Source organism: Sebastes fasciatus, chromosome 11 (assembly GCF_043250625.1).
Source record: "Sebastes fasciatus isolate fSebFas1 chromosome 11, fSebFas1.pri, whole genome shotgun sequence".
NCBI lineage: Eukaryota > Metazoa > Chordata > Actinopteri > Perciformes > Sebastidae > Sebastes > Sebastes fasciatus.
Genome location: NC_133805.1, coordinates 14568918 through 14857275, shown reverse-complemented (window position 1 = coordinate 14857275; position 288358 = coordinate 14568918). Strand labels below are relative to the sequence as shown.

Genomic DNA, 288358 nt, shown 5'->3' with positions numbered 1-288358 from the left:
TGGGGACGTCATCAGTTTAGCAGGAATTTGGTTATAAACAAAAGACCTGATGACGGCTTTAGAGGAAAGGTCAGAGGTCCAATAAATTGAGACAACTTACTCAGAACCACAAATGTCAACCTCATGGTGGCACTAGAATAAAAGTCAGGGGATCACCAATGTTATATTAGGATTCATCCTCTGGGGACCATGAATGTCTGTAGAAACTTTCATGTCAATACATCCAATAGTTGTTGAGATATTTTAACTGGACCAACACCTGATTTGACTGTTATCAGGCCATTAAATAGGCCTTATCAGTCGCAATAAGCACCATACATGTGGGTCATTAGGGGCCTACTACACCTAATACATTGTAAAAAATTTTAAAGCAACATGTTCTATCATGTTGAAAAACTGAATGAAGCATTACTTCTTGAACACAAACAAAAAGGCTTCTTCAGCTTTGGGCAACAAAACTACAACTTCTTTAGGTTTAGGCAACAAAACAACAACGTCTTTAAATTTAGGCAACAAAAATAGAACTTCTTAAGGTCTAGGCAGCAAAACAACTCAGTTAAATTTAGGGAAAAACATGTTTTGGCCTAAAATAACTACGTTTGTGAACACTTAGACAACTACACATTGTAAATTTCACAACTTTCTTTAGGTTTAGGCAACAGAACTACAACTTCTTTAGGTTTAGTCAACAAACCTACAATTTTAGGTTTAGGCAACAAAATCACTTAGTTAGGTTTTGGCCACAAAAATACAACTACTTAAGGTTTAGACAACAGTACCAAAATTTCTTTAGGTTTAGGCATCAAAACCACCGACTTTGGCTTCTGCTCCTGTCACAATTACTACAATCACTAGAGGTCGCTGTTGTGTTCTTTTATACCTTCTTTCGGTGATCTACCATGTGAATAGAAGATAAAACCTAATATTGGGTGTAGTAGGCCCCTATTGACCCACATCTATGGTGCTTATAGCAACCAATAACGCCTATTTAATAGCCTGGCTAGGTACCAAAGCCGTGTACCGACCGACATTGTCATCCATAGCGCCACGCTGCTTTGAGGTCTGAAAGTGAGTTTATCTACCGTGTGCCGGCAGTTATTTGCTACAGGAACAGATGCCATTCTATCACTTTTTCGAGTGGAGCTCAGCGTGTGATGCATCATCACAAAAGGCTACCTGCTAAATTTGTTGTCGGTGTCTCATTATTTGACAGAAGCTGCCTGTTTCATTGCCCCGAGCTAAGCCCTACTCTTTCCCTGTCTCTTACTCAGAGGCATCTGCCTCATTAACCACCATCAGCATTTTGTTTGCTGTGTGTGATTTGGATGTGCTGGGAGTGAGGCGGGGGGTGGTAATGTGTGTGTGTTTCAATGTGTTCACTTGTTGTGTGTGTGCAGGAAACTCTCATTAGGCTGGAAAAAACACTGACATTTTTCACAGAATCCAGATCATATCTTCTCTTCCTTTATCTATCAAAGGATTCCTCCAATCAACTCCCCGGTGTGTGTGTATGTGTGTATATAGATATGTGTGTGTGGTAGTATAGTGGGAGACAGATGTTGATGATTCGGCAAGTTTGCTCTGCAAACTCAGCCCAATTTAGCCTATAAAAAAACATGATGCCACACAGACGCTCGTTGTGACAGCCCACTCTTAATTTTTTCTCCTTTTAATTCTCTCTCCTCTCAGTTTCCCTCTTCCCTTCTTCTTCTTCTCTCTCTCTGTCCTCTCTTTCACACACACAAACCCAACACAGTGTGTGATGACACCCTAAGCATTTCAGCTGGGTGTTCTTCTGGAGTTTTCCTTGTTACAGGCACCTCTGACTAAGTCTCAACTTCCACAGAGGACACTCTCTTCTGCCAAACTCAGAAATGATAAACATAAAGGCCTCATTTGATACTCTGTCTAGACCACAATGTATGCTGTACGTTAAATACATTACAATGCAAACGCTACGTTTAAACAAGATTAAAACCTACTTAAGTGGATGGGTTTTGGGATTTATTGCAATGCAATATGGCAATCATTACAATATTTCCTCAGTGTTTCTATTTTACAATGTACAAACTATAAAAAAGACCATAAATAAACAAAATGTAGCTAATTTTTAGCATCAAAAAGAGACATGTACAATTGACACGGATGGATGGCAATCTACTCTAAATGTCTAATTCAACAGAAATTCATACAATTAAAAATTATAAAACGGAACAATTAAAAAACACAAGCAAATCATACAGTTTGTTAGTATGATCCTCCAGTATGAAACTAGTAAGAGCTCGTAATGATACATTCGGTCCGGCTCTTCTCTCTCACTCTCTCTTTCTCGGGTAACTTTGCATATCAGAATATTCAAAGATAGCTGACGTCTTGACACGGGAGATTCCACGTTCATGCTACGCACACACCACACACACACACGCAGTCATACGAGCAAACACAAAACACATGTTATTCAAGTCAAGCCCAAAGCAGCGAAAGAAAAGTTGGAAGCCATTCTGCTTATGCACAGCCTTAAACATGTCAGCCTTCACAAAAACAGATAATAAAATAATGAAAAATAGAACTGGATAAGAGGATGAGGCTTCAGTCTAAGCTCTCAGTAGCTTAATGCTATCTGCGGCCACGTCCAGATCATGTTCTTTTAAGAAAACTCCACGGGATGGAAGTTCACAAAAGTGCTGCTTTTCTCTCTCTCTTCTACTTTACTCCACTCCTTGTATTCCCACTGGTGAAAAGTCCCTCTAAAGTGCATGGATGAGGTAAATGAAATTCTTCTCAAAACAGGTTTGTATCCGTTCTCCGACTCAGACTGGAACCATTGTGTGTTGCATGTGCTGCATTTGAGACAACATTTCTTGCTGCACACTAGCAATTAGTATGTCCTGGTGTGACGGTGTGATTATTCCAAGTCTGTCCATCTCCCTGTAGGTGCAGAGACAAAGATATATGTTAAAATACACAAAGCCACAATACTCAAAGGATAAGGCCAGTTTCATGATGATTGGCAGACACTTACATTTTTCCCCCATATACATACATTAAGAGCTTTTTGGGCTTCAGAGTCTGCTTAAGAACACATGAACAACCACCAACCTGACAATTAATAGCCAACCCTGTCTACCAATTAAGCTATAACCATATTATCAAGTTGTCTGTGTAGCCAGAGCCTGATATAGTTTGTGCCTTTGTACCATAGAACCCCATTGTCATTCAGAACTATTAAAACATGAAAGAGTAAAGCCCCAAAGCAAAGTGATGTTAACAAGAAACCACATCAGTGAGCATGCTCAGTGGCGTGGAAATGAAGTTGCAAAGCTGTTTTACATTTTAAATTTCAAGGGCCACATTCATTGCAATAAATTAATACGTCATCCGCGCATTGGTATGGTGCTTTTATGTGTTTTGTAGTGGTGACCACAAATAGTGGGCTATTCGACGATTTGAACTAAGGAGCCTGATTCGACTAACCTGACCAGCCAGATGGTTTGTTTCACAGAACCATCTGAGAAGCCGTCATTGGAAACTGTTTGGAAAAGGTCAGGCACTTTCAAAAAAATACTTGGAAGGTGATTGGATGAACCATCTGTCAATCAAACTATTGCCGAAGCCAGTTGGGAGAAGAGCGAAAACATCACCTTCAGGGCTGTTCTCTGCTCTACTGTTAATGAAGATATAACTGATGCTGTTGCAGCATCTACGCTAACCTCTTTAGGAGCCGCTATTTTTGTTTTGAACGAACAGTCGCCTCTCCGTGACGTCGCGTCACATACTATGTTCTCACCCGGAGAAACCGGAGCTGTCAGTAGCTCCTCACAGGACACGGATTGGTCCATGATCTCGCTTGCCGGACACAAACGCATTACTTGAACCCCGTCTAGATGGATTTTCGTGTGATATGTGATCCCGCCATTCTCGCGTGATCTTGTGACATCGTGAGAATCTAGCTGCTGTGCAAAGTTTATGATTCAACTGAGGTGAATCGTCGCAGTGGCGGAAAAATGTTGTTATGAAACAAAGTATCATTCCATTCAGGCTATATAGGGGTGCTGAATGTCTTGAATAATTTTTGGTATAAATATCAGTCTATTAATAATACTGTTAATAAAAATTTGAAAATAACTCATCTGCTGTTAATCAATCTCTTTAGTGTGCTTGAATAAATCACCGTCAGATCAGCAGCTTGGCGATAACCTCAGAAAGGCTAAATGACACCAACATAAGGCTGCTGTTTCAAAATCAAAGAGTACAATTATTAATCAGGGCGCTCATATGAGATCATAGCACTACCAGAGCGCTGAATATATTTTGAATTTATGAACGACTCTCTGAAATCAGCAGAGAGAGGCGCATAGAAACAGCTGTTTGTGGCGCGTAGAATCGTTCTCCGCTGCGTTTCAGCACTATGGACACTTTGTCGTTTTTGCTATAAATACATAAAGCTTAAACAGAGGGGGCTCAATGAGCAAAAAAAGGCGGGGACACCCCTAGCATATAAATAAAATGTATTATTATTATTAATGTTTTTAATAGATTTTGGGTGACAACGGAGTTCTGTGACTGAGCTAAATCACAATTTACCATTTAACATACCATTTAGTTAGATAAATTCCCTGTTGTTTTGGGGGTTTTCATGGGAATTGTACATATAAGTTAAAGTTACCCTTTCGTTAAAGGAGTATTTCACTGTATGACGAAATAGAAACCTGCTCACATTACTCATTAAATGGGGCAATTAGAGTTCACCAGCATTTTTGTGTAATTATACAGCACAAGTGCTGTGAGGCATCAACTGACATCTTTACAGATTGTAGAGGTGTCATTATGCTTTTTGGATCATCGAACAGAATCTGAAACCTCCTCCCTCCACACCTCTCTGACGGGGGGAAATAAGGAAGCTGTGTCTGATATTTTTTGTAATTTTTAGAAAACCAACAATTTAACAAGCACGGCTACTTATTTCATTCATTTTTTTCAAAAAGAAATTTCCATGCCTGATCAAAACACACCAGAACACAGTATATCTTTTACTCTTTTATGTGTGCAAATAAATATGTTTGTGCTGCTGGTGCCTCTCATTCTGACTGTGATACATGAAAGAATTTCTGTCTCTTGTTTTGACTCAAGCAAGACCGTTGAGTAAAATGTGATTCTGTTTGTGCGGCAGAAATGTGACGAGTAAATGCCAAAGTCCATTTTCACATGAAGGTGCACTTACTGGTGTGTGAGGGCCAGGAGGCTGTCGAGGCTGGTGTATCCAGCTGCTGCCAGAGTGTCTGCGTACCTCTCCAACCCGATGGACCGCAGCCACTCACACACCGACCACACTGGCACACAGACCTCCGGTAGGACCGACACACACACCTCTGAACCCACACCTGACTCCAACATAGTGGCTGTGGGTCTGTAAAAAAAGAGAGCGAGATGAAGGAGGTTGGTGGTGGCAAAGTGCTAAAATAGGAGTGTGAAATCATAATTGAGGGAGCACTAATCATCTGGGTGAAAGAATGTAGGTGTTAGTACAGAAAGGAAGCTGAATAAATGTTAATAAAATAATATAATATGTATTTACATGTACAGTATGTACCTGTCCCCTCCTGTCCGGCGCAGAGTCCCGGGGTTACGAATGAGTTTATCCAGCATGTTGAGGATCTGGCTGAAGGTGGGTCTCTCTGCTCGTTCTCTCTCCCAGCAGTCCAACATTAGCTGGTGCAGCACCACAGGACAGTCCATGGGAGCAGGCAGACGGTAGCCCTCTTCTATCGCTTTAATCACCTAGAAGAAGGACAGAGGTTTTTTTTAGCAGGCTAGAGAAGTTTCCAGAACCTGGATGGAGGTAAAACTGTTTCACTAAAACAAGAAAAATTAGAACTTTGCTCAAGAACAGACTGAGATGATGAGTGTTTGTTCAAATCCATCGCTGTATACTAACAGTATATACTGCACACTGTACTCATTGTTGTTACAGTATATTCTGTTTGCACTTAGTATACAATAAATCATTATGGTTTTGTGCAGGAAATGATTAAATACACGCCAACAGACTTCAATCAAACTGCCACTTTGAAACTCCACCGCCAATTAAATTTCGCAAAAAGATGCCAGAGATTTATCGCTTTTCTGTTGTTTTCCAAGATCTCTCCAGAGCTGTCTCACCACCAAATTTATTTTAATTTTTTGCAGCTGTGAGCAGCTCCTCTATTTCCTTTGTACATGATACTGTGGGACAATATTGTTCATCGGAGGTTTTCAAAGTCTGACACTGTGGGCCTTCCCGCTCAGGCAGAACGGAGACGACAAAGTCTTAGTGCTGTCAAAAACAATATTATAGTGCAATGTGAAAAAAGGTAATAGTAATGAATTTTTAACTCCTATTATTATTCTTTGTCTTACTCCTATTTTGGGCATAATTATGCTTAAAGTTTTGGACCTATAGTTTGGGGATGTAAACAGGAAGTATAATGTTGCCATGGAGACAGTGAGTTAGCTGTTTTTTAGCCTATATTTTGTTTTCATTTTGGCAAATTTGCACCATTTCCATATGCATAATTGCCTCCATGAGCTGTGTGTCCCAGTCTCTTCTGCAGCTCCAATTGCTGGCTGTGTTGATAAGCAGGCCAAATCAGTCAACTTTTCTAATATGGAAAAATGTAATATTCAAAGCTGCCTCAGTATATGTGATGGAAATGGGCCACAGCTATGGTGTTACACTAAAAAAAAAACAGTTTAAAGATGCTTCAGTTGTATTTGGTTATGAGATATGTCTATGCTCCAGTGTTTCATTAAAACAAATAAGCTTAAAAAGACAGAAGGGCATCTCAGCGTGCACTAATTTGCACTGAAAAAAAGAGAAAGTAAATAAGATGGATAGAGTGTCTGGAGAACGGCTCATCAGGAAAGTTTTCTTAGACTACAACTGTGCTGCAGATGAAATCAATCATGTCTGGAGATTTCCATATGCCAGACTGCCTCTTTGACCTACTCAAACTTAACAAGCTTTGATAGCAAAGTGATTGCAAATTTGCTCTGAAATGGGATTTTTGTCTCAGATCTCGAAAACTGCTCAGAACAACTGAATCACCCTTAAATTTATATATCGCATGTGCTCGGCTGAGCGATAATGCTAAGCAGCATTTTCTAGTCATTTTTTATTAAGTCTAAATATTTATCTTCAATAAAATGTCCTGTGACTGAAGAACAAAATCTTGGCTTGCTGCCCTTTCTGTGGATGAAGGCACAATTTTTCAATTTTTAAAATGGTGCAGAGGCCAAAGACACCGGGTCAGAACTCAGTACGTCACACAGAGGACGGTTTATTTTCCTTCACAAGTCCTCTCTTAAGATGTCCTACAGAAGTGGCGCCTTTTCCATTTATATATCTGTTTAAATTGAGTTGATTTAAGTCCAATTTGTGGACTGTACAGAAGATTTCCCACAGCACACAAACTATGTTTAAGGGAAATTGTAATTAATGTTGATGTAAGTGGTTAGCGTTTTTTTAGACAGGGAATGTCACAAGAAACTTGAGTGTTGTTTTAAGACTTTTGGCCATCTTCTCTTTCAGTTATGATAACATTTTATTCACCGACTCCATTGCTAAAATCTGATAGACAACTTCCTGAGTGCATTGGGCGTGACCACACGAGCAATCACAGAGACAGCTTTTAAGTAAATCCCCACTTTGACCATATTATATAAACCACGTATTTGGAAATGAAAACGGAGGTGAATCTTTTGAGTCATTACTCAAACCGTAAACATTCATTAGATCTTAAAGGGCTTCTTCCTGGTTAAACTTTGACCTACCATACAAACCATACTTATGCAATGGGAAATCATTTTTGTTTTCATTTCCGAATAACTGTTTAAGATTCAACAGAAGTGAGCAATAAAGCTGGCGAGGAGAGTGTTATCATTACCAACAGGATTTATAGCCAGAACTATGAAAACAAGGTTGTAAAAGAAAAATACATTTTCCTTTAATATCTGAGGGTGATCCACAATCTGTAGCTAAATCATTCATTCCTTGAATTCATTATATAATAATAATGGAGGTGATCCGGTATCTTGATTTGACATTTACCTTTAAATATGCAAAGTGTTTCAGGAATGAGCTCTCTCTTTTGTCTTTGAAGCAACTCATCAGTTAGATGATATATAAAATTACTCACATCCTGGTTGTTCATGTCCCAGTAGGGTCTCTCTCCGTATGAAACCACCTCCCACATGACGATGCCGTAACTCCACACATCGCTGGCCGTGGTGAACTTCCTGTAGGCTATGGCCTCTGGAGCCGTCCATCTGATGGGGATCTTCCCTCCGGGAGAAAGATACGTCCCAATGGCCTCCTAAAACAGTAGTCAAATTCATTTTGGTTCAGTGAATAAAGGAATTTTATTTCATTCCTTGATTTATTTATTTTTTTGCATAATTGATTGCCTCATTGATTGATTTATCTAAATGGAGACAATGTTTGCATTTCTGAAAAGTTTACCTTTAAAGGAGACATATCATGCACATTTTTCAGGTTCACACTTGTATTTTTGGGTTTCTTCTAGAAAATGTTAACATGCTTTAATGTTCAAAAACCACATTATTTTCCTCGTACTGTCTGCCTGAATATGTTTGTATTCACCCTCTGTCTGAAACGCTCCGTTTTAGGGAATTTCATGGGAATTGCGTTGCTAGGCAACAGCTTGGGTCCATGTTTACTTCCTGTCAGCTGATGTCATTCACATACACTGCAACAGGAAATAAACTGGGACCCATTTAGAATGTTTATGTTTAAAACTGTGAAATTGTCTAAATATTGTAGATTTGTGACATCACAAATGGACAGAAATCCTGACAGCTTGTTTCAAACGCACAGTTTCTGAATACGGGCTGTGTGTATTTCTCCATGGATTGAGTGTTTTGATACTTTTACAGTATTTATATATCACTTAAACCTGCTTTATAATATAAAAGACATGAAAATCTCACTTTTCACAATATGGGACATTTAAGATTTAGGCATATTTCTATAATAAAGAACGTTGTCAACGGCAGCATTTAACAATAAAAGTGCATACATAGGCTGTGAATGACAAACAGCAGATCGTATGTATACTGTATGTTCACATCCAGTTTGTGTGTATGTCACTTCTGTGTGTGTGTGTGTGTGTGTGTGTGTGCGTGTGTGTCTTACCCTTGTGGTGTAGGCAGCCTCTGGGTCGTCCTCCAGAACCCGACTCAGGCCAAAGTCTGACACCTTACACACCAGGTTGCTGTTGACCAGGATGTTTCGAGCCGCCAGGTCTCGGTGAACGTAGCTCATGTCTGACAGGTACTTCATACCTGAGGCGATGCCGCGCAGCATGCCGACCAGCTGGATCACCGTGAACTGGCCGTCATGTTTCTGAAAAAAAAATATATATAGAGAGACAGGAGAGCAGGTCATCATGGGCACCGACATCTAGCTGAACAGTCATGAGTGAGTGCATTTTATCTGTGATTTGGTACATTTTCACTGAAATTGCTACTAAAAGCTAGATTAATAAAAATAAGACGGTATAAATTAAATGCCTGTACCCGAAGAAAAGCATCCAGGGATCCATTTTCCATGTATTCTGTGATGATCATCAGTGGCTTACCTAAACAGGTAAAGAGTTAGACAGATTTCCAACATGCACATAACCAAATACTACTACTACTACTACTAAGAGTTCGCAGGTTCTGTCAACAACTCACATCTTGTCACGACGCCCTCCAGCCTGATGATGTTCGGATGGTCAAACTGTCCCATGATGGAGGCCTCCGACAGGAAGTCCCTCCTCTGTTTGTCAGAGTATCCCGCCTTCAGACTCTTGATGGCCACGTAGATCTCCCTTTTTCCCTGAACACGCAGCCGACCACTGCACACCTCCCCAAACTCTCCTACACACATAAGAGCAAACAGCAGTGTCAGCGCCAAGTAAGCATGTGTGTGTGGGTTTGTCAGTGTGTGTGTGCGAGCGATCGCTAATGCCAGGCTCACCCATGCCAATAACCCTCTCAATGTGAATACTGCTAACATCAATCTCCTTGGCAAACTCGTGGATGGCCTGATCGGGGTCTTCGTAGGTGAACGGGTCCACGTAGATTTTAACTCCTGCCATGAAGGAGAGGCGGGAGAGGAGAGGAAACGAGGGAGGAAGAGGAGGAGGGATGCAGAGGAGGGTGAGAAATATGAGTTGTATAACTGCTGCTGCATATGTTATGTAAATGTCTTTGGCAGTATATGTGTAAGAAGTGTGCAGGTGGATCTAAGAGAAAAAGAGCATCGATCTGTCTCTTTTTTTTTACAGTATGCGTGAAGTACCTGGGTTAAGATGCTTCTCCTCCTCCGAGTCCTGCTTTGTTTTACTGTACTTGCTCCTCCTGATGAGACACAAGAAGTGATGGACATTTAACAGAGACATAGAAAAGACACTGAAGTCTGTCAGAGAATTCCTGCAACCATCTTTTATCACTTGTTTCACACGTTTTTGTTGTAATTTTAACAATTAAGAGAACTGACAAAAAAGGGCATATGTGTCACATTGTTTTAATTCTGTCTATTTTATTTCCAGTAGCGCTGTGCATTCATTGTTTTTTTTGTTTTTTCCAGGATTTGCCGCAAGAGAAAGCGATGACAATGAGAACAGAGAGCAACGGGCTGCAGGAAAGACACAGAGCGAGTAGATGAAAGCGTTTAAAGGAGAGAGGGAGGAGGGGCGATGCCTCAGGTAGCGCAAGATAAAAGGTGTTTTCCATTAAACAAAGAAACTGTCAAAAACACCTTTGTGGGTAAGCAGGTGTGTGTGTGTGTGTGTGTGTGTGTGTGTGTGTGTGTGTGTGTGTGGGCACATGTCCATGCTTGTGTTTGTGTGTGTGAGTGTGCACGTCAGCGGAAGCTGACACACAAGCTGTGCTGCTGAAGAGACAGTAATGACAAGTCAGGGACAAAGGGATTATCACTGTCTCCACTCTAATCCCCTTTAAAAGCTCCAGGTAACACACACACATTATTTAGCCACACAATAGCAGGGGAGGTGTGTGTGTGTTGTTTGTGTACATTGTGGCAGTTTGCTCAAAAGCAGTAGTTAAGGTAGAGGCATCACTCATATTGACGTCAGTGATGCACTGGTGGGAAACTTCTAACTAAGCTATAGGTGTGCCTGCCTGCTGCCTGTATGGATGCCTATATGCGTGTGCGTGTGTGTGTGTGTGTGTGTGTGTGTGTGTGTATGTGTGTGTGTGTGTGTGTGTGTGTGTGTGTGTGTGTGTGTGTGTGCGCGTGTGTGTGTGTGTGTGTGTGTGTGTGTGTGTGTGTGTGTGTGTGTGTGTGTGTGTGTGTGTGTGTGTGTGTGTGTGTGTGTGTGTGTGTGTGCGTGTGTATACCTGCGGCTAATGATGAAGACAGCTGCAGATATCAGCAGTAAAATTCCGACCCCGCTGACAGACAGCAGCAGGAACGCTGAGTTAACTCCTTCTCCAATCAGAGGGAAGGGATCTAACAGGGAAGGACACAAAGGTCACCAACCAGAAAGTTGTAAACTTCGTCACAATAAACTTTAACGCATCCATTAAAACTCCTGAACGTTACTGTCAGAATACCTGAATTGGTGGCGAATTCAAACGGGGTGCTGAACTCTCCGTATCCAGCTGCCGTGCGAGCACGCACATGAAACACGTACACGGTGAGGGGGTTGAGACCCGTGACATCGACGCTCCGGGAGAAAGTCCTCATTATGCGGTAGGACCTCTCTTTCTGATCCTGATTAGACGGGACAAAAAGAGGGGGCTCTTTTTCAACGCCTGACCGCAAATCCATCGTCAGCATCAGCCAAACACAAACAGCGTGCCAACATATTGGCATTCCAGACAGCTGCCTGAGCTGCATTAACCTGCCGGCGCCTCACCTTTTCATAGAACTTGACCTCGTATTCCAGGATGACCCCGTTGGGTCGATCCGGCTGTTGCCACGACAACGACAAACTGTGCCTTGTGACGTCGGTGGCTAATATGGACGACACCGGAGAGGGAGCTGGGAGGGAGAGAAAGATGGGGATAGGTAATCAGGCACAATAGTATAACTTTGTAGAATAACATACTGTATATTCCATGATGCTGCTACGAAGATAACATCTATAACAGATTCACAGCCCTGAATACAGCGCAAAAGTTACGTATGGTGCCTGTTTGTCAACAATCCCATTGACCCAGTGCACCTGAGAACTGACCTACATCTCATTCCTTCCTATTCCACAGAGACAAGCCTCATTCTCCTCTTACATCCCCCCATTTTTCCTCCCTTTACGCCACTGTTTATCCTCCTTTGTGGCTGTTCATATGATATTGGACCATATGGCGGTGCAGGTTGGACGTGACAAATCCCAGACAGCTCTCATGCTGAGCACACACAGCGAAGTTATTTCCCCGGGGCACCTGGAACTAAGCAGGTGTGCCGTTTTCTAAATGCCACCGTAAAGACTTAAAGCAATGACAGTTGAGATGTAACAGCATGCAAAAAAAAAATAAAAAGCACGCACTGAAAACTAATGGAGAGCATGTGTGAGGAGCGCCGCACACCAGCTGACACCTTCACAACTAAAATGAAACACGCCATAAAATCTGGTCAAGAGCTGACCAGGAAAAGCCCACCCCGACACTAATGCTGTCATGTGTCAGCTATTTCGCTATGTGGTGTTGTCATTTACTTTCTCCTCGTATCTACTTTCCCCTCGACACGCTCTGTCTATTTGTATTTAAGTCAGTGATTTACATTTCCCAGAATGCTTCCTGACATCCTCTTGAGTACACCCCTATAATTAATTCAGCTGTTGTTAGGTGTAGGAGGACAGAGTAATAACTATGGCAACTATGACAGTGATAGTAAGAGCAAGAGTTACCAGTTGAGAGAATGAAAGAAAAGTGTTGATGCTGTTGTTAGTGGAGAAACTGATTATCTATGATGGATGTGTTCAGCTTTCTTCCATTAAACTCTATTGTTGCACTATGTAAACAATGCATTTGAAGTACTTTTACAATATATGGTATTTCTACACAGTATTACAATGTGGTCATGTCTTTAATGCTAGGATAGCAAATCTATTTAAATGTTTTTAAACTAATTAAGTCAGTTTTTCGTCATCAGTTTGATTTGATTCGTATTTGATTTAGGGCAGTCAAAGTTAACGCAATAATAATGCGTTAATGCAAATTAGTTTTTAACGCCACTAATTTCTTTAACGCATTAACTTAACTTGCGATTTTTAGGTTGTAGCGGGCTCAGTTTTAAAGCTAGAATGAAGATACTGGTATCATATTAAACCTAAGGAATCCATTGGTACCAACCATGTCATACTGGCTTGTCAGGAAGGAGGCTAAATAACGCTTCAAACTTATGCTACATTTTGGCGAGGAAAAACTGGCATTGCCATATTCGAAGGGGTCCTGTAACCTCTGACCTCAAGATATGTGAAGGAAAATGGGTTCTATGGGTACCCACAAATCAAAGACAAGTCAGTACACTGACCGCTGTTGTTGCCTGTTGGGCTTGAGTTTGCCATGTTATGATTTGAGCATATTTTGTGTGCTAAATGCAGTACCTGTGAGGGTTTCTGGACAATATTTGTCATTGTTTTGTGTTGTTAATTGATTTCCAATAATAAATACATACATACATTTGCATAAAGCAACATATAAGTTCACTCCCTTATTAAATACTTGACAAATCTCCATTTAAGGTACATTTTAATAAAATAAAAAATGTGCGATTAATTTTGTGATTAATCGTGATTAACTATTTTAATCGATTGACAGCCCTAAAAAATACATCACCAATAGCTGTGTATGTTTAGGGTGGATACTAGTTTTAGCATGCAAGTATGTAGCCCCACACAGAGGTTGTTCATAACATGCTTCCACAGTTTTGAACATTACCCATGGGGCCTTGCTTCCCTGTGGGCCCACATGCAGTGAACAGCAGTTTGTATTGTGCTGACCCACTTTACAGACAACATCTATAAGCACATTTTGTGTTTCTGCAACAAACACATTTATCGCGCTCAAACACTTCTTCTCACCGGCTTGGTTGGTGGTGACTGTGACGGACACGCTCTGGGCTGCCCCTGCACCGCTGGCCTGGGAGACCCCGTTGCGTGCGTGGACGATGAAGGTGTAGTGCGTGTGGGCACGGAGCTCGCTCACCACCACCCTGGTGGTCTTCAGGCCGGCTTGGTCGGGAGAGAAAAGCACGTCGGAGCCGCAGGGAAGGCAGAGCTGAGAGCTGGAGACGGAGCCTGAGCCCAGTCTCGGGTAATCTCCAGGTGCCGGTCTGCTCTGGTAGACGCCTCTACCCGACTGGACTTCAGATCCCACAATCCCCTGGTCCGACTGCATCCCCAGGCCGCTGTGCTGAGCCTCGGGCTGGGAGACGCTGCGATTCCTGGGGAGGGCTTTGCTGCTAGTCTGACTGTGGCTCCCTGTTTGACAGATGAGACACTCGAGACTGTAGCTGGTGTCACTCCGTCCTCCCAGCCGGCGAGGGGGGGCCCACTCCAAGACCACCGAGGTCTCGTTCACCACAGAGATGAGCTGCTGTGGGCCTGACGGTGGCTCTAAAGGGGAGACGTGGAAAAAGTTGGGCATGAATAAAAGCAACCAGTTTACATTCTATACTGCACATGAAGGGGGGAGGAAGTATACGGGGTGTATGGGAGGGGGGTGGGGGGCTTGCTGCGAGCTGTTGGCACGAGTCGTAGACATCTGGCATCAGACTGAAAACCATACTGTTCAGAGATGTTTTTGATGGGTTGGTGTTTTCTTCTGTGGTATTTCTTTTTTGTGTGTTGTGTGTCTGAGAGACAGAGTATGTGAGTGTGTGTGTTTTCATTTTTCCCAGGCCAAGGAAACCATGTGCTGTATATAGGCATAATTAAGTTTATGACACACAGACCGAGGTCTCCAAGTCTGTTACACAGGACCTACTCAGAGACTTAGAGAGAGAGAGACAAAGCGAGCAAGAGAGAGAGTGAGAGGACATTTATTTACTTCTCAATGTCTTTACTTATCACTACCAGACAGGATGTAGATGGTGGCTTAGTCATAAGTAATGGGATCATGAAACAGGGGTGGCATTCAGACAAGTTTGTGTCTCACTCTGTTTGGTAGAGATAGAGAGGTTGGGAGACAATGAGGGTGCTTTCTTTGCTTGTATTTGCAAGCAATGCACACAAGTATTGTTTGTGTTTTCACGTATGTATAGTCTTATTAGTATGTGTGCATGTGTGTGTGTGTGTGTGTGTCTTCTTACGGGTGCAGGCCATGGAGGGAGGGTCGCTGTCAGCGTGGAAGAATCCAGAGTGGCAGTCACAGACGGTCGCCCCGTCTCTGAGCGAGTGGCTATGTGGAGGACACTTAGAGCATCCTGTATCTGAAGACTTGGCCTTGTAAAAACCAACGGAACAGGCTGCAGAGGGACAGAAAAAGACAGATTTAAGACTCTACTTTAATAACAATGTTTAGCATCGTACACCAGCATCAGAAAATGTCAATAACAACAGGTCACATTGACTCAAACTTTATGAAAGACACTAAAAAGTACTTGTAAAATTAAGTTACATTGAACAGAACACAGTACTTGTTTAAAGGTGCCCTGTGGGGTTTTTGACCACTAGTGGCGCTATCGAGCAATGTTCTGATGAGCAGATCCCAGTTTTACTTGTATTTCATGCTCAGCAATGCACATAACATATATGTTTGCCAGAGCTGAAGGGATTAGACGATTTATTGGCAGCAAATTAATGTGCAGCAATTTAGATAAATGATTAATTAAGTAGTTGCAGCTCATAATATGTAAATATTTTCTGGTTTTCTTTGTCTTCTGTGATGGTAAACTGAATGTCTTTGGGTTTTGGACTGTGTGTTGGACTAAATAAGCAATTTAAATAAGTCAACATGGGCTCTAGGATATTGTGATAAGATTGTTTTGCTGTTGCTGCTTTTTTATAGAGTAAACAGTTAATCAATTAATCAAGAAAACAATCAACAGATTAATACAAAATGAAAATAAATCATCAGCCTATAAGTGTCGCGATATACCAGTATTGACAACAACCGTGATATTCAAACATTAAATATTGATATCATGTTAATAATACACATATGATAATATTGTGTAAATGATCCAGCACCTCTTAAATCATTTTATATATACAGTTTAGTTTGCCAAAAAAGAGACAAACAAACAAAGTGAAAGATGAATTTGACTGATAACTTTATGATTACTTTTTTATCATAATAATATCATTATGGTGAAGTCTTTTGGCCACGATAATCGTGTAGTGAAAATCTGATGTCGTGACAGCCCTATTGTGCACAATCCCACATTTGTTCCACTGATAATATATCAAGAAATTATAAAATATTCAAAAAATTGGCTTTGCAAATATGTTTCGGCGAGAAACACTCCATACCTTTAAAACATCCATATTATTAGTTGGTTTATAGCATTAAAGCCCACCCTGTTGTGAGCTGCAAGCAGAGCTGTCAACACTGCCTTCAGGTCAGCTGACCCCAGACCCCTGATACAGTCTTCCATACTGACAGCTTAGACAACAAGTTAATCAACGCATGGACTGCATTTCGATCCAAAGATAAAACAACTGTAAAGAAAAATGTAGAGAGAGAAATCGATACGGCACGAGAGGGAGGGGCACTGTGATTTCTTTTATCTTTGATTTTGATGAGCGAAGAAAGAAGCACCTCAAAGAACATTTACTGATCAGCTCCCACTCACAGAAACCAGTACTGAATACATCAAAACTCCAACGCCAACACAAATATAACTGACATTTAAATATATGAAAGAGGAGAAACAGAGGAAGAGAGATGGTGAGAGAGAGAGAGAGACAGAGGGGGAGCGGAGGGAGGGAAATCTTCTCTCTGTATACCAAGGAATTCATGCATTGACAGAGCAACAATACAATAAATGAGTGCATAATTATACCGCTTGACATCCACTGGTGAAGCAAAAGAGATGGCAGAGCGGGGCTGGTTAGAGCCATTTTTTTCTCTCTTTAATTTCAGGAGGAAATCCTTCATTTGTTTCCACTGCAATCATTTTTTCATCACCTTCTTTTTCATCATCACACGCTATTCACTCTCCTTCCTCAATCCCACCATCTTTCCCGGTTCTCTCCTTTTTTTTTTAAAAAACCCTTTCACATTTCCAAGGGAGATGAAGACATCCCCAGAGGGAGTGGATAGGAATGTGGGAATGATGTGTGTGTGTGCGTATATGTGTGTGTGTGTGTGTGTGTTCGAGTGTGTCAGGGTGGTTTATGACACTCTCATCAGTAGATGAGAGGGAGGAAGTCTCCTCTGTAATCTACTCACACCGACCATCCTGCCCCATCTGCGTGAGCCACCATAGATTTGCTCTTTCACACACTCATCTGCCCTCCCTTTCACATTTCTCACAACCTCCCTCATTCGCTCTCCGCGCACTTCCTCCTCGACCTCTACTTATCTGTCTTTGTGTCTCTGATAACTCTCTCACTCCTGCTGTATCTCTGTATATCCCTCTTCTCTCCGAGTGTCAAACCTCGAGGAAGCTTTGAAGCCGACTATAGCAGCGTTTTATGGCTCGATATCGATACAATCAATTCAAGACCGCACACGAAACACACGCGGCCGAAAGTTGAAACCTGTAAATTCATAAAACACATTTACGGCTGATAAGGCTGGCTTTCATCTGGAGAATGACTCATCATAATGTGTCAACGGATATCATCAAATGTGAGATAAATTACAGTATTATGGCTGTACACTGCTGTAGTGCACATTCCTTTTGTTTTTAATCATCAATGTGGGTAAGTAATCCATGGATGGGAAAGGGAGGCAATTAAAGGGAGAAAGACAGAGGGAAGTATTTGACCTGCTAAGGACTTAAGGCTTGATTATAGGGCTAAACAAGACTCTGCCAGGGGGCTAGGACACTGCCTTTGTCTCTGTCCCACCCAATCCTCTATCCTTGTCTCCAGCACAGAGGACAGACTGAAGGAGGAAGAGAAAGAAAGGAGCAAGTATCTGAAGCCATAAACTTCCTTCAGCGCCCTCTCATGTCTCTATTCTCTCTGTTGTCTGTAGCCTTTTGTGTCTTTTTTAGCGCCGGTTTCGACAGGGGTGGGGTGGGAGGGGTATGAGCGCTGCTGACCTGGAATAAGAGCTCATGAGGGTGTCATTAACCCGACATTAACCCTACGCTACCGAGGACCGTGCGGAGCCTGAGCTCGAGCAATAACCTGGGAGGGATTTGGCCACAAACATACGTGCATACTGATGAGATAAGGTGATAGGGATAGATGAGCGTGGCCACGTTTTGCCTGTTAGCAGCCGAGCAAATAAGACTGCAATCAGCTTTTTTTGTCTGCGAGAAAGTGACAGAGTGTAAAGGATGGAGGGAAGGTTGACTGGGAGAAAAAGACTGACGAGGAGCGAGAGATAAAGAGGTGACGAGAGAAAAAGAGAGCGAGAGAAGAGGAGCGTAGGGGAAGGTGCCCTTTGATTACTATCAGCATTGTCGGCATTTGCATATGCATTCATCTGCTACCTAAAATGCAAATGCGGCTCACTGGAAATCCAACTAAGAGCCTTGTCGGCACACTGTATGTGTGGGTGTGTGTGTGTATTCTCCTTGACCCCGTGTTATCTGTCATCATCCCTTGTTCCTTCCCTGCAGAGGGGTGTAGATGGTAGGAAGTACCCCCGACCGCTCCAGTGTGACACCTGTCTCTGTGATGGATAGAGGGAGGGACAGATTGACGGATGGATGGACGGATTGATAGACTGTCACGCGAGGAGGCGGGACACTATTAATCAGAGGGGTCATGCCCTCTTAATTAAAACCCACAGAAAATGCTGGAGATAAGACGGTGATTCTTATCTCCGCCCCTACTGTATGTCTTCATTGAAAGGACAGCCCAATCCCCAGAAATTCCTCCAGAGCTCGGTATCAAATTCATCCCCTCTTATATCTTACACCGGCACTACCCTCTGACGTCACTATGCATTTAAAACCTAAGGAATGCGCTCGGTGGAAGCCGCAGCTTTAAGTTTGTCTAAATTTAAATACTCACAAAAACTGGTGGTTTTGAGGCGTAATGTGTGTGGATTTGTGTGTGTGTGTGTGCCCAAAGCCAACAGTGTGAACATTAGCATGTGAAAAGGGGCTCTACAACAATATCCCCCTCCTCCCTCCCCATCACACACAGATCACCCCCCGCCACCAGCTAGAAACACCCCCTACCCCTGACCGTGGATCAGGGAGAAGAGTTGGAGAAGAGAAAGGAGGGATAATGAGAGCAAGACAGAGAGGCGGAGAGGGAGAGCGAGGCTTGTTTCGATGCCAGGGAGCTACAGACGGACTGGTGGAGCTGGCAAACCTCCTCTCCATTAAGAACAACCTGGGAGAAGGAGACAATAGCGCACACACACACACGCTCTGATTGTGATGGTGGAATGCAAACCATTCCCCCCCACCTGGGTTTGGCTTGCTTCAAACAATCACTTGTGCTATTCCTTTGCCTGCTTTGTCACCTGCCATACGTGCACATATACACACACACACACACACACACGTCCTCCTCCCTCTGTGTTTGCCCCACCACACTCTAGGCATTCCTGGGCAGTCCTCCAAACTGTGACTATATGGGAGGGAGGGCTTTGTTGGGCAGAAAATCGGAGATACAGTACGCACCCATGTACGCTCACACACACACACACACACACACACACACACACACACACACACACACACACACACACACACACTAAATCAGCAATCCAACATGTCCAGGGTCCAGAGATGCGATGCAATAATTAGAGGGACTGAATACAGCGATTACGCACTCTTTCTATCATCCGCTCACTCTTTCTTTCTGTCATCTCTCTTTGAGTGTGGCGGTCTTTCTCTCTGCCTCCCTCTTTCTTTTCATCGCTCTCGTTCCAAAAACGCTTTCTGCTGTTGACGAGACACTGCAGGTGCGTTGGAAAGAAGCACAACCATGAAATCTCTCTGGACTGAGAGAACACACACACACAGAGAGAGAGAGAGTGAGAGAGAAACAGTCCAACCCTCCCAGGCAGTGAGCAGAATCAGACGACAGAAAAAGGAGGCCAGTGCAGAGACAGTGAAACACAAAGCAAAAGGCTCCTCTTTCATTCCGCCTCTCCGGCCGTTCACATTTCAGATTCTCTCTGTTGTTTCTCCCCTCTTGTCTCTCCTCCCTCGTTTCCGATCCTCCCAGACGGATCGCAGCTGTCAAACTTTTGACGTCTTCATCTACCTCGGTCATGACCCCGCACTCTGTAGCTAAACTCTCTCTGTATGAGTGTGTGTGCGCGCGGCTGTCAGTCAGAGCTTTTGACATCTTCATCAGGCTCAGCCGTGACCTCGGTCTTAACCAAGGGTTTAGAAAAGAGGGGGAGTTCCCTCTCTCTTGTGTTTCCCTACTCGTCCCCTTTGCACCCGATGACGGACCCCCAGCGGGGGAGGGGCGGGCCTGTATTGATGCCTTCTGCTGTCAGTGGCCTTCTTTCAATCCCCCTCTCGCCCCATTCAACTTCTAATCCCTTCTTCCTCTCCAGAGCTTCTCTACTCTCATCCTCTCCATCCTCATTACTCTGTGTCAACAGTGAAAACGAACTTTTTCACATTTAACCGCTTTAGCTAAGCCTACTCTTGTTTCAATTTAATTCAACAGGAGTTTTTGGGGAATGCTAAAATGTGTTAGAAAAACCAAAGCACGAGGCAGACAGTAAAACTATCTACAGAGAAGCAAACTGTGGTTGTTGCACCAGGACTCTTAGGATAATGAAAAATCGCTATATAAATAATATATATAACAGGCAAACGTTCATAACAGACAAAAATGTGAAAATATTTTACAAAAAACACACAAGGCTGAATTAACAATTTCTATGATTTAGCTTCTGTTACACAATTTCATGTTTTTTCACCAAGAAGGTTTGGACTTGTTTTTTGAGTTTTTGCTATAATTTGAGGTATTTTATGGATGAAATTAAAGGAAAGGTTTGACGTTTTGGGAAATTCGCTCTCTCACAGAGAGTTAGATGAGATGATTGATACCACTGTCTTTAATGGGAAGTCAGGAGAAGGTTAGCTTAGCTTCGCATAAAGACTTGAAACAGCTAGCCTGGCTCTGCTCAAAGGTCAAATAGAAGCTCAAAAACTCACCAATAAACATGTTACATCTTGTTTGTTTTAAGGACAAGTGTGTTGCATTTAGGGGGATCTATTGGCAGAAATGGAATATAATATCAACAAGTATGTTTTCTGTAGTGTATAATCACCTAAAACTAATAATCGTTCTGTTTTCGTTAGCTTAGAATGAGCATATCTACATAGGGAGCGGGTCCTCTTCACAGAGTTCGCCATGTTGCACAGCCATGTTTCTACAGTAGCCAAGAACGGACAAACCAAACACTGTTAACTTTTCCTGCTTTGGCCGGAGTTGATAACATTACTCGCTCCCGTCGCCGCCGCTCTCTCTCTCTTGCTTCACCATTCACCATGTACATACACACTCTACGTACTGGCTCTGCTCCAAATGACCTGCACTACTCTTACAACAACTTGCTCCAGAGAGGGTAATTCGCGTTTTTGCGTCGGCCACTGTAGTTCTGCTACACGCTTAGCACACGGGAGAGGCTTAAGTTGGTTGCAATCTGCAACCTCACCGCTAGATCCCACCAGATCCTACACACTGCTCCTTTAATACGTACAAAAACCAAAGTGAAGAAACAACAAGTTGCTGTTATACGGGGAATTAAATACGGGACTGTTTCTCATCCCAGAAGCTGTGATGTCTTCGACCTTTTCATAAAAGCAAATGAGCTAATTTCTCAAAATGTTGAACTTTTCCTTTAAGCTATTTGGTGCATAAAGTGAGGATACATTTTCTCTGCATTGTTCAGTAAGAACCTAATCACAAGTGTCTGTCTGACTATAGCTGGCTATATTATGCTGACAGAGTGAAGGCACGTGAGTCTAGAAGATCCAGAAACCTTTTGACACCAGTGACGGGAGAAGAGACAGATCAGCCAAATCTCCTCTCAAAACTATCTGTCTTTTCTTATCTCCATCTCTATCTCTGCCCTCCCCCCTCCTCCTCCTCCTCTCGGTCTCTCTGCGAATTTGAAACTTAAAATGGAAGAAGTGTTAAGGCGTCTATCCAATACTGCAGGGTCAGAGTTTTCACTGAGCAGCATTCGGTATTCATCCAGACTTTGATGGATTTCCACTGAGGCAGCTGAGCCTGGCCAACAACCTGACAGGCGGCGAGAGCGGGGAGACGGAGAAGAGAGCAGCAGATAGATAGATGGCACTTCACATCTGCTGGAGGTTCGACAGAGTCAAGGGTCTCTCCTAAATCTAGTTTAGGAGAAACATCTTTCAGCCTTCAGGGACCACCCCGCTAACCTCCTCCTCTTTTCAGAGAGAACAAACGGGGCAAACGGGGTGAAGGTTTTAGAGAACGTTTGTCACTTAGAGAATTTTGGCGACTGCTTTTCTTTTTGCAAAGAAAAAAAAGTCACGTTTTTTTCCCCCTCCTCTTTAACGCCAACTGGCCCAAACTGCATCGCTCTCTTTATGTCCATCTTTTCGCCTTTCTCTCCCTCAGCGTCTCCTCTTTTCTCTTTGAATTATGGGTCTGTTTGTTATACAATTAGCCTGCTGGGATAGGCTTCATAAATAAAACTGAGGCAGCAGATCAGTGAGTCGCTCTCCCTTGTCTCTATTGGTCTCTGTGCATCTGCGTATGTGTGTGTGTGTGTGTGTGTGTGTGTGAGCGGCCACGATGTGTGTGTGTTGCGTATGAGACTGAATAGGGAGAGTGAAGCCAGGTTGTAAAAGTGTCTCCACTAAGTCTGTTGTCCCCCCTCCGTTCACCCCGCTTTCTCACACAAACACGCACATCTAGTTGTCTTCACTATCACAAGAAGTCACTTCCAAACATTACACGTCATCCACGCCACATGTATGTTGGTGAGAGGTGTGTGAACAGCTTGCATATTTGTTACCGTAAAGTTCAGACTAGATTTGTAAGTGATAGAAAGACATTTTAGTCCAGATGGCTGTTGTTATGTCAGCACACCTCACACTGAGACCTGAGAACTTCTACTGTTACTCATTGCAGGACTTAAAAAACTCTTTACATCTCGGATTTATTAAAAGATATCGGATAAACTCATTAGACTGAAGATATTGAAGTTTTATGACATGATGGTTTATTCAAACAGTCGAGGGTTACGTTTCAAAAGAAGCTGAAAGTACAGACAAAACGTCCTCCAGTTTTTACTGGTATCTTGTACAATCAGTATGAATATTTTAACGGAATAGTTTGACAGGTTGGGAAATGGGTTTGCTTTCTTGCGAGAAAGAGAGTTAGATGAAACAGTTGATACTATTCTCATGACTGTCCACTTAGCCTATTACAAAGATTGGAAACAGCTAGCATACCCACAACCTAAAGCTCACTAATTAACACATTTGTAGTTTAATCCATATTATTACAATGTGTAAAATTGATTTGTGGTTTTATGGGGTGTGTCAGACTGTTTTTTGACCGGGTGCAGTAACTTTCTAGAGTCTTGTTGTCACTGTGAAGTTGCCAGGCAACCAGCGCAGTGTAATATAATATGTTAATTAGTGAGTTTTAGAAGAGCTGGTAGATTTTGTTACCTTTGGACAGAACCAGGCTTGCTGTTTCCCCATTTCCAGTTTTTGTGCTAAGCCAAGTTAACCATCTCCTGGCTCCAAGTTCATATTGAACGGACAGATATCCATCATCTCATCTAAAGACCTTCACACACCCGGGGGCGTGACGAATACATGACACGGAAATGTGAAATACTAGAATAATCTAGAGCTTTTATTGTGAAAAGGTAAGAATGAGAGGAGTGGATCTGGTATGCGCTGCCTTTGTCAAGGTTGAAAAGAGTAAAATAATTTCCCATCTTGGTTCGGACTGCAGCGCCTCTATGTTGTTGTTTCATAAATATAGGCGCAACTCAACCCGTTCCACACGACACGATTAGTTGATGCCTTGATTTGCGGTTCGAAAGCTCAGAAAATCAACCTTGTTCCAAAAAATTTGTTGCTTTTTCGCCGGGCAATACTCGCACTCTGTGTGAAAGTATTCATGACAAAAACAACAGTTCGAAAAAATATATTGACGTGTGATTAATTTGCACGTCAATATTTTTTCAAACTGCTGTTCGCCCCTTGAGTGTAAAGGCCTTAAGTTTTGGCAAGAAAGTGAATAAGTGGAATTCCAAAACAATTATTCCTTTAAGGCGTCTGAGTTTGTGCTGCCATCAAAAATCCAAATGCTGAATCCCTTCAAATACGTTTCACTATTCAATAAATATGTCGCTATTTTAGCCATTACAAACATGTAATTCTTAGTGCAACTTAAATGGATTGCAATTTGTAACATAGTCTTGTATTGCAAACCTAGCAGAAGACATTTCTGATTCAACTCACTATCAGTAAAAGGTGAAAAAAAACATCCACACTGATTAATTTGTTGTGGTGTTGTGAAACATCCTTCCACACGTGAGTTTCACCTTTAACACAACAACAATTCTAAATATAATCCTTGAAACTAATTAAAACAATCCACAGGATAATCAAGCACGTGTGAATTACTACACAAACCAAATCTCTGTCACTGTTTTCCATCGTTAGTGGATAGCTTATTAAACTGGAGCACTAATGATTGTTACTCATAGGCACACGGGCTTTAGAGGTGGCAACACGAGGTGAGCGGAGAGCGCAAAAGAGTCCAAAATGTATCAGTTGGACCATCACAAAAACAAACAACAACACATTTTGGTGCAGCAGCTCTGTCGGTTTCACTCACCTTTACATGCACCACCCTTCTCTTGATATCCTGGGTTGCAGAGACATCCACCAATAGGAACCAACCACTCTCCATCAGCACCGCAGTACATTTTAGGCTCGTCTCTCTCTTCTGATTGGTTGACACAAGACCCCCTGACCTCCACTAAGGAAGACGTATCGGCCCCGGTGACAGTGTCAGGGAACGTTGCCAGGTTACGGATGGTGAGCGGGCAGGTTTTGTAGAAAACTCTGACGGAAACCAAAGCGATGCAGGCGCCAACATCCTGAAAGGCCAGGTAGAAACCCTTCCGGGTCGTGACCTTCACGTCTCGCACCTCGGTGTTCAGTTTCATGATGCGATCCCCGACGTCCACCTGGGTGGGAAGAGAATGGAGCGTTAATGAAATGTGCACTAAACTGTGGCAGCCCTTATTAATTCAATTCGCTTGTTCAACCTAAAGTGGGAGCTGCTATTGAACCGTGGCTGATCTTCCCATTTTCAGCATTTGGCTTTCATCCAGATTGACTCCTATTGACTGCAAAGGTAAAATAAGCTATAATGCCTACAATGCTAAAAATCAGAAGTAATTTTTGTGAGGACTCGGCAAAAGCCCCCAGCCAGCATTCCCGGGACGGCAGAATGGACATCCCAGATAAAAGTGATTGTAAAACAAATAAAAAATTACAGCTAAGTGCCGCAGGGGTTTTTATTTTCAGGATAAGAGCAAATTAAAGTGAGCAGAGGAGGGAAGATAAAGAACTCAAAGCCTGACTCAGTTGTTCAGTGTTACCTGGGTGAAGCTCTCGTCTGCTGCCACGGTGTCCACCTTAATGAAGCTGCTCTCTTTGATGTAGCTCTCTCTGTCTTCGTTAGACTCGTGGTAGTACAGATTGAATGTCTCCTATAAGACAAAAGGGACAGAACAAAAAAGACTGAGGCGTCTATTTATCATCATCAGCACTCATCTTTTCTCTTAATATGATAATGAGTCAAAGGGGGGTTTGTGCTTGGATAACCAGCAGCTGTAATATATAATAAAGCGCCATTAACAGCGGCATGTCCATTAAGTAATTAGCATAAAAGTTAACATGTTAAAGAAGTCAAGTCTTTAACGGAAATCTGTGTTTAAACTTTCTACTACGCCCAAACCACACAATGATCATCATACTCTGACATTAGAAGTGTGTTTTCTGGTACCTTGCAGGTGCCGGTGACTCCTGGCAGGCTATTACAGTCCCTCAGGGTGAACTTGACTTCAACGTAGACCCGCTGAGCGCCGGACCGAGGGATCCAGTCTGTCCTCAACCAGTTGTTTTGATTAGGTTCTAAGACGTTGCACACCTGGTACGTTCTGATAGGGATGTTCTTCTCATCCATTATACTCACCTCTTCCCACTGCAAACAAACACACATGCAAATGTATTAGTACTAGGGCTGTCAAAGTTAACGCAATAATAATGCGATAACGCAAATTCATTTTAACGCCACTAATTTCTTTAACGTATTAACTTTCGCTTTCCGAGGTTGAACTGGGCTCGGTGTTAAAGCTAGAGAGAAGATACTGGTATCGTATGAAACTACAAAACCTAATGAATCCATTGGTACCAACCATGTCATACTAGCTCGTTGCGAAGAAGGTTGAATAATGCTCCAAACTTACACTACATTTTGGTGAGGAAAAACTTGCATGGCCATTTTCAAAAGGGTCCCTTGACCTCTGACCTCAAGATATGTGAATGAAAATGGGTTCTATGGGTACCCATGAGTCTCCCCTTTACAGACATGCCCACTTTATGATAATCACATGCAGTTTGGGGCAAGTCATAGTCAAGTCAGCACACTGACACACTGACAGCTGTTGTTGTCTGTTGGGCTGCAGTTTGCCATGTTATGATTCGAGCATATTGTTTTATGCTGAATGCAGTACCTGTGAGGGTTTCTGGACAATATCTGTCATTGTTTTATGTTATTAATTGATTTCAAATAATAAATATATACATACATTTGCATAAAGCAAGCATATTTACGCTTCATATTTAAGCTCCTTAACGGCAAACTGTGTATACTTAAAGTCCCAGTGAAATGGAAGTTAGTGCGTCTTTAGCTTCAGTATTGAGGATTCCCCAGTGAAATTGAATATTTGAGCGGTGTACAGTTACAAGAGGGATTTAAATCAAATTCTTTGCATTTGTTTGGACTGCAAAAACATGGGCGGGCTTACAATGTTGTCGCTAAACATTGCAGATGAATTGATGGATGGATGTCATGGTGTTATTGTTTGAAATTGGTTGGTACTAGCTTACATAAGCACACATCATATTTGGCTTTACAGGAAGAAAAGATGATTGGATTTTGATAAAAAAAAATATGAAGAAATTGATTTTTTTGCATATATTGTTAAATAGTTGCACAATATGAGCAGGGATGTGATATAAAAGGGTTAAAAGGGCATTTTTCATTTCATCTCAACGTTAACATTACAGGCCCCCACTTTAAAACATGTTCCATAAATATCATCAAAACAGATGCTCCATCAAAGTGATAATTAATTGGTGAACATTAATTGGCAAAGTTGTGAACGTGTTGCGTGGTGAGGCAGGTAAGAGCAGGTCAAAACTTTTTCTTATTCAATGAACAAATATAATAATTAGTTACCAAGTAGCAATGCTTCTAAGTGAAGTGAAAATTAAACTTGTAAGACAAACTATACTGGAAAAACAAAGTTCGGAAACTTATGTTTGGTGGATTATTTCTCTGTTGTTACAATGCTAATTGGCATTGTATTTTACATCGTTGGAAAGCCTGTTTATTTACCTTCGCAATGATGTCCAACTTGTAAGGATCATGCATTTGTGGGATGAGCAGCACAGCTGATTATGTGGGTAGCGCCCAAGAAAAAATTGCCAAAATGCTCATTGCGAAGGTAAATGAACAGGCTTTCCAACGATATAAAATACAATGCCAATTAGCATTGTAACAACAGAGAAATAATCCACCAAACACAAGTTTTTGAACTTTGTTTTTCCAGTCTATATACACAGATGTTGTAAAAGGGATGTGAATGCGGAAGCATCTTGTATTTAAAAGGTTGCTGTCTTTCAAGTTTCAGTTGTCAGAGTTTCTGGCAAGTACTTAAGTGCACCAATAAGTAAGGGTTTTCAAAACTAAGAAGGCTAAAAAATAAATAAAAACAGCCCGTGGTGGCAGCTGAATGTGTTGGCTAAATGTTTACTGTGATTATTACAGCAAGTACATTTTCATACTGCACTGGCATGAACTAAAACCGATGGCATAATCTAAAGTTTAAACTCAGCTAAATTCTAATATTTAGCCCTAGTAGACACAAGCTTTAACACAGAAATACTCTTACAGAAGTAGTGACCACAAAAAAACACTCCCTGTGGAGATACTTATCTCATTTTTTTACCACTTGAGGAAATGTTTGTCCTCACAAATACAGAAAAACAAGATCAATACATTTCCGATGCTGGGGCGCATCCTCTAACATGTGAAAACATCTATTTTTGCATCAATATTCAGCAGTGGACAGTAGTTCAGATTTGTTGCGACTCCAAGGTTTTTACAGGCACATTTCCATACGAGAGAAACAGGCTCAACCTTCACTGCACCATCCATCTCAATAGAGCCGACTATTTGCCTTGTACTGTGACCCTTCAAATGACCGCTTAGCCTCCCAACTCCAAATTGGCTTTTTATTGCCACTGAATAATAATCTGCTCTAGTGAGAGCTGTATACACACCAAATGTGGCGTGTCGAGAGAGAGGGAAAAAGGGAGAGTCTGTGTGTTGTTGGGGGGGGAGGGGGTCTGTGTTTGAGTGTGTGTCTAATTGAGCCTGATCGATATGTAATCAGGACTGATCTTATTGGCCAATTGGCTTATTATAGATATATTGATGAATTAATACTGGTGTATATGTTTGTAGAAACTGCAGTGCAGTAATGTTTCATAGGCATTTGACCAAAAAATGTCTTAATTTGAGTTCATGATTTTTATGTTTTTTATTGTGTTTTTGTGTGTTTATTTATTTATTTAAATTTGTAATGTCCAGTGAGGTTTATGGTTTAGCATTTACTGTCTTACTGTCATTTTGGACAGTTAAGTTTAATGTTTAAACTAGGGCTGTCAAAGTTAACGCGATAATAACGTGTTAACGCAAATTTCTTTTAATGCCACTAATTTCTTTAACGCATCATCTTTCGGAGGTTGTAGCAGGCTTAGTTTTAAAGCTAGAGTGGTATCATATGTTACTCGAAAACCTAAGAAATCCATTGGTACCAATCATGTCATACCATGTCGGAAATTACGTTAAATAACGCTCCAAATTTACGCTAAATTTTGGCGAGGAAAAACTGGCATGCCATTTTCAAAGGGGTTCCTTAACCTCTGATCTCAAGATATGTGAATGAAAATGGGTTCTATAGGTACCCACAAGTCTCCCCTTTATAAACATGCCCACTTTATGATAATCACATGCAGTTTGGAGCAAGTCATAGTCAAGTCAGCACACTGACACACTGACAGCTGTTGTTGCCTGTTGGGCTTGAGTTTGCCATGTTATGATTTTAGTGTATTTTTTTATGCTAAATGCAGTACCTGTGAGGGTTTCTGGACAATATTTGTCATTGTCTTGTGTTGCTAATTGATTTCTAATAATAAATATACAGTATATATACGTTTTGCATAAAACAAGCATATTTGTCCACTCTCATGTCGATAAGAGTATTAAATACTTGACAAATCTCCCTTTAAGGTTCATTTTGAACAGATAAAAAACGTGTGATTAATTCCTAATCTATCGCGATCAACTATGGACAATCATATGATTAATTGCGATTAAATATTTTAATCGATCGACAGCCCTAGTTTAAACATTAGCTAATAACATCATTATCAGATTTATTATCAACATCGGTCCGACTCTTTAGTCTGCAACTGTGCACTCCAACAGTAGTAGTGAATACAAGAGTGTGTACGCATGAGCGACACCACATGGTCACGTCTTTGTGTTTTGTTGTATGTTTATGTGTGTGTGTGTGTGTGTGTGTGTGGGTGTTGCAGGGTATGTGTGTACTGAAGAAGAGTGCTATGAAAAAAAAAGCTGTCACGGTGTATGATGCCTCCTTGTCTAGTTTCTTTTGTCAGCAGACAGAAATCACAGCTGTCAGAGGAAAAAAGAAAAAGCTTTGCCCCAACCATACAGAGATGGTGTTTTGTGTGTGCATGTGTGTGTGTAGCTGAGGGATATGGAAGGTGGGGGGTGCCTGTAATCAAAAGCTCAGTGCGTGCAGACCAGGACCCCGTCAATCAAGCAGCATGTGAGAGAATGAGAGCATGGTGACTGAAGAAATAAGAGTCAAGTTCACCAATAACTCTTAAACCAACAAAGAAGAGAGAGACATTGAGCAAAAGAGAAAGAGAGAGAGAGAGAGAGGAAGGACATTGACGGCAGATCACAATGTCCCAATAACAAAAAGTACAAAAAGATGAGAGGATGCAATACAACATAGATATTTACAGGATTCATCCTGGCAACTGCATGGTAGTAAAAATCCCTAAAAAATGACACCCACCACCAAGCTGGTTTATGCCTTTTCGCGTGCCAAGCACGACGCCAGCAATCTCATATTAGCACTTAGGCTTGGTGAACAACAGCACATTTCAAAATCTGTGGGATGATTATTTACAGTTCCCAGACCAAGTGTGTACAAGTGTTGTGTGAGTGTGCGTGTGAGTGAGTGAGAGTGAGAGATAAGAGTGAGTGTGTTTTCCAAAGAGAGAACAGGTTGTAAACAGTGTATCTGTAAAAAAGCTCCCACTCACCCCTCCCTCGGAAGGACTGGCTGCCCATTTCAGCTCTCCTGGCACTGTCCTGGTATCCAGCAGGGTCACTAAAATGCACACACACACACATACATGCAGGTGGTTTAAGGGCAAACAGCCTACACTGGCTTCAATAAAATATAATAATTCAGCAGAAAGAAATAAGTTAAATTTCTTTGCACTTGGAAGAAGGCCAATAAATAAATGACTATAGCTTGGGACAAATATGCAATTCGCAGGATTTGTTATGTATACAATTACTTTTAATAATAACATGCAGGTGGTTAAAGGGCAAACAGCCTACACTGCTTCAATCAAATAAAATAATTCAGCAGAGAGAAACGTTTTTGCATTTGGAAGACTTAACCACACCACAAGATGGCCAATAAATAAATGACTAAAGCTTTGGACAAATATGCAATTAGCAGGATTTGTTATGTACACAACTACTTTTAATAATAATGATCATTTCTATTACATAATATCAGTCTATATAATTTAAAGTTTTGATTTGATGGCGTCAAATCCAATTTATGCATAAAGAAACACCATGAGTTTCACTGTTTAACTGTTAATGAATAAAAGATGAATCTTTCACACTAAACTGTGCACAGTGGCCATATCATGCGGGAATATCCAAGAAATAATAGATTTTTTTGTGACAAGCAAGACAGAACATGCAGCTGAACTCCGAGAGAAACCAGGAGAAATAAAAAACTGAAATCTCCCCCCAAAAACCCAACTTTTCCTCTGTTCAAGTTTCATGCATATTGGCATATCCTGCTCTTTACCATCCTAGGACGCGTAAAGGAGCGCATGCACGCAGCTTGTGTCACCCAGCAGTGCCATAACCACACAGACGATTCCTCTCCTCACTCACCTTCGTTTGGTGGATAAATCCTCGTCCTCGAACTTGAAACTAGTGTAAATATCCAGATGGACGTAGAAAATGTTCGCCATAGCTTGTGAGCCATGTGTGCGGCGGTGTGAGAGCGCGCTGTGTGTTCCTCTGGCTGAAGCGGCTCCATCATCCCGGTGGGAAAAGTGTGTGTGAATGAACCCAAGTGTGAAAAGCGAGTTGGATGCAGCAGCAGCAGCAGCAGCAGCAGCGGATACTGGGGCGGTCTCTCCTACACTCAGATCAGATGCTTCCCTAAATGCTGATTCAAATGACAAGAACCAAAGAGCTACTGCTATTAATTGTCCAATCTCATGTGGTTAAGAGTATTAAATACTATAGTGGCGGTAGTAATAGTAGTTCTAGTATTAAATCTCCCTTTAAGGTACATTTTGAACAGATAAAAAACGTGCTTATTAAGCTATCTGCTTCAACGTTATCATTTCTACAGTTTATATATTTTTTTATCTAAAAAAAGAGAAAGAAATGGATTTTTTGAAATTGTGGATATGATTTGTTAGACTTATTTGTAAGGCTCTATGGATTAAAATAGGAGATCCTGAAAAGTAATAGCACACTTAACTGCTTATTATTATGCTTATTATTATTATAAAAACTTTAAATGATATAATGATTCAAAATGACATTTCTCCTTATTTTTCCAAAGACACCTGATCTCCTGTGTCTCCAACCGCACCCCACTTTCAAACCACTAATTTAAGGAAAACTGATGTGAGTCTTAAAATGCAGAGAGTCAGCTCCTCCTGTTTGCTATAGATCTCAACTCCTCTCCTTAAGATGAAGCATTTGCAGACCAACTACACAGCTACTCTTGGGCCCCTTACCTTTACCCCTGAACCTTTGCAAATAATGAATATTTCCACTTTGTGACCATATAATAATAGAGGATATAGTTCACAACTCCATTAACTCCATTAGATACACTGTGTCCCACGTCAGAGGTGACATTTAGCAGTGTTAACCCTGAAAGTTGCCAGCAGGCACAGGCGTCATAAAGGTCACATCATCACGCCTTTTATTTTTAGCCTGAAACATGAATGTGTCACAATTTCCTGATAAAAGGGCTGAACTGCTTGCATTTTGGTTGCCTTCATGGCAACTGAGGTTGTTGGAGGCTCTTTGTCCTGAGGAAGCATGAAGAGTGTGACTGCAGCGCCACCTGTTGATGGCTGCTGGGGTGAAGGAGGAGGAGGAGAAACCCAATGAATGATCAGGCATCTTTCATAGTAGGCTGTTTGGACATTTTAGAGCTGATAAGATGAGGATAAGAAGCCTTAATCATTCCCCCACCATCTGTCCACTACAGTTTATTATGTTTTATCTATAAACCCCAACAAAGTTTAGATACAATAAAGAAATAAGAGCAGAAACAGAAAGGCAGAGGACCATGGCCTCGTGTAGAAGCGTGGTGGCGCAGACAAAGAGCAGGCTCATGACCCGTCCTCCTACACTCTCCCTCTCTCAAAGACTCTGCTGAACAATTACTCTCGATGGAGGCACAGCTTGAAGAAGTAAATACTTTCATTCCATCTGTTGTAGGAAAACTCTACCACACAAGGTGAAACAGAGATGTGCTTCACTTTGTTTAGTCCTTGTTCAACACGTGCAAAAGTAAGCTCTGATAACCTTTGTTGGAATCGGCCAACACAGAGCACGGAATAGCACGGCTGATTTCAAGTAGAGCGTTTTTTAAACCGGGAACTATATGTGTTAAGTGTGTGTGCGCCTGCATTTGCATGTATGTGCTTGTGTGAGTCTCCGTCTCGGGCCGGTCTCCATCTCGCTTTGTGTCTTCACAGTTGCTACGCCGAAACCATCTCGATCCCCTGTAAGGCATCATAATGGACCCAGGAAGAGCATCTGGCGCTTTGAGACGCCAAAAACGATCTCCCCGCTTCGACCTGCCACTCTTCCCCCATCCACCATAATACCGTTTTTCACGTTTCATTCTCCCCCAGCGCCACGACAGACTGCGCAATCACAAAGACCCAATTAGCCAAGAGGGGATCACGATTTCGCTCTGGGACCGACGGACCAATCGCATCGGGCGGCGTACGGCGAGGGCCTATGGGGCAGCGGCGCAGGTGGGTGGGACATGGCTGTGGGGCGGAGGTGACACGGTGACATGGATGGAGAACGCTCTGTTGTTTCTGGTCATTTGTGTCAGCCAAGTTTTGATTGATGACCGTCGGGATGTTTTTCCCACTCTCCCCTGAGATTCCCAGCTCTCTGGAGGGGGTTTCCACAACGGGCCCCCAGCCTCGAACCACCACTTTAAGTTTGGCCCTTAGCCCTAACCCACAAAAACACACATCTACACACACGCTTTTTGTTCCACTTGGGGGCCCCAGATGGCAGCTGCCCACACATCTGTATTATAAAGCACTAAATATAGGCCCTGTGTCTGTTTTTGTTTTTAATATTAACCTGCGTTCGTACACATACAGCATCTCCAAGTGTCCAGTAGCGATGAAGGAAGGGGCAGAAAATAAATAAAGCGAAGTACATGCAAAAGAAGCCAAATGTAAATGCGTGCGAGAGTGTAAAGAGAAAAGCCAGAGGGACTGTAGGTGTGTGGGTGGCGGAGAGAGATGAACAAAAGAAGCAGAGAAGAGAGCTGAGGAGCAGCGCATCACCAGTGAGGATTTGATTGGGTGGGTGGGTGGTGGTGTAGAGAGAGGAGGGGGGGTGTTGGGTGTTGAAAAAGGATCTTCCCTCAAAGCCTCACTAAGATATTCCTGGAGCGAGTTAGGTTTTCATTTGGCTTGCAGTCCTATACAGAGTGCTTACATCGTACTGGGAGCTAAAAGCATTTAATATTCATACCACTAGACTGATATTCTCTGGGTTAGATGACAGATAATAGTCAGATTTTCTAAATCTGTACGGTGCGAGTGAACTCCTCGGGTCATTAGCATGTCAGAGGCGTTCCGTTAGTACCCAGCTCTCTCCGTAACAGCTGCTAGTCTGGCGAATTACTCAATTCATGTGTGCGTGCGTGCGTGAGTGGTCTGTGTTTATGCACGCGTGTGTTCGGTATAAACAAAGGAAGAAGCGAACAGACGGTTACATCAAAAAACACCAAAACACCAAAAGTGTGTGTGTGTGTGTGTGTGTGTGTGTCGTGCATCATACGCTCACTTTGATGATTGACAAAATCTCCATCAGCATCTTGCTTCTGTGCGTCTATGTGTGTGTGTGTGTGTGTGTTCACACGGAGAGTGTTTGCGCGGCGTGTTTGTGTGCGATTGCATAAACATGGTGTCACAGTGATGAGATGTTCTCTCCATCCATCTGTTCTGCTGGCATTTACATCGTCAGAGGGCTACTATACAGGAGAGACAGAGAGAGAGCGATAGATAGAGAGAGAGAGAGAGAACACAAGAAAGATAAACAGTTAGAGTGATTCTACGATAATGTTGGTTTTTGCCTGTCAGTCACCAGAGCAACAACACACTCTCAGGTCGCCCGTGGAGCTCCGAGAGGCTCCATTCAGACGTGATCTTTTAACATGTCTGAGGGTTTCTAAGCATCCGTGAGAGGATGTGCGCGAGAGTGAAGCTGCAGCGTGTCTTTTCCTGTGGATGTGGTTACCAGGTTCTGAGCGTGCATGTGCGCCTTTGTGGACGTGTTTTTGAGAAACGGAGAGAGATCTCATTGTTCTGTTCCTCCTTATCTGGCGTCTCGGCGGACAGCCCGTGCGGTTTCCCCCCTCAGCGATGTGACCCGGCTGTGATACCGCACGCCCTCGTCTCCGCCGATAACAGACCACCCTAAAAATACTCCTCTTTCTACCACTCTACACTCTTCCCCTCTGTTCTCCTCACCTCTTTCTGGCTCACTGTATCCTCCGGGGTCTCCCTGGCCAAGAGTTAGCTCTGCCAGACTAAAATACCTCTGGGCGCTTCCTAAAGTCACAGAGGTCCTTTAAGTCTATATTCTCCCCTCCTCTCGTCTTCTACTACTCATTGTGTCGGAGGCCGTGGATGTTACAGTGTTGGCTTGAACAGCAGAAGTGCAACTCACACTGTTACATCACAAGTTTTCTTATAATTTTCCACAATAATTCCTCATTCGCCTTCCCCCCCGCAGCTACTTCAGTCACCCACACTCTGGACACACAGGGCAGATGGGATGTAGGAGGAGACGGTGAGGACAGAATCTGCCGGGCTAACATAATTATACATCAAGTAATTTACCATAACTCCTCAATAAAATATTGAAGAGCGCATTGTTTTCCATGCCTCATGGGTTTGAAACTCTGGAACAATGCTAATTATGATAAACTAGGCTTTTTTTTTTTTTTTTTTGAAGACCGTGCTACAGCCAAGTGCTTTGAGAGCTTTTTCATCCCTCTGCTGCCTAAACTCTCCTCTGTTGTGAAGTGCTTTTATTAAGGATGCCGACAATGCCCCTTTCTGCTGGTTTGAGGAAGTTTCTTGCTAATTTAAAACACTTTTATTCTGAATTCTTTTGCCACATTTGACACTCGGGGTTAGGAAGCTGTCGTTTTTGTGTGTGTGTGTGTGTGTGTGTGTGTGTGTGTGTGTGTGTGCATCCTCGCCTTTCTTTTGGCCCAAGCCCACGCAGGTGACCAGAGGGGGCCTTGTGTGGGTGGACAACTCAATGGTGACCCCCTCTCTTTACCCTCCCCTCTTTTCTCGCCCTCCGTCCACCAGCATGAGTCCAAAAAAGAGGGAGAGGGGCCCAGGAGGAGAAAAAGTCTGTTTCACACCCACCCTCAAGCAAACGCACTGGCCAAAATGTTGCAATCGCCAAAAACAACAACGAAATAAAGAGATATTAGAATGCATGTTGGCCTTTGATCAGGAAGTAGCAGCTTCTGTAAAGATGAGACAAAGCATGAGAAGTGGTTGCAAGGGGTTTCCTGTGAAGTAAACAAGTAAATAGAACATTAACCATTTATTATTTTGATAAGATAAGAATATTTTTTTATATTAACAATAAGTCAAATCACGTGATATGAAAAGGAGTTGCTCATAGTGACGAACCGACAGAGGATTATCAACCCGGCTCTGCAGTTCCCCTTCAGCTCTAAGGAGCGTTTTGACTGAATGCTAATGAGTCTGCTGGATGTGTAATAGGCAACAGTTTGCTAAGACATTAGCCAATCAATGTGATAAGGTGATAATTTGTCAATGTTGTGTTTACAGCTTGTTACGCTGCCCAGAGTGTCATTTATGAAGTAAAAAAAAAAACATTCTCTGGATATGGCTTCTCAGATGTAACAGTTTACTGCTTTTCTCTTTTTCAGATCACTGTAAACTGAATATCTGCAGAAAATAAACCAATTTGGTTGTGATTTTCAGGTATGAATTATTTGTATAATTTTTTTGGACAGAATTAGGGCTGCAACTAATGATTATTTTTATTGTCGAGTAATCTGTTGATTATTTTCCCGATTAATCGATCAGTTGTTTGATCTATAAAATGTTGATAAATGTTGATAAATGGTGATCAGTGTTTTCTCAAAGCCCAAGATGACGTCCTCAAATGTCTTGTTCTGTCCACAACTCAAAGATATTCAGTTTACTGTTATAGAGGAGTAAAGAAACCAGAAAATATTCACATGTAAGAAGATGAAATCAGAGAAGTTTGACTTTTTTGTCTTAAAAAAATACTCTACTAATCGGTTAGCAAAATAGTTGGCGATTAATTTAATAGTTCACAACTAATCGATTAATTGTTGCAGCTCTAGACTGAATGATTCAAGGCTGCAACTGACGAATACTTTCATCATTCTGCCAGTTATTTTCCAAGAAAACATTTTCAGATAGCTTGTCCAATAAATATTAAATTTTCAGTGATATAAAACAGGAAAGCAGTGAATCTTCACATTAAAGAAGCTGAAACTGAATGTCTGACATTATCCTCAATACTAATACTTAAAAGGATTAATAGATTAATAAATGATTTCTGATTTATTTTATGTGATCGACTCATCTAAAATGATTAATCGCATGATCAAAAACCAAACTTAAAAACGTAAATGAATCAATAATGAGAATAGCCATTTGAAGTAGTAGTGTGTGTATGTGTGTGTTTCATTGAGGAAAGACATGATGACGATAAAAGGCTGTGTTTTTACGGAGGATTAGCAGGGATTAGGCTGTCAAACCAGACGATTGTCCAGTTTATCATGTTACCTTTCCCGTTATCAGTAACCGCAACAAGTCACACAAACACACAGAAAGAGGATGGATCAGAAGCCGGGATATAAACTGCCCCTGAACTTGTGAAAACATGCATCACGCACTGTGAAGAGTGTTGGCTGTGGGGGAGAATGTTTACTATCGCTTCTCTGCTGCTGAATGACATTAGTGTATAGCAGCGCTGAAACCATCTTATTCTACACTTTTGAGGAATAAAATGTCACATTATAACTGGCAATCCCTACTGTTGTTATGGCAGACATTCAGGTTGTGTGGGACATTCACTTCACATCCACTTCTTATGTCTTGCTTGACGTCCATCAGTGGCCCATACCAACACTGCCCCCCTATGGGTGAAGGAGGCACAAACTGCTGCCGGATACCTTCGAGCGTGTGTGTGATGGGCTAAATTGAGATGTGTGGGCCTGACTGGCAAGTGGGTGGACAGAGGAGGTTTCAAGGAGGGCACAAGTTGGGCAAGACATAACGAGAACATAATGAGTCATGATCTCTGAAACTGTCACGAAATGACAAAGCTCAGAGCAGTTAAACAGACTCACTAGATCAGACAAGGCTGTTACAGACAAAAAGCGTGACTATATAAGATTAATAAATATTAAAACAAATCTATTGGCATGGAAAAAAATAACACAGGTACAAGGATATGTTTCCTTATGCCAGTTATTTCCATTGAAGGACATGCATTATAAGCATTATAAATAGAGTTGCAACAATTAATCGATTAGTTGTCAACTACTAAATGAATCGCCAACTATTTTGATAATAGATTAATCGTAATGAGTAAAAGTCAAAATTCTCAGATTCCAGCTTCTTAAGTGTGAATATTTTCTGGTTTCTTTACTCCTCTGTGACAGTAAACTGAATATCTTTGAGTTGTGGACAAAACAAGACATTTGAGGACGTCATCGTGAGCTTTGAGAAAACACTGATCGTCATTTTTCACCATTTTCTGACATTTTATAGACCAAACAACTAATCAATTAATCGAGAAAGTAATCGTCAGATTTGTTTTTTCTCATTTGCTTTACCTCAATTCTTGAATGAGAACGAGAGTTCAAATCTCTGAACTAATTGGTTTGTTGTTTACAACAGGTTAGAATTTCTCATTCATTCAAGTGAATTGCATGTTTTTTGGCACATGTGCAAAAGAGTAAGTACAGTAACCACTTGTACATGTCTTTCTGATCGATACTGATGAGTTGATTCTCAGTGAAACTGTCGTCCTCTTCACAACTTCTAAACAATCTTTCGTTTGAACCGTCACGTGCGAAATGATCCATTGAATCATCAAAATCTGTCAGACATACATGTACAGTATTCAATAAAACTCTATGACGAGGAGGTACAACTTGTTGTTTTTGAACCACAGCAGGTTTTTTTTATTGTTGCAGGGTTGTTGTTGTTTTTTGGCATAGTTGTCATTTTGTGGCAAAAATTCTGTTCACTGTATATGACTTTACATGAAAGATCACAGGTGAAATTTCTGTTTTATAGCACATAAATATACTGTAAACAGATAAATGTGCATTTCCTTTTTCTGTGTAGCTACAGTATTGACTTTTCCCAGTAAACTTTTTACCTACTGTTGAATTGGGAATCTAAAAAGCTCAGTGTGATACACAACAACATTCAACTGGACAAAACTGACCTTCTGGTGTAGTACAGTAAGCAGTCAGCGTCAACAAAACAGAGACTTGTATATAAGAAACATTTCCAGGGTTGACTGGTGAAAAAACACCTAATCATTTTGACCAGTACGGCTCACACGATGACAAAACAACTTTTCATTTTGGTGGCCAGTTTACTGATACAATAGCTTGGTTTTGAAGCATGAGTGAAGTGTTTTGGGTGAGTTACTACCTTTTGCAGACATGCAATAGAGTTGATGTGATGCCCAATCAAACAGTTTTGACAGTTGCAGTTTAGAGAAAGTCTGTAAGACTTTTGTGAAAAATGAGGCTAAGCGATTGAGGAAAAACTGTCATCAACAATGAAAATAATCATTAGTTGCAGGCCTAATTATAAACAAAACAGCAGGAGTAAATTGTCAATTCAGCTCACTTCTTTCCTGTCCAATTAATTCTAGTGGATTCCTGTACACTCAAAGATGCATTAAATCTAATGTAGAAAACGTACTATGATGTCGAGTCATTTCAAACACACACACACACACACACACACACACACACACACACACACACACACACACACACACTTATTAATCATAGCTACATGTGGTGAGACTCATTCAACATCCCCATCAGCTGTAGTGGCCCTAATCTGTTGTTGACCTTCACACTCGAGTTCCTTGTGAAAAGGTCAACAACAAACAAGGGATCCGTTGAGTGTCTCTCTGAATAAACGCGCAAAGAAAATCGTTTGCCACGGTAGTGTTTATGTATTGCCTGGCAAAAATATCTAGATGCAATCACATACTGTATGTAGCGTAAATGGGGTAACAGAAAATCCACAGTGACTGTACAGCATTCATGAATTCATTCAGCGGAGCACGTGGCATTGATTTTTACAACTAGTCATTTGCAGCTCGTACGCGTAATTTTTGTGATGTACAGTAGTACGCTATAGAGCGTTTACAACTCGAAGATGTTGCGCCTATCTAGGTCAGCTGAGCTAGATTTGGAGTTGTCAGCTTTCTGCAAACTAAATAGGTCATGCTAACGAGGAGGGGGGAATTTTGACAAGCCTCTCATACTCCATCAGTTCTCACAAAACAATCTCAAGATTGCTGATTATGTAAAACACCCTGACTCCAGCTTTAAGCTACAATGTCAAATTATGACAATGGATATTACAGTCAGTTCTTGTCAACACTAGACAATATATGAGGGCAATATTTCATGTAACAAATTCCATTTAAGCGTAATTATGCAGGCGTGTGCACTGAGAGCTAAATATGCAGCAATATACTGTTTGGAGAAAACTAAATGAAACGAAGAAAGTGTGACGATTAGAATCTGCTGTGCTGTATATGAAGAACTTCACAGCACAATTATGAACCCAAAAAAGCATAAATATAGATGAGTGCCCAAGGAAATTCTAGGAACCCAATGCATCAGTGCACCAGTTCCTCTGTGAGACTCTCACATGCCCACATAAACAAATCTAGGCGTTGCATTATGGCACAGCAGAGGCTTAATTTTGTTGTGATCAAAGTGCAATGTGTGCAGATCTGGTTGCCATGATGCAATAGTGGGCTTCCTGTCCTCAATTTAGGAGCCACAGGTTAAAAAAACATGAAGGGTACTATAAGTATAAATATATGTGCAGGGGTTGTGTATTCAGTAAAGTCCTCTGCTGGTTCTTCACGTGGTTGACATGGCTCCCAAAGGTTTGATCGCCGTGACAACTGTTCTCCTCTGCCTCATACTGGGCCTGCTCGGTCCAGCTACAGCTGCCCGTAAGTTTGTTTCACCACATTTCAACTGCTCGTCAATCAGACTAAAATACAGTAGATATTACATAAGGACTCCAAGATGTTAATAATGATGTGTTTTTGTGCAGAGGGTTCCTATTGTTGTACGAGATACAATAGGAAGCCGGTACCCTTCCAGCGTATAAAAGGCTTCAGAGAACAAACCACCAAGGAAAACTGCCACATCGAGGCGATCATGTAAGACTCTCTCCTCCTGCAACAAAATTGCACACTTTGCTGATGTATAAAGTATGTTATCCTGTGTTTATATTTTATATGCTAGTTGCAGTAGTTGTCTAATATATTCTTTATATTGTATATTATATGGATATTATATAGATATATATCTCTAGTGTTGATATGTATATTTTCTGTTCCGGTGCAATGCCTGGATAACCTGCTGTTGTAACACAAGAATTTTCCCAATTTGGGATCAATAAAGTACATCTATCCATCCATGCATCCTGATGATGATATTTGAGTATATCATCGTCAAACCTTTACAAGAGGGTTGGTAAAAACTAACCGATTGCATTTATTCCAAAATATTGAAAAGACACTGGTAATTGTTTTGTGGAAAGCTGCACTAATGTTGTTTCTGCAGTATTTATTGCCATGAAAATAAGCCATTTGATCTAGTCTACCACATAAATTTACTGTCAAAACTAATTACCGTGGATTTTATGACTCTAAAAAAGGCAGCTGTTTGATCTGATCCATATCTCCATAAATTATGTTTATGAATGATTTGTACGCAAGCTGTCTAGGCTTCAACGTTGACAAAATCCAATTATAAAATAGAGCTATGTTTCAAAACTCAATACTTTTTGAATACCAATTTAAAAGCTGGGACTGAATATTTGGTCGAATACTTAAACTAGCTCACTTAATTGATCAGATATTTCATATTATGAATCATACAATTTTAGATTTAAAGTTCCTGTAAAGCTACATGGTGCATTTAATAAACTAAATAATGCTTTTATGAAACACAAGTTAATATTCCTCAAAATATGTTATCAAAAATGTAGTTTTAGTATCAGTACTGGAACTCAGATATCAAATACATATACCTTTATACTATACACTCATACACTGAATTACAATATAGTGCTTTCTATGTGTGTCTAATAATGTGTCTCACTATTGTAGCCTCTACACGGTTAAGAAGAATGAGATATGTGCGACACGGAGAGACGAGTGGGTGAGGAAAGTTCTGGAATTACTCAGGTATGAGTCTCCTACGCACTTTTAAATACCAACGAGTTTCAGTTTGATATGGACTTTAAAATCAGGACAAGCTTTGTGTGTGGTTTTCTTTTGTTTTGGGGGCATTGTGAATAAAAAACTCTGATTTCTTTATAGTTCAAAACTGAAGAAGATGTCCAAGACCGGCTCTGCTGCAGGTGAAACTCGGATCAGCACCACAGAACCCTGCCTGAACTGCACCCAAAGTATCTATTAGCAAAAATCTGGTTTTGGAATTAATCAATCTGTGGTGTAGAAATGCCAATTTGAGGGAGAGTTTGAGAGAAATTGAACCTTCTATAATCCAGTCATGTTGGGGATATTATTTCTGAAAAAGTAAAAATACTTTTGCTTGCTTAAACATATATGCAGTGTCAGCATGTAATCAAGACTTAAGGGGAACCCGAGAAGAGCAGCAAAAGAGAGACTTTTGATGCAGATTATGTGCTTAGCCACTTCTGTTTTTTAAATCACGCTATTGCGACTATTCATTGCCTGCTATGAATCTGCTGCTTCATCAAGTTAATGTGGTAAAACATGCCAATAGCAATCCTCACGAAGAAATAAATTTACTTCATAATACTCCAACATTGTTGTCATCATTCATTTTATCACACACATGTAACTTTCATTGTAACCACGGCTAACGTACTGTTCAAATTACATTTTTTAAATTGTAAATTTTTTTTTTAGCAATAGTGCTTTAAACCAGTGTTTCTCAAAGTGGGTCCGGGGACCCACAGGGATCCGTGGCACTCTGTCAGGGGGTCCGCAAAATAATTTGCAATAAATTATAAAATTGTGCTGTATCATTAAAAAGTGCATATCTACAGATCTGCATCAATAAAACAAGCATATGTCCATTACTCCCACCCATGTTAGTTAGTTTCACATCCCTTACTGAAAGTCAGCTTTAGACTGGTTTAAGTTTAAACGTCTGGGTTTATTAGGACTATGCCATGTCTTGCTACTGTTCAATTTCTGAAAGCTTTTCATATCAATTACTTGAAAAGTATAAATGTTGTCAAGTTGAGTCCAAATGCAATCTGAATAAAATCACCCTCTGTTTAAAAGGTTAAGTGGTATTAACTTTCAATAACATTGCAAATGTCCCTGCTGTGGGACTAATAAAGGATTATCTCATCTTATCTGAATAATATTCAGATTGAAATGTTTCTGTTTATCAATATGAAACAGGTCTAAAGTATTTAGGTTGAAACGTTTTAAAATATAAATAGTTCCAATGGTATCTACAAGTACAAATTGTAGTAATCATATGCTTAATCAGTGTTACGATTAAGAGGGGGTCCTTGGAAAATTCTCTCCACGACAAGGGGCCCCAAAAGGTTTGAGAGTTTGAGAACGCCTGCTTTAAACCAATCGTATAAGATATTTTCAAGTAGCATTTAATAACCCAACATCTGGATGGAAAAGCCCCTAAACATCCCCATGAATCATTAAAAGGTCTATCCACATGGTGCATGTTCTAGTGGCGTGACACATGTGTCTGGTGCACTTAGAAAAAGATGCTGCTGCTGCCAGCACATCTGCTGGAAGGTGTCTGAAAACTTTCCGATGAGCTGTCCTGCCCCCCCCCGAGCTCATGCAAATGCATGACTTGACTGACAGGGAGGCAGTCTCTTGTGCTATTTCAGATCAGCACCCCAAGGGGTTTGGTGCTCTAGCCAGACAAGGTGACTCCCTCAATGACACGCTCTTCTTATCCAAAACACTGTGCTGAAGTAATCTCACGTCCCCACTAGATGGCAGAGTCGATCTGTAGAGAGCTGATCCTCTATCGGCTACATCATGAGGTGTTGATGGGCATTTGATGAGCACAGCTACCTTTGATTTCCAATATCAACCAATAACAGCGACACGTGTGGATCGAGGACAAGAACATTTATTTAATTTATAGCAAACAACAGACATGTCTCAGATGCATTGCTCTGTACTGCATATCAGGGACGCTTTTTTGTATCTTTAAGCCATAACACAGACAGGAACAAGACAAATAAATAGCGCTACTTATAAATAATAAATATTACAGAATAACATTAAAAAGCATTTTAAATATTTTAAATTAATTCAAGACAATTTGCTGTAGATATCTGATGATGGTGGAGCGTTTTCTAAGAGCTGGAGGTTGAAGGGACAGCAGTCGAGCTCTTCGCTGCTCTGCGGATCTGCCTGTAAGACACAATAAAACAAGAGATAACGGTTAAAATAACAGTTTGTGCATCCCCATGAGCATATCTGAAGCAATCAACTAGCAGGAATGGTCAATACTGGAGACTGACTGGGATAACAAAGGCCTACTCACTCTAGCTCCTTGACCTTCTGAAACACCCAGTCCTGTTTCCAGTGGCTGCAGACTTCTCCCTCTGTGGTCTCAAATCTGGGAAGGAAACAACAACAGCTCAACCACAATCCCCAATTTTCACCAAGAACTTTTTTACCATTTTTCATTTATCATCACTCTCACTCTCAAGGAAGTGATACTTACATGACGGCGCGGACGCATGGGAGGGCCTTCCTCTGGACCCTGTAGCCCAAGATGGTAGCGGTGATGTTCACGGCACTGACCTCAGTGCAGCAGTTGATTATCTTATCTGTTTTACAGAAAACAAACAAAGGATTGGTTATTATGAGCCTACATCTCTTTCATTTGCAGCATAAAATATGAATAAATACAGACGGCGTTGGCCTAGATTTTCATCAGAAGTTTCAAATGTGCATGGCAGGGTACAAGTTGTTAAGTGTACTGGAGCAGGCTGGTGGTGTAATATGGTGCAGGATCTCTGACAGGCTACTTACTGGGAGTTGCTGCTGTCATTGCCAGAGCGGTGGCGAGGAGAGCCAGGCAGGCCAGTCTTCTGATGCACATCTGCATGGTTACTGCTTGGGATGTTCCAGAGGTTCTTTGCAGAAGCTTGATTGTTTGATCTGGATGAAGGAGGCGAATGATTTCCTCAGACCAGACCTCTAGGTTTTATACCGTGAAAAGAGGAACCGGGGAAAACTAACCGGATGAAATGTTCTTTCCGCAGAGTGTCTGCGTATCAGGGTGGGGGACGCACTTGGGTGATGCTGTAGTCGGCCGTTTCCTTTTTTGTGATTGCATCATGACATTGACTGAGCTGACTAAGAAATTTACTCAGAATAAGGCCACAGTGCAGCCATTCTTAGAGACTTGCTTTTATCACTTTTTCTATTACTTTTATCACTATCAATAGTTAAATTAAAAACATTAACGTGCAAATAAACTGATAAACCTGCTTTAATCTACTAATGTAGTAGATTTTCAGCATTATTCTGTGTGGCGTTTGCATATTCGTACCATGTGAGTGTTTGTTTCCGCTGGGTGTTTCTTCCTGCAGTCCAGAGATTTGGGGGAAATTGGGAAATCAAATTGCCTGTATGTGTCAATGTGCCTATAATATTAGCCATGTGATACATCAGCATCCTGTCGCGGGTTGTTTCCCATCCTCTTACACAATGCATGCTGGGTTACACTGCACCCCCCCCAAGCCCCTGAACAAGGTAAGCTAGACTAGAGAACGGATAGATTTATTGAACGGATGGATGGGCATTGATAGTATTCTGTATTAGCAGTAATGTTCTTTGTTAACTATGCTCTCTATCTAATGGTGTTTTAAATGATTGCATTTATAAATTCTGCTGATTTCAGCAATAATGTAAAGGCAGCATCATGTGTTGGTCACTCTACCCAAAGTGTCATCATTCTTTCTTTCCGTCGCCCGTTTTTCTCTGGTGCTGACTGTCATGGACAGTACAGCGGCAAGAAAAAGGGGAAGGAAGGAGATCCTTGGGCTTCCCACCGCAATCTCCGGAGCATCCTCCACCCAAATTTGGTCATCTGTCCTTGCATGCTCCGTCCTTTTAGTTACAAGTCTCAACTTGTTCGAGATGGGCCTTTATTGTTTAGACGAGTCAGACAGTATAAAAGACCAAAATTACATTGCAAATGGAAATGTATGTAAACATCTGATTTACCACACACTAAGTGGGGAGTTTTTTTTCACTTCAGTTTACTTGCAGCTTTATAAAAAGTTGTCAAACGTCAAATAACTGCCAAAAATACAAATAAGCAGGTTCCTTGCTGCCAGAAAAAAACTGGGTTTCCAGTTTGTCCCACAAAACCAGAAAGGTTCAGAAAGCAAATGAATTAGTTCTGTCTGGCTTTTATTTGCTTTAAATGATCATGATGGTTTTACATTAATGCTATATACTGTATATTATATACACAATATATAGATAGATAGATAGATAGATAGATAGATAGATAAGGAAGGAAAGAGGTTAAATAAACGCTCCAAAGTTGCGCTAAATTGTAGCGAGGAAAAACTGTCATGGCCATTTTCAAAGAGATCCCTTGACCTCTGACCTCAAGATATGTGAATGCAAATGGGTTCTATGGGTACCCACAAGTCTCCCCTTTACAGACATGCCCACTTTATGATAATCACATGCAGTTTTGGGGCAAGTCATAGTCAAGTCAGCACACTGACACACTGACACACTGACAGCTGTTGTTGCCTGTTGGGCTGCAGTTTGCCATGTTATGATTTGAGCATATTTTTTATGCTAAATGCAGTACCTGGGAGGGTTTCTGGACAATATTTGTCATTATTGTGTGTTGTTAATTGATTTCCAATAATAAATATATACATACGTTTGCATAAAGCAGCATATCTGCCCACTCCCATGTTGATAAGAGTATTAAATACTTGACAAATCTCCCTTTAAGGTACATTTTGAATAGATAAAAATGTGCAATTACAGCCCTAATAGATATATATAAAGTTAATTTACAGTTATAAATGGCACCAAAATGCTAGGAACCCTGAGTTTCTTTGTGTTGCTGTTTCAATATCAAGTATTTTAGTAATAAACAAAAAAATAAGCCTTCATGACGCCCAAAGCTTAATTTCTGAAGAAAGCCATGCATTGCCTTCTTAGGAAGACAGTAGTTTTGATTCATTTTGCAGGAGCTCGCAGGGGTGAATATGCAAATGATCTGTTGATAACTAAGATTAAAAAAAAGAAAGAAAATCCCTACATAGTTTATGTGTGGGATATAGGTTTCTCAGACATGTACACCGGTGTTTTAGTTTACTTAGTAACACAGCAGACCTTCATATGAGGCTTAAAGGACGACTCCTGTGGATGTTGTGCATGTTACAAACAGAGACAAGCAAGCTAGTATTCAATATTCACTGTAACAAAAAAGCCTAGTTAAGACTGTATATAATATATAGTTTTAACATCCATAAATCTCCACACCTGGTGAGGAAATATACAGTAATATGATCTTTAAAGAAGGAGGCTTAAGAAGGTTGGCACTGACCCCTACTCTGCACGTCGTCACCTGTGTAGTCTATATTTCACCATTGAATTTGTCATTGTCATTTCAAATGTGGCATTTAAGGACTCTTTTTTATTAGTTTATGTGTTTGCAATTAATGTGCTGGATAATAACATAACAGCAAATCATGTCTGAGATACAATCCACAGTAAAATGAAGGGTGACATAATGCTTCCGGGTTATACCACCAGACTCTGTCTGCAGAGTCAGCAGATATTGAAATACAGAGGCATGTAGTTACGGGATTTGGTGAATGAAAAAAATGATAAAATTCCTTTTCAATAAAAAGCAGAAATGATTACTCAGAATGAGGAAGGAAGCATGACCGGTGTGATTGGCTTCACTAAAATGGAGGTCAAATTTTGAAACATATGCACTTTCTGAATTAAAAAAAGAAAGTTCTCCTTTTTTATGAACCTCATTCACAAGTTTTTTTTTTTTATTTTACATCAAGGCTATTAATCTAAAAGATGAAATCAAGAGTGTGACTGTGATTGCGTGAGGACATTCTTCTCTCATATCATTATCTTTATGGACTCCTACTTACTGCCAAATGAGAGAACAATATAGTACAAGAGTTAGTAGAACAATCTTAAAGTGAATCAGTGCCCTGCAGGCCTCAGCACTCTGCACTACAACTAAAGGATGTATCAGCAATTATTCCTAAATCATAATAACATAATAACTGTCATTGAGGAGGGACAGGATAGAGTCAATTAAACATAATGGACCCATCTAAAAAAAATCCACTTACATTGTCATTTTGAAAGTGACGGGGCGACAGCTCCATCAGTGCTTATTGACTATAAGATAACTTGTCTGATGTCGGTTTTAAATCTTTATCAGTATAATCTAAATTTGCTGCAGCATTAGTACTCGTAAGTGATAACCCACTTTGTGTTCTGCATCATGATACTGATATTAAATAGTCTTATTAGTCATCTCCATAGCTTTGTCTCAGTTGACTAATGGTACGTGTCCACAGGGGCGTTTTTTATCGCGAGAGGACGCGACGCGTCCCAACATTGGACGCTTGGTGGGCTGTCCCTAGAAACAAGGCACTCGGCTCCTGATTGGACGAACGCTTTCCCGCCGTGGGCTGCTGCTCCCAGCTTTCAAACCGGAACCAGTATGGAGGCTCGTTTGGAAACCTTCTTCTCTTATTTCACGAAAATAGTTCACTGAAATGTGTTTCTGAAAACATTTGAGGCGAGAAATAAGCCACGCAGTTGCTGAATCTGTCTTTATTTTGGATTGACAACGTTTATTTTAAAAGATTATCGGGAGTTTCGAGAGGCGGCGAGTCGCATCGGACGCCCGTGATTTGCATAAAGTAGCGGAGCCCTCAACTTCATGCAAATAAGGAGCGGGCGTCGTGACGCCTAGTCTCTCCAATCGCGACGCCGCGCTACCAGAATACATTGCGCGGCTGCTTGCATAGACAATGAATTGGGAGCGTGGAAAGCACGGAGCCTGTGGACACGTACCGTAAGAGATAAAGACTCACTCATAAAAGTGAATGATAAAGGCCACAAAAGTCAATAACTCCTTCAAATTATATGAGAAAACACATTGTCATAGCCTAAAACAAATCACATACTACATGAGCCTTTTCTGTTCTGATGCTCCTATCGGCAGGACACAAGTGTACGTGCCTTCAACATATGATTACAAAAATAATTCATATAACTGTTTTCTGATCTGCCACTGCTATGGTTAAGGTTTGGTTCTATTTAGGTGCATTAACTGCTTGGATAAAGCTGCAATATCTGTTTTTTTGTTTGATTTTTTAGCCACTTAGAGGTAGCGGAAACAATTTGTGAACACAACTTGGACATATCACCTTTCACCAAGTTAATATGGCAAACTAGAAATCAGTTGCCTCTATTTACACATTCAGCAGTCGTGTTTCTGCACACCTGATGAATGTAAGTCCAATATTCACTCCAACTCCTCCTGAGGGAAATTGCTGACTCTTTACCTGTTAAATGCTCCACTATGTTCACCAGCTAGTCATGATTTTCATGACTTAGCTGTGTTAGTGTGTTTAGTGATTACTGTATTTCCCACATGAGCCTGCATTAAGATAACTCTTATCTAACTGTTACCGTATCTCTCAAATAGAACAAATGTGCAGCCAGCCGCGAATATGCGACTGTGGACACTCCAACTCAAAGCTTTCAACAGAAGTGTCTCTGCTGCCATGCTTTTCCTAATGTGGGTTTCAGTGGAAATCAGCAACATGGTTTGGTGTATCGCGTGCATGTATGTGCATCTGTGTTTGTGTGTATAACCTGCAAATGTAGACCAGCATAGAGGACTATGTTATCTCCTCCTGCATGCACTGTGGTTGCAGAAATGAGCACACAGCATCAGGACCGAAAAACACACACACATTAGAAAGTTTCAGGTACATCTTTACATATGGTATGGGAATGTCCAGAAGTTTTTAGATGTTGAAACTGTGTCTCTTCATGTGAGACACATGGACCATGCTTTCTCCATTGGTTTTATTGTTGAGTGACGATTCTTTATTGAAAGTTACACTTCAACAATGACGTGTATGGTTGGCTGGCCTAACAGCAGCCACAGAAATGATTGCCCTAGATTGGCCGGCCTCAAGATCTTTGCAGAGACAACAGTGGTTACTTCCTTTACTGGATATTCTTTAGATGAAACAGTCTGTTGCAAGGACACATGGTGCAAAACAAAGTGATGTAAATGTTCTAGTTAATGCTGTTGAAAGTATAAAGGTGCTACTGTAAGTAATACATAAACTCTCGCAGGGAGGTGTCATGGGTCACTGCCTTGGTGGAGTTAGGGTGTCTTCATGGTACCACTTTTGCACTGATTGTCTGTGATGAGGTGAAGGAGGGGCGAGGGCCACACCGGTGAGCCGCTGCGGCAGGAAACATGTACTCTACTTTCCAGCCGTGTGCATATTGTGTCGGTGGGCTTAAAAAGGGCTTGCAGAGCAGAAACACGCATCACATCTGTTTTAGCCAGAGACACACAATGACAAGTCTCGCCTTTGTCTCGCTCCTCCTTGTAGCCATCGTGGTGTCCACAGCCTCGGCTCAAGGTAAGAACGATGTGGAGTTTTTTTTTGTTTGTGCATTTATGTAATATGATATGATGTATTATTTCATGATTATGGAAAATGTGATGATGCTAATAATGGACTCTTGTGTCTTTATTCAAAGGTGGGACAGCCAGTTGTTGTCGAAAACTCTCAGAAACTCGAATCCACCGAGACCTGCTGAAGGAATACTACAAACAAGATAAACCGTCGTGCCCTATATACGCAGTGGTGTAAGTCATCCAATCTGTTCAACGTTGGATTTATGTGCAAAGTTTCTCATAATATGTCGTTGGATATTTTGAACAGTTTAGTACATGTATACTGTGATGCATTGAGTTTCAGACTTAACCATTATAATTTTTGATTTTTGAAAATTTTGATCATCTCCTCTTCAAAACGGTTGTGACATGTTACTGAATGTACAGTTTCTGTGTTGTGATTTTCAATAGATTTACCACGGTGAGAGGCATCAGGATTTGTGCTGACCCCGACAGAGTATGGACAAAGACCAGCATGGCCTACATAGACGGAAACAACGGGCAACGCCAAAACTCTACCTTCCAAACACGCCGTGGCTAACACAATGAGACAGAACTATTGAAACTAAAATTAAAAGACCATAACTCCCAATTTGTCTTCGGCTGATCCACAGACTTTTGAATGTTTTCATATTTTAAGTCCTTAGTTAAGTGAAATGATATCTATTATATTTGCCTTTTTTTTGTATAATTTTGTAATGATATGTTTGTTTGATGACTGTAATTGTGTAAATAATCACAGTACAATGATTCTGAGAGACATTATCTAATAAAAATGGTCACAATGTAACGGCTACGTTTTGGTTATTGTAAATTGCAGAATAGATTACTGTCTAAGTGCGTGTAAGGAGAAAAGCTACAGCTGAATACGATGTTATTATAAAAATAGTGATTATAGACACTTTAAGATGAGGAAATGATCACTCATGGTCAAAAGAAAACGATAGTTACGAATGTAACTACGGTTCTATGAATCCTGGATGACCGCCAGAGGCAGTGCTTCAACACTGGATATCTTCGTCTCGCGCATGCGCAGGTCGAGTATTAATATCAACAAAGTCACGTGTGACCTCGGATGACCCTTAGGTATAAGTTCCGGTGTCATCCACGAGATCAGTCCTACAGAATCTTCTCGCGGGATCACGAGATTCTGAGTGACTAGAACTCTGGCGGTCATCCAGGATTCATAGAACCGTAGTTACATTCGTAACTATCGTTCTATTTCATCCTTACTGACCGCCAGAGGCAGTGCTTCAACACTGGATGACTTATAACAACAGAGTCACGAGGAATCCTCGAGTACATACCCCATAAAGATGAAGCAGAGGAACTCGGCTGAAGGACCACGCCCAGTGGATGGGGGGTGGCCACATTGACTCTATAATCTCTGAAGAATGTGCTCGGTGACGTCCCTGAGGCCGCGGCACATATGTCCTCCAAGGGGACCCCTCTCAGGGTTGCCCATGATGTGGAAACACTCCTGGTAGAGTGGCACCTTACTGTGGATGGAGGAGAACGGTCATTCACCTTGTATGCGTGGGAAATCACTTCCACGATCCAGTTGGGACAGGCGCTGCTTTGAGAGCGCACAGCCCTTCTTGGGACCGCCGTAACAGATAAAGAGTTGCTCTGACCGCCGTATGCATGCGGTGGCTTCTACATAGGCTCTAAGGGCCCGCACTGGGCATAACAGCCCTGCCCTCACCTCCCCATCTCCTTTAGGGGTTTGAAACTGGGCAAGCCGAATAGGCTGATTGTGATGTGATCGTGACAGCACCTTAGGGAGGAACGCTGTATTTGGCCACAAAGTGACACCTGAGCCATCTGAGTTCCACCTCAGAGGTGAATTGTTCACTGACAAGGCATGTAGCTCGCCTACACGCTTTGCAGAAGTGATGGCAAGGAGAAATGAAGTTTTGGCCGACAGCCACCTCAGCTCTGCCTGTACTAAGGGTTCAAAGGGAGGCAAGCATAGAGCGTCCAGCACCAGGGGCAGGTCCCATGCGGGAGCCCTCGGAGTGCTCGGGGGACGCAGCCGCAGAGCCCCTTTTAAGAAGAGAGACAAGCCTGTTGCTCCCCACAGTGTTATTATCGACCCTATCGTGCTGCGATGAAATAGCAGCCACATACACCTTCAGTGTAGATGGAGACCGGCCACCTTCCATGAGGGACTGCAGAACTTCAGCATTGTAGGCACCGAGCAATGTACTGGGTCCTCTTTCTGAACTGTACACCCTTCAGAGAACAACTTCCACCTGTTCTCGTACTGCAGGCGGGTAGATGGTGCTCTGGCATTCAGAATAGTCTTTCTGACGGGCTCTATGCAATCAGTCAGCATTGGGTCGGGCCCTCCAGCGGCCAAACCCACAGCTGAAGGCGGCTGGGGTCGGGATGCCAGATCTGACCCCCCAGCTGAGATAAGAGGTCTGTTCTGCTGGGGAGGCGCCAGGGCGTCCCGCAGCAGAGTCTGTGCAGCAGTGAGAACCCTATCCTTGCTGGCCAGAAGGGGGCCACCAGGAGAAGTCTGTGGCCCTGCTGAAACACTCTGAGAAGCGTTGGTAGGATCAGAGGGAACGGTGGGAAGGCATAGAGGAGACTCTCTGGCCACGTGTGAGCCAGAGTATCTTGACCTAGAGGGCTGGTCTTCTCCCTCAAGGAGAACCAGAGGAGGCAGTGGGTTGACATCTCTGAGGCAAAGAGATCCACCTCTGCTCTGCCGAAGAGACTCCATATTTTGTGCACCACCTGTGGGTGAAGGCTCCCCTCCCCCGGCGGGGGTTTGTGACGGGAGAGGAAATCTGCGACAAGGTTCCGTTCCCCTGGCAAATACATTGCCCGTAGGCTGGTCAGGCGAGAGGCTGCCCATGTCAGAAGAGCCTGGGATGTCTGCAGCAACCCTGCAGATTTGGTGCCCCCTTGGTGGTTTATATAAAAGACGGTCGATGTGTTGTCCGACCGGACGAGCACATGCTTCCCTCTCAGGTATGGCAGGAAGTGCTTGAGCGCTAGGTGCACCGCACGTCGCTCCAGCACATTGACATGCTCTGTGCGGTCCAGAGCAGACCACTGTCTCCGAGCAGTCTTGTTCTGCCACACTGCACCCCACCCAGAGAGGCAGGCATGTTGTGACGGTCTCTCTGCGGGATGGACGGAGCCCATGGGCACGCCCTTTTCCAAGTACGCTCTCTCCCTCCCTGGGGATAGAGCGAGAAGCACTGTTGAGACACCTTTATCTTCTTGTGCCTGTGCCGCTTGGCGTCCAGGTGGAGGCCGTTCAGCCATCTCTGCAGAGGGCGCAGTGAAAGCAAGCCCAAGGGAACGACAGCTGAGGCAGCTGCCAGTTTGCCCGGCAGGCGAAGAAACAGAATGTGGGGCAACGACCTGCCCCCTTGGAAGATGTGAAGGTGGTGGAGGATGTCGTCCACACGCTGAAGTGACGGACACGCCCTCATAGTGACTGTATCCAGAGCCATACCAATAAAGGTTCTGCTCTGGGAGGGGTTCAGAGAGGTCTTCTCCAAGTTCACCCTGAGACCCAGCTGGGCCATGTGGGAGAGAAGGAGGGCCGTGTCCCGGGCCGCCTGAAGCGGGGATGGCGCACAGATCAGCCAATCGTCTAGATACGGCAGGATCTTCATGCCGCGTGACTGCAGGGGCGAGAGGGCCGCCGCAACGCACCTAGTGAATACTCGTGGGGACAGGGAGAGTCCAAATGGAAGCACCCTTAACTGAAATTGACGGTTTTGGAAAACAAAACGAAGAAACCTCCTCTGGTGAGGTACCATGGGAACATGGAAATAAGCCTCCTTCAAGTCGACAGATGTGAACCATTCCCATCTGGTGACAGCACGAAGAGTGTCCGCTGTGCTCAGCGTCAGCCAACCTGGCGACGAGTCTGAACCAGCATGGACATCAGCCGTCCAAGTTCCCTCGACATCAGTGCAAACGCCTGCAATGACGCGTCACTGAGGCTGGTGGAGGAAACGTCGGGAGCTGCCTCCTGCAGAGAGGCTGAGAGGGCAAGCATGAGGTGTGAGAGGGCGTTGCCCCTGCGGCCCATGCGAGCCGTTGTATCATAAGCTTTAGAGAGGAGGTCGTCTGTGACCCGACATTGGGGTCGAGGGCACCTTGCCTCTGGTCTCAGAGCCTCGTCAGGGGAGACTATGAGAGAAGCAATGGCAGGCTCAATAGCTGGCATGTGGTCAAGGCCAATTTTTGCCGCATCCTGCATGGCTGCCAGGGTTCGGCCATCAGACGGGAGACGGGAGAAAGCCCTAGTATCCCTCCAGCATGCCTGTAACTCCCTAAGATACTCTTTGGAGGGAGGGACAGTAAAGGCGGTGGAGGCCGGCGCGCGCCTAAAGAAAGCGCTCGCAGGCGCCGATTCTGGCTGCCGTATACCCATCGGAAGAACTATGGGCCGAGGAACGGGAGCCGCGCCCAGAGGAATGGGAGGGCTCCTCCACGTTGTATTCATTAAAGAGGGTGGCTGAAGCCGCCATCGAGACAGCATCTTCCTCCGAATCTGACTCAGCCATGGGCAGAGTTGGTGTACCTGCGTCCTCCGTACCCGCACTAGAGTGGAGGGCCAGGAGGAGCGACTTCATCTGGGCTAGCTCAGCCGTAAGCAGATCCACTTTAGAAGACAGCTTGCCAGACTTAGCCTGCTTCTTGGATGGCGCACCCGCAGCCTCTGTGGCCTGCCGTTTGGAACGGTTAGTTTGGGCTGGGGCCAGCTGCCCTGAGGGGACAGCGTAACCCATCAGGAGGTTTGAAGAGGAGCCATACAGGTGTAGCAGCCTGGAGAGTTGAGCATCGTGACAGCCACGGAGAAACTCTGTCCCGTCAGTTGCTGCTGAAGTCAGTCTGAGCGAGAGCACTCTGCTGACTGAAGAGAACGTGCAGGAAACAGTCTGTGTAGTGAGAGGAGAGCGAGCCCACTGTCTTCACTAGCACAGTAACTGTCGATGTCTGATTCTACCCGATTAGCCTGAGCGAGAGCACCCTGCTAAAGCGAGGACAGTAGTGTTATGGACTCCGATGCCACAGTTTAGCCTGAGCGAGAACGCGCTGCTAACTGGAGAGAACGTGCAGAAAAACCAGCCTGTGTAGTGAGAGGAGAGCGAGCACACTGTCTTCACTAGCACAGTAACTGTCAATGTCTGAGTCTACCCGATTAGCCTGAGCGAGAGCACTCTGCTAATGCGAGGACAGTAAAGTTGTGGTAATCAATGCCAAGGTTAGCCTGAGCGAGAGCACTCTGCTAACTGAGGAGAACGTGCAAGAAACAGTCTGTGTAGTGAGAGGAGAGCGAGCACACTGTCTTCACTAGCACAGTAACTGTTATCAATATACTTAACTGTTGCTGGTGTCACTCCGAGTTAGCCTGAGCGAGAGCACTCTGCTGACTGGAGAGAACGTGCAGAAAAACAGCCTGTGTAGTGAGAGGAGAGCGAGCACACTGTCTTCACTAGCACAGTAACTGTCAATGTCCGAGTCTACCCGATTAGCCTGAGCGAGAGCACTCTGCTAATGCGAGGACAGTAACGTTGTGGTAATCAATGCCAAGTTAGCCTGAGCGAGAGCACTCTAACTGGGGAGAACGTGCAGGAAACCGTCTGTGTAGTGAGAGGAGAGCGAGCACACTGTCTTCACTAGCACAGTAACTGTCAACGTTGTGAAAACAATGCCGAAATTAGCCTGAGCGAGAGCACTCTGCTAATTAATAAGGCAGTAAGGTTTATAGTAAACGACGCGTATAGTAATGTTACCAATATACTTAGCTGTTGCTGGTGTCGCGCCGAGTTAGCTTGAGCGAGGGCGCGCTGCTACCCGTAAACACAGAAGCTATAGTAAGCTGTTCGTTATAGTGCTGGACGCCTCCTCCCTGACAGCACGTTGTCAAACGATAAACACTGAGCGGACACGCTCTTGTTAGTATCTCACTAGTTTAGCCTGAGCGAGAACGCGCTGCTAACTGGAGAGAACGTGCAGAAACAACAGCCTGTGTAGTGAGAGGAGAGCGAGCACACTGTCTTCACTAGCACAGTAACTGTCAATGTCTGAGTCTACCCGATTAGCCTGAGCGAGAGCACTCTGCTAATGTGAGGACAGTAACGTTGTGGTAATCAATGCCAAGGTTAGCCTGAGCGAGAGCACTCAGCTAGTTAAGAAGGCAGTAAGTTTATAGTAAACAATGCATACAGTAATGTTACCACTATACTCAGCTGTAAGCAATGTTCGTTATAGTGCTACACAGAGCAGAGAGGAGAGCTGGACGCCTCCTCCCTGACAGCCCGTTGTCAAACGGTAAACACTGAGCGGACACGCTCTTGTTAGTATCTCACTAGTTTAGCATGAGCTAACGCTCTGCTAACTGTGCACAGACGTTATTGTTATAGAACACAATGTAAATCGATCTCACCGGGTGATGTACACATTGGAGGATGTCCTTATCACGCTGGTGATGACCAGGATAGGTGCATCCGCCGTCTCCTCCGTCGGAGGACCGAACGGCGGACAACACAGTTTGATGGGCGGCTCGTCGCAGCCTTTGGAGGGCGAAACTCCGCAACTCCGACCGGTGGTCACAAGGCTACCGGCGACGAGCTCAAATAGGTAATTTAGCTTTTAGCTAATGCTACCACAGTAGTTAAACTGCGCAAGCGAGAAGATGAAATAGGACTGATCTCGTGGATGACACCGGAACTTATACCTAAGGGTCATCCGAGGTCACACGTGACTTTGTTGATATTAATACTCGACCTGCGCATGCGCGAGACGAAGATATCCAGTGTTGAAGCACTGCCTCTGGCGGTCAGTAAGGATGAAATAGAACAACGTTCACTGAGGTTTTGTAGTGACATCACGCTACTAGACAACAGTCAGGTAACCATAAATCATATGTTACTTTAGGCGTATAAATAAATGACAAATGCTGCCAATTTTCTTTTGATAGACTCAAGAAAGTACCTTAATCGAAATCACCCTTCATGGTCTCATTTAGATTTTCTTCGATAAAATAAAAAATTCAGGCCTTAAAATAAAAATAAATAAATGAATTAAGATTTAGATCATTTTAAGGGCCACATAATGTTACAGTTTTTAAAGCTTACCTGGAATCCAAGTGAAGAATCCATCATGTGTCAAGGTCCACGTGGTGGGATGGTCCCTGTTTCCTCCATCATGTAGTGTTGGTCAGCATCTCTCAGGCTCTCACACCGAGTTGGACCATGAAAAAAAAAAACCTACATAAGACGCAATAAACAGGAAGTGCATCCATTGTAACCCTGTAACATTGTCATTGCTAGCAAAAAGCACATTTCATTCACTTAAAAATGCAGGCTTTTTGTCACATATAACACGACATTTCTACGATTGTGATTTATTTTCCCAATTGTAGTTTTGGAAATAGACCAAACACTAAGTTAACATGAGCAGAGATAAGATACTCACCAGATCATGTTTCATTAACCACAGTATCCCAAAACACGATAAACCTGTTCCTGGTTAACTTTGGTGTCAAATTCACATAGAATATCAACTTTTACTCTTTTAGCTAACTTGCTTCCATCTTGAACTCTTGCTTGTTGGTTTTCTTAACATCTGAATGTGGTAGTGCATTCTGTTGGACATTTAGGAAAACTGCAACCATTTCATACAGTAATGCTATAAACTATTCCTTGTCAAATTGATGGAGGTTCCATACTTGTTTTTCATTATGACTATCTTCACACTTTGGTGTAAGAAGTAGTTGCAGTAGTAGGTCTACTTGCAGACATTTTAAGGATGATGAATATTGGGTTAACTAAGTATTATGTATTTTTTTCATGATGTTTTTGAGGAATGATGATCCTTGTCACTTATATGTTGTTTCAGGGATTTTCATGACTTAGCTGTGTTAGTGTGTTTAGTGATTACTGTATTTCCCACATTAGCCTGCATTAAGATAACTCTGTGTTTGTGTGTATAACCTGCAAATGTAGACCAGTATAGAGGACTATGTTCTCTCCCTCTGCATGCACTGTGGTTGCAGAAATGAGCACACAGCATCAGGACCGAAAAACACACACACATTAGAAAGTTTCCGGTACATCTTTACATATGGTATATGGGAATGTCCAGAAGTTTTTAGATTTTGGAACTGTGTCTCTTCATGTGAGAGATTATGGACCATGCTCTCTCCATTGGTTTTATTGTTGAGTGAGAGAGAGAGAGAGAGAGAGAGAGAGAGAGAGAGAGAGAGACGAGTGGAGAGATAGCAGCTAGAATAAAGTTTATAAACCACTTTAAAGTTTATAAACCAGAAACTTCACCCAGCGCACGTTACCGGAGGAATCTGATCAGAAATCGGCGACAAATGATGAACATCTGCGGTCCAGATTCCAGGTTCTCCTGACGGTTTCTCTCAGGTAAATAATGCTGTTTATATCTCTGTTAGTTAACTCAGTGTTTACCTCATGCATCAACTCTGTAAACCGTAAACATACACTCTGTTTTACGTCTGTCTTTACAGATCCATCTGTGAGAAATGACCGACAGAATCATCCCAGAGGAGAGCAGACAGCTGAGAGCAGATGGCTCTGTTTACATGGAGATACAGAGCTAACCCGGTAGCATGTAGCTAACCCGTTAGCATGTAGCTACATGCTAACGGGTTAGCTACATGCTACCGCTATGAGACGGTGTGTAAACACAGCGACCATCAGGGTGGAAAATAGAAGATGTGAAACAGTAGTCAGTTCATTATTTCTGCTAAAAGATAAATGTATGGAAGATCAGAGTAATGGTATATTATTTACAGTAGTAGCTGTCTCTGTGTTACCATGACTACAGACCACCGGAGCTTAGCTTACCATAGTTTACCAGAGCTGAAGACTTTCTCCTGTACCATGTTAACATAACTAACTAACAGGTGAGATGATTACAAATGCTGTGAATAATTAATATTGTCATCTGTCTACTCAAATAAAGTTTGACTGTGAAACAGAAATGTGTTGTGTTGCTTACAAGTCACTATTTACTACCTGTACTCTGCTACATGCATGACATCAAATATATATAATATATAAATATCATCTGTTTAAACAGTGTAATTACATAAAGCCTTTGTGAAAGAACATGTTATATTTAGATGATGGGAGTACATGAAGCCTGTTCTGCTGGTTCTTGCAGACTAACTGTAGGAGCTACTTTGCTCAAGTTCGGTTGAGGAGGAGAGACAGTGACGCGCTGTGGGGCGGGGTCAGCTACTGAAGGTTCTCTCTGGTTCGACCAGGAAACCCTCACGTGGCTTGCATTCCCTAATGACGTCAGAATACAAGGAAAAAAGCGATTTTTTTTTCTGCACCCATTTCCGGACAAACGGAGGAGGAGAAAAAGAGAGAGGATGGTCTTTTATGATACTATGGTGGCCTGTAGACACACTGGGGACAGATATTGATGTTTAAAAGACATGGAAAAGTGCATTTTGCATAATAGGTGACCTTTAAAATAAAAATAAATAGATGAATTAAGATTTAGATAATTTTAAGGTCCACATAACGTTACAGTTTTTAAAGCTTATCTGGAATCCAAGTGAAGAATCCATCATGAGTCGAGGTCCACATGGTGGGATGGTCCCTGTTTCCTCCATCATGTAGTGTTGGTCAGCATCTCTCAGGCTCTCACACCGAGTTGGACCATGAAAAAACAACAACCTACATAAGACACAATAAACAGGAAATGCAGCCATTGTTCATGTTTACTGTGTGAATATTAAATAACAAGCTGTTACACTAATCCTATAACCCTGTAACATTGTCATTGCTAGCAAAAAGCACATTTCATTCACTTAAAAATGCAGGCTTTTTGTCACATATAACACAACAATCCTAGGATTGTTATTGTAGTGTATAACCTGCAAATGTAGACCAGCATAGAGGACTATGTTTTCTCCCCCTGCATGCACTGTGGTTGCAGAAATGAGCACACAGCATCAGGACCGAAAAACCAACACACATGAGAAAGTTTCCGGTACACTTTTACATATGGTATGGGAATGTCCAGAAGTTTTTAGATTTTGGAACTGTGTCTCTTCATGTGAGAGATTATGGACCATGCTCTCTCCATTGGTTTTATTGTTGAGTGACGATTCTTTATTGAAAGTGACACTTCAACAATGACGTGTATGGCTGGCTGGCCTAACAGCAGCCACAGAAATGATTGCCCTAGATTGGCCGGCCTCAAGATCTTTGCAGAGACAACAGTGGTTACTTCCTTTACTGGATATTCTTTAGATGAAACAGTCTGTTGCAAGGACACATGGTGCAAAACAAAATAATGTAAATGTTTTAGTTAATGCTGTTGAAAGTATAAAGGTGCTACTGTAAGTAATACATAAACTCTCGCAGGGAGGTGTCATGGGTCACTGCCTTGGTGGAGTTAGCGTTTAATGGTACCACTTTTGCAGCTGATTGGCTGTGATGAGGTGAAGGAGGGGCGAGGGCCACACCGGTGAGCCGCTGCGGGAGGAAACAAGTACTCTATTTCCAGCCGTGTGCATATTGTGTCGGTGGGCTTAAAAAGGGCTTGCAGAGCAGAAACACGCATCACATCTGTTTTAGCCAGAGACACACAATGACAAGTCTCGCCTTTGTCTCGCTCCTCCTTGTAGCCATCGTGGTGTCCACAGCCTCGGCTAAAGGTAAGAACGATGTGGAGGTTTTTTTTGTTTGTGCATTTATGCAATATGATATGATGTATTATTTCATGATTATGGAAAATGTGATGATGCTAATAATGGACTCTTGTGTCTTTATTCAAAGGTGGGATAGCCAGTTGTTGTCGAAAACTCTCAAAAACTAAAATCCACCGAGACCTGCTGAAGGAATACTACAAACAAGATAAATCGTCGTGCCCTATATACGCAGTGGTGTAAGTCATCCAATCTGTTCAACGTTGGATTTATGTGCAAAGTTTCTCATAATATGTTGTTGTATCTTTTGAACAGTTTAGTACATGTATACTGTGATGCATTGAGTTTCAGACCTAACCATAATAATTTGGGATTTTTTAAAATGTTGATCATCTCCTCTTCAAAACGGTTGCGACATGTTACTGAATGTGTATTTTCTGTGTTGTGATTTTCAATAGATTTACCACGCTGAAAAACAAAAGGATCTGTGCTAACCCCAACAGAGTGTGGACAAAGACCAGCATGGCCTACCTAGACGGAAACAACGGGCAATGCCAAAACTCTACCTTCCAAACACGCCGTGGCTAACACAATGAGACAGAACTATTGGAACTAAAATTAAAAGGTCATAGCTCCCAACTTGTCTTCGAATGCTCCACAGTCTTTTGAATGTTTTCATATTTTAAGTCCTTAGTTAAGTGAAATGATATCTATTATATTTGCCTTTTTTCTGTATAATTTTCAATGATATGTTTGTTTGATGACTGTAATTGTGTAAATAATCACAGTACAATGATTCTGAGAGACATTATCTAATAAAAATGGTCACAATGTAACGGCTACATTTTGGTGATTGTGAGTTGCAGAATAGATTACTGTCTAAGTGCGTGTATGGAGAAAAGCTACAATCTCCGCATCTAAAGGCCTCTTCTTCTCATCTCTTTATCTCATCTCTCATTGCGATTTGTTTCCAAAAAAAAGACCACAAAACACAGAGATTCGCCATGGTAACATAGATTAGATGGGCAGTGTTTGTAGACTGAAAGACGGTAGAGATTCTTGAGTCAGAGAATCCAAAGAGGAGTATTCACTAAAAGATATTCAGAGCCGTTAATAAAGTAAAAGTTGGATTACCAGACAGTAAGAGTACTTCTAACATTCCTGCTTATAATCATTATATTACTTTAGTAAAAGTATTTAGGTATTATCAGCAATACATATAAAGTATCGAAAGTAAAAGTTCCCATTGCAGAATAATGTCCCCTGTGCGTGTTACACACTTCAGTCATTTATAGTACGTTGATGATGATGCATTAAAATGAGCATGTTACTGTTATCGAGGTGGAGCTAATCGCAACTATTTTATATACTGTTGGGAAATTTAATCTATAACATTGCATCATATAAATCCATGTTTTGTTTGTAAAATCTTAATTTATAAAGTAACTAAAGCTGTCAAATATTGAAATATTTTTCCTCTGAAATAAATAGAGTATAAAGAGCTACTGAGGCTCCTGACGGTGTATTAAATGAATAAAGTGTAAAATAGCCAATATGTCTTGTTTGTTCCTTGTTACTGATAGAGAGTTCAATCATCCAATCCACCGAACAACTCAAAACAAGAGTCAATACCAACAGGAATACTCTGTTTACCATTGGGCACTACCAAATAATCAGCTGTGCTGCTCATCCTACAAATGCATGATCCTTACAAGTTGGACATCATTGTGAAGGTAAATAAACAGGCTTTCCAACGATGTAAAATACAATGCAAATTAGCTTTGTAACAACAGAGAAATAATCCACCAAACACAAATTTTCAAACTTTTTTTTCCAAGTTTATGTTGTTTCAGGGATTTTCATGAATTAGCTGTGTTAGTGTGTTTAGTAATTACTGTATATCCCACACGAGCCTGCATTAAGATAACTCTTATCTAACTGTTACTGTATCTCTCAAATAGAACAAACAGCCACGAATAAGCGACTGTGGACCCTCCAACTCAAAGCTTTCAACAGAAGTGTCTCTGCTGCGATGCTTTTCCTAATGTGGGTTTCAGTGGAAATGAACAACATGGTTTGGTGTATCGTGTGCATGTATGTGCATCTGTGTTTGTGTGTATAACCTGCAAATGTAGACCAGCATAGAGGAATATGTTCTCTCCCCCTGCATGCACTGTGGTTGCAGAAATGAGCACACAGCATCATGACCGAAAAACCCACTCACAGTAGAAAGTTTCCGGTACACTTTTACACATGGTATATGGGAATGTCCAGAAGTTTTTAGATGTTGGAACTGTGTCTCTTCATGTGAGAGATTATGGACCATGCTCTCTCCATTGGTTTTATTGTTGAGTGATGATTATTTATTAATCTGCCTAACAGCAGCCACAGAAATGATCACCCTAGATTGGCAGGCCAATCTGAAAGTTACACTTCAACAATAACGTATATGGCTGGCTGACCTAACAGCAGCCACAGAAATGATCGCCCTAGATTGGCAGGCCTGACGTTCTTTGCAGAGACAACAGTGGTTACTTCCTTTTCTGGATATTCTTGACAGTCTGTTGCAAGGACACATGGTGCAAAACAAAATAATGTAAATGTGTAGTTAATGCTGTTGAAAGTATAAAGGTGCTACTGTAAGTAATACGTAAACCCCCACAGGGAGGTGTCATGGGTCACTGCCTCGGTGGAGTTAGCCTTTCATGGTACCACTTTTGCAGCTGATTGGCTGTGATGAGGTTGTCCAATTTGGATCAGTACCACATTTTATGGTATGGTGTTTGCGCAATTTTTATTTATGTTTTTGCTCACTACCATTACTGTATAGTAGTTTGGTATACATGTAGCCTACGTACCATGATACCTCTTTATAGGAGAAGGGTCGGGGTACTCCTGTGAGTGGGGGGGATATGTTGGTCTGTTATATATGTCCCTTGAAGTTTGTTTCTTTCTGCATTTCTTTTTTTATATATAAACTAGGTCTGTCAATCATTTCAAATATTTAATTGTGATTAATTGCAAATGAATCACACATTTTTTATCTGTTCAAAATTTGAACAGGGAGATTTGTCAAGTATTTAATACTCTTATCAACATAGGATTGGGCAAATATGCTTGCTTTATGCATACATTTATTATTGGAATTCAATTACCAACACAGAACAATGACAAATATTGTCCAGAAACCCTCACAGGTACTGCATTTAGCATTAAAAATATGCTCAAATCATAACATAGCAAACTGCAGCCCAACAGGTAACAACAGCTGTCAGTGCATCAGTGTGCTGACTTGACTATGACTTGCCCCAAACTGCATGTGATTATCATAAAGTGGGCATGTCTGTAAAGGGGAGACTCGTGGGTACCCATAGAACTCATTTACATTCACATATCTTGAGGTCAGAGGTCAAGGGACCCTTTGAAAATGGCTATGACAGGTTTTCTTCGCCAAAATTTAGCGCAAGTTTGGAGCATTATTTATCCTCCTTCCCAACAAGCTAGTATGACATGGTTGGTACCAATGGATTCCTTAGGTTTTTCTAGTTTCATATGATACCAGGATCGTCTAGTTTTAAAACAGAGCCTGCTACAACCTCAGAAAGATGAATTGCTTTAATGCGTTAAAGAAATTAGGGGCGTTAAAACAAATTTGCGTTAATGCATTATCATCACATTAACTCTGACAGCCCTGATATAAGCAATAACCTTTGCTCACAAAACAATGTTCTCTCCCTCTGCATGCACTGCGGTTGCAGAAATGAGCATGCCAGCGTCAGCAGCACAAATAAACTCTCACCTCAAAAACCTAACAGTAGAAACTAAGCTTCTGTGTTACAGCAGAAAGTGAGACTGTAGGAATGAACTCTGCCCTTGGCAGTAACATTAAAGACTTTCTCTTTGTGTGTGTCTTGTTTTCCAGGTTCTACTGAGTCCAACAGGTTAGCAGCAGATCTTATTTGTACTAAACCTAAGAAAGATTCTGAACAGTTTATACTCATCAACTATAACAAGTCAAAAGCTATCTGGAAAACTGGTCTGTGTAGAAAAGAGCCTATAAATGTACTTTGATCCCTTTAAAATGTAATGAAGTAGATAAGGTTTCGCAACGTCCTCATTTTCACTGACCATGATGATCAAGATCAAGTGTTTGATATCCTGGAATCACAGGTGAAGGTATTACAGGTACTTTCCACATAATAATTTGAATTGTAAATACTATAATAGTACATGCAGAGACCACAACCTCCTGCAGTGGAACATGTATTGACACCCTCAGACCACCAGTAATGGGTGGAGAGGCGAGGGCCCCGCCGGTGAGCCGCTGCGGGAGGAAACATTTACTCTACTTTCCTGCCGTGTGCATATCTGTGGGTACAGCACTTTCAAGATGCGTAAATGAAGGTGTCGACTGTGTCGGTGGGCTTAAAAAGGGTTGCAGAGCAGATGCACACATCACATCTGTTTCAGCCAGAGACACACAATGACAAGTCTCGCCTTTGTCTCGCTCCTCCTTGTAGCCATCGTGGTGTCCACAGCCTCGGCTAAAGGTAAGAACTATATGGAGGTTTTTTATGTATGTGCATTTATGTAATATGATATGATGTATTATTTCATGATTATGGAAAATGTGATGATGCTAATAATGGACTCTTGTGTTTTTATTCAAAGGTGGGATAGCCAGTTGTTGTCGAAAACTCTCAAAAACTCAAATCCACCGAGACCTGCTGAAGTCATACTACAAACAAGATACACAGTCGTGCCCTATATACGCAGTGGTGTAAGTCATCCAATCTGTTCAACGTTGGATTTATGTGCAAAGTTTCTCATAATATGTAATTTGATCTTTTGAACAGTTTAGTACATGTATACTGTGATGCATTGAGTTTCAGACTTACAGATTTTTTAAAATTTTGATCATCTCCTCTTCAAAACGGTTGCAACATGTTATTGAATGTGTATTTTCTGTGTTGTGATTTTCAATAGATTTACCACGGTGAAAGGCATCAGGATTTGTGGTGACCCCGACAGAGTATGGACAAAGACCAGCATGGCCTACCTAGACGGAAAGGACTGGCAACGCCAACACTCTACCTTCCCAACACGCCGTCGCTGACACAATAAGACAGAACTATTGAAACTAAAATTAAAAGGCCATAGCTCCCAATTTCTCTACTACTGATCCACAGACTTTTGAATGTTTTCATATTTTCTGCAGTCCTTACCTCATTTTAGTTAAGTGAAATTATATCTTTTATATTTGCCCTTTTTATGTATAATTTACAATGATATGTTTGTTCGATGACTGTAATTATGTAAATAATCATTGTACAATGATTCTGAGAAACATTACCTAATAAATTTTGTCAATGTAACAGCTTTGTTTTGGTGATTGTGAGTTGCAGAATAGATTACTGTCTAAGTGCATGTATAGAGAAAACCTACAATCTCCACATCTAAAGGCCTCTTCTTCTCATCTCTTTATCTCATCTCTTCATGCGATTCATTTCCAAAAAGAAAAAGACCACAAAACACAGAGATTCGCCATGGTAACACAGTTGAGTCTATGGGCAGTGTTTGTAGACTGAAAGATGGTAGAGATTCTTGAGTCAGAGAATCCAAAGAGGAGTATTCACTAAAAGATATTCAGAGCCGTTAATAAAGTAAAAGTTGGATTACCAGACAGTAAGAGTACTTCTAACATTCCTGCTTATAATCATTACATTATTTCTTATATTCATTACTAATTATATGTACTTAAAGTATCAAAAGTAAAAGTACCCAATGCAAAATAATGTCCCCTGTGCGTGTTACACACTTCAATCATCTACAGTACATTAGTACATTAATGATTATGCATAAAAATTAGCATGTTACTGTAATCGAGGTGGAGCTAATCTCAACTATTTTATATAACATTGCATCATATTCTATAAATCCATGTTTCGTTTGTAAAATCTTAATTTTAAAGTAACTAGTGTAACCCAGGTCACAAAGAGTTAACACACTACAGAGTTAACATACTACAGCTGTCAAATATTTAAATATTTTTCCACTGAAATATAGCAAAGTATAAAGAGGCATAAAATGGAAAATACTCAAGTATGCAAGTACTTGATATGTGCACTTAAGTACAGTATTTGAATACATTTAGGTCACTATGCTATGTAAATATTACATTCCACTACCGCCCGGAGCAATAATGTTTTAGGGGTCAGGATTATTAGTTATTAAGAGAAGAATAAAGTGCTGTTTATTTGTTTTGTTGTAGTCTATTATATGACTGATCATTAAAAACAGAAACCTGTGTGAAATACTGTATAACATAGTTCTTAGATATGACCTATTGATTATATACAATATATGAAGCATTTCCTTTATAAAGCTTATAATGTGCAATTTGAGTTTTTTTAATTGAACTCAATGGTCCTGTAGGGATGGGTTATGTAAATAACCAGACACGAAAATAACTTATTCATTCATTCATTCTATGGTAATGCTTATGTGTGTTTATGTTGCATTACAAGATGTGATATTTTGTCAACCCCAGTACATATAGGTAAATATATGGTAAATTATGTTGGATGTATACAGTATTTATATATTTTATAAAAAATGTTTGGAGATTCTAAAACATATTTGAAAAGTTAGACATTATACATAACAGTCTTTCACCAGCTGTTAGGTCAAATCCTCACCACTCGATGGTCTCAGAGCTGTTCTCTAACCACACACAACCTTTTAATGGCATTCTCACGAAACAAAGCCCAACCCCAACTTTTTTTAATCAAAAGTCTACTTCAAGCGCGTTCTGGAGACCATGGGTGAGTCATTCACAGCGTACTCAGATTAATCACTATCAGCCCGTCGCTGTGTTCCACCTCCTCTCACTGTAATGGTGTGACATGGTGGGCTTCGGGTTGACCTGGTGGAAGCTTTAGGGGCTTTCAGTTAACTTGTTTCCATCGTGTGGTGGCGCTAACACGATGAAAAAAAAGTATCAAACCAACTGTTGCTTATGCCGTGTGGGCAGAAAGAGAAAGTACAGCTCAGTCTCAATGTGCTGCTGCTAGAGGTTAGAGAGTGGAGATTGTTTGAGGTCAATGCAACGCTTGCTTGAACCACAGTGCAATGGGTTTTCCCCACCCCTCGCCTAAATTAGTGGCCCACCATTGTTGCCACGTGTATGACTGAGCTGTTGAGTGCATAAGCGCCACGATCACTTTCCTGTGATAAAATTAAAGTGTGAATACAAGTGTGAATACTGTACGTTTGACATACACCTATGAGTGTAACACAACGGGTGTCAAGGTGTTCAAGATAGTGCCATTACTGTGTCATTCAATTATACAGCACTGTATACAGTTGTATGTTCATCAGGCAAAGCTCTGTCTTGTATCTTGTGATGATGTAAACGGAAGCATGTGACTAGCAGTGTTTGCAAAGGATTGTGGGTCTTCCTCAGCTCTGCTTTGAGCTGTTTCTGCCGTCTTCAAGTACTTCACATGGCTGCAGTCACAGCTATTTTTATTCATACCTACATGACAGTTGTGGGATGAAAATAGTCATATATACTGTGTGTGTGTGTGTGTGTGTGTGTGTGTGTGTGTGTGTGTGTGTGTGTAGAAGTGGTAGGAAGATGACAATGAATATCTTCCTAAGCCCCCTGTGAGTAATGTTCAGTCTGATGATATGTGGAGCCAAACAAAGCGGTGTGAAATTGCGCTCCTCCTGATGGGTTAACCACAAAACACCTCTCCACTGCACACGTGTACAATACACACCCACACACACACACACACACACACACGCGCGCGCTCAAAAGTCATGCCACGAAACAAAAGTCGCACATTGTATGAACAATGCAGTCCCTTCTAGTGACTTTAAGACACAAATGAATTGCTGCATATGTCTGTGTTCTGAGTAAACTGACTCCATAAATGGCTCTTCCTAGTATGTTGTGTAAGTAGGGGGGCTTGGCCTGGTGGCCAGAATGCGCTCATAATGCATCACAGTGTTTTCTCAGATCAACTTCAATGCTCTGCCATCTTCCTTTGAATTAAATTAGATAATTTAAAAACTCTTTTGACTGCCATTTTCCCCCATTATCTACTGATTTTATTAGTTGTATGAAATGATAATGCAGAGATGTTTGCTCATTCGAAGTTTCAATTTTGCAGGCCACTAATCTCCATAAATCTTTAAACCTGCATTAATTGATTTTTTTTTTTTTGCAACATGGCGGAAGCACAATGAGCTGTAAATACTACATTGACATGTTAGGTTGACAACAGTTTAGCAAAGAGTTTATTATTTAAACATCCAGCAGACATGTAGCAACCTTAGCATTCATTTGGAGTCGTGTTTTTGGCCACCTGATGAATGTAAGTCCAATATTCACTCTTGTTTTGGCTCTGTTTAGTCATGTTTCCACTGCATGGTACAGCTCTGCTCGACTCAACTCGACTCATTTTTAGTACCAGGTCCTTTTTTTTTTTTTTTTAAGTTATTTTTTTGGGGGCATTTTCCATTTTTATTACAGGACAGTGGATAGAGTTGTGAAAGGGGGGAGGGAGAGAGTGGATGCGGAAAGGGCCACAGGCCGGATTCGAACCCGGGCCGCCGCGGTCAGGACCAAGCCTTAATACATGGACGCCCGCTCTACCAACTGAGCTAACCCAGGCACCCAGTACCAGGTCCTTTTCTCTATGCCGTGTTCCCACTTCAGATAGTGTTGGCGGGAATCTCAGCTGATCACCACAGCAAGGGAGCGTGAAAGTGCTGTGACATAATTTTCAACGGGACACTCGCTGAATCATTTCAACAGCAACCAAACAGTTCGTCAAATGTGCGGTGTTGTGTACGCTGAGTTTTGCGAGCTGTCATCTTTTAAAAATCTAAGTTGAGTGAATTAAAAATTGCTGTCGCTATTGACGTTAGTTTGGCTCTTTAAAAACGGCTGGTTTGTGCAGGATGTCCTGTGTCGCACTAGTGATGATTCTCTCTGACCAATCAGTGGTCTGCAGTGTTTTAACTCCACCTCTTCAAGTATTGGCTCAGCTCGCTTGGAAACTCAACCAAGGTGGTACCAACAATGGAGTGGTACCAAGAACTTTTGCTAATGGAAACGTAAAAATAACCGTTCTAATATGTAACAAACTGAACTGAACTGGACTGCTTGGTGGAAACTCCGTTTTTGGGTCTCTCTACTAACTCCTGAGGGAAATATCTGTCTCTTTAGTTGTTAAATGCTCCTCTCTGTTCACCACCTGGTGGCCAACTTTAAACAAACAGTGTTGTGTTTTTATCAGCTCAGCTTTTGCTGAAAACAGGGTAGATGAGAGCGGTGAGCTTGAACCAAAACATTAAAGTTGTGTACTGTAAAAACAAAAACATTGAGCTAAAAGATGCTAAAATGAGGTGAACTGCCGAGTCGGGTGATGATCTGTGGATTCATCACTACAAGCGACAACCTTCACATTACACATAGTAACTTCCTTGTTAATATAAACATTTTGCAGAGAGCAGCTTTAAGCTTTTCTTATAAGTCAGCATATCCTTGTATGTTTTCACCCACTGCTGTATGTATATGGTTGACAGTTCCGTCATACATGTTCAGTGTTACAGTGTCACATTGTGTTTAATTTTCTTAGAAGAGAGGAAGCAGCCTTGCTAATACTCTTCTGCTGAATTAGGCGACCACAAAACACTCATACAGCTACATGCTCGACTGAGCGCTCAGGATGTGGCGGTTGTGGTGGCATTGCAGCCCCACAGTTTCAAATAAAACCAAATACACCCCTTAGAAAAGACAATAATATACACACATACTACTACTACATCAATATTAGACACCAGGCAGAAATATACAAGCCTTTACTACTTTGCATCTTTAGAAGTGCTAAATTCAATATCCAGAGCATTAATATAGCATGAAACAACTATGTGTACGAATAACTAGTAAGTACTAGTTATCAGTAGTACTAATAACTATCTGCTATGTAAAGATATAGAGGAGTAATGTCTACCTGAGCAGAGAATGAAGTCGCCCTCCCACCTTGTGTGTTGTAATCTGAGCTTCTCCTTGCTTTGTCGACATCGCCGTCCCGACCTCACGGCGTCATCAGGGAAGCGTAGCACCCACCCTCCGGTTCGCCCTCAGGTCACCACTGTGAACTCTGGCAGCATATTCACCTTTGATTGGGCCGCCGCCATGTTGAGAGCTGTTGAGAGGCAATAGAAATGCTCACAGTCCCGTATTTAACACCTTCACATATATTTTTTTTCTTTTGGCTGAAAAAAGAGAGAGAAAAAAAGCAAAACAATGTGAATGTGGTATCTTCACTGCATGTAAACAGCTTGTGTTTAGCAAACGGCTGATGAAAAAATGATGTTGATGGTTATTAAAATATGATGTATTAATACTGTGCATCTTAAATTATTAGCAGAGCTTCAGTCTTGACTGTGACATTCAGATATGTGGGGTTTCTGTGGGGTTTTGTGTGCGTCACAGTAGGTTGAAAAGTTTTTGTTGATATGTGGGTATATAACAGAGATTCTCAATTTGATAATGCTCAATGAACGTAGATAATTATAAGAGTATGTGTCATTTTCCAGTATACCTGAATGTCAAATGACCAACATTATTACAGCAATCTGCCGCCTACTCATTCGTCAGAGTCTGGTTTGGATGGAGTCCGGGCACCAAACAAGACAAAGACAGTCAGGACCTTAACGATCAGAGGACTTGTACACATCCCAAGTCAGGAAACAGCCACGCAAATCATTGCAGCCCCCTGAGTCCAGAACAGTTTTTCAGCCTATGCCATCGCAGTCACAGACAGTGACACCAGCCATATGATATCCCAATGTGCTTTCTCTAAAATAACCCTACAATGACCAATGTCAAAACAACTTACATATAACATAGTGTAACAAATACAGCATGTACTGTATTGTGCAATAGATAAACACATCATTATGTGCATGATACCCTTTTTTGTCTAGCAATAACTATACAGAAAGCTACCCATGTCTATGTAATTTATTCCACCTCTACTGCCATGCACTACTTGCACAGTATAGCTTCTACAATATATACAACATGCATTGTATTTGAACATAGATTCTGTATGTTTGCTGGTCCAGCTGTTCTTGTCATGTTTATACCTACCTACTGCTGTATCTATGCAGTTCATCTGTGTCTATATTTGTTACCTCTGTTTAGCTGCATGTTCATGTTGGTTTCCTTCCTGTACCTTTGTTCTTTGCACGGTGTGACAACACAAGGAGAGCTACTGAGAACAGGTACTGTATGTGTCATCATACTACAACATACCAGTTCTGGTACACATTATTTTCTGTTTAATCATGACAAAAACACCAAATCTGCTCAAGAAGACTTTATTGGCAAATGGCTGGAAAAGATTAAAAATGATGTTCTTTTGATAGACATAAATACATTTATGACAAAAAGGCACGATCAACATATATTTAAGTATACATTGCATATTCAGTTATAGATACAGGAAATAATACAAGACAATGACAGTAATGTTTACTATTCATGCAATAAAGCGGGACGAGTAACGTTTGCTGACTGTGGTAACTTTGATTTATCTTGTGATTCCTCACCCACGGCGTCTCCTTCCCTTTCTGCCTTTCCTCTGTGGTGCGCTTGTTGATGTAGTGGACACTGTTGGTGTGATGTCACTTGTTGATCCTTCTTCATTCTGTCCCTGCTCTTGCAATGCTTTCTCTTTCTTCTTCTCCTCATCCAGCTTCAGAATGGTTCTCTTTGCCCAGTCACTGTTAGGGTCGGAGCAAATCCTCTTTCCAAGCTTTGTCAGAAACCTGCAAATGCAATTGATCGTTGTTCCGTTAATGGCATCGTAATGCATTGAAAATTGGTATTTAAAAAAAGTCAACAGCAGCATCTCTTTGCAGAAAGGGTCCCTGTTACTCTGAATGATCCACAGTTGTTTCAACAAAAACGGTTGACCGACTTTTGGGTTATCCAGAAAAACAAGGACACTTTCTGAAAAGTGATGTTGCTGTCACAGACTGATACTGTGTCTGCATGGCTACATACCAATAGAGGTAAGTGAGGGATTTTGGTCATTTCATTTGTCATTTGGGTGAAGCCACCCTTTAAAAATATAATTTAATTGGGAGTTGCAAGTTAAATCCCTCTGATCAGACACAATGCAATCATGTTAACTTCCCTTGTGTTGGATCATGCTGCAACCAGAGGGGGATGACCAAGCCAAGGTATAAAGAGAGAGAACAGCTTCCCATCGGGGAGCACATTTCAACCTAACCCTTGTCCTCCTGAGTACCAATGCTCTGAGCATTAAAAGTGTGACAATACTGTAAGAGATTTTGGTCTCATTCCTTGTTGTCAGAGTACATGTGGATATTTGTTATAAGTTGAGATATGGCTTATACAGTATGTTGTGTGAATTTGCAGGACTACTTACACTACGGCTGTGATTTGACAGACGCCATCAGTCTGAATGGTGTAATTCAGAATTCGCTTAAATTGGACCATGGTGTCGGACCTCCCGAGACAACAGCTGGACACCGGTCCATTGGCTAAACAAGACAGACATAGAGAAAGAAAGATTAAGTACCCTTAATGTTACACTGCCAAAGACTAAGACCATACACTCAATCAAAAATCGTTAACTGGTTTTGCGGTACTCACTTGCATGAACCACGCTCATCCATGTGGTGAAGCAGAGAAGAGCAGCTAACACCAGGCTGAGTCTCATCTTCTGGCTTTGTCTTTCAACTGTTGAATGGAGTCTCTCTCAACACAAACTTAAGCAAACGTCTCTCTGTCTTTCTCCTCAGTCAAGTTTTGATCTTTGCTCTTATAAAACACAAGCCCCTTCCGCCTCTCCCCCTGTCATCACACCTCTAACCCGTCACGATGGAGGAAATAGTGAGTTCAGACCCTTCACCACAGTCCTGCCCACAATGCAACAAGTAGCATCACTCAAAAGCACAAACATTAATGGTTGTGTGTACACATACACACACAAATACTTGTTACTTTCCTTTACACTTACTCAGGAAGCCTCAAGCTGCCTCTACTTTAAGAGTCACCGCTGGTATTTGGTAGCTGAAAGGAATATTGAATTATTTTAACATTATTATTAAATGTCAGATAAGGTCTGGGGAAATTTCTTGCAGATAATCAGTTAAGATACGTAAATTATATATTCTCATCAGAAATGCTTTTACCAGGTTTAACTCAAAATAACTACATAGTCAACCACACACACACACACACACACACACACACATCAATAACAGTGGCCTTCCCAACCAAGCTTTGTTTAAAGGTTCTCTGTATGATATTCAGAGCATTAATATAGCAGCCATCAACTATTTGCTATGTAAAGATTTAGAGGAGTAATGTCTACCTGAGCAGAGACTGAAGTCTCTCTCCCTCTTTGTGTGTTGTAATCTGAGCTTCTCTGTGCTTTGTTGACATATCCGGGGCCTGCCCATGCCTTTTAATGCATGTTAGCGCATGTGAGCGTGCCCCACTGGCTAGCTAACGGCTGCTGCTCTGCACTGCTCTCGATAAGGTGGTTACAGTTGATAACACCGTCCCGACCGGCAGCACCATTGCGTAAGCGTAAGATCCACACTCCGGTTCCCCCTCAGGTAAACACTGTTAGATGTGTCAGCAATATTGCCATCGTTTGTACTGTTAGCCGCTGGCTCAGCCGTCACCATGTTGAGAGCCGTGTAGAGGCAATAGAAATGCTCTGAAAGTCAAATTTAACACCTTTAATGTTATACCCATGGTACGCCCACACATACCATGGGTGAACTGTGATATGTGGGTATAACAGAGATTCTCAATTTGATAATACTCAATATAAATATATATAATTGAGTACATACAGTGTGTTTCTGTATATTACATATATATGTACATATGTTGTCATGTTTATACCTATTTGTAGTACATCAACAGCTTTATCTATGCTTTTCATCTGTGTCTATATTTGTTATGTCTGTTTAGCTGCATGTTCATGTTGGTTTCCTTCCTGTACCTTTTTTCTTTGCACTGTGTGTAATCACAATGAGAGCTACTGAGAACAGGCACTGTATGTGTCATCATACTACAACATACCAGTTCTGATTCACATTATTTAATATTTATTAATGACAAAAACACCAAATCTGCTCAAGAAGACTTTATTGGCAAATGGCTTGAAAAGGTACAAATTATGTTCTTTTGATAGACATAAACACATTTATGACAACAAGGTACGATCAACGCATTTTAAGTATATATTGCATATTTAATTATAGATTCAATAATATATAGAAGCCTGTTTTTGTTTCAGGTTTGTTTACTATTCGTGCAAAATAGCAGGATAAGTCCAAATGGAAAGAGTAAAGTTTGCTGACTGTGATGAATTGTCTTGTGATTCCTCACGGACGTTTTCTCTGCGCCTTCTTCCATCTCCTGGACTTGTTCTTCTGGCGTCTCCTTCCATGTCTGCCTTTCCTCTGTGGTGTTGTTTTTGATGTAGTGGACTCTGTTGGTGTGATGTCGCTTGTTAATTCTTGTTCATTCTGTCCCTTCTCTTGCAATGCTTCTTTTTTCTCCTCGTCCACTTTCAGAATGTCTTTTTCTGCCCGGTCACTGTTAGGGTCGGAGGAAATCCCCACTCCACGTTTTGTTTGAAACCTGTAATAGAACGTGATCTGTTAATGGCATTGTAATGCAGTTTTATTGTTCTGACAAATCATTTTCTTAAACATGTAGTTCATCTAAGTTATTTGCAGGACAACTTACATTACGGCTGTAGTGGACACTGTTGGTGTGATGTCGCTTGTTAATCCTTCTTCAGTCTGTCCCTGCTCTTGCAATGCTTTCTCTTTCTTCTTCTCCTCATCCAGCTTCAGAATGGTTCTTTTTGCCCAGTCACTGTTAGGGTCGGAGCAAATCCTCTTTCCAAGCTTTGTCAGAAACCTGCAAATGCAATTGATGGTGATCCGTTAATGGCATCCTAATGCTGTTTTAATATTGTTTTTAATTAAGTTCTGACAAATCATTTTCTTCACATCTTCTTCAAGGTTAGAACAAAAACGTGTTTTCTGACTTACCTCTTGTGGAATCTATAGCCATGCAGATAGTTTGTTCAGGTTTTGAAATATTCAAGCTGAATGCATTGAAAATTGGTATTTAAAAAAAGTCAACAGCAGCATCTCTTTGCAGAAAGGGTCCCTGTTACTCTGAATGATCCACAGTTGTTTCAACAAAAACTGTTGACAGACTTTTGGGTTATCCAGAAAAACAAGGACACTTTATGAAAAGTGATGTTGCTGTCACAGACTGATACTGTGTCTGCATGGCTACATACCAATAGAGGTAAGTGAGGGATTTTGGTCATTTCATTTGTCATTTGGGTGAATCCACCCTTTAAAAATATAATTTAATTGGGAGTTGCAAGTTAAATCCCTCTGATCAGACACAATGCAATCATGTTAACTTCTCTTGTGTTGGATCATGCTGCAACCAGAGGGGGATGACCAAGCCAAGGTATAAAGAGAGAGAACAGCTTCCCATCGGGGAGCACATTTCAACCTAACCCTTGTCCTCCTGAGTACCAATGCTCTGAGCATTAAAAGTGTGACAATACTGTAATAGATTTTGGTCTCATTCCTTGTTGTCAGAGTACATGTGGATATTTGTTATAAGTTGAGATATGGCTTATACAGTATGTTGTGTGAATTTGCAGGACTACTTCCACTACGGCTGTGATTTGACAGACGCCATCAGTCTGAATGGTGTAACTCAGAATTCGTTTAAATGGGACCTTGGTGTCGGACCTCCCGAGACAACAGCTGGACACCGGTCCATTGGCTAAACAAGACAGACATAGAGAAAGAAAGATTAAGTACCCTTAATGTTACACTGCCAAAGACTCAGACCATACACTCAATCAAAAATCGTTAACTGATTTTGCGGTACTCACTTGCATGGCCCACGCTCATCCATGTGGTGAAGCAGAGAAGAGCGGCTAACACCAGGCTGAGTCTCATCTTCTGGCTTTGTCTTTCAACTGTTGAATGGAGTCTCTCTCAACACAAACTTAAGCAAACGTCTCTCTGTCTTTCTCCTCAGTCAAGTTTTGATCTTTGCTCTTATAAAACACAAGCCCCTTCCGCCTCTCCCCCCATCATCACACCTCTAACCCGTCACGATGGAGGAAATAGTGAGTTCAGACCCTTCACCACAGTCCTGCCCACAATGCAACAAGTAGCATCACTCAAAAGCACAAACATTAATGGTTGTGTGTACACATACACACACAGATACTTGTTACTTTCCTTTACACTTACTCAGGAAGCCTCAAGCTGCCTCTACTTTAAGAGTCACCGCTGGTATTTGGTAGCTGAAAGGAATATTGAATTATTTTAACATTATTATTAAATGTCAGATAAGGTCTGGGGAAATTTCTTGCAGATAATCAGTTAAGATACGTAAATGATATATACTCATCAGAAATGCTTTTACCAGGTTTAACTCAAAATAACTACATAGTCAACCACACACACACACACACACACACACACACACACACACGCACACACACACACACACACACACACACACACACACACACACACACACACACACACACACACACACACACACACACACACACATCAATAACAGTGGCCTTCCCAACCAATCTTTGTTTAAAGGTTCTCTGTATGATATTCAGAGCATTAATATAGCAGCAAACAACTATTTGCTATGTAAAGATTTAGAGGAGTAATGTCTACCTGAGCAGAGACTGAAGTCTCTCTCCCTCTGTGTGTGTTGTAATCTGGGCTTCTCTGTGTTTTGTTGACATATCCGGGCCCGCCCATGCCTTTTAATGCATGTTAGCACATGTGAGCGTGCTCCACTGGCTAGCTAACGGCTGCCGCTTTGCACTGCTCTCGGTATGGTGGTTACAGTTGATAACGCCGTCCCGTCCGGCAGCACCATTGCGTAAGCGTAGGATCCACAGTCCCGCTCCCCCTCAGGTAAACACTGTTAGATGTGTCAGCAATATTGCCATCGTTTGTACTGTTAGCACCTGTTAGCCGTTGGCTCAGCCGTCACCATGTTGAGAGCCGTGTAGAGGCAATAGATATGCTCTGAAAGTCAAATTTAGCACCTTTAATGTTACACCCATGGTACGCTCACACACCATTGGTGAACTGTGATATGTGGGTATAACAGAGATTCTCAATTTGATAATACTCAATATAAATATATATAATTGAGTACATACAGTGTGTGTTTCTGTATATTACATATATATGTACATATGTTGTCATGTTTATACCTATTTGTAGTACATCAACAGCTTTATCTATGCTTTTCATCTGTGTCTATATTTGTTATCTCTGTTTAGCTGCATGTTCATGTTGGTTTCCTTCCTGTACCTTTTTTCTTTGCACTGTGTGTAATCACAATGAGAGCTACTGAGAACAGGTACTGTATGCGCGTGATACTACAACATACCAGCTCTGGTTCACATTATTTAATATTTATTAATGACAAAAACACCAAATCTGCTCAAGAAGACTTTATTGGCAAATGGCTTGAAAAGGTACAAATGATGTTCTTTTGATAGAAATAAACACATTTATGACAACAAGGTGTGATTAACGCATTTTAAGTATATATTGCATTTTAATTATAGATTCAATAATATATAGAAGCCTGTTTTTGTTCTCAGGTTTGTTTACTATTCGTGCAATATAGCAGGATAAGTCCAATTGGAAAGAATAAAGTTTGCTGACTGTGATTATTTGTCTTGTGATTCCTCACGGATGTTTTCTCTGCGCCTTCTTCCATCTCCTGGACTTGTTCTTCTGGCGTCTCCTTCGATGTCTGCCTTTCTTCTGTGGTGTTTTTTTTGATGTAGTGGACTCTGTTGGTGTGATGTCGCTTGTTAATTCTTGTTCATTCTGTCCCTGCTCTTGCAATGCTTCTTTTTTCTCCTCGTCCACTTTCAGAATGTCTTTTTCTGCCCGGTCACTGTTAGGGTCGGAGGAAATCCCCACTCCACGTTTTGTTTGAAACCTGTAATAGATCGTGATCTGTTAATGGCATTGTAATGCAGTTTTATTGTTCTGACAAATCATTTTCTTAAACATGTAGTTCATCTAAGTTATTTGCAGGACAACTTACATTATGGCTGTAGTGGACACTGTTGGTGTGATGTCGCTTGTTAATCCTTCTTCAGTCTGTCCCTGCTCTTGCAATGCTTTCTCTTTCTTCTTCTCCTCATCCAGCTTCAGAATGGTTCTTTTTGCCCAGTCACTGTTAGGGTCGGAGCAAATCCTCTTTCCAAGCTTTGTCAGAAACCTGCAAATGCAATTGATGGTGATCCGTTAATGGCATCCTAATGCTGTTTTAATATTGTTTTTAATTAAGTTCTGACAAATCATTTTCTTCACATCTTCTTCAAGGTTAGAACAAAAACGTGTTTTCTGACTTACCTCTTGTGGAATCTATAGCCATGCAGATAGTTTGTTCAGGTTTTGAAATATTCAAGCTGAATGCATTGAAAATTGGTATTTAAAAAAAGTCAACAGCAGCATCTCTTTGCAGAAAGGGTCCCTGTTACTCTGAATGATCCACAGTTGTTTCAACAAAAACTGTTGACAGACTTTTGGGTTATCCAGAAAAACAAGGACACTTTATGAAAAGTGATGTTGCTGTCACAGACTGATACTGTGTCTGCATGGCTACATACCAATAGAGGTAAGTGAGGGATTTTGGTCATTTCATTTGTCATTTGGGTGAATCCACCCTTTAAAAATATAATTTAATTGGGAGTTGCAAGTTAAATCCCTCTGATCAGACACAATGCAATCATGTTAACTTCTCTTGTGTTGGATCATGCTGCAACCAGAGGGGGATGACCAAGCCAAGGTATAAAGAGAGAGAACAGCTTCCCATCGGGGAGCACATTTCAACCTAACCCTTGTCCTCCTGAGTACCAATGCTCTGAGCATTAAAAGTGTGACAATACTGTAATAGATTTTGGTCTCATTCCTTGTTGTCAGAGTACATGTGGATATTTGTTATAAGTTGAGATATGGCTTATACAGTATGTTGTGTGAATTTGCAGGACTACTTACACTACGGCTGTGATTTGACAGACGCCATCAGTCTGAATGGTGTAACTCAGAATTCGTTTAAATGGGACCTTGGTGTCGGACCTCCCGAGACAACAGCTGGACACCGGTCCATTGGCTAAACAAGACAGACATAGAGAAAGAAAGATTAAGTACCCTTAATGTTACACTGCCAAAGACTCAGACCATACACTCAATCAAAAATCGTTAACTGATTTTGCGGTACTCACTTGCATGGCCCACGCTCATCCATGTGGTGAAGCAGAGAAGAGCGGCTAACACCAGGCTGAGTCTCATCTTCTGGCTTTGTCTTTCAACTGTTGAATGGAGTCTCTCTCAACACAAACTTAAGCAAACGTCTCTCTGTCTTTCTCCTCAGTCAAGTTTTGATCTTTGCTCTTATAAAACACAAGCCCCTTCCGCCTCTCCCCCTGTCATCACACCTCTAACCCGTCACGATGGAGGAAATAGTGAGTTCAGACCCTTCACCACAGTCCTGCCCACAATGCAACAAGTAGCATCACTCAAAAGTACAAACATTAATGGTTGTGTGTACACATACACACACAGATACTTGTTACTTTCCTTTACACTTACTCAGGAAGCCTCAAGCTGCCTCTACTTTAAGAGTCACCGCTGGTATTTGGTAGCTGAAAGGAATATTGAATTATTTTAACATTATTATTAAATGTCAGATAAGGTCTGGGGAAATTTCTTGCAGATAATCAGTTAAGATACGTAAATGATATATACTCATCAGAAATGCTTTTACCAGGTTTAACTCAAAATAACTACATAGTCAACCACACACACACACACACACACACACACACACACACGCACACGCACACACACACACACACACACACACACACACACACACACACACACACACACACACACACACACACACACACACACATCAATAACAGTGGCCTTCCCAACCAAGCTTTGTTTAAAGGTTCTCTGTATGATATTCAGAGCATTAATATAGCAGCAAACAACTATTTGCTATGTAAAGATTTAGAGGAGTAATGTCTACCTGAGCAGAGACTGAAGTCTCTCTCCCTCTGTGTGTGTTGTAATCTGGGCTTCTCTGTGTTTTGTTGACATATCCGGGCCCGCCCATGCCTTTTAATGCATGTTAGCACATGTGAGCGTGCTCCACTGGCTAGCTAACGGCTGCCGCTTTGCACTGCTCTCGGTATGGTGGTTACAGTTGATAACGCCGTCCCGTCCGGCAGCACCATTGCGTAAGCGTAGGATCCACAGTCCCGCTCCCCCTCAGGTAAACACTGTTAGATGTGTCAGCAATATTGCAATCGTTTGTACTGTTAGCACCTGTTAGCCGTTGGCTCAGCCGTCACCATGTTGAGAGCCGTGTAGAGGCAATAGATATGCTCTGAAAGTCAAATTTAGCACCTTTAATGTTACACCCATGGTACGCCCACATACCATGGGTGAACTGTGATATGTGGGTATAACAGAGATTCTCAATTTGATAATACTCAATATAAATATATATAATTGAGTACATACAGTGTGTGTTTCTGTATATTACATATATATGTACATATGTTGTCATGTTTATACCTATTTGTAGTACATCAACAGCTTTATCTATGCTTTTCATCTGTGTCTATATTTGTTATCTCTGTTTAGCTGCATGTTCATGTTGGTTTCCTTCCTGTACCTTTTTTCTTTGCACTGTGTGTAATCACAATGAGAGCTACTGAGAACAGGTACTGTATGCGCGTGATACTACAACATACCAGCTCTGGTTCACATTATTTAATATTTATTAATGACAAAAACACCAAATCTGCTCAAGAAGACTTTATTGGCAAATGGCTTGAAAAGGTACAAATGATGTTCTTTTGATAGAAATAAACACATTTATGACAACAAGGTGTGATTAACATATTTTAAGTATATATTGCATTTTAATTATAGATTCAATAATATATAGAAGCCTGTTTTTGTTCTCAGGTTTGTTTACTATTCGTGCAATATAGCAGGATAAGTCCAATTGGAAAGAATAAAGTTTGCTGACTGTGATTATTTGTCTTGTGATTCCTCACGGATGTTTTCTCTGCGCCTTCTTCCATCTCCTGGACTTGTTCTTCTGGCGTCTCCTTCGATGTCTGCCTTTCTTCTGTGGTGTTTTTTTTGATGTAGTGGACTCTGTTGGTGTGATGTCGCTTGTTAATTCTTGTTCATTCTGTCCCTGCTCTTGCAATGCTTCTTTTTTCTCCTCGTCCACTTTCAGAATGTCTTTTTCTGCCCGGTCACTGTTAGGGTCGGAGGAAATCCCCACTCCACGTTTTGTTTGAAACCTGTAATAGAACGTGATCTGTTAATGGCATTGTAATGCAGTTTTATTGTTCTGACAAATCATTTTCTTAAACATGTAGTTCATCTAAGTTATTTGCAGGACAACTTACATTATGGCTGTAGTGGACACTGTTGGTGTGATGTCGCTTGTTAATCCTTCTTCAGTCTGTCCCTGCTCTTGCAATGCTTTCTCTTTCTTCTTCTCCTCATCCAGCTTCAGAATGGTTCTTTTTGCCCAGTCACTGTTAGGGTCGGAGCAAATCCTCTTTCCAAGCTTTGTCAGAAACCTGCAAATGCAATTGATGGTGATCCGTTAATGGCATCCTAATGCTGTTTTAATATTGTTTTTAATTAAGTTCTGACAAATCATTTTCTTCACATCTTCTTCAAGGTTAGAACAAAAACGTGTTTTCTGACTTACCTCTTGTGGAATCTATAGCCATGCAGATAGTTTGTTCAGGTTTTGAAATATTCAAGCTGAATGCATTGAAAATTGGTATTTAAAAAAAGTCAACAGCAGCATCTCTTTGCAGAAAGGGTCCCTGTTACTCTGAATGATCCACAGTTGTTTCAACAAAAACTGTTGACAGACTTTTGGGTTATCCAGAAAAACAAGGACACTTTATGAAAAGTGATGTTGCTGTCACAGACTGATACTGTGTCTGCATGGCTACATACCAATAGAGGTAAGTGAGGGATTTTGGTCATTTCATTTGTCATTTGGGTGAAGCCACCCTTTAAAAATATAATTTAATTGGGAGTTGCAAGTTAAATCCCTCTGATCAGACACAATGCAATCATGTTAACTTCTCTTGTGTTGGATCATGCTGCAACCAGAGGGGGATGACCAAGCCAAGGTATAAAGAGAGAGAACAGCTTCCCATCGGGGAGCACATTTCAACCTAACCCTTGTCCTCCTGAGTACCAATGCTCTGAGCATTAAAAGTGTGACAATACTGTAATAGATTTTGGTCTCATTCCTTGTTGTCAGAGTACATGTGGATATTTGTTATAAGTTGAGATATGGCTTATACAGTATGTTGTGTGAATTTGCAGGACTACTTACACTACGGCTGTGATTTGACAGACGCCATCAGTCTGAATGGTGTAACTCAGAATTCGTTTAAATGGGACCTTGGTGTCGGACCTCCCGAGACAACAGCTGGACACCGGTCCATTGGCTAAACAAGACAGACATAGAGAAAGAAAGATTAAGTACCCTTAATGTTACACTGCCAAAGACTCAGACCATACACTCAATCAAAAATCGTTAACTGATTTTGCGGTACTCACTTGCATGGCCCACGCTCATCCATGTGGTGAAGCAGAGAAGAGCGGCTAACACCAGGCTGAGTCTCATCTTCTGGCTTTGTCTTTCAACTGTTGAATGGAGTCTCTCTCAACACAAACTTAAGCAAACGTCTCTCTGTCTTTCTCCTCAGTCAAGTTTTGATCTTGGCTCTTATAAAACACAAGCCCCTTCCGCCTCTCCCCCCGTCATCACACCTCTAACCCGTCACGATGGAGGAAATAGTGAGTTCAGGCCCTTCACCACAGTCCTGCCCACAATACAACAAGTAACATCACTCAAAAGCACAAACATTAATGGTTGTGTGTACACATACACACACACATACTCATTACTTTCCTTTACACTCACTTGGAAAGCCTCAAGCTGCCTCTACTTTAAGAGTCACCGCTGGTATTTGGTAGCTGAAAGGAACATTGAATTATTTTAACATTATTATTAAATGTCAGATAAGGTCTGGGGAAATTTCTTGCGGATAATCAGTTAAGATACGTAAATGATATATACTCATCAGAAATGCTTTTACCAGGTTTAACTCAAAATAACTACATAGTCAACCACACACACACACACACACACACACATCAATAACAGTGGCCTTCCCAACCAAGCTTTGTTTAAAGGTTCTCTGTATGATATTCAGAGCATTAATATAGCAGCAAACAACTATTTGCTATGTAAAGATTTAGAGGAGTAATGTCTACCTGAGCAGAGACTGAAGTCTCTCTCCCTCTCTGTGTGTGTTGTAATCTGAGCTTCTCTGTGTTTTGTTGACATATCCGGGCCCGCCCATGCCTTTTAATGCATGTTAGCGCATGTGAGCATGCCCCACTGGCTAGCTAACGGCTGCCGCTTTGCACTGCTCTCGGTATGGTGGTTACAGTTGATAACGCCGTCCCGTCCGGCAGCACCATTGCGTAAGCGTAGGATCCACAGTCCCGCTCCCCCTCAGGTAAACACTGTTAGATGTGTCAGCAATATTGCCATCGTTTGTACTGTTAGCACCTGTTAGCCGTTGGCTCAGCCGTCACCATGTTGAGAGCCGTGTAGAGGCAATAGATATGAAATTCAAATTTAGCACCTTTAATGTTACACCCATGGTACACTCACACACACCATGGGTGAACTGTGGTATAACAGAGATTCTCAATTTGATAATACTCAATATAAATATATATAATTGAGTACATACAGTGTGTTTCTGTATATTACATATATATGTACATATGTTGTCATGTTTATGCCTATTTGTAGTACATCAACAGCTTTATCTATGCTTTTCATCTGTGTCTATATTTGTTATCTCTGTTTAGCTGCATGTTCATGTTGGTTTCCTTCCTGTACCTTTTTTCTTTGCACTGTGTGTAATCACAATGAGAGCTACTGAGAACAGGTACTGTATGTGTCATCATACTACAACATACCAGTTCTGGTTCACATTATTTAATATTTAATCATGACAAAAACACCAAATCTGCTCAAGAAGACTTTATTGGCAAATGGCTGGAAAAGGTACAAATTATGTTCTTTTGATAGACATAAACACATTTATGACAACAAGGTACGATCAACGCATTTTAAGTATATATTGCATATTTAATTATAGATTCAATAATATATAGAAGCCTGTTTTTGGTTCAGGTTTGTTTACTATTCGTGCAATATAGCAGGACAAGTCCAAATGGAAAGAGTAGAGTTTGCTGACTGTGAGGATTTGTCTTGTGATTCCTCACGGACGTTTTCTCTGTGCCTTCTTCCATCTCCTGGACTTGTTCTTTTGGCGTCTCCTTCGACGTCTGCCTTTCTTCTGTGGTGTTTTTTTTGATGTGGTGGACTCTGTTGGTGTGATGTCGCTTGTTAATCCTTCTTCATTCTGTCCCTTCTCTTCCAATGCTTCTTTTTTCTCCTCGTCCACTTTCAGAATGGCTTTTTTTTCACTGTTAGGGTCGGAGGAAATCCTCACTCCACGTTTTGTTTGAAACCTGTAATAGATCGTGATCTATTAATGGCATTGTAATGCAGTTTTGTTGTTCTGACAAATCATTTTCTTAAACATGTAGTTAATCAAAGTTATTTGCAGGACAACTTACATTACGGCTGTAGTGGACACTGTTGGTGTGATGTCGCTTGTTAATCCTTCTTCATTCCATCCCTTCTCTTGCAATACTTCTTTTTTCTCCTCGTCCACTTTCAGAATGGCTTTTTCTGCCCGGTCACTGTTAGGGTCGGAGTACATCCCCACTCCACGTGTTGTTTGAAACCTGTAATAGATCGTGATCTGTTAATATTATTGTAATGCAGTTTTGTTGTTCTGAGAAATCATTTTCTTAAACATGTAGTTCATCAAAGTTATTTGCAGGACAACTTACATTACGGCTGTAGTGGATACTGTTGGTGTGATGTCGCTTGTTAATCCTTCTTCATTCTGTCCCTTCTCTTGCAATCCTTCTTTTTTCTCCTCGTCCACTTTCAGAATGGCTTTTTCTGCCCGGTCACTGTTAGGGTCGGAGTACATCCCCACTCCACGTGTTGTTTGAAACCTGTAATAGATCGTGATCTGTTAATATTATTGTAATGCAGTTTTGTTGTTCTGAGAAATCATTTTCTTAAACATGTAGTTCATCAAAGTTATTTGCAGGACAACTTACATTACGGCTGTAGTGGATACTGTTGGTGTGATGTCGCTTGTTAATCCTTCTTCATTCTGTCCTTTCTCTTGCAATGCTTTCTCTTTCTCCTCGTCCACTTTCAGAATGGCTTTTTCTTCACTGTTAGGGTCGGAGTAAATCCTCACTTCAGGTTTTGTTTGAAACCTGTAATAGATTGTGATCTGTTAATATTATTGTAATGCAGTTTTGTTGTTCTGAGAAATCATTTTCTTAAACATGTAGTTCATCAAAGTTATTTGCAGTACAACTTACACTACGGCTGTAGTGGACACTGTTGGTGTGATGTCGCTTGTTAATCCTTCTTCATTCTGTCCCTTCTCTTGCAATGCTTCTTTTTTCTCCTCGTCCACTTTCAGAATGGCTTTTTTTGCCCGGTCACTGTTAGGGTCGGAGCAAATCCTCTTTCCAAGCTTTGTCCGAAACCTGCAAATGCAATTGATCGTTGTTCCGTTAATGGCATTGTAATGCTGTTTTATTGTTCTGACAAATCATTTTCTTAAACATATAGTTCATCTAAGTTATTTGCAGGACCACTTACACTACGGCTGTGATCGGACAGACGCCGTCAGACTGAATGGTGTAATCCAGAATTCGTTCAAGTGGGACTTTTTTTAGAGTGTTCGACCACCGGAGACAACAGCTGGCCACCGGTCCATTGGCTAAACAAGATAGACATGGAGAAAGAAAGATTAAGTACCCTTAATGTTACACTGCCAAACACTCAGACCATATAACTGTTTTTTGCGGTACTCACTTGCATGAACCACGCTCATCCATGTGGCGAAGCAGAGAAGAGTGGCTAACACCAGGCCGAGTCTCATCTTCTGGCTTTGTCCTTCAACTGTTGAGTGGAGTCTCTCTCAACACAAACTTATACGATCTGAATCATATAAAACACAAGCCCCTTCCGCCTCTCCACCCTTCATCACACCTCTAACCCGTCAGCATGGAGGAAAGAGTGAGCTCAGACCCTTCACCACAATCCTGCCCTCAATGCAACGAGTACATTACTGTAGAATCACTCAAAAGTAGAAAAAAATTAATAGCTGTGTACACATACACACACAGATACTTGTTACTTTCCTTTACACTTACTCGGAAAACCCCGAGCTGCCTCTACTTTAAGAGTCACCGCTGGTATGAAGACTTGAGTGGCTGAAAGGAACATTGAATTATTTTAACATTATTATTAAATGTTAGATAAGGTCTGGGGAAATTTCTTGCGCATAATCTGTTAAGAAACGTAAATGATATATTCTTATCAGAAATACTTGTACCAGGTTTAACTCAAAATAACTACATAGTCAACCACACACACGCACACACACACACACACACACACACACACACACACACACACACACATCAATAACAGTGGCCTTCCCAACCAAGCTTTGTTTAAAGGTTCTCTGTATGATATTCAGAGCATTAATATAGCAGCAAACAACTATTTGCTATGTAAAGATTTAGAGGAGTAATGTCTACCTGAGCAGAGACTGAAGTCTCTCTCCCTCTGTGTGTGTTGTAATCTGGGCTTCTCTGTGTTTTGTTGACATATCCGGGCCCGCCCATGCCTTTTAATGCATGTTAGCACATGTGAGCGTGCCCCACTGGCTAGCTAACGGCTGCTGCTCTGCACTGCTCTCGATAAGGTGGTTACAGTTGATAACGCCGTCCCGTCCGGCAGCACCATTGCGTAAGCGTAAGATCCACACTCCGGTTCCCCCTCAGGTAAACACTATTAGATGTGTCAGCAATATTGCCATCGTTTGTACTGTTAGCCGCTGGCTCAGCCGTCACCATGTTGAGAGCCGTGTAGAGGCAATAAATATGCTCTGAAAGTCAAATTTAACACCTTTAATGTTATACCCATGGTACGCCCACACATACCATGGGTGAACTGTGATATGGTATAACAGAGATTCTCAATTTGATAATACTCAATATACATATATAATCGAGTACATACAGTGTGTTTCTGTATATTACATATATATGTACATATGTTGTCATGCTTATGCCTATTTGTAGTACATCAACAGCTTTATCTATGCTTTTCATCTGTGTCTATATTTGTTATCTCTGTTTAGCTGCATGTTCATGTTGGTTTCCTTCCTGTACCTTTTTTCTTTGCACTGTGTGTAATCACAATGAGAGCTACTGAGAACAGGTACTGTATGTGTCATCATACTACAACATACCAGTTCTGATTCACATTATTTTCTATTTATTAATGACAAAAACACCAAATCTGCTCAAGAAGACTTTATTGGCAAATGGCTTGAAAAGGTACAAATGATGTTCTTTTGATAGACATAAACACATTTATGACAACAAGGTACGATCAACGCATTTTAAGTATATATTGCATATTTAATTATAGATTCAATAATATATAGAAGCCTGTTTTTGTTTCAGGTTTGTTTACTATTCGTGCAAAATAGCAGGATAAGTCCAAATGGAAAGAGTAAAGTTTGCTGACTGTGATGAATTGTCTTGTGATTCCTCACGGACGTTTTCTCTGTGCCTTCTTCCATCTCCTGGACTTGTTCTTTTGGCGTCTCCTTCGACGTCTGCCTTTCTTCTGTGGTGTTTTTTTTGATGTAGTGGACTCTGTTGGTGTGATGTCGCTTGTTAATCCTTCTTCATTCTGTCCCTTCTCTTGCAATGCTTCTTTTTTCTCCTCGTCCACTTTCAGAATGGCTTTTTCTGCCCGGTCACTGTTAGGGTCGGAGTAAATCCTCACTCCAGGTTTTGTTTGAAACCTGTAATAGATCGTGATCTGTTAATGGCATCGTAATGCAGTTTTGTTGTTCTGACAAATCATTTTCTTAAACATGTAGTTCATCAAAGTTATTTGCAGGACAACTTACATTACGGCTGTAGTGGACACTGTTGGTGTGATGTCGCTTGTTAATCCTTCTTCATTCTGTCCCTTCTCTTGCAATCCTTCTTTTTTCTCCTCGTCCACTTTCAGAATGGCTTTTTCTGCCCGGTCACTGTTAGGGTCGGAGTAAATCCTCACTCCAGGTTTTGTTTGAAACCTGTAATAGATCGTGATCTGTTAATGGCATCGTAATGCAGTTTTGTTGTTCTGACAAATCATTTTCTTAAACATGTAGTTCATCAAAGTTATTTGCAGGACAATTTACATTATGGCTGTAGTGGACACTGTTGGTGTGATGTCGCTTGTTAATCCTTCTTCAGTCTGTCCCTGCTCTTGCAATGCTTTCTCTTTCTTCTTCTCCTCATCCAGCTTCAGAATGGTTCTTTTTGTCCAGTCACTGTTAGGGTTGGAGCAAATCCTCTCTCCAAGCTTTGTCAGAAACCTGCAAATGCAATTGATGGTGATCCGTTAATGGCATCCTAATGCTGTTTTAATATTGTTTTTAATTAAGTTCTGACAAATCATTTTCTTCACATCTTCTTCAAGGTTAGAACAAAAACATGTTTTCTCACTTACCTCTAGTGGAATCTATAGCCATGCAGATAGTTTGTTCAGGTTTTGAAATATTCAAGCTGAATGCATTGAAAATTGGTATTTAAAAAAAGTCAACAGCAGCATCTCTTTGCAGAAAGGGTCCCTGTTACTCTGAATGATCCACAGTTGTTTCAACAAAAACTGTTGACAGACTTTTGGGTTATCCAGAATGACAAGGACACTTTCTGAAATATGATGTTGCGGTCGAGTTTTCTGAATATTCCATTCACTACTATTGTATTGAGGATGTACAGTAGAAATCTCACAGACTGATACTGTGTCTGCATGGCTACATACCAATAGAGGTAAGTGAGGGATTTTGGTCATTTCATTTGTCATTTGGGTGAAGCCACCCTTTAAAAATATAATTTAATTGGGAGTTGCAAGTTAAATCCCTCTGATCAGACACAATGCAATCATGTTAACTTCTCTTGTGTTGGATCATGCTGCAACCAGAGGGGGATGACCAAGCCAAGGTATAAAGAGAGAGAACAGCTTCCCATCGGGGAGCACATTTCAACCTAACCCTTGTCCTCCTGAGTACCAATGCTCTGAGCATTAAAAGTGTGACAATACTGTAATAGATTTTGGTCTCATTCCTTGTTGTCAGAGTACATGTGGATATTTGTTATAAGTTGAGATATGGCTTATACAGTATGTTGTGTGAATTTGCAGGACTACTTACACTACGGCTGTGATTTGACAGACGCCATCAGTCTGAATGGTGTAACTCAGAATTCGTTTAAATGGGACCTTGGTGTCGGACCTCCCGAGACAACAGCTGGACACCGGTCCATTGGCTAAACAAGACAGACATAGAGAAAGAAAGATTAAGTACCCTTAATGTTACACTGCCAAAGACTCAGACCATACACTCAATCAAAAATCGTTAACTGATTTTGCGGTACTCACTTGCATGGCCCACGCTCATCCATGTGGTGAAGCAGAGAAGAGCGGCTAACACCAGGCTGAGTCTCATCTTCTGGCTTTGTCTTTCAACTGTTGAATGGAGTCTCTCTCAACACAAACTTAAGCAAACGTCTCTCTGTCTTTCTCCTCAGTCAAGTTTTGATCTTGGCTCTTATAAAACACAAGCCCCTTCCGCCTCTCCCCCCATCATCACACCTCTAACCCGTCACGATGGAGGAAATAGTGAGTTCAGGCCCTTCACCACAGTCCTGCCCACAATGCAACAAGTAGCATCACTCAAAAGCACAAACATTAATGGTTGTGTGTACACATACACACACACATACTCATTACTTTCCTTTACACTCACTTGGAAAGCCTCAAGCTGCCTCTACTTTAAGAGTCACCGCTGGTATTTGGTAGCTGAAAGGAACATTGAATTATTTTAACACTATTATTAAATGTCAGATAAGGTCTGGGGAAATTTCTTGCAGATAATCAGTTAAGATACGTAAATGATATATACTCATCAGAAATGCTTTTACCAGGTTTAACTCAAAATAACTACATAGTCAACCACACACACACACACACACACACACACACACACACACACACACACACACACACACACACACACACACACACACATCAATAAGAGTGGCCTTCCCAACCAAGCTTTGTTTAAAGGTTCTCTACGATATTCAGAGCATTAATATAGCAGCAAACAACTATTTGCTATGTAAAGATTTAGAGGAGTAATGTCTACCTGAGCAGAGACTGAAGTCTCTCTCCCTCTCTGTGTGTGTTGTAATCTGAGCTTCTCTGTGTTTTGTTGACATATCCGGGCCCGCCCATGCCTTTTAGTGCATGTTAGCGCATGTGAACGTGCCCCACTGGCTAGCTAACGGCTGCCGCTTTGCACTGCTCTCGGTATGGTGGTTACAGTTGATAACGCCGTCCCGTCCGGCAGCACCATTGCGTAAGCGTAGGATCCACAGTCCCGCTCCCCCTCAGGTAAACACTGTTAGATGTGTCAGCACTATTGCCATCGTTTGTACTGTTAGCACCTGTTAGCCGTTGGCTCAGCCGTCACCATGTTGAGAGCCGTGTAGAGGCAATAGATATGAAATTCAAATTTAGCACCTTTAATGTTACACCCATGGTACGCCCACACATACCATGGGTGAACTGTGGTATAACAGAGATTCTCAATTTGATAATACTCAATATAAATATATATAATTGAGTACATACAGTGTGTTTCTGTATATTACATATATATGTACATATGTTGTCATGTTTATACCTATTTGTAGTACATCAACAGCTTTATCTATGCTTTTCATCTGTGTCTATATTTGTTATCTCTGTTTAGCTGCATGTTCATGTTGGTTTCCTTCCTGTACCTTTGTTCTTTGCACTGTGTGTAATCACAATGAGAGCTACTGAGAACAGGCACTGTATGTGTCATCATTCTACAACATACCAGCTTTGATTCACATTATGTTCAATTTAATCATGACAAAAACACCAAATCTGCTCAAGAAGACTTTATTGGCAAATGGCTGGAAAAGGTACAAATTATGTTCTTTTGATAGACATAAACACATTTATGACAACAAGGTACGATCAACGCATTTTAAGTATATATTGCATATTTAATTATAGATTCAATAATATATAGAAGCCTATTTTTGGTTCAGGTTTGTTTACTATTCGTGCAATATAGCAGGACAAGTCCAAATGGAAAGAGTAAAGTTTGCTGACTGTGAGGATTTGTCTTGTGATTCCTCACGGACGTTTTCTCTGTGCCTTCTTCCATCTCCTGGACTTGTTCTTTTGGCGTCTCCTTCGACGTCTGCCTTTCTTCTGTGGTGTTTTTTTTGATGTAGTGGACTCTGTTGGTGTGATGTCGCTTGTTAATCCTTCTTCATTCTGTCCCTTCTCTTCCAATGCTTCTTTTTTCTCCTCGTCCACTTTCAGAATGGCTTTTTTTTCACTGTTAGGGTCGGAGTAAATCCTCACTCCACGTTTTGTTTGAAACCTGTAATAGATCGTGATCTGTTAATGGCATTGTAATGCAGTTTTGTTGTTCTGACAAATCATTTTCTTAAACATGTAGTTAATCAAAGTTATTTGCAGGACAACTTACATTACGGCTGTAGTGGACACTGTTGGTGTGATGTCGCTTGTTAATCCTTCTTCATTCCATCCCTTCTCTTGCAATACTTCTTTTTTCTCCTCGTCCACTTTCAGAATGGCTTTTTCTGCCCGGTCACTGTTAGGGTCAGAGTAAATCCCCACTCCAGGTTTTGTTTGAAACCTGTAATAGATTGTGATCTGTTAATATTATTGTAATGCAGTTTTGTTGTTCTGACAAATCATTTTCTTAAACATGTAGTTCATCAAAGTTATTTGCAGGACAACTTACATTACGGCTGTAGTGGATACTGTTGGTGTGATGTCGCTTGTTAATCCTTCTTCATTCTGTCCTTTCTCTTGCAATGCTTTCTCTTTCTCCTCGTCCACTTTCAGAATGGCTTTTTCTTCACTGTTAGGGTCGGAGTAAATCCTCACTTCAGGTTTTGTTTGAAACCTGTAATAGATTGTGATCTGTTAATATTATTGTAATGCAGTTTTGTTGTTCTGAGAAATCATTTTCTTAAACATGTAGTTCATCAAAGTTATTTGCAGTACAACTTACACTACGGCTGTAGTGGACACTGTTGGTGTGATGTCGCTTGTTAATCCTTCTTCATTCTGTCCCTTCTCTTGCAATGCTTCTTTTTTCTCCTCGTCCACTTTCAGAATGGCTTTTTTTGCCCGGTCACTGTTAGGGTCGGAGCAAATCCTCTTTCCAAGCTTTGTCCGAAACCTGCAAATGCAATTGATCGTTGTTCCGTTAATGGCATTGTAATGCTGTTTTATTGTTCTGACAAATCATTTTCTTAAACATATAGTTCATCTAAGTTATTTGCAGGACCACTTACACTACGGCTGTGATCGGACAGACGCCGTCAGACTGAATGGTGTAATCCAGAATTCGTTCAAGTGGGACTTTTTTTAGAGTGTTCGACCACCGGAGACAACAGCTGGCCACCGGTCCATTGGCTAAACAAGATAGACATGGAGAAAGAAAGATTAAGTACCCTTAATGTTACACTGCCAAACACTCAGACCATATAACTGTTTTTTGCGGTACTCACTTGCATGAACCACGCTCATCCATGTGGCGAAGCAGAGAAGAGTGGCTAACACCAGGCCGAGTCTCATCTTCTGGCTTTGTCCTTCAACTGTTGAGTGGAGTCTCTCTCAACACAAACTTATACGATCTGAATCATATAAAACACAAGCCCCTTCCGCCTCTCCACCCTTCATCACACCTCTAACCCGTCAGCATGGAGGAAAGAGTGAGCTCAGACCCTTCACCACAATCCTGCCCTCAATGCAACGAGTACATTACTGTAGAATCACTCAAAAGTAGAAAAAAATTAATAGCTGTGTACACATACACACACAGATACTTGTTACTTTCCTTTACACTTACTCGGAAAACCCCGAGCTGCCTCTACTTTAAGAGTCACCGCTGGTATGAAGACTTGAGTGGCTGAAAGGAACATTGAATTATTTTAACATTATTATTAAATGTTAGATAAGGTCTGGGGAAATTTCTTGCGCATAATCTGTTAAGAAACGTAAATGATATATTCTTATCAGAAATACTTGTACCAGGTTTAACTCAAAATAACTACATAGTCAACCACACACACGCACACACACACACACACACACACACGCACACACACACACACACACACACATCAATAACAGTGGCCTTCCCAACCAAGCTTTGTTTAAAGGTTCTCTGTATGATATTCAGAGCATTAATATAGCAGCAAACGACTATTTGCTATGTAAAGATTTAGAGGAGTAATGTCTACCTGAGCAGAGACTGAAGTCTCTCTCCCTCTGTGTGTGTTGTAATCTGAGCTTCTCTGTGTTTTGTTGACATATCCGGGCCCGCCCATGCCTTTTAATGCATGTTAGCACATGTGAGCGTGCTCCACTGGCTAGCTAACGGCTGCCGCTTTGCACTGCTCTCGGTATGGTGGTTACAGTTGATAACGCCGTCCCGTCCGGCAGCACCATTGCGTAAGCGTAGGATCCACAGTCCCGCTCCCCCTCAGGTAAACACTGTTAGATGTGTCAGCAATATTGCAATCGTTTGTACTGTTAGCACCTGTTAGCCGTTGGCTCAGCCGTCACCATGTTGAGAGCCGTGTAGAGGCAATAGATATGCTCTGAAAGTCAAATTTAGCACCTTTAATGTTACACCCATGGTACGCCCACATACCATGGGTGAACTGTAATATGTGGGTATAACAGAGATTCTCAATTTGATAATACTCAATATAAATATATATAATTGAGTACATACAGTGTGTGTTTCTGTATATTACATATATATGTACATATGTTGTCATGTTTATACCTATTTGTAGTACATCAACAGCTTTATCTATGCTTTTCATCTGTGTCTATATTTGTTATCTCTGTTTAGCTGCATGTTCATGTTGGTCTCCTTCCTGTACCTTTGTTCTTTGCACTGTGTGTAATCACAATGAGAGCTACTGAGAACAGGCACTGTATGTGTCATCATACTACAACATACCAGCTCTGGTTCACATTATTTAATATTTATTAATGACAAAAACACCAAATCTGCTCAAGAAGACTTTATTGGCAAATGGCAGGAAAAGGTACAAATTATGTTCTTTTGATAGACATAAACACATTTATGACAACAAGGTGTGATTAACATATTTTAAGTATATATTGCATTTTAATTATAGATTCAATAATATATAGAAGCCTGTTTTTGTTCTCAGGTTTGTTTACTATTCGTGCAATATAGCAGGATAAGTCCAATTGGAAAGAATAAAGTTTGCTGACTGTGATGATTTGTCTTGTGATTCCTCATGGATGTTTTCTCTGCGCCTTCTTCCATCTCCTGGACTTGTTCTTCTGGCGTCTCCTTCGATGTCTGCCTTTCTTCTGTGGTGTTGTTTTTGATGTAGTGGACTCTGTTGGTGTGATGTCGCTTGTTAATTCTTGTTCATTCTGTCCCTTCTCTTGCAATGCTTCTTTTTTCTCCTCGTCCACTTTCAGAATGTCTTTTTCTGCCCGGTCACTGTTAGGGTCGGAGGAAATCCCCACTCCACGTTTTGTTTGAAACCTGTAATAGATCGTGATCTGTTAATGGCATCGTAATGCAGTTTTGTTGTTCTGACAAATCATTTTCTTAAACATGTAGTTCATCTAAGTTATTTGCAGGACAATTTACATTATGGCTGTAGTGGACACTGTTGGTGTGATGTCGCTTGTTAATCCTTCTTCAGTCTGTCCCTGCTCTTGCAATGCTTTCTCTTTCTTCTTCTCCTCATCCAGCTTCAGAATGGTTCTCTTTGTCCAGTCACTGTTAGGGTCGGAGCAAATCCTCTTTCCAAGCTTTGTCAGAAACCTGCAAATGCAATTGATGGTGATCCGTTAATGGCATCCTAATGCTGTTTTAATATTGTTTTTAATTAAGTTCCTACAAATCATTTTCTTCACATCTTCTTCAAGGTTAGAACAAAAACGTGTTTTCTGACTTACCTCTTGTGGAATCTATAGCCATGCAGATAGTTTGTTCAGGTTTTGAAATATTCAAGCTGAATGCATTGAAAATTGGTATTTAAAAAAAGTCAACAGCAGCATCTCTTTGCAGAAAGGGTCCCTGTTACTCTGAATGATCCACAGTTGTTTCAACAAAAACTGTTGACAGACTTTTGGGTTATCCAGAAAAACAAGGACACTTTATGAAAAGTGATGTTGCTGTCACAGACTGATACTGTGTCTGCATGGCTACATACCAATAGAGGTAAGTGAGGGATTTTGGTCATTTCATTTGTCATTTGGGTGAATCCACCTTTTAAAAATATAATTTAATTGGGAGTTGCAAGTTAAATCCCTCTGATCAGACACAATGCAATCATGTTAACTTCTCTTGTGTTGGATCATGCTGCAACCAGAGGGGGATGACCAAGCCAAGGTATAAAGAGAGAGAACAGCTTCCCATCGGGGAGCACATTTCAACCTAACCCTTGTCCTCCTGAGTACCAATGCTCTGAGCATTAAAAGTGTGACAATACTGTAATAGATTTTGGTCTCATTCCTTGTTGTCAGAGTACATGTGGATATTTGTTATAAGTTGAGATATGGCTTATACAGTATGTCATGTGAATTTGCAGGACTACTTACACTACGGCTGTGATTTGACAGACGCCGTCAGTCTGAATGTTGTAATTCAGAATTCGCTTAAAATGGACCACGGTGTCGGACCTCCTGAGACAACAGCTGGACACCGGTCCATTGGCTAAACAAGACAGACATGGAGAAAGAAAGATTAAGTACCCTTAATGTTACACTGCCAAAGACTCAGACCATACACTCAATCAAAAATCGTTAACTGATTTTGCGGTACTCACTTGCATGAACCACGCTCATCCATGTGGTGAAGCAGAGAAGAGCGGCTAACACCAGGCTGAGTCTCATCTTCTGGCTTTGTCTTTCAACTGTTGAATGGAGTCTCTCTCAACACAAACTTAAGCAAACGTCTCTCTGTCTTTCTGATCAGTCAAGTTTTGATCTTGGCTCTTATAAAACACAAGCCCCTTCCGCCTCTCCCCCCGTCATCACACCTCTAACCCGTCACGATGGAGGAAATAGTGAGTTCAGACCCTTCACCACAATCCTGCCCACAATGCAACGAGTAGCATCACTCAAAAGTACAAACATTAATGGCTATGTGTACACATACACACACACATACTCATTACTTTCCTTTACACTTACTCGGAAAGCCTCAAGCTGCCTCTACTTTAACAGTCACCGCTGGTATTTGGTGGGTGAAAGGAATATTTAATTATTTTAACATTATTATTAAATGTCAGATAAGGTCTGGGGAAATTTCTTGCAGAAAATCAGTTAAGATACGTAAATGATATATTCTCATCAGAAATGCTTTTACCAGGTTTAACTCAAAATAACTACATAGTCAACCACACACACACACACACACACACACACACACATCAATAACAGTGGCATTCCCAACCAAGCTTTGTTTAAAGGTTCTCTGTATGATATTCAGAGCATTAATATAGCAGCCATCAACTATTTGCTATGTAAAGATTTAGAGGAGTAATGTCTACCTGAGCAGAGACTGAAGTCTCTCTCCCTCTCTGTGTGTGTTGTAATCTGAGTTTCTCTGTGCTTTGTTGACATATCCGGGCCCGCCCATGCCTTTTAATGCATGTTAGCGCATGTGAGCGTGCCCCACTGGCTAGCTAACGGCTGCCGCTTTGCACTGCTCTCGATAAGGTGGTTACAGTTGATAACGCCGTCCCGTCCGGCAGCACCATTGCGTAAGCGTAGGATCCACAGTCCTGTTCCCCCTCAGGTAAACACTGTTAGATGTGTCAGCACTATTGCCATCGTTTGTATTGTTAGCACCTGTTAGCCGCTGGCTCAGCCGTCACCATATTGAGAGCCGTGTAGAGGCAATAGATATGCTCTGAAAGTCAAATTTAGCACCTTTAATGTTACACCCATGGTACGCTCACACACCATTGGTGAACTGTGATATGTGGGTATAACAGAGATTCTGAATTTGATAATACTCAATATAAATATATATAATTGAGTACATACAGTGTGTGTTTCTGTATATTACATACACATGTACATATGTTGTCATGTTTATGCCTATTTGTAGTACATCAACAGCTTTATCTATGCTTTTCATCTGTGTCTATATTTGTTATCTCTGTTTAGCTGCATGTTCATGTTGGTTTCCTTCCTGTACCTTTGTTCTTTGCACTGTGTGTAATCACAATGAGAGCTACTGAGAACAGGTACTGTATGCGTCATCATACTACAACATACCAGCTCTGGTTCACATTATTTAATATTTATTAATGACAAAAACACCAAATCTGCTCAAGAAGACTTTATTGGCAAATGGCAGGAAAAGATACAAATTATGTTCTTTTGATAGACATAAACACATTTATGACAACAAGGTGTGATTAACACATTTTAAGTATATATTGCATATTTAATTATAGATTCAATAATATATAGAAGCCTGTTTTTGTTTCAGGTTTGTTTACTATTCGTGTAATATAGCAGGATAAGTCCAAATGGAAAGAGTAAAGTTTGCTGACTGTGGTAGCTTTGATTTGTCTTGTGATTCCTCACGGACGTTTTCTTTACCCCTTCCTCCCTCTCCTGGACTTCTTCCCCTGGCGTCTCCTTCCATGTCTGCCTTTCTTCTGTGGTGTTTTCTTTGACGTAGTGGACACTGTTGGTGTGATGTCGCTTGTTAATCCTTCTTCATTCTGTCCCTTCTCTTGCAATGCTTCTTTTTTCTCCTCGTCCACTTTCAGAATGGCCACTTTTGTGCGGTCACTGTTAGGGTCGGAGCAAATACTTCGTCCACGTTTTGTTTGAAACCTGTAATAGATTGTGATCTGTTAATGGCATTGTAACGCAGTTTTGTTGTTCTGACAAATCATTTTCTTAAACATGTAGTTCATCTAAGTTATTTGCAGGACCACTTACACTATGGCTGTGATTGGACAGTCGCCGTCAGACTGAATGGTGTAATCCAGAATTCGTTCAAGTCGGACTCTTTTTAGAGTGTTAGACCAGCGGAGACAACAGCTGGACACCGGTCCATTGGCTAAACAAGACAGACAAGGAGAAAGAAAGATTAAGTACCCTTAATGTTACACTGCCAAACACTCAGACCATGTAACTGTTTTTTGCGGTACTCACTTGCATGGCCCACGCTCATCCATGTGGCGAAGCAGAGAAGAGCGGCTAACACCAGGCTGAGTCTCATCTTCTGGCTTTGTCTTTCAACTGTTGAGTGGAGTCTCTCTCAACACAAACTTATACAATCTGAATCATATAAAACACAAGCCCCTTCCGCCTCTCCCCCGTCATCACACCCCTGACTCGTCACCATAGAGGAAAGAGTGAGTTCAGACCCTTCACCACAATCCTGCCCACAATGCAACGAGTAGCATCACTCAAAAGTACAAACATTAATGGCTGTGTGTACACATACACACACAGATACTCATTACTTTCCTTTACACTCATTCTGAAAGCCACAAGCTGCCTCTACTTTAACAGTCACCGCTGATATGAAAGGTTTGGTAGCTGAAAGGAACATTGAATTATTTTAACATTATTATTAAATGTCAGATAAGGTCTGGGGAAATTTCTTGCAGATAATCAGTTGAGATACGTAAATGATATATACTCATCAGAAACGCTTATACCAGGTTTAACTCAAAATAACTACATAGTCAACCACACACACACACACACACACACATACACACACACACACACACACACACACACACACATCAATAACAGCGGCCTTCCCAACCAAGCTTTGTTTAAAGGTTCTCTGTATGATATTCAGAGCATTAATATAGCAGCCATCAACTATTTGCTATGTAAAGATATAGAGGAGTAATGTCTACCTGAGCAGAGACTGAAGTCTCTCTCCCTCTGTGTGTGTTGTAATCTGAGTTTCTCTGTGCTTTGTTGACATATACGGGCCCGTGCATGCCTTTTAGTGCATGTTAGCGCATGTGAGCGTGCACCCCTGGCTAGCTAACGGCTGCTGCTCTGCATTGCTCTCAGTATGGTGGTTACAGTTGATAATGCCGTCCCGACCGGCAGCGCCATCGCGGAAGCATAGCGCCTACCCTTTGGTTCCCTCTCAGGTTAACACTTGAAGCTCGGTTAGCACTGTTGCCATTGTTTGTACTGTTAGCGCTGCTAGCTGAATTTAGCATCTTTAACAGTAACAGTTTATTTGTAACAGCTGTATGTTGCATGTTGGTCTCCTTCCTGTACCTTTGTTCTTTGCACTGTGTGTAAACACAATGAGAGCTACTGAGAACAGGTACTGTATGCGTCATTATACTACAACATACCAGTTCTGGTTCACATTATTTAATATTTATTAATGACAAAAACACCAAATCTGCTCAAGAAGACTTTATTGGCAAATGGCTGGAAAAGGTACAAATTATGTTCTTTTGATAGACATAAACACATTTATGACAACAAGGTACGATCAACACATTTTAATTATATATTGCAAATTTAATTATAGATTCAATAATATATAGAAGCCTGTTTTTGTTTCAGGTTTGTTCACTATTCGTGTAATATAGCAGGATAAGTCCAAATGGAAAGAGTAAAGTTTGCTGACTGTGGTAGCTTTGATTTGTCTTGTGATTCCTCATGGACGTTTTCTTTACCCCTTCCTCCCTCTCCTGGACTTCTTCCTCTGGCGTCTCCTTCCATGTCTGCCTTTCTTCTGTGGTGTTTTTTTTTGGTTTAGTGCACACTGCCGGCGTGATGTCGCTTGTTGATCCGTCTTCAATCTGTCCCTTCTCTTGCAATGCTTTCTTCTTCTCCTCGTCCACTTTCAGAATGGCTTCTTTTGCCCGGTCACTGTTAGGGTCGGAGGAAATCCCCACTCCACGTGTTGTTTGAAACCTGTAATAGATCGTGATCTGTTAATGGCATTGTAATGAAGTTGTGTTGTTCTGACAAATCATTTTCTTAAACATGTAGTTCATATAAGTTATTTGCAGGACCACTTACGCTACGGCTGTAGTGGATACTGTTGGTGTGATGTCGCTTGTTAATCCTTCTTCATTCTGTCCCTTCTCTTGCAATGCTTCTTTTTTCTTCTTCTCCTCGTCCACTTTCAGAATGGCTTTTTTTGCCCGGTCACTGTTAGGGTCGGAGCAAATCCTCCTTCCACGTGTTGTTTTAAACCTATAATAGAACGTGATCTGTTAATGGCATTGTAATGCAGTTTTAATATTGCATTTTAATTATCAAGTTTGTTTAGCAGTGGCACTTTGCTGCTGTTGAATGTATATAAGGGAAACACTGTGTTGGTAGAATCAGGCAACGTTCTGTACAACTGATCCAGGAACAACTTCTCAACCAGTTCTCAATAACCGAGCCCGAGACTAAGACAATGCCGATTCCAACAAGGCACGTGTCCAAGACAAGTGCAAGACTTCAAAAAAGTGGTCTCGAGACCAGACTCGAGTGCTACAGCCATGCCGTCGGGTAACGTAAAAACGTGAAAGGCTCTCACTAGAGCCAGTGTTTGGTTTGTCCGTTCTGGGCCACTGTAGAACTACTACGGACTCCATGAAGAGGACCCGCTCCCTATGTAGATATGAAGGGCTCATTCTAAGCTAACAAAAACACAATGATTCTTAGTTTCAGGTGATTATACACTAATGAAAACATAGTTATGAATATTATATTCTATTTCTGCTCATAGATCCCCGAAATGTTACACATTGTTATTTTAAAAGGTACTATTTCCTAGCAGAAAGTTGTTCCATTAAAACTGTTGACAGTTGGGTTTTTGGATTAACCAGAATGACAGGGATACTTTCTGAAAAGAGACATTGCCATTGAATTTTTTAGAATATCATTTTCCAATACTCTGAACGGTCAAAATGAAATTCCATTCACCCCTATTGTATTGTTGAGGTGGCACAAATCTCATAGATACTGCATCTGAAAACCTGGGCAAGTAAAACCAAATCTGTCTGCATGGCTACATACCACTGGAGGTAAGTGGGGAAATGTTTTTGGTTGTTGTTGTTCTTTTGTAATTTGGGGGAACCCACCCTTTAAAAATATAATTTATTTGTGAGTACATGTGTGTAAATTCTATATGGTGTGAATTTGCAGGTCCATTTACACTACGGCTTTGATCGGACAGACGCCATCAGACTGAATGGTGTAATCCAGAATTAGTTCAAGTGGGAGTCCCTGTAGAGTGTTAGACCATCCGAGACAACAGCTGGCCACCGGTCCATTGGCTAAACAAGACAGACATGGAGAAAGAAAGATTAAGTACCCTTAATTTGCCCCGGCCAAAGACTCAGACCATACACTCAATCAAAAATCATTAACTGATTTTGCGGTACTCACGTGCATGGCCCACACTCATCCATGTGGTGAAGCAGAGAAGAGCGGCTAACACCAGGCTGAATCTCATCTTCTAGCTTTGTCCTTCAACTGTCGAGTGGAGTCTCTCTCAACACAAACTTAAGCAAACTTCTCTCCGTCTTTCCGATCAGTCAAATTTTGATCTTGGCTTTTATAAAACATAAGCCCCTTCCGCCTCTCCCCCCAACATCACACCTCTAACCCGTCAGCACATAGGAAATGGGGAGTTCAGACCCTTCACCACAGTCCTGACCCCAATGCAACAAATATCACTCAAAAGTACCAACATTAATAGACACACACTTTACACTTACTCTGAAAACCACAAGCTGCCTCTACTTTAACAGTAATCGCTGGTATGAAATGTTTGGTGGCTGAAAGGAATATTGAATTATTTTATTATCATTATTAAATGTTAGATTAGATTAGGTAAAGTACTTGTTAATAAGTAAAGAAATGTTAATCATATGTAAATGATATATTCTCATCAGAAATGCTTTAACTATCAAAGTAGGTCGTCAACCACACACACAGCTGTGACGGCCCTGTACACCCATGGTACGCCCAAACAGGTGGTTGGGCCCTAACTAGTACAGTACATGGACTTCTGTGACCTAACAACATAATTACCAGCATGACTCTGTCTAATTTTAACATGAGCAGCCTTTGACGAAAGAGATGGTAGTTTTGAATGGAGACAAGCCAGCTTTACTTTGACGGCCCACTTGAACTACCAGGAGGAACGGGTTTAAAGCAACACGTTCTCACCCCAACTCGTCACATACCGCTGCTTTGTCACGTCCCTTAACGTCCCGTTACTTTTGGCATCAAAACCACTATAGTTACCCCTGTCGCCACTTTAGTATAAGGCAACAAAATCACTACAGTTAGGTTTAGGAGAGAAATACAGGGTTGGGTTTAAAAGTAATACGTTTGTACAGTGAAAATTACGCTGAACGTTGTGAACACGGGACACAAACAGCTGTCTCCTGGATGAAAGCCTTGTGTTTGTTGGACCCATCCACTTCCTATCCCACCCGCCGTGTGTCTTTTCGCTCTGTAAACTATGTCACCACATTCGTTCCAACGTTTGCTGTTGCCTCAGATGGGTTTACATTATAGTTCATGGAACGCCCGGTGCGTCTCATACCGGCGCTAAAAGGTGCCTTGTACGGCGGTATGAAACGCAGATGGCTGTGACAAAGCCTAGGCATTTGACGCCCTAGGAATGAAAACTGGCTGGTTAAAAGATAGCCTATATGGGGGAGGAGGGAGGAAATAGTATTGAAAAGCACATTTATTTGGTAGCACACATAGAGGGAAGCGGGGGGTCTGAATAGTCTATATAGAAGGACACGGCATTTAACCAACAGTAAAGCCAAGCAAACTGACAATATAATGTACTCAATTTAAAGCTTCAAATGAGAAAAAAAGTGAGGATGGATTGAGTGAGTGAAAGAGAAAGAGATATACGTATATAGAAGGTGATGATGTAGAAAGAGGATCTTTTGAAGATCCGCAACGCACCATCTCTGGACACCTTCAAAAGACTCCTCAAAACCCACCTCTTCACCAAGGCCTATGGCCCCTAGCTTCTGTTACATTTGTTGTGTTTATTTATGTCTTTGTTAAGCGTCCTTGGGTTTCATGAAAGGCACTATATAAATCCAAGCTATTATTATTATTATTAAAGATATAGAGGAGTAATGTCTACCTGAGCAGAGACTGAAGTCGCTCTCCCTCTGTGTATGTTGTAATCTGGGCTTCTCTGTGCTTTGTTGACATATCCGGGCCCGTGCATGCCTTTTAGTGCATGTTAGCGCATGTGAGCGTGCACCCCTGGCTATCTAACGGCTGCTGCTCTGCATTGCTCTCTGTATGGTGGTTACAGTTGATAATGCCGTCCCGACCGGCAGCGCCATCGCGGAAGCATAGCACCTACCCTTTGGTTCCCTCTCAGGTTAACACTTGAAGCTCGGTTAGCACTGTTGCCATTGTTTGTACTGTTAGCGCTGCTAGCTGAATTTAGCATCTTTAACAGTAACAGTTTATTCATAACAGCTGCATGTTGCATGTTGGTTTCCTTCCTGTACCTTTGTTCTTTGCACTGTGTGTAAACACAATGAGAGCTACTGAGAACAGGTACTGTATGCGTCATTATACTACAACATACCAGCTCTGATTCACATTATTTTCTATTTATTAATGACAAAAACACCAAATCTGCTCAAGAAGACTTTATTGGCAAATGGCAGGAAAAGGTACAAATGATGTTCTTTTGATAGACATAAACACATTTATGACAACAAGGTACGATCAACACATTTTAATTATATATTGCAAATTTAATTATAGATTCAATAATATATAGAAGCCTGTTTTTGTTTCAGGTTTGTTCACTATTCGTGTAATATAGCAGGATAAGTCCAAATGGAAAGAGTAAAGTTTGCTGACTGTGGTAGCTTTGATTTGTCTTGTGATTCCTCACGGACGTTTTCTTTACCCCTTCCTCCCTTTCCTGGACTTCTTCCTCTGGCGTCTCCTTCCATGTCTGTGTTGCACACTTGGACACAAAGTGACTTCCAGGCGTGCATGAGTTTAAAATAAATCTTTACTTCTTCTCTGGAAACACAGAAACACAGCACATTAGCATTGTGCGGCTACATACTGCCGATACGTCTGCTGAATGGCGCATACTATAAACATTCACATTCGCTATGAACACACAATAAACATAACATGTCTGTTTCCTGTATAATCTTCAAAACACATTCACACTGACCATGTTCTGCACACTCACAACTCACATCCTAGCAGGCCCCTGTTGGTTACACTATAAATGTCCTCATTAGCAAATGGCTAACACTATTACACACAACATACTTCTCACAGCTTGCAACACTCCAGTATAAACCTCATGTTTGCATTACCGCTGGTCCCTTATTCATACACATTCTTTATACATCTGTGTCGCTATTTTTATACATCTTTTAAAGGGACTATTTGTAACTTTCAGAAATGCTTCTTAACAGCGACACCTGTGGCCGTGAAATCAATGAAAGTCAGCGTCGGGCTCGCGCTTGCTCGCTCTCAATATACCTGAACGAGCATCACTCAAAACAGTGAGGCGACACAAGTCAGCTAAAACCACAATATCACTTCAGCTGCTTGGCAGTAATGTTAGCTGACCAGACGAAGGTCTCTCCATGAACATGATTTAGATCTGATCCTAGTGTTGGCTTTTCCTGTCTCAGTGCAGGCTGAGGCAGCGGGGCTCTGCAGCGTGTCTCCCTGCTCTCTCCGCCTGCAGCCGGAGAGAGCAGAGGAGACACCGGCACCCGGTCGGTAACGAGAAGACAACGTAACTCTCTGTAGAGCTCCGTCACTTCCCAAGACACGGAAAACCTCTGTTGGTCTGGAGGAGCTGCAGCATTTATTTCTGCACAAACGTCCCCTGTACATTCACTAGATATTCTCAGAGCTAAACTAACTCTTCTGCAGTGTGGAGTGAGCGCGCGTTCACGTCTAGAGGTGGAGCGAGCTGAGCTGTCTGAGAGAAGGCGAGCAGGCAGAGGAGGGTACAGCGGCTACACGCGAACGCGCATATGCGAGCGCGCATGTGTGACGACCCGCTACATTTATGCGCGTACAAAGTTACAAATAGTCCCTTTAACTACTTTAGCTCACCTGGAAACACAGAAACACAGCACATTAGCATTGCGCGGCTACATACTGCCGATACGTCTGCTGAATGACGCATACGCGCTCCTGCATCTCACCCAAGGACCCCTTAGCTGCCCGAAGTGCCTGTGTGACTTTTACTCTTTATAACCACAGATAATCCTACCAGAATATTAGTTGCTAGTGCACATACACATATCAGATTACAAATAAAACAATACATAACATATACCTGAGAATGAGAATAAAACAATATATATATACATGAGAATGAGAATGGGGGGTGTCCAGTGTCCATCACTATCTCTAACATTACTGTGGGTCCCAAATCTGCCTTTCTTCTGTGGTGTTTTTTTTGGTTTAGTGCACACTGCCGGCGTGATGTCGCTTGTTGATTCTTCTTCATTCTGTCCCTTCTCTTGCAATGCTTTTTTTTCCTCCTCGTCCACTTTCAGAATGGCATTTTTTTCACTGTTTGGGTCGGAGGAAATCCTCACTCCACGTGTTGTTTGAAACCTGTAATAGATCGTGATCTGTTAATATTATTGTAATGCAGTTTTGTTGTTCTGACAAATCATTTTCTTAAACATGTAGTTCATCTAAGTTATTTGCAGGACCACTTACGCTACGGCTGTAGTGGATACTGTTGGTGTGATGTCGCTTGTTAATCCTTCTTCATTCTGTCCCTTCTCTTGCAATGCTTTCTCTTTCTCCTCGTCCACTTTCAGAATGGCTTTTTCTGCCCGGTCACTGTTAGGGTCGGAGGAAATCCCCAATCCACGTGTTGTTTGAAACCTGTAATAGATCGTGATCTGTTAATGGCATAGTAATGCAGTTTTGTTGTTCTGACAAATCATTTTCTTAAACATGTAGTTCATCTAAGTTATTTGCAGGACCACTTACGCTACGGCTGTGGTGGACACTGTTGGTGTGATGTCGCTTGTTAATCCTTCTTCATTCCATCCCTTCTCTTGGAATACTTCTTTTTTCTCCTCGTCCACTTTCAGAATGGCTTTTTCTTCACTGTTAGGGTCGGAGCGAATCCTCACTCCAGGTTTTGTTTGAAACCTGTAATAGATTGTGATCTATTAATGGCATAGTAATGCAGTTGTGTTGTTCTGACAAATCATTTTCTTAAACATGTAGTTCATCTAAGTTATTTGCAGGACCACTTACGCTACGGCTGTAGTGGATACTGTTGGTGTGATGTCGCTTGTTAATCCTTCTTCATTCTGTCCCTTCTCTTGCAATGCTTTCTCTTTCTCCTCGTCCACTTTCAGAATGGCTTTTTCTGCCCGGTCACTGTTAGGGTCGGAGGAAATCCCCAATCCACGTGTTGTTTGAAACCTGTAATAGATCGTGATCTGTTAATGGCATTGTAATGCAGTTTTAATATTGCATTTTAATTATCAAGTGTGTTTAGCAGTGGCACTTTGCTGCTGTTGAATGTATATAAGGGAAACACTGTGTTGGTAGAATCAGGCAACGTTCTGTACAACTGATCCAGGAACAACTTGACCAGTTCTCAATAACCGAGCCCGAGACTAAGACAATGCTGATTCCAACAAGGCACATGTCCAAGACAAGTGCAAGACTTCAAAAAAGTGGTCTCGAGACCAGACTCGAGTGCTACAGCCCTGCCTTCGGGTAACGTAAAACGTGAAAGGCTCTCACTAGAGCCAGTGTTTGGTTTGTCCGTTCTGGGCTACTGTAGAACTACTACGGACTCCATGAAGAGGACCCGCTCCCTATGTAGATATGAAGGGCTCATTCTAAGCTAACAAAAACACAATGATTCTTAGTTTCAGGTGATTATACACTAATGAAAACATAGTTATGAATATTATATTATATTTCTGCTCATAGATCCCCGAAATGTTACACATTGTTATTTTAAAAGGTACTATTTCCTAGCAGAAAGTTGTTCCATTAAAACTGTTGACAGTTGGGTTTTTGGATTAACCAGAATGACAGGAATACTTTCTGAAAAGAGACATTGCCATTGAATTTTTTCGAATATCATTTTCCAATACTCTGAACGGTCAAAATGAAATTCCATTCACCCCTATCGTATTGTTGAGGTGGCACAAATCTCATAGATACTGCATCTGAAAACCTGGGCAAGTAAAACCAAATCTGTCTGCATGGCTACATAGCACTGGAGGTAAGTGGGGAAATGTTTTTTGTTGTTGTTGTTCTTTTGTAATTTGGGGGAACCCACCCTTTAAAAATATAATTTATTTGTGAGTACATGTGTGTACATTCTATATGGTGTGAATTTGCAGGTCCACTTACACTACGGCTTTGATCGGACAGACGCCATCAGACTGAATGGTGTAATCCAGAATTCGGTTAAGTGGGACTCCTTTTAGGTTAGACCATCCGAGACAACAGCTGGCCACCGGGACAATGGCTAAACAAGACAGACATGGAGAAAGAAAGATTAAGTACCCTTAATTTGCCCCTGCCAAATACTCAGACCATACACTCAATCAAAAATCATTAACTGATTTTGCGGTACTCACGTGCATGGCCCACGCTCATCCATGTGGTGAAGCAGAGAAGAGCGGCTAACACCAGGCTGAATCTCATCTTCTGGCTTTGTCCTTCAACTGTCGAGTGGAGTCTCTCTCAACACAAACTTAAGCAAACTTCTCTCCGTCTTTCTGATCAGTCAAATTTTGATCTTGGCTTTTATAAAACATAAGCCCCTTCGGCCTCTCCCCCCAACATCACACCTCTAACCCGTCAGCACAGAGGAAATGGGGAGTTCAGACCCTTCACCACAGTCCTGCCCCCAATGCAACAAATATCACTCAAAAGTACCAACATTAATAGACACACACTTTACACTTACTCTGAAAACCACAAGCTGCCTCTACTTTAAGAGTAATCGCTGGTATGAAATGTTTGGTGGCTGAAAGGAATATTGAATTATTTTATTATCATTATTAAATGTTAGATTAGATTAGGTAAAGTACTTGTTAATAAGTAAAGAAATGTTAATCATATGTAAATGATATATTCTCATCAGAAATGCTTTAACTATCAAAGTAGGTCGTCAACCACACACACAGCTGTGACGGCCCTGTACACCCATGGTACGCCCAAACAGGTGGTTGGGCCCTAACTAGTACAGTACATGGACTTCTGTGACCTAATAACATAATTACAAGCATGACTCTGTCTAATTTTAACATGAGCAGCCTTTGACGAAAGAGATGGTAGTTTTGAATGGAGACAAGCCAGCTTTACTTTGACGGCCCACTTGAACTACCAGGAGGAACGGGTTTAAAGCAACACGTTCTCACCCCAAGTCGTCATATACCGCTGCTTTGTCACGCCCCTTAACGTCCCGTTACTTTTGGCATCAAAACCACTATAGTTACCCCTGTCGCCACTTTAGTATAAGGCAACAAAATCACTACAGTTAGGTTTAGGAGAGAAATACAGGGTTGGGTTTAAAAGTAATATGTTTGTACAGTGAAAATGACGCTGAACGTTGTGAACACGGGACACAAACAGCTGTCTCCTGGATGAAAGCCTTGTGTTTGTTGGACCCATCCACTTCCTATCCCACCCGCCGTGTGTCTTTTCGCTCTGTAAACTATGTCACCACATTCGTTCCAACGTTTGCTGTTGCCTCAGATGGGTTTACATTATAGTTCATGGAACGCCCGGTGCGTCTCATACCGGCGCTAAAAGGTGCCTTGTACGGCGGTATGAAACGCAGATGGCTGTGACAAAGCCTAGGCATTTGACGCCCTAGGAATGAAAACTGGCTGGTTAAAAGATAGCCTATATGGGGGAGGAGGGAGGAAATAGTATTGAAAAGCACATTTATTTGGTAGCACACATAGAGGGAAGCGGGGGGTCTGAATAGTCTATATAGAAGGACACGGCATTTAACCAACAGTAAAGCCAGGCAAACTGACAATATAATGTACTCAATTTAAAGCTTCAAATGAGAAAAAAAGTGAGGATGGATTGAGTGAGTGAAAGAGAAAGAGATATACGTATATAGAAGGTGAGGACGATGATGTAGAAAGAGGATCTTTTGAAGATCCGCAACGCACCATCTCTGGACAGCTTCAAAAGACTCCTCAAAACCCACCTCTTCACCAAGGCCTATGGCCCCTAGCTTCTGTTACATTTGTTGTGTTTATTTATGTCTTTGTTAAGCGTCCTTGGGTTTCATGAAAAGCGCTATATAAATCCAAGCTATTATTATTATTATTAAAGATATAGAGGAGTAATGTCTACCTGAGCAGAGACTGAAGTCGCTCTCCCTCTGTGTGTGTTGTAATCTGGGCTTCTCTGTGCTTTGTTGACATATCCGGGCCCGTGCATGCCTTTTAGTGCATGTTAGCGCATGTGAGCATGCACCCCTGGCTAGCTAACGGCTGCTGCTCTGCATTGCTCTCTGTATGGTGGTTACAGTTGATAACGCCGTCCCGACCGGCAGCGCCATCGCGGAAGCATAGCACCTACCCTTTGGTTCCCTCTCAGGTTAACACTTGAAGCTCGGTTAGCACTGTTGCCATTGTTTGTACTGTTAGCACTGCTAGCTGAATTTAGCATCTTTAACAGTAACAGTTTATTCATAACAGCTGCATGTTGCATGTTGGTCTCCTTCCTGTACCTTTGTTCTTTGCACTGTGTGTAAACACAATGAGAGCTACTGAGAACAGGTACTGTATGCGTCATTATACTACAACATACCAGCTCTGGTTCACATTATTTTCTATTTATTAATGACAAAAACACCAAATCTGCTCAAGAAGACTTTATTGGCAAATGGCAGGAAAAGGTACAAATTATGTTCTTTTGATAGACATAAACACATTTATGACAACAAGGTACGATCAACACATTTTAATTATATATTGCAAATTTAATTATAGATTCAATAATATATAGAAGCCTGTTTTTGTTTCAGGTTTGTTTACTATTCGTGTAATATAGCAGGATAAGTCCAAATGGAAAGAGTAAAGTTTGCTGACTGTGGTAGCTTTGATTTGTCTTGTGATTCCTCACGGACGTTTTCTCTGTGCCTTCTTCCATCTCCTGGACTTGTTCTTTTGGCGTCTCCTTCGACGTCTGCCTTTCTTCTGTGGTGTTTTTTTTGATGTAGTGGATACTGTTGGTGTGATGTCGCTTGTTAATCCTTCTTCATTCTGTCCCTTCTCTTGCAATACTTCTTTTTTCTCCTCATCCACTTTCAGAATGGCTTTTTCTTCACTGTTAGGGTCGGAGGAAATCCTCACTCCACGTGTTGTTTGAAACCTGTAATAGATCGTGATCTATTAATGGCATCGTAATGCAGTTGTGTTGTTCTGACAAATCATTTTCTTAAACATGTAGTTCATCTAAGTTATTTGCAGGACAACTTACACTACGGCTGTAGTGGACACTGTTGGTGTGATGTCGCTTGTTAATCCTTCTTCATTCTGTCCCTTCTCTTGCAATGCTTCTTTTTTCTTCTTCTCCTCGTCCACTTTCAGAATGGCTTTTTTTACCCGGTCACTGTTAGGGTTGGAGCAAATCCTGTTTCCACGCTTTGTCAGAAACCTGTAATAGAACGTGATCTGTTAATGGCATCGTAATGCAGTTTTAATATTGCATTTTAATTATCAAGTGTGTTTAGCAGTGGCACTTTGCTGCTGTTGAATGTATATAAGGGAAACACTGTGTTGGTAGAATCAGGCAACGTTCTGTACAACTGATCCAGGAACAACTTGACCAGTTCTCAATAACCGAGCCCGAGACTAAGACAATGCTGATTCCAACAAGGCACGTGTCCAAGACAAGTGCAGGACTTCAAAAAAGTGGTCTCGAGACCGGACTTGAGTGCTACAGCCCTGCCGTCGGGTAACGTAAAAACATGAAAGGCTCTCACTAGAGCCAGTGTTTGGTTTGTCCGTTCTGGGCCACTGTAGAACTACTACGGACTCCGTGAAGAGGACCCGCTCCCTATGTAGATATGAAGGGCTCATTCTAAGCTAACAAAAACACAGTGATTCTTAGTTTCAGGTGATTATACACTAATGAAAACATAGTTATGAATATTATATTCCATTTCTGCTCATAGATCCCCGAAATGTTACACATTGTTATTTTAAAAGGTACTATTTCCTCGCAGAAAGTTGTTCCATTAAAACTGTTGACAGTTGGGTTTTTGGATTAACCAGAATGACAGGGATACTTTCTGAAAAGAGACATTGCCATTGAATTTTTTCGAATATCATTTTCCAATACTCTGAACGGTCAAAATGAAATTCCATTCACCCCTATTGTATTGTTGAGGTGGCACAAATCTCATAGATACTGCATCTGAAAACCTGGGCAAGTAAAACCAAATCTGTCTGCATGGCTACATAGCACTGGAGGTAAGTGGGGAAATGTTTTTGGTTGTTGTTGTTCTTTTGTAATTTGGGGGAACCCACCCTTTAAAAATATAATTTATTTGTGAGTACATGTGTGTACATTCTATATGGTGTGAATTTGCAGGTCCACTTACACTACGGCTTTGATCGGACAGACGCCATCAGACTGAATGGTGTAATCCAGAATTCGATCAAGTGGGAGTCCTTTTAGCTCAGACAGTTGAATACAACAGCTGGCCACCGGGACAACGGCTAAACAAGACAGACATGGAGAAAGAAAGATTAAGTACCCTTAATTTGCCCCGGCCAAATACTCAGACCATACACTCAATCAAAAATCATTAACTGATTTTGCGGTACTCACGTGCATGGCCCACGCTCATCCTTGTGGTGAAGCAGAGAAGAGCGGCTAACACCAGGCTGAATCTCATCTTCTAGCTTTGTCCTTCAACTGTCGAGTGGAGTCTCTCTCAACACAAACTTAAGCAAACTTCTCTCCGTCTTTCTGATCAGTCAAGTTTTGATCTTGGCTTTTATGAAACATAAGCCCCTTCCGCCTCTCCCCCCAACATCACACCTCTAACCCGTCAGCACAGAGGAAATGGGGAGTTCAGACCCTTCACCACAGTCCTGACCCCAATGCAACAAATATCACTCAAAAGTACCAACATTAATAGACACACACTTTACACTTACTCTGAAAACCACAAGCTGCCTCTACTTTAAGAGTAATCGCTGGTATGAAATGTTTGGTGGCTAAAAGGAATATTGAATTATTTTATTATCATTATTAAATGTTAGATTAGATTAGGTAAAGTACTTGTTAATAAGTAAAGAAATGTTAATCACATATAAATTATATATTTTCAACAGAAATGCTTTAACTACCAAAGTAGGTCGTCAACCACACAAACACAGCTGTGACGGCCCTGTACACCCATGGTACGCCCAAACAGGTGGTTGAGGTTATTTTAAACACTGCATGGGTGTGTAGAGGCTGTTTAAATGACACCGCCCCGACTCTTCAGCATTTACAACTGTGAAATTTTCAACCGAAATTAAATTTCGTTGCCTTTGGTGAGATTTGACATGCAAATTCGGACCGTTTGACAACTGTAAACCCTCTTGACAGTGCTGACCTTTGAGTCTAAAATGGATGACGCTGTATTTGATATTTTACAGTTAATTAGCTGTATCTTGGTCACATTATCTTTCATTTCCAAACTTCTATCTTCTTCAAACATGTCTGTTTTTGTTTTGTGTTCATCTGATTTTTTTTAAACTCTCAAATATCAATATTGGTATGGGCCCCAGCTAGTATAGTACATGGACTTCTGTGACCTAACAACATAATTACCAGCATGACTCTGTCTAATTTTAACATGAGCAGCCTTTGACGAAAGAGATGGTAGTTTTGAATGGAGACAAGCCAGCTTTACTTTGACGGCCCCCTTGAACTACCAGGAGGAACGGGTTTAAAGCAACACGTTCTCACCCCAACTCGTCACATACCGCTGCTTTGTCACGCCCCTTAGCGTCCCGTTACTTTTGGCATCAAAACCACTATAGTTACCCCTGTCGCCACTTTAGTATAAGGCAACAAAATCACTACAGTTAGGTTTAGGAGAGAAATACAGGGTTGGGTTTAAAAGTAATATGTTTGTACAGTGAAAATGACGCTGAACGTTGTGAACACGAGACACAAACAGCTGTCTCCTGGATGAAAGCCTTGTGTTTGTTGGACCCATCCACTTCCTATCCCACCCGCCGTGTGTCTTTTCGCTCTGTAAACTATGTCACCACATTCGTTCCAACGTTTGCTGTTGCCTCAGATGGGTTTACATTATAGTTCATGGAACGCCCGGTGCGTCTCATACCGGCGCTAAAAGGTGCCTTGTACGGCGGTATGAAACGCTGATGGCTGTGACAAAGCCTAGGCATTTGACGCCCTAGGAATGAAAACTGGCTGGTTAAAAGATAGCCTATATGGGGGAGGAGGGAGGAAATAGTATTGAAAAGCACATTTATTTGGTAGCACACATAGAGGGAAGCGGGGGGTCTGAATAGTCTATATAGAAGGACACGGCATTTAACCAACAGTAAAGCCAAGCAAACTGACAATATAATGTACTCAATTTAAAGCTTCAAATGAGAAAGAAAGTGAGGATGGATTGAGTGAGTGAAAGAGAAAGAGATATACGTATATAGAAGGTGAGGACGATGATGTAGAAAGAGGATCTTTTGAAGTCCATTGAAGAAAGAGTTGAAGTGAAACTGAGACAAATAGAAACAGGAGAACCGTGTACATTCTTCAGTATGTATCTGGGCCCTGTGGTACATCTCAGCCAGCACATCATTATACCAGCTCAACAATGACACCTGATTGGCCGTTCACCTGCTGTCAGGATTGAAAGCTAATGTTAGCTTCATGCCCTTGACCTCAACAACAGCAAATCCCAAGGCACACCGACGCCTGTCGTCCCAAATGTCCAGTCATTAAAATCAATGAAAACCTGGCTGGTGTGATGCCTTCACCAAGCGCAGAATACATACAAATACACACGCCTGAGAACATGCTACATACACACACCCACACACACACTGATGTACTTGGCACATACACATTTCTCCACACCGCAATGTCCCAGCCTCATCATTATCATCCCTGTGGCAACCTGTTTGTCAGAGGAGAAATGCCTCGCTGGATTATTCGTTCCTCTCTTATTCATTAGTTGTTGTCCTGGGCAGCAGCCAGGGCTGTTGGTTGGCCGACAGCATAGCTGATAGGTATTAGTCTCCTGATGAAGCAAGAGAGTGGAACGTAGCGTCGCAGGAAATTACAATCAATACTGACTCTCATATCCTCATCCGATATCGACCACAAATGGGAATGAGAAGCACATTGTCGACCCCCTATGCATGGACACAAGGGCACTCTTAAAAACATATTAACATATGCTTGCGTGTTAACACACACAGAGACTCAAAGGCTGCATTCAGTGTGGTTAGTGTTTTACAGAACCCACATTTTTAAACACGGACGGAGCATAAGTGAGAAAAGGCGTAAGGAAACCAGACTTTTCTGCCTCAAACCACAACTTTCTGATCTCTGATCACACGGTGTGCATTCACACACCCACTCGTGCATGTTTCACACACCTTAAATGGTGGTTGTGCCCTCTGTGTGCTCTTCCGTGTCAGTCTATTGCTGTAGATATGGGGCTTTTAGGACAAGGCTGAGGCAAAGAAGGGCGTTTCCACGATATGAATCACACAAACACCGGTTGGTGCAAAGCAAACACACACACACGCACTCCTACAGGCAAAGACACAAAGTGAGTGGCATGTCGCAAATGAGAGCCGTAATTAAAGGAGTGTCTCATCAGATGGATATATTTGGCTGCGTCTGCTCTCTCTGTTTAATAAAGAATCGGCTCCAGACAGATCAAGGTTTAATTTGATCCTTTATCCAACACTGAGGGAATCTTATTGATTCATTTTGGAAGATAAAAATATGTGATTCTGTCTTCTTTTTCTTCTTTTCTGCAAAATTATAATAATCAGACGATGTGATTAACTCCCTCCCTCTCCTTCCTGTCTGTGTGTACACACACTGATAAGTTCATCTGTAGTAAAAAAACAGCCAGAAAACTTCTATAAAGGCCAGGTATGCTGTAACAAAGAACTATGTGTCTGGGTTTGAGTCTGAAAGACGCTGGTGCCTCGGCGTGACAGGCCGAACGGCTGTCTGGGGATGGACTGCTGTAAAGAGCAGCGCACTTCAGGTCATCTTTAGAGCCAGAGAAGTGTTGAGAAGAGCAGAGATGTTTTTGATATGTAACAGTGGAGCCATACACGCCGATCAATACACCGACCTTTCACAGACTGATTGCATGATGTTCTGCTTTGCCCCCAGCACCAGCACCCACCAGAGGTCCATCAACCGTCAAGCGTTGTTATTCTCTGTTTCAGCCGGCGAGGTATGGCCGGTTCTCTGCTGGTGCTTTGCTCTTTTATTTTACCTCGGGACTTTTATTGTGTTACGCTCTTTTCATTTTTATATCTGTCTCTGTCTTCTCTTCACACACACACACACACACACACAATGAAAGATAAATGTATCAATGAAACCAGTGAGAGGTTGATCCCAAACAAATGAGGGTCTCGGACCCATTCCCCAAGGCCCCTACAGATGGATCCTGTATATTTCTGCTCAATACCAGGGGGATGAACAGAAATCCATCTTGGAGTTGAGAAATGTCATTTACTTTCCAATTAATATTTCAATTAACCAAGTCATTCCCAATTCATTTCCTGAAACCGGTGGAGTTGAAATGAAACTGACCTCCTGCCCCGGTAGGCTATCAATCTCATCGCCATTGACCCCTCCGCCCAGAAGCTTCAATTGTAGATCAACCGCCCATTCAGGGAATGCGTCAATAATCGACTCAAACTGGTGGCTGTATTACCATAGACATTAGCATACTGAGAGTGACTGACCCGCCCTGCGCCTCCGGCTCACGGTCCAGAGAACGCAGGAGCGCGCAAAGTCTAATCAATAAACGCTTTAATTAGAGTGGCGCTCGGCCCGCAGCTCTTCACGGTTGGAAGACGCGCAATGCCACAGCTGATCCAGCACGATCATTTCAGACGGAGTGGATTTTCACCGCCTCAGTAACTTGTCTCTTTTGGCCGGTGCTATTATAGACAGCAAATTGTCAACTCCTCTCCTTAGATTTGCTAAAATGGGTCGATTAGCAGGGAGGTGGTGGCCACGCTTTTCTATTGTGTTGCTGCTTTGTGCTGTGAGTTAGTGTGGAATGGGCTTCTTTTGTAAAAAAATGTTTGTCATGTTTGTTGCAGTTCATTTGATTTATATAAGTATTTCAACTTTAAAAGGTGTAATAGAGGGGGTTAATCTGATGATAGCAGAAATGATAGTGTTCAAAACAAACAGGAGAACTTCTAAGATGCTAGAAAAAGGTCCCAGCTCAAGAGACAGAGGTCAGCGGCCGCTTCATCCACCTTCAGCATCGAATCCTGAACAACCAGGACCAAAGCTCAGGTGACCTGCAGCTGCTACTGTGCGGTGACACGGCAGCTTGAGGGGAAAATGCCTTCAGGGAGGCTACATCATTCCTTGTTCACACAAGTGATGAAGCAAGTGTTTTTGCAAGATGGAGGCATTTCAACATCGCCAAGACCTGGTGCACAACCCACGCAGAACCACTGATGTCCTCACAGTCCTTCCAAGAGTACTGGAAGTGAAAGGATTAGAGAGATCCAGAATAAATGGGAACATTTAAAGTTCTGTTAGTTTGTATGTTTTTAAAACAACCGTTATTAATCACAGTTTGTGTTTGTTTTGTGTATTTGAATGTACAGGTGAATAAAGAAAGAAGATATTTGGTGCAGAAACATCCTCGAAGATGCTTAACAGGTGGGATAAACCCTTCAACCTCGAGGTCATCGAAGAGGCAAAACACTTTTTAGTGAGCAATCATAGCATGCTCTCATCAAAAGTTTTTACCCCACTCCTATGAAATGGTCTCTTCACTGTCCCATTGTGATATTTTGTGCTTCATGCTGCAGCACTGATGACCACTAAGGGGAAGAGAGGGTCAGCAGCTGCAGTTTAATCCATCCCATTTCTATCATCGAGGGTAGGCTAAATAACAGAAACACCTCTCAGTATAATGAAATACAGTTCAACAGCACCACAAACTACATCCTCCACAATGATCCTAAAGTTGAATCAACACCTCCCTAAAACTGTTTCATCAAAAACGGAACATTATAACCTTCATGAATATTATATATATATATTGCGGAACTGTTTTATTAATGTGGGTTCAGACCTCAAAGTCCAGTTCCTGAAACAAACCAATGCAAGAATGATGATGAAGGCAAAACTCAAACTGTTTAGAAACTGTAAACAAAAGTTATGCGGTGGATATGTTGCTCAATTATTGGTGATACAGTTGGCTCTTTGTGCAACTCAAAAGTTGCCTGGACCTGTGTGATGTGCTTTCCTTTGTTGTGACAAGAGTGTGTGAAAGTTGTTCAATTTGACTCATTTAGCAGCTGGCTAGTTAGCTTGCTAATTCCACCATGCTTTCATGCTACACTGGTTACAGAGAATGAGCCGACCAGCGGGCTGGTGGCCAGCAGCAGCGCCAGGTCTTAACAATCCGACCGTCACTCCCCGCCGCTAGGAAACTATGGAGCTGCCGACTGCTCTCCTACTGCCGAACTAGCCTCCAAGACTCCTAGCGGCGGGGAGTGAGGGGGAGGGACCGTGGGTATAGCTAGCTATATATTGTCTCATTTGTGGTCTGATAAACAGTAAATTCATCAAATTCAGTGGTAGCAAAAGCGCAATTAAACTACTAGTTCACCAGTCACCAAATGTAACCAATGGAATGACACATAAATGGTACGCTTCCTGTAATTGGTTCGAATGTTCACACCAGAAATTAACCACTCCAGAGGTCACGTGACAGCAGTCCGAGACCACCCCTATGAGGCGGACCAGAGAGCGGTTGTTTGGTCCGCACCAGAGTTCGAGTCAGGGGTTCACACCAACCTAAATGAACCGCACCAAGGCGGTAAACGCTCCAGGGCTCAGTTCAACCGGACCAAACAAGGCTGGTGTGAACGCGCCCTTAGACTGCATTCGTTTTCGCCAGGTGTACCTAATAAACTGACAACTGCGTGTATATCAAGATACATATCCATCTTCTTCTTTTTCTCTTTTTTTTCATTTGGACAATTCTGATCTATGTATGTAGACATATTTATAGCAGAGCTTGCTCCATTTTTCAAATTCTCTCCCCTCCAAAAGATGAAAAAGTAAATTACATTATGGATTGTCATCAACACAGACTTTATACAGCTGCTCCACAGACTCTGAATGGGACTTACGTGTATGAGACAGCATGGGGCTTACTATCAGAGTCCACAGAGATAATCTTTTTTAATTTTAGCAAAGCATCCCTTCTTCCCACTGAATGTCTGATGCACACTATGATCCACTCCTCTGTATTTTCACTCTGTGAACCTTCACACTGGGGCACTAGATGGCGTACTTTCCCTGCACTGAGTGAATGGGGAGTTTGAGCTTGACAGCTTCTGAGAGAGTCATCCAAATTTAGCCCAGTAGTCTAGAGTGACAAAAATACAACTACTGCAACCCCAAGGCTATAGCTGACATTATTCTGCTCTTCATGGCAATACAGTAAGTTGTGAGGCTAAAGAGATAAAATGTCAGCTGGCCTTTAGACTTCCCATTCTAGACACTACAGTGCTTTAAAAAAAGGCTACAAGTTTGATATTGTGCTTTAAAAAACCTGCCTTTTCCCTGGCAGATGATGAATCCTACTGATTGATTTTTGTGTCTCGTCGTCAGTCATTTGTCTCCCTTTGGCGGTGGCATTTCAGATGAGGCTCAGACATATTATTAGAGGAGGATCAAAGCGCATGTGTCCCTTTTAGTCCACCATTCATGACTCAACTGCAGCAAGGTCTCCCTCTCTCTTCATCTCTCTGGTTATTTGTCGGCTTTGATCATACAGTCCATTCATTCCATATCTCGCTTCTTGTCTGTCTTTTAGCGGGCATGCTCTAGCTCTCCGTTTGTCAGGCACATGTCCCAAGATTGCCCTTTTCATCCCCACCACCACCACCACTACGTTTTTTGTCTTTCTGCCCACGTAGACCCCCCACCCTAAGAAACGTTCTGCCTAAAGCCCTCTCATCCCCCTGTGACACCCCGCCATTCGTTACTCTGTTGGGTTAAGCAGGGTCATATCAAAGCCTTAATGCCTATATGTGTGTTTGTGTGTGTGTGTGCATGAGAAAGCATGGTCCCTCCTGCTTGAGCTAGATTATTCTAAGTTCCTGACCTCTGGGTGGCGAGAGGGGCCCCGTGTTTGGAAACACAGGCACTTGTCTTTGTCTCTCCAGCCCGGCGGGGGAGCTCGACCAGGGGCCTCTCTAGCCGGGTGAGGACGCACTCGGCCTGTCCTGGGGCTGCCGGTCTGTCCTCTGATCCTCACCACCGCCGTCTTAATAATAATAATATACCGTGAATACGCAGACAGCTGGCTGGGCAGGCAAACACTCCCAGGACACACACACACACCCTCAAACACACACACGCGACAACAACAGGATGAGTTTGGCTTGCAAGCAAAAACATTGATCCTGAGTCCCCTCGCTGTGAGTCAATCTGGCCCCAATAGCCATTCAAGTGTATCTGCTTGATCTGATGTTTCCCGATAAAGAGAGATTCCTCCCAGGGTGTGTGTGAGAGTGTGTGTGTGTGTGTGTGTGAGAGATATTGATTGCTGAGTGACATGGCACTATAGATTCCAAGCAGCTGCTAAGAGTTTAAACGAGGCCTATAGCATATCATTAAATCTCTTTGATAATGTCAAAGGAAACTCTGGTAAAGTGTTTTTTCGTCCTCTAAAGTGAGTGTTGCATTGCAGGTTGCATTTTCTGCTCGGCTCTCATACTGTAAAAACATCCACACTAAGGTCAGAGGTTGCCAGGCCAGAGGTAAGGAAGCCCTCTAATTGAGGACCATCAGATCGATCACCCTCTGTCTGATTGGGGTACAGTGGCCTAAACCTTTTAGGTGCAAAGGCCCGGCTCACTTTGACCTCCACATCAGTTTCTCTCCTACATTTAACTGAAGACTTGCACACATAAACAGGAAAAACTAGCTTCAAAATCTTCCCTCAGTGCTCTCACAGGCTCTGTGTTGGTGAGCTAGGGTCCGTCATTGCACAAGTTAAATATGGTTATCTTCATAGTCCCTCTTTGCTTCTGAAGTTTCTCCTCTAAGACAAAATTTCTGACAGGAGCATCCACCGATTTTAGATGAGGGCACCCAAACCTCCTCCTTACGCGGACCTCTGTGTACTATCATTACAAAGGTATGTGATACATCAAAAACAGACGTAATCCATGATGAAATATGTTTCCTTCAAAACGCAGTTTACAATGCAGTTTTGTTATATGGGAACGTACTTTTACCAAGTTTTATGGCAACCCATCCAATAATTAAAGGTTATGTTTTCACCGGCGTTGGTTTGTCTGTCTGTCTGTCTGTTAGCAGTATTACTCCAAAAGTTCGCAATGAATTTTAATAAATGTTTTTGGAGGGGTGGAGTGTAGCACGATGAACAATCCATTAGATTTTGGTGGCGATGTGGATCATGATCCGTATTCAGGATTATTTTTAAGGATTCTGATCAGCCTGAGCATTAAGACCACAGGGCATAACACATGCGACTGATGACGCGTTGATGACGTGTGACCCAGCCCCCTTCTGAGAGCAGAGAGATAAGTGTGTGGATGTGTGGCGAGACATCGAGGTGCAGGAGCTGCCGGCCGTCCACAGTGAGAAAGAAAAAAAGCGGTAGATGACGGAATGAGAGACAAGGTAGTGTAACGTTATACAGACATAAAAAGGCTTCTGAATGAGAGAGGCATCCGCCGATACGTTACACGGAAACACACCGTGTTAATAATAAGCTGACCACCTCACGGAACCGCCAGCTGTGAGCTGTGATCTATTTTTAAAGTCACGCACCTTGGCGGAGGTCTGTGCTGTCCGAGTGCCATTCTAGTTATATGTTATATAAAATATTTAAAATATTTCAGTCTGGAACAAGGTGATAGAGCAACATTTCCATCCCTGGAGCTAAGTCGGCAGCATGGCTTAAAACATACAGGTTAGGTGACAAAGCAACTGAAAATTCTGTGAACATGTGGTGCCCTGTCTGTGGTGTATCCTGCCTCTTATGCCCAATGTGTTTTTTGGGCGGGGGGGTATTTTTAATCTTTATAGATATAGAAAAGCAGCAAGCAGCTGACAGAAAACAAGTGGAAAGAGCCCAGAGACATTGACACCATGACACACGTGGGTGGATTATTTTTTAACACACCTTCAAATGTTACTTCTTTTTCAAAAAATGAGTATTGCCAATAATCTTAGCTGTATGCAGGTTTTTTCAGAAAGCCAGAAATGATTCCATGAACCCCAAGAACTGTGCTTACGATTGCAATTTCACTGGGTGGTCTAGATAATATCATATCTCTGTATTGATACAGCATGTCAGCACTGAAAAGCATCAGCCCTCCAGTTCATACAACTCTACGTGACTGTAGTAATTCCAGATGAAACATTCAAGGCCGCCACAGTGCCACTATCACTGAGTGGAAAGTCTTCTAACTCCTGTTTCCATTCACTTTGACCACACAGGGCATGTTTTTACACATATTTGTATAGAGGAGCTTATATACACACACACACATGGATACACACACATATACTTCCAGATGGCGGAGGTGCTGTGGTTACGAGTGCCGTTACCACAGGTAATGTGATCACGGCGCGGAAGGAATGATGTGTTTATATCATCAAGAGTGAGACAGGATAGAGGGAGGAGAGCAGAGGGGAGGGGAGGACAAACATGACGTTAAAAAGGAGGCGAAGTGAGAGGGTGTAAAAGGCACACAGGAATGCAACGCAGCGGGAGGGAGAGATAATAAAGTATGAAAACTGGATGATAAACGACGAGAAAGAGAGGAGAAGACAGGGAAGAGGAGGGAGTCTGCCTGTCAATCAGATTAGGAACCAATCATTCGACAGAGGATTGCTTTGACCTGAAACCTGCCGGATCACATTCGCTCCTGCACACATACACACGGATGCACTCAGTATCGTTTCCACAGTTTGCATGGAGATAAATGTGTCTCACTCGCATCCAGTCTGGTGTTAAGTGCACGTATTAGGGCGTATCAGCATTCATGTATGTGCTCCGTGTGTGTGTGTGTGTGTGTGTGTGTGTGTCTGAGTGTAAGTAAGTGAATGAGTAATGAGTGAGTGATGGATGGACGATAATGCACATTTACCCTCTCTCTCACGAGGGCTCGAAGCGCTTAGATGTCTAGCCTCGGCTCACACACACACTCAAACGCGCAGAGTTGCGTTTGATAAGACGACTTCCCTCTTATTCATTGTATGCCATGCATAAATCTCTTCCCTGCTCCTCTTTCATTTCGCGTTTGTCTCTCACTACATTTATCTCCCTCTGCATCCCTTATCTTGGACCTTTGCTTCACTCTCTGTCTCTCTCTCTTTCTCTCTCTCACCCCTTGCTGTCTGTCTCTTAGTAATGGAGCTAATTTGTTTAGCACACAAAGAGTGTCCGTCCATTAGCGCGAGCCCATTCCGTGCCAAGAGAGATGGTGACAAATCACACCAACATGTGTATCTGCTCTGTGTACATAATTGTGTGTGTGTGTGTGTGTGTGTGTGAAGGAAAGGTGAAAGAAGAATCCACCCTTCCTGGGAAAGTGTTTGAGAAATATTTTTGATTTTAACTTTGAATGAAATGTGACGTAATGTGAAAGGGTCTCTGCAGCTTTCAGCCACTTTGAGCTCCCTTTTTTTGGTTTGCCAGACTCAAATAGATATTTGCCAATAGACAGACTTTCTCACCACCTGCACTTCATTTTATTGAATTAAGTGAGCACAGCAGGAAATTCGGCGGCCTTTGTGCTACCTGTAAATGCAATTATTTTCTGTAGCCCACCACTTTTGCCACTTTCTGCCCTCAGCCTGCTTCCTCTCAGGACAAATATTTATTTAGTCTCAACCCTCAGCCTCAGACCTTTTACTATCATGGGCACTACTTTGGTATATTTTATTTTACTTTACTTTTGTTTATTAGTCTATGTCTGGGTATGAGAGACAAGAGTATTATTATCAACGTGACCAACTTTCTCCAGCAGCCAAAATGTGGAATCCAAAGAAAACCGAGAAACAGTGAGAAACTTTCACTGAAAATAAATCTGACACAGATTTACTTTATCACAAATGGTCTGGTTAACCCCCAAGTTTTGCGTATCTATCAAGGCTGTCCTCGACCAAAGAAATCTGTAAAACTGAGTTTCTCCACAAAGAATCACACAAAAGCACCACTTTAAATCTTGTGTTTACCAGAGATGTGCTCATACATTTCTTGGAAATAAGTCATTCAGCATGAAAAACATGACTAATCAAAAAAAAAAAATCTTGGTCAACTAAGACCAAAATGACTGATTAGTCGACTAATCGACTAAGAGGTGGCAGCCCTAGTATCTATGATTTCTTGAGGACATCAACAATAAAACATGACCTCTTTTTAAGCTGTGACCCAAATAAGTGCCTCTTTCACTAATTCCCTATTCCCTATAGACAAACAGTAGCCTAATAAGTAGTACATTGACACATTGGACACTCGTGAACCATAAGACATCACCCAAAGGTAGTAAATGTAATGGTCTATAAAACGTTAAGCACTGCATTGAGAGAAAGTGCTGTAAATGCCGTGTACATTACTTTTTTGTTGTAGTGTAAAGGGCTTTACACAGTGCACACATTTCCCATTCAGAATTTGAACACACTCAGACAGCACATGAAAAAAAAAATTAAATATGGTTATTTTTCAGACATCGCCCTGTTCATTTGGGGAAAACAATACATAGACCTTTTTTTAGCAGTCCTTGTTGTAGCAGGAGAAGCATAGATGCTGCTAATTATATGAACAATGGCATGCACAATATGACCCTGAATCTGAAGCAGTTAAATGGAATCCAACCATCATCTTTTATTATTTACACTTTTCCTAATCTCCATAAACAGATTCTGCATTCACATGTCGAATCTGTAGGCAACAGGACAAACAGTTGGAAAACAGTCCGTGTGGAAAGAGTAGAGAGCAAAAGAGGCAGAGCACATTGGCCGAAATGCAATCTCGGAACCCACCGGCTATCGTCTGACTATAATTTAGGTTTTTATTGGTTTAAATGTATCTTGTAAACTGGCTTCTTGTGAAACAAGTTGTCTCTCAACTCCAACTCCAGTTTTGCCCGGATATCCGCTGGCTTCACCAAAACCCCAGAAATATAGCCCCTTGCCCCAAGAGGTTTATCTGTCGTCAGACCGATAACCAATGGGTTCCGAGATTGCACTTTTCCTACGGTGACATTTCAACATGGATTCTGTGAAATAGGCCTGCTGTTTATAAACCATTTTTTCTAATTCAAGGAAATAAATGAATAATTTCAGGTGGAATTTTTCCCTCAGCAGCTTTATCACTCCTCTAATATGTCCTTCATAGTTTCAGACACTATTGGACCAAGGATTAAATGTCACTGAGGCATCAGCAACTACCTACTCTAACAAGGCTAGAGACCTGATGACGGCAGTTCTGTGTGATCCGTATGTATGACAGTGAAGCCTGAGTCCCTATTCATATTCAACTCGATCTCAGCCAGCCTATCGATATAAGGCACTAAGCAAGCAGGAAATGATTGAGCTCTGAGTTGGCCATCTCTCCCTCCTCTCTCTGCCAACAGGCTGTCACTGTTTGGGCAAAGTCCAGTTCGTCATGATGACTCCATCCTTTCTTTTATCCATCCATCCATCCACGCCTTTGATATGATGTGACACTGGCTGCAGCAAACATGAACGTCCTGACATGCTCCCATTTGTATTTATTACATTCAAGATCATTTTGTGAGCGACGTAAAGATAGATATTTTTCTTATTCCGTGGAGAAATTGTTTTGCAAATTACCTCGTTGTTCAAATTGTTGCCCACCTCATTTCCCCCCCTGGTGATTCTGCATGTTTTCTCATTACTGGCTAGTAGGTCAGCTCCGGCAGGAATGTGATACAGGAAGGCAAGGTCAGTTTTCATTGATTGTTAAATCATTTCTCTGTTTGAGAAGGACACGGTTAAGACGGTAAGACACTGACTGCTCTGCCCCAGCAAGACTTACGGTAAACATCCTTCTCCAGGCTCAGCCATACTGGCCAGACAACATTCACTTTGCCTTTGAGTCAGCAGTCTGTGTGCGTGTGTGTGTGTGTGTGTGTGTGTGTGTGTGTGTGTGTGTGTGTGTGTGTGTGTGTGTGTGTGTGTGTGTGTGTGTGTGTGTCCACCCCCAATATTTGGTCTCTAGCAACCAGGGAAAAATCAGGCGCACAAGGCCCAGATGAGAAGACACTTGGAACAGTGTGAATATCCTCCTGTCTGTCTGTTTGTTTGCCTCTCTGTCTACATAGCTGGTATCAGTCTCAAGGAGATCCTCCCACTCTTTCTCGCTCTCTTTTTGTGGGTAGAGCTGGCAGACTTTTCCTCCCTGAATAGCTGTTTTTATCCCTCTGTCCCTCCGTCTCTTCCTCCCTATATCTCTTTGGCTGAATGGCTGTCTGGACTGAGCTAAAGGCTTTTTTTAGGGGGGGGCTCTGAGACCTGATGTTGAGATATTTTTGAGCTCATACGTTTTAGGATTTGTGGCCACAGTAAAAACCGCAACCTTGCTTCTGACTGATGAGATGGGGGGCCTTGAAGACCACAAGGTGGGGGGATGCTGAAGGGGCTCTCGGCCTGCGTATGCAGCCGAGACAGGGAGACAGACGGGGGCAGGGAGGGCTTTGTGCACCAGCCCTTTCCCACACTCCCTTTCACCTTTTGTTGTATGGCAGCACCAGGGCTCTCTGACATGACGAATCGCTCTGCCTGCTTAACTGAGACGGTGGCGGTAGGAAAGTAAGAGTGGAATGAAGTGGAATGATGTGTGTGTATATGTGTGTGTGTGCAGTCTTGTCCTTTAATCTTCATGCCCGAAACCTTCCCCGCTTCCTTTCCCCTGTCCTGCTCCTCCGCTCCAGACCGAGCGGAGGAGTCGAGGTCTCAATGCTTTCGAAGCTCTAGATGGTCAGATTCCACAGCGGATGAGCCAGACACATTCACGCACACGCTCATACACACACTAATTCCTCTGCCCAAACGCCAGCACCAAGCTGTTGCCCATAAAGCGTTCAGGCTGTCACAATAGAGACATTACCACATGAGTGAGTGGCTTTGAATGGGGCTAAGGGTGTGTGTGTATATAGAGTGTGGTGGCTACGGGGGGAGTTCCTGGCAAGGCAGACGACCCTGTCATCACCTCTGCCCCTTGTCAAACAAGTGATCGCCGCCAATGGCACATGCATGCAGCACACAGTCTCGCACACACTCCTGCTACGCCGCCCGTTGCGCTTATCCAAGTTGCATCTCCACTTTGCTACAGTCCTTTATTTTCTTTGACAGGAGCTATGACTGAAATGTGTGTGTGTTTAAGGGAGAGAGAGAGAGAGAGAGAGAGAGAGAGGGAAGTAGGGTGGCTGGTTAGCTGACCAAGACAGATAAAGTGAATAGCTGACCCATCCAGGCCAAGCAGGGTGAGGGGTGAGGATCCAGAGGTCGAGAGAGGAGGGAAAACGAATGAAAGAAGAACTCTTTTCAAAATGAATGAAAGGGCGAGGAAAAGATCAGCGCTTCCTTGTGGAAATAAACTCTGTAAGCTTTAGTGAAGAGAGTGAAAGTGTGTGAGGGCGCGAGGAAACACATGACACATTTCAAATGTTTGTAGACTACTGTCGCTCAGCTCTGTCAGGGAATTGTCACCGCGTTCGTTTGCGCGCAGCCTTGAAATGTCATTGTGCAAAAAACAGGCGCTTTGCACCGGCGAGATCGCTCTTCCACGAGGCATGCAGGATGTGTGCGCATGTGAGCGCGGTAGAGGGAGTGACAAGGGTTTAAGGGGCCGTGTCACGCTGTCACTGCTGGAATGCATGACAGCAAATGTTTTGTCACCGTGCGGATGAATGCAGCGTCATGGCAGCAGAAGAAGAAGAAGAAGATGAAGAAGAAGAAAGGAAAAGGAGGAAGGAGTGAGCAGAGGGAGGAGAAGAGAAAAGCACTAGTATTTTTTTTCCTTCTCCCCACACTCAATGAGGAAATTAGGTCATCCAAGTAAAGCCATTGCGGGGAACAAATCATCATCATAATTGGACCCTTAACAAATCTGTGGAGGTGGCTGCTTCACACACATACACACACAAGAAAAAACACAAAAGCCGACACACACACACACACACTTCCATAGCAACACACATGGCCGGGAGGGGGTAAAACAGAATTTCAGCATAAATCAGGGGATGTTTGACAGTTTTATAGCTCTTTCAGGAGCCTCATTTGGGACAGAAGCGTGATAGAAGAACGTTGCTCGTGGTAAATATAATTGTGGTCATGATCCTTCCATAAATCACGGCGGGGTTACATCACATTTGCCTGTAAGCAGCGGGGGAAATATCCCAGTGCATCAGGTGACCTGCGAGATCTCTTTCTTTACCCCATTCTTTAAGTCATGCTGAGCATTCACAACAAGAGAAATGGCAAATTACATATGGAAATAGGTTCTAATTTCACCCAATTTATATTCAAAACCACACACCGAAATGCGTAGTTTGTTTTTTTGCACTGATTAAAGATATATAACATGTTAATTAGTGAGCTTTAGATGTGCTGGTATAGGCGGATTTTGTTGCCTTCGGACAGAGCCAGACTTGCTGGTTTTTCTTTGCATCCTATATCTCCATGAACTGGTGCTTGTTTACAGTAATGTCATATTTTGTGTTGACCTCGACTTACAGGTGATAGAATTGGTGAAAACAATTGGAGAAGCTGAAGGCGTCTTCTGCCGTCAGGGGCAGGGGTTTCGCCTCATGAGCTCTGTCAGTAGGCAGTATTAAAGAGGAGGAAGATTGAAAGGTTGACCTCACACACTCCCAGATCCTCCTTGCACATTTCATTTGACAGGCTGCACACGTTATTTATTCATGTTTAAAGAAATTCTGCTCGATACCAACGGCAAGATCCTCACACATTCCTGATGCCCAAACCTCAGCAAAAACACATCATGTAATATAGGCAGAATAAATCTCCATAAAGTGTTTGATTGGAGTCTGTTGTGCATGTCAGTGTTGTCTACCGCTGGTAGCATCTGCATGCTACCATATCAACAACCGAGCAAAGACAGAGAGAGGCAAGCCAGAGCTGACACTAATCCAGTAATTGCCATGTGCCCATGTCGCTCATCAAAATAATTGACAGTATTTTCTAGAGTGAGATGGGAGTGTTTATGCTGGTGCTACCCAGACAATACTGAAGATCCCAACAACTCTGGATCAGTAATGAGATGGTTGACTTTGTTGAGGTTTGTTCTTCCCAACAATGTGGTTCTGGGTAAATCCATGGAGACTCAATTCAGGCTGTCTCACACACCGTTTGTAGCTATTTCTACGAAAAGTAATGCACTGTAATTTTTATATAAGAAAATCGATTTGAATGTAATCCACGTAATCGTGAACAAGGAAGTATAAAGAGCAACAAATGCCGCATAGGGAGGAAGTCAGGGTGGATGGGTGGCTCAGAAAACACCAGACTTTCGCCCAGGAGACCGGTGTTTGTACCCCGTGTGAAACCAGAAGTCAATGTTAATGTATTTGTTGCGTAACTTCCTTACTTAAGAAACACCACTTCCAGAGATGTTTTAACCAAAACCACGATCTTTTCCGAAACCTAACTAAGTAGTTTGGTTGCCTAAACCTAACCAGGTTGTTTCCTGTGAAGACAGAAGTTTATTTTGAAAAGACTGTATGCATGTAATGAGCAGAAATTGACACGTGTGTCACATATCGTTGGAAAACACACGAGAGGAATAACTTTTCGCAAGGTATTATATGAACCGTTGCATGAGGATTTGTTGCTCAGTTTACTACATGGAGATTTCCCATTTAAAACGACTATCTCACCTAAATATTCTAACATACTCATTTTGACTTGGCCTGATGTGAATTAAATAAATAAAAAAAAAAAAAAATTTGGGTCATAGAGGTGATTGCTCCATTATTGTCATAAAGGTCTAAATTTGCTTCTAGTTCTCAATCATGATCCTTTTCCCTGCTCCTGAAAGGGGGACGGGATGCACAGCTGTCACCGTCTGATCTCAAATGAGTTGACCATTAAAAACAGCTGAGCAAAAACAATCAATCTAAATACATTTACTACACCTTTATGCATCTCTTTTGCAAATAAATGGGCTATAACATTTCGAATATGTGCTTAGAATCATCTTATCCCATAAAATGCTTTGGTTTTGTTGTGACACGTACTGTATAGCCTATTATTATACGTTGGAAGCACAACGCATGGCTTTCAGTTTAGGCAACATTGGAAGAGATTACAAAGTTTGTATTATATACTTTATCTTCACATCACAATTCATAATTAATCTGGAAAGTAAAAAGTTTTTCAGTAGATTAGGACATATACTTTGCATGTAAATAAGGTGCCATAAAAACATCAGAATAGAGCTTGTTTATCAAAAAATCCCAGGGGAGGTTCCCCCCGAACCGCCCTCGAGGTACGGGCTGTTTATGTCACGTTTACTCATATCATTATGCTGCTTCAAAACCATCATCAAAACATCTGCATGATTATATGGGTATTGAAATAAATAAATAAATATGTGCTACTGTAAGTTTATTTTCTATAAATCACTTTTATGCACTAAATATTTGGAAGAAGCTCACAGAAAACTGCAGGTTCAACTCTTAGTTCTTTTAAATCAAAGCTTAAAACTGTCCTGTTTGCTGCTGCCTTTTATTAAACCAGATAATGATCTTATACTGCACTACAACTTTTAATCTTTAATGTTCTTTTGCACTTTGTCGCAATGTTCTTGAATGTTTATGTAAAGCACTTTGAATTGCCCTGTTGCTGAAATGTGCTATACAAATAAAGCTGCCTTGCCTTGAAGAGGGGTGCCCTTTTTCTGATGAGCACCTGCCCCCCAAAATGTTGTGCACGTCACTGCCTTGAAGCTCTGACAATGGCATGTGTTGTTGTTATTAAGAGTGGAGAAAGAAAACAATATTAAAAGTCAGTATCAGGCTAAACCACTTGTTCAGGTGGATATTTTTTCTTTTTTACAGTGTAACCTAGTGTGAGAAATCTCCAAAGGCCTCTATATACCACCCCAGAGCCAGGAGGCTGATTGACAGGACTTGGCTGGCTGTGGACCCTCCCAGCGTCTCCTCCTCTCTCTCTCTCTCTCTCTCTTCCCTCCTGTCCTCACTCCCTGCTCTCTCTCTCTCTCTTTTCCCTCTCTCTCTCTCTCTTCCCTCTCTCTCTCTCCTCAATCGCAAGGCTGCGCTCACCGACTCGACACCGCCGACAGGGATGCAGCGAGGGCGCAGCGCAGCCTGAAAAATGGCACCAGCACCACCACGCGTCCTGTGGATCTATCCATCCCTCTCACTCCTTCTACTTCTGCTTTTTCACGCGTTGTCGCCGTGCCGAGCCTTACGGAATTACCCGGAGAATGAAGGTGGGTGTCCTGATGTGTGTGTGTGTGTGTGAAGCTTAAAGTGGAGTGCGTGGAGGTTGTGTTGGCTGAGTCTGGATGGAGAGTCCCCATTCCGCGGCTCCACTTGCCGGAGAAGGAGCGCAGAGGAGCGGATTGGAGCTGCGGAGGCTCCCGTTAAGTGCTCGGCTCGGTTATGAATGATGCATAAAGAAAAAGCGAAGAGAGAGAGAGAGAGAGAGAGAGAGAGAAAAAACTGTTCGTCACGTTTTTTTCTTTTCCGAGCATACTGACATTAAATTTGTATGACATATATACACACACACACACACACACACACACAGAGGCAAGCTGCCATGCTGAAGATAGATGGAGAGGGCTGATTTCACTTTGTCACATCTGGGAAAGCTTCCTCATGTTTTTATTAAATCTCTGCAACTATATTTCAGACATTAAAGTAGCCTAACTTATAAAGATGATGCCAAAACAACATTGACCGCCTTCTTCATTCTAGATATCTTCATTATAAAGCACTGATAAATGCTTTTTTCTTTTCTTTTTCTTTCTGCTGTGTAGCCTCAGTCTGCAAATGAGGGGCAGCAATTACATTAGATTTGTCACACGCTGCTGCTGCTGAGCCTCTCTCACTTATTGTATTAACATCGATGCTCGGCCTGAAATTAGCCAATGCATTTACTCACTAACTACTCCTGACTGGCTTGCTGGGGCTGAAACATGGGAGCTGGCTTGTTTAATGGCAAGTTGCACTAAATGGAGAAAAAGGAACAGAGCCGTGTTGCGTGCACAAGTTATATCCAGGTTTATAAAGCAGATTGTAGCTTATTTGAACTATAATTGTTGTTGTTTTTTTGCTGGCTGGCTGTCAGACAGGACTGGAGATGATCCAGCTGTGACTTGATTGTCACTCTGTGAATCATTTCATTCAGTAAGTCCACGTCAACACAGCTGTCCATCCCTGCTAGGAGCTGGATGCCTTTCACTGATATTCTTACTCACTCTCTCTCTTTCTCACACACACACACACACACACACACACACACACACACACACGCACACACACACACACACGCAGAGGCTTAAACACTCAACTGATTCACCTTGAACACATGCACACAATGACTAAAGGCTTGATGGGATCTCCTGCATCTGGTTGACTTTAAGGTGCGTGTACTAGGTACATGCTGATGAATGTATGTCACAGCCCCGTGGAGTTCACACAGAACAAAAGGCTCTCTAGGATATAGATAGGGAGCACAGAGAGAGAGAGAGAGAGAGAGTGAGTGTGGAGGAGTGTTTTAACAGCAGGACACAATGCATGTGAAGAAGACACTAACACTGTTGAAATATTCATTGAAATGAGCATGAATGATGAAACCAACTGGAAGCCAAAGGAAACTCCTGTTGATTTAGATAAACGGCCGGGAGCATCTGTGAGTTGCTGTGTGTGTGTGTGTGTGTGATGTCCAACTTGAGGATTTTTTGAGGTGACTGATAGGTCATAGAGAGGTTTTTCATTGCCAATACACACTTTTCAATTAATCTGCCAGGCCGTCCAAGCCTGTGTGTGACTCACTTTCATCCTCTGGTTATTTCTCCATCCTGCTGTGTCAGACTATTGCCCTAATTGGCACCTATAAGCCAATTGCCCGACTTGTGTGTGTGTGTGTGTGTGTGTGTGTGTGTGTGTGTGTGTGCGCATGTGCCCCGATGGGAAAGTAATCCAATGAAGCCATTTTTGTAAACCACCCTTCGTTCACCTTTCGGGGCCTGCCAGTTTTCCTGCTGTGACTGCAGACTTAGCTGAGGGATTGCTCTTCTTCGTGCCAGTGTGTGTGTGTGTGTGTGTGTGTGTACCTTGTGTTTGTCTATGAGTGCGCATATTCTCCACCCACGTATCTCAGCAGTCGTGTTATTCCAGGAAATCCTCCCTCTGAGTCTGTCGAGTATACGCGAGGCTGTCATAAAAGGAGAGATGGAGCTCTCAAGGCTCAATTAAGAACACAGTCCCTTTGATGGAGCTGATAGCGTTAGCGGGAAAATAGTGTTAAGCTGTCAACAAGCTTAGTTTACTACCAGAGCTATTGATCTGCTCCAAAATTGTTGGCATTTACAAGAAACTCTGTTGCGAAGGGTGGACCGGCGGCACGCTGCTGCAGACCGGGGGACATGACAGACGTAGTGGAAAAAAGGGGTTCATTCATAAGTTGTTTTGATGAAGAGCGTCCTCCGAAGGTCTTCTTTGTTTATCAACAGTAAAAGGAAGAAGAGGAGGAGGAGGTTTTGTGCACCAGCAGAGGGAGCCCAACACACCCTCAGTCTGAACCCTGAGGGCATACTGATGTAACAGCAGGGTGGATGCTCACAGGTCTCCCATGGTTCATTTTTGTCTTTACTGCCTCTCTCCGTATCCCTTCTAACACGGTGGAACTTCTCCCTGTTTGTTGTTTCTTTGCACTTCCCTTTTTGCATCCTCCTTGTGGGTGGGGGAAAGGAGCAGACTATTTCTATTTCTGTGTCTTCCCTCTCTCTCTCTCTCTCTCTAAATATACCCCCTCAATCCTAGAAAACACAGGATGACTGGGAGCCTCGTGCTTCCTTCCACTTGCAAGTGTATGTTGATTTAGCGGTAGATGAATGATTTTACTCCAAATTCTGAAAGCAAACTGCGTGCAAATGGACGTATAATTGAATTGATAATAATCGAGAGTCGGCAAAAGAGAGACGGGAGAGGGAAAAACAACGAAACATGGGAAGGACGTGACTCAACTGTGGTTTTTGTTACAGTCTCAAGGTTTACTGTAATGTGTAATTGGTTTCGGAACTACAGTACACTTGAAGCTTTTTATTGGATTGGCCTTAGGATGCTGCGGAGAGGGGAGGGGGGGATTGCTGTGTAAGGTTAACATGAGGGTGAGCAGTTAGTGCAGACGCAAGCATATGTAGAGCATGCCCTCCTCTTACACGCACATCGTATGATTCACACAAGATCCTGACTGTGGTATAATGTTGGGTCAAAGGTCTCCTCTGGTTTAATTGCTTTAATCTATAATGGTTGCTTGTAGTTATCGGCAGAGCCGTACCTCACTAAGTGTGTGTGTGTGTGTGTCCGAGAGATTGCTTTGCTATGCTCCCATGTAACAACCATGACCTTGGACAGAAGAGGATATAGATCTCCGCTCTCATCGGAGAGCAGCTGAGACGGACAGCAAGTGCGAGCTGTCTCCTGTTTTTCTCGTCTACGTCCTCCACTCCAATCCCTTTTCTATCATATCTGGACTCCTCTCCCTCCTGCCCTTCATCTCTCTTTCCTTGTTTGTTTCCCCTTTTCTCTTCTTCTTCACTTCCCTCTCTCTGCAGTCTCCCTGTCTGACCTCCAGTAGTGGTGTAACAGATTGAACAGGCCTGCCCACTTTATGTTTTCTGTAATGATGTGAAGCTCCTATATCTGCTTAACACAGGCCCATACTGTACACATGGATGTACGTGCACACGCACGTGCACGTGCACACGCACACACCCACATACACTCATCTTATTATAATGTATGTCTGGAGGGCAGTTTGGTGGTCTTGGTCCAGAGAATAGTGTCATGTATCTCCAGGGCTGGCTGATAGATGAGGTTATAAATACAGCTCGGTGACAGAGAAGGATTCTGCTGTGAGGGCTTCACCTCATGGATTCATTGTGTGTGCGTGTGTGTGTGTGTGTGTGAGAGAGAGAGAGAGAGAGAGAGAGAGAGAGAAACACTGAAATTATAAATAAAAGACCGATCCACAAGAGAGAATCAGTGAGACAAAACAAAAGCGATAAGAAAAAGAGAACAAAGGAAGAGACGTAGTTTCTAGACAAACCCACCCATTTCTATGTGTTCTTTTGAGCACCCACAGAGCCTTTGTGTCGTATTTGATGGTAGTCAGTGGTTGCTAAATATGGTTTTGGATTCAGCCCCACCAATTAAAATTCTCCTGTTTTGGTGTTTTGAAGGATAAACAGTTAACCTTTGAAAGTCCCTTCTTCCGTGTAATAGTTTGACATTTTGTTTACTCACTTTCTTGGCCAGAAGATTGATATTACTCTCATGTCTGTATGCTAAATATGAAGCCATAGTCAGCAGCTGGTTAGCTTAGCTTAGCATAAAGACTGGAAACATGGGGAAACAGCTAGCCGGCTATGTCCAAGGGTCAAAACGACCTGCCTACCAGAACCTTTAAAGCTCACTGATTAACACGTTATATCTGTTGAGTTTGTGCACTAACCCAAGTCTAAAACTACAAATAATAATTTTTAAAGTGCAGCTTTTGTTCGTATTAAACAATAGAGCTATAACGTGTTCATTAGTGAGCTTTAAAGGTGCCAGGCTAGCCGTTTCCCCCCGCTTCCAGCTTTTATGCTAAGCTAAGCTAACCATCCACTGGCTGTAGCTTCATATACACCCACGTGAGAGTGGTATCTCTGTCGTCATCTAACTCGGCAAGAAAGCAAACAAACATACTTCTCAAAATGTTGACTATTCCTTTAAAGTCTGAAAAAAGTCTGCTGACTATTAATGCAATATTCATTCCACATCCCTACGAAATTTGGCAGAAAGAAACTTAATGTTTTAGTCAAGCTGACCTGCAGACTGTGTGTTTTTGTAAAGGTTAGGAAAAACATCTGGACTATATTAATATGCATTAGTTTATTTTTTTTATTTTTTATGATGTGAACAAATGCAAACAAAACCAGAGCTAAATAAACAACAGTACAGCCACAAATTAAACTTGTTTTCTTACTTACTTCCTTTACTGTTTTGCTTGTTTCATAGAGTATCCTCATCACTTAAAAGTCTTTATTGTTTTATAGATCAGTGTGCATTTAATTCATTTTACATTTTAGACAAGTTGATACACAAGACAGCAACTGAATTTTAACACATCATTTTAGTTCCCACCAGTAAGGTGAACATGTGTCTCAAACTGCTAGAAACTGAACTCAAACAGTTGAATGATTTCCGTTGGATGCAGAGTTCATTAATGTCAAAGGAAGCCTTCTCTCAGTGTGTGATGTCTGATGGCTGTACTGAAGTTTGGTTATAAGTGGGCCCCCTCCATGTCCGCTGACCCCCTTCCCTTCCCCCTCCGAACAAGCCCTTAACTGCTGGTCAAATCACTGATCACTGGGCCTTGACCACTTTCTACCCGCCACTCGAACACACACACACACACACACACACACTCCTCTTCTTTTCCTTTCTCTGCTCCTCCTCACTCATACCCACCCCCCATCCATGCAACCCCTGTCCTGACCTTTAATTTGTCTAAATTGAATTTGGTTGTTTCCATACCTCTCCCTCTCTTTCTGTTTTTCTCTTGTTGTTTGCTCTGCAGGCTTGGCTCGTGCCGCGGCTGTGAAAGGCTGCATTAGCCGGCTTTACAAACAAACAGCCGAGGATTTGGGTCAGCCGTAGATATAGTATGTTTGCTGACCACCAGCGCTCCAACCTTTTCTCTGCTGATGAACGGCTGGGAAGGTTTATATGAGAGAAAAATACCTGAGAACTCAAACGCTGGAAATTAACTGTCAGGAAATGATATTTATGCAGCCCCTTTCTTGATTTTACTTCACAGAAAAGATTATAAATGTGAAAATCAGTGTATGTATTTAATCAGTGCATGCTGGAAATGGGTCAAATGGATTTATATATCCAAGCATCCAAGTAACAACAGCATTGGTCATTTGTTCAAAGACTTAAAATTACCATTAATGAAGTTTTCCTCACAAGAAAATGTTGTTGTGTTTGGAACCTATTTGTATTTTTGCAGCTCCTTCATGCAAGTCACAACCATAGACTGTGTATAAGAAGTGGACGTAGTCCCCGTGATGTCACTCATTGGTTTGTGGACTGCCGTTTTGAAGCCTCCCGTTCAGCGTTTCGGCCGTCGTCATCTTGTTTTTTGTTTTGTTTTGAAAGCATCCCCTGCTTTATGGTCTATTTGACTCTAAATGGGATCATAATTTACTAAATGAACATCATGCTGTATTGAAGAAGACTTGAAACCAGCGATTGAGACCATAAACTCATGTTTACAATGTTTACTGAGGTAATAAATCAAGTGAGAAGTAGGCTCATTTTCTCATAGACTTCTATACAATCTGACTTCTTTTTGCAACCAGAGGAGTCGCCCCCTGCTGGATATTAGAAAGAATGCAATTTTAAGGCACTTCCGCATTGGCTTCACTTCTCAGACCTGGAGGTTGCCCAATGGTCACAAATGGCAATCTTTTCGTCCTTCATTGACCCCGTCTTCTAGACATTTGTCTCCAGACATAAGGAGAGCTTATCAATGCATTGGATATTGGCTGAAACCACGAGTCCTGTCGTAAACAGAGCAGCCGCAAACAGGGCCAAGCTAACAAACGTTTCTCTGTTGGTCTTGGTATGTTTTTCTGGCATAATTCCCTCCTGAATTTCCCTGCAGTACATCCGCCCCCCCTCATCCTTCTTAGCTTCAGTGTTTTGCTAGTTATGCTTGTTCTGTCTCTCTGTTTACTACTTGATGGTGTCTGCGTCTGTGCAAATTGGTTTAAGTTTGATTTGACAGAGGCAGCAGGGCAGACAGACGAGTTGCCAGACAGACAATTACTGTAGGCGTGTGTGTATATGTCATATGGGTGTGTGCCAACAGTAGCAACCTGTCCAAGCACACATTTATCTGACATGAGATTTCCTAACCGTCTCCACTCCTGAGATTCTAGGCCAATTTACCCTCCTGTGACCAACCACTGTGTGACAGCTGTGTGTGTATGTGTGTGTGTGTATATGTGCTCTTTTCCCATCAGGAGGAATGTCATAAGAACTAACAGAGCACAAAAAAGGTCAAGAAAAAGCCCCAAAAGAGAAACACACACTCTTAAAGAGGGAGAATTTAGAGAAAGACAGACTTATCTGTCGTGAGTCTTGTTAAGCAGAAAAAGCTTTATCTATCGCTGCTCATTCACTCTATTCTCTCCTCACGAGCTATTTTAATTCACTTCTTTAAATGAATGGTGGGATGCGTCACAGTGTGGGCGAGTGTGGAGGCGTGTGTGTGTCTGTGATTTGTACTGCAAGTTGTTTCTCAATCCTCAAGGTCTCTGTTTGGTGTGGATGTGTGGACGTGTTTGTTGCTCTTTGCCCTTGATGAGTTGTTGGCATACTGGTGGAAGAAGCTTATTAAAAAAAACAAGTGTCTGGATCTGACTGGGTGTCACAGTTCAACACACACACACACACACACACACACACACACACACACACACACACACACACTCCAGAGCCTCTTCAAGCGACAAACTAGGGCAGTGCTCCTGTCATAGTCTGTCAGAATGGCATCTTTTCTGTTCTGTTAGTGCTGCCAGCGTGTATATGAAATAGCAGAGTAGGCTAATGTACTATCTGCCACAGCGGATGGGGGAGGGGAAGCCCAAAAAAATGCAAGCTCAACGAGGTACAGTTCCTAACATACATGAATATTTTCATAAACATTTTCAGCTTTGCGCGCCATCTGCCTTCTGGGTTGCCAGGGTTCTTTTTTTTTTTTTCGTCCTCTTCAAGGCTTTGGAGAAGGTTTTCAATAAACCATGTGCATCCCTTTTAGAAATTACTAAAGCAGCTGCCTTGAAAAAGAGATTCTTAACATCACATTTTTTACCCATCTGTGACTGCACAATGTAAGAAACAGCTCATGGCTGTTGTCTTGACTTATTTTTTTTACCTGAAATTGGGGTTATTTGTCTCACATTTTCTGCTGGCTTATTCAAGAAAAATCCAACTTCACACAGTTAAGAGCTTTTGATAAATGATGTAGATGTGTTGTCCAGTTTGTCTTGTTTCATTTTCCTACAGAAGTGTTGCCTGGTTAATCTGAATAGGCTTCCTCTTTGTATCCGTTTAATCAGAGTGAATTGGTCTCACAGTTTTACTCGTTTTGACATGAAGGATTCGATTAAAGCCGACTTGATTTGATAAATGTCTTTATCATTCATGACAACTCTCTTACCACTGTGTCATTTGCACTGGTGTTAAGTATTTATCATTTAACATCTGCACTGCTTGGCCAATGTGTCAATTACGGGACATTCATCACAGCTTATTTTTAGCACAATTGTTGTAAACCAGCTAATATTTAAGTGTCCTGATTTATTGGCAAATCACTGAATAAAGATCCTTTGGAATGGATGTTCATGCATACTAGTGTCCCGATGATATGATAATTATAGAGTAAACTGGTCATTTCATATGGTCATCTCACATGATTCATACATGAACATGATCCAGGTTTCTGATCGTCTGTGTCTTTTATATTGTTTGTCAAAATCCCATTTATTTCTTAACACTAGTGTGCATATAAACATAAATCTATCATGGTTGAATGATGAATTATATTTATTAAATCAAACATTTATCAGCTTTTTTTTAGCAATTTAAGGGTAAATGATTATTATTATTTTGATTATGCTCTGATCCACTTTTCTATTAACTCATGATTCAGATACCCGACTACTATTAAGCCATGCATGTAATAGCTAATTGAATCTTATTGGTGTGTTTCACAGAAGCAGCTTTTACCTTCAGTGATCTGCTCCCGTCTGTCACTCATTTGTATAGGCTGCCGTGTAATTATCTATACAATTCAGTCCAACCCAATTTCATTTTGTGTTTGTCGAAGTGTGGAGGATCAACATTACATTTCTCCGAGCAGAATGGGAAGTTAGAAAGCAGGGGTAATTGAACTGAATCAAAGAAGAATTAGGATTAGAATTTAATTTAAATCCATTGAATTATTCATAGACACATTCAGTTTGCAGACAGCTATCACACTCAAAAAAAGAATAACATTTTCCCTCTTAAATCACGCTAGATCCCATCTCATCCCCGCCCCAAAACTCTCATTAAAAAAGGAAATTAAAAATATTGCTTGTGATATGGCTGCTTTAGGGAACACACACATCCCACGCACGCAAACGGCACATAACAGAGTCTGAAAAGCTGAAGTGTGAATACAAATGTTTGCAGTTTTGCTGTAAAATCTCTCACATTTTAACTGCAGCTTGACGCATGCTTGTGAAAATAACTGTGCAGAACACATAGAAAGGAGTTCAAAAATAAAGCTTCAAATTCAGGGTGTGGGATGGTTGGACGAGTAATATTTCCAAACACTTTATACCACTATTGTGTATTATACATGGGATATGTTCATCGGTGCAGCCTTTTAATACAAGAGCACATACAGTATTAGACAACAAACTAATTTAAGTCAGTATGTTTACTGAATATATTAAAGGATTGTTGACATCAATATTATTTGTGAACTTACTGTAGGCATAAAGCAACATTTAGATTTTCAGTTTATAACCAGTGGACAACCTCTGGGGTCTAAAAAGTGAAGCCAATGTAGAAGTGCCTTAAACCTGCAGGGGGCAGCTCCTCTGGTTGCAAAAAGAAGTCTGATTGTATAGAAGTCTATGAGAAAATGACCCTACTTCTCACTTGATTTATTACCTCAGTAAACATTGTAAACATGAGTTTATGGTCTCAATCACTAGTTTCAAGTCTTCTTTAATACAGGATGTTGTTTATTTAGTAAATTAGAGTCAAATAGACCATAAAGCAGGGTATGATTTAAAGAGTGGTTTATGATTGACAGGTTGCCACCACGGCGTTGTCTGGTCTGGAAGCTGTCCGTGTTTCCGTCTTACCACTTTAATCCTTTCACAGTGTGTTTTCAGTTCATGAAAGTTAATATGAACATTTTGGACGTGGAAAAATGTCTTATTCAGCGATCAGCGCCAAGATTGCGACGGACAAAACGTCGAACTCAAACTCAAAACGGCAGTCCACAAACCAATGGGTGACCTCACAGTGACTACGTCCACTTCTTAAAATACAGTTTATGTTTATAAGTCAATGTGTTAATTATGAGTAGGAACACTTACTATATGTTCACTACATGTTAAAACAAATTTTAAAAAAGAGGATGTAGAAATGATCCATACAATTTTTTAAATAAATGTTGATTTTCCTTTACATCTCATCACTGCCTATTACATCATTTTTTTATTTGCATGCACCAAATGAAATACTGGCCATGAAGCTGCCTTTTCCTGTAACATACATGCAATGAGCAAGATAGTTCACCCAATGTATGTTCATGTATGTATTCAATACAGAATAGGGATGCACCGATACTGAATCGGATATCGGGCTGATACGGACTCAAATAGGTGGATCGTATATCGGTGACAATGGGGCCGATCTATTCAATTCAATTCTATGTTTATATACTATATACATTATATACTGGAATTTTAATTCCTGTTTAAGTTTTGACCAATTTGTTGCTGCATTAAAAAGGTTTACACTTGAATTGTAATTCTTGTTAATTTTGAAGATTTGTTTTTACCAAATTGTTGGTGTACAATTTATTATTTTAATAATTACAATTCACTAAACTTATATCTATGTACTTATTTGTTACATTTTGTTTGACAAAGTTAGGAAAGCAATGTTTAAGTCAAGCCTGATGTTGCCTAACACATAAAAGAATGATCCCAGTCACTTCCACACAGTGAGGCATACAGCTTATTAATTAAACATTGGATACTGCATACCTAAAACCCAGGTATCGCTATCGGTATCGGGACTGAAAAAGTTGGATCGGTGCATCCCTAATACAGAACTATGTCTTAACGGAAGAAGTTCAGTAAAGGCATCGTAGAGAAAAGAGGTTTGTGTGTAACAAAATAATGGGAAGCAAAAGTCACTGGAAATAAGGATAGGAAGGAGATAAAGTAACACACAGCTTCAATAAAATGGCATGAAGGGAGGACGAGAGCGCAGAAGGAGAGAGAAAACTAAGAGAGGAAAGACTGATTGAGAGCCTCTGGTGGTTTGTGGCTGAGTGGAGAGAGGACTGATGAAAAGACAGCAAGAGAGAGAGAGAGAGAGAGAGAGAGATAAGGAGTAACAGCAGTCTTGGTACGACGCCAGTTTGTTCCTAAAGTTCAGAGCTCAACTTTTCCCACTCCTTCATCCTGTCTCCGTTGGCCCGTTTGTTGCCCTGACAACACTCTCAATCGTTGAACTGCACTCTCAGTGGAGTGGAAGCCGGTGAAGGTCTGTGTGTGTGGCGGCACTAACACGGAGATACTGGGTGCATGTATGTGTGTGTGTGTGTGTGTGTGTGTGTGTGTATGTGTGTGTGTGCTCGTTTGCAGTTGTATAACTGTTTTATTTATTGCATCTGGGTGTATTTGAGTACAGTAAGATGTCTCGGTATGTGGAGCAAGCTGCAAAGCCTTATTGTTATACTAGAGCATGTGCTTGAATTGTGCTGTGTTTTCATTTCTAGTTTATTAACCTTTTGTGTTGTTCTTTTGAAGAAGAGATTTCAATCTCAATGGCAATGTTTTTCTAATGAACTGAATTTAATTGAATTTAATTGAATTTAATTGTTAAACATTTTAGGAAATATGTTTATTAGCTTTCTTGCCGAGGGTAAGATAAGAAGATTGATACCTCTCTCACGTCTGTACACTAAATATGAAGCTATCGCCAGCAGCTGCTTAGATTAACTTAGTTTAGCGTATCATAAAGACTGGAAACGGGGGCAAACAGCTAGTCTGGCTCTGTCTAAAGGTATCCACCTACCAGCACCTCGAAATCTCACTAATTAGTAAGTTATATCTTGTTTGTTGATAGCTTCAAATTTCGCGTACAGACTTGGCATCGATCTTCTCATCTGACTCCCGGCAAAAAAGCAAATAAGTGTATTTCCCAAAATATTGAACAATTTCATTAATAATGAAAGAAAATATTGGAAACTTGTGTGCATAATTTATGGATATGGATGCATGCTGCACACTTTGTTTTTAAGAATAGTGCAACTTAAAATTATATTATAATTTTTATTACTATTGATTACTATTGGTACTTACTTACCTACTTACTTACTTACCATGTCCTGCTGAATGTGTAGGGCTTAACAGATTCTGAATACATAAATTCACTGGTGTTTTTTTTGAATAATAATAAGAAAGGTGACAATCAGATTAAAAAAAAAAATCCCATCTGCAACACATACGTAAAAAGAAATGATCAGCAACTTATTTGCATTTTCTCTCCATTTTTCTCTTTCTATTACCGGAAGATTTTCTGCCACAAGAGCACCTTGATTACTGTAAACTGTGGCTGTCAGCATTTTCGTGCAGCAGGAAACAACTTTTGGGACGTTCGGGGACATAAAACCTGGGTGAAAATTGCTTTAAGCTGATGAGTGAAAACAATGAGGCTCAGACATGTAGTATCAGCATGTTGAATGTCGTGTCAGCAAGCCCCCCTTCGTTATATATCACGTCTACCGATGTGTTGTGTTCTGAGCTGAAAAGAACTCATTACGTAGTCACATATTGTACTCTATATTGAGTCTGCGTGGTGGTCTTATTGAGCAGTCTCTCTCCTTTTGGCACTGTGGCACCATCCTAAGGTGTGTGTGACTCAGTTTAGTGTGTGTGTGAGTGTTTAAGCATCCTGGTCTCTTTGTGCGCCAGTCTGGCTGTTGGCAGCGCCGTTTGATTCTTGGCAGGTGGATCACAGCTTCTTGCAGCCCAGCTGAAGCGGTGGAGACCAACCAGAGAGAGAGAGTGGCAGAGAGACATAAACAAACTGAGAAGAAGCAAGAAAGAGCGAGAGAGAGAGAGAGAGACACCCCGTAGGGAGGAAACAGGAGTGAGAAGAAAAATAGACAGACAAAGAAGGAGATGAAGAGACAAAGAGATTGAAAATGTTTGGGGGTTTCTGCACACGGCTCTATACGTACTGTAGTAACTTGCAGCATTTTACGGCGTTTGTACAGGAATTTACAAATTCACACCCTCCTCCCCCCTTACTCATCTTTCACTCCCAGAATGTACACCTCACAGTTTGGTGCTGAAAATCAATAAGACAGCATGTCTCTCTGTAATCGAACAACTCTCACAGTAATCAGGCCTCATGTGCTTGTGTATGGATCTGTGCATTTATGCCCCGTGATAAAAGCTTGGAGAAAATTAGATATGGGTGTTTGTGTCCCTGACTGAATGTGTTTGTATGGAAATGGTATTTTTAGGTAGAAAGACGTGATAGCAGATGGATTTTTGTTTTTCGTGTTGTCAGTGAGAGCTCAAATTTGGGAGGTGATCCACCGTGGTTATGATATGTCGTGTTTAGCAACTCATCAACCTGCAGATTGTGTGAATATGTGTGTGTGAGAGAGACAGAGACTGGTCATTAGATCGAACATGAGCCTGGTCTGAGTGACTGACTGATGAGCTTGTTGTTTTTATTCTGGGCCAAAGCAGGCCTGGCCCAGGCTTAGATTTCACACACATACAATTTAGCCAGTTCCCTGGAGAAAGAGAAGAGAGAGAGAGGGAGACAGAGTGGGAGCATTCAGAGATGGATAGAGAGGTGTGGCTTTGTTTTTGTTTCGGGGAAGAAAATGATACGTATTTTCAGAATTTCTCCATTTTTTCCTTGACTTTGACACACAAACACACACACACACACACACACACACACACACACACACACATACATCGAGGATATGCATACTGGCTGTGTCAGCAAACTATAGCTAATACATAATTGATGAGACCAGTCATTGATTACAAGTGATAAGTGGTATTGACAGGAGGTGTGAGGAGAAGAGAAAAAGTGTCGATGTGTAGGTTTATGTATGTGTGTGTGTTTTCCCAGGGGGCTGCTAAATAGCTTTAGAATATGTAATTCTTTCTGTAACACACTAGCCCGATATAGACTTTAAGGCAAGTTTCTACATGATGAGTGACTTCAGACACAAAAAAAGTGTTTCTTACTTACCTCTAGTTGGCCAATCGAGCCATGCAGATAGTTTGGGTTTTAGTATCCTAGTTTTTCAGATATGTCCGAGATTTCTGCCTCCATACCAACAGTGATGGAATTTCATGGTGTAAAGTTACAGTTAAAAAGAATAATTAAACATTTTGGGGAATACGCTTATTCACTTTCTCTCCGAGTTATGTGAGAAGATCGATACCACTGAGGTGAGGAGCTACAGCCAGCAGATTAGCCTCGCAAAAAATATATAACTAACCACAAGATGTTTTTACATTTCTGTTTGTGTAGGGACTAAACAAATGAGATATAACATGTGAGTAAGTGAGCTTTAGAAGTGCTCGATAGCAGATTTCCTTTTAACTTTGAACAAAGCAAGGCCAGCTGTTCACCCCTGTTTCTTTATGCTAGGATAACCACTCATTGATTTTCACACCCAACTGTCGGACAGTAAATCATATTCCCCAAAGTTGAGCTATTCCTTTAAAGAAAATCAGAAGCAAATGTCTTTCAGAACATAAACTGAGGCATGGGTGTTGGAAAATGTGCACTTATTCCACTGGTTTATTGCAGTGTTTCCCAAAACTTTTTTTCTGGGGACCCACTTTTTAAAAATGACAAACCATCGCAACCCAATTCACAATAGTCCTTATGTCTATAAATCGTGAGAAGAGCGACTTGGTGCGTAAATGAACTCCCCTGACCATTTTTAATGCCATTTCCGCATTACCTTATATTATCTTGAATAAGTAAACCTGCCATTTCAAAGAGATATACTGTACTTTATATGTTTGAAAAATCACAACTTTGTTTTAAGCATGTTATTGAAAACATATACACATGTTAAATACTTTATAAATGAGACCAAATAAATGCATTTAGGTGGAGTTAGGTGGTGTTAACAGTCTTCTGTTTTTTTTTCCTCTCATATGTACGCTAGCCTTTCATATCAGATTCAATGTTATAAGTCGGCTAGGTGTACTGCAGATATAAATGTTAAATAAAAGATTATGGAAGAAATTCTGCAAATGTATCTGTCGACCCTAATAACATCTCTTGGGTCCCGACCCCGTCTTTGGGAATTTGAATACACTTCATAAACATACGGAGAAACGAGGGAAAAAAGGAGATAGACTGGAGGAAAAAGACAGAGAACTTGAGTTCTTGGTGAGTTTTGAGATCAGATCAGAACGTAGAGAGACACACATACTGTTCGTGCAAGCTAGCCAACAGTTAACGTCTGTACTGTCCGTAAATTGGCACTTTGGAGTGAATAAAAACAGCCATAGCGCGAATAAAGAGTCGAAAATTCACATCTTTACTCCACAGGATATTCCACAGAGCAACTATTTTAATAGGGGCAATTGTAGAAAGTAGCTCCAATATGTATATAACAAGGACATTGTTTCTGAAACACTGATACTGTATTTAAATGAATGGAAAAGCACTAAAAATACCACTCAGGGAAGTGAGAAAAAATAAGTTTTTTGTAACTTGAGTGAACCAGCCCTTAAATTTATCAAGGTCGCACTCAGTTATATTCGCTGTGAAACACATGAAAAGGTATCGCAGTATAAGTGAGTAACAGAGAATATCGTTGGCATGTGTGAAACAGACAATTTTCCTAAATTCCACGAACCTGGTTGACAGGTAGCTTTTATCTCTGTGTGAGAATGTGTGTGTGTGTGTGTCTCTCTCCGTTGGCTCCTGAAATCACATATTATTATACTATTATGTCTAATTTCAGCATGCCACTCAAATGCCCATGAACTGAGGAAAGCAAATGGTCTTTAGTGTCTCTGAATACACACATGGGCTGGAGGCTGCCTCTGACCTTTAGCTGCTCAGCACCTCTCCTCCGCTGTTTCTGTCTCATCCCTCTCATTTAATCCATCTCCCTCTCTCACCTGCATGGGCTCTCATTATATGTTGCTATATATATATATATTGCTTCATTATACCGTGTGCACTATTTTCCCCGTTGCTGTTTTCTCACGCAGACGGCGCTGTGTGTGCCGCTACACGCGCACATGTACACTCGCTAATACAGCATGACATGCCTCCCCGCTGTCACGGTGCGCTGAGCTGAGGAGAAGGGCTGGGATTCAGTGAGGGCTGATGAACAGCATGGGTGCGAGAGGAAGAGAAAGAGGGGAAAAGATAGGAAGAGGAGGTTGGACCAATTTTACAGTCCCTTTGTTATTCCTACAGGCAGTATGGAGACACAGAGGGGCTTGTAAACAGGCACTTTCAATCCTCTTCAATTGAGTGATTAGTCTCATTTGCATTCAGTAGGGCAAACTGAAACTGTTTTCCTTTTACTTTGGAATAGTTTTTTACAGGTCGCTGCTTATAGAAACTGGAGGGGATATGAAAGCGTGCTGCTTTAAAGTGATGCAGTCAGTTTAAACTGCGTCAGGTCAGCGACTCACCCGTCTGATCTGGGATCTGTGGATTGAAAGCATAGTTCAAAGATTTCAATAAAGGATAACCTGAAAGAGCCACAATGCGTGTGATTGTGAGGAAGAGGGAGAGAAGAAAGAGGGAAGCAGCAGTCTCTGCAGATGGATACTGATTAAATATTGATGGTCAGCGGTGTTGAAGGCTTGATTAGGACCTGACTGAGCCAAGCCTTAACAAGCACGCACACTGGTGGAGAACATTGCTCCAGAATCTGAGCAGGTTTTCATTATGCCTCCTGCTGGTCAACCTGCCACCTTCCTCTCTTCACTTCTCAGTCTCACCTTCCTGCATCCTCCCTCCACTTCCTCCGGTCACACAGAGATCACACACAGGAAACAACATGTGCATACCTACGTTCATGCTACTGTTGCACAACAATGACGGTGACACTCCAACAAAACCCTTTTAGGCTGGAAAGTTGTTGAAAGGGTTGGCAAATGAGAAAAACACATATTTTCTCACTTATCTATAGTGTTGATCCAGTTTCAGTTTTATGTGCCGAGGTTTTGAGATATCCATCTCAAGAAGCAATGTCTGGACCATCCACAGACCATGTTAACAACAGTTTTTATGGGGACTATTTCTTTGACAGAAAGCTCTGATGCTCCAGAGTAACCAGGACAATAGGGGTGGGAAAAAAAATTGATTCACCTATGTATTGCGATTTTTTTTTTACAATTCTGAAATTGATTCTTTAATGCCAGAATGAATATATTTGCTTCATTTGAGTCTATGTAGAGGTAGAAGGAAGTTACCGCTTTTATTGTTGCAGTCTGAGTGCGTCATATCCGTTCCGTATCCTTCAACCAAAACACACCGCAATGAGCCGAAACGACAAAGCAGAAAACCGCAAAGGGTCTGCATGGACCCGCACTCTCACATTTTAAATCCAAAGTGGTAAACATTACACATACAGTAATGTATGGAAACACTTTGGGTTTCACACATTGCCAGGAAAAGCAGAGCTAGACATCACGGCTAAAGCTGCATGCTAACTCTGTCATGGACAGGAAACATTATCGTATCGCGGTAACGTGTGGTCAAGCCAGCCGCCACTCATCTCCGTAGTCAAATCGGTCAACGCTACAATTGTACAGCACCTATATACTGACATTTATGTTACGTATATTCAAACGGCCCCGATGTAGCTGATCATGGATGTAAAAAGAGAACGGAGCTGACGGGAAAGCTAGCGACAGACTTTCCCAAGTTAGCGGAAGTATACAGGTGTGATTATGTCCGGGTTTCAAAATAATCACATAATCGCAAAGACGACAGCCGACGGCCAGTTAGCATGTATGTTCCGCGCCTATGTGAGAGGACATAACTCTTCACACCAGCAGGCGGTGGTAGTCTGTATATCATCATTAAAAAAAGGGAAACCAGAAGACCGAGGACTGATCTATACAAGCCGTTGTTACGATACGTATATGACACACAGCAGCGTTTGCCGACCATTTTCACATCACTCTCATTCACCACTTAGCTTCATTCAATTTTTTGTAATTCAGGTGAATTGACTCTTCAAAGGAAAACATGGACTGTGATGAGGTTGTATTTAAAGCATTCAACAGTGGATTTGAATAGTTTTTTAAATGCTGTATAAAGCCAATGATTGAGCTTGGATAAAGTGTTTCTGACCACTATAACAGCTGGAGGCTCTAATTTGTGCAAACGAACACATGTGCCTGCTTGTGGGCTTCACGGGGTAATGAGTGTTCAGACAAAAGCAATGTGTTCAGCCATATTTTGGCAAAAATATGACTGTAATATACTGAGAACACAGATGAACAGCAAAGTGGATGATTATGCTGCAGGTGTGGTTTGAGAAGCTTTCTGATGTGTTTCATGTGGCATAAAAACTTTCCACACAATCCATTGTAACCACTTTGAATACATCTCGACCACAGCCTCGTCCCTCCTTAAAAAACACGAGTGTTTAACGGACATTTTTCAAGCCTACAGGGCACTCGGGGGTCGATACACAAAAAAGAGGTTTTGGGTGGAGCTTCACTTTAATGCCTACATTGTAACTGCAAAATACATACTCTTGCTGCCTGTCCTCTGGATCCTGATGCTGTTTCACTGACTGACTTTGTGTCCCCTTGAACCATAACAGCTGCAGCACAACCACAGTAATCTCACAATTGAAATTATAGGTTTACCACTGCTTGTGATTCCACTGCTGTTGTAGTCCAACACAACAAAAGGCGCCCTTGTATAAAACATGAAAACATCTTGGAGTTTTTATATGGAAGCTTTTGATGTTGAGTGATGCTTTCATGACGGCAGTTTCTCCACGCTGTGTGTGGAAAACATTATCATTGTTGTAAGAGAAATAAAATGCAACTTTGGTATTTGTGTATGTTTATGCTTTTTGTTCTCTCTCCTCCGCAGTTACGTTGCTGGACTCCATGTCAGCCTTGGCCGACCTGGGCTGGGAGGCTTACCCTAATGAGGGGGTGAGTATACCGTACGCAGCACAACACACACAAACAAAAGTCATCCTCTCTTTATGCCGGAGCTGGCACCAAAAGTATAAATCTGATCACAACTAGCGGCTTGTGTTGACATGTTTTATTTCCAGGGAGCGAGCAGGAACTCAGAGCTAACAGCAGCACTGGAGTGTGTGTTTTAGAGAGCACTGGGTTCTTGAGCGCTCCTTGCTAAATCGGGAGTCTGCAAGGGGGACTTTACAAATTATTTCCGCTGCGCTGAAAACGCCGTGGCACTGGAGCCTCCATTTATTACGGGGTTGCAATTTTTTGGGATGGAGTTGAGGGACGGGGCGGAGGGGTAAATATCCTTACGTAAGAGGAGATGTTGTGTACATGTTTGTGTTATTTGCATGTGTTTGTGTGTATGTGTGTGGGGAGGGGTTATGTAACTGGCCTTTTGCAGGTATAGGGACCAAGGGAGTCTGGAGTGCAGCCACCATGCATCAGAAAATGACAACAGAGAAGTGAGAATGAGAGCAAGTGGGCGAGAGCGAAGAGAGCGAAGAACGCCGAAGTGCATTGAATAAAGAAATAAGAGTGTATGTCGCTCTAGCGCGGGAGCTGTTGAATGGCGCTGAATTAATTCTATTTCCCCTTGAGAGACACTTCCTCTCCACTATTCAGCGTCGGTGTGTTAAATCGCAGGATGCCACACGCGGTTTCATGGTTGTGCGCAGCAGAGAGGCAGCTGAAGTGAGCAGAGCTGAGCAAGTTTGTTTTCTCAAGCAATCAAGGGTTTCAAGTTCTCTTTATGGAAATGCTCTGATTGTGTGGCCATATTGTGGATGTTTGTATATCTTTTTTTTTTTTTTTTTTTTTTTTTTACCAAGGTCCTTATAGAAGAACTGAATGTGTTCCATGTGTGGCTAAGCCAAGAGGTTGGATCTAATTCTGAAAACCAAAGAGTACACAAGTTACTTTTATTGAAAAATACGGTTCAGTTTGGGGTGGCGTAATCATGGCCCCGGAAAAGCACATGTGTTGTTAGTTTACCCTCAAAGAAATGTGTTGGCTGCAAAGTCAAATAAATATAATAAACTCCATCCTGTTTATCTTTTTCATGAGCTGTCATCAAAGAATGTGTACAGAAACTGAGAGGAAACTGGCTCTATGGGTTTCGACACAACTCCTCTGTTAGATAAATATGACAAATAGGTCCTTGATAACAGTTTCATTGTAAAAACAAAAGTGTTTCTTTACTTTGGGGTCAGGCGCAAGCTTTATCAGTTGCTTTATCTGACCAAGGAAATTAATAAATTGGTTAAAGCTGGTAAAGTCTTTACTTTCATGGTTGTTCTTATTTTGCCTCGTGGTACATGAAGGCGATGTTATCGTCCTCCTAGATAAACATGATCCTCCTCCTCCCTCTTTTTCAGTCTAGGCACACAGTTTTCTACAGTTTATGACTTTGCCATAAAATAAGAATCGTGTTTCTCTGAAAGAACTGGAGGGCAAACAGGAGTAAAGCAAAACAAAGCATCTGAAGCAGCATAAACAAACAAGGAAAAGGTGAACTGAAAGGAATGAAAGGAGCTTCAGAATAAGTTCTATCAATGCTTCAATTATATCTGTTGTTTGGGAAGCTCTTAAGTTTTGAGCAAGGGCAAGTTACGTCATCATCTGTGCATGTTTGTGCCTGCTGATTGGTCGGACTTATACTCTGTATATCTGCTGGGCTACATGGATTTTTATTCCGTGTTTACATAGGCTTGGTTTAGTCTGCTTTAATCACGCTGAGCCGCAAACATTTCCCCTGTGTCCTTGTGCAAAGGACAGTCGCGTGCTTTTATCGTGAAAGGAAGTTGGTTGAGCAAAAGCAGGTCTATGCAACAAGATATTCTGCGCTATGTAGTCATCAGATCAGTTTTATATACTGTGAGGAGAAATAAGCAGAAACAGTGAGCTGTTGGATGAAGAGCTGAGGATGACAAGCTCTTTTGAGGAAACATCTACAACACGTCATGGCTTGAATTTTCTCAGTAGCTCACGGCTCAGCTTGGCATGAGTATCACCCGTATCGAACAAAAGCATTAGGACTTTGTGAAGCTAAACACTTCTTGCCAAAGAGAACTTCTACTTGCCACTTCTGGGCACACACAGCACTTTTTGCATCATGATGTCAAACTCTGTTTTTGACGTAAAACAATCCATTACATTGCTAGTTAAATCTAACCTGGTGGCATACATCATAAAAAGCAGTATAGATACTAAGTGGAAGCTGCCAATCCTTTTGGCAGCATTATTGTTTGTTTAATATAATTATAAATTTGTCTCAGAATGAATGTAATGCTTTATATAATAGAAATGGATGTAATGTAAAGGAGAAGAGAAGGGACAGAGAGTGACAGAATGAGAGATGAAAGGTGCCGGGGCTGTGAGAAGGTCTTGTGTTTCATAACAGGAGGATTATCTAGTTGACCTTTAAACTCTAAACCTGCGGATTGCTCTCAACGAGAAGCAATTCCCACCAATCTGAGACCACTGTCTACCTGAATTAGTCCAAAACCACACTTGACCCCTACGGGTCACGCTTAATCCAAGCCGTGCAGGGCCGGATGTGCCTGAGACTGCGTGGAGCGACCCACTTCTGTCACCGGGCGGGGGTGTTCCTCGTGAGGGACACAAAACAGATACGTCTTAATGATGTTGGAAAATGGAGGGGCCCCACAGCATCTCTACTCCCCCAGAGGCTCCTCAGCCCCCTCTCCTCCCCTTCCTCCTTCTTCATCTTCCATCTCTGTTTCTCCCTCCTCTACCCTCCCCCACCCCCTCCTCACTAAGCCAGAGCTTGTTTCAGAGTTTGGGGGCCAATTATGTCCTCGTAGGTGTACCCATCAGATGATTGCAGGAGGAGGGATATTATGTTAAGCTGGTGAATGGTTGAATTTATACCCTGATCCGATGTCTCTGCTTCACTTCAAAGCAATCAAGCAGGCTGCTCGTTGATTGGCCGAGGTGATTGAGGGTTCAGGGAGGAGGGTTTCATTCTGAACGTTAATTGGTGTTCAGGCCGAACCAACACAGGCAACAGTTTTCACTCCGTGTGGGTGTTTGGAGTAAGAAAGCTTAAACTCTTCAGCCTATCCAAACATTTTCCCAGTTGTGTTATGGGTCGATTTTTCTCTCCAGCGGTTGGTGTATCATTAGCAAACATGGGGGGCGAGCAGGTTGTTTTCATGTTCATAAACACACCTGTGCTTTACACCGGGCAAATGTGACAATGAACAGACGCGCCAACTAGGGAAATAAGGCGCTCACCAGGAAGTGGCAGTAATCCAGCCACTCCAAACTCAGCCTACAAAGAAATAAACAAAGACATCATAAAGCCCTCTTTATCCCTCAATGACTATTCCCATAAATGCTTTAATCACCACTCCCTGGGGACTCAGCTTTGTGTGTTTGTGTGTGTGTGTGTGCGCGTGGGTGTGTGCGACCGTCCTGTGATGTCCGACTGGTCTCAGCTCTGCACAGATGGGTCTATTTAGCTGCCAGGCGCGCCTGTAATTTACCAACATTCATTCCTCTCTCCTCTCTCTTTCTCCCTCCGTCTTGTGTTTTGTTCTTTTAATTGAATCGGGCGCTCTCAGTTGTTGTGCTCCCATAATGTCGAGCAAGACTCCAGTGATACGTCCTTTAAATATGTAATCTTCAAAACTCTGAACTGGCTGTCAGGGACATTTGTGTAAGATGACTGCAGCAGCTTAAACAATCTTCTGCCTCCCTCTTCTTCTTCTTCTCCCGTTTCCTCCTTTTCTCTGTTACTGCAGTTGAAGGACTGTTGGGTCGGGATCAAGAGAGAGCCGGTTTTGTTCGAGCTCCAATTCATACACAGTAGACGTTTCAGCGGAGGCTGTGGGGGATTAAAAGCATCTGAGAGAGCTGGAGAGAGTGTGCGAGTCTATGTGCGAATGTGTGGTTTCTTTTTTTTTATGTGGATCTGTTTTAGCGCTCAGGACTCAGAGGTGAAATGCGTCAAGCTTTTGCCGGGTTGTTGGGCCGTCACATCAGATTAACCTCAAGAATCCAACTTTAGCTTGGACTCCGCTTGTCTGAAAGTTTCTCTTTTTTGCTTTCTTTATATTTCTTTCTCTCCGCCTCTCAGTTCATCTACCTTTCGACTTTCATTTGAATTTAAGGACACGTTAGGGATGACAGCTAGATAGCCCCGTGGGTCTTGGTGTGGGCAGGTGTGTGTGTTTATCATGCCTGTTGGTATGTATCATGGAGTCTGTGTTTACATGGTTGGACCACTGTAAGGTGATATGAGCTCATCACTCTGGTGCTTACAGCCTCAGTCTTAAGACGATGACAGGAGCTCAGAACAAAGATGGTGGTCCTCTCATCCCTCACCGCAAACTAGAACTCATCCAGTTTGTGTGCGTGTGGGTCTCCGCATACATGTGTGGGGGTTTGTGTGTGTTAAAAAAAAATCCAGTTAGCTTCCCCTTGAATGGATCAGATATCTTGAGACACTGAAACCACATTGGTTTATTTTCATTTTTCTTTAAGGAATAGAAATGTTCTTTCTCTGCGTGTGTGTGATGGTATGTGTGTGTGTGTGTGTGATGGTATATGTGTGTGTGTGTGTGTGTGTGTGTGTGTGTGTGTGTGTGTGTGTGTGTGTGTGTGTGTGTGTGTGTGCCTGTCCATGTGTGTGTAGATAGAAATGTTTTCCTGCTCATGCGAGAAGTGTTCTCAATTACTGCCTTAGTCAGAAGTGGAAACAGATGGTAGCAGATGACGGGAGACAAAGTAGCTCTGTCCTACCTACTCCTTCTCTCAGTATGTCTCTCTCACACACACACTCCGACCTCTTGAGCGCTAAATCACGCATTCACTTTAGAAAAACACGCTCACTACTCTATGCACACGTGCAGCATGGACAAAGACAGTCCTTCAGTCATCTTGACACAGATCATCACTCATATTCACCCAGACATGAAAAACAGAACATGCAGGCTTAGCGTCGGTTTGCACCGAAACCACAGCTCATTGAACTCCGTCCCAGTTTCCCATAGTAAGTAATCTTTGGACTGAGATCTCCTTTGTGCATTGACTGGCGATGAAATAAGACGATCTCACGGCCGAGTGGTGCTGTTGTCGAGCCGGCCCTGTGCTGCTGAACGTCACTCTACCACTTGGTCTTTGATTTGAAATGTATGTTTTAGGTGAAGGGATTTCCTCGTCAACGCAAACACTCCTCAAACACTCCTCAAACACTCACCTCCTCTCTTTTGCATTCTCCTTTCCTTTCTCCCTCTCCTCATCAATTTCTCCCCCCTACCCCCCTTTCCTCCACCTCTCTTCCCCCTTGCCTTTTTTATATTACGTTTCCTCGCCTCCCTCTTAGTATTTCGCTATTTTCTTCACTCCTCTCTTTCTTCATCGCATTTCTTTCATCCAAAATGTCATCACTTCATCATTTTATGCTATTAAACATTTGTGTGAAATTGTCATAATTAGCATTTTAATTCTTGGGTTATGGTTGAAAACATTCTTTGTGAGATCAAAGTGACCTTTGACCACCAAAATCTAATCTGTTCATCCTTGAGTCCAAGTGGACATTTGTGCCAAATTTGAAGAAATTGACTATGTAATGAGATTTTACGTTCACGAGAATGGACCGAACGTAAGCGGCAACCTCCGCTGCTGAGAATACATTGAATCCAATGCGGAAGTGACAAAAACTGCAGTTCTTTGAATGACCACTTGAGGCTGGCTCCAAAAGTGAGTCAATCCCCATAGACCCCCATGTTAAAATGCCCGACTTTACAGCAGAAATAAACATGTTAACAGCCTGCTACAAAAACCTTTGGTCTCTACAGCTAATATCCCCGTTCATGACAACTGTACGGGGGGTGAATTTCTTATAGAACTCACCCGTTTAATTTATGTTAAGGCTTAAAGTTTGGCATAATGAAGGAGTGGGCGCTTTGAGTGACAGGTGGGTGCCGTGCCAGGTCTCTAGCTGCTAGCTGTCTGCTCTGCTGCGTCACCCGGCCCGCCTCAGCTTCACCGACGAGCCACCTCTTTGCCCATTTTTGGATTAACCGTGAGTGAGGCTGTGTTGTCACTGCCAAGATTGCGACGGCCGCAGCCACCCACTTTGAGCTTCACAACGACTACCAAATTCTAATCATTCATCCTTGAGTCCAAGGGGACGTCTAGGCTAAATTTGAAGAAATTCCCTCCAGGCATTCCTGAGATATCGCGTTCATGAGAATGATACGGACGTACCCAAAAACATAACGCCACAGCTGTCGTTGCCACGGAGGCATAAAAAGTGTCATCTGATAAATGTGGACCTCCAATCAGAAATTTCACGTAAAATAAACATCTATCTCTTTGTTTTTTCCCTTTTCTCTCTAAACCTCCTCTTTCTCATCCTCAGTGGGAGGAGATCAGCGTGATGGATGAGAGGAACACCCCGATGAGGACCTACCAGGTGTGCAGCGTCATGGAGGCCAACCAGAACAACTGGCTGAGGACGCGCCACATCAGCAGAGAAGGAGCGCAGCGCGTCCACATCGAGATCAAGTTCACCCTGAGGGACTGTAACAGCCTGCCCGGGGTGCCCGGGACCTGCAAGGAGGTCTGCATCTCTTCACACACACACACAGGATGATACACATGCAAGCTTTTGAACACACACGCAGTATGGTGGCAGATAACAAATGTCCTTGCATCTGCTGTGTGTGTGTTTAAGCCCTCCTGTTGCATTTGTGCTGCTTATTTGTTCACTCTTGGTGAGAAAGACATTGAATTTTGATGAGCTCCATGGGTGCTGGTGTGTAGCTGTGTGCAGTCTGAATTTCTTTTGGAAGGAAGCAAGTTAAAAAAAAAAGAAAAGAGAGACGTTTCTGCTTTGGAGATCAATAGCACAGGAGTAAGTTTGATTTGGAACATGGTGGAGGCAGACATTGTTTGGAGTCTGGGGTTCGTATCAGATAAATCACTTCTGCAGGGCTACAAAATATTCTCTGACTTTGCAGGGCTCTTAGCCTTTTGGATAAAACCCAGTTAATGTAATCAGTATTTCTTCTATCCTTCACTTCTCAAATGTATAACTAGTTTAGCAGATACATATTGGATTTGTCGTGAAAATGGTTTAATTACAAATTGGAACAAATTCACCCCACAGCACACACGATCGACACTTTGTTTAGCGTGCTGAGCTAATCAACTAAATCAGCAAATTAACTTCAATAACACTCCTCTGCATTTTCAATTAAACCTGCCTGATCTTCATATTTTATCTGATACAATTATGCAGTATTGTTTGCTTTTGCTGCCTCCTTTTATACTGCAGCAGAAAACCTAGACACTCGAGACAGCAAAAAAAAAACATTACAGAATGAGAAGCAAGCAAGAGCAAAGTGAAGCACTAGATATGTACTTGATGTTGTTAGGCAAGGTTGAACATTTATTGTTTTTTTTAAGTGCATGAAGCCAGATTATACATATATATTATATATATGTACACTTATTAAATAAACATTAAATCAGTGATAGAGAAAGATTTGTGTCCCCGCATTTCACAGAATATTGGATTATTACATATTTATTAATGTAAGGCCAGTCAAAAGGTGTTGGTTTCGCATTTACTATCACTACTTGGTATGAAATCAGTGCGTACTCTGCACATCGTACTACACTGCACTGCAGAGCAGCAAAAAAAAACATACTTTTTATGATTTTTTTCCCATTCAATGCTCACTCAACACAAACACACAGATGGAAGTTCACTTTGATGAATAGATAAATAGACCAGAGAAAAGAATGGCATGAGAGAATAGCTGCAGAATGAAACAGACGGCGCTCTGGAGGCTTCTTTTGTGGCTCCTCGTATATTTTAACTTGTAATATATATTTTTTTTACTGGCCCCCGTTCTCTCATATCAGCCTGATATCACTGCTCCTCTGTAGTCATTTCTCTCTACTTCCCTCTGCACCCTTTTCACTCTCATTACATCTCCAGAATGAGTAGTAGGAGATAATACGAGACAGCACAAGGCTGCACTTTCATGAAGCCGCAGACAGTGTTGCCGACTGGCCATCGAGACAGATGGACTGAGATTTGAGGAGAAGCAGCAGAATAGCTGGAGAGCTACTGGATGGAGGCCTTGTTAAACTGTCACAATGGACGGACTCTCTCGCTGTGATCAGTCTCGTTTAACTGTGTTATTCTGTTGTGTCTGATAAGTTTCTAGAGTTTGAAAGGTGATGGATGTTTGTCTTGCAGACATTCAACATGTACTACTACGAGTCCAACAGCGCCAACCTGTGGTTCATCAAGGAAAGCCAGTATGTCAAGATCGATACTATCGCTGCAGATGAGAGTTTTACACAGGTATGGACACACACACACACAGAGGTACTTACAAGTACTGTGTATATAACATCTAAACATACAGCCTCACACATGTGCATTGTGTACACATCCACAACATAAAATAGGGCATCGCAAAATACAAGAGGTGGGAACTCGAGTCACATGACTTGACTCGAGTCAGACTTGAGTCGCAAATTTGAGGACTTGAGGACTTACTTGACTAACATTGATAAAAGACTCAACATGACTTTGACTTGGTATTCATGACTTGAGACAGATGACACTTGACTTTTTTATTAACTATTTGCATTTTTCTAGATATTGACAGATTAAGTTTTGCTTTTGAAACATGATGAGTGATTTGTAGTCCAATGCTCACAAACCTGGCAAACTCATAGGACGCGGCAGACCAGCAGAGGCCAACGCACGAGCCAGCTATCATGGAGGTTGTGAGCAAGCACAATAACACGCGCAAACACAGCGAGAAGATAAACCGCGGCTGTCAGGCAGTTACTATGGCAACCCGAAGCGGTGGTGGGATTTTAAGCTTTCTGGTGTCACCAGAGGCCCAACCGGCAAAACGTACCACAAAAGGAAACGCACACTCTTGCTCTACAAATATAAAAAAAGAATAACACAAAGTTTATAGATATAACAAAAAAAAACTGTTGATTTCAGAATCCAATCCATGTTATATGAACAAATCAATGATTATGCATTGGCTATGTAACAAATAATTTATAAAACGTGAGCCAATTTATGATTTAATTATTTCCATGGTGTTTTATTATGTCATGCATTACTTAAATTATAGAAATAATTTTATTGTAGTAAATAAGACATTTTATAATTGGTCGGTCAGCATTTAATTCAGGACAGGTTAAATTGGGGTACACCATCAGAATTTCATACGACTTGACTTGCTTGATTCTCACCACAGTAAATTGGGACTTCTCTGCAAAATACACAGTAATGCAACAAATAAAGATTTCCAAATGACCTTGTAACTGTCACTAAAATGAATGTGACGCGACATTTTGTTTGTCTTCAATCAGGATTCTTACTCTTCGTTCCTTCTTTAAAAGCATTGCAGCTGTATGCTGGCTCTATGTCTAGAAACATGTTTCCAAAGATTTTAGCATTGAGCTCTGTCTGTTTGTATGTGGCCATCTGATTCTCTGATTCTCTAACAGAAGAGTTGCATTCCAAAATGAGATATTCCCCATTTGCCACCGACTCTTAGAAAAGAAATCTAGGTTTGAATGTGTGTTATATTTAAACTTAGTTAATCGTATCCCCTGCTTGCCAAATTGACAGGATTTTGAGGACATAATTATTTCTGCCTGAGTTTCAGGCAGCAGCTTTGTACCAAAATAGAATTCTAACTTTAAAATGCTCTGATTGAATTTGAATGCTCCTATTAAAATGAACTAACACATGTAAAAATGTCCTTCGTCCACAGGTGGACGTTGGCGACCGCGTGATGAAGCTGAACACGGAGGTGCGCGACATCAGCAACCTGAGTAAAAAGGGTTTCTACCTGGCCTTCCAGGACCTGGGCGCCTGCATCGCTCTGGTCTCAGTCAGGGTCTTCTACAAGAAGTGTCCCCTCACGGTGCTCAACTTGGCCCAGTTCCCCGACACGATAACGGGCGGAGACACGGCGCTGGTGGAGGTCCACGGCATCTGCGTGAACGCCTCCGAGGAGTTTGAGGCTCCGAAGATGTACTGCAGCGCGGACGGAGGCTGGCTGGTTCCCATCGGGAGGTGTGTGTGCAAACCGGGCTTCGAGGAGAACAAGGACATCTGCCAACGTGAGTCTGGGGGTTCTGGGGTCATGTGTGGGAATGTGTGTGTTTCTCTGTATGCACGGGTCTCATAAAGGTTGGGCCTTCTGAAATGAAAGAAACTCAACAGCTTACAAAAGTGCTTTTAAATGAGCAACAGCAATCATATCCATCCTGCTCTCTAGGACATGAATATGTGATGTCATACATAAATGTATAATAAATGTGTGTGTGTGTGTGCCGGTGTGTCTTTGCCGAACGGGCATGCGCAGAAACATTTCGGCACTCTATGAATTCTGCTGTGAAACTGAGGATGGAATGACAATGACGCTGTGTATTTAGGTTACTGACATGTGTGTGTGTGTGTGTGTGTGTGTGTCAGCGTGGGCGTTGTCGCTCCGAGTGACTTTTATACAATGCGAGGACAGTTCTTGCAGAGAACAGAGGAGGAGTTGCTTTGAGGCACATCCCCCCTATTTTTGGAGTGTGTGTGTGTGTGAGTCTGTCAGAGCTGAATATCTCATTTTCCCTGCTGAGTAGGGGAGAGTGGTACATGCGTGTGTGTGTGTGTGTGTGAGAAAGTGCTTATTGATGTGTGCTTGTGTTGCACGAGAGGAAAAGGTACGCCTAAGGAAGCAGATTATTGAATCGTAAAACTCCACAGATGGCACGTGCAGTATGTGTGTGTGCATACTGTGTGTGCATGCATTTGAGTGAGCGAGCTGTATTAGACTCACGCCGTCACCCGTCCCCACGGGCTCGCTTCCTCCCCGACAAGAAAATGGAATCATAGATATTCATCACGGCAAACTTGGAAATCGGTGCACATAATGCAATTTCAGTTTGTTTTGGAGAAGCAGCCGCCAAGACGCCCAGAAAACTTGGCAGTTGGGCCTTAGAGACAAGTGAATAAGAACAGAAGCTGCTCTCTGCAGCTTGCAGACTGGTAATGTGCACAGATTGTGGCAGAACTCTGGCTGCATCTCAATCATGAAACGCACGGCTGTTGAGCTGCATGTCTGTCTTGTAAAAGTGACACGCTATAGTGCGGTTATTTGACAGGTGATCTCACTGACAGGTTTTCAATTACAGCGTGCAGGTCTATGGCACATTCCTGGTATTGAAACTTTATTTAAAGTCGTTCTGATGCAGCAGAGCGGTTGACCTCAGTGATCTCCATGACCTCATCAGTCTGCTCCCTGAGTCTTATCACTCCGTAGAGACTAAAGAGAGCAAGGTAAGCACGATTAACAAGCTAGCTTTGACTCAATAACAGCATGTGTGTGTTAGTGTGTGTGTGTGTGTGTGTGTGTGTGTGTGTGTGTGCTGTAGTCGTGCGGTCATGTAACGAGTCCCTTCGACAGTCTGAGGTCACAGGCCAGGAAATATACGTGTCCCTCGTCTAATAAGTTATGGTCAATACAGATGTGGAGGCTAAACAGGTGCCCAGTGTCTGCAACACAGGAGGGAAAGCCAGGTTTTTCGTTTCAGCTCATTTCGAGGCATATTTTGTGGCGCAGCAATTATTCTGGAAACAATCAAATAGCATTTTCCTACAGATTTTAATTCCTTCGCGGTGAATTGAAATCCGCCGCAGGCTTGTCTACGCCACCTACTCAGTATTAGGAAAAACATTTTTCTGTGGGATCTTGGGAAGGATTTGCATAGCAATGAAATCTCCTCCTCATACAGCAGGAGAATTTGCTGTCCCACGTATGTCAGTCTAACACATCTCATATTTGTTTGCAGCCTGCGAGATAAAGCCAGAAAAGAACACCCTAAAGGAAACCAGCTTTCTGTTATTAAAATGACGGTGGTGCTATTTCGCCCTCACGCGCCTCTATTCTGATATTGTTCCCTTCCCTCGTCATAATTTCACTTAGCCACCTAATGTAACTGCATCTGTAATCAGCCTGCTTTTAACAAAGACAAGGGAGGACACGGAGAAGTACAACAACCCAGTGCGTTGCGCTTTAATGTGTCCCTGAGAGAACAAGGGCCAGGCTTTTAAAGAGTCCTCTCAGCGCTCGCCGTCATGCTCCAAACAAAAGGTTCCTGGCCCGGCGCAGCCTGTAGGTCTTCCATAGGGAAAACACACTCCGCTAATGCATTTAAATCACCCTCTCTCGTTTGCCGTCACACAAAGAGAGGTGGGGGAGAGAGAGCTGGGGAGAGGACTGCAGGGGCATTTGTAATTATCGACATCGTGCAGGTGAACAAGCTTTTTAATGGACCGCCTTGAATTCCCTTTCTCTTGTTCTTTTTGTGTGCGGTTGTTTTACCATTTAGCTGTTCTGACGCTCATTGTTTTCTTGTTCTAATGTTCTGTGTGAATCTTCTTGTTTTGGCCTCTCTAGCTTCCTCTTTTTGTCTCTCTCTCTATCTCAGTGTCCCCGTCTCTCTCTCTCTCTCTCGGTGTGAGGCGCTAATGGAATCATTACTAGCCTCTCTGTGTTAGACAAACACCAGACACCTCCAATTACAGCCTTTTTTCCCTCAATCTCTGGCTCTCTCCCTTCCTCTCTGCTATTTTCTAACCTTGCTCTGGTGTCTGCTTCTATAATGGGCCTGTTCTCCCTCTGCAAGACCCCCATTTTGCTCCTCACCCATCCTTTCTGATACTGTCTTCCTTTTTCACCTCACCATTTTTCTTTCTGTCTCCCTCCTCCTCCTCCTCCTCCTCCTCCTCGCAGCCCTCATCTCCTCTGTCTGCACTCGTTAAACATTTATAGATCACGGGTTCATCTTTCCCTTTTTCTATTTTCCCACCCCATGCTTGCTTCTTATTCCCTAAAGTGAGGCACAAAGTGTGTTTAAATGTGTGAGCATGTTTTAATGTTGTTAATGTTTGGACACTGGATTCGATTAAATCTGGTCAATTGTTTTACGACAAAAAGGGATGCTGCTCAAGAGGGACACTATTCTTTACGGGTGGGGGGAAAAAAAACGATTCACCTATGTATCACGATTTATTTTTTTACGATTCTGAAATAAAAATGTTTAATGCCAGAATCGATATATTTGCTTCATTTGAGTCTATGCAGAGGTTGAAGGAAGTTACCGCTTTTATTGTTGTAGTCTCATTAACGTGACGTTATATCTGTTCCATATCCGTCAACTAAACAACAAAGTAGAAAAAGGCGGAGGGTCCATGTGGATACGACCTGCACCCTCACATTTTAAATCCAGAGTGATAAACACTCCACTACACATACAGTAAAGTATGGAAACACTTTGGGTTTCACACATTGCCAGGAAAAGCAGAGCTAGACATCATGGCTAAAGCTGCATGCTAACTCTGTCATGGACAGGAAATGTTATCGTATTGCAGTAACGTGCGTTTAAGGCAGCCGCCACACATATCTCCGTGGTCAAATCGGCCGCCACTACAACTGTAGAGCACCCATATACTGACATTTATGTTAAATGCATTCAAATGGCCCCGATGGAGTGGACCATGGGTGTATACAGTAAAGAGAAGGGAGCTAAAGGTAAGAGCTAGCGACGGACTTGGTGATTCTAGCGGTAGTATTCACTTGTGACTATGAAGGTTTTCACAATAAGGTGTTAACAAAGGGAACTGTATATACAAAATACATGTATGGAAATAAGATTGATTGGATTATATTCACCAGAAGTATAAAACATTACATGTCCCTTATAAATTAAAAAGTAAATACCACTAATTTTTTGAGGGAAATAAAAAAAAATTCAATAAATAATGCCTGAGAATGAGTGATATATGTGACTTCAACACATCTCTGACTACATACATGCTGAAAATCAAACATTTTTACTGTATAAATTTAGATATTTTCCAAAGTAGAAGTCCCTAGAAGTGTATGATTCAACATTTTCATATACAGATTCATACACATTTGGTGCTCTAGCGAGTATTTAACGCAGCAGGACGGTGTGCAGTATGTGGGAGTGACCTAAAACGGGGCCCATGTTTATTGTAATGGAGGAAAAACGGCCACCAAAGCAGTGGTGTGACTCATTGATGTGTTTTTGATGGACAACAATGGAGCTCTATAGCACAGAGGAATAAGCTTTATCAGACTGTTGCTACACCGGCAATACTTGTTAGTAGGATCAATACATTGTTGGCAGTAAAATATAAAATGTCCCTGTCCTTTATTGTATGGTATGGTATGGTATGGTATGGTATGGTATGGTATGGTATGGTATCGTATGGTATGGTATGGTATGGTATCGTATCGTATCGTACTGTGGTTTGCACTGTTGCTCAATCACATGAAATCATACTCATCTGCTTGGTCACCACTGGAGTTACATAATCTCTTTCTCCCTCACTCATATCCAAACACATACTCTCTCTCTCTCCCCGTCTCTGTGCCACATACAGTTGCTCACCCTTGTCCATTTCTCTCTACCCCATGCAGAGGCCTCTGTCAGTGCAGACCAAACCCCCCGCCTGCCTCGCTCACTCTCTTGCTTTCTTTTCTCTCTGTGTCTTTGTCTCTTGTGCATTCTGTTTCTGTTCTCCCTCTCTGTTTCTGTCTGCCACTGTTTCCTCTACCCCCCCACCACCTCCTTTACCACCTCGTACTCCCTTGCCCTCTCCTGCTGTCTCTCTGTCTCACAGCTGGTAGGGAATGTAGTGAATTCTCCTCTCGAACCTCTCCTGCCTTAAGCCCTAGAGGAACACGCTGAAGGGCAGGAGTGTGTATGTGTGTGCAGCTGCGACTAGACGTTTGTGTGTGTGTGTGTGTGTGTCCTGTCCTTCTCTGTGTGTCTGACAGCACCAATTACTGCCTCAGATGCCTGAGAGATGGAGGAGACAGAGTGGAGAAGGACAGACACCTGTCACCTCGACACAAGTTCTCCTGCTCTCATCCCCTCTCTCTCTTTCTCAGCGGGCAAAAGTAATATAGGTCAGCATGACATGTCTGTCTATCTATACCTGTCTAATGGTCTACTCCTTCCCTTCTCTTCTCTTCTCTTCTTATTCATTTGTCTGTTTGATGCTGCCAACATGAAGCGAGAACTTAGTTTACAAGAGGAACTTTTCAAAGTCACACCACACTCATCATACTGATTCCACTCAGCTCGCCTGCTGTTGTTTGCACTTCTCAAATTGGACCGAAACCAAAGTGAAAAATCGCTCCAATGTGCCGGTGTGAATTGTCTTGTCAGCTATGTGTTCATTTGGAACGCTGTGGATGCAGACACAATGGGTTTCTGGACTGCTACATGGCTTGAAATAATACTTTAAAGAATTGCGATACAAGTATGATACATTCGTATTCGCTCTTTCTGAGAATTAGAGAAGAAGATATCAATCTCATGTCTGAGCATCAAAGGCATAGTTCAACAGTTTGACAAATACGCTTCATTAGAGCCGTTTTCGTGAGTTGCAAAGTATATTTTCACAGCTTGACGCATTATTTAAAGAATGTCATTTTGATGTTTTTACTCAAGAATTAATACTTCTATTTTGTGCAATTTTTATTTGTATCTATTATGGTTATTTAGATAATAATGATCATCTGCTATAAAAAAGAAGGAGTGAGACCAGAGAAATAGAATAGAAGTAGAACTGACATTGAACTGATTGTCGTGGTCATTTGACTAGTTCAAAAGGAAATGGCGATTGTAGTTAGTGGTTATGGTGACCACACACGTCAGTGGGGCTGTAAAGTGTGTTGCTCCCCGCTGAGCCGGCAGCAGAGGTAGTCACAGAAGCCGAATCAACATCTGTTAAGGCCAATTCACTTTCCTTCACTTATAAAAGGGACAGCCAGCATGGCAGGGAATAGGCATGAGTGAGTCCGCGACTTGATGCGAGTCAGTTTATACGGAAGTTAGCCTGCTACAACTGGTTGCTATGGCAACTGCACACATATACTGTAAATGGACGCCTCTCTTACCATCCTGCTGCGTTGATCTGAATGCGAATGTCCGTTCTACTCCTATTCTAACTCTATGGGTAGAACAGAGTTTACTAGAGCAAGCATGTACTGTAGGAAACGTGTGTAGAACGGGGCAGCGGTGCAGCTGAGGTCTTTGACCTTGAGTTAGAGTCAGGAATGTTTCCCATTCTTTTGTTCGCTAAAAGTTAAAAATAAATCAGCCGAAATGGACGCAACAGTATATGCAACTGTTTCTTTGTGATTTGGACGGTTTCATGTTGTGAGTCGAGAAGTGGAGCCCTGTTGAGGTGAATTTAAAAGAATCACGGCACACGCTTATTTGCTTTCTTGCCAGGAGATAGATGCACAGATTGATACCACTCTCATGTCTGTTTGGTAAATATGAAGCTACTGCCTACAGCCCGTTAGTTTAGCTTAGCATAAAGACTGGAAACTAGGGCTGACCTGAATGCTTCAAAGCTTCGACTATTGCCATGGTAATCAACCTCTAAATCAACATTCAACATTAATTATTATTAGTTATTCTCAGATGGATATTGCCGTTTGTTGTGTGTAGAGGTGCGTGTGTGTACAGTAGTGCGGCAGCAGCACTGAAACGGGGGAAATGGAGACAGACAGAAAGCCCTACTGGAAACAGGTCCAACGGTAGCAAAAAATGCTTATCCAGCACCTCTCAAATCTCACTATAATTAACACGTTGTATCTCGTAACCTGTGCAAAAAAATCTTGTGTAATCTTGTGTTATGTGCTTGAATATTTCTTGACGGGTGCAGTAAATTGAAGTCTTGTCATCACAGTTAGGTTGGCAGGTTTGGTATCATGGTGCCTGTACAGTAATCAAAACCAAAATCTGTGCTCACCAACTGTAACTGGCAACTTCCAGCAAGAGACGCAACACAGAAGTGTGTTGAAAAAACAGTTTTTCGCTAAAAGAAAATAGCTCCAATGTTGAACTATTCCTTTAAGGCAGAGCCACATAAACCCTTAAAGCCAGGAAAACATCACACTGCTTTAGCTCCTTACACACTCTAAACCCTATTTGACCACAACTATGAGATCATAACTTTTGGGAGGGATAACTAAGTCCTGCACAATGTCATTTTCAGGAGAAGAAAAAAAAGAAAAAGAAAACCATGTAGTTTGATATTTTTGGAAAACATTGCTCAACCTGTGGAGGGGAATTCGACTTTCTGTCTGCCCAGTGACGAGCGGGCGATCAAAGGCCTGCCGCTCAGCCGCCCAGTCGATCGGACCTGGCTCCGACCGCGGCGCAGCAGGAAAGGATTTACAGTAAAAAGCCTTTGTTTGTTCTCGGCGAGACGACTCACATTCTGTGCAGATAAGTGAAAGTTATATGATACATGTGCTGCGAGGGCTCCATCAAGATATGCACTCAGACGCATATAATGAAAGAAAGACCATGACCACGTACGCACGCACGCACACAGACACACACACACAGACAAACACACATACACAATTGACTTTTACATTTTATATCTCATAAGAGGATTGCAGCCTCTGTTCATAATGAAAGGTTTGAGCAGGGAACAGATGTAGGAAAAGGCTAATCTTCGCACCTGTGAAAGAGATTGAGCTCACTTACAGAGGGCGGTGTGTGTGTGTGTGTGCGTGTAGGTGTGTGTTGAAAGCTCAGTAGGGAGCCTGCCTTTCTTTATTGCCTCTCCAACACAGAGCTTGATCTCTGCCTCTATCCTTTCACCAGAAGAGTGTGTGTGTGTGTGTGTGTGTGTGTGGACAGTCGAGGCGGTCGGTAAAGTGAGCATTTTTATGTTGATCACATACAGAGTTTTGAAGGTCAAACGCTCCCTCCTGCATGTAGTATGTTCACGCACACGCACATGCACATGCACATGCACACACACACACACACACACACACACACACACACACACACACACACACACCTCTCATTTCTTTGCTCTTCTCTTGGTGGCAGCTCAGGGAGCTTGAGAGCAAGAAGGTGTGGGTAGGCAGAGAGTGGGCGGTCAAGTCAAGAGCAACTCAAGAGATTTTTGTGTGTATACAGTACAAGCAATGTGTGTGTGTATGTATGTACAATGCTGCAGGCATTAGGGCATTACGCTGTTGAAGTGGCAGCCAGCAGGGTGTTATTACTAGCCAGATGTTCTTAAAGGACAAATGGATATATGGGCCAAGTAAAGGCGAGTCATCTGCGCGTCTTCCTGCCGCTCGACATGTTCGTCCGTCCGTTTGACTTCACTTTTCATTTATTTGGAGCCACCTTTTTACATCGTTACGCCCTTATCTTCTCTCTCCTAACCTCCATCCCTTTTCCCCCCTCTCCCTCATTTTCTCATCTCCTCTCTTTTGTGTTTGAATAAATGACACACAAAATCACAAAGGCTTAGGCGCTGGCTATATCCTCTACACACCATAGTCCCCGTCTACGTACCCACACAGCACTGACCCAGATATTGTCTATTCACACAGTTCCTCCCAGCACAGCTCCTCTTTCGCCGTGGCGGCTCGCTCGCCAGACACGAGTAGGGTTGCCAAAAGCCACCACCTTGGTACCGAGATGCATTTTTGCGCCGCCGAAGTGTTAGCCGCGACAAAACCCGAGGACATCGAGGTGGCTTTTTGCGAGACGCGAGCTCGTAAAGCTCAGCCGAGTCTGGTGCAGTGGGTTGAGCCGTGTGAACAAAGCCTTAGAGAGAAGGAGGAAAAGCAGGCCAAGGACTGAGAAACTGTTAACGCATGTTTCAACTCCTCACGTCCTTATATAGCACTATTCCCTACAGACGGAGGCAGAGAGAGAGAGAGAGAGAGAGAGAGAGAGAGGAGAGAGGTGTAGACGGGAGAGAGTGTCTCCTTTGGGTACAGTTGCCATTAATTGACTGTGTTCCATAAGCTGTTGAGCTCCAGTTAGGGATAAACATGTGTGCACTCATGGGAAAGTTCATAATTTTCACATTTCTATAGTGTTGAATCAGTGTTGAGTTTGCTCCACTTAAAGATCTAAAGGTCTGGAGAAAGGTGCATGTGTGTGCGAGAGAAAGCAGAGGAGGCATGCAGGCAGCCAGCGGGTCTGCTCAACAGGAAACAGAGGAACAGGAAGACAGCCATTGACCCCTTCCCCTTATCCCCTCCCTTCCTCCCTCCCTCCCTCCCTCTCTCTCTTTTTAGTTTATGGATGGCTTCCAGATGTACGATCAGCCCGTCAGACTGATTGGACACAAGCGTTACTGCTCAGCTCCAAACACGACGTACAGATGTAGCCGCGGTCGAAGTCCAATTTGTCGCCGCTTTCGTATGCAGTACAGCTGCGCTATTGTTTTACAGCCGAGAGGAACCACTCAGAAAACTCAAATATTCTGCTCGAGCGTGGGCCCAGAACAAAGAACGTTTACACGGGACCCGATGAGAGATGTGACAGATTATGTTTCATTTTTAAACATGGCTGTTTAGACCAGCTGCTGCTGTATTACAAGTGGCTGCAGGCTGGAACTGACACCTTTTATAGGTAGCTAAATACACCTGCAAGCTACATTCTTCTGCTCTGCTGTCAATTACAACTAAACAGATTGCAAAAAATGTGCAAGTGTTAGGAAATAACACACATTTAACACAGCTCATGCAAGCGTATAACCTCAGTTAAGCTGAAAATAAACATGCTCAAAAATAGCAGCGTAAATCATGACGTTTATGTCAGACTCTGCTAAGATCCCTCTCCAAACTGCCACCCTGCTTCACCCAGCGCTATGCTGAAAGGGCATCATCGCGGTCTATGAGTGTCATTACCTCTCAAGGCCGTTTCATAAACCAGATCTACCTATTGACCTAATTGTTTTGTCGATATTTTTCTCCAAGAGGGGACTCTTTTGTGTGTGACACCCTTGACTTCCTGCGCGACGCTGAATGGGCGCCGTGGTGTCAAGGAGGTGTGTTTGTAGGTGGGGAAGTGTTATTTATGGGGTGCTTCATTCGTAACAAGGTAATACTGGGAGGTCGAGGATGGCACTTGGGGACACACACACATTCATTCACAGAGATGTATACTCAGCAATGTATACACACACTCGCAAACCAGCGAGGCGGCGAGACAAAGCGCTCTCTTTCTGGGCTTTTGTGTTCATGACTCTGAAGTCTAAGTGATGTTCTTCTCAAATGGGAATAAAACATACGAGTGCAGACTTTCCTGAGAGCGTGGCTGACGGAAGTCAACCGTTGCCCACCCACAGATTAAAAGACAGCTAGAATCTGGCCTCCCACTTGACAGGTACATCTGCATGAGTGTGACTGACACAGAGAAAAAGGCACGGGGCTCTTGTTTCCTCCTCCGCCTGAGAGAATGAATTATTGAGAGTGATGAACTGAAAATAACGTGGGTGAGGAAAGGAGGTGCACAGCTCCTCCTACACACACTCTGCCGGTCACGGGGCCGGCCGATGTGGGCACGTTTACTGCCGCGGTGTGTGTCTGAGTGTATCAGGGGAGATGAGATGTGTGGATGTGGGTTTATAGTGGGTTAAAGCTCTGTAGGTTTTTTTATGGAGGATGTTTAAGCTACGTGTGTGCCTGGGGAGAGAGAACGTTATAGTGAAGGTTTAAATCTGTGTATTTAGACTTTGCGTGTGTGTGTTGACGGGACTGCCTCGTGTTTAAAAGGTAAAGGTGAATCTTTGTGTTCCTCTCGTCTTTTATCTTGATAGCAAAAAAGAAACAGACAGAAGAGTAAGTTATTCAGACTGTGAACCAAACTCCCAACAGACTCCTTCTATAGACCTGTCATGCTCTCTCTCTTCTTCTTCTTCTCCTTCTCTCTCTGTCTTTCTGTCCCTCGCCCATGACCCCATTCACACAGACACACACCTGGTATCTATTTAATCTGTTTTTACACTGCGGGATAATCACCCCGGCTCAAAATTAGTGAGCCATCAGCTTGGGTTACCACTAGAAAAGTGTGTGTGTGGATGTGTGTTTGCTTTAATTGAACTGAAATTGAGCTCCCTCTTTCTTTTTTTCTTTCTTTTTTTTTTGTAGGGGTTTGTGTGTGTGTGTGTGTGTGTGTGTGTGTGTGTGTGTGTGTGTGTGTGTGTGTGTGTGTGTGTGTGTGTGTGTGTGTGTGTGTGGGGCTGTCAGCGAGAGAGTAAATATTTGTGCAGGAGCTCTGGAGAAGGTCAGGGTCAACGTATGACAGACAGCCCACTGGGAAATAAGACACACATACAAAGGCAGACTCTCTCTCACTCACACACACACACACACACACACACACACACACACACACACACACAAATAGAGAGACTAAAGTAGAGATGGCCAGAAAGAGAACAAGAAAGACAGAGAGGACAGAGACAGAAAAAATAGAAATAGACAGGTGGGCAAACAGGGAGATAGATGGAGAAGGAGAAAAATAGAGAGAGAGAGAAAGAAATAAGTGATGGACAGAATGAGGAAGAGGGGAGAGCTTCATCTCGTAGTTCCCCTTGGCCGCTCGCGGTAATTGGCTGGTGTCCAGAGGACAGAGAGTAGATCAGAAAGAAGCCGGAGTGTACTCATGTGCTTCATGTACTGGACATCACAAACCATTTCATATCCGGTCTGGCCGTGTGTGTGTGTGTGTGTGTGTGTGTGTGTGTGTGTGTGTGTGTGTGTGTGTGTGTGTGTGTGTGTGTGTGTGTGGTTCAGAGTAGTCATAAGATGCTATAAACACAGTCCTGAGGTGTCAATCATAGAGGCCTGTGTCTTCTGTGTGGACATGGCTCATATCTCACGTCCTCTCTGCAGTCACGTGATCCTGCCTCTCCATAACAACAAAAGTCTGGCAAAAGTATATCTCCCCATTTGTTTTCTCTTGTAGTGATGACTTGTAGAGGTTGAATTGGGATTATAAGGTCATTTCCGGACACAGCACACACACAAAATAAAAGAATTATTGAAGCATAGTTATTGAAATTCTTTTGATTAGATATAATAAGGACACTTTTCTCTCAGACAGAAAATATAGAGTCTGCACACTAGATAATACTCCCATGAATTCAATTACCCTCAGTGATGTTTCAAGCATCAAGCTGTTCTTCAGACAAGGAGAAGAAGAGCTGTCTGAAGAAGAGCTTGACTCTCGAAACATCACTGGGGGTAATTGAATATATGTTCATGGGAGCATAATATCTTTTTTTCCCGTTTCCCCACATTTGAAAATATACAGTATGTATCATTAATAATTAGTATGGAAGGCTATTTTCACATCTGTTCTTTGGTCAGATGGATTTTTCTCCATGACAAACATTAAAAGACTGTCTGTACACATTTTATTATACGTTTTTATGACGTCATTTGCTGTAATTATGCACTTAAATGCATTTATTTTTTTATGCACCAGTATGTCCCTTGGCTTCATTACCTGATATAAAAGCTTTTTCAGAGCCTTTTCCCTCCTGTAAGTAATATAATTCAGATGGGGAATATTAAATCTCTAAATTTCTGGCCTAAAACACTCAAACAAATCAATATTTAGTCTCAAATACTGGGATCACTCGTTAAGTTAGTTCAGGTGGGTTTACCTTCCACTGCGACCCAATATGCTGGCAGGCACAGTGTTGATCCTCTGGACCAGTGAGCAAAAGTTCATGCACTAAAAATGTGCAAATGTTCCCAGTAGATAACCTTTCATTATAAACTTACTGCAGTGCAAACCTGCATCGCCACACAAACGTGGTAAGGTGCTCTGTAACGCAAATTATGTTTTTTTTGTACGTGACATGACTTAATAATTTGGTTAAACTGGAGTAGCAATTAGTGTCGCTAATTGGCAACCATGTTAATTTCTTATGACCATAGGTTAAGTATTTTATAGTGAAAAATGTCAATATATTTTTATCAATCTCTAAGATATCTTACTTTTGCTGATATAATATTTTCTCTTAGTGTTACTCAAAATAATCCATGTTTAGATGTATATATTTGTGTTTTCTTTTCATTGTTTTTGTGGATTGTCGTCAGTAACTAATAGTGAGATTTTTCAATGAGAGGTCAGATGGTTTTAGCATCTCTGAGAACCCGTGAGTTAGCGTATACAGTATATAACTATAATGAACTCACTGTTTTTACAACATTTCTGTAGTGGTGATGATGCCCCATAACGAAAACAAAACGTTAAGGCAATGAAATGTTTTAATGCAGTTGAGTTATTGTTCATACAGAGCAAACAATATGAGGTCATTAAAGTTTAATAAGTAGATATTATGATGATAATTCTTCAGATTGGAAAGTAAGAAAGAAAGAAAGAAAGAAAGAAAGAGAGCAGATGTAATGTCAAAACAGGCAAACAGGCTTGGGAATTGTGTGTGTTTCACAGGATTAGTAGTTATGGTGAATATTATGGTGTTAAAGGTTGTTATGAACTCGATTAGGGATTAGAGGATCACAGCAGGAAGCTGCACTCTGATGTTGACATCTCTGTTCCACACAAACGTCCTCATTATCACACACACACACACACACACACACACACACACACTCATGTACTTTGCTCTGCTCTCTACTCTATAAACAGACCCACATAGTACACACAAAAACACACACACATATTACTCATGTGTCATCTTCTTCTGTAGCTTGTAAGTACCAGTAAGCATATATTGATTTCATCGTACCTACTGTAAATGTGTATATGTTTTTTTCCATATATAAAAGGTACAGTTATGTTTTTACTTTTGTTAAAGGTCCCATATTGTAAAAAGTGAGATTTTCATGTCTTTTATATTTTAAAGCAGGTTTAAGTGACATATAAATACTGTGAAACTATCAAAACACTCAACCCACAGAGGAAATACACACAGCCTGTATTCAGAAACTGTGCGTTTGAAACAAGCCGTTAGGATTTCTGTACATTTGTGATGTCACACATCTACAATATTTAGACCAATTTTACAGTTTTAAACGTAAACACACTAAATGTGTCCCAGTTTATTTCCTTTATTTTAGTATATGTGAATGACATCAGCTGACAAGAAGTAAACATGGGCCCAAGCTGTTTCCTAGCAACGCAATTTCATTGCCATTCTGTTGAAATGCGCTAAAACGGAGCGTTTCTGACAGAGCATGAATACAGGTATATTGAGACAGACAGTATGAGGAAAAATGATGTGTTTTTTGAAAATTAAAGTATGTAAACATGTTCTAATAGAAACCCAAAATACAAGTATGAACCTGAAAATGAGCATGATACGTCCCCTTTAAAGTTTGTTTAGCATGAAAACATGTCAATTGGACCGAAATCATGTTTCACAGGAATGTACACATGAGCGCAAAACACACACAAACACACACACACACACACACACACACACACACACACACACACACACACACTCACACTCACACTCACACATACACAGATGCGACCCCGGTGGCCGTAAAGGACGTCAGATTCAATCTCGTCAGATTTCTCCACTGACGCTTGATGTATCAATTTTTAAGTAGCTGGCCTCAACTAACGCCCGGGTAGCCTACACACACACACACAACACACACACAGGCTGCTCTGTGCTCCAGGAGCTGTGGCACTCGAGGGGTTCTAGGAGGGTTCCATCTTGAAAGCCTGTTGCCATGGTGACCATTATGGAGCTCATCTCCCATGGGCCAGCAAGCTTCACACTGGCCCACGGGAGATGAACCTCCGACTATGAATCCCTCTCGAAAGAACACACACACACTCAGCGTACCCCCCAGGTTTCTCCTCTGTCTGCCCTTTATGGTGACGCCGGCAGGGAGCCAATGTTTGACTTGACCCAGAGTGCGACAGAAAGCAAGAGAACGGAGCAATTAACAGTTCAACTAGCGAGAACGTTTGAAAGGGAAGTGGAGGAGAGGAGAGGAGAAGGCTGCCAGCCAGGCAGAGGACGTGTTTGTTTCAGAAAACTTGCCTCTGATGTGATTTTGCATACGTATACCGAGCCGCCTGGTTGAATGTAATTAGAATGTAATGACTTTCACTACGAGAGGTCGGGCTTGTGTTTCTGTGGGTGCACTTGACTGTGAATCTGCATAGGCCCTTTCCATCATTAACTGAATACATTTTCTGAACTCTCTCCCTCCAGTACAGTCAGCAGCTTCTGTCATTCACACGCTACTTTCTATCTTTAACGCTGGTGTGTCTTAAACACTCAGCTCCATACTTATACATGACCCCTTAACAGTATAATTTAAATTAACTGTAAAGTGTGTAAGACACACTGTGTCAGTGCAGTTGGCTTCCTTCTCTCTGCGGAGGCTTATTCTAATATGTAGATCACATTCATTTCATGCTATGGACTAAAATTGGACTGTCAGAAATGAGGGGGAAGTGAGAAGTGAGTGAGAACGAAAGTGCACAGACTAGAATTTGTCAATCAAGTGAAAGTTATTTAGATGATAATTTATTCTTTTGAGTCATTTATCAAGCAAACGTGCCAAAAATTCACAGGTTCCAGCTTCGGAAATGTGATACTTTTCTTTGTTGTATGTGTTTTTAAATAAGAATAAGTTACATTTGGGTTTTTCACTGTTGGTCACTAAATCAAGCAAAAGCAGTATTACCAGATTTTTCTTTTCTTTTTTTGCCAACATGGACATATTACCCCCCTTTAAAATTAGTATGGCTGACATGTTAGCAAACTTTTGCCTGCTTAATCATCCAGCAGACACGGAGCAAATTAGCATTCATTCAAGATTTGACTTGCATTCGTCAGGTGACCTTTCCTTTGACCTCTGGTTTGCTTTCCATCGTCTATTCAGCTGCTAAACGCTCCACTATCTGTGCGTTCCAAAACTCATACTACCATACTATTTAGCATGCCAGAAAAATATTTAGTATGTACCAAATACATAGTATGTCAAATGCAATATGCCAAAAGTACCAGGATGTTCTACTACATCCGGTCGCATTTTGCAATATGCAAGCCAGCATGCTTTTCTGGCTATTCTGACCCACGATCCTCTGCAGCAGATATATGAGCAAGAGGGTCAAACCTCAAGGCAAAATGTTGAAGAAGTATGTCCCAATTGTATGCATGCTGCATGCAACAGTACATACTTTGTAAGGGCAGCTGCAGTATGTACTAAAAGTAAAAAGTAAAAAGTATGCGATCTGTAATGTAGCCTATGTTTAGCAGCTCGCCGCTAACTCCGTCTGTCTGCTGTTTGGTGCTGGGCAGGTAGCGTTTAGTTGGTTTTATAAGAACTTTTTAGCTGAAAACAGCTGCAGCTGGATACGTAGTTGATGTGTGGTGGAAGTGAACCAAAACTGTAACGTCCTGAGCCAAAAAAAGAATGAGTTAAGAGAGGCTAAAAAGCTCCGTCGGGGTGAGGGGAACCGCAGAGTTGAAAATGCCCTGTGGGTTCGTCACTCCTGTATAAGTGACACTATTTACATTACACGCAGTGATTTGACCCATTGTTATTATAAATATATTGATCAGTTCAGCTTTTTAGATACATATCCATGTAGTTTGGGGAGGCTTATTTAACTATTTTCTGACATTTTACAATCAAGTAAAGTAAATAATCAGTAGTTGCAGCCCTAAAAAGAGTAGAATAGAGCTCAATCAGCTCATAGTGTGTACAGTGTTTTCCCAGAGGAAACGGTTGGGATGTTCCTTTCTCAATCAGCGCGTGGTGACTGAGGGTGTGTCTTGAGTAGCAGTACTATATCATATCTAAGAGCTATCGATTGGCATAAATACACTAAGTCTCTCTGGTGACCGGATGAATATTTAATAAGACACTGGATCTGAGGCCACTCTTTGTCTTTGGAAGAAACACACACACACATGCACTCACACCCTATATACTGTACAGCGTTGTCAACTGTTACTTTAGCAAATTTGGGGTTAGTTCATCGTTCTACAACATAGTTTTTGCGACTAAACTTTTTTTGTGCTTCTGTGTGTGAGTGCATGTTTATGTGAGCACCATCTCACCGCCTCAGCCTTCTTGTCCCTTTTTCATATCTTTGGTAAATCATTAATCATAAGGGAACCAAGTCAAGTCACACATTTCCCATGGGGCACACACACGGGGAGTAGCTTGAGAAAAGAAAAAAGAGGCAAGAAAAGTAGGAGAGAGAGAGAGAAAAAAAAAAAGGGGGACTGTGAGAGAGAAGAGTGAGAAGGAGGTGGAAAAGCAGAGTAGAAAACAGAAGGAAGGAAGAAGGAAGCTCCACTCGGAGCAGCCAAGCCGCCATTCTTGCGGAAAGTTTTTGATCAGGGAGTTGTTCGGACGCCAGGCCTGGCACGGGGCGCCCTGTCTGTCCTCTAGCGCAGGGGTCTCATTGTGCCACTGTTGCTGGCCAGCGCCCGGAGCCAGGACTCTCCGGATGAAACTCCCCGGAGAAAAGCTGCTTTTCCACCCTGCTCCTGCAGCCCCAGCCAACAGGAACACACACACACAGTCACTAGCACAGCACATAGGCACCCATTACCTTGGAAGCTGACAGGAAGGAGAGCAGAAACCCTTTGAGAATTATCACTCCCTTTCCTTCCTTTCTTTCTTTCTCTCTTTCTTTCTTGCGCACCTACACGCACACGCACACGCACACACACACACACACACACACACACACACACACACACACACACACACACACACACACAGACACACACACACACACACACACACACACACACACACACACACACACACACACACACACACACACACACACACACACACATCCCTTCTCCAGTGTTCTCTCAGGTCTTTTGGGGATTGTGCTAGTGGACTTTGCTCCCCTATGATGAATGATTTGCCTAAAAATACTGTCTGCATGCGAGCGAGCGCAGCGTCCAGGTGGAAGAACTTACCTGCACAGTGAGAAAACACACTACTTTTAGGCCACTCTCCCATTCCTCTACCCGGCAGGTTAACCACGCCGTTGAACATACGCGCGTGTGCCCTGTGAACACGCATGATAATTTACAGCCTTTCTGGGACGAGTGACGTGTAGCTTGATTAAATCCGTGACCTTCACCAGCAGCACAAGCAATCAGCAAGCGAACACACACGATCACGCACACGCCGCATACTTAACACCTTCTCGCACGCGGGCGCCCGGCACACGAACATGCAATCAGCACCTGGCGGACTCTGTCGCATCATTGATCCAACCCATTCACACACACACACACATGTATACATACACACAGGGCATCCATCGAATTGCATTTGAGACACCCTCATTTTTCTTACGCAGGGTTTTGTACACCGTAATGCTATTTACCGCCGGCAGAAAAGGGTTTGCGAGGCTGGGAATACCAGGCCTATGAATGTATAAATAAATACATGCGTAATCTATATTCAGATTACCAAAGGGAAAGTCAGGAATTCCATTTTTACTGCATATGGATGCAAAAGGGAAATCATTCGAGTCCCCAATCTATTTCAGCAGACTGCTCCATGTTGAGCGGAAGCCTGGTTTTCCCTCCCCGCTTTTATGACTCCACATAATGACTAATACGCAGCCACTTTAACAGCCGTAGCAATAGTCATGTTATGTTATTGTGACTACTGCCGTGGCTGCGGCTGTGTATTTTTGTTCCCCCGGTTGCCCGAAGATCTAAAGCTTATATAACCGGAATGACAGTTGATCTGCTGTTGCACTGTGTTATCGTACTGTACGGCCCTGTGGTTATATACAGGCCTCCAGCCTGATGTGGAAGGATCTCACGTAGACCTAATGTCACAATATATTACATCAAACTTTGTTTTCTTGTTCTTTGCCAAAGGGTGCTGCACGGCACGTCTCGTGACCTGGCAGTATCTATAGTACCTTTGTTGTAGCATAACTCCTCATGTCGTTTGTTGGTTTTGTACATTTTTCTATTTTTTTGAGTATCTGTTTGCCCTTCTACTCTACTACTGTACAACCTTGTTTTTATGCTTGTAGTTTCTGTATCATTTCTATCAGTTGTGACAACATTGTACTCACCGCGGTGAGATCTGATTGAGATCTAGGAACATCAAATCAAGTCAAGTCAATTATATTAGTATAGTGCAATATCACAAATTTGCCTCGGGGGGGCTTTACAATCTGTACAGCATACTACCGGCTCTGTCCTTTATGACCCTCGTAGCGGTTGAGGAAAAATTTAACCAAAAAATGAGAGTCTTTAACAGGGAAAAATGGAAGAAACCTAAGGAAGAGTAAATAAGGAGGGATCCCTCTCCGAGGACGGACAGACGTGCAATAGAATCAACATCACTACAACAAAGTCAGACAGGGCAAGAAACATTAGCAGGGTTGTTAACAAGCCAACGATTTAGCTAGATTATTCAAACCACTTTATTTAGAGGTAAAACTGAAAACGAATGTACCTGAAAGGTCTGTAAAACACATGGGAAAAGTGTGTGACCATGAGGGCTGTGCAATTATTTTGATTGTTGATCAATCTCTCGACTATTTTCTCGATTAATTGATTAGTTGTTTGGTCTATAAAATGTCAGGAAATCGTGAAAAATGTCAATCAGTGTTTCCCAAAGCCCAAAATGATGTCCTCAAATGTCTTGTTTTGTCCACAACTCAAAGATATCGAGTTTACTGTCATAGAGGAGTAAAGAAGCCAGAAAATATTCACATTTAAGAAGCTGGAATCAGAGAAGTTAGACTTTTTTTTGTTAAGAAATTACTCAAACTGATTAATCAATTATCAAAATAGTTGTCAATTAATTTAATAGTTGAGAACTAATTGATTAATCATTGTAGCCCACACAACTGCGGAAGGTACAGTACGTGAGGTCAAAGTTGAACAAGGAAGTCGCTCTGTAAAATGTGATGGATGTTTACAACAGGGAAATAGTTTCACCATTTGCCATTAAGTGTGGCGACCCTGGAGGGTTTGTTTAAACCCCCTCTGATCATCTGACTTCACATATTTATGGCATCATCACGATTAGTTTCTAGCAATGTTGTTCCCAGAGCTCAGCAATTACTCTGGCGAGTGTAATGTGACGGTGACTGACAGAATCGATCTACAAAAATATGACCCAAGTTGTAATAAACTGGAAGCTGGAATCCCATAAAAGCATTACTGCCATAACTTCACAGACTTCGACGATGCATGAAAAAGGGAAAAAGTCTTAAAGGGTAAAAAAAAAAGCACAGCATCTGACCCTGTGTTTATTTGTCTCCTCGCTCCAGCATGCAGACCTGGTACCTACAAGGCTTCAGCCACAGATGCCTACTGCACCAAATGCCCTCCTCACAGCTCGTCCCCACAGGAACAAGCCTTCGAGTGTGTCTGCGAGAAAGGTTTCTACCGCGCCGAGGGCGACCCGCGCTCCATGGCCTGCACACGTGAGTGATACAAACACTGGCAAAAACTCAAACACTTGAACATGTCATTAGCTACAAACACAGTTATACAGTCGGAAGCTGATTTCATACCATGTTGTGTATTCAGTGCTTTCACTGTAGTCAAATATTTGCATTTGGTTATACAATGGCATTAAGTAACAATGATTGGATTACATGTTATTTAATTAGTTTGCAATGTATTCCTGTAAGAATCTACATTGCATGGCTGCTTTCCATTTATATCTATAATCCCACCATGCATTTTCCTCCTCCTCAGCTGCTGCTGGTTTGCACAGCACCAGCGATACAACACACACACCTCCATGTCTGTTAGCTATTTGGTTACGGTCCACAGATATCTCAGATGAGAACACTGGTACGGGTGTTAGAAATCTGATGATAGTTCTTACTCTTTGTCTGCCTCTCACGCACACACATATACACGCACACACGCACACAAAAGTGCAGAGCCAGGGGGATCGGACCACATCCTCATGAACAGGGATGAAGGAGAATAGAGAGGATGAGGACGGAAGATTGAGCGAAAGAGAGGGACAGAGAGAGATGGATTGAGCTAGGAGGGATGTGGGGGTTGGAAAGGACATGAACTAGAGAAATATGGAGCTCACACACACACACACACACACACACACACACACACACACACACACACACACACGCACACACACACACACACACACACACACACACACACACACACACGTACCCAAACCCATTATCAGGTTATGGTAGATTATACTCATTAATCGTTGTAGCAGGTGAGATGTGTAACGGTTGGAGTTATCAGCTGGAAATGAGTAACGGTTCATTCAAATACATACGTGCAGAGTGCTTGCACATGCTGGGGAAGAGCACTGGAGACGATGGAGAAGGGGGGGGAATGAGGAAATAAGGAGAACAGGTGAAAGTATTAGTCATGGAGAGACATAGAGAATGACACTTAAGACACAGGCAAAGAATAGAACAGCGGGGGGAAATAGTGGACTATCAGAGGCATATAATTTAAATGTCATACAGTAAAAGGCCGATCAGTAGAGGAGATGATGGACAGTTAAGTGTGTCCCAGGGAAGTGGGGGGATGGAGAAAAGAAGAAGACAGAATTAGCAGCGTCAGTCAGCAAGGGAGATTTATGACCGACAGCCTCAATTATCCACAGTATGGCCTCCTTCCCCCACGCCCAGCGTTCCCCTCATCCCTCCTGTGCCTCAGAGAGGCTCGCCACTGGGAAAGGCTAATCAGGAAAGTCCCAGGCTCTGGCGCCGGCCCCCCCGGGGCTCACTGCTCGGCCAGGGCCTGATGAGATGTCAGGCTGAATGGGCATCCACTGCCAGATTTCCATACGGTTGAGATACCTGCACCGTGCTGTGCTGGGAGCAACCATAATCAGATAAGAGTGGTTCCCGTGTGACAGGTTTGACACGGGAAAGGCTTACCTTGATGATGAGTTGGACGGTTGTGGTTCCGCTCGAACACTCCTTCCTGAAAATTGATCTGTCGATGAGGAAGCACAGAAAAAGGCCCAAATGTAGATGTTGAACAAGGAGTTACAAATCGGTTTCTAACGTTGGTGACATAGCCAGCACTTCCTGCATCTGCTTCACAATAAAGTCGCATTCAGACAGACAATATCACAACATGAAAAATTGCACAATGAATTTGGCCTACTGCAATTTTCAAATCGCAGGATGAGGAGGAAATCGCAATATTTGTTAAAAGTGACATGTGTGTGAAAATACCATTTTAAATTAATTATGTTGGTGCTGCAGATGTCCTGACCTACAGATCTTATTCTACAGACCTAAGAAAACATGTTTGTTTGGTACAGATCCCTGTAAAAATCACACATAATCATTTTAATATGTTTTTCAACGAAAATGAGAATAATGATATAAAATGATCATACCCTCTAATATTGCAAATCATATCGCAATTGCAATATCAATGCAGAAGGGCTCCAGCAAAAAATAAAACCAAAAAAGCACAGGGTAAGCACCTGAAGCAACAAGCCCATGCATGCAGGCCCTCCACGCCATGGACAGAGTACGTTATACTGTGGCAGCGGGGAAGCAAAGGATGTATGAGTGCCATCCAAGTTAGGTATCTACTGTCTAACACAAATGTTTTTGTGGCCCTAAACAGATTATCTTCGAATTTAAACTCAAAGTTGTTAAACTGTAATCCCAAAATTTGGGTATAAGAAATATAAATTTTTATGTCCCTATGCTGTTTTTTAGTTCTGTAATTCCCAGCTTGTCTCTGCTCCTTGTTACCTCATTGATCCATGCACACACACACACACACACACACACCCTAGTGAACAGAGAGTACGCACAATAAGTAACACATACACGGTCACATCTACGAGAATGTTACCTCTCAGGTTTATTTAGAGACAAAATGCCCCGTACAGTGTGAATGTTAAAACCTCAGTATGCTGCTTCAATTGCAACAAAAGCATTTAAAATATTATTCACATATATCTAGATATCTAATATTTAGATTTTAATTTATGTGTCGACATGAACACACTTCATCTAAAGGTATAATACATTTGTGTGTCTCTGCGTCTTTGAGAAGGATTACTGAAACACGTTTTGGATTTTGTGATACACCAATCATTTCAGCTGAAGTTGAGAGTAATATTAATTCACTCTAAATCATAAAATGCACCTGACTCATGAAAAGAATTACTGCAGGCTCTTTCTATAGCTCAATGTCCACTCACTATTAATTGTCTGCAGTGCAGCCCCACGGAGTATCAGTTAACTTCACATGGTAAAACCCTCCCTGCAGTCGAGCGCCGGCTATTTAACATCATGTGAATTCTCTTTAAAGATAGATTTAAACTTTGGAAGTGTAATACGTTCTCATACCGTCCCATTTACAATCAGCCAAGCTCTTTTAATCACTGCCCATGCCATAGCTATTCATTAATCGAGCACAAAGTGTCCACCCTCTGGCTGGAGACAGTTAATTCATTTTTAATTTAATCAATGTGAGTTCTGTTCTTAATAGAAACGGTGATACGTTTGGTAATGAACACGAAGACGATGCACGTTCAGAGAAAAAAAATAATATTCATCAGTCAGTGTTTCATGAGCTGACACTAATAAGGGGAGGTGCAGTTGCTCAGAAATGGATAGACTGTGGCTTGTTTGGGTTGTACCAGTGCATGCTGGGATATCACAGACAATATCTCTGGTTCTGTTGAATCTAAACTTTCCATCGTGAGTCCGACAAATGCTAAATCATTGGAGAGCTCTTTCACTTCCAGTCATTTCCCAGTAGGTTGGGTGAGACTCTACTCTCTTGACAGAAAGGCTTTATAATCACAGTTTTGAAGAGAAATAAAAAATACATTTTACAAGTTTACAGAAATAACTCTATGCTTTTATTTCTCCTCAGGTCCTCCGTCTGCTCCAGAGAACCCCATCTCCACGGTGAACGAGACCTGCGTCACCTTGGAGTGGTCGCCGCCCAGAGAGACGGGAGGCCGAGGAGACATCACCTACAGCCTCCACTGCAGGAAGTGCTCCGGCGACGGCAGGAAGTGCACGCCGTGCGGTAGCAGCATCCATTTCGTTCCCAGACAGTTCGGCCTCTTGTCGGCCACAGTGCTGGTCACCGACCTGCAGCCGGACTCCAACTACAGCTTCACCGTTGAGAGCCAGAACGGAGTGTCGGACTTGAGTCCCACGCCGAGAGGAACGGTAGTCATCAATGTCACCACATCACAGACGGGTGAGAACATGCACGCATAATGGGGGTAATGTAAATGTAAAAAAAAACATCTCCTAATTTAACTGTGAATGTCAAAACCCCACAGACGGCTCTTTCGCAGTATAATTTTGATGTGTGGCGACGTGTTTTCAGATTTAAATTGCAGTAAAAACTTGGGAAGAAAGGATTCTGCATGACTTCACTGATATCCACTTTTAAAAAGCTGATAAGGAAATAAAATCCTCCGAGGGAAAAACGCATTCATCAGTCTGAACCAGGAATTTGCACGATGGATCAGAGAGAGCATTTTTCTTTTTTTCAAAATTTGTCTCCTGATTGCAGCGTGCTCACAAATAGTATCAGGCTTTTTGCATGACAACTGTAAAATCGCTGCTGCGCCGCATCACTCTGATGCCACAACATGACACCTCTGCAGCTCTGCCTTCACATATATAATCATGTGTGCATCTTTCACAGTGTGGGACGGTGGGAAATTGGTGCAAGAGAAGTGCGTGTGACAGGGTGGCGATGACTAATAGGCCTCGTACTATGGATGTGTGTGTACTACTAACAGGAGCAGGGGAAGGTGAAGGGTGTGTAGGAGGTTGTTAACCTCATTAAGATCCCCACATGTCACACGTGCTGCTCCCGAATACATTATACCACATACATTTATACACGAGCAAAAAACACACTTTCAACCCACACGAGCATGTGCACCAATGTGGGAAGGCTGGGTATGAAGTAGCTGGGTTTGGGGTTAAACACGTCGTATGTCACACATATACACACATCGTAGAAAGCTGTAATCACACATGTATAAAACAGCTTGTAAGCTCTCGCTCATTAGCAAAATTACATGACAAGCACTTCAAATACGGGTCTTCTCGTTATAGCACAGTGGGTTTCAATCTGAAATCTCTCTCCACTCACTCTCTCTCCGTCTTTTCATGCTTTTTTCCCTCATCTCGTTGAACTTTACTCTCTCTTTGTTGCTCATGCTTTTCCCCCCTTGTTCTTTGTTTTCTACAGTGAGCGTAGTGCTGAAGGAGAGGCGGAGCAAGGACAGTGTGACTTTGGCCTGGCAGGGTCCAGAGAGACCCAACGGAGCGATAGTGGAGTATGAGGTCATCTACTATGAGAAGGTGAGAGAGACGCGCACACGGCTCATTTTTTAAAGAGGCACTCTACCAATTATACACATGGAGATCAGTTTACTGGTTATGTCGGATTTGTAACAGAAAGCCTGTGTTACAAACTGGAAGAGTGGAACAACTTTGATTTGGAGGGTATTCGCTTCCTTGCAGAGAGTTAGATGAGAAGATTGATACCACTCTCCACATATCTGTGCTGTAAATATGAAGCTATCGCTAGCAGCTGGTTGGCTTATTCTTTCTAATAGCCAGCAGGGGGCGACTCCTCTGGTTGCAAAAAGAAGTCTGATTGTATAGAAGTCTATGAGAAAATCACCCTACTTCTCTCTTGATTTATCACCTCAGTAAACATTGTAAACATGAGTTTATGATGTCAATCACTAGTTTCAAGTCTTCTTCAATACAGCATGATGTTCATTTAGTAAATTATGGTCCCATTTATGCTTTAGGGCGTGGCTACCTTGTGATTGGCAGGTCACTTCCACGGTGTTGTCTGGTCTGGGATTTATCTGTGCCTACAAATGTCTTATTCAGAGTTTGCTTGTACTTATCTCCATCCTCTCATGTCACTTCTGGTTGCAAAAAAACAGGATGGCGACAGTTAAAAATGCCGAACTCGAGGCTTCAAAACAGCAGTCCACAAACCAATGAGTGATGTCACTGTGACTACGTCTACTTCTAATATACAGTCTATGGTCCAAAGAAGCTCACAAACGACCATATTATATATCGAGTTCATTTAATCTGCACAAAAGCTGAAGCGTAAAAACGACAATCGAGGAGATATTCTTTCAGTTTATCTCTCGACTGGAACCAACTAGCCGATACCTCAGGATGTTATTGATCCTGGGCAAAAAATTGTCCGTCACATAACCGCCTGTAAAACAGCAAATTGTTTTTCTTATACTTCAGTTCCTGCATGTATTCAAAAAAGCCATACAACATGTTAAATTGTGAGTTATAGAGGTGCTGGGAGCCAGATTATGTTATCTTTAGAGACAGAGCCATGCAAGCTGTTTCCCCGTTTCCAGACTTTATGCTAAGCTAAGCTAAGCTAACCGGCTGCTGGCTGGAGCTTCATATTTAGAATACAGACACGAGAATGATGTCAATCTTTTCATCTAACCCTCGGCAAGAAAGCGAATAAGCACATTTCCAAAAATGTCAAACAATTTTCAGTGCAACGCTACATTTCTGGAGGAACCCTTTAACAGGTTGAACACAACATGTCCCCCCCCCCCCCTCTAGTTCTCTACATCTACATGTTGTCTAGGCTAGTAGGATATGGGTTTAGCCTTAGGGCATGTCTGTAATGACTTGTTCATCACAAACATCTCTCTCTCTCCATCTTACTATCCCTCACGTCTTCCCTACTGCTCACACCAAGCCAATTAACCACACATCTGTCGAACAAACCTCGTAAAACACGGCCAAGGTGATGAAATTAAGCTTCCGTGTGTGTGTGTGTGCGCGCGCGTGCGTTGGCAGGCATTAGCAGTAAAATAGTGTTAATCCTTGTTGTAGAGTGTCTTCCATTAGGTAGAGTATCAGCCTCTCTGCAGGGAATCAGCTTACTGACAGACACACTTATTCTTTATTCATCCTCCTACACACACAAGTGCACACACACACACACACACCTCCAAGGTAGTCGAGGAGCGAAGCGAAGCGGGACTTGAGTAACCACATATTGCCCCCAAGTGTAAAGAGGATAAGATTTGGGACTTGACAGATGCTCATGTATAAACGGTCCAGTGATGAACAAATGAAAACTTAGTGAGGTGTACGTGGCCCCTGAAGACATTTAAATTAAACAATTTGAGGTTTCTATTATTTTCTGGGTTTTTTTCTGTCCTTCTCGATACCACAGTCCATTGCTCTTTATATAACCCTTTAGAGTATATCTATAATTTCAGCCTTTTTTTCATCCACAAGGACATTATTCTCTGACACATATTATCCACTTTAGTATTAAATTCTCTGCTCTCGCTCTTTCCTCCACTTCAGAATCAGCGGGAGCAGAACTACACCGTCTTGAAGACTCGCTCCAACATGATGACAGTGGACGGGCTGAAGCCAGGGACCACCTATGTGTTCAGAGTCAGGGCTCGAACCGACGGGGGCTACGGGAGCTACGGCGGAGAGATCGAATTGGAAACCAGCCACGAAGGTAAAGGGATGACTAATACATATTTGTTTACTCATAATGAATGAGTCATTTCAGTGTTCCTTATTTTCTCTTTTCATTCTGTGCAATTGAATTGTTATTGTTTCATCTATTTTCCTCTTTTTAAAATGTCCCTGAGGTTTTTCAGCTGAAAATTACCATAGTGACATGCCAGTTCTTTAACAACAATCCAAAATAAAACTAGACATCAATGGTGCAGGTGAATTAGAGGCACAAAGATTAACTGCAGAGCAAATACTACTGGCTTATTATATCACACTGCAGTACTGTAAGAATGTCATTCATCCTTGCTGCAGGTTAAGTCTATCCACCTGATGGTTATAAAATAGCTCACTTTTCATCCGAATGGCTTCTTCAGTTCTGTTGTCAGACAGAGAAACCTCGGCAGCCTCACAGGTTGTCATTTACGTGTCTGAACCAGCGGCTTGAAAGCATCCTAGAATACGTTATCAGGTAGAAAGGAGACAAACCAATTTCACAATGAAGGAAAAAGAATCTTTGCTGGATAGTGAGGATCTGATTCACACCGACAACTGGAGCAAAATGAAGAAGGGTAGAAGAAGTTTGCATCCACACAAATTAATTTAAACTTGACTGGATATCTAATGGCTATTTTTGGGCTGGTTTTATTCCCCACACCTGCAACTATACTGTAACACCAGTGATCTGTGTAGAGCACGATTTGTTTTACTTTTTTCCTTATAGGGATAGTTTGGGCGTTTTGAAGTGTGATTATATGAGGTACTTATCCATAGCAGTTGTGTTAATTACAGTAGATGACAGTCGGCACGCCACCAGCTCGGAGAAACAGACAGGAGTACCGACACCAGAGCAAAGCAACACAGTGCTGTGGACGGGACCGGCTAAAAGAAAGGCTCACCTAAAAAAAATCAATATCAGTTTAAGTGTACGCTATTTTTAGAATATTTTCCCCACTTTATATTGCCGTCAGACAGCCCATTTCTTCTCCTTTACGACGGGGAACTGAACTGAAAGTGAAACTCATCTGTGCTCTCTTCAAATCCAGCAGGCTCAGATGACAAAAACAGTATGGATACGTTTCACTTTCAGTTCAGTTCGCTGTTGGAATATATTAATTATATAGCGTATACTTAAACGGATATAATTTTTTTTTTAGATGAGCCTTTCTTTTAGGTGGCTAAGATATGTTTTTCTGCCGTCCCCGTCCACAGCAGTACGGTACTCCTGTCTGTGTCTCATTGCTGGTGGCATGCCGACCGTCACCTACTGTAGGTAATACAACTACTATGAATAAGTACCTCATACAACCCCACTTCAAAACACCCAAACTATCCCTTTAAAGGACTCGGACCACTTACATTTAGAAATGCATTCCATATAGACTTTAGGAAAGAAGAGGAGGAGACACAAAAGAGAAATCTATACCAGGTTCGATCCGGGTCCAGTGGGGCCAGGCCTCCCAAACAGCTCTGGGGCGTACTGCGCTGCATCTCTGTCATGATGCTTTCAATCTCTCTGTCACTCGTCCTTTTCCCCTTTGTTTGCTGTCATCCACTTTCATTATCGCTTCATTATGTTCTCTAGGATTTTCTGCTTTAGAGGCCCCATAATGTGCTCTTCAAAGTGAACATTGATTCCCAGACAGGCAGGCAGAGAGGGGGATAAATCAGTTAATGTAAAGCACTGTGCTATAGATTGTCTGTGCAGCATACAACAGGCACACATTAGCCAACTAATCATTCAATAATCAATAAAAGTAATGCAAAGTCCTGCAACAAATATCAGGAATGGGACTGTAAAAAAAAAGATTGCGATTGTGTCTGAAACTTACGGAGCTCAGGACACAGGTTGGGTATTACGGCATAAAGCTGTTACTGAGCCGTCATACAGCAGGTTCATAGTCAAGTTCAGTGCTGTAAAATACAGGATCCGACCCCGTAGCAATCATATCAATCAGATCAATTCTATTGATTGTTAAAGAAGGCCGTGTATGTGTGCGCCAGTAAATGTAATAGGAGATCAATGCTTATCTGTGGTTGCCTAGGGGCATTAATTTGCCTCTTCAACACACACACACACACACTCATGTATATACATACATACACACACATACAGACACACGTGTCCGCTCATGCTTAGCTAAGCCAGATAAATGGGGCATTTGTTTTGAGTAATGGCTCGATTGGTGTGGCGTAAAAATCGATGCGTCTTTGCAGAAAGTTCTCGGCGGTAGCCTTGTTATGTGCAATGTTAACATATCCATTTGGACAGCGCGGCCGAATGGGAATGGCTTTCACGTCCACTCTCATACCCTCATAGGCGATGCAGAGAGGGAGAGCACTTTTCATCAAGGACCTTGCTTACTATTCCATCCACCTCCCTCGCTCTCTTTTTCCCTCTCCTTCAACCTCTGTCTTTTATCTCCCTTTCTAATGCTATCATATTTCATTCTCTCTCCCTCTTTCCCCCGCCACACTCACCTTGCTGTCTTTTTTACTCCCAGCCTCCCTTCATCTTTTCTCCCCTCACTTTTCCTCCTGCAGAAAACACCCTCAGCTTCTTTCCATCCTCCTTTATGCTTTTGTTTATTAATCCACTGTGTTCCCTTTTGTCTCCTATATAGATGTGTTTGCTATCGGGGACCCTAACCAGTCCACCATTCTGGCTGTGTCCATCGCCGGGGGAATCGTTCTCCTCATCTTCCTGGTGACTTGCTTTGTTGTCAGCGGAAGGTAGGGTAAAACAAAAAAAAGACACTCCTCTACACATGATCAGTATGAACTGTACAAGTGTAGCTTGGGTTTATGTACCAAACATGTGGCAAGCAGCCGGGAAGCGCCGGGAAATTCCAAAAATCAAACAACGACCCTAAACAAGGTTGTTTTTGAATGATGTATTTGACACATGACATACAGAAGGAAAATCGTATTATCAGCAAATCCCATGAAGACACCAAGAACAACAATTTGATCCAACTAACTTAGTAAATTATATATCTTATTCCTCTGTTGGGAGGAAGAGCTCAACAATAAGGATTGCCCGCTCGCCCGAGGCAAGTAAAATACCACGTTGGGCTAGTAAGTCTAGCAACTCACTTGCCAGATCAGGCAAGTAGTAAAAAAGGAAAAAAAAAACATTGTTTTTTGGAGAGCTGGTGATGGAAGTAGCTAAGGAGTGAGCCATCTCGCTTCCTTCTCCTCTCTGTTGAGAGTTGCACATGCACAGGACTGATCGCACACTCGCTATAAAAAGACAAAGTTTATGAGCTGAAGAGTGGGCATTTCAATTATCCTGGAAACAGGAGTGAGAGGATGAGGGCGAATCTCCAGATTGATTTACTTAAATCTAGATCTGGTCTTTGTTATTTGATAAAAAATGGTATCCTGAAGTAAAAATTGACTTTGGGCAAGCAGATATCCAACCAGGCAAGTGACCAAAAACATTGACATTGAACCCTGCATAGACCTCCATTGTTGTCCAAAAATCTTGAAAACACATAAAAGAGCCACATCTTTGCACTGGCTGACCTATTCTTTTGTTATAAATTGTAGTTTATTTGGAGTCCGTCTCATACGATCTGTCCTGCTGCTGTTAAAGCTCACTGGAGCATCAAATCTGCAGCTAAAATTAGTCCCCAACAAATGCACTAGTTGTTTGAGTTACATGTGTGGAAAAAACTGCAGTGCCCAGCTGTGTTAGGAAGTTATTCAGCATTTCCTAAAGCTGAGAGTATATATTTGCGGTCCGTTTTTAAAGATTTACGTCTTCAGTAGGAACCGATTGGCTTGGGGTCACAGACAGGAAGTGGAAAGTGCTGAGAGACGGACTGACAAATTGCTGGTTTTGGTCTTTTCATGGGATTTCTGCTGACAATAGCAAGAATATAAAATAATCACCAGCCTTATTCCTTAATTTGGTTCTGGTGAATCCGGTCCTGTAATTCAGTTTTGAACATCGTCAAGGGTCGCTTTCAGGTTACACCAGCTGTAATCTCATTTGTGGCACATTATACGGTCGCCAACAAAGAAGGTTAACGTTGAAGATGACTGAACTTTGATTGTTTAGGTAGCTCTCTCCATAGGAAAACACTAGCTCATGCATTACTAATCATACACAGAAGGCCTATCTGGTAATGCACATGTGCATTCATGTACACACGAGGGTTAAGCTAAATCTCCCACTTGGTCTCACTTCATATCGCTCTGCCTCTCTCTGAAGGATTACATGTGGGGTGTGCCAAAGCAGGGCCTCCAACTTTGACATTTATACTGCTGCCAAAGCCTAAACTAAAGGCTGTGTTATTCTGTATGTGAAGAGCATGGACTCTCTATGATCACTCTCTTTGAAGGTTAGGCTGCTGTTAATGCTCCGTCTCAAAGGAAGGCCAAAGAGGAGACGGAGATGAGAGGGAGGAAGGAAAATAAAAGAATGCCGATTGGTGAGGGGCGAGAGAGATGAAAGGATGGGAGTTAGGAGAGGGCTCTTTGGACAAAGAAGAAAGGGACCACGGCAGGAGGGGAGACGGAGGGAGAGGGGACGACAGCATCTGTGATTTACTGTGCCTGTAACTAAATGTTTATCCTCCATGAGCTCCGCCTAGATTAGCTACATGTTAAGAAATACACGCACACACACACACACACACACGCAAACATGCACACACTAATGTACACACGCTAAAAACATTAGTATTGATTCAGGTGATTGCTTATCAGGCTGAGTGCTCTATTCACTATTGACTAGGAGGGATGTAATCAGTGGAGACTGTCCTGTGTGACACACACACACACACAAACACACACACATGACACATGAACAGGGAACACATCAACATTTTTTTAATCAGTGGGGAATTATGAGGTTGTGCGTGTAAGAATCAGAACAACCTGCTAAACATAGGGTGCTACGAACACACACACACACACACACACACTCACACTCAACTAATCAGGTTTCACAGGCTGGGGAGGTGTTAACTAGGTTTTTACAGAAGGGTCGATGCACTGCCATCAATTTCAGGCCTCCCTCTCTTCCTCTTTCCCCTCAGTCCGTCTCTATCTCTCCTCCGTTCGGAGGTGGGGACGCTCGGGAGGAAGTAGTGTTGATTACCGCTTTCTATTAGACAACTTCTGTACATCTGTCAAAGTGTGTGTGTGTGTGTGCGTACAGGTGGAGTGTGTTTGTAGCTGGGGAATGAGGCAAGGATCAAAGCTACATCACTAGAGAGAGAGAGAGCTCAGGGAGGGCGGAAGATGGACAGAAGTAAGGTAAAGGAGAGATAAAATGAGAGTGTATTAGAGAGGCAGTGGGAATGACAGACTGTAGTGAGGAAGAGGAGGAGGAAGGGGGGGGATACATCAGAAGTATGTTTGCGCCACTAGAGAGCTACATTTTGAGATGCTGTGAAAGATAGAGAGAAAGAGGGGAGCGATGGAGAGGAAAAGGAGATTGATGGAGGGAGGAGGAGAGCCAGCGGCACAACGGGAAGAAGGAGAGGAGCAAAAGATGAAAAGGTAGATCACAAGAGGGTTTGAGAGAGGAGGAGGAAAGGTAGAGGAAGGATGATGGGTGGGCGATTGCACTGTTGGGTGCAATAGGAGTGTCACACTTCAGGTTTTGGAGGCAGGAATCTAAAAAAAAAGGATCAGTCTTCTCTTGTTGCCCGTACCTTTCCTCTTTTCATCTATGAAACCTTCCATCTTATCTGTAAATCAGTCCATTTCTCTCTCCTTTCAGCACTCTCTCTCTGCTTTTCTCTTCATTTTGCTGCAGCTTTGGCTCTCTGGCTTTCATTTCCTGTTCCGTTCTTCAAAATTTACATTTGGATGGACCCCCCCCCCCCCCCCCCCCTTCATAATGTTTCAAGAATCTGACGTATTTGCTCAGACCGGTTCAATATGGACGATGATTAAACTGGAATCGAAATTGACACTGAGAGTCAGCCAGGGTTGAAATGATTTCCCACCAGACCTTTGTAAAGCCCCTTTTCTCCCTAAATGTCAGATGTTTAAATCATTCCCCCAATAATCATCCGACTGGATACAAGTGCTGGAGAGCTTTTTGTTCTTGTTTTACACCTAGTTCACCTTTTGAATCCACAATCCTGAGCACATTTTGAACACCGTGATCGGGAAGCTTTTATCACTGAACTATAAAATAACAATGAATGCCCGTACGGTCTCTCTGTCTTTCTCGCTCACACACACACATTCCCCCGCAGCCGTTGCTGGCAGGGTACCGCGCAGCTATGCCTCATAAACGAGCTGATTTGCAGGCCATTCTGTTCTGTCCTGTTCTCGTTTAATAAAGTGCTGTTATGCTATTGTTACCGCAGGAGGGAAAACATGAAAAAATGTCGAAAGCTCCTCAGACGCAGCACGCCGCTGACAAATCACACCAGTTATTGCCGTGTGCGTGCCATTATTGCTCTGCGAGAGTATATGCGGCCGAGTGTGTGTTTGTGTGTGAAGTTGGTGCTTTTGTCCTCCTGAGGGTGCTTTGGCAAGATGGCAGGTGCGAGCGATGGGAAGCTAGCGAGCGACTGGCATCACCATGGACTCAGCAGATGGCCTTTCACTCAAAAAGCGCTCTCCCCTTCGGTCCTCACTTTCTCTCGCTCCTTGTTAAACATGTTACAGTCTCTGCCTCCCGGCATCTGTGTGTACGTGAGTGTGCTCTGTTTTGTCTGAAGTCTAATGATTCTCCAGCCTTGCAACCATCTCCTTGTTCAGAATAGCTGCAGGCTTTGGTTGTACGCCAGATTCCCGTGTGTTTTTCTGTGTTCATGTTTTTAATGTGCCGCTTTGGTGAGAAGTCGGCGTGAAGTTGTTCCATCTATGCGATGCCTGTTTTTTTTAAGCAGTCTCATCTGCTGTGCGTCTCAAAGTCTGCCTTTATTGAGTGCATCTGTTGTCAGAGCTGGGGATATCCAGCAGGGAGTCATGGGCTGCAATCTGTTAAAGAAATGTCTGAAAATCTTAAAATAATAGTGATTAATTAGCTTTAGTGTGAAATAAGATGTTGAGTTATTTACGCAAGCCAGATTTCTTTTTTCCACAGAGGTAAGCTCAAACTGAAATCTATTGATCGCCATCTTGCCGGGCGGTTCAGTTTTTATCAACGACAAAAGAAGAGGAAACTTTCCAGAGGCCGATCAAGTCTAGATTAGTGAGGAGAAAAACACCCTGTTCTGTGGAGAGTTTTGAATAATAAAGAGCGAAAGGCAGAGAGAGAAAGCAGGAAAAGTGAGATGTCATTACAACGTGGCTGATTGCAGCAGAAAGACTTCTCAGTCACACTAATGGAGATTGTTAACAGCTCTACCTTGAACACAATGGCATGTTCTGTTGATGCGTGTGTTTGTGCGCGTAAGCTCTTTTACCTCCGCAGCATCTGTTGTAGCAGCCCAGGGTTATTCTTAAAAACTTAATGACACAAAAGAGGAGAGGAAGGATGAAAAAAACGAGGAGGCATGCGCTGATGAAAACATGCTGTTGAGAGAGGAGAGGGCAGAGTTAAGAGGTAGCGAGAGAAAGAGACTTGTGAGAAACTGAATCACACTAATTGAGTGTAAAACAGCTCAAGAATGTTGCAAGTGTGGGTGTGCTTGTTTGGATTTCAAAGGAGATATGAGAGGTTGACATTAAACACACCAGAGACTACAATTGGTGATGTTTTTTAGCTCAGATGTGGAAAATAATAAAAACAATAAAATGCTCTGGTTTGAACCACAAAATAACAGAAATTGGAAATGAACTAGAAAAGTGCACTCAGTAGAGTGTCAGGTGTTTCTGTAACAACCACTGCTGTAATGTTTGATTGAATGAATACAACAGGGTTTCCGCCAGTGTATTGCAATCCCTGGCGGCCCTAACTTGACTCCCAACCAGGCCTAAGCATCGGGAAATTATGTATTTTTAAGATGGTTTTTAAACTAGAGATTATGTGCTTAACGTTAGTGATTGTCGGTGTGCGGTTGAGAGAGACAGACAGAGAGAGAGAGAGAGAGAGAGAGAGCGCGATGGAGCATGTTCTGTGACAGGCTGACGGAGAGTTTAAAGTCAGCAGGAACATTACAGCTGTGACTGTAGCAGTGCAGTGTGTGTACAGTTTAGGCTGTTCGTGAATAAATGCTACAACTCCTCAAGACACAAGCCAAAGTTCCTGTGTCTTGCTTGACACAGTCTGTTTACTGAAGGGGTTAGCTCCGGAGTTAGCCACAACTTCGGCTCAGGCTCGCTTAAGGTGGGCTGACCTTTAAGGTGGACCAGCGCTATTGTTCATGTTGACAAGCGCTTGTCATGTCGCAAACATGGCAGACGCGGTTTTCACTCAAGATTTTTCTTTTTCACCAAACTAAGACTTGTTAACTCATCGTAAAACACATTTAATTCAAACTTGACAGAAACAAAATAAAACTCACCAAAGCCGTCTCGGTCAGTTATTCCAATGTTCCAACAACCACTAACTCTGGTCTAGTCCAAATAAACCCTTAATTCACTGAGTTATATGTGTTTCTTATAAAACACGTTTTTTCCCCACTGTCTCTCTCTCTCTCGTTCTTCGAAGGCAGATCAATTATTAGCAAAATAAAATAAAAAAATTTAAAAATCGCCCAAAAGATGATGTACTCAGCCAATCGTGATGTCACAATAAACTGTAGTTCACTCTGTAACGCTTCATGTTGACTGTTTAATGCTTCGTCTGAACAGAAACTGTCAGTCCGTTAGCTCTGTTAGCCAAACACACCGGCTGTCCCATCGGCTTCTAACAGCGAACTAGCTCTCCTCCTATTAACATAAAAAGATGTGATCCGTTGTAGTCAGTGCTTGGTTTAGTTTGTCTTTTGCTGAGCACTAGTTATACATACAGTACATGCAATCGTCTTAACTAGGTGTGCAAATCAAAAGAGGAACAATTACTAATCCGTATGGAAACAAGAATCCAAACTGAAATAGTTGTTGATCACTTGTGGCCCCTACAGGCCCCTACGATTTGGTATGTCCCAATGCATAGAATGTCGAATGCAGTATGCCAGAAATACCAGGATGTCCTACTGCATCTGGTCACATTTTGCAGTATGCAAGCCAGCATGCTTTTCTGTCTATCCTGACCCACAATCCTCTGCGCCGCAGATATTTGAGCAAAAGGGTCAAAGTTCAAGACACAATGTTATGACAAAGTAGTATGTCCCTATTGTATGCATACTGCATGCAACACTTTGTAAGGGCAGCTTGAGTATGTACTAAAAGTAAAAAGAAAAAGTATGCGATTTGGAACGCACACATAATCTCCTGGCGGAACAACAAGCAACAAAGGCACAAATAATAGAGCCGTGTTTGCCAAATGGTACTTATGGTGAATTCGGTGGATGTAGAAATCAGCCAATGCATTCCCTTCCCTGTGGGTGGTGTTGGTCTGTTTGCTCGATAATAGCACTAATAACGATTTGGCAGCCAGGCGATTCTGTGTATCTGAAACAAAACAGGCCAGTGCGGGGAGGTGTGTGTGCATATATGCGACAAGGACGTGTGTGTAATGTCATTAGACAGATTTGTATGTGTTGCATGGATGCTGGTGCTTTCAATTAATGCAGCTAAGCTGTAGGGGTGTAGCTGAATACAGCTTTGTCTGCAGAATGCCTAGAAAGTAGCTTACAAACAGTGCAATAATAGCAGCTAGTTGCCGCAGGTGCAAAACTATTTCACACAGGCGTTATGCAAATGAGCAGATGTTGCAGTGGGTTTGATCAAATGTCCTATAAACATCAGACAAATTCAAAACTGTTTTCGGTTGGGGTTTTTTAAAGTTTATGGCGCATTTAAATAAATTTGTCGGCTCCACACACACACAAGAGCACATATTACGATCGCGACCTAATCAAGTTGTGTCGGAACAGAATTGTGTAGTAACATCATTAGGGGAATTAGTTTCACACTGATCTACACACTGATCTGTTAGCAAATATAAAGATACACTTCACCTAATGATACAGATGACATGCTCCGTCTCTCACTCTTTCCATCCTCTCTCATGTGACCTTTTCACCAGGTTGTTAAAAATTCGGCTACATTACACCAATTACCACAGACCTGCTACAGACCTCGCCGCTTCTCCCCCACCTTCCTTTTCCTTTCTGTTCCTTTCCTTCCATTACCACTCTCTTTAATGAGCAGGAGCTAAATGAAATGTTTCCAAACAGGTTGTTAATGAAACATAGACAGATTTATTACTCATAACTCTTCAGCTAATCATTTCCCCCTTCCTAATAATTAGCCCGAGCTGAGTAAATCTTTTTACACTGTGGTCAGAGAGTGCTGAGCCGGTGCCAGACGCGTCCAAGACGGAGAGAGAGAGAGAGCGGGCCACTTGTATTCCTGAACGTTACATCACCCAGACTTCTCGGAGTTTTTTTTTTTTCTCCATGCTGTTTTGACTCTTAATTAATTATCCACAATAATCTTTTATGAACCTCACAGTTTGTTAGCGCCCAAGCAGTGAAGGTTTTGTTTTCTCGGGGTTGGTGAGCGAGACTTAATTTTGCTGTGAAATAATGAGAGTGAATTTAATCCATTGATTTAATTCCCAGTAATAATTTTTTATTTAATAGCTTGATATTAAATGGAATCACCATTATCATGAGTAACGATGAGAGCAGATACCCACAGCAGGGTGTGTATGTGTGTTTTTAAATGTGTGTGCGTGTGTGTTTGTCATTTCATTGTGTCATGCCGGAGGGGTGACTAATGATTTACTGATTTCATTTTTCTAGTCATTCTGATTAGCAGTGGGAAAATAATGTGGAAGGACAGGAAATGAAAGAGGAGAGGAGAAGAGAGGCGAGGAAAGGAAAGGAAACGTAGTATCTTTCTGTATGAATGATCCCCTCTGACTCTTTTCTTGTCTCGCAGTGTATCAATTTCTTCTCCCGTCTTCCAGCCGGCAGCCGGCCTCTAATCCTATAAAGGTGGCCAGTCTTATAAAACAAACTGGGCGATACCACGCACCTCAGAACTACACACAATTTATTAGCTCTCTTCACGTCTCAGGTTAACATTAGTCCAAGGTTATTCACTCACATGAAGACAGTCTCTCTTGTCACCAGCACATCATTGTCCACACACAACTTAGTTCATCTTTGTCTCTTTTGTCCCACTGTGTTCCAAGGTTATCCCACCAGACATATTTACCTCTTCTCTTCAACCTTTCTTTGCCTTTAAGCTTTTTATTCTATCCTGCCAAAGTTCCCCCGTCGTTTGATCTCCTCTTTGTATCCCTCTTCTTCTCGGTCTTCCCACTCTTTCCTCCCTCAATTTCTCTGCTTCACACGCTCACCACCTCCATACGTTTTTCTTCTTTCCCCCTCTGATTCAGATAGGGACACTAGTGGCTCAGCAGACTCTTTTCATGAGAAAACTTTTGTGAACTGCAGGCTGTTACGTCTTTAAATACATTATACCAGAGAATATAGCAGCATTTGTGTGACGTGATGACCGCCATCTATATCTGTGAGAGGTCTTAATTTCACTCTGCACTGTCAGGCTTTAGCAGCCCCCGCAAACTATAATGACAGCAGAATCACTGAGTGCTGGTTTTCATTATCAGAGGAAGCACAAATCAGTGCAGCTCAGTGTAGTAGATGTTGTCTCTCACTCTTTATAGCCTGGAGTTAGGCTGAGGGGGGGAAATGGGAGCAGCAATAGAGCTTGAGGCTAAATAGACCAATAAATGAAGACATGGCATGATAGTGACAATATCAGGAAAAAAAGGAGGCAGCCTGCTTCGTCACCACACATTGTATAATCTTCTTAAAGGTCTACAAGTTCAGGCTGATTCACATTGTGTTTTCATACACGACACGAGCCACCTGCATTATGACTGGCCACCAGACGACTGTATCTGTCTTTAGGTCTCAAGATTTAGTGGTTTTATTTGCCACACGCTCACACAATGTGTCCAGTGAAACGCAAGGTGTCTTGAGACAGAGGTGGGACCAAGTCCTTGTTTTGCAAGTTGCAAGTAAGTCTCAAGTCTTTGCACTCAAGTCCCAAGTCAAGATTAACAAAGTCTCAAGTCCTAAACGTTGAGTTCGGAGTCCTGAACTCATCAACAAATATAATGCCATTTTAACAATAGAGTAACTGGCACCAACTGGCGCTCAGTAACGCAACGTTAGTTCTTCATGGTTTTCTCCTGCAACTTGATTGGATGCTGTCGGATTGGTTCAAACAAAGTGGATCTGGGGGAATTAAGTGTAAGATAATCAAATGCAAGTCCAAATAATATTCACCAAAAATAAATAATAGAGTCCAGAGTTCAACAAACAAACACCACTTCTTGGGGATTCAGCCTTAAACAACAAAAGATAGAAATTCAGTTTGCTCAGTTCAGTTAATTTTGTTTCCTCACAAGTAAATCCTCCTCCCAAACAAAATCAATAAAGGATCTCTCAAAAAATGAATAAGCCCAACATCTGCGACGCTGTAAGAGTTACCTCCAGAACCATGCAGTTAATCGTCTTCGTGCGCACACTTTTTTAATAACATACTTTTTAATCTTTGGGCTTGGAGGAAAGGAATCAAGTATTTTCAAGTCAAAAGGCTTAAGTCCAAGTGAAGTCACGAGGGTTGAAGTCCAAGTCAAGTTGCAAGTCCTTTTTCATTTTGTCAAGTAGAGTCTAAAGTCATCAAATTTGGGAATCGAGTCCAAGTCATATGACTCGAGTCCACACCCCTGTCTTGAAGCTGTGCTAACAAGGCTAGTATAAGAATTAGAAAAATAAATATAAAGAAAAAAGTTTTAAGGATGAAAAAATATGAATGTATGTAATACAAGTATTAAATACAATATATACAAATACAATAACATGGCGTACACATTCAAGTGCTAATATGAAGATGTGTAGGGCAATGCAAAGGATTCACAGAGGATATACAGAGGACAGAGTTCACCTTCCTGACGGCCTGAGGGAAGATAGGTTTCATCTTTATATTAAAAAGATTATACTATAAATTAATTATAAATTAATTATTTTAGAAGGTCTGACTATAATGTTTGCACCGCATTAATGATTAGAGCTATCATGTGACAGAAAGACATTTTGAATTCAGCCTTTACTCAGCCATGTTCATGTGAGTTGACCTTCATGTGCTCTGGTTTCTTCCCAGTGTCAAGTGGACTGAATACTGTGTTTATCTATCTTGCGTTAGGCTTGTGATGGACTGGTGACCTGCACTAAGTGTCTAAGTGGTTCATTTCAACTCCTTCCTCACATTTATACCACATTTGGTTCACCAGAGACTGGCCTCATTTTCTGTAATTTACGGTTACATCGTGGTTTAGTCCATTCTCTTTTTTCTCTCACTCTCTAAGGACACGTCCTCCAGATGTTGACTGACACTCTTCTCTTTGTCATCTGCTCTTAATCTGTCCATCAACTCTCTCATCCTTTCTCTTCCTCTCCTTCACGAGTGTTCCTCGATCCACGCTGACAATAGCAACGTCTCCATCCCTCCTTGTTTCAATCACCTTCTCTCCTGCACGATTTGACATCTCCTCCCTTTAGACTCTATTTCTATTTAGCACTCTTTCTTCTCATAATATGTCTTCTCTCTCTTCCTTTTTATCTTCAGCTCCTGTTGCCGCCCCACCTCTCTTTCTGTCCACTTCCCTTACGTTTCTATTCCTATATGGCTGCCTCCCCGTCTCTCCTCGCTCTTTCCCTCCATCTGATTGCTTGTTAGTTGGTATGCAGGCTTGGACCCCCATTGTGCGTTCTTGCCTGTCAGCACTCTCTTTTTCCATCTCCCTCTCCACCTCTCTCTCTTTATTTCTCTTTCCCAGCTCCCAGTGTCCACTCTTTCTATTAAAAAAAAAAAAAAAAGCAGCACAAAGAAAAAGAGAGCAGGGCCTGTTGGGGGGGGGGAGGATAAATGGATGGAAACAGGAGGAAGAAAAAGGATATGTGGGTTATTGGAAAAGGGAATGTTTTTACTTAAAGGAAGAATTACGAACAAATGTAACACCCCAGAGAGATAAAGGGCAGAATGGGAGAGGAAAACGGGGGAGGGGCCACGGCGACGATAATATATGGATGGAGTTCTACGAAGGTGGGAGCTTGCTAGCAGAATGACAAATGGGTCTCGAGTGACAGAGTATTATATTAAAAAGTAAATTGATATGCAAATGTGGAGTGTGTGGCTTTGGAGGACAGGGATAGCCTGTTGTCCTCACTGAAGTGGAACAGAGAGAGGCAGAGAGAAAGGTGAGAGCCCGGGTGTGATGGTGATATCGCAGTCCATTAAAGTGTGTGTTTTTGCGCGATTGGTGCAGGTGTGCGTGCTTTAAATCTGCATGAATATACGGCTGTGTGTGCGGGGTTGTGTGTTGTTTACTGTATGAAACAGCAGAGTAAAGTGTAATTAGATGGCAAATGGAACAATGATTTCTCCCACAGTGACGGATAGGGCAGCATAAAGAAGCAGCTAGTGGCGTTGCTCATTACAAAGTCTGTTCCAGCTCAAGAAGCTGGATGGATGCTCATAGTGTAAAGTGAAAACCTGTGGCATCCAAATCAATAGCAAAAAAGCCACTCAACGAGGCTATGTGGTCACCGTAACCATGTTTTCGGCAGTTACAAAATATGCTCACTACTAACTTGCTTTGCCGAATGCAAGTAGTTGCATGGATTACAAGCACTGACAGCGTTTTTTTCCCCCCCAATCCAGGAGGAGACATTCCTGTACAGTCGGGGTACAAAGCACTGGACTTTGATTCCCAAACAATGAAACTGCATTGTGAATTACGTTTCGAGGGAAACATATTTTACGATTGTTTTTGACGTATCACAAATACGTTTGTAATGATAGTCCACGGAAGGGAGGAGGTCAGGGTGAGTCAAACAAACACAAGACTTTCACCCAGGAGACCGCTGTTTGTGAAACTGAAAGTCAATGTTCACTTATTTTAATTTACATCCATAGGTTAATAACGTAAAAAAACATAGTAATTTTAAACCTCACCAAGTAGTTTTATTGCCTAAACCTAAGGAAATGGTTTTGTTCCTTTTTTTGTTCTGTTTCAATTTACTTTAACCACGTCTTTAAAGCTGTTTAAAACTGCGACCGTAACCCAGGAGTAAATACATTTCCCTCGATAAGTAATTGAGAATGCAGTTTCGTTGTATGGGAACGCAATTTTGTAGGAGACGGATTTGCACATGTCGTTAGGTTTAGGCTAACAATCTAGCCTAGAGTAAATGACAAAAAAAACAGGAGTCACACATGAATAAAGAGACAAAATTAAATGTATTGTGAGCTTGAGCTGAAATAAATTTTAATGAGGAACATCAGTCATGAATGCAAAACACAAAACCTTAATGCAAAGTAGATTGTGGAGGCCTGGGAGGGAAAAAAAGAATAATGTCAGCTGTGAAGCTACTTAAATGAACTGAGGCCCAAGATACTCAGGTATATACCATTTCCTGATGTCCATTCTCTTCTCTGCTTATTGGCTCAAGTAGGGCGTCACAAACATTCGGTTAAGGTTACACAAACAGGTTGGTTAAATGTCAACAGCAATTCAGAGTTGACTTTTTGTATGTTTAACTAAGACTATGATCTTTTTTCTAACCTAAACCTAATCATTAAAATGTTAATTTCGCTTTTAATGACAGTAGTGGATATCGCAGGGACAATAAATCTATAAACATATTTTTTAGGAAACAGAGTTTATTCCCAACACGTGTTCTGTAATGTATCTTGGATACACTAAAGGGATTATACAACGAAGGGGCAAATACATGATTCAAATATTGTTATAGCTGGTGTAAAGCTGGCTAGATATTGATCAGGAAAACTGACCTTTTTAGAGTCAAAGAGAATATATTTGGCAGAAAGTGTAAAAAGTGGACCATTCACAAGCTGGACAAGCAGCCTAATTGTTTAAACATGGAATAACTTCAACTGAGAATAATCCATATAAATGTGTGATTACCCTATGACAACTATTTGTTCTGTTATGTTGTTTTTGTGCTGCCGCCACATGTTACCACTTTCAAATGTGAAGTATTAAAAAAAAAAAAAACACCCGCGGCATCGGAAAATGGCTTCCACATTGTCCTCCTGAGTCCAGTTCTAGACTCTTTAACGGACAAATTACAGGTCAGTTGCATTTAGTTGAAAGTATTAAATAAAATATCTATTTCGAACACACACACACACACACACACACACACACACACACACACACACACACACACACACAGACAGACACAGCTGTCAGGGGGAAAACAAAAGCCACAGCCATGTCAGGTTTTGTGCCATGTTTAAGACTGCAGCGCTAATGATTCATGACACTTCTAACTGAAGAGGAGAAATGAGTCGCTCTGTAATTACTATGGAAATGTGTTCATTTCCCATCAGACACACACACACACACACACACACACACACACACACACTCACACTCATATATGCAGCCATGCACCCGTGGAGACACACACACACACTTACACAGATACACGTCCAGCAGTGATGGGGAAGTGTTTTGAACGTGGGTTTCTACACATGTGTGTGTGTGTGTGTGTGTGTGTGTGTGTGTGTGTGTGTGTGTGTGTGTGTGTGTGTGCGTGTGTGTACACCCCCACGGGATTATCACAGTTGGAGCAGAGGTGTGACCCATGCTCCCATTCCCCATATGCTCTAAACACATGCCCCAGAGCACTGTGTGTGTGTGAGAGTGTGTGTCAAGGGGGTAATGATAGTCCCTTGGTGTTTGACTGGCTTGAGCCCAGCTGATAACCAGGTGGGGCCCAGAGAACATTATGCCCCCTCCTCTTTATCCCCAAATACCAGCAACCAGTCTCTAACCTTATGTGTGTGTGTGTGTGTGTGTGTGTGTGTATTCCCAAGACAGCCTATTGATGTCTGGGTTATACCATGCATTCAGCTGTGTAAAATCAACACACGGATTAAACACCAAATGACTGAGATTTACTGAGCCTAGCGAGACCCCACCTTTCTCCATTTCTGTCTCATTAATGCTTTACTCCATTTCTTTTCCACCCAGTATTCCTCTTTTATTACTTTTGTCTGTTTTAACTCTATCCAACTTCTCCTCTCCCCCTCTTCTTCATTACATCTAGCTCCTTTTCTCCTCTGTCCTCCTCCACTCTGCTTCCTTAAAAGGGGACATATCATGCTCATTTTCAGGTTCATACTTTTTGGGGTTTCTACTAGAACATGTTTACACACTTTTATGTTTAAAAAAAAGACATTATTTTTCACTCTCTGTCTGAAACGCTCCGTTTTAGTGCCTGTCTCTTTAAACTCTCCTCCCAAAAAAGCCCATTCTGCTCTGATTGGCTTACAAGAAAAATATGGTGCACCTTTGCAAAGGTAGTTCTCAATCTGTGGGTGATATATAAAGTGGTGTGGGGATAAGATAAGATAAGATATTCCTTTATTCGTCCCACAGTGGGGAAATTTGAAGATGGATGGCGTATTTTTGTAGGCCAACCCGGAAGTTAGAATCACACGGGTTCCCTCGACCAATGGGATTTTTTTCCATTGGGTTTTGGATTATTATAGAAAATAAGCTCTGTGGCAAACCCACATTTTATGATACTTACACGTTTTATTACGTAAAATAATCTCCGTAAATGAACACCCCTTTTATTATTTTTGAAGTGTGAATACAATCGTCAGAAGTAAAAAGTTAACGTTAGGCTATAAACGAACCACAACAAGGTCGCATGAGCGTGATTATATACAACGAGGCTGTAAAGACGGATGAGTCGGCGTGATGATGTTTATTAGTCTCATTTAGCCATTTGTTAGCAATCGCCTTTTTTAAGACATGAAAGCTTCAATTTATTGTTTATTGAAGTATTTTATATTGTAGAAACAAAACATTAAAATCTCTTAAGCTTGTGCATCTAATTAAAAACCCATTCAAAAAACTCATGGACTTCGAGACGAGGGAACTAGGAAGTGCTAAAATGCTAACTCATGTCCGGGTTTTAGGACTCATTCCTGCATCACTCTATTCTGATGAGCCTTCATGTGACATAGGAAGGGGAGCCAAATCTGACTGGCTTGTTGAATCACATGTTTTCTGATCTAGTCAGCCCAAAAAGAAACTGACTAGGTTGTCTTATTTCACAGTTTGTGGGTTGGTAAGCACTCCAGATATCCAAATGTATGAGCACAAGCACTGAAAAAGTGAGTTTTTCACGATATGTCCCCCCTTTAGATCACGTACAGCCGGTACTGCTGATTCCCAGTCACTCTTGGCTCTGAGCCCAAATCAATTCATCTTCATGATGGACAGACGTACCGACTATCTGTACAACAGTCAGAGGAGAATTTGGCCAAGAGGGAAAAAGAGGAGGGGAGAGGAGGCTGTATTGTTTATGTCGTGTTTAGTACCTCGTTATATGAAACTGCTTTTACATTTTATGTTTTTTGTCCTAAAATGTTTGTGCCGAATTTAAAAGAGCCGTAAATCTCAGAGACAGTGTTATGGGTGATCAGGGCTGTTAAACACTGTTTGAGGCGGATGAAGCTCAACAAAGTGGAAAGAAAATACACTGACACAAACATAATGACACCCCACAAAAACACACACACACACACACACACACACACACTAGCAGCATCCCCCCATTGAGGTCTGTAAAAGAGAGTAAGTTAAACACTTCCTCACAGCTGGACGGCAGGATTGACTTGATCAATTTGTCAATATTTTGTCTTGATCATTGGACTGACCCGCGCTGCAGGGTGTGTGCCTGTGTGCACAGGGGGGGGTGGAAAAAGGGCACAGAGGTGTGTGATGTGTGTGTGTTGTGTGTGTGTGTGTGACGCATGGCAATATTGAAGGCAGTGGTAAACGGCCGGAGGGGTTCACGGATGGGTAAAGAGAGGCATTATGCATAGATCTGACTCTATAGGGACATCTATGACACACTCACACTCACATTCACACAACCTCAGGCATAACAGCTTAGAAGGAACGGTGGAATTGACGGGTAGACGCAGAGAAAAAAGGGAACAGTTTGGGGCTTTGTTTCCTCCAGGCTCGTCTCAGAGGAGTGGGCGTGTTGAGACAAAAGGAAATATCTAGTTGTTCCTACACACAGCTATTGGCTGTGCACAGTGTAGCGCAGGATTCCACTGGAAATATCACAGATTTAATCAAACATCTGTGTGGAATTGCACATATGTGATCTTCTATAGATGTGCCATAAAGCTATATTGGTATCTGTGTGATGAAAAAACAGTCTATACTGTGTCTATAGGTCTATATGTTGGATCATAATCCAGCTGTGCATTTCTTTTTCAGGCACTGTGGATATATCAAAGCCAAGCAGGACCCTGATGAAGAGAAGATGCAGTTCCAACACGGCCGAGGTAAAGACACAAACACGTAAATGTTTGTATGTTTGCTATCAAAAATGTGAATGTTTCAGTTTATCACCTGAAATTCATCACTGTATTCAGTAAAATTATAGCATGAGGCATACAAATGTGTTTTGTTTTTGTTTGTTAAACTGAATGATTTACTTTTAAATGTAAGTTTGTGCTCATCCAAGCATCTCACACACACGTAACTCGTCTGTAAACCGAGCTTCACACCATCCTGCAATGGGTCACATCATTTCCTGTATTTGTGGTTTTACACTCCAGGAGCAAAAGCACTCGAAATTAACAACACCCTGACAATTACTGTTTGTTTATTCACATACAACAGTCATACTTTGCATACCTTCAAATGTATCATGGGAACAGTCAGAGCCACAGAACAACATACAGTCAGTGTACACGTAAGTCTCCAACTTCTCAGATGAATAAACCACATTGTTTCACACTTTCTTGCACAAATGTTTGCTGGCAAAGTGTAGCTCCTTATGGGTTCCTGTTAAAAATTATGAGTCATTTTAACACCGCTGCTAACAAAGTAGTTACGTGTTTAATTATGTAATAATTTGCAATGTCACTCAAACAGAGCACCCACGCTCAGGCTCCCCGTTCAACACGTGTTCACACTGCTGAAATGTCCGAGTAGGAATCAGCGTCGGCTCCTGCAGGAAACCATTTCCCCAGAGAGATCAATACCCTATTAATACTGTTAACTTTCTACAATAAATGGAACGCCATACGCCGAGCAAAAGCTGGCTATATTTCAGTACATTTAGCATTCATATATCTCTCCCCATTTCTCCTCTTTTCCCGCTCATGCAGTCAAGCTGCCAGGCAGCAGGACCTACATCCATCCTCACACTTACGAAGACCCCAACCAGGCTGTCAGGGACTTTGCCAAAGAGATCGATGCTTCCAATATTCGCATAGAGAGAGTCATTGGAGCTGGTGAGTTGGCTGTAAAACAGCAGTAGACTGTTAATGACGCCAAAAACAGTAAAAATTTAACTTGAATTCAAATTACGACTGCCTTTTTTTTTTGTGTGTAGGAGAGTTTGGGGAGGTGTGCAGCGGTCGGCTGCGTGTTCAGGGAAAAAGGGAGATCTACGTGGCCATCAAGAGTCTGAAGGCGGGATACTCTGACAAACAGAGGAGGGACTTCCTGTCTGAGGCCTCCATCATGGGGCAGTTTGACCATCCGAACATCATCAGGCTGGAGGGTGTCGTCACCAGATGTGAGTGATGTATTTGGTTGTGTAACCGTACACTCTATCTATCTGTGAGTGTGTGTGTCTGTCACATAACTGTGTGAGAGGTTTTGGTGATGTAAGTAAGAGCTGACCCTGGATCAGATAAAAGCTCCATTACCATGGTAACACACATGGTGCTGTGCATGTGAACGGCGCCTGTCTGCCTCTCAAACGGCCACTTGTTTACCTCACATGATTGTGTTAGGCAATTAGAGTGAGTGTGTTCATGAGGGTGAGACAGACACAGGCCTGGTTCAACAAGATAGCTGATTCGTTATCGCCGGGCCTCGCTCCCTCAATCACACTCTCTCTCTCTCTGTCCATCTATGCCTCTCTCATCTCATACCTCTCAGTCAGTGTCCATCTAATCTTCTCATTCAATCGCTCCCCACTTCTCTCCTGTCCCTCTAGTCCTCTCTCTCTCTGTCTTTGTCTCCCTCACACCAGAATATGTTGGCTAAATTTGAAAACACATCTCTTTCTCTCAGTTTTGGTCCTATGACCACACTAAAGGCACAACTTGCTCTGCTGAAGGTGTCCTTAGACCCTTGTCCTTGCTGTACCCGGGGTATCTCTGCCTTTATGACCCAACTGTTATCGCAACCGAAATGCAAAGCTTGGTTTGTGTGGTTTGGTTCTCATAAATTCTGAAATGGTCTAACATTGGCAAATGTCAAATATTTATGTGATCATGACCTGCAAAGCCAACTGATGATGGAAATTTAGGAAGATAACTTTCTGTCACCATCGGCCAAATATTACGTTTGAATATTCGTTCTAAAAACGCACATGGTTCGAACTATTCAAATATCGATTTTTGCGCATTATGTCCGTAACACTGTGTCCTAACTGGCTGCGAGCTATGCAGCACCACAACGTTTTGAGCTGGACTTTTGTCGGTCTCCCCGTTTCCATTTATTCCTTTCGCTCGCTTTGAAAGCCTGCAATGGACGAGGCAGGGTTGACCCGTGAAGATGAAATGAGTTCACTACAAAAACCTAAATAAAGTGGCTGCTGGCTGGAGGTATATCGACAGGAGATCGCCTGAAAGTTTCCTACTTGCTGTTGGCTACATTGTCATTTCCAATAAATATCACAATATTAAATGTGCATTCAGCGCACGCGAGGCAGACAGCCACGGTAGTGCTGCTTTTTTTTCACAATCAAATTTTAGTTTTCAAATATCTGTTTTATTCAAATATATATTTGAATTTGGACTATTCGTTGACAGCCCTACAGTATATCTCTTATTTTAAATGTCAAGATAGGCGATCACCAACACAGGCTGTGTCATTGTCATGGAAATCTTTGCAAAAACATGTAAACACGAGCATGGACGCACATCTGACTTTTCAAAATGAGCCATCTTAATGTGGTTCCAGGACTCTTTCCCCTCCTGTTCATGTTCACCTTGTTATGCAGATGTTTGTTAGAGATCTACAGACAAGCAAAAGGAAGAGGGAGAAACAGAATTGTAAACATGCAGGCGGACAAATAAACCTCCGCTTTCCCCCTCGTCTCACTCCCCCTCTCTCTATCCCTGTCACACACACACACACACACACACACACACACACACACACACAGAATCTTGAGTCCATCACACACCGGTGCTCAGTGGCACTTAGGCCAACAATAAAAGAGCAAATGCATATGCATAGGCTTTTATCATGAATATTAATAATTCATAAAGTTAATTGGATGTGTTTTTTAGCCTCATGAATATTCAGCAGCATGCATATTAAGAATGAGAACCACACTGCATTTCTTATTCACTTCCTCTTACTCTGTCACTCTCTCTCTCTCTCTCTTATTGTCTAAATAATGCTCTGTGTTAACTGTGACCTACGGTTAGCAGGGTTGAGGCAGTTTGTAGAAGTACTACAGCAACTAACTAAATCAAATGTGTTTTTTTCTGTATTCTGGCAGGCAGACATGTAATTATGGCACTTCCTTTTCAATGGCACACACCATTCTGATTTAAAATACCAGAATAAATTCAAGAATTACTGCCAAATCCTTGATATTTTCTGGCAGAAGACAATAGCGGAGCCGACTGTGGAACGGTTGGCTCGACAAGCAAGTTAAACATAATAAGGCGCTCTTTACTTTGCTGTGCTCTATGAATATAAAAATATGTTTGTGCGTGTTGTTTTTGCCGTGTGTGCATGTGTAACGAGCGTCTGTCTGCTTCTACACGCGTTTCTTTGTGTCTCTCTTCTCACCTGTCTTCACGGCACATTGAGAAGCTGATAGAGCCCCTCAGAAACAAATCTCACCAGCGGAGCAGTAATTTCACAGGTCACAGCCCAGGGTGCGTATGTGAGAGTGAGGGGGTGAGAGTTGAGATGGGTCAATAATTCCTTCAGGCCTTTTTCTCCAGCACCAGCTGGTCCCTTCACACCGCCCTCAGTCTAATCAGGCAGGCCGACCCTGACTGCTCTGGGCTCAGGTGTGTTGGATTGGTTTGTGTAGGTGTAAGTTGTAGTAGAATCAGCAGTTATAGGAGCACTATTGGTTGGAGTTGTTGTTGTCACAGCTCTGCTGTAGCAGTAATAGAAGTAGCTGTGGTAGTATAAAGCACCAGTAGTAGTTGTAACAATATTAATAGCCGTAGTAGCAGAGTGAGGACATCAGACAGGAAATAAGATTAATGTCCTCATACTAAAATACGCTTATTTGCTTCCTAGTAGGGATGCACTGATCTGACTTTTTCAGTCCCGATACCGGTAGCGATACCTGGGCTTTGGGTATCGGCCGATACCGAGTACCAATTCGAGTACCGTTGTTTCGGAACAAGGTTGATTTTTCTGAGCTTTTGCACTGTGAATAAAGGCATCAACCAATCACGTTGTGCGGAACAGGTTGAGTTGCGTCTATATTTATAAGGACAACACGGAGTCCAAACCAAGACAACAAACTTTATTACTCCTTTCAACCTTGTCAAAGACAGTGAGACCAGATCCACTACCGTCTATTCTTACCTTTCACAATAAAAGCCCTAGACATATAATATTCACAGGCGAGTATTTCGCATTTTCTTTCCGTTTATTCATCACGCCCCCTGATGTGTAAAGATCTTTAGTTAGAGGGCTACAGAAGTGCTGGTAGGCAGTTTTTCTTTTAATCTTTGAACGGAGCCAGGCTTGCTGTTTTACCCCTTTCCCAGTCTTTATGCTAAGCTAAGCTAAACAGCTGCTGTCTGGAGCTTCCTATTTAAAGGAAAGACATGAGATCATCATCTGAGTCAGGGCAAGAAAGAGAATAAGTGCATTTCTTTAAATAGGAAGGAGGGGCATTTTAGAATGATTCATATCGTTAATGGTAGTCTTATAAGTAACAGCAGAGTAGTAGAAGTACTACTAGTAGTAATAGTAATAATGGGGGTAGTGATGGAGGCAGATGTGGCAGCACTGATGGTTGCAGTGGTATTTATTTGAATTTTGCACAGTTGTACTTTGTATTGGGTATGTGCTCATTTTGTCTGTCTGCGTTTTCCTTTTTCATTCATTTCAGTGTGTGTGTGTGTGTGTGTGTGAGTGTGAGTGTGTGTGTGTGTGTGTGTGTACTCTCTCTGCTTAAAACCTCATAAGCCCCCAGCCCCTGCCGTGTGCCACTCTAATAACCTACTCTGCTGTCTGTCACCTGATTGTTGCTATTGTCATGCTAATTAGAGCACCACATGCGGAAAAAGAGAAAAAAATAGATCTTTCTTTTCACTATCTGTCTCCCTACACATCAGGAAAGTGCAGCAATCTGCCCCACCCCACTCCCTCACTCCCTCCCTCCCCCCTCTCCATCTCCTTATCGTCCCTTCATCTCCCCCGTCCCTCATTTTATCCATCCACCCTTTATGTGTTTTACAATCGCTGCAACAATCGGCTCATTTGGAAAACCCTCAATTACCGAGCTCCATCTCATCTGCCCACATCGTACACACACACACGCACACGCACACGCACACGCACACGCACACACACACACACACACGCGCACGCATATAAAAAAAGCTGCCCTACAAAGGTGCTATTAAAACCGGCAAAACCACCCGTCTTTTCCACCCGTCTTCTGTTTGAAGAAACTAGTGATTAGTTTTAACTGTGTGTCTTTGTGCGCCGAACAATACGTGTTTCAATCTTTCCTGTCAGAGTGTTTGAAATTATTCATGTTTTGAACACGTATGCAGATCTGGAGATTGGGGACAAATGAGGAAGAGGAGGGGAAACGTAGGAGAAAAGGTGACGACGGGTGCGGGACGGAGGGAAGGAAGGAAGGAAGGGAGGCGACGGATGGATGAGATAGGACACAAGAGCGAGGAAATGAGAGACGATGGGGCTTGAGAACAAATGAGGGCAACGGGGGGAAGAAGAGAGGAGAGATGGCGAGGAGACAAACGTGAGGAAATGAGAGGAGATGAGAAAGCGAAGAGGGGGGGGGCAGGTGAAGAGAGGGGTGGAGATAAGGTTATTGAGTTTCTGTCTTACTGTTTCTCCGCGCACCCCCGCACCCTCACATGGCGCTTCCCAGAACAGAGATCTGTCCTGTGTTAAAAGCATTGTATCACTTAGTTCAGAGCCTTAACATTAATCAATACAGCAGTTATTTCATTTTCTCGTTTGTACCTTGGGCCGTCTCATTCAATAATGCGGTAATGCGGCCCGCCGGCGCAAACACAGATAGCCTCTCGTAATGTAATTGTCCACATGTATACAGACTGTATCACTTTCATTTACACTCTCACCAGCACACACAGAAGCAGCCTCTCATAATGTCATTTAGCAGATATACTGCATATACGTAGTCTCCATCACTTTGATGCACACACAATTCACAAATTAACACGCACGTGTAAATGACCCTACCGTAGCTCTATCCTGGGGAAAGCAAAGACAACACTTTCACTTAATGAAGAGTGAAAAAAGAAGAGCAAACTCTGCACTGATCGTTCCATAACACACTCCACCTGGCAGAACATCAATACCCAATCTGTACACACACAAACACCAACACACACACACACTGGGAGGTGTTTTCAGCTCCACAGACGGCTGCGTTATTTGTGAGGGCGATGAAAAGGCTATACATTTGAATGAATATGAACGTGATTAGTTAATTATGTGCTTTCAGGAGGAAATTGCGGAGCGCTCGCGAATGTTTGGCGGAGAGGAGCTCCGCGACGAGTTGGAGAGGCTCCGTCCTGCCAGTGTGTGTGTGTGTGTGTGTTTGAAATGTGGATGGCATGCGATGAAGTCGCTGCATGAACTGAAAGGGATTCATTGTATCATCGAGTGTGTGTGTGAGTGTGTGTTTGCGCTGGCACTTGACAAAAAGAGACGGAATGAGCTAATATACAGCTCGAGTGCGTGTGGTCGGTTTTATTGGTAACCTCTGTTATCTTTTAGAGTTGCAAGGATAATTCTGTATGGCAGGTGTCCAGATGATGACTAGTGATAGCAGAGTGTGAGTGTGTTTGTGTGTGTGTGAGTGTATGCCAGGCTCACATGGTTTTCTAAGCCGACACGACAGGATGAATGTGTTTCATTGTGCTTCGCTCTTGACCGCGTCTAACACCGTCGGCCTGGAAGTAATATTCTCCTTCACTGGTAACATACATGGGCTTATACACACACACACACACACACACACACACATCTCACCAGGTGGACAGAAGGGCTGTGAAGAGTCGTACCTCCTCTCTGTCGGGATCAATCCCATCAACTGTTTTATCCGTCGCTGTGACAAACAAAAACACACAAAGGCACACGTATGTCCTCCACCTCTGATCAGAGCTGAAATCCGGCGGTCATCATCGTGCCGCCGCCCCCCCCACCACCATCACCCACTTGCCATGCCCTGAAACCAGCTCTGTCTCTCTCACACACACACACACAAACACACACGCAAACAGAGTGACACACCACACACAACACAGGCCCCGTGTGGAGATAAATGTGACCAGCAGTCCTCACCCCCAGCAGAAGAAAATCCAATTCTCTTTCACTTTTATCCCTGAGACTAATGTTACTGTCAGAGAAGACACCACCACCAGAGACCAGGCGACTCTGTTTGTGTGTGTGTCCCGGCAGTGTGTGTGTGTGTTTGTGTGTGTGTGTGTGTTTGCTGCAGTGAGATAGTGAATTCATTTAAGGTGATGTATTGCTGTCTTTACCTACAATCTCACTGTAGGCCTCGGTGGTGTTGTTCCTGCCTTTCCATGACAAGCTTTTGACCCCTCCTCCTTTCCTTTCCTCTCATCTCATTTCCTCCTCCTCCTTTTCTTTCCTTTCCTCCTCCTCTTCTCTTCTTCCCTCCTCACTTCCCCTTTCTTCCTCCCACCCATCTTTCTTTTCCCTCTTTTAACCCTTTGCTTCTTTTTGCAATTTCCATTACACTTTTTAATCCTTGATTTGTTTTCTAGAAATTTCTTTCCCATTTAACTTTTTGTTTCAATTAATTTCACAATTTCAATTGTTAATTATTTATTGGCATGACTATTGATAAAAAAACAAAACATGAGCCCTTTTCTTGGAAGGAAGACTGGTTGCGTTTGTGATTCCATACTAACATGTTATTTAGTAAACTAAAACAATATGTGAGATTTTTTAGTATGTCCGAAAGTATGAAACCAATAATATGTGAATTATACTATTTCTGATGAAATATTACTGTATGCAAACGCTGGACAGTACGACGGCATAAATATGCATACACAATGCATTACGGTAGTGACGACAACGTTAATAACATGCGTTGACAGACAGCTCTGTAACATCGGTAACGCTTCAGTTCAACTGTAAGTATAAGATTTCACTTTGCTCGGCGTAATATTTTTTCATATTCAGTTACGACTTTGATTCTCACTAATCGTCGTTTTGGTCACATGAGGTTGACACTGGTAACCATGGTTACACGTGACCAGTCGGCAAGGAGGCTCTCAGGAAGTGACAACGTAACTTACAGTTCAGTGTGTCCGAAACAATACATACAGCTGTTTATTCACATTAAATGTTGGGCGATTGTACACATATTGGGTATGTAATGCATAGTACGCGATTTCGGACCAGCCTGGGATTTTTGGGGGTACATTTTTAAAAATTTAATTTCTACTTTTTTCCTATTTTCTGTGTTTTTTAAGAAAACATTGTACAAGATGACTCTCTGTCTCCACTTCTTCAGTTTCCCCTCTCCCTCTCTAGTGCTGTCTTTATCTCTCCCCCAGGTTTTTTCCCAGCATCTCTGAGGTCTGATTGAGGAAATGTGACCTATTCATCACAACTGACATAGTCTGTGTGTTTACAAGCCAAGCCAAGCACACACACACACAAACACACTCATTTGTACTGCACATTGCGTGTTTGTTTGTGATTGGCAAAGCTCGGCTGTAGGGGGGTGGTACCTATAGGGAGAACCCTGTAAAACAGGGACAACTGCTGGTTTTGGTGTGTACATGTGATTGCAGGTACTTTGTTAATCATTTGTAAGCCCCACCAGATGCCATGCAGGGGACCATAGTGCGCGGGGCCTGTCAGTCAACCACCCCTTCATCACACAAACACACACTCATGCAGGTGCATATAGCGATCCAGCCACAAACCCCCCCCCCCCCCCTCCCTTGAGGCTGATTAGTATTCATGAGATCTCAGGAGGCCCCCTTATACACACACACACACCAACACACACATGTTCTGGTGGATTGGTCCATTCTAATTATCTCCTGGCGTTTATGGAGAGGGCTGATTAGAAGCTGTCAGTGTGACTGATGACGACATGCCACGTTATCCCCTGGAGAGAGACAGAGAGGAAGGCCGGCCACAGCTGTGGACGCCGCTACTTCACTGTCCTCGTCTCTTTATAGGTGGTGTCTTTCTTCCTTGTTATTCTGCTCCACTAACAACAGCGTTTTGTTGTGTGCCTCCGTAGGTAAACCAGTGATGATCATAACGGAGTTCATGGAAAACGGATCTCTGGACACTTTTCTCAAGGTGAGTCACGGCTCAGCTGGAAGGAACACGGCGCACACATTTCCTCCAAGGTCAGGGCCACACGTCTTTACAAAGGCCATGTGACAAATGATGTCCCAGCTGCAAAGTGTTTGAAATTGTAGAGTTCATTCCCCCAAATTGCTTCACTGGAGGGCACAGTCTTTTAAAAAATATATAAAAAGGTACATGACTGAAATTGTCTTTCATCTCAAGCTGGAGTATTCAATCTATGAAAAGTTTTACACCAAGGTCTAACAAGTCTGCATTAAAATAAGTGCCATTTCTGCTGATTACAGTTTTTAAACTTGTTTTGCGCCAAATTTTCAGATGTAATCACCACATTAGGAGTGTTTATGAAACACTTTTACAACCTAAAAAAGTGTGCAGCTATGAACGACATATCTCACAATATAAAAAAGGCAACACATCTTTACTAAACGGTACAGTGTACACATATAAGAATAATTGTCATCTGTAATTGTTAGTGCTGTCGAAATTAATACGTTCATTTTTTGCGATTAATTTGAAAAGTTTAACACAGGGACGTAGGATTGACGTATTTTTGTAGGCAAATCAGGAAGTTAGAATCACACTGGTTCCCTCGACAAAAAGCCAATGGGATTTTTCCATTGGGTTTTGGATTATTGCAGAAAATAAGCTCTGTGGCAAACATGCATTTATGATACTTACACTTTTTGTTCAGCAAGATAATCTTGAAAAATGAATACCACTTATATGAATTTTGAAGTGTCAATGCAATCGCTACCGTTAGGCTATAGACTAACTACGCCACGGCTCATTCCTGTAGCACTCTATTACCACAGAAGTAATTCATCTTTGACATATCATCTCAAAGTAAATCACCCTACAGAAACTACAGGGCTTTGCCAATCTACAATACAGCAGTGTGGTATTCGTGGGTGAATATCTGAACCTTATTAGCGCTAGTAGTTATACATGGTGAGAGTCTTTTATGGGGTGAAATGTTGAGTTTAAGTGACAGAACAAACAGTAAAAAGAATCAAAATCACTATTGTCTTAGCTGCAAGAAACATGCACTGAACTTTTTCTTTAGTAAGTATGGACAGAGAAGTGGATGAGAACAGAAACATTCAGACGGATGCGTGGTCTCCCCACGCTTTCATCACATGATGTTTGATACTGGGTCTATGAAATGCACTTAGCGTCTAGAACCCAGAGCAGAAAAACAGCAGCAGACTGCTGACAAATGGGCAATAAAGCAAAGAAAGTGTATTGCTTTGTGAGCAACATTTTGCTCCGTCAGGGGAATACAGAAATGAACAGTTCATTTCAAGTTTAATGTAATACCACAAAAGTCAAGATTGCAACTGAGGAAAACATTGAAAATAACCTCCAAAATGCCAAAGAGATTTAAAAGAAATCAGCTTAATTATGAATGAACAGAGAAATACAGTCAGCAGAAATATTTCTAAAGACATTTATGATGCTGATCAAGTCTCTGAAAATGATCTCCGTTAAGGACGCAGAGTTTAAACTAGTTGAGTATTACAAAATGAAGTCCTGAAAAGCAGATTCTACTCAAGGTTATTGCTGAACCCCTTATCAGTGAGCAGATTTAAAAATCGAAGGAAGTCTGTGGAGGTATTTCTTTGTTATTGAAATTGACATTATGACAAGAGTTAGAGGAGCCTGTCACTCAATATGTCATTACATGAATTGATGTTTTTAAAGAATTACTCCTAAAAGCCTTCCTCTGAAACTCATCACAGATCTGCAGACGAATTAACTCTATTCAGAAAAATCTAAACGTATTTTCTCAAAATTGACAGAAGGTTTTGAAGCATTTCTTAAAACGTCCAATTATATCCACACAAATATGGATCTTTCTGTAATTGCATATGCGGAAGACAAGCAGATCATGTTGTAAATGTTGATAAATGTCTGATTCATGATTTCTGTTCATAAAAAACAAGCGGCAGAAGTAGTAAACGTAGCAGTATTGACTTTGCCGAGAAGCCTTGTATTGGGGTTTTGCACACACACCCAGATGAATAGCTTGCAGCCGTGGTGTGGCTCACATTGAAAGTCCCCCTGATTCATATTCAGAGTTGTTTGTCAGCCAGTAAAATCACTGCAGTGCTCCAAAGCCATTAAGCCTGTGATGATAGGCCCATCGCTAAATAGACAGCAATCCCATCAGCAACGCTGAAGCAAAATGAAATGAAATCTGACAGATAAAAAATGGCCTGAAACACACACACACACACACATACAGTACATGCATGTTGTGTGTTACAGTTTGTATTGTAATGAGGGTCATAAAGTGTGCCCGCAGTGGCTCAATATAATTATGGAATTTTATGGGTTTTACAGCTCATCCGTGCTCCGGGCATCCATATGTGTCTTTAATTATGCTGACCATTTATTAAGCAGTCGTCCCTCGGAAATAACAAAACCACTGGTCTGTCAGAGGAGCTCCTCCTCCCTTAGTCTCCTTGTTTCTACCTACAGTAGCTTTTCTATCCTTTTCCCATAGTAAGTGTCTCCTTTTAAAAGGATAGAACGGGTGTTTTGAAGTGGGGTTGTAAGAGGTCCTTATCCATAGTAGGTGTGTAACTTACAGTAGGTGACGGTCGGCGTGCCCTCAGTTTGGAGAAACAGACAGGAGCACCGACACCGGAGCAAAGCAACACAGAGCTGTGGACAGGACCGGCAGAAAAACTGATTTTAGCCACCTGAAAGAAAGGCTCACCTAAAAAAATTTAAGTGTACGCTATATTTAGAATATTTTCATCGCATTATCTTGCCGTCAGACAACCCTTTCCGACAGGGAACTGACCTGAAGGTGAAGCTTATCTATGCTCTCTCTCTATGACAAAAACAGTATAGATGTGTTTCACTTTCAGTTCAGTTCCATGTGGGAAAATATTCTAAATATAGCGTACACTTAAACGGATATAATTTTTTTTAGGTGAGCCTTTCTTTTAGGTGGCAAAAATATGTTTTTCTGCCGTCCCCGTCCGCAGCACTGTATTGCTTTGCTCTGGTGTCGGTGCTCCTGTCTGTTTCTTGATGCTGGGGGAACACCAGCCGTCATCCACTGTAAGTAATACACCTACTATGGATAACTACCTCATACCACCCCACTTCAAAACACCCGAACTATCCCTTTAAGTTTTCTGGTTAAAAACTTAAGTAATATGCCAGAATATGCCGTACAGTCTCATTTTCCGTCGTCACCTTTCTCATCCGTCTCCTTCATCTCCTTGTCTAACCTCTCTGCCCTGCATTTGTCTCCTCTCTCGTTCCCTGCCCTGCCGACCCTCCCTCCTCCTTCCTGGCAATGCAATGTGGTGGGCAGATTGATAGAGGAAGTCTGTAGGTTTGTTAGACAGTCCAATCAATCAGCATCTCACAAAGCCACCGGCTAATTAACTTACTCCACAGCTGCCGAGGGAGTGAGAGAGAAAGAACGATAGAAGAAGGGGCAGAGTGGGGGTGCACAGATGTAGAAAGATGAAGGAAGATAGATAGATAGATGGAGACCGAGTCAAAGTAATACAGAGTTCTCTCTCTCCGAGACAGTGACTGAGGACAGACGGAGATGGATGGAGAGAACAAAGAGACAGAGGGAAGGAGAGATGATATAAAGGAGAGAGGGTGACTGATAACATGGATGGCTTTTTAACGGGGGCCGTTGGCCCGGGGCAGGAATAATTGGCAGAGGAAGGTGAGCTGGACCGTCATCGATCAACAGGCTCTGCTCTCTGCCAACGACAGCTCAAAACTGAAATCCAGTGAGCTCTGCTTGCACACACGGTCAGTGTTAGAGAGGAAAGTTTTGTCTGCTCTGTCAGATCCAATCCTCTGCGAGCAGGATTTTTTGGTGAATCTCCATTGATCCCTGGGTGGAGAAATTCATCTTTTCCTTGCCACCCTCCAGAGAGAGGTCAAAGCGCAGGGTTAGCGAGAGCTGGAAGAGATTCAGAGTCTTGCTCAGAGACAGAAGCGCGGGTTTATGGCCATTACAGATGCTTGAATCCTGGCTTGAACCTTCACTCCCTGCTGAGGTTGTTGAAGGACTTGACCCTAATCACTATGCCCCCACTGATGCAGCTTAATGTCAGCATTTACACTCTGTGCCGTGTATTAACTCATCACTATTCTCTCTATCCTCTCCCTCCAGAAACATGACGGCCAGTTCACGGTGATCCAGCTGGTCGGCATGCTGCGCGGCATCGCCTCAGGTATGAAGTACCTGTCAGACATGAGCTACGTTCACCGAGACCTGGCAGCTCGAAACATCCTGGTCAACAGCAACCTGGTGTGTAAAGTGTCGGACTTTGGCCTGAGTCGGGTTCTGGAAGACGACCCAGAGGCTGCCTACACCACAAGGGTAAGACACACTCTCGTATGCTGCAGCTGTCATAAACAAATGTTATCTTCAGTTACAGTTCATCCATCCATTGACCTACAGTATACACCGTTAGATTAAGTTCAAAACCTAACACTTGAAATAATTTAAGGTGCGACGTGGAGCAGTTGAGAAAGTCTATGCAAATATCCTCCGACATGGGGGAGTGACAACCCGGAGTGAACCGATCATGCTTCTTTTGATTCCCACAGAAAACAGAACAAGCACTTCAAAACAGGTGTGGGGAAAGCTGATCACTGCAGTAAACAGCTGCTCAATTTATGATGTAACTTTAACAAGCTACTTGAAAATGATGCATGAAAACACTGCTCAGGAAATGAACTACTTTGTTTGTTTTCCAGAATAGAAATGGGAGAAAACAACTGTCCAATTAGAGCTGAATATGTATATTACGCTAAACACTGTAGCCCAGTGTCTGGTATCAGTTACTAAAGTAAGAACTGACCTACGATGACCCCTTCACTACATTTGTAAAAATGTTTCTGTCTCTCTAAGGGCTCTATCTTACACCAACTGCAAGGCAACGCACTGCTAGTTTCAGGCCGAAGCAGTTGTCATTTTCACGCCCAGCGCCCATGTTGTGTCAGTAGCTAATGCACTAGCGCCCATCTGTGCGCCCATGGGCGTATTGGTCTTAAAATGAGGTGTGGTCTGGCGCTTTGTTGGAGCATTGCTATCTTGAGGCAGCAGAAAGCGAATGTGTCATTGACCAACAAAAACCTGGTCTGAAGTCAATGTCGCAGTATTTTCCTGCTATTTAACGGGCGCATTATTCAGATAGTAAGATGTGCCTACATAGGCAGGGTCACATCACGCGTTCACTCTGCTTCTAACACAAACAGGGACGAGCAGCAGCGTTCCTCCTTTTCAGTTAAATAGGTTATCGGTGCATTTGTTCATATGCAGTCAAATGGAGTTGTTGATGGGACAGAGGATTAGGAGACGGCGTATTGGGAGATGGTCTGCTCTCGCACTTTCACTATGCCAGGTGCAGGCGCACATGGCTTTTAAAGGGAATGGGAGAGGACACTCTGATTGGTTTACTTCATATTAGGCCCAAAACACACCTATGATTAATTAAGAGACTAAATACAACCCCTTTGCCCCTTGCACCTTACTTTGCGCCCAGATTATGCACTGTTTAACTAGCAAAAGTAGAGTTGGACACACCCTAAATGCACTTGCTCCATGCATTTTAGACCATGCACTATACTGTAGATCTTTTAAATAGGGCCATAAAACTGTATCACACAGTGTAGTTGGTTTTCTAAACAGTTGAAGATTTGTCTGAGGCCATGCCAGGCAACTGATAACATAAACGTATACTGTTCACAAAATGAAATGCACACATGGGATGACTGCACGCACACATGTTTTTGCCTATATATGGAGAAAAGAAAGAAGGCTTTGGTAACATCGCCATCCTCTCACAGAGCACAGAGAGAACCAAGAAACTCAAACGTCAGTGAGTTAAACCACTGCGGAGTAACTCATCTAAAATGCCCACAAGGAGATGGCATTATTCATATTCATAGGAAGTGTTGGGGATGTTATTTTTAATATGGCATTAGCATTGCCCTGGGAGGAGTGTATCAGCCGCTGACTGCTCTATTGCAATCACACACACACCCCCACTGATGTCAGGAGACCTAGATGGAGAGCTGCAGGCATGAGGCCGAGGCGGAGATGGGGAAGAGACAGAGAGAGAGAGAGAGAGGGAGGAGTGGATATCAAATAAGACTGAGAGAGAGAGAGAGAGACAGAGAGAGAGAGAGAGAGAGAGAGAGAGAATAAGGGAAGGCAGAGGACGGATCCAGTGAGAGCAGTTAAGAGAAAAAAAAAAAAGAGGAAGGGGTAGGGGTGGACTGGGGGTGGTGGTGGAAACAAAAGTACAGCGCCGAGTGACTTGGCAGCTTTGTCTTTTATTTGACTTTGACCAAGCAGAGATGGGGAATGCTAGGTGGTGCAGAGGCAGCTGCCGCATGTTAAAAAGCTGAACTGAGCCCTATAGAGGTACGGTGTGAGTGTGTGTGTGTGTGAGTGTGTTAGACGGAGCGAGAGAGAGAGGGCGTGGGTATCTCACTGCCTATTGTGTCTATACAGTGGGCTTTATGGAAGCCTTTTGATCTGTGCATCAACAACAAAGGCAGGAGCAGCATGGAAGAAGAAAAAAAAACAGCAAAAGGAAGTCAAGTGTTAGAATAAACACCGGAGCAAAAGGAACCCTGTGTTGTGAGCCAATTAGAGAGGAGGCAGCAACATTGCTGCACCAAGCTTCTCCGCAGCGACCATCTTATAATTTGTTTAGTCAGTCCTACTCTTATTTATTAAAGCGCTTAGTCACAAACGTACTAATAAAGCAACCTTTACCTATTTACACCATTACAGCCACTAAGTTCAGGGTGGCATATTCAGTATGACAAGAATGTGTTGACTGTGTTGTGAACCATCTCCAGGGAGGGAAGATCCCCATCAGATGGACGGCTCCGGAGGCCATAGCCTACAGGAAGTTCACCTCAGCCAGCGATGTGTGGAGTTACGGCATCGTCATGTGGGAGGTGATTTCATACGGAGAGAGACCCTACTGGGAGATGTCCAACCAGGATGTGAGTCACAAACACATACATCATGTCTCGGTTACAGTGACTATGTTTCCCTCAATCTTCAGCTCAATTCTTACCTAGAAGAAAGGACTTTTTTTTTTTATTTCCCTCTCTTGTATTGCTCACAGAACCTGATATGTTGCCCTCTCTCTCCCCGCAGGTGATCAAAGCAATAGATGAGGGCTACCGTCTTCCCGCTCCTATGGACTGTCCTGTGGTGTTGCACCAGCTCATGTTGGACTGCTGGGAGAAGGGACGAAGTGAACGGCCAAAGTTTGGACAGATTGTCACAATCCTGGACAAGCTCATCAGAAACCCAGCCAGCCTCAGAGAGCTGGCCAACAGCTCAGCATGGTCAGTGGGAGAAAGCTGTACATTAGAGTTGTGAATTCAACACTTTCACTGACACGCATCTAGTCTTAAGATTAGATTATGGAGCCTACATGCATAGAAGACATAATCATAGCTTTAGATCTACGTTGTAAATCTACCTTGTCAGTTTTTAAAATTGTGGAAAGTAGGTAATGTCATTTTTTTTTTTAGTAATATCCCATTCTTATCTCTTATCCCAGAGAAGTAACATTTGTCAGTGAAAAGGTATGAATATAGTGTTGTGGGATGGCATATCCATGGTCTCACATTTAAAGTTGAGACTCGCTGCCTCCACAATTGTATTGCACACATCCATAGAATATCATTATTTTTTACATTTTACACTTAAGGCATTTAGCTGATGTTCAGAACCAGATCAACATACAGAGCTGTGCAACATAATTTGATTTGTGTCAGTCCCTTTCAAAGAAGACCAAAGACACTCTAAACAGAAAAAATAAGTTCTTCATGCACTAAGTCTGTATTTTTCGTATGCATTTTTTTAATCCGTCATCTGATAAAACGTTGACACCGAGTCCGATGCGTTTTATTATTCTATTCGTTGCGAAAATTCGCAGTACAAGACAAAACTGAATTCATTACGTGGGTGCAATGAATAGCGCTATACCCAAACGGGGCTAATGAATGAATGACTTCAGCAAGAAGCTATTGTTTATCTGCTTAGAGCACAATCACTACTGTCTAATCCTTCCTATATCCTTTGTTTTGCGATCATCCCCGATTCCAAGCTGTTCTAATCACCTGTCACAAACTATCTATAAATTTCTCATCTCTGTATTCTTTTATTTTTTTTCATCGTAAAGTGCTTTGCGCTGGGAAACGAAATCAATGTTTATCAGATGCAATTTTGGATGATGACGTTTGCACAGGCATTGGCTCTTAGTGGTCAAACAACCTGTTTTGGCTTTTGATAGATGTGATTGACACAACGTGAGGTCGTATTCATTTTTTAAACATGTGACAATTTTGGACGAAAAACATAGACTTGGTGTGTAAAGGCCTTTATACACGGGTCATATAGACTATGGCATGGCTTTAACTGAAGCATATACAGCGCAGTATGTAAGTGCAGATGCCATTAGTCCTACATATGCAAGGTATTTACTAAGTTTTCACATGCAAATGAATAAACAAGAGATCATTTATAACAATTTATAGCAATAGGAAGCAAACAAACAAGTCAAAGGGTCCAGCAAGTGAAGCCATGTGCGCTCGTACTGGAGGGGTTAGCGAGGGGATGAATCATTAATCACACTTACCCACTAATGGGTAGGTTAAGTTTAGGGTTTATGTTTTCGTTTCACGGTGGATTTGAGTCTGTCATGCTGCGGTTGTTGCAGAGTTAAAGCTATTCAGTCCAAATGCAGATAGAGCACCATGAATGAGCATTAACTGGCTCCTCAAGTGTGCTGCTGACATTTTTTTATTCTTATGAATGCCCCCTGACGAGAGCTCCAAGGACAAAACAATTGACCTCGGCACCAATCAGAAACTGTTATTTAGCCACTCAACGGGAGAACATTTCATTGAGTTGTGAGTGTGCTTTGTATCCCAGCAGGGAGGAGCCGTCCACCCCAGAGTTCAGTGTGAGCACAGTGGATGAGTGGTTGGAGGCCATCAAGATGGGCCAGTATAAGGAGAACTTTTCCAGTGCTGGATATGTCAGCTTGGACTCAATCCTCTACATCAGTGTCAGGTACAGACGGCTGGTGACTCGTCCCAGTTAAATGAAGCACTCAAAAGGTCAAATTTGTCAGTAAAAGACATACTATATTCCATCAAAAAAGGGGATTTATACAAGTATCTTGGACATAAAACCTCAGCAGCTGCTTGGCATTTGAGAGACACGGTAGATTTTTTTGTGTCATTAATGAATATTTTTGTTTTCTGTCTTCCTTGTAGTGAATTGGCTAAGATGGGTGTGAGTCTTGCCGGCCACCAGAAGAAGATTCTGTCCAGCGTGCAGACCCTGCAGACCCAGGGGACGCACGTCCAAGTATAACAGTTCCCACATAAACACGCACAGAGAGACAGAGCCAAAATGGATGCTCCTGTGAAGAGTTTCCCCCACTGAAATGGAGTTGTAATGGATACTCTATGCTCGGGCCTCCATTGATTTTGAGAGACACACTAAGACGGAGACAACATGGACGCTTGGCTCCTTCACCTTTCTCGCAGTTTCACCATTCTTCCCATCCTCGATGGGCACTACCGGCTTCAGCACTCAAGAGTCCCAGCAACACAGCAGCCACCATTACGGAGCAACAGATGAGAGACACACGTCCAACAAACCAAGACCATTTCACATCATATCAGCTCGACAAAAGAAGAAAAAAAAATATTCTTAACAAAAGAAATGACAAAAAAAACAAATTAGAATATAATTATCATCACTGTCTGTGAGGTGTACAGTTGTTTTTTACTGTCATTTTTGTTTCCGTTTTCACCTTGAAGAGTTTAAAAAGGGTCAGAAGAAATGTATATGTGTAGATATATGTTTATATGGGCTGTGTCCCACAACCGTAGAGATGGACCTAACGTTTGTATTGGTGGTGAGGTTTGTATCGCTCAACCTTAATGGGAGTTATTACCTACAGCAGTACATGTATGGCCCCTTCCATTGTAAACAGAAAGCCAATGAGTGAGCCGAGATTATGAATGACATGAATGTGCGGGGTGAGGGGGAACGGAGAAACTGGACCTTTAGAGATAGAGAGGGAAGTAGATTTTACTAGCTCGTATACGATGGGAATATGATTCATTTAAATAGTGTATTTGACCAGGACAAGGGCTTCCCTAGAGACTGCTGTCAGACACACTTCCATAGCAACTAGACACAGGGCACCTTTGCTAGTCTGCTTGCACTTGTGATGTAACTGAGTGCAAAGAAAACTGCTTAAGCTGCAGTTAGCACAGACACATTTTTACTCTTCCATAACTGACTGTCTATTCCAAACAACATTGTTTACTCAGCTGTTACAGTACGGTGTTGTTGGGAATATTTCAGCCCAAAAAGTTTGCCTTCCCATGTTTCAGGTGTGTTAAGAAAGTTATAGTGTTTCCGTGTAGAGCGATGGTGATGCCGAGGTCATCATAGAGTTGACACTGTTAAGAACGTGTACCTTGTTTTTCCAGTGTTGTGCCATGTACAGTAACCTTGAGATGTTCATTTGGGCAACATACCACCATTCCTACTACACTCCTTGTCCTTTCATCAGTTCATATGGCTGGATGCTAACACAAGGCCAGTCACAGTAATTACAGTGTTTTGTGCTTGATGAAAAGGAGCATTGGTTTTCAGCAAGATGAAATATACGCAGGGTTGGTTTTCAGCTGTGCCACCATGAGAGGGTAAATTTTACTTTAAAAAAAAAAAAAAAGATTATTTGTGTGTCTTGTACTGTCTCACTTACTTGTTATCAGTCATGCCAACCTATTTCAAGCACCCCTAGTTTCAAACCAATACTGATAAGGTAAATCTACAAAACAATGTTTACAGCAAAAAAGCAAATAAATTGGTTTGTTGTTTTTTCTTTATCAGGCGGAAACTGCTGCTTATCACATTAAATACAAGCTTAGATATGATGGGACCCTCTTTGTGTGCACTGCATTAATGGCACTGAACCTGCTTTAGTGTATTCCCAAACCCAGTTTTAATATATGTGGTACTCTATAGGACCAACAGTGGCATAAAGTACAGTATATATGATTGTATCATAGTGTAAAATATGTACAGTGTTGATTTCCAATGTTAGAATGTTTGTAATGATAACGATGATGATGATGACTATGATGTACTTTTATTGTGAAAAAGAGATTTCTGAAGTACTCGTTCAGGGGCGGGTCATACAGGAGAAAAGTGAAGGGAGGTGATTCGTTGGTCTGAACAAAGGAATGTAGCATGGTGCGAAGCTCCAGCTTTGATTGACAGGTGACAGTGACTGCAGTTTCTACCATAGTGTTAGAATGAGTAGAATGGACTTTCCTTATTGATACACTGGCTTAATTTGCATACCACCCATAGACAGTAATTACATGCACTTTTTAAGCCTGCGTCCTCCAACAAAACAACTTGTAAACATGCTCGTTTCGGAGAAGCAAGAAAGGTTGAGATAAGAGACGTCCTCAGATCAAATTTTTCTTCACTGACAAATTAAACATTCGCTAAACCCCTCCCCCCAAGCAGAAAATCGTCCAATCATAGCTTTGCAACGATAACCCGGCACGGCCAGCCTGTCAAGCTTTGCATTTCTCTGCATACTGAAGCGATTTGCATGTACGTATTAAGAGCGTTACTCGGCATTTAAAGAGACTGGATTGTGCTGACTTTTTTTCAGCCTTTCCAAAACACAAAATACAACAGCAAAAGTGTAAGGAATGGATTAAACAGTGTGTTTGTCCGTTCTAATTCAAACTGCAATTGTTAGCATGTTGGGGTTAACTAGCTAACTATCTACAATAGTAATCAAGCACTACTTCCAAGGCCACGGTGCACGGCATTTAATATCTAGGTTATATTTGTTGGTAGGGTTACAGGTTAGGAAAATAAAAGCCCCGTTCACCACTGTGTTGTATTTCTCCACTGAGTTGAAGCTGGCCTTGAAAGCTATCAGAGTTTAGGGTAACGTTCTGTTCTCTATTGGATTTGGAGAAGTTTACACAACGAGCAACTAGGGCTGTGTATTGGCAAAATGATGGCGATATGATACGTATCATGATACAGGGGTTACAATTGAATATATTGAAATGAAGTATTGACTGAGTTCATCTTTGCATGTAAACTCTAAATTAAATCGATAATGTTTTTGAGAATCAACAGAGAACATAATATCGCAATACTCTATATTTTCTTACACACCTACGAGCCACCCAGCCAACATTTACCCAAGATAGTTTTACATTTGCACATTGATTAGTCGTCATACTTAAAGCATTTTCTCGTTATGTTAAAAGTGAACCATGTTGTTTGAAAATCCAAACAAGTATGGAGCCTTTTAACCCTTTCTTACAGGGTTTTCATTTTAAAACAAGTGAGCTGGAAACATTAAAAAGTCAGCAGGAGACATTGTTTTCAACGAACTCATGGAGCTAAAGTTAGCTTAAGTACAGTAGCTTAACTAGCTAGCTACAGCTACTAAAATACACCAGTGACGGTTGTCCTTTTAGCCAGAAAAAATAATGTTCTGGGCTGGAAATGAGAACTCTGCTTTTGTCTTCATCTGTCTGAAATTAAGGACGTAGTGTTGTGAAATGACGAGACGGTAAATCTGCCGCTCTTATTGTTAACTATATTATGTGCCATTCAACAACGGAAAGCTTGACAAGGGGGCGGGGCTTAGTGAACTGTCAGTTGAGGCGGCCTGAGTGGACAGCAGGGGGACAATTTCAACCACTATAAGGCGTTTTACTTGTGCTTTTTCTGCCCTATTGTTTCAAAATAAAATACAAAATACAATTCGGAGAGTCTGAAACTGTCAGTGCATTCTACTCTTGCTAACTCTATGATTTCACTCTAGCGGACTACCCTTGACCGCTGGCCTTTTAGATGCCTTATTTACTGAGCTATTGTTCTTTTCTGTTGCCCTATAGAGGCGATATTAAGAGTAAAGTGTATGTACAGGTAGTATTTATCTGTGTTCTTAAGATGACCTCACATCAACACCCTGGTTTTGTAACATCCCAGAGATCCCCTCCAACAGCACCGTCACTTTGATTTCTCTAAGCAGAACAGAGTCATTTTGTTCTGAAAATATTATAATGAATCTTAAAGCTCCTGCAAAAGCTGATGGAAATTCACAGAATGGTTCTTATTTATTTGAGTCATAAGATACTTGATTATTGATGAGGTTAGCTCACAACTTGACAGGCTACATTTGGTTGCAAAATTATTTTCATGGGCAAAATTCCTCATGCAATGTCAGGATTAGAAAAAGACACTAAATAAATATGGGTGCATTGTGAAATTGTCCACCCTTTTTACAAGCATAATCAACACTCCCACTTTAGAAACTGTTACAAATACAGAGGTCACTCACACACACTAGTCACCCTCAAGGTTAGCTATGTGGGTTGGTTTACTTGATCTCAAATACAGTGTTTGTCCTCCATTCCCCACCAGGTCTGTATTGTAAGTGTTCATGAGTGACTCTCATTCAAGACTTTCAGCTCTCTCTCCCTCTCTCTCTCTCTCCCTCTCTCTCGCTCTCTCTCTCTCCCTCTCTCTCTCTTCCTCTCTCTCCCTTTCTTTGGCCACCGTACAATGCTTATTTGTCCCCCCATGCCAGTTTCCTCAGCGTTGCTTGTTGTAAAGGGTGTAGGCATTCTAATGTCTTTCATGTTGCTGTAATAAATATGCTAATATTTCTAATTTCTCACCTGAAGCCTGCAGTGTCTTTTTCTTTCACACATTCTCTGCCTTTTTTCTTTCTGTCTCACATTTACACAAACACACACACACACACACACACACACACACACACACACACACACACACACCAGTAATATGCTTATCCACCAGCACAACTCCACAGTACAATTACACCGGGACTTGCAGAATATGACGGTATAAAATTCCAACTGCCTTTTACATGAAAGTGTTATGAAGCCCTCGCTTAATTTTTTTTTTTTTTTACTGTGTAACAAAGCCTGAAGGTATTCAATTTTGTTTTGGTGAGCATGTGGTGACCGGTCTTGCAGAAAATCAGTGCATGACTGGGAAAATTCAAGGGTAGCCTCGTTTGTCCCCGGCTCTGTTCTAATGGTGATAGCGGTGGTGAAATTCCCATCATAACATTCTTGAATGGCAAAATATGGCCGTCCTGCAACCACATCTTCATTATCAGCATGTGTGTGTGTGTTCCTTACTGAGCAATAATTCTGTCTCAAGGGAAGGGGAAGGTCAGTGACTCCTGGCCTTGGTTAACCCCTTAATGCACTGGCCCAGTTGCTGTCACTCTATGTTACCGCCATTACACCTCATTTACCCCATCATTTTAGGCTCCATATTCCCCTATCGCTCGCTCTCTCGTCTCTCTTTCTCACACACACACACACACACACGCACACGGCTAGACATACAAAAAATTCAGGGCCTGTTCTCCATTACCTCAGTATCTATCTCCTCCTACTGCCCTCCTCTTAATCTTTGTGCTGGCCTCATGCATGCCCATTTTTCCTCCCCTATCCTATCCACCATCCTCTGCAGACAGACAGAAAGCTTGTGTCTAGTTCTCTGACCTCGACTCCCCCATTATCTCACCTCTCCTTGCTTTTTCCCTCTTCTCATAGCTTTCTAATTCCACCAACCTCCATCCATCTATCCACCCACCCATCCAGCCATCCATGCAGAAGTTTTCTCCACATGCAGCCCTCTCTTTGAGACCCGTTGCCTCTTTCTGTCTCACTGCTTTCACTACTGGGTTCCCTTTCACCATTAAAGGCCAATCCATAACTTTGGGCTTTTGTCTCCAGGTGTCTCAATAGGGAGAATGTCATCTCACGTATTTACTCTGGGTAACATGGAGGCTACTGGGAGCCAACGGCTTAGGCGATTGATTCATCATGCAGCTGCTATTGGCATCATGTGAAAGGTCAGGTGTCCCTATGGAGAACACTTTAAAAGGCCATTGGTGACTGATGAGCCTGTCATGTTTAGATCACATACATGCAGAAGCACTCGCCCTCTATCTCTGCCTTTCTCCCTGGTCCTCTTCTCTGCACTCTCTCTCTCTCTATGAAACACACACACACACACACACACTCTTAACTCTCCCATGGGATTGGTAATTGGGCCCCTCTGTCATGCTGTCGGGTGTGGGTTTGAGTGTCCCCTCATGTGCAACAGCAGACATTAAAATAACACAAGAGACCAAACAGCCATAGATCCACCGTGACCTCTGCAGGGTCAGCCATATGTGTACGTGTGTGTGTGTGTGTCCATAGATGAATGTTACATCTGTGTGTTCATAATGCTCGTGAGACCAAAAACGATGCCAAAAACGGTGCGAGTATGAAAAAGGGAGACAAGAAGAAAGTAGTAGATAAAATCTGAACAAGGGAAAAGATTTCATCAGTCATTGGTAAAAATTTCCTGGAGTTCCTTCTTTGTCGCTCTTGATTGCGTTACACGTGTCCTCTCTAATCAAATATGGCCCAGTTCAGACGGGCTCAGTGTATCGCGGTCGGCACACACACACAAACACACATCAGTGCTCTTCTGTCTCATGAGGTTTTAGTTTGCTATCAAAGCGATTTCCTGTCTCAAATTTTCATCAGTAATCAAAGTTCCTGATTGAATTTGAAAAGTGAGCCCAGCTCTATAAATCACATTACATGCCTCACTCCCATCATGCCTGCTCTCATCAGCCACAGGAATGAGACGCCACCCTGGGTGTATGTCTGCGTCATGGTCTCTGTGTATTGCCTGTGTGTTCTTGTGCATGCAGTGGAACAGGAAAATGGATGTTGACAGAAGAACTGTGATTTGATCCGTGCAATTTTTTGTTGGGACAGATAATACGAAAAAGGAGAGAGGAATGGTGAGACGACAATAAAGATAACGCACTTGGGGGTGATTGTATGTGGACACAGTTCTTGGCTTTTGTTTTAAGGTCAACTGGATCCCGGATAGATTGAGTTTATATGCATCAGTACATCTCAAATCAGTGATAAAGTCAGGCAAAGTGAATTTGGAGGAAAGGACTGTGTAATGCTTTTGTTGTTGGCATGGATAGGTTAGTGAACAGGCCCATGGCCCCAAGGGGTCAGAGGATCACAACCAAATCCAATCCAATATTTGTTTTTCCTTATTTTTTCCTTCATATTACACCTTCACATCATGCAGAGGCTACAGTTCTGCTGTGGTAGGAAGCTTTGGACAGGAGTCAGAGAGTCAACTAAAGTAACTAAATGATGAAGTACTGCTATTGGTTCAAAAACTTCACCTGAAAGTTCTGGTTCACCTGCAAAAGGTCACCGAAAGAGACACAAAACAACTACAAAAATACGCAAAACGACTGCAAAGAGATAAAACAACAAATACAAAGAGACTCAAAAAGAGATGCAAAATGACTACAAGACTCAAAACAATAACACAAACAGATGCATAATGATTACAAACAGTCACAACAATTAAAAAAAGATGCAAACTGACTACAGTCGTAAAACAACTACAAAAAGATGCAAAACAACTACAAAAAGAGGAATAACGACTACAAGACTCAAAAGATAACAAAACCAGATCCAAAATGACTACAAAAAGATGCAAAATGACTACAAAGAGATGCAAAATGACTACAAAGAGATGCAAAACGACTACAATAAGTTGAAAAATTACTACGAAGACTCAAAAAGGTAAAAACAGATGCAAAATGATGACAAAAAGATGCAAAATGACTATAAAGAGTTGCATAACAACTACAAAAAGATGCAAAATGACTACAATGAGACTCAAAACGATTACAAAGAGACACAAAACGTCTTAAAAGAGACTGTGCCCTGGCGCCCGTTGTCTCATAATCTGTCAATGGTGGTTGGCACCAAATAAGATACAAACTGTAGTATTTCCAAACACAGTTTGACCCAAGTCAAATAGGTAACCAGAGAAAGAGAATCAGCAAGAATACTGCCTGTATTGGACAGCTGTCACCACCCAAAATCAGTTACAGATTTCAAAATGGAGCAGAAGTAGATAGAGGATGAACAGAATAAGAGGAGAGGAGAATAAATAGAGAAAAGAAAGGTGAAGAAAAACTTGGAGGGGCTGAGATAATATTGACCACATAATCCCTTACAGATGTGGAAATCACTGTTGGCAGACATGACATGCTGAACTGCTATTGGCTGCAGAAGGACTCTGACCAAAGACAAACTCACTCTTGCTCAAATCGTGCTCTCTATCGACGGAGAAAAGATGATACAAATCTAAATTTAGAGCAAACGTGGCAAGGCCACATCTGTTGGACTATAAATGACACAAATCCACACAGCATACCTTTCCAGGACTCAGTGAGTCATATGGGGTGATAGTGTCTATAACAGCCTTGTTTATTTAAGTGTAAAAATACTGCTAATGTCTTCCTACTCTGAAGTGTACGGGCCTCGTTCTGCGCTTCTGTGAAATCCCTTCATGAACCCGGTGTGTGACAGCTGATTGCAGTGTGTTGCATGATTTCCTGTGCCTGTCGCCTGAGTGTGTACATGCGTGTGAGTGGAGCGGAGACATGAGTGTTCTTCTGTACACACCACGTGTTTACGTGTGTTTCCTATCCTGTATAATCAAACACAGCTCTTCAAGTGCCATCAATCAAGCTTTGATGTTACGGGGGAAGAGCCTGGAAACCGCTGCGACCCCCTCTACGAGCGGAGGCAGAGCTGGGGGGGAGGCTGTTTTCAGTGTTGGTGGATCCATAAGAAGTGTTTTCTAAAGGAAACGGAGACGTAGAAGCTCAGGGACCTGCAGCATAACTATATACATTATGTAGGCCGTAAGAAATGTGGTTATTTCAGGGTGCTCAGGGTGACAATACACTCCGTCGTGTACGTCGACACCGGTATCTGTAACATCAAAACGATATGGTTCTCCTCGGAGCGTCGCTCTGCATATCCTCGCCTCTTTCATCATGTTATTCTTTCTTTCTTTCATCATCTGCTACTTTTCCTTTGCTTTGTTTCACATCTGAAAAGGATATGAGGTAAGGGGGTTGCATTCAACACCTTTACAGTAGCGCAATTACACACATAAATACAGATCTAGTATATACAATACTGGATGGTTTTGTTAGAATGATTGTGCCATGTTATACTCTAGGTAATACAAACCTTTTTTGTAGGAAAAATACTTGGAAGTTGTCTGGTAAATACTAAATGGAATGTATTTATATAGTGCTATCGTTCACATACACATACACTGGAAACATAACTACCATGAGAGACACTGGCCTATCAGGAGAAATTGGGGTTAAGTGTCTTGCTGTAGAACACTTCAACATGTAGACAGGGGAAGTTGGGAGTCAAACCACCAACCCTGCGATTGATTGACAACCCGCTCTACCCGCTGAGCCACAAACTAAAATGTTGTTGCATAATTTAAGGGATTGCCCGTATAAAATAAAACAAGAAGATTGTTGATTTTTTGGTCAAAGAATGAACTTAAAACATTCTCTTTCTGAAATTGTGAAATACACAATACAGTAAGTGTGTACTGTAGTTTGAAAATACAAATTAAATAAGACCATACCCATAAAACTTTCTTCCACAAAAAGAATTTCAACCCTGTCTTTTTACAGTAATCACAGCTGTGATGCCTCCAAGAACATTTGGTAGACCACTATGTCAAGATATTCCAACTATACGGGGTGGTCTCTTAATTTTTTCCAGAGTCGTGAATGGAAAGCTCATAGCATTTTAGTGGTGGGTTGGAATGACTTTAAACTCACTAGATCATCATCAGACAAACAGGCATACAGTATAAGGTCGTCTTCTGGTCTTCTTTTCACTATTATGAGACCAGCTCTTCTTTACTATGCCGCCTTCGCCGCTGCGTCTACTCCTCCTCTTCCTCCAGCAGCCTGTTTGTCATCTACATAATGGTTGCCATTGACAAGTGGGCATGTCTAACTTGGCATTGATTGGTGGCGGCCTCTGGGGATTCAACCAGCGACATAAGAGAAACCAGAGTGTGGATGAGTGGTGCTGCTGGTTGTGTATCTGTGCCGTGGGTGTGTTTGGGAAATAACAGGGTATGAGTAAAGAAGGCTCAAGAAAAGAGTGCATCACAGTGATTTAACAGTGGACTTGTGAAGTAAAACTCACTCATACACGACACTGACTTTCCTTTGAAAAACAAAAGAATTAGAGGAGGACAGAATGAGGAATCGACCAGCGTGTGTGACAGGCTGGTCGATGAGTTGGAAGTTGATGAGAAGGATCTTTGGTGGTCAGGGGTCAGTAACCTAACCAAGACATTTGGCTCTTCATATGCATTTCTATCGGACCATATGAGGCACTTGTAAATATTCATTTGGATTTCAGCAATTAAGTTCATTTCTTGTTGATTTGTATTGTAAAATGGCACATCCACTTTTTGAAAAATGTACCTACTTAAAGAACAAAGGCTGCTGGCATCAAACCGAAGTACATAATCCATTTTGGTCACCTCAGGACCTTTAAATATGAAATGATTACATCTGTTGTTAGGTGAAAACCATTTAAATGTTGCTTCAGTAGGAAGAAAAGCACTATCTGAACGTGACAATCATACATTATTGAGTTTGTCCTGTGAGTTTTTGAAAGGTTTTCATACCTCAAGGGCTGCAGAATTATTAGCCAGTCAGACCGCCGCTGGACCGGAGTCCAGACTGAAACGTCTACCTATGCACTCTACCTGGTAGCCTAAATTAATTATAAATAAACATAAAAGCAGCATATCAAATTATTGTTAACCTGATTATTTCATACGAAAATGATAACAACAGACTCAAAGCCGGACAGCGTGCACCTGCAACCATATTCATCTGATTTCTGAAAACAGAATGAGCCATCGAAGCTGTCGCAAGGGTGCAGGTTATATTATAAACAAAACAATTAGTGTATTTATTAGAGTAAACAAATTGAAATATGCCAAATTCTGATATCATCACACTCAAAAGTAGTGATGCGCATCCACCCGACCCATTATGAGAGTCAATACACATCTTCCAACCCGCAAAAATATGCATTAATCAACCATCCGCAACTGAGCCGCAAACTGCCAACTTTATGCATTATAGTAGCACAATTCTCAGGGTCTCTCTCTCTCTCTCTCTCTCTCTCTCTCTCACACGCACGTTCTCCCTCCCCCGAAAATAATGGTTAAAAGAAGCATTTTTGTTATGAAAGTAAAACCAACGATAATCCGACCAATGAGAATTTGGTCAGACTAGAGCATATCGACCAACTAAGCGTCCAACCGACCAGAAGTGACTTTTCCTTTCGCGCCATCATCAGGTCATTTTTTTGTATTTGTCCAACATTTTTGATTATTACCAAATACGAATACGCTAAACTAATGAAATTCCATCAGCCTCAGCTGTTCTTTTTCTTAGGTGCTAAATAGAAAATGTTAGCATTAGGGCTGTCAATCGATTAAAATATTGTCACTGTCAGTGTGTCAGTGTGTCAGTGTGCTGACTTGACTATGACTTGCCCCAAACTGCATGTGATTATCATAAAGTGGGCATGTCTGAAAAGGGGAGACTCGTGGGTACCCATAGAACCCATTTTCATTCACATATCTTGAGGTCAGAGGTCATGGGACCCCTTTGAAAATGGCCATGCCAGTTTTTCCTCGCCAAAATTTAGCACAAGTTTGGAGCGTTATTTAACCTCCTTCATGACAAGCTAGTATGACATGGTTGGTACCAATGGATTCCTTAGTTTTACTAGTTTCATATGATACCAATATCTTCACTCTAGGCTTAAAACTGAGCTACAAACTCCAAAAGATTGATTGCGTTAAAGAAATTAGTGGCGTTAAAACAAATTTGCATTAACCCATTATTATCGCGTTAACTTTGACAGATCTAGTTAGCATGCTAACGCACTAAATTAAGAAGACGGTAAATATTGCACCTGCTAAATATCAGCATGTTCACATTGTTATTGTGAGCATGGTAGCATGTTGAGTTTGGCATGTAGCACAAAGTACCACTGTACCGCTAGCATGGCTGTGGTCTTGTTTTCAGACAGTGTACTGCTGTACTGCAGACAGGACCATGTGACCTATCAACTAAAGATATAATACACTTCAAAATCACAATAGTTGGATAAAGTAGTTTCATCTGGTGATTTTAGAAATAAATGTAATTAAACCTGTCATTTAGCCATCAAATGCACAATTGGGGAGAAATGAAGAACATAAACATTGGAGGTATACACAGAAAGCCAGCAAGACAGCCAAATTACAAGTCTAAGAGAAAAACCAGTTGGTGGGGTTTTTGTAGTGTAAAACCACAATCACATGGTCTGTACAATGTCATGGAAAACTAACGGCATCTTTGGAGGCACACTAGCACATGCACACACACACAATCCATAACCACATGCAGCAAGCACACACACTGTGATAGTTGATGTTTGACCACACAAGATGGGTTACTAAACGAGTGTGCGGGTGCTGACTCAAACTCTACTTGTGGTCTATTCACAAAGAAGAAAATACGCTTCTCTCCGTCTATATCGTTGTCATACTCTGCTGGATATTAAGTGAATGTTTATTGTTTATGCCATTACGACGGAGCGTTTGCTTGTGCATGTGTGGTTATGTAAAGCACAAACACAGAGCTATGGGTAGGCAGTCGGGGCTCTAAATCAGCCACGTGCTTACTAACAGAGGTTTGACCCAAATAACAGTGTAATTTATGAAGGCTTTTAGGCTCCCAGGCAGCCATGGAAATAGAACAGAGAATAATGTGAGTCTGACCGTGGCTACATCACTTCAGTTTATGTCCCAGTCTTTTACTAGGACACACGTCCGCGGTTCTTAATGATACAGAGACAGTAAACACAATGTTAATGGACGCCGGGTTTACAAAGAGTGCTCGGCTGCGAATGCACAGCCGTGCGCGCAATTATGGACGAGAGCGAATACCGAACAGGTGCAGCTACTGACAGGGATTTTATGAACGGAGATGCAATCGACAGTAGAGGCAGTACAGTGAAGGAGGGAGATATAGTTATAGCGGCAGTGAGAAACGTGTGAGAGACGGATGGATGGAGAGGGAGGGACAGACTGAAGCAGAGAGATCATTAGTACCCCACTGTAAGGCTCTGGCCCCAGGCAGGGTTAGCGGCTGAAATGGACTGTTAGCAGCTGCTGGAGGAGATGACATCTCAGGCAGACCCAAAGGACGAGTTAAGACATCCCGAGCACTCATATAGTGTGTACAGTAGGTGTGTGTGTGTGTATGCATATAATCCCGTGTGCTACCCTCCCGTGCAGTAGCGGGTCATTTGCCTCTCAGTGTTTGAAGTGGAGATGCAGCTCTGAGGATCAGGCTCCTGTCACGGCTCCACAGATCACAGCACAGAGCGACATGATGCCATGAGAGAGGAGGAGAGGGCAAAGACAGACAAATGAGGTGACATGAGACCTTTCCCACACAAGCTTTTCTTTTCTTTTGTTGCTTGCTTGCTTTCTTTCAGACTATGTCCTCCTCACAATTGGTGCCTTCAAATGGGGTCGTGTTTACCGTGTTCACAAGAAGAGTCCCTATTAACGCCCTTCTCTTGTAGTATTCACGACATCGTAAGTGGAAAGTTTTTGAAAGCTCTGAGTTTAAGACTTGTGATGTGTGAGAAATGACGGAGGCCATGGAAGTTTATTTTTTGGTGCATAATAAGTTAATATATTGTAATTTTAGTCGTATATTTTAATTCGTCATTATGCATTTACTGCATTATGTTACCCACTTGCTAGCCTCTGTGGCTTCTAGATGCCGACAGTAACATTAATATTGCCGTTGCTTAGCAGCAGTGTTCTCACGACCTAACCACTTGAACGCCAAGCAAATAGTGTACAGGACTTCTAGTGTTGTAAATACGAGCTCACGGATTTCATTTGCAGGCACCATATGTCTGAAAACACAGTATATGTGTGAAAACAACACATCCACAAAAGCATTTTCAGGTTTTTTTGCTAATAATCTGAAGCGTCTAACCAAAGATCATCATAAACACCTAATATGAAACAGCTAGACCCTTCCTCTTTCAGGCTGGCAAACCACCGTGTGCATCACAGCCCACATCTGGTGAGGAGTGGAACAGACACAGTCCTGTTTGCCAAGTCTCAGCTGGTTAGGGGACACACCCCAGGTGAATAGGGTAAAAGATTTAACTAATAGATATCGTCATGGTGATATGATGATCATGAACTTCCCCAGTTGATTACTTACATTAAGATTACTATTTTTTGTTTTACAAGTTTTCTGAAATGAGGAATTATCTTATCAAATATGTGCTAATTTGCATACATTTCCAGAACAGAAACCTGATTGGATTGGATAAAGCCAGGTTCAAAATTACATTTTGTTGACATATAACTGTAGAGTCAAAGATTTTTACAACGGGGATTTGGGATATTTATCACTCCATAAGTCAGAAAACAGCCATAAAAAAAATTATTTTCACTGTTTTTTGTTTTTTTTAAATAAAATGATGTATAAATCAGGCTATTGATGATATATGAACAAACCCTCTGTCAAAACAGAATATAGATAGGAAGGAAACTGGAAAGTTTGGTGCTACTGAAGTGTAAATTTCTGGCTCAGTCGGAGAAAAAACTAATTTTGAGAAAATGACCTTTAAAGATATGGATTGTAAAATTCCAAACATTTTGCAGGTGAATCGGGTAAAAATATTAAATAATAGATTTGTTGATTACTTACACTACTTACAATTTTTTTGAAATATTGTGTATACATATGCAAATGAGGCATTATCTAATGTTAACTTTTGGTGAATTAGGAGAAATCTACAGATGCAAATAAACAAGGTTTGGTAAAATAAAAACACCTAAATGTGTATTTTAGATGTTTTCTTTCCACTAAAATCTAAAAATTGACCTGTCTTAATGGAGCCAAACTAAAATTTAGTTGTACTCTGTTTACATATTTTCCTGTTTCTGTTGTCAGATAACTGAACATGCATCAAATAGTGATGTGGTCGAGATTTGATTGATGTCTCAGTGCAGCAGCACATGGATTACAATAATAGTTAATAGGTAGCATCACTCAAATGCAAGGCCGGTGTTTTCAGATTCATCCAGTCCAGTCTGGAGGTCAAAACAGACAGAAAGAATTGTGCACTCTGGACGTTCGCTAAAAGAGAGGCAAACCAATGCAAAATAGTCTTTCCTTTGCCTTTCTCACTCACTCAGAAAACTAAAGAGTCCATTGATGGAGAGCCGTGAGAATCAGGGAAACGAGCAGTACGTCAGTAATGACATTACGTTGCTCTTTTCTCATTTGATACACAGTCAGATGATTTACTTAATGCCGCTTGTAGACTCGTGACGGACAGAGAGAAGAGGAAGAAAGAAGAGCAGAAGGGGGGGAAATCAGGAGGGAGTGAAGAGAGAGAAGAGAGACAATTTGTGCATTCACATGTTTTTCTCAGACTTATCATCACACAAATTAGATCCTGCTTTCTGCTGATAAGGTCAGCTGTCAGTCTGGACTTATTTAAAGGAGTGTGTATACACAAACGGACACATGCACTGCTGTACGCACAAACTGATTTTTAAGATGATTCTGCATCATTGGGACAGTACATACACACACACACACATACATACATAAACACATGCATCTTACACGCACATTTCATTTAACATGAATACGGCATACTCTCACTCTCTGGAGAGCCCTGCAAGTAAAAAAAATAAACTTCACAAACCACTCGTCTTTCTTTGGATTTAAATTCATAGTCATGTATTCTAAAAATCCCCTCTCTTATAATCTTCGAGCCATAAGCTCATGAGTCATAAACTGTAAATTCAATTGCACGCTGCAATCCATCCCTATGGAATTGTGCAGTGCAACAATGCCACTCACAGTCAAGAGTCTTGTGTGGAGAAATGTTCCCGTACGCAGGTGCCAGGCCCCGTCGCTCTGACATATTCATTCCGACTATGGCGGAGCGTGCATAAAAGGTATTGCCAAAAGCTGAGTGTTTGTTAAATGAAGATGAATGGGATGGTTTGGATTGAAGGTGATATTTTATTTAGGATCAGACGTTCTCTGTTTGGTAATGCAACAGCCACTCTCGCAACAACATGACAGCCCCGGGAAATGGATATTGATTAGAAAAGGTTGATGCTTTTTCTCCCCCTCGTTTTTTTTTTTTTTTTTACTCTCCCCTCTCTCTCTCTCCTGCTGTTTGGCTCTTTATAATACCCTCCCTCCCTCCATAGCGATCTCCGTTTCCCTCCTCCTCTCCGTCTCTCTCTGTCTGTTGTCAGGTCGTATGTGTGATGTGCTATAAAGCATGATGGATGGTTAGAGCTGATTTTAGGGCCCCGCAGCTGAAGCTGAGGTTGGAGGACACCTGATCAAATTTCAGTCATGTACGGGCTATTTTGTGTGTATGTATGCATGTGTTTAGGTCTGTGTGTGTGTGTGTGTGTATGTGTGTGTGTGTGTGAGAGAGAGAGAGAGAGAGAGAGACAACAAAAGCAGAAAGAAAAGAGAGAGATTTGTCTGTATATATGAGAAAAGACACCAAAGCATGAAGATGAACTAGTTCTCAACATAGTCAATTCAATATAGTGACAGAACCACATGAATATCAGTTTGTGGCTCCACCTGTGGATCATCTTACAGCTACAAAAATACCAGCACTGTTCTCTCACACAAAGGAAGGAATTATATCATAATAAGCCTATAAGACATGTTTCATTTTAAGACAGCAAGAGACGGTTTTGTTCATTATGTTAGAATCAATCCATAACTAACAGCAATTTAAAAAGAAAATCTTTGTTTGTGCGTACATGTTTCTGTCTCCCTGTGTCTCCCTGTGTATACAAGACTGTATGTGCATGTGGTTAATATACCCCCCTGCTGATGCCATAGGCTCACACAGCCAACGAACCATTTGTTCAGCAGATGTATGGCTGTGCACTATTAAACAGTATTGCCCTACACACACACATTGACTAACACTCATTCCCTGGAGTCTTGCCTAACGTCATTGTTGGAGTCAAGACCACCTAGACCGAGACAAAGTCATTACCAAGACCAGAGGGTATCGAGAGCGAGACAAGACCAAGACTTTGAGGGATTGAGACCAAGTCAAGACCAGACCAGTGCGAGTCCCACACTGTATGACACACTTACCATAAAATGTGGAACATGCAAACCATTGAGGCACTCTTCGAATTGATCTGAAAGATCCACATTACCATAAAAACATGCAGAAAACAAATGAAGATTCCTCTTCATTCCCCTCTTTTATTATACGTATATGTACTTTATATGTGTGTGCGTGCCATGAGAAATGTCTTGAAGAATTAATCAAAAGGCACTGCAGAGGTGAATTTTATGTGGGAATTTTCCTTTGATTTCTATGGGCAATCACAGTATTGATGTTAGCAAATAAATCAGACATTGCACAGGCAATTAAGTGATACCCCCGCAGTTGTGATACTGACTGGTCTTGATATAAAATCCTGAGTCCTCTTTATCTGAGACCGAGACCAGACTGAGTAAAAATGTAAAAATTCCGAGATGAGACGGAGACCTTCAAAAAGTGGTCTCGAAACCGGTCTTGAGTACAACAACACTGCCTGACGTTAACCATAACCGTTACATACCTAACCCCAACCTTTTCTGCATCCTGACCTTAAACCTGCAATTACTGATTTACTTAGAAATAAACTGTGAACACAACAGTCACATAGTATCAACCTTTAAGTTGATATGGCGAACGTCTTGGCAAACAGTTGCATATCTACACATCCAGCTAATAAGGGGCAACATTTGGAGTGGTGTTTCTGGTCACCTGATGAATGTAACATTAGGTCCAATATTCACTCTCCTTCAAGCTCTGTTTTTGGTCTCCACCAACTCCTGAGAAAAATATCCATCTCTTTAGCTGCTAAACGCTGCACTATGTTCACCAGCTAGTCATTAACTTTGTCTGTCTGCCATTTGATGCTGGGCAACTAGAGTACAGTTGGGTTTATCAGTGTGTTTGTTTTCCGCTGAAAATGGCTGCCTGATGCTGCAGACAACACTGATAAAAGCAGTAAGAATTAATCAAAACAGTAAAGTTGCTGCCCAGAAAACCAAAACAATGAGCTGAAAGATGCTAAAACGTTCAGTAGAGCTGAGGGGATCTGCAGAGTTGGGGGATAATTCTCTGTGGGTTGTAGATTATAGCAGCTTTAACTAAATATAATAAGTGTTAACCATGAATTCTATGCTTTTTGTCCCCAAAAGGTGACTAATACAAGTACACACACCCGACACTCAAAGACGAGGAAACAGAGAAAGAGGAAGCGTGAAGAGGATATATTGTGTTTGGGAACAATAGTGACATCATTAAAATTCGAAACACACACATACTAACCTCAGTGTACCTCTACACCGCACAACACACACACACACACACTTGTCTGGTATTATCTCTGGTGCCCATACACCCTCATTACCATTCAGCTCTGATCCCTGATGATAACCTCTCCTGGGCAGACGCAGCCACACGGTGACCAAGATTATGCGTTTTGACAAGTCCAATTAATACCGACCTAACGACAGCGATCGATAGCATTGATTAAACAAGGCAGGGAAATTCATAATTGCCTGAAGGTGAAAGGTTAAATGACTTATACAAAATCTTAATACACCATTAAACACACCCAGGGCTCGCTCTTTTGTCGTTCTCTCTTTGTGTTCACTGTTCAAGGGACAATTGACCCCGAACACACCACCTGCAATTATTGCATTCTTTCTTTTTATTCTTTCATAGTCGAGGGCAACAGGCTCTGGCATAGTCATCAATGACCGGTGACGACATAATTTGGATGTTATTGTCATGGATAATACACAATATTGACTACACAGGCCAACAACATATTACAAAGACTATAAAAAGAAACAGTATTGATTAGTTTTTGTTAGCTCATCAATGTATCCTTCTGAATGGAATCAATAACTTCCTTAGTGGTTATGTTTGTGTTTTCTTCCACACACTCTGGTCTCTATGATGGGCTCAGTCAAGGTGTATTATTTCCTTTTCTTAATATAGATTTCTTGTTTGTCCACAATAAAGTGGTGGTGGCAGTTACATTGTGCAGGGAACTAAGTGAAGACGGACATGCTGGTTGCCGGCAACAGGAACACAAATCAACAATTCTCGAATTTTACCAATTTTACCAATGTTTGTTTTTTACCACATGGTGGCAGTGCAACAAGCTATAAACACATCACTGACATATCATCACCCTATAAAGGTGTTGGCAAATATGTCAGCAAACTGGTGTCTTTTTACACGTCCTACATACACAGAGCAGCATTATCATTCATGTGGAGTTGTGTTTCTGGTCATCTGAAGTCCAATATTTACTCTCCTTTTAGCTCTGTTTTGGTCTCTATCAACTCCTCAGAAAAAATATCTTTACCCGCTAAATGCTCCAATATATTCACCAGCTAGTCGCTAACTAACTAGTCTGTCAGTCATTTGGTGCTGGGTATCTAGCATACAGTTGGTTTATCAGAGATGAGAGAGGTGAGAGTGAACTAGAACAGTAAGTTGCAGGCTGTAAAAAACAAAAAACAATGAGCTCAAAGATGCTAAAACGCTCATCAGCACTAATGGCTCCTTTCACATTACACTTTACATGTTGTCATGGTATTTTCTATTGTTAACCTGTATGATAAAATCATTTAAAGGTGCTGTGTGTAGGATTTGGCGACATCTAGTGGTGAGGTTGCAGATTGCAACCAACTGAAAATTCTCCTGTGTGTGAAGCGTGTAGGAGAAGTACGATGGCTGATGGAAAAAACGTGAAAATGTAAATGGCCCTCTCTAGAGCCAGTGTTTGGTTTGTCTATTCTGGGCTACTGTAGAAACATGGCAGCTGGCTCCGTGAAGAAGACCCGCTCCCTATGTAGACATAAACGGCTCATTCCGAGGTAACGAAAACACAACGATTCTTATTTTCAGGTGATTATACACTAAAGAAAACACGCCTTTCAATAGTATATTCCATTTCTGCCAATATATCCCCCTAAAAGCTACACACTGTTCCTTTAAGCATCAATCAGATAGTGGCTGGCACACTTGTACAACCACATACAGGGATGTAGTTTGGTTATCTTCCAACCGTTAAATGCTTTGTTCACCATTTCTCTGAGCTACAACTGCACTGTGCTGTTAAAGAGACTTTAACATGCAGAGTTTCAGTCTTTCCAAATATACAAGTCTCCCCGCCCGAAGAAATACACAGAAAATAATCCAGTTGCTTCAATATAAGCCTCTGATAATTCCTTCTCTCAATGAACTCTTCAACAGCTGATATCTAAATCTCTCCAAACGCTCTGAGCAAGGTTTCCCCCCCACAGCTTTCTCGTCTTCTGTACTCTGCTCTGAGCAGCCGCTTTGCTTCCAAGATGAACAAGATGGAAGGTAAGAACAAGACTACTGCAAGGGCATGCTGCCCAGCAGCCAAGCTTTGATCACCTCTCTGAGTCAAACACACTTAACTCCCTTTAGGAAGCAGTGGGGGTCGACCCAGGTGTATCTCCTCCTTCTCACTGCTTCCTCTCCTCTCAGCAGCAGAAGTCTGCTGCTATATGTGAACTAGCAGGAAAATAATATGATACAATAATAACAAATCTTGTTTATCTAATTCTGCGATCAAATCTAATTGGAATATAGTGCCTTGTAATGATTTTGCATGCATAAAAAATAGATTTATCTATTTAACTACCTGCCACATAAACAAACCTTTCTGTGTATATTATTCACCACTTGCTTAACACATTTGGCCTGCAGCTTTATGAATGTATCAAAGAATATTTTTCTCTTCCCTCTCTCCTCCACACAAAGAAGAGGGTGAAGAGCAGGATCTGTTTCTACTGAGGTTGTCGTGGGAGTTTTTTCCTCGTTGTCATTGCCGGTCTAACATCAGTAGTGCCATTTTCATTTACTTTGAGTTATCAGAGTGTGGGCGTTTTTATAAAGCTCTTGGAGCCTGTAAAGGACTACACAAATAAACTTGACATTCAAAGAAAACACAGCATAGTGAGGAAAGATTTTCCAAGATCATAACATACATACTACTAATTCTTCTTAATGGACCTTCAGGGTTGTTTACTAATAGAAAACAGTTGATGATGTTTCATGTTTGATGCTTCTTATTACTTAATCTTCCTTTGGTCTGTCCTTCCTTGTGTTTCTGCCATCCCTTCTTCCTTGCCTAATTACTTACATCCTGCAGCAGATTTTTTATTCATGCCCCAATTTTAGCTAAAAAAAATGTTTTGGGGGGGGGGTCGTTTTCTAGATGCAATATTTTAACACTGCATTTTCTCTTACGTCCAAACCAGTGGGCAACCTCCGGGTCTGAAATGTGAAGACAATGTGGAAGTGTCTTACACTCGCATTCTTTCTAATAGCCAGCAGGGGGTGACTCCTCTGGTTGCAAAAAGAAGTCTGATTGTATAGCCGTCTATGAGAAAATGAGCATACTTCTCACTTGATTTATTACCTCAGTAAACATTGTAAACATGAGTTTATGGTTTCAATCGCTAGTTTCAAGTCTTCTTCAATACAGCATGATGTTCATTTAGTAAATTATGGTCTCATTTAGAGTCAAATAGACCATAAAGCAGGGGATGCTTTAAGGCGTGGCTACCTTGTGATTGACAGGTCGCTACCACGGCGTTGTCCGGTCTGGGAGTTGTCTGTGTTTTCGTCTTAGAACTTTAACCCTTTCACAGTGTATTTTCAGTTCATGAAAGTTAATTGTAACATTTTGGTCGCCTAAAAATTTCTTATTTAGCGTTCGGTTGTACTTAGCTCCATCCTCTCGAGTCAATTCTGGTTGCAAAAAACCAAGATGGCAACTGCCAAAAAGCCGAACTCAAGGCTTCGAAACGGCAGTCCACAAACCAACGGGTGACGTCATGGTGACTACATCTACTTCTTATATACAGTCTATGGTCCAAACAAGCTACGAGTATGAACATTATTGAAACTGTGGCAACGGCTTATGTACAACACCCCTTTTTTCCTTAGTGTGTATGCCTACACAGTACTTACACAGCATCTAAGTGAATATAATGGAAGTGTATGCTCTACATTGTTGGAAGAGAATGCTATCACCTCTCTATACAAAAGTCTATACAATGTAACTAATGGAGGTTGTATAGCTCCTCTGGGGATGTATCCGTAAGGCTAGGAAGCAACATCTGTGTGAATAGCAGCAGTGTTTCATACTGAATGATGTGCTGGTTTGTCAGTGGTACCTTAATGCAGAGTTACTAACTAATAGGTAAGTGGTGTCAAAGGAAGTTCAGATTTAAGATACATTGTATACAGTGTACAGTGTATAGCCAGAAGCACAAAGTGCTCCATCTTATAATAAATGTAATCTATTATGATAATGTGTGCCTCTATGCCTGTGGATGTTTTTGTCAGTGTTTCCTCTGTGTTTGTGAGTGTCTGCATGCACATGTGCAATCCTGTGTGCCTGTCTGTGTGTAAGTGTGTGTGTGAGTGAGTGTATGTGAGCGTACTCACCAGGGTTCCTTGTCAGAGAAAGGGCAGGGAGGGTCCCAGAGGTGTCAGAGGGGACAGCAGGGAGCAGACAGAGGTGACACAGGGAGAGGACTCTGGTGACATTTGCACAGTGGGAACCGGCCATCACAGCATAATGACGAACAAGGTCCGCTTTTACTAATGAGAGAAACAAGGAGGAGGATGTGAGCAGAGAAATAGCCTGACATCCGCATGCTCACAGTCAGTGATACATGCATAAACTCAAATATACACACTTCTTTGTCCGTGAAACACAGTCTCTTTCTCTGTCTGATTTAGATTGGACTAATCAATGTATTGTTTCTGGAATAGGGCACACACACCTGTGTTTATGCAAATGTACACACACATATACGCACCGGGCTAAATTCAAAAGCCCTCTGGTCAAACAAAGCTCTAATGTAGCATTCTCTGCGTATTGACACACACTTGTCCAGAGGCTGCTGTGAGGCAGTGAAGCACGGTCTGGGTTCAGACCAAACCATCGGCAGTCTCTCTGCATCTCAATAACAGATGTCCCAGGGCTGGCGACGACTCACAGTAGCTGGTCAGGAATAATAAATGAAGTGCACACAAGTATTATCTAGCATTTAGTTTTTATCCTTTCTGCATCATATTTGATTGATTTCTGGTCGTCTTCTGCCTGTATAGTGTGTTCACAATTAGCAATTATTGTGTTTTTTTTGTGGTGTTATTTTCATTGCTGTGGTATTTCCCTGAGGTCATTTGGAAATTAGATAGTGTCCTTAGTACAGTGATGTCTTTTCCCATGAATATTCTAATGATAAACGCAAAAAAATGGTTCAAGATTTTAGGAAAACATTTATTTGTTCTCTTTCTGAGAGTTAGATGAGCAGATCGATAGTACTTAGCTTAGCTTAGCTGATTTAGTAGCAAGTCTGGCTATCTTCAAAGTTCCAAAATTTGCCTACCAACACTTCTAAAGTCACTAATTAACAAGCATCTCATTTGTTTATTCTATACACAAACGAAAATGTAAAAACATCAATTTGTGGTTTTAGGGTTAGAGTTATGTGTTGTAGCAATTTCTTGATAAACAGTCTTTGTGCTAAGAAAGCTAAGCTAGCTAACTCTCTGAAAGAAAGTGAATAAGCATATTTCCCGAAATGTTGTGCTATTCCTTTAAAAGGTTCCTTGAGTTAAAGGTGCTAAATTCGATTTCCAGAGCATTAAGTCACTCTCATTCTGTATGTGTTGTAATCTGAGCTTCTCTGTGCTTTGTTGACATAGCCGGGCCGGCTGGGTTGCTTTTAGTGAATGTTAGTGCATGTGAGCGCTCCCCACTGGCTAGCTCGGAGACGCCGCTCTGCACTGCGCTCATACAACGGTTACTAATGATAACGCCGTCCCAACCCACGGCGTCAGCGCAGTTGTGTGGAGGCAATAGATATGCTCTGAATTCTGTATTGAGCACCTTTAACTGGTATTTTCTTCAGTTTCAGTTCAGCGTTACTGCTGTCAAGAAATGCAAAAAAAAACTAAAAAAAACTGAAAAATTCTTCCTGGAAAAGTCTAACCCGGTACCAGATGTTCAAAATGCAAATGTGAAATGTTTCTTCCATTGGGTATAGGCTGCATCCCTATCTGTGTATTGCTATTGTTATATCAAATTGCAAATATTAGAGTAGCAGAGCAGGCAGTTACTTAAATGGAAATGGAAATATATCAGATTGTTACTTGGCAGTGATTTGGAGGATGGTTACTTTGTTGGGAAAATGGATAAACAAGCAGTTATCGAGCAAAGGTGGTGTCGATGTTGAGAGAGCCGGGGGGGTGGAGGGCTGCAGAGAATAGCAGACTGTGTTTGAAAGGCTGTTTGAGGGGGTTTCAAGTGCTGCGAACAGAGACAAACAGACACACAGAGGAGAGGAGCCACTGGCTACATGCTGCACAGGACACAGGCCAGAGAGACGAGCTGGGTATTGATCTGTGGAGTTTGAGTTTCTTTGTGAAACAGAAGCTGAGGACACGAGCGAGAGCCTTATTTAAAAGTCGCCCTATTCGCATCCATATCTATTGATCCATGCACACTTTCATCCAGCTTTAAGTAACTCTCTGGTTGCCTTCTTTCTTTTTCCTGCGTCTCCTCTTCTCAGCCTTTATTTTCTCATCATTCTGCCGTGGCTGTCCAGGCTCAAAGCATCCCTTATTTCATTTCTCTCGCTCTCGTATTTCTTTCTTCCTCCATCTCCCCCCGGCTCCTCTTTAGGCCTTACGTGAACTTTGAAGAGCATACAGTATTTCCTGATCATGTTTCCACGCGATTCATCTCTCCCTGATTGAAACTGGCTGCTTTTATGGGTGTTTATTTTTCTAATGCGTTTCCCATAAAAGCCTATCTCACTATCCTCAGAATCCCTTATCGCCGACAGCAATAAATTGAGCGGATCAACTCGATGTAGCACAATCACATTTAGCGGTGACAAGCGTTTTTCAGCACCTCCAACACACACACACACACATGTAGGAGATAACAACTTTGTTCTGTGGAAGATTTGATTGGCTGCGGATTGCCGTTGTCAGACTGCAGGAGTGAAATATGGCTGCCGTTATTGTGTGCTGTCATAACTTGGCCTGTAAATCTCTCCCTGAGTGGAAGAGGGGAGGACGGAGGAGAGAATTGATTCTCTTGTTGTACTTCATCTTTAGCCTCTCTGCTCTTGGTGCGGAGCCAAAGGCCTTGGCCGCCGTCTTCATTATGTGCCCATCTACAGGAGGAGACGGCGATAGTGGTCCCTCCATCTGATGTCATTTTAATTACTCTGCACTCACATCTAGCATGCCATAGCTGTCCTTCCCTTTCTTTTTTAATTCCTCGCTTTATCCCTTCCATTTTCATGTTTTTTAACCTTCGTAGATTCCATTTTATCTTATTTTCTACTTCCAGCAATTCACTCCATGCCTCCATCTTCTCCGTCCCCTCCCTTCCCCCCCGTCTGCCTCCTACCCAGCAGCAGCAGCTCTGAGCAGACCTCCACCGCTAAGCGCGGTACAACTGATAACGTCAACCATGCTGTCTGTGACTGACAGCTGAGTAAAATGGCTGTGGCAGCACACAGAGGCATGGAGAATCCGTTTTCAGGCTGCAACAGAGTCGGTCCCCGCGCCCATCTGTCAGCCGAAAACAGGAGCACGGACTATCAGTCACAGCTGACCCCCAGTCAGCCACGCGAGGGACTAGTTGGGAGGGGAAAGGCTCAAAGCAACACAAATAAGCATGAAGATCAACAGATGGCTCTCTGTCAATCACTCTCTTGTTTTTTCTTTTTTCAATCTCACCATGCCTCTCTCTCTGTTCTCCATCTTCATTCTTATCTTATCCTCACAATCCAACATATTGTTCTTGTTTCTTGTATCTTTCCTTCTTCCCCCCTCCACCTCTCCATTTGTCCTCAGGTGGTACAGCAGCGAAATTTGACATGAGCTCAGTCAGGTGTTCTTCTCCTCTCCCCCCACACAGCTTAGATTGCTGTCATTACACTCACTCCGTGCTATTTCTCTCCCACTGTAATTGGAGGTGCTGTGAATGGAAGCTGGGTCCTTGATTTCATACTTTGAAGATACTGATAGCCAGCGGTGGGCTTGCCAAGGGCAAGTGGGTAGGTGTAAGGTCCATGTGGGTAGTGTGGGATATGTACAATTTTGCATTACAGACTGAAAAGAGGCGGACATGCACGTTTAAGTGTTGCAAATGTTCATTCACAGTGATGCTCCCTGCCTTGTTTTAGGGAGCTGCAGTGAGGGGCGTGACACAGGTTCACTGCATGGCCTCTCTTTTCACAGCCTCTTATTAGAGAGCACAGAGTATAATGTCTAACACCTTGTTAATGATCTGCAAGCTGAACCCCGGAGACATGACTGGATACAAGAACCGCAGGACATGAAGACACTATCGTCTCTTTTACGCTCACAGATAAACTCATCTGTGCGTAAAAAAACATAATTCTGCTGGAAAAGGACAAAAACACTTTTAGCGAGGAGAGAGAAAAAAAATCAATGTGGCAATTTAATTTAGTGTGGAGTGAACACTTTTACATATTACTGTACAAGATGCAAATGAGATTTCTCCCCTTGAATAATCATCCGTCTAAAAGGCTGAACCTCACTGGGAGGTAATTACACTGCTCTGATCATTAAATAACCCCTGTTCTCTCTCTCGCTCTCACACTTTCTCTCACACGCTTCCACCTCTCTTTGCAAACTCCCGACACTTTTCTATTACACGCACTGAAAATATGCCACCGGTTCAAACGCAAGTATCAGTTTGCTCACACAAACTTTAGCCCACACAGACACAAATGTACGGTGACGCATGATTCACACACCTCCACGCCTTCTGAAAAATGTAACAGCCTTGGTATCAGCCAAACTTCTTTTTATAATGTGATTTTTTTCTCACACACTCTCCCCCACCTTGTGCATTACCATCTTCCCATTTGCTAATAATGGGTTGTGGTGAACCAGTGAGGCTCTGTATGCACTGACTAACATTCTTCTACTCTCATATAATGCAATCCAATCCAGCAACACCATGAAATATGCCCTAAGAAATCTCTCAAATAGCAGCTTCACAGAAAGGGCATTTGTTGCAGGGTTTATTGTATTGGGTTCTCTGAAATACTCCTGCCAGAGTAACTGACACAACTGATATACTTGGCCCAAGCGTTTAAATCAGTGGCATCTTGGCCAAGAGCCTATCTCTGTAACTTTCTGTTAACTACATGAATCTACATCAATAAGAACTGATTAAATTACATAGGTTTGGCATATAGACTGTATACTGTATAAGAAATGGACGTAGTCACCGTGGCTTCACCCTTTGGTTTGTGGACTGCCGTATTGAAACCTCTAGTACGGCATTTTGGCCGTCGCCTTCTTGTTTTTTTGCAACCAGAAGTGACACGAGAGGGTGGAGCTAAGTACAACCGAACACTGAATAAGTCATTTTTAGGCGACCGAAAATGCTACAATTAACTTTCATAAACTGAAAACACACCGTGAAAGGGTTAAAGTTCTACGACGAAAACACAGACAACATGACACCGTGGTAGCAACCTGTCAATCACAAGGTATCCACCCCCTACAGCATCCCCTGCTTTATGGTCTATTTGACTCTAAATGGGACCATAATTTACTAAATGAACATCATGCTGTATTGAAGAAGACTTGAAACTAGCGATTGAGATCATAAACTCATGTTTACAATGTTTACTGAGGTAATAAATCAAGTGAGAAGTAGGGTCATTTTCTCATTGACTTCTATACAATCTGACTTCTTTTTTTGCAACCTGAGGAGTCGCCCCCTGGTTTGGCACAAAAACACGGACCAAAATCTAATAATGCAATGTATATAATGTCGAACAAATTGTGACAGTGGGTTAGAAATACATCTATAGGCTCAGGATAAAATATGAGCAAAGCAACATGCCTGTTATACAGACAGAGTAAATCAGCACGGGAAGTGTTGACAGGTCACTCGCCACCATGTGTATGTTCCCCATAAAAATTGCACATAAGTATCAAGTGTCTGCTATACGTTGTATACATCTGTCACCTCCACTGGCTATTAGCTGCCTGTGTCAACACTTAGGCCCCGGATTAAATACTGTATATGAAAATATATAATAGGATCAAATATTTAAGTTGCAATAATCAATCGACATCTCAGGGAGGCACCAAATTCGTAATAAGTTACATGCAGAGTTATAGCAGATCCATCACCAAATATGGCTGAATAACAACAAAAAACAGACAGTGACCTTGACGTTATTAGCACCTACTTTTTGCGTAATTCTTCCTGTATTTCTGTAGTGGAGCGTCCTGTAGGTTTTTGACCTGAAAATCAAATGAGATAAATATAAATACTATTAGCAATTACAATATGGATCAGTCTGCAGAACAAAGTAGCAAAAGCAACAAATGGTTACTGGCATACGAAGGGTTAACGTCTGGCCAATCAAGTCAAGAGACGACACTATCTAAAAAATTGTTAGCAACCATAACCAATTGTAAGACCGATCATAGGAAGACTCATATAAGCAGCATATGACTGCATGACTATATTTCATTTTTCATTAATGGTCAGCTAAATATTACCGAGTACTTTGCTATCGCTTCATTATCGCTCCTTCATCTTGCATTTCAGTAACGTTAGCGAGAGTTAGCGGTTCTTAGAAGGATAAAAGTAATTTATTTATAATTTATAGACAAAATTAATATGTATTTCCTCCAAAAGTCAGACAGAAAGCAGCAATAAAACAGCTGAGACAAATCACAAAACACGCAGGCACTTATAAAAAAGGTGAGCTAATGTTACACAACATTATCAAAGGCTGTGAATAAAAATAAGTCTAAAGGAATATTATTGCATTAAACAACAAGAGCAATGGTTATACACTCAGAATAATAAGAAGATATAAGAATTAAAAATGCATAACAAGAATATAATGTCAATTTTCTCTGACAAAATGTTTTTTGTTTACAAAACTATTAATAATCAACTTAAATGCGACTAAAACCAACTCATCAGAAGACTCAAATTATAAGTTACCAGTTTATTACAGCAGGCACACCTTCATAAAATAATGCCGTTCAATATAACACCACTAACACAAAGGTTACCATAGAGTCACAGTGTCTGTTTTGATTCTGCCACTGGAGGCTCCAAAGTAATAAATATATATAAATCCTACATAATACCATTATTTTATTCTTTTTACACAAGAGATGGTGAAGATACCATAACTTTATCTGTGGCATTATTTCAGCTGTCTGGCTGGCTTCACCTGTCTCACAGTCGTAACACACTACCAAACACCTCCAACTGGCACGGCTCACAGTTTGCTTCGCTCGGATCAAAGAGTTGCCAAACAGCAGGCATTTTTCTTCACTGGAAAACTACTGTATTGTGTCAAAACACAGTTGTTTAGTGGGAGTAAAGGAGATTTCAGAGTGAGTGGCAGGAAAACTTTATTTACTGCTCCCTTTACAACTTGACAGGTGGATTGCCGCTGATTCTGATACAGTAAACAGATCAGAGGAAAGTGGGACACATTACTTTGTTCATCTGGGTGCTGCTGCCTTTGTTTATATGTCATCAGCAGTAATCAGTGAGGGAACACAAAATGCTCCGCGGTGCAAAAAAAAAAAAGTGCTTGATCTCTCTTAACTTTTAAGTTGTGGAAATAAGGTAGATAGAGAATTGGGGTTTCTGATTTTCTGACTCTGGACCACAGCGGCTGCATAATGTCAATATTCCCTGGGACTGGTTAAAATCCACATTTAGGATGTACTGCCAGGACATCAAAGTGAAACCTAAACAGCAACCTTGTTCATTCATGGAAGACGTTGCCGTTGCAAAACTCATTATGCTCGTTGTCAGGCAGAAGGTCAGCACTATGACACAAAGCTCCAAGCTGCCTGGAGGAATTTAGTATGGATCACCTTCTGCAACATGCAGCGCTCCATTCCAGCTGTCATCAGGCTGGAGGAGGCAGAAATGCATTACCAGCCAGGATAATATGCTTTATTATATAGCTTATATGCCAGCTCACGCCGCCTCGAGGCAATGAGAGGAGCAATTACAAGGACAGGGATGTCTAGTGCGTGTGTGTGTGTATGCACATGCACGCATATAGTACACACCTGCCAGCATTTACCTCTCAAAGCCAATAAACTCTTAATGCGTTATTTTCAAAGTCGCATCAATGTTTAAAACGTTATCAGCCCCCGGACATGCACCGCTGCTTACTGATGATCTCCAGTACAAGGACATAATCCTTATCTAGCCATTGCAATATAAACAGTGTAACCCACACATATATAGCGCTATACTGTACATTCCTCATAAAAACCGTATAGTGGTTGTCATTTGTTTCATGAATTTCTAACTATTTCTCGCATTGACACGAGCGATTTATAGTGTGAAGCTCCAGCGACAATCTGCTAGTTTAGAAGATTCAGCATTGAGTGACTCAAACACCCAAAAGGCTTTCTTTCATTCAAAAGGCAACAAAAGCACTAACTGATATCTCTGTTGGATGAAATGCAATTTCACCATGATACCACCAATAGAGCCTCTCCCGTGGCACAGTAGCACTGAGAATTGCCCGCTTTTATGTTCCATCTAACAATAATCCTCTGCGCCTGCGTTGAGCCCCGGCCCTGCATGTTCTTAACACACCAATATAACAGCATTATGTGTTTTCAGATAAGAAAACATCACAAAAGGCCGAATCAAATATTCATCCCGCGTTACCCGTTGATCAGTAATCTCCTGTTTTCATTTCGCCGCCGTCGCTTTCTCCATCCCCTATTCCCCAGCTCTCCTGCTCTCCGGGTTTCATCTGCACGCTCTTTTTCGATGTAATCTTTTTCTGTGGATATGGAACGAGAGAGAAAGAGAAATGATGATACCTTAAAAACAACACAAAGCTATTTGCTGTACTGCTGGAGTTACTGATGAAGTTCATCTACCAGTGTTTGCAGGTGAATATGTGTGTGTGAATGTATATCCACGTGTGTGTGTATATATGCCTGGAATGAGCATCGTCACTTTGCGAGAACCACTGAATAGATCTCCTTTATCTATTACATTTGAATCGGCTCACATTTGTGCTGTGCTGCGGGAGGAGAAGGACACGTTGAGGCAGACAAAGAAGTAACAACGACCACAAACGATTTTCAGCTTTGCGGCTCTGCTGGGAGCTCACTGCAGCCTTGTACTTGTTAGCGCTGATCATTCTGAAGCATGTGTGTTTGTGTCTGGCCTCTACTCTCCACGAGCAAGTCTCCTGTTGATTGGATCACCCCACACACACACACACACACACACACACACACACACAGCCTGGGCTGCTCTACTGCTAACAGCTTAACAACTTAGGGGAGAGACTGCAGATCTTTAAATTGACTTATATGCTGACTCCAACAATCTATGGCACTAACAGAATGATAGGCTGGCTCTGCACCATATGGCCCCGTTAATACAGACATACACTAGTATTTAGGAGTATTTTTTTTTCTTTTCTATGTTAAAGAACATACATTTAGATTTTTTAATTATGACTAAAAATGAAATAGGAAAACTATAATTACCCCTTTGTGGTTGTTTGCCTACGCCAACCAGTCAAGTTGCAGTTTACATCCACGTCTATCCAAAATGTCATCACTTCATCATTTTATCCTATTAGACATTTGTGTGGACTTGTCATAATTAGCATATTAATTCTTGAGTTATATTGTGAGGTAACAGTGACCTTAACCTTTTCAGGTGGACGTTTGTGCCAAATTTGAAGAAATTCCCTCCAGGCGTTACTGAGATATATTGCGTTCACAAAAAATGGACCGAATGTACGGACACTGGCCAAGGCTGTCGCCGACGCGGAGCAGAAAAACAATAAAACCGAGGTGAAGATTTACACCAGGCTGCACCGATCCAGCATGTTCAGTCCCATTAGCAATACAGAGTACCGATCCAATACCAGTGTTTAATGAATGAGCTGTATGCCTCACTGTGTAGAAGTGACTGGGATCATTCTGTTATGTAAGGCAACATCAGGCTTGACTTAAACATTGCTTTCCTAACATAGTAAATAACAAATAAATTGACTTAATTGTTATTTATTATTAAAATAATATATCATGCACCAGCAACTTGGTAAAAAAATCTTCAAAATTAACAGAAATTACAACTCAAGTGTAACGAATCCATTGATACCAACCATACACATGTCATATTGTCATATTAGCTAGTCGGGAAGGAGGTCAAATAACGCTCCAAACTTAGGCTACAGTTTGGCGAGGACAAACAGGCTTGGCCATTTTCAAAGGGGTTCTTTGACCTCTGACCTCAAGATATGTGGATGAAAATAGGTTCAATGGGTACCCACGAGTCTCCCCTTTACAGACATGCCCACTTTATGATAATCACATGCAGTTTGGGGCAAGTCATAGTCAAGTCAGCACACTGACACACTGACAGCTGTTGTTGCCTGTTGGGCTGCAGTTTGCCATGTTATGATTTGAGCATATTTGTTATGTTAAACGCAGTACCTGTGAGGGTTTCTGGACAATATTTGTCATCGTTTTGTGTTGTTAATTGATTTCCAATTATAAATATATACATACATTTGTATAAAGCAAGCATATTTGTTCACTCCCATGTTAATACGAGTATTAGATACTTGACAAATCTCCCTTTTAGGTACAATTTGAACAGATAAAAAATGCGTGATTAATCACGATTAACTATGGACAATCATGGAATCAATCGCGATTAAATATTTTAATCGACTGACAGCCCTACTTTTGATACCTTTTGCAGGAAAACCACTGTTATTTAACCATTTATTGTTTGGTTTTGTGATACTGTGGTGCACAGTCGACAGCTAAAAACAACTGTTGAGCTTTTTTGAGCTGTGATGGTCTGTGTATTCTTTCAGCGGGAAACACAAAAAATTATAAATAAAATGTCATAAAATCCGGGCCTGTTTAAACCCATCTGCTGTTTTTCAGATCTGCGTAATTTCTCCATTGCCAAGCAAGGAGCCTTACACATGTGTACTTGGATTTGCTCTCATATTTTTGCTATGTCTCCATCAATTTTGTCTTTTTCTCCCCGTCTATCACATTCTCTCTCCCTCTACTCTCTCTCTCTCTCTCTCTCTCTCTCCCTTCATCATTGCCGGTGGTCCCAGAGGTAATTACAAGGAGTTTCAGACAGTGGTTCTGGAGACCTGGGACTCTCCACCAACCATTATTCTCCAGATCAATTGCTGTGGACTAAACTGAACACACACTCTCAGAAGCACAGAACAATTAAAAGTCAACACGGGGGAAAATCCTACACACGCTCACATGGACACACGTCTGCATGTGCACGCACACAAACACCTGAATCAACCGAGGCACAGACATGAACATGAGTGCACAGACGCGAAGATTAGAAGAAATGAACATATTCAGCAAACATGCACAAACACACACACACACACACACTTGCGACGGAATGTTCAAGGAGAGAAAAGGCTGAGAGACAAATGAACACATTCCCACTCGCGACCGCAAAAAAAAACCTACGTACATAACGAAGTGGAAGAGGATTCGACAGAGCTTAAAGCCAATCTGGTGCTGGAGGAAAGCAGCAGATGAGAAATCTTATTTGATAACTGCTTCAAAACAGTCCGCCACTGCGAGGGCCCCATGGAGCCAAGTCGAGCGACAACACCAAACAAACCTTTGCTCCGAGCACAACAAACGTTTTCATGTTTTCTCTTCAAAGGATCACACGCTAATACACTCCACAGTCTGCCTTATCAAAGCCCTCAAACTGTGCGGGTGTGTGCGCATGAGTCAGTATCTGTGCAGTGTGTGTTTGCATGTGCGTATACAGTATGTGTTTATATGCATATTTTGGCCTCTGAGCACCGCATACATACATACATACATACATATACGCACTTATGAGAATATGAGACGCAAGAGGTGCTCAACTGTAATAGAAAAAGAACGCCGCACATGCTAATTGGCCGGGACGCAGCAAAGTAGAAACACTTGAAGTTCCAAAAGCTTTGCAAAGAAAAGGTTTTACCAACACACAAAGTCAAATGAAGGACATTTTCTGAATCACGCTTTACATAAATTTCATTAGAAATAAAAGGAGCTGAGGAGATCAATAGTATTAGGAAATTAAAACTAATTTAAAAGCTGCAGTACATGCGGAGGCGCATGATTGTCCACACAGCGTCACAGAGCTGTACAGACACTGTAATGTATTGCTGAGCCTTGTGTATGCACAGTTGGATGCTGGGAACAGTCTCTTATATGGATCTAAATATAGAAACTCTCCTCTTGCTGTGTGTGGACTCTCACTTAGTCTCTCTCTTTCTGTCTCACTGACTTGAACACACACACCACACACCACACACACAACTCAATAAACACTTCACAACTTTTGTCTCACACACTCGCACAAACTTGTGCATCTATGTATGTGTGAGTGTGTCTCGTGAGGGTTCTGGTGAAGTAGGGCAGGCTGGAGGAAAAGTGGGGCGACAGGGGGGCGGGAAGTAAGCCCAGTCAGAATATCAATAATGGATAAACATGTTGCCATCAGTGGGGACTGAAGGAGAGGGAGATGTGGAGAGAAGGAGAGAGAGGGAGAGTAAGGACACGGGAGAAAGGGTAAAGAGTGAGGACAAAGGACAAGAGGAGAGAGAGAAGCTGGTGGAAGAGAGAGTTTGCAACAGCCAGACAGGCAGAAGAGTGAGAGGAGACGCATATTGAGTCAAGGGCATTTACTTTTTATAGAATCGGTTTACAGACGAAAGATAAAATGATCACCGTCGTGACAACTTCCCAGAGAAACTGTCATAGTATTTAAAAAATCGCTGCGTTTCGTCATCTGACTTCAAACTCGTGGATCTGTTACTCAAACTGGACCAGTGCCTGAAGCAAACGCAGCCCCTTGCATTGCTTTAACACGGGGTTGTTTTCAGTCTGAATGCCTGCTAATGCAAAGCAGGTGAATATAGCTCACAGCATAAAAACATTACATTTAAAAAAAAAGAATTCAACACCAACTAACCTTTCTAGAAATAATGTACCCGTCATTTTATCAACAGAACAAATTGACAACATTCTTCATATGAGCGTTAGTAGTTCCGATGAAAACTGAACACAGTAAAGTGACTAACATGGAAACCCAGACGACTCTAAAGCAGTGGTTCTCAACCTTTTTTGGGCCAGCACCCCGCTATCCATTATCCAGGTCCCTTACCGGCCCCCATCAATTACAATGTAGGCTAACTGTCTCCCCTGAATATTAATGTTGATTACTATTCTGTGTTATATCGTTCAAAAAAGCATGTCATTGATGCCCAATAACATATTTGATTAAACTGGACAGCTGGAATATCATTATCATTAGTTTCCACGGAGCAAAAAAAAGCCATGTGAATATACATTTATATTTGTTCAACGAATGCAACAGTTAGATATTTGACAGAATTTGACAAATTGGAGCGTCAGACACTTCATTTCCTGCATTCTGGTGAATTTGTATGCACCAATTAATGGTGGAAATGTCTTTGCGTATGTTAAGGAAAACACAAAATTCAGGCGCCAGGTGACAATTTAAAATATACAAATATAATGAAATATAATGCAGTAAGGCTCTCAGGCATTCTGTATTTATGTTATCCCAGATGAGTCAACACATGGCATGATTTACTCCTCATTTACTCCGCATGTGGCACCTATCCACCTCAACGATGCATTAATGAATTTCAATTCATTTAGAAAACCCTTGGACTTTAATAGCTCATAATGTGTTTCAGCAAGATTTCTGCTCATGTTTAAAACTTTCTGCACATTCAAAACACATCTCACATATCTGAGAATAAAGTTGTAATATTACAGGAAAAAAGTCAGAATATTTCAAGAAAAAAGTCAACCTTCCCTATCGTCTGTTGTGCATTATGTTATTGCTCTTCTGATATGGTAGTATCCCCTTCAGACCGTCTCACAGACACAGAACCTCATTTGGGACTCTCTGGATGAGACAAAGTTTAGAGAAGTAGCTGTGTGCTGCTCTTTCCAAACTAACAGAGAACAACCTCTGATCAGGCTTACAGCTCACCATTGTGTTCGCTTCACCATCGCTTCTTTTACATGCAAATGTTACCCTCACCACCTCTAATAAAGAACAGCTCAAAGCTGCTTCCACAAGCTTTTCAGAAGCACACACAGTGGCACAGAGCTACAGGTCAGAGTAGCGCGCCGTTCTGTAGAAAACAATGAAATCAAAACAGACTCATCTTTAGCAGGGAAAGCCTCGTAGAAGAAAAAGCTCCAGATGATGGTGGTGAAAGCAAGTCTGTAGCTGTAAAATGAGAAAGTCTGTGACCCGGCAGCCATGTTGAGATCAGTTGAGGAAATTGTTGATCAGTTGAGAAAGCAAACTTTCTCATTTTACAGCTAAACCGTGCACTACAAGACGTTTCTGAAAACATTTGAGGTGAGAAATAGACATTACAGTAACAGAATATTGATTCATATTTGATCAGCGCTGCCTAGTTTGACCATTTGATTGGAGTTTGTGAGTGATTGACAGCTGCCTCCCTTGAATGAACAGCCAATAGGAACGCTCTTCTCTCTGAAATTACCTGTGATTGGCTAAAGTCTCCCGTCACGGGCTAGATTTTTTAAAGCCTGAAAACAGAGCCATGAGGAGGTGCAGAAGTCTAGTTATCTCTTAGAGCACTTGGATTACAATATGCTCAAAGGTTATTATGGAATTTATTGTGCCCAATGATGCCAAAACTATTCGGCCTCCTGCAGGTTTAACTCTCTGTAGCAGCAGTTGATTTTGCTGCCCACCATGTGCAAGTACAATACGTGCACGCCAACCACCTCTCATCAGTGTGAAATCATATTATTGTAGTGAAAATACCTACGCAATTTTTTTGGGTCCACTTTTTACAGAGTCCTTGAGTTCACTGGTAGTGAGTACAGGAGCAGATGCAAGTGAGAGGAAAAAATGAAAGAACACGAGGTTGAGTTTGGAAATGTACCATTTTTCACATTTAAGTAGGCAAATCAGTGTGAGAGGTGAGCTATCCAACAGTGTTCCAAATCCATTTAGCCTAAGGTAAATGATGAAAATAGGATGCACAGGGCTCCACTCGGCACGACATTGTCACCCCTGATTCATATTTATGCAGCCTCTAGCATAAAATCAGGTGTGTGTGCGTGTGTGTGAGTGTGTGTGTGAGAGAGAGTCTGTTATTTCTGTGTCTGGCTGTATGAGAGGGAGTATGAGTGGAAACGAAAAAGAGAGGAAGGTGTTCAGAGGTTTTTTGCCACAGGGCACCCCGGCATTTACTTTCTTTCACATTTTGGCTCTTGTAACCCCAGCCAGTGTGTGTGTGTGTGTGTGTGTGTGTGCGTGTGCGTGTGTGCATGCACTTATGTGTATTTTTGTGCAATCATGACTGCGTGTTTGTGTCTGTGTGCGCTTAGAACCAATTACTGATTGGCTCCTTGGCTCCTTTGTTCAACGGTCCACCCAAGGCATTTTTTGGCGATTGAGTAACTCCGGGTTACCGTGAGGGCTTGTTGCTCATGGCAACTCAGCTGTGTCCACTTTTGTCTGCTCCTTTCTGACTTGAAAAGACATGATCACACACAAAGAGTGAAGAAAAGGAGGCATATTGTGCTCCATGTAATGCGTTCAACAGTGAAATATTGATTCAACACCATTAAAACTTCCCAAATAAATTGGTACACTATTCTTTTTTACTGTACATACATCCATGGCAGACTAGTTGTGTACGTAAGCATGTATGTGTGTGTGTGTGTGTGTGTGTGTGTGTGTGTGTGTGTGTGTGTGTGTGTGTGTGTAAACATTGACAGCTTGCCTCAGTTCTTCTCCCTATATACAAGCCTTTCTATTATTCCTTCCTTAATGACACTAATTAGACTGTTCCCTTTAATTAATCTGTTCCTGATTGAGCGTGTTTGTCTGCGTGTGAGCGCACGGTGGCTCATGTGTATGTGTGTTTGTGTGTGTGTGTGTGTGCGTGCGTGCACATTGCTGCCAATGAGGCATGATAATCGGACTGCTAATCCCACTGATCCCGACGCTCTGTGAGTGAGTGATAGAAAAACAAAATGTCAGGCTGAGTTTGACGCCGCATGCGGAGCTCCTTGAATTCCATCGTCCTCCCCGTCGCTGACCTACAAAACACAGAGCCGGGCGAAAGCAGGAATCTACAATTATCAAGGTGGAGAGTGTACAAGTGGGATCCATTACAGCCTCCTAATTACTTACAAAGGTTGCAATTAGTGAAGTAGTGCATTGGGTTTGCATGAGGAAATATGAGAGGGGGGAAATCACAGAGGGATTTGGATTTGCACCAGCTCCTCCCTTTCTCTAATAAATATGATCGGGCATATTCTCCCCCTTTCCTTTGTTTCCTCTTGACTGTTTCTTATTTTGGTTTGCCTCGGGCCCCGTGCAAAACCCAGTCCACCTCAACAGAGAAAATGAGACAATGTTTCTGCCTATTGACTTTGTGTTTTCGTTCTATAATTGTTGCCATAAAGCATAATTAAACTTCATTGTTCATTCCTTCATCCTCTCTCTGTCTCTTTGCCGCTCTCTCTCTCTCTCTCTGCTCTTCGTGTGTTAGAAAGTAATTATATCTCGTTGTGCCTGCGAGACGGCACACTCCTGATCCACTGATGAGAGCAGGCTGGGAGGTTGAATATAATGAAATGGAATACATTACAGGATGCCGGCACGCCATAGGCCTGGCCTTCCTGAGACATGCCGCTCCATCGACATAACACAACAAGAGCTTCTGCCGACATTACAGGACCAAAATGTACTTCTTTATTCAAATGTCTCCTTTAGGAGACAAAGTGACCAGCTCACACGAGTCCATGATGTTGATGTCGTGCTTGGGATAATCATGTGTTATTCTGCTCCCAGAAGTAACCGCCGGGGAAGAAATTCTACTTTTGTTTGTTTCTGCTATTGACAGCTACATGAACCGATCCAGCGCCCGAGATAATTAAAAGCAACGGATCTTGTGTTCAGAGTTAGAGGTAAAGTGACATTTACCCCTAAATTTGCATTTAGCTCCTTTGGCGTTTCCTTTCATGTGAGCAAAGCAAGTTAAGGTGGAAGATCCTTCAAACCACAACAACAATGACAAACCCTCACCCCACTTCTGTATTTTTGAAATGCAGAAATCTCCTGAGTGGGTGCTTTGTGAGTTGTTTACTTTGTTTGTCTGACTAACACGCAGCGACTCCTGCTGAGATTCAGCAGTCATATTATTGGAAACAGAAATAATACACATAGAACATGACTACCTCTGCAAATACTTTACTATAAATTAAAACCCAACTGAGTCTAGATTATTGAGGCTGTTACGGATAAGACATTTTTTTAATTATGATAATGATATTTTGGCTGGCATTCGTGTTTTAACATAGACACATTAACAAACATTGTGTGGTTGAGTGTGATCAGAAGGGTGCTGCCATGCATCCGTAACCATCAATGATGTCATGGTATACAGACACACCTTGGGGTACATTTCTGCATCACTAGAGTAGGCTTGCCATGGTGTTACACGGTGTTCAGGCACACACCGATTACATTACTTGCCCATCGCTCCCGTTTTGCTGTTCTTATAGAAATATAACCCATTCAGTTCATTTTTGCGTATCAGCGTCGTGTTATCAACACATAGTCAAACGATAAAAGGCTACGAACTGAAAGTGAAAGTGTCTGCTCCGTACGGAGTCTCAGCACAGAGTGGCAGGAGTCCGATTTCACACACGGGACGAGAGAGAGTTGACAGACAAGACAATGGGGGAGCATTTTGGTGTCAAAGCAAAAGAGCCTAATTGGCAATATTTTGGATATAAACCCAATGCTGTAAGGGAAACCATAACGTTAATGAGGCAATCGCCGTCACAGCCGGTGTGCGGCTGGCGGCGCAGTGGCAACGGGTGGAAACCCGCGACCCTGCAGCGATCAAACATTAAAGATCAGAGTAAGCGCTCTACAGATATTGAGTGTAACCTTTTCTTCTAAAATCTCCGGTGTAATCGGTAACACCGGTGTTGTCACAAATTTATTAACCGGTGGGAAAATGTCCTCATCACGACATCCCTACACTGCAACAAGGTGGGAAATTAGACCACAAGATTTTCAGCTGGTTTTAAGTTGCTCTTTAAATTATGTAGTGAGCTCGAAGAAGACAGTTGACAGTGCTCTCTCGTAGATAAACTACGTGATGGCAACGCTGTTTCTATATGTCCTCAAACACATCTTTCTGCACTGAAAGCCTTTGCTACTTATTGGCCGACATATACGCCGTACAACATATACTAACATATCAGTGATAAGCTAATCCTAACGTCAGCTATGTTTATGTATCAGAAGGCAATTCAATATATGTGTTATTTTAGATACACTCATTTTGTAGAGAACTTTCACAATTTAGGACAATTAACAAAGTAAAGCAGCCAGTAACATTCCTCAGTTACTGAGTCTATACAACCTTAATCAGAGCAGACAAGTCACATAGTCAATTCAATCAGAAAGTGTAAGCCCAGAATAAACATTACCAACCATTTGTTATCAGGCTTCTACAAGAGACATGAGAGGAATATAACAATGGGTAGAGATCACTGTTAATAGGACAGCTAGGTGTAGAACAGACAGGAGAGGTGCAGCACGGGTCAAAGGTCCAGCACCGAAGTTACTCTTGTCTTACAGGTTGTCTGTCATGTAAACTAGCTCTGGGAGAAGCTGGCTGCAAGAAGAGGAAGGCTTAAATACCATCTGCCTTTGTGCTTTACAATCTTAACACAGGAGAGATGACTCCGACACAAACACACATACACACACACGGATAGATTAAGAGGAAAGTTGGGGGTAGAAGCGTTAAAATGTACAGAAGAGAGAGAGGGAGAAAAAGCTTTAAAGAGAAAACAAATGACAAAATGTGAGATAGCTCAGGGAGGTGCCACCTCTACAGCCACTTTTCTCTCACAGAGCGAAGGAGCTGGCATTACAGCATCAGCATACAAACACCTCGGTAATGAAGCGCCAGCAGTCCTGGGCTCTAACCACGCAGACCTATCCATCTCCCCCATGTATTATTCACCGCACACAGCCATTTTACCGCCCCGCGCACCCAGCAAAGATTGGTTCCACTTTTTATTTATCTGTTTTTCATCCCCTCCCTCCTTTTCCCTCCTCCTTCCTTTCTGCAGCTTTTCAATTAAATTAAGGCAAGCGCGACACTAAATCCATGCGGCAGAGGCTGCCCACATGACAATTAGACTGTCAGCCAGACAGAGGAAGAGGGAGAGACGAGATAGTGAACACAACCCAGGTAAGTTGGCAGTGCTGAAATGCTCATTTAGGGGCGGTGAACCAAAGCCCAGACAATATCCCCAAGTCAGTGCATTGTAGTTCTTTGAGACCACATGCTGCGACCAGTGGACTCATTCAAGGTCAAATTTCAATATTCAGATTTTAGTCAAACATTCAGTCAATTCATTCAGACCACAATGTGTCAATAGAATAACATTAATTACATTTAAAGTGAGTCATTAACGCCAATAAAACATTGCTTATGGAAACTAGATTACATTTTTTGGCACAGACTCCATCTGTGATTAATGCCCATAATCTCAGATGAACCTCATAATCAGTCGGCAGCATTACACACCCCAGCTTGGTGGGGGTGCTACCGCTTGGATGTTGGCAGCAGTGCCAGAAGCCAGAGACAGCGTGCTACAGGTGCCAGCTAATAGGGTTAATAAAGAGGAAGCTGATTAGTGGCTGGCTCCTGCGTGGGCTCAGAGAGAGGAGTGATAGTTTCAGGCTCACTTTATTAGACGATGGGAACAAGGAAGCAGTCGCCTCTTGAATCTGAAACCCATAGGATAATAGAAGGAAGTAAGAAGAGATAAGAAAGGATGGGAGCCAAAAGGCAAGGAATAATGGATGCAGGAGCAGAGGAGAAAGAATTAATAAGTAATCTCTTTCTTTTTTTCACAGCTGACTGAAGTGACGCATTTCTTGCTCTCTACTCTTGTTTTCATAAAATCTCAGTACCTCTCCGTGAAGTCTTCCACTAGCCTGCTAATTTGTTCATTTAGTGCAGTACACATAATCTGTCTAGCAGCATCAGCGCAGCTGACGAGGAGATTATACTACCTCCTCCGAGCAATATCTGGAAAATGTTTCCCCTAATTCCCTTCAACAAGAGGCCAGATTCAGCACAACGGCAACCCAAATATTTCAAGACACTGAATAATGGAAAGACTGCACGCTGTTAATCACCTCCGGATAAACTCTCTTGTCTGTTTAGTCTACATTGCCCATTCATTGCACCCTGTTTTTATGTATTAATGTTATGTTAAATTACTCATTTAAAACAGATTTATAGTCAAGATTGATGGAGAATTGTCTGTCTAAGGAAGCTTATACAAATTGACCATTGGCTAAGCCATGCCTCCTTTAGTTACTGCTGTTTTGTCTATTAATCTTTGCCTTCTAGCCCTGATGATAATGCTACTTGAAATTAATAGCACATTTTGGAATTGTCAGTCCAGAATTTTAAACTGAAGAAGGCAAAAGCAAGCTTCTAATTTTTACCCAGCAACCGTTGTTGTTTGTCTGCTGAGAGGACCACTGTTTTCTCAGCTGTAGCCAGCTAGCTTAATAATGCTAAGTGAGTTGGTGCCATGGTAGTCCATGTTACCAGTGTTACGCGGTGTTCAGGCATATGCCGATTACATTACTTGCCCACTGTCGTTCTGCTTGTTTTTGTAGAAATAAAACCCATTTAGATCATTTTTCGTGCATCAGCTCCCACGTTTATCAGATATTAATACTAAACGTGTTGTCAGACAACGGATGCTACAATTATAAACTGAAAGTGTCTGCTCCGTCCTGCAGCAGCAAAAACATCCACTGATTTACGGACGTCTCGTTCCCAAAGTAAGGCAACACTGAGACATTGGTTTGTGACATATCAAGTGAGAGACAGATAGGAAGTATGGCTTAATAAACTGGACACCACATAGAGACCAGTAGGACAGAGAGGCAACAACAAACCCAGCAAACACACCGCCATGTGCTGTGTGTACTTTTTATATGACCTTTTGTGACATTGAAGACCAAATTGCCTCATTTCTGGTGTCCCTCAGCTGATGAGTGTGTATGTGTGTGTGTGTGTGTGTGTGTGTGTGTGTGTGTATGTGTGTGTGTGTGTGTGTGTGTGTGTGTGTGTGTGTGTGTGCGCGTGCGTGCGTGCGTGCTTTGCACCTCTGCTTAAATGTGTGCGTTTCAAATGTGGGTCTGTGGGTTGTCAGCTGAGACAGGTAAAGTGAGGTTTTGCCAGAGACAATTGGGAGTCAGCAGTCATTTCAGGGAGACCGCTGTTCCTGAAATGAGCAGAGACACAACCCAAACCAAGCAATTAAGGAAAAGGTCAGGCTGGATAGATAGTCTCCCATTTCAAGAAGGAGGGGAAGCGCACACACACATGCGCACGTAGTAAGTAGTGTTACTATGCTTGTGAGGACGCTAAGGGAATGCATTAAATCCCCTACAACTAAATCTGACTTTAACAGCCTCTGCGGGACGTTTAACCTTCAACCCTACCCCTGATTTTAACTTCATGCCTGAACCCAAGCCCTAACCATTAAAGAAGACCAGCAAGCGTCCTCGCTTTGGCAACCTTCTAGCTTGGTCCTCATAAGAATGTATTAAGGTACACACACACATATAGTATATGCAGACCCAATGTGGCAGTGTAGATTCAGTGACACACATGAGGGCACTCGCGTGCACACTTACATGCACAAAGACGCACATCACTTTTCTACATTTGAAAGCCAGTGTCCCATGTCGAAGGGTAGTTAAGATGGTGACATTTCACCAGAGGGCTTTTTAATGAGACGTGAATGGTGTAAGTGAAGCAGAGAGGGGGGTCCTGCTGCACGCTGTGGCATCCGTTAACAACAGAGGGAAAGGGTCAGGGAGGGGCTGGCAGGCTGCATGAAGGGGGGGAGGCATGCACGGGAAAGAAGCATGGAGGGAGAAGAAAGTGGGTTAGTTAGGGATACAGGAGGAATAAGAAAGTCCCAGAGAGAAAAAGGAGGGAGGGAGAAAGACTGAGAGAGAAAACGGGAGAGACACTCAGCTGAGCGAGAACACAGAAAAGTCATAACCCAGATTCAATTAACGTCTGATTGCTGTTCTATTGCTGTAATATTATACAGCTGAGAGCGGTTTCATATTTCAAACAAAGGCCAAGCATCAGCCTCATTTATGATCTCCCTCGCACATACTTATTCTCTCTCTCTCTCTCACACACGCATATAGAGACACTCAGAGACAGAAAATGGTTTGCTCTCACTCCAGAGGAAAGAAAAAGGCGAATGGCATTAGAATAAAGAGAAGTGATGAGATCAACAAAAAGTGTGTGTGGATAAGAGATGGAGACAGAGAGACAGAGAGAGAGGAGAAAATGGCACTCAGTCAACAGAAGCTTTGGAGGGCTGAGTGACAGCCTATTTGTTTGGGATGATGAAGATATTTCCATCCAGGCAGCCATTTGTAGCGTTAGTGCCTAGGACAGCCTGTCAAATCTGCTTTAGCTCTCCATCCCGTCTGCGCACTGCTGCCATCACGCACACGTCAACACACGCTGTCTGTCTCCCAACGGACCACAACAGGTGTGCGTTTTTTTCTGAAAGAAAGAGAAAAAGGCTGCTGGCTTTTGGGGCACCATTACCAGCACAACACCTCTGGGCTGAATTATTTAAGCTCATGTGCACACAGACTAAATGCATCATCCTAACCTTTTCTATGTCGCTCTGCCAGAAAGTGCTATCACCTTCTTCACCCCCTCCTCTCTCACGTCTACCCAGTGGCAAAAACATTACATGAACAAGGCGGATGTTTTCTATGTAGTTAGCAGGTTGAATGCTGTTGTAGTAGTAGTAGAGGAAGAAGGTAATGTAGTTTGTCAAACACCACACATCCTTCACCTGCGTAATAGCGGGAAATAGAGCTGAAACCATAATGTCACGGCGGGCTATAAAACAGACGCTCGGGGGCAACAGAACACCAAGTCATCAGAGGCTGGACGTCTGTCACAAATGCACACATGGGCGAGACATAAGTACACGTAGGAACACACATACACACACTAATTGTCTCTCTCTCCACACAGTCATAACTTTGTGAGCACATAAATGGCTTTTGGGGAGACTCCAGGCGGAGAGCTGAAGACACACACTGTGTGTGTGTGTGTGTGTGTGTGTGTGTGTGTTTCACTCTCTCTCTCTCTCTTCCCTAACACACATTAAGTGGTGTAGGGGAAACTGTGAACTCCGGTTGAACTCGGGGTAAAAGAGAGGTGAGAGACAGTGCCACTCACATGCACGGTTGGACGCCCACACACACACCAACTAGTCTTACAACAAATTTTGTTTGAGCAAAAAGGTTTATAGTGTGCTTGGAAACGACTTGCAGATGGCGTTTGACAAATTTAATCTTAAATGATCTTAACTTAAAACATCCAGTGAGCCCGCAAAACACACACTCAGTTTGACCCTGTGTGTGTTTTGTGTGCAAACATGTGACGTCAGTGCTCACAGTCAGAATCCCATTAACCTTTTCAGACCTCCCGTCCTTAAATACAGTTTGACTGATTGAGTGTTTCTGAAATCCCTGATCCATTATTGAACAGAACAAGGCATCTCCGCTCAAGGCGCCCAAACCAACAAACAGACTAAAAATACTTTGTTATATTTGTAGATGTGATTTACGAGAAAAGTGTATGATGCTGTGAGGAATCGCTGTGTGGGGAAATTCCGGCACAGTGTGGCGATGGTGGCGGCGGTGGTGAAGGTGGTGGCGGGGTCCCCTCTAAAAGATTAATGTGTAACTTTGTGTGACCCTGGCTCACTGCCTCTCTAATTCCCATTGGCGACCTGGGCCTGCAGCGTTCACCAAGAGCCGTTAGCCATGGCTCATCACACACGTGCACACATGTGCGCGCACAAAGAAGCGCACACCCATGCAGCAACACAAGCATAAATGGACACACAAAAGGTGCACATACTAAAGTACACGTACCACAGACGAGCGCGCGCACACTCTCTCTGGGAGGCATGTGCATTCACATGTGCACATTCCTAGATGCCTACATACAAGCACACACACACACACACACATATATAGGCTAAGTGGTGGTTGATCAAGCCAATCTAAATGCTAAACAAGACTCTGTCTCAGGAGTAAACTACTGGCTGGCTGCAGACTGTCTCTTCTCTAGAGGCACTCAACAAGGGGACATAAAATTGATGTGCATGTGTGTTTGTGTGTCCTCGCATTCTCAAGACCCCAGACTCTCCGTCACACTGAGAAGATTCTGAGGCACTTGCTAGAATTTTTATTTTTTTTTTCTCTATCCATCAGTAATTGCTAGGTAGAGAAGAGAAAAATAATGCCGGCATCAAACAAACAAACACACAGGCTGGGAAGGACCCACAAAAACACACAACAAAACACACACTCGCATATCAAGACACTTTTCTGCAGGTAACTCAGAGAGATATGTGCGCGATAATACAGCCTTTGAAATCAGTTCCCTTATTCAACAATAAGCCTATGTGATGATGCCTCTGTGCGAGCAGAGAGAAGGGATGGAGTGTATACATGTATATGTCCTCACTTGGTATTCTGCTTGGTAGCTGTACCTTCCCACAGGAGCAGATACAATAAAGCGGACTGCAGATAAGTAAACCTGCAACTACAACCTTTCAATTTCAGGGAAAAAACAACAAGCTCCATATTAGCATATAATCTGTTATAATATCTAGTGTGACGTCTCACTGCATACGTCTGTACAAATCTCACTGTTGGTTCCGTTTTCTCATATAATAACTAGGGCTGTCAAAGTTAATGCGATAATAATGCATTAACTCAAATCTGTTTTAACGCTACTAATTTATTTAACGCATAAACGCACATTGTAATTTTCTGTTTTAAATCTAGAGTGAAGATTCTGGCATCATATGAAACATAAAGAATCCACTGATACCAACCATGTCATATTAGCTAGTCGGGAAGGAGGTTAAATAACGCTCCAAACTTAGGCTACATTTTGGGGGGGACAAACTGTCATGGCCATTTTCAAAGGGGTCCCTTGACCTCTGACCTCAAGATATGTGAATGAAAATGGGTTCTATGGGTACCCACGAGTCTCCCCTTTACAGACATGCCCACTTTATGATAATCACATGCAGTTTTGGGGCAAGTCATAGTCAACTCAGCACACCAGGGTTTCTGGACAATATCTGTCGTCGTTTTGTGTTGTTAATTGATTTCAAATAATAAATACAACAATCCCTTTAACATACAGTGTACACTGTACATACTTGCCTTTAAGACTATAAGTATAGGAGGATGCCGGCGGCGTACACCTGTATGCGTGGATGTGTGACTATACGTGTTTGAGCCAATGAGAGCACACAGAGGACGCCGTGATGAAGATTGACTTGTTGAGTAATGAAAAGCCACTGCAGCCCTCCTCGGAGAGAGAGAGGGCGAGGGAGAGGAACGAGAGAGTGAAGTAATGAAGTAATGAAGGAGCAAACGGCTCAGAGGCTCGCACTTTGGAGAAAAGGGGCGTCTCTGGGGGACGGAGAGAAGAGGGGCAGAGACAAGGAGCTAAAGAAGGAGAGGAGAGACTAGAGAAAGGGTTGGGGGGGGAGATAGCGGAAAGACAGGAGCCATGATGGATGGAATGATATTTGCATGCATTACACATTTAGGGCGAAGCAGGAGGGTACCTGAAGAGTCATGGGAAAGTAATATCTTGTTTGGAAGCAAAAGGCGTGCGGTCATCTAAACAGTTTGTTACGAAGCAGGTTGTTTCAAAGTTATTCCTACTTGCTTCAAAATAGAGGAGAGGGTTCAGGTGTGTGACTGGGAGCCTTTATCATAAAACCCTTGGCAACCCAATCTATAATTCATACCGACAAATGGAGGCGACACCCGAAGGAACACAGGGTCACATCATACACACACTTTCAAAGCCTCAAAATCCGCTGCCACACACACACCGTCTTCTTCTTTCAGGCAATCTGTGGAATGACTATGTCTCTCGGGGTGTAGGCTAAACACCCATTGCTATGGTGATGGAGCTTGGGCTCTATCCAAAGAGACAGAGATGATCTATAGAGAGGTTCATCCTTCATGGATGGCCATGAGGGGAAAACATAAGCCAAATAACACCAGAGCCTAAAGGGCCTCGGGGCCTTTCAATTTGGGGGAAATTGTTGCTCGCGGCCGCCCACGAGGATATTTGTCACGTCACTGGGCGATGCCGAGCAACAGATCACTATCGATTGGACTGTTCGGGTTTTACGTGACACGGCTCATAGGAAGGTGTGAGAAGTCGGTATGTCAGCTCAGATGTGTGTGTGAGAGAGGAACTGGAGAATATGAACTATGCTAATGATGTTTCATTACTGTCAATATTGTCTGATCCTATTCCCTGACACAGAAGACCAGAAGGTGCACTGATCCTGTGGCTTTCTGTGTTCATGTGTTATATACAGTATGTGTTTGTGCACCTAAGCAGGTCGGAGTATACAATTAGACGAATATCTTAGATCAGAGCGCCACGAGTGTCTGTAGGTATTAGGTTCTCTGAAGTCTCAGGATTACCATCCAACATCTTTTATTCCATCCTTCTCTTCAGGGTGAGAGGGAAGCGAGCGATGGGGGTGGAGGGGTGAAGGAGGAGGAGGGGGCAGGAATGTGATTTATCCCTCACGCTACTTGATGAATCTGCTCTGGGTGGCTAAACTATTTATGAGCCTCATAGCTAAATTCCTCCATGCGTCTCTTCCCTTTCTCGCCTCGGAACCCAAATCTAATTCGGCCCCGGCGAAACACACACATACACGTGTGTACCCGCGCACATACACATACTTAACACAAAGTCACTCGAATTTACACACATAGATACACACACATTCGCACGATGATTAGCATTTGTGCCCGTCTGTACACAAATCCATATTTCATGAGGGGAGATGGCAGAAAGTGTTTAGTGCGGCAGGTTTGGCTCTTGTGAAGACCAAAGACCAGCGCAGAGATCCTATTATCTTAGCATGCCAGGGCCTCTCCTCTGGGTGATTTCCATCTCTCTTTAAGAGATAGAATAGGACTTGGAACTGCTTTGTTTACTGAAGAAAGCAAGTCTCCAAAACATTAGAAAGTGTGCTCCCTCATCTGTGTACAAAAACACTAAATGGCACTTCGCACTCTGTGAAATTAAAATCAATGACAGTGTGGAATATTTATGAGCCTACTGCTTCAAAATGTGGGTATATTCGTCGTCATAAAGCTTGCATTCCAAAGTTTTTTTGTGCAAGGTGGCTGAGCAAGAATCCTGGCACCAAGAAATGGAAACAGAAGACAAGAATTTTAAGTCAGTTGATGAATAAATTAGAAAAGTTTAGCAGCTCCTTTTGTTTTTACTTGGGAATATTAATAATCTAGAAAAAAAAAATGTGAAAGAATCAGACTGTATATAAGAAGTGGACGTAGTCACCGTGACATCACCCATTGGTTTGTGGACTGTGGTTTTGAAGCCTTAAGTTTGGCATTTTGGCCATCTTGGTGTTTTTTGCAACTAGAAATGACACAAGAGGGGGGAGCTAAGTACAACCGAACGCTGAATAACACAATTTTTAAACAACCAAAAATGAATCAACTTTCATGAACTGAAAACACACTGTGAAAGGGTTAAGGTTCTAAGACAACAACAGGGACAACTCGCAGACCAGAGAACGCTGTGATTGTGAACTGTCAATCACAAGGAAGATAGCCAGGCCATAAAGCATACCCTGCTTTATCGTCTATTTGACTCTAAATGGAATCATCATTTACTAAATGAACATCATGCTGTATTGAAGAAGACTTGAAACTAGTGATTGAGACCATAAACTCATGTTTACAATGTTTACTGAGGTAATAAATCAAGTGAGAAGTAGGCTCATTCTCTCATAGACTTCTATACAATCAGACTTCCTTTTGCAACCAGAGGAGTCGCCCCCTGCTGGCTGTTAGAAAGAATGCAAGTTTAAGGCACTTCAGCATCGATTTCACTTTTCAGACCCGGAGGTTGCCGCCTGGAAGAAATACGATAAAGTGACACACGGCACAAACAATGACGCTGCCCATATAAATCATACACTAAGGATTTAATTCAGGTTAGTATATTAGTGTTAAGAGATTACTAAACTGTACACCAATCTGCGTGGCACTGGTACTGCGAGACCTCTCCACTCCGACTGTAAGTCAGCTGGAAGTTGACTTAGCAGATTTTCCCATGCCCTCGGCTTTGTTGATAAGCAGCGGGTCTAATGCAGCGTGCAGCCAGCACCACAGATCAATGTTTAACAATAATACATACCAAAGAGCTCCAACATCCATTTCATAATCTCCTAATCAGCTCAAAATCAAAAGCATGCTGTGAAAATCTAGCGAGAGTACGGAATATGCTTGTGATTGAGATTATTTTGCTTATCTTGTAGAAACTAAATTGACAAAGCTGTTTTATTGCAAAAGGAGATTTGAGAGCGGAGGTTCAGTCACAGTTACACAACCCAGAACTGTAATAGTTTAAACAATGGGGGCTGAGCAAGTCGGTTCCTGGCTGAACACTTGTTGAACAGTGTTGCTTTGTCCCAGAATGATTATAAATGAGCCTGAATAAACACAATGCTTTTACGTATCTAGCTGAAACATGCTGTGGTACAAGAGAAAACAAATCCTTAGTGATGGCTGTAAAGCAGTGGCTATTTGTCATAAGCTCTACTGTATGTACACACATGTACACCCACTCGCATTTATATCTTATAATACAGTATTCAACATAAGCAGATCAACAACACATACACACTAAAGGAATCATTTTGGGAAATACACAGTTGTGTTAATTGTGTTAAAGCTGCAGTGGGTAGAAATGGAGCAAATATGATTAAAAAAAGTATTTTTTTTTATAAAACGGTCACCATATCCTGACAGTAGTGCATGAGACAGGTATCAAGCATTTACGGCTCATTCTAAGGTAACGAAAACACAACGATTCTAAGGTTCAGATATATATATATATATATATATATATATACTGGAAAAACAAAGTTCGGAAACTTGTGTTTGGTGGATTATTTCTCTGTTGTTACAATGCTAATTGGCATTGTATTTTACATCGTTGGAAAGCCTGTTTATTTACCTTCGCAATGATGTCCAACTTGTAAGGATCATGCATTTGTGGGATGAGCAGCACAGCTGATTATGTGGGTAGCGCCCAAGAAAAATTTGCCAAAATGCTCTGCCAATGGTATGGTACATATGAATATTATATTCCGTTTCTGCTAATAGATCTGTCTAAATCCTACACACTGGACCTTTAAAGGGTAACTTTGTTATTGTTTACCCTATTTTCCCATGCTTTTGTGACTAAGGGACTAATAGGAACAACAATTTTTGAAATTGGTCCAGTATTGAGGGATAACACCACTAAACGGGCTGCAATTTAATGTTTTCGAGCAATTCCTCACCATCAGTTTGCATTCACTAAAAGTGCTTGTTTTTTGCCACTGACAGGGTCAGATTGTTATTAGTAGAGTCTGACAACATTATGGAAAGGACCCTACAGAGAAATCAAACGGTTTTCTTTACCTTTCGCTTGATCCGGTCGGTTTGTTATTGTGTTTCTCGCTCTGAGAAATCCCGTTCTGAAATCTCGCGTTCACATCCACATTGTTGAAATCAGCTAAACATTAAACCATGACATTGCAAATCTTTTAGATAACACTAAGCTACGCTTTCTGTACTCCAGCACCACAAACTCCTCTCTCCAACTCTCACTCACGTTTCCACCGCTGTCTTCCAGCGACAAGTCACATGACACAATAACAAACAGGAAGCGAAAGGTAAAGAAGAATGTTTTATGTCTCTGTAGGAACCCTTCCATAATGTTGTCAACAGTAACAATCTGAGCCTGTCAGTGGTAAAAAACAAGCACTTTTAGTGGACGTTTATTGAGGTGAGGAATTGCCCAGAATGATTATATTGCAGCCCGTTTAGCAGCTGCCGTCTGCAGTGTACCATTAATACTAATACTGGACCAATTTCAAAAATTGTTGTCCCCATTAGTCACTTTGACACAAAAACATGGATAAATAGGGTCCAGGTTGAAAAATACAGAAGTCACCCTTTAAAAGTTGAGGAAAGTTTTTGAGAAGCACTTAAAATGTCTCGAATGAGGTCTATTTTACAAGATGGCAGAGGGTAAATTGTCGGAGATGTGAGACAGGCCGTCAGCCGTAATTAAAGAAACAGGCAAGGATGGAAAATTACAGAGATACCGAGACGCAATGTGGCCTACTGAGTAATAGAGGGGCAGGGGGCTCACTGAAGGACAGGACAGAGAAAATGATAGAGAGAAACAGAAAGGAGAGAGAGATGGGATGGCAGCAGAGTGACTAGATACACAGGAAAAAAAGGGAGTGACTTAGAAGTGGCAGACAGAGAGAAAATGACAGTCTCAGGAGAGGGTGAACGGCTATTCTCTGAGGTGCATTGATCATGTGGAGAGGTCATGACAGCCAAAGGAGACAGACAGACAGACAGAGGAACAGACAGGCAGACAAACCGGCTGGTCTCTCTCCTCATTTTCTCCGTTTCCCTTATCTCTCTCTCTTTGTGTCTTCATCTGCACTCCACTCTGAACAAGGTTTTCAGGGACACTTGGCAGGTTGCAAGGCATGGGGCTGAATTTCAATCAGCGCTGTTAGTTAACAAGAACCGAAGGCAAAGATGGGAGTAAATCATTCAACCAGAATTCAATTTCTACCGCTCGTGCCTAGTTTGTACATAATCACAGCTTTGAAGCTAAAGAAATAGAGCTAAAGTAAAATAAATAAACAGGCGAGAGAGGTGAGAGAGAGTGAAGGCCGTCACGGCAGAGACAGAGAATGGATTGAGACAGGGGGGAGTGAGATGGAGAGAAGAAGATGATGGGAGAAGATAGAGTAATGATTTGTCGAAGTGGTGGGTTTGAGAAGATGAAAGGGCGGTAAGAGAAGAAGAGGGGGAGCCATGGAAGAATGAGGAGGTGAAGCCGAGAGAGAGAGATGTGTACCGTCGCACACCGGCCTCCTTTAAAACGACTATCATCAAACAATTATTTGGTACTGAGAGATGCTCTCTACTCTTTTTACGCTTCACTATTTCTCTCTCATCCTCCTCATCATCACCACCATCACACCATCCTGATGCGCATCTCTGTTTTAGTCTTTGTATCTTTCCATCTTTTCTTTCTTCCCATCTTTCTCTCTGTCTCTCCCACAGGAGCATTTGTTTGTTTGCATCTCAAAAAATTCTAAACGAAAGGGTGTTGTTTTATTCGACAGGTTGGGATTGCTTGCAGGCATGCTGCGCGCATAAATTGTGAGTCTGTGTGTGTGTGTGTGGGAGACAGCAGCGCATGGCAAAGAGGTAATGAATTCCTCAGCGAAGCAGCGACACACAACAGCTTGCAGATCAATTTTTAATAAGAACTCTGCAGTTCACAAGCAGCGCAACAACTGTGTGTGTGTGCGTGTGTGTGTGTGTGCGTGTTTGATAAGAGCTCGGCAGTTGGCCTGCAGAGTAATAAACATATTGTAATCAGTGGCTTCTGACCGAAAACCTAATCCTCGTGTCCGTGTGGATGTCTGTTTGTTTGTATGTGCACCTACTGGGAAAGGGAAGGGGGGGATCAGCTAGCCGCTCCATATCTTTATGCAATAAATTAGTATAATTTTGCTAAACAGAATTAGTTCCTTAACAAAAAGCAGATAATGGCATCAGTACGATCATTGAACGGAGAGTGCAGGAAAAGTTTCAATAGTTGAGTCATCTCTGTGAAACTGAAACAATTAATCAATTAGCTGATCAACAGAAAATTAATCAGAAACTTTTTTTTAATAATTGGTTTATTGTTTCAATCCTTTTTAAAAAAAAATGTCAAACATTTGCTGGTGCTAGCTGCTGTTCTTTGTCATATACAATAGTGAACTATATACTATAATGTTTTTAGGTTTTTGGTCAAACAAAACAAGACATAGCCTTTGGTTCTGCTAAATTATAATGGGCACAATTTAATAACATTTTATAAACAAAACAATCAATTGATTCATTCATCAGCAGATTATTCAATAATGAAAATAATCATTACTTGCAGCCTACATCTCTCAGTCCATTTGGGTCATTGACAGTCAGCTGAACAAGGTCAATGGACCCTCTGTGGTCATTTTTACATAAGGTATCTTCATATTTAGGTTTATATATTCAGAATTCAATATTTCTGTTTTGTTTTTTGCATTTTCCCAAAAGTGGACATTAGAGATGTCAGAGGAAATGTGGAGAGAGACATCACTGACATCACAGTATATCAAACACAACATAACAGCCCGGCCACCATGCCTTCCTTTTAGAACATGACTTTCATCTGGGGGCTACAAGTATTTTCATTATTGATTAGTCTGCTTTTTATTTTGTCAACTGATCGATTCCCGTTTTAAGTCGAAAATGAGATGTCAGAAAAAGCCTGTAAGAACTTCCCAGACCCCACGATGGAATCTTCAAATACCTTGTTTTGTCCAATGAACTGTTTAAAAACCAGTGAGCAACATCCAGGTCTGAAAGGTGAAGCCAATATGGAAGTGCCTTTAACTTGCATTATTTCTGATAGCCAGCAGGGGGCGACTCCTCTGGTTGCAAAAAGAAGTCTGATTGTATAGAAGTCTATGAGAAAATGAGCCTACTTCTCAATTGATTTATTACCTCAGTAAACATTGTACACATGAGTTTATGGTCTCAATCACTAGTTTCAAGTCTTCTTCAGTAAAGCATGATGTTCATTTAGTAAATTAAGGTCCCATTTAGAGTCAATTAAAGCATAATAATAATAATAATGGATATTCTGATTTTACTTCTGTTGGTTCTTGTAGCCAACAATAGAACAAGTAGAGCTTTCACCTTGCTGGAGGAGGTTCTATGACAGACGAACCCCATAGGACGTCATCTCCAGCAGCAAGCAGCTTTTCTGATACATTGGAGGTCTCTAGACACACTAGGGACACGTACTTGTGTTTAAAAGCTACGGGAAAAAAAGTGCATTTGCATAATATGACACCTTTAAATCACCTTTAAAAGCCAATCTCCTCTAATGTCTTTCATGAACAAGATGATTTACCAACAGAGCAGATATCAGGTGGATTTGTTCACATATTCTTCATTTTAAGCACTGCTTTGTGTATAGAAATGTGACAGTGGAGGACATGTCAGATCTACCAGTTAGTTTACCAACTTTCCAACATTTAGTTTAACAGTGGTTGAACCTTTTGCACCGGTCTATTCTTCTTTTATACAGTGACTCAGAGCCATGTAACCGACTGTCTGGAGGCAGAGAGCTATTTAAATGTGTGCTCGACCTAATAAATGACATAACACACTGTTAAGTTAAACAGATTTGATTCAGTGAACACTGGAGTTTATAAAACTATACCTCCAGCAACACATCAGTGGTGGAAAGTAATTAAGCACATTTACTCTAACTGTACATAAGAGCAATTTTGAGGTCGTGGTATTGTTTATATTTGCATACACTAAATTTCAGAGGGAAATATATGACTTTTTATTACACTACATTACATAAGTTGTTAGCAATTCCACCAGTTATTTTTCTCTAAACTGTCCAGATGGTTTCATTTAAATAATTCTTTACATTTATCATCCATAAAAATCCTTATTTTCATGAAATCAAACACCATTTTTGGTGTTATTTATGGTCTGCATTTTTTCTGCAATAGCCATTCCATGTATCTACATTCTGCAAATACATTTATATAAAGTCATTTTAATCATTAGTTCCTGATTCAAATTGCCTCCCTATGTATACCTATAATGTGTTTGTTTGGTTGCACTTACACAACAGATACACAAGCTGCTCTTCTGTTGTATTTCTGAAAAAACAATAGCTGCCCAAGGAGTGTTTGCTGTAATATTAAACCACATTCGATGGATTACAACTTTCAAAACGGTAAAAATATCCATTATTTCACAATAAAATATGAGATTAGAGACAAATTAAAACAATGTATACACATTTTTTGTTGCAGAACTACTACTATTACTACTCCATTAATCCTCTCCAGTTTATTTGGTGACCCTTAGAATGGGGCCATGCCCTTGTGGTTGGAAACCACTGGATTACACTACCTATATAATATAGTTTAAACTAGCTCCACCTTGGTCAGCTACAACAATAAAATGCTGCTTATCCATTGATACATCAGTATAAACCTTCTACTAATGTTCTATATGATAATATATCAGTCACAAGGGCCACTTTCCTGCCCAACAACTAACAGCAACTAGCAGTTGTCGTCCTCAGCGAGTGACCTATAATAAGCTATCAGAGTCGGTGTAATGGCCTCCAACTACAGAGCGGGAGTTAACATTCAGAGCACGTCGCTGAGGTGTAAGTATGAGCCCCGATCCAGCCAGGTGACTGCAGGGAAGGCCATTCATATTCAAGCCTAACACGGACCCTCTGTTCCATCCATTATTCATGAGAGTCTTCCTCAAGCCTGCCTCATCCCCTGGCCTCCTGGTCTCCGCCTCCCACACTGTAACATACCTGAACTAGCCGTAAAAGCGGTTATTCACTGCACATTAGAGGGACTGGATGTGGGTTAATGCGGGAGTGGAGGGAGGCGTTCAAGGGTATCAAATACGGAGCCCCGATTTGGAGGAATTCGACTCATGAATCACCCCGAGCAAAGGGAGCAAAAGAGGGATGACCCTGATTCATTGGTCTGTTTGTCTCCTTTTCTCTTTCTCTTTCTCTCTCTCTCTAGAAACAGCTGCAAAATAACAATTCTTGCTGCTTGCACACGCTTCCTCTGTCGCACACACTTTGCAACACCCTTCAGCATTAACAAAACTTTAACTCTCATTCTTGCAAACATTGAAATCCCATTATACTTGGCCAGCCAGGTACATTGCTGCAAGTCCTCTAATGTTCTCTTCCGCTCCGAGAGCACAACACAAGTGCATTCTTGCCCTTGAAAAAGCAGAATGACTAATGCGTTTTTACACAAGGTGTTCATCGCCTTGAAGAAGCTCCTGTAACACAGCATGAGCATTTAGCCCTGATACAGTACGTCTCATTACTCTGATTGCTTGTCAGCATACAGGCGTTAACACCACAACCACAGAGACTTCATCAAGGAGGCAGAAAAACACACCCAGGCGCTTTCATCACTAAACACTGATGGTCACTTTATGCAGACACAGTTCAGCATAAAGCTATCAGAAAAGCACATCTCATAAACAAACGCGGCGAGGGACACGCAGATGCGCAGCTAATCACTTAGAGCGGCAAGAATAATTGGTCGACATTGATTGTGCTTATCTTGCCCTCCATAAACTCAGCCACAAAGTGTATTGTTTGTGTGTGTGTGTGTGTGTGTGTGAGTTCCCCTGAGCTTTCGGCCTATTTGCATGATTAATCTGTTTGTCATCCCATGGTGAGGCAAAAGGTCAGAACAATAAAGTAGATATTTCAATTCCATTTTAAATTTGCTTTTCTCACTCTCACACTTAATATAGATTGGTATTAAACTTCCAGTTTATTACAACCTGAGTCTTGTTTTCAGAGTTTTTCTATAAAAAAAATAATAGACAATATTATACACACCTGGTTAACTGCCGAGAGCTGAGAATGCAATAGGGTTGGGCGATTGGAGGAATATTGGCTATCAGCGATTGGCTGAGTACATCGCCGGTTGTTTCTTTGGGGGGTGATTGGCCGATGTGTGTCATTTTATTTTGCTAATTTAATGGTCTGCCTCCGAAGAACGGGAGCTGCTCGGCTGCTGCTCAGTGGGCAGGGAGACATACAGCGGGGGAAAACAGTGTGTAGAGCCGGCATCTTTTCACATCTAACTCTGTGAAATAAGAGTTTATTTCGACCAAACCAGAGTTGGGGGATGTTGGAAAGACTAACCCAGACGTCTTTGGTGAGTTTTATGTTATTTCTGTTGAGTTTGAATGAAGTGTGTTTTACGATGCTCCGCTGCTAGAACAGCTGATCTCACAGCTGAAACTACGGCAGAGGGGAAGGGAAGGTAGAGTGCGCTGGGCCACACACACACTCTCACACCTGCATGAATATATCGGCAATTGCAGGTTGTTGGGCTGACGATGGCCGGTTGGAAAAATTTAACATATAGTATCGCCCAACCCTAGAATGCAACAACATTTAAAAACACAAAGCATGAAACATGAGCTGTCACATCAAAGTTGTAATAAACCGTAGCCTATAAATACTTCTTAAAGTTAGATCAAATCAAAATCAAACCACTTTTTTTATGCTAATTACGGTCGTCATTTTTGTAACTACCTCTCTATATAATAGTTTTCATTGTTTGTGGCGGAGTCCGCCATTCTCGCATTGGAGTCAAATTGCCTTCACACACACGAGAAATTCACAAGAAACGATGCAGCATGTAATCCAGCATCACTGAGTGATTCTATCTCATCGATCTCAGCTTCACTGTTTACTATTCACTCTCCTACAGCCGTGTAAAGCAGGATTTATGCTTGCCACATCGACGAGGGTCAGTGAGTGTGAGGTCACTCCATCAGACAAGGCCTTTTCGCGGGGGTTCCGTGTGGCAGGTATTCGACTGTCTGTGCACATCCAAATTTTTTGGATTAACTTTGAGGAGCTTTGAGAATGTTGGTTTGTCGCGAAGAGAATCCCGTATAAAAGATCAAAGATTCAAACGTTTCCTCGTCACAATTCCACGTCAGCTCTTGTCCGTGCGACCGTCTCTGCGGAAAGTATAACCGAAGATTTATATCAAGTAACTGCTAATGTAAACCGAACATTTCCTACAGCTGCTCGTTCACATTAAAAGCATTCAACCGGCGAGACATGGGGTGGCTTTCATTATGAAGCACTCGCAGGAACGTTATGTATTTGTCACAGAATTAGCACTGACAGCAATTGTTCATCAATAATGCAACCAGGACTGAAATATTTTAACTGTAAAAATACTATAATTAAAGGTATTACACCTCTTCGTCCCAAAACAACACTTATTCCCTCTGCCATTTTTTTTTTTTTTTCCAGAAGATGAGACACCAGCTAGGTCTGCATTGACAACAAGTGATTCTCATTCTGCAGAAGTCTGCATACAATCTCTGCCTGATATGCTCAAAACAGTATTTTCTGACCAAGTGTATTTAGCAAGATTCCTACAAGTATACCTGTGTCAAACACAATTGTGCTCGGCGTAATCTGCGAAAGCCAATTTCACACTGAGCTGTATTTTATATTGCCCTGGAGCCAGGCAATGCTCACAAGGCTTCCAGTGGGAAATACAAGCGGGTAAACTTTGAGCACGAACAGCAAATGGCTGCAGACTTGTGTACGCACGCTGCATTTTGATATTATCCGACAGCCTTTATTTATTCACATACGTTGCAAACACAAACACAGAAATGCTAAACTCGTGGAGTTTGTGGCTTGTGTCCGCTCCAAAAAAAACAAAAAACGAGGAGGGACATTTTTAGATGTAGTGTAGTGGGTTGTGGCTGAGGCTGGGAGTGGGGAGGGCTTGAAGTGGGTTTGGCAGCAGTGTGTTTATTGAGTTGGCAAAAGAGCAGTGGAGCCTCATGACTTAAACATGAAGCAAGAGTGTAATAAGTGTGTGTGCATTTTGGTGTGTGAGTCTGTTTCGGCACTTTTCCTTTTGAGGCGAGAAAGGAACCATGCTAAACCCATTACAACAAACAGTGTACCCCCTAAGAGATCTCTCTCTCCATCTCTCCCTGCCTCCATTTCTAACTGGGTCAGTAGTAGACTTCCCTTTTCTCAATTGCTGGGTGTAAACAAAAAGACAACAGACACACACCTCCCTGAATGTTCAGTTCACAAACACCTGTGCAATTCTCTCTATCTCAGTATAGTGGTAGTAGTGGGGAAATGCTCCAGCGCTACCAATCACTGGGTCAACTCTGCGCCAGTCCAAAAGGGTTCTTGCTATGTCCGACCGAAATAGCACTGCAAGAGTGTTTTGTTGGTGCAGGCGTGTTGCTACTGATCCAGGAAGTCCAGTCTGAGTGCATGTTCAAAATACTCTGAAGCAGGATTTTATAGTTCTGGAAAGTTATTACCAAATTACTTTTTATTCAGCAAAAAATCATGCCAAGTTAGACTTTTTTTGCCAGTTGACTGTTGCAGTATCGGAGGAGGACCCAAATATAGACCGACGCAGGCAGAGCAGGTACAAGTAAAAAGATTTTACAAAGACAGGGTCAATTACCAGGCTTGTAGTTTGGCATCAGGTGGACAGGCATTACAGATGAACAAGTCCAAAAGGGCAGAGGCAGGAATACAGGTCACAAACAAGCAGCAGGTCATAACATGGCTAATGGATCACACGCAAGTTTTTAGGAATAGGAACAGGGACGGTGAGCATGCAAGCAGGTCAGACCAGGGTACAGGTTAAAGGATTCAGGGAGGTTTGACTGAAATGCCATGGCAGTAACGCACTGACGATCTGGCAGAGGAAAGAGGGGGAAATTATTTGTATATACACTCAGTTGTCAGGTACACCTAGCTAACATGAATGCAGCCTAATACAATAGTCCTGCAGTAAATCCTACCTTCAGGAAGGTTATAATGTTTAAACTGTTTTAGAGAGGTGTGTAGTTTGTGGTGCTGTTGAACTGCTTGGCATACACAGAGGTGTTTCTGTTATTTAGCCTATCCTCGATGATGTAAATGGAGTGGACAAAATAATAGAGACACTTTTCAGTATAAATTAGGGCCTGTCAATCATTTAAAATATTTAATCGTGATTAATCGCACAATTGTTCATAGTTAATCGCAATTAATCACAAATTAATCATTTTTTACCTGTTCAAAATGTACCTTAAAGTGAGAT

General features: G+C 42.1%; 11 protein-coding genes and 1 long non-coding RNA gene across 17 annotated transcripts; 5 read left to right on the top strand and 7 right to left on the bottom strand.

Moving 5' to 3' along the window:
- Nucleotides 1–1982: 1982 nt before the first annotated feature.
- LOC141777025 (ephrin type-A receptor 4-A-like) lies at nt 1983–31896 on the bottom strand. Of its 3 annotated transcripts, none has more exons than XM_074650945.1 (19): nt 31662–31892; nt 30782–30849; nt 26136–26333; nt 25729–25839; nt 24957–25311; nt 15320–15475; nt 14091–14624; nt 11925–12049; nt 11620–11779; nt 11404–11515; nt 10343–10401; nt 10019–10132; nt 9733–9918; nt 9574–9635; nt 9191–9400; nt 8175–8351; nt 5591–5778; nt 5222–5407; nt 1983–2928 (listed from the first exon to the last, which is right to left on the bottom strand). In XM_074650945.1, the coding sequence occupies exons 1-19, from the start codon at nt 31810–31812 to the stop codon at nt 2811–2813; spliced, it is 3270 nt and encodes a 1089-aa protein (XP_074507046.1). In that variant the 5' UTR covers nt 31813–31892; the 3' UTR covers nt 1983–2810. The 3 variants fall into 3 exon arrangements, with proteins under 3 accessions (XP_074507046.1, XP_074507045.1, XP_074507047.1); XM_074650944.1 differs by having other exon boundaries at nt 2671–2928; nt 5576–5778; nt 31662–31894; XM_074650946.1 differs by lacking the exon at nt 1983–2928 and having other exon boundaries at nt 5218–5407; nt 5576–5778; nt 31662–31896.
- A 9263-nt stretch (nt 31897–41159) lies between these two features.
- LOC141777024 (C-C motif chemokine 20-like) lies at nt 41160–43161 on the top strand. The gene is made up of 4 exons (XM_074650942.1): nt 41160–41312; nt 41417–41525; nt 42480–42557; nt 42693–43161. The coding sequence occupies exons 1-4, from the start codon at nt 41231–41233 to the stop codon at nt 42790–42792; spliced, it is 369 nt and encodes a 122-aa protein (XP_074507043.1). The 5' UTR covers nt 41160–41230; the 3' UTR covers nt 42793–43161.
- Nucleotides 43162–59344: 16183 nt separating this feature from the next.
- LOC141776267 (uncharacterized) lies at nt 59345–60057 on the top strand. The gene is made up of 3 exons (XR_012595720.1): nt 59345–59495; nt 59600–59668; nt 59727–60057. It is a non-coding gene; the product is annotated as an uncharacterized LOC141776267 (long non-coding RNA).
- A 1551-nt stretch (nt 60058–61608) lies between these two features.
- LOC141777042 (monocyte chemotactic protein 1B-like) lies at nt 61609–62595 on the top strand. Its single transcript, XM_074650973.1, has 3 exons — nt 61609–61768; nt 61890–61998; nt 62218–62595. The coding sequence occupies exons 1-3, from the start codon at nt 61702–61704 to the stop codon at nt 62345–62347; spliced, it is 306 nt and encodes a 101-aa protein (XP_074507074.1). The 5' UTR covers nt 61609–61701; the 3' UTR covers nt 62348–62595.
- Nucleotides 62596–66149: 3554 nt separating this feature from the next.
- Nucleotides 66150–67134, top strand: LOC141777041 (monocyte chemotactic protein 1B-like). Its single transcript, XM_074650972.1, has 3 exons — nt 66150–66309; nt 66431–66539; nt 66746–67134. Exons 1-3 carry the CDS (start codon nt 66243–66245, stop codon nt 66873–66875), a joined length of 306 nt encoding a protein of 101 aa, XP_074507073.1. The 5' UTR covers nt 66150–66242; the 3' UTR covers nt 66876–67134.
- Nucleotides 67135–79522: 12388 nt separating this feature from the next.
- LOC141777038 (C-C motif chemokine 2-like) lies at nt 79523–81318 on the bottom strand. Its single transcript, XM_074650963.1, has 4 exons — nt 81166–81318; nt 80939–81053; nt 79983–80159; nt 79523–79874 (listed from the first exon to the last, which is right to left on the bottom strand). Exons 1-4 carry the CDS (start codon nt 81230–81232, stop codon nt 79616–79618), a joined length of 618 nt encoding a protein of 205 aa, XP_074507064.1. The 5' UTR covers nt 81233–81318; the 3' UTR covers nt 79523–79615.
- A 1608-nt stretch (nt 81319–82926) lies between these two features.
- LOC141777034 (uncharacterized) lies at nt 82927–91958 on the bottom strand. The gene is made up of 7 exons (XM_074650959.1): nt 91641–91958; nt 91414–91528; nt 90400–90576; nt 90121–90291; nt 87227–87391; nt 86948–87118; nt 82927–83271 (listed from the first exon to the last, which is right to left on the bottom strand). Exons 1-7 carry the CDS (start codon nt 91705–91707, stop codon nt 83013–83015), a joined length of 1125 nt encoding a protein of 374 aa, XP_074507060.1. The 5' UTR covers nt 91708–91958; the 3' UTR covers nt 82927–83012.
- Nucleotides 91959–93177: 1219 nt separating this feature from the next.
- On the bottom strand, nt 93178–98411 carry LOC141777036 (uncharacterized). Of its 2 annotated transcripts, none has more exons than XM_074650961.1 (5): nt 98168–98411; nt 97941–98055; nt 96985–97161; nt 94072–94236; nt 93178–93684 (listed from the first exon to the last, which is right to left on the bottom strand). In XM_074650961.1, the coding sequence occupies exons 1-5, from the start codon at nt 98232–98234 to the stop codon at nt 93432–93434; spliced, it is 777 nt and encodes a 258-aa protein (XP_074507062.1). In that variant the 5' UTR covers nt 98235–98411; the 3' UTR covers nt 93178–93431. The 2 variants fall into 2 exon arrangements, with proteins under 2 accessions (XP_074507062.1, XP_074507061.1); XM_074650960.1 differs by lacking the exons at nt 96985–97161; nt 97941–98055; nt 98168–98411 and adding exons at nt 94345–94515; nt 94631–94751; nt 94847–95008.
- A 1264-nt stretch (nt 98412–99675) lies between these two features.
- LOC141777037 (C-C motif chemokine 8-like) lies at nt 99676–100622 on the bottom strand. The gene is made up of 3 exons (XM_074650962.1): nt 100521–100622; nt 100305–100425; nt 99676–100196 (listed from the first exon to the last, which is right to left on the bottom strand). Exons 1-3 carry the CDS (start codon nt 100585–100587, stop codon nt 99953–99955), a joined length of 432 nt encoding a protein of 143 aa, XP_074507063.1. The 5' UTR covers nt 100588–100622; the 3' UTR covers nt 99676–99952.
- Nucleotides 100623–101759: 1137 nt separating this feature from the next.
- On the bottom strand, nt 101760–110360 carry LOC141777033 (uncharacterized). Of its 2 annotated transcripts, none has more exons than XM_074650957.1 (6): nt 109967–110360; nt 109737–109854; nt 108618–108788; nt 108345–108509; nt 108066–108236; nt 101760–102272 (listed from the first exon to the last, which is right to left on the bottom strand). In XM_074650957.1, the coding sequence occupies exons 1-6, from the start codon at nt 110031–110033 to the stop codon at nt 101915–101917; spliced, it is 1050 nt and encodes a 349-aa protein (XP_074507058.1). In that variant the 5' UTR covers nt 110034–110360; the 3' UTR covers nt 101760–101914. The 2 variants fall into 2 exon arrangements, with proteins under 2 accessions (XP_074507058.1, XP_074507059.1); XM_074650958.1 differs by lacking the exons at nt 101760–102272; nt 108345–108509 and adding exons at nt 105983–106382; nt 107706–107957 and having other exon boundaries at nt 109967–110358.
- A 1852-nt stretch (nt 110361–112212) lies between these two features.
- On the bottom strand, nt 112213–118541 carry LOC141777021 (uncharacterized). The gene is made up of 4 exons (XM_074650940.1): nt 114192–118541; nt 113962–114079; nt 112836–113012; nt 112213–112727 (listed from the first exon to the last, which is right to left on the bottom strand). Exons 1-4 carry the CDS (start codon nt 114256–114258, stop codon nt 112475–112477), a joined length of 615 nt encoding a protein of 204 aa, XP_074507041.1. The 5' UTR covers nt 114259–118541; the 3' UTR covers nt 112213–112474.
- A 14355-nt stretch (nt 118542–132896) lies between these two features.
- LOC141777019 (ephrin type-A receptor 3-like) lies at nt 132897–231774 on the top strand. Of its 2 annotated transcripts, XM_074650937.1 has the most exons (19): nt 132897–133107; nt 151835–151899; nt 158327–158527; nt 160178–160285; nt 161730–162081; nt 182116–182271; nt 185699–186034; nt 187046–187158; nt 189175–189337; nt 191961–192069; nt 208679–208746; nt 209578–209703; nt 209805–209990; nt 217926–217987; nt 222156–222365; nt 224861–225010; nt 225168–225361; nt 226956–227096; nt 227303–231774. In XM_074650937.1, exons 1-19 carry the CDS (start codon nt 132990–132992, stop codon nt 227400–227402), a joined length of 2958 nt encoding a protein of 985 aa, XP_074507038.1. In that variant the 5' UTR covers nt 132897–132989; the 3' UTR covers nt 227403–231774. The 2 variants fall into 2 exon arrangements, with proteins under 2 accessions (XP_074507038.1, XP_074507039.1); XM_074650938.1 differs by lacking the exon at nt 226956–227096.
- The last annotated feature ends 56584 nt before the right edge of the window (nt 231775–288358 follow it).

What these genes read in the sequence shown, in the direction of transcription:
- LOC141777038 (XM_074650963.1), bottom strand. Translation starts at nt 81,232, where the DNA reads ATGAGACTCAGCCTGGTGTTAGCCGCTCTTCTCTGCTTCACCACATGG. An exon ending in GATGAGCGTGGGCCATGCAA is followed by an intron (nt 81,054 to 81,165) that starts GTGAGTACCGCA and finishes TGTCTTGTTTAG; the next exon opens with CCAATGGACCGGTGTCCAGC. An exon ending in GTGTCCACTACAGCCATAAT is followed by an intron (nt 79,875 to 79,982) that starts GTAAGTTGTCCT and finishes GATCTATTACAG; the next exon opens with GTTTCAAACAAAACGTGGAG.
- LOC141777034 (XM_074650959.1), bottom strand. Translation starts at nt 91,707, where the DNA reads ATGAGACTCAGCCTGGTGTTAGCCGCTCTTCTCTGCTTCACCACATGG. An exon ending in TGTCAAATCACAGCCGTAGT is followed by an intron (nt 90,577 to 91,413) that starts GTAAGTAGTCCT and finishes TTGCATTTGCAG; the next exon opens with GTTTCTGACAAAGCTTGGAG. An exon ending in GTATCCACTACAGCCGTAAT is followed by an intron (nt 87,119 to 87,226) that starts GTAAGTTGTCCT and finishes GATCTATTACAG; the next exon opens with GTTTCAAACAACACGTGGAG.
- LOC141777041 (XM_074650972.1), top strand. Translation starts at nt 66,243, where the DNA reads ATGACAAGTCTCGCCTTTGTCTCGCTCCTCCTTGTAGCCATCGTGGTG. An exon ending in GTCCACAGCCTCGGCTAAAG is followed by an intron (nt 66,310 to 66,430) that starts GTAAGAACTATA and finishes TTTTATTCAAAG; the next exon opens with GTGGGATAGCCAGTTGTTGT. An exon ending in TGCCCTATATACGCAGTGGT is followed by an intron (nt 66,540 to 66,745) that starts GTAAGTCATCCA and finishes GATTTTCAATAG; the next exon opens with ATTTACCACGGTGAAAGGCA.
- LOC141777021 (XM_074650940.1), bottom strand. Translation starts at nt 114,258, where the DNA reads ATGAGATTCAGCCTGGTGTTAGCCGCTCTTCTCTGCTTCACCACAAGG. An exon ending in GATGAGCGTGGGCCATGCAC is followed by an intron (nt 114,080 to 114,191) that starts GTGAGTACCGCA and finishes TGTCTTGTTTAG; the next exon opens with CCGTTGTCCCGGTGGCCAGC. An exon ending in TGTCCGATCAAAGCCGTAGT is followed by an intron (nt 113,013 to 113,961) that starts GTAAGTGGACCT and finishes GTTCTATTACAG; the next exon opens with GTTTCTGACAAAGCGTGGAA.
- LOC141777036 (XM_074650961.1), bottom strand. Translation starts at nt 98,234, where the DNA reads ATGAGACTCAGCCTGGTGTTAGCCGCTCTTCTCTGCTTCACCACATGG. An exon ending in GTGTCCACTACAGCCATAAT is followed by an intron (nt 94,237 to 96,984) that starts GTAAATTGTCCT and finishes AATCTATTACAG; the next exon opens with GTTTCAAACAAAACCTGAAG. An exon ending in GTATCCACTACAGCCGTAAT is followed by an intron (nt 93,685 to 94,071) that starts GTAAGTTGTCCT and finishes GATCTATTACAG; the next exon opens with GTTTCAAACAAAACGTGGAG.
- LOC141777024 (XM_074650942.1), top strand. Translation starts at nt 41,231, where the DNA reads ATGGCTCCCAAAGGTTTGATCGCCGTGACAACTGTTCTCCTCTGCCTC. An exon ending in CGGTCCAGCTACAGCTGCCC is followed by an intron (nt 41,313 to 41,416) that starts GTAAGTTTGTTT and finishes GTTTTTGTGCAG; the next exon opens with AGGGTTCCTATTGTTGTACG. An exon ending in AAAGTTCTGGAATTACTCAG is followed by an intron (nt 42,558 to 42,692) that starts GTATGAGTCTCC and finishes ATTTCTTTATAG; the next exon opens with TTCAAAACTGAAGAAGATGT.
- LOC141777037 (XM_074650962.1), bottom strand. Translation starts at nt 100,587, where the DNA reads ATGAGACTCAGCCTGGTGTTAGCCGCTCTTCTCTGCTTCGCCACATGG. An exon ending in GATGAGCGTGGGCCATGCAA is followed by an intron (nt 100,426 to 100,520) that starts GTGAGTACCGCA and finishes TGTCTTGTTTAG; the next exon opens with CCAATGGACCGGTGTCCAGC. An exon ending in TGTCCAATCACAGCCATAGT is followed by an intron (nt 100,197 to 100,304) that starts GTAAGTGGTCCT and finishes AATCTATTACAG; the next exon opens with GTTTCAAACAAAACGTGGAC.
- LOC141777019 (XM_074650937.1), top strand. Translation starts at nt 132,990, where the DNA reads ATGGCACCAGCACCACCACGCGTCCTGTGGATCTATCCATCCCTCTCA. An exon ending in CTCTGGACACTTTTCTCAAG is followed by an intron (nt 217,988 to 222,155) that starts GTGAGTCACGGC and finishes CTCTCCCTCCAG; the next exon opens with AAACATGACGGCCAGTTCAC. An exon ending in AGGCTGCCTACACCACAAGG is followed by an intron (nt 222,366 to 224,860) that starts GTAAGACACACT and finishes AACCATCTCCAG; the next exon opens with GGAGGGAAGATCCCCATCAG.
- LOC141777033 (XM_074650957.1), bottom strand. Translation starts at nt 110,033, where the DNA reads ATGAGATTCAGCCTGGTGTTAGCCGCTCTTCTCTGCTTCACCACATGG. An exon ending in GATGAGCGTGGGCCATGCAC is followed by an intron (nt 109,855 to 109,966) that starts GTGAGTACCGCA and finishes TGTCTTGTTTAG; the next exon opens with CCATTGTCCCGGTGGCCAGC. An exon ending in GTGTCCACCACAGCCGTAGC is followed by an intron (nt 108,237 to 108,344) that starts GTAAGTGGTCCT and finishes GATCTATTACAG; the next exon opens with GTTTCAAACAACACGTGGAT.
- LOC141777025 (XM_074650944.1), bottom strand. Translation starts at nt 31,812, where the DNA reads ATGATGGAGCCGCTTCAGCCAGAGGAACACACAGCGCGCTCTCACACC. An exon ending in GATTTATCCACCAAACGAAG is followed by an intron (nt 30,850 to 31,661) that starts GTGAGTGAGGAG and finishes TGTGCATTTTAG; the next exon opens with TGACCCTGCTGGATACCAGG. An exon ending in AGGCTGCCTACACCACAAGG is followed by an intron (nt 8,352 to 9,190) that starts GTAAGACACACA and finishes CTACTGTTTTAG; the next exon opens with GAGGCCATTGGGACGTATCT.
- LOC141777042 (XM_074650973.1), top strand. Translation starts at nt 61,702, where the DNA reads ATGACAAGTCTCGCCTTTGTCTCGCTCCTCCTTGTAGCCATCGTGGTG. An exon ending in GTCCACAGCCTCGGCTAAAG is followed by an intron (nt 61,769 to 61,889) that starts GTAAGAACGATG and finishes CTTTATTCAAAG; the next exon opens with GTGGGATAGCCAGTTGTTGT. An exon ending in TGCCCTATATACGCAGTGGT is followed by an intron (nt 61,999 to 62,217) that starts GTAAGTCATCCA and finishes GATTTTCAATAG; the next exon opens with ATTTACCACGCTGAAAAACA.